Consider the following 288358-nt stretch of genomic DNA (forward strand, 5'->3'; position numbering starts at 1 on the left):
TTTCCAATCCAGTATGTGAGATGATTTTACAACTGTTAAGGCTCAGATACCGCCACACAATGTTAATCCACATACAATCAGAAGACATTGTCATAAACTTCATACAAACTCCATTCGATCAAGCAGGTTTAATAATCAAAGTTTAAAGGAATACTATTGAACTCACACATTACTTTTGGCATATTGCATCAACTTATATTTGCAGACCCTCCTCATGCACAACCCCATATCAATTATTTGAATAACAATCCCTATAACCTTTCTTTTACATGTACGACTAATACAGATAAAATAACCTTTTTTAAATTTAAATATAGATAAATAAGCTTAGATTATTTTTTTTCACTAGAATTCATTTCAACCCTATTGATATTAACACATACATTCCCACAGTGGCCATAAGGAAAACTGGCTTATGAGTAGAACATCTGCTACAATGTTTGAGGAAAAATTTTATTTATTTTGATGGTTTGAATAATTTTCACTTATAGATAGGTTTATTCAAAATGGATACAATACTGATTTTTTTTTTTAAAAAAAAATCCATAAAGCCGGAAGTAATAATTATTTATAGGTATGATTTCCTTCATAATGAAAACCATTCTGTTATTAAAGACACCAGAAAACAAGTTTCCTTCAGAATTCCATCAAGATTCTAAAAGAATTGAATTCATTATTGAAAAATATTGGAGTATTCTGACCCTTGATCAAATCTTATCTTCGAAAGAAAAACAAGTTTTATATACTCAAATTTAAGGAATCGATAATAGCTCCATTGAAGAAATTAATCAACACTGGAGTATTTGCAATCATGTAATTTGCTGCGTCTGCAATATTCTACGGAAATGACTGAATGACACTTTCCAAAAGTTCTCCAGCAGCTGCAGCAATTACTTTATTGCTTAAATGAAGTAAAGGCAGAAACTGTCTCTTGCAGAGAAAACCTGTTTCACAAAAAGGTAGACTGGATCAATATAAATGGCAGGCAGAACAAAGCTAGCTTTTTTACTTACTGCTGGTATGATTGTCTTATGGTGGTTAAAAGCTCTATATCTCATTCTTTCTCTTCAAGTCACTTTTCATTTCTGTTCTATAAAACTCATTATCTATATCTACATCGTCCTCTCCATATTATGTCATCCTATGAGGGCAGCTCTCTGATCCTCCTAATAATTACTTTGTGCTTCCCACATTCATCTCATCATATTCTGCACAATCCACCCTTTTGTATCACGGTAGCCTGCACACTACATGTGATGAAGACGTTTGATCCTAAACCTCTATATTGTTATACTTTTTCCAAGTAAACCTCTTACCCTTGCCAACATCTCATCATCTTACTGTAAATATTTTTCATTATTCTCGTTATCAATCCTACTGCTTAGTTATGCTTTTGATTTTTCATTATTTCATTGTGTCTCAGTTGTATTATTTATTCTGTTTAGGTGTCAGGAATTTCAATTACATTGGGTAAAATTAAATCCACATACATCAGGAATGTGATTCCTATACTAGTAAGACACTTTGCAGACTATGAACAGAAACATGCATAATCCAGTATACAGGCAATGGGTGAGGACAAAATGAAGATTGAAGAAAGAAGAGAAATGTGATCTTCAGGCAAATAAGACACTTTGCAGACTACAAAATGGTTAATGCATAATCCAGGATACAGGCCAATGGTGACAGTCTGTGTTGGACTGGCCCATCGGGACACCGGGAAAATCACCGGTGGGCCCTTGCTGTCAGTAAGCCCCCAGTCACTAACAGTGAAAGAGGGGAGTCACAATTGTCTCCCTAATTACATAGATGCACTGGCTCCGGCTGCCGCTGCACAGGAAAACCAGGAAGACGGACTGTAAACCTGTGACTGAGGTCACAGGTCGCGACTTCCCCACAGCAGGAAGTAACAAGTGCAGACTGAAAAGCTGGCAAGAGACCTGGTGCTGGGAAGGAGAAGAGAAGAAGAATATCATCATCATCATCATCATCACCATTTATTTATATAGCACCACTGATTCCGCTGCGCTGTACAGAGAACTCATTCACATCAGTCCCTGCCCCATTGGAGCTTACAGTCTAAATTCCCTAACACACACAGACACAGAAAGAGAGAGAGACTAGGGTCAATTTTGATAGCAGCCAATTAACCTTCTAGTATGTTTTTGGAGTGTGGACGGAAACCGGAGCAACCAGAGGAAACCCACGCAAAAACGGGGAGAGCATACAAACTCCACACAGATAAGGCCATGGTCTGGAATTGAACTCATGACCCCAGAGCTGTGAGGCAGAAGTGCTAACCACTTAGCCACCGTGCAAAGAAGCAAGATAAGGGCACAGAAAAATAAATAATTGGCCAGAAAATAAAGCAGAGATCAGGGATACCGAATAAGTAATGGGGATGGACAAGAGATACAGAGAATGGGGTGCAGGTAAGGGGAGACAAACAGATAAGAGGTAAATATTTAAACATGAAAACACCTTATATATATTTTGTACCAATATCTTACTATGCCTTTTGTCAGATTCTACATTTAAAGCAGACAGGCCATGAGGCTGGAGAAGAGTTATTTATGTAGACATTTACGATGAACCATCAAAGGACAACATGGTAATAAATTAGAAAGATATCACAAAACAAAACACAGTCCAAACACTGCATTTTTCTATTGACCTTTGCCGACCTTTAACAAAATATACTGTGTCTTGAATATTATGTTCAATAATATATACAACTGTAATGTATATATAGTGGACAATCAGGATGTACATAGAGTGTACAGTCAGGACACAAGCAGACAATTCAGCATCACTTTTCAATTTCAGTGTGATGAGCAGCAGCATATTCCAGTGGCTGAAGGGTTAATAAACACAGACAGAGGATTAGAACACAGAGCACTATCACATTCCAATTCTCCTATACACACCCCTTAGCTGTTAATAGGTGTTAAGGAATAAAACACAGACAGACACACACATACACACACACACATGTTGAAGTGAAAATTTAGAAGTGACGGCATGAAAAATGTAAGTGAATGGAATTTGATAATTTTACAATCAAAGCAGTGTGATGTTAAATACTTTTGTGTCAAAAAAGACAAGAGTATTATAGGAGTGATACCTTTATTGGCTAACCAAAAACAAATGATTATATTTTATAGCTTTCAGCGCACAGGGGCATCTTCATCAGGCAGGTTTACAAATTCATAGAGTTCCTTATCGGGAGTGCATACACACTGCCAGACTGGAACGACATGGAAAGAAGATTTATAGTTCTGTTGATCAAATGAAACAACGATCGTTACTGGAATGACTATTGGTCATCATTTAAGTATACACCCTAATGCGATATGGTCAGAACAGCATTTATCGCTCGATTGACCAAATAGTCGGCTGAAAAACCTGTAGTGTACACCCAGCCTAAACCAATGTTTCTTAAATTACTTATATTTGGTAAGGGTTTATTTTGCAGGGTATTTGGGGTTACCTACTAACTCACCCCCATCATAATCATGGATTGCAATGCCTGGTGAATGCCACTGACATAAGATGTTGGACTCAACACAATACAAGCATGGAATGTATTAAAGATCACACTTTAATCCTTGAGTCTCACAGAAAGAAGCAAGGTCTTTATACCAGTGGTGCTCATTGACTCCATTGGCGGTTATCTATCTATCTATCTATCTATCTATCTATCTATCTATCTATCTATCTATCTATCTATCTATCTTCTATCTATCTATATATCTATCTATCTATCTCATCTCTCTCTCTTATCTATCTATCTATCTATCTATCTATCTATCTATCTATCTATCTATCTATCTCATCTCTCTCCTATCTATCTATCTATCTATCTCATCTCTCTCCTATCTATCTATCTATCTATCTATCTATCTATCTATCTATCTATCTATCTATCTATCTGTCTATCTATCTATCTATCTATCTATCTATCTATCTATCTAATCTCTCCCATATCTATCTATCTATCTATCTATCTATCTATCTATCTATCTATCTATCTATCTATCTATCTATATATCTATCTATCTATCTATCTCATCTCTCTCTCTCTCTTATCTATCTATCTATCTATCTATCTATCTATCTATCTATCTATCTATCTATCTATCTATCTATCTATCTATCTATCTCATCTCTCCTATATCTATCTATCTATCTATCTATCTATCTATCTATCTATCTATCTATCTATCTATCTATCCAATCTTTACCTGAGAGCACACAGAGTGAGTACTTTGTGTTGGGAAATATGTGTTTAGACAAGGGATTCTCATTCCTTCTGATAATTGCTTCAATAAGATTGTTGTAAGATAATGGTACAGTGTGGATAGAAGAAATGATGCCCAATTTCAGCTATTCCTTCTCAATTTAAGGTCATAGAACTTCAGTAAAGTCTCCTTCTTAGAAGTGACTTCTGTACCATCTAGGTCCAAGAACATTTGCTTCAAAGTGAATTGTTGTCAAAGGTGAACGAGTCTAAAATATGACATTCTTTCTGTAGTTCTTGTTGATAGTGTATAAAACATTGTATGAAAAATAAAGTCTTAGGGTTTGTAGCAATAAAGAAAAATGTGCAGAAAATAAAAAAATAATTAGTGTTTTGTATAACTGGAAATAACTGGCATTTTCACTAGTTTAATAAGTAGTTATTGAGTTATTCAGAAAGCTGCAAAATGACAGACGCGCAGCACAAAAGCAGTTTCTTCCCATTTTCTGACAACATACGTTTATTTTTATGAATTTGCATCAATTTGTATTGATGGGCACATAGGTTAGCACATAGTTGTGACCACAAGTGTGCAAAATTAGCTGAATGAATTACTTTAAATGGGACACCTTCTGCACCCCCGGGATGCACCTTATAAAGGAAATCACATTTATAGGCACTCAAGTACCAATACAATAAAAACATTATGACATCAACATGTGACAAATGCAATAAACACAGTTCCAGTTGCCCCCCTTGCACTCATGAGGTCTTAAGACACAATTGAGGCTCTCACAATGAGCATTTTACTAGAACAATTAAAAACTTATGATTTATCAGGCTCGGCCTAAAACTAGTAGTAGGCAGGGCTGTAAAGTGACATTGATTTCTGACATGGGCATTAGGATCTTAATCATAATTAATTTAAGTGCATATTACCTATCCTCATATATTCATAATTAGTCCTTTGAAACCTTACAGTCTGAATGCAACTTTATGATCTTTCCTGTAGTTTTGGTAAATTGTCACTTTTCATTGTAAATATTGTATATAGTTCCCCCCATGCTTTTAAATTCATTATGTAAAAAAGTTGCATATCTTATATAAAATAAATTATTGGACACGTGTCAACAAAAAATACATCATGAGAGGGTTTACAGACAGGCAACCTTATTAGTTAATATTAATTAAGGTAATGGAGGGTTTCCATTATATTGGACTTATTTACTTTAAAAAAAAAGCATTATAGAGACAACCTAACTTATATGTATAGATATATCTATGATTCATATAAAGATTTGTCTAATGAGCTTTTCATACTTCGGACTTGTAGGTGACAAGGGAACCTCCAATGTAACTGGAAGAAAGACGGTTTCAAAGATCAGTTGTATGAATTTCAGCTGCTGTACAGTTGTGCTGTAACTGAACTTATGCTGTCCTAAAAAACTGGCAGTACGAAATTGTAGTACGGTGTGCACACAGTCTGAAACAGTGACCATGAGTCTGACCAGCAACTTGCAAGTTGAACTGTTTACATCACACCTTCATATGTTTGAAAAAGGCAATTACTAAATGCTACAGGACATACAGGGATCAATAAGTGTCTGCTAGAGAGGCTGGCAGGCAATAAAAGAAAAAAAAAACTAGAGAAGTAGTATTAATAATTGTGGTATAATGAGCAAATACATAAATCTGCTGACCGTATGCTGTTCTAAACAGACAGCACTAAATTATAGTACACTGTCAACACAGTCACAGAGAGACACCTGCTTGCATAAGCGCCAGAATCACACAAAGTTCCAGAAGTGACAAAGTTCCAGAAGTGCCAGAGATTCGGGACAGGGGTAAGGAAGGGGCATTCCAACGTAGGCCGAGTGCAGTAAGGTCGTGTTCACACAAACCCTATTACCCTTGAGCAGGGCCGGATTAAGGGAATGGAGGCCCCTGGGCTAAGGTGGCCTCCATTCCCCCGTGAGGGCCACCCCCCCGTTATCCGAGCCGCCCCCAAGGCACTAACCTCCTTCTCCTGGCATTGCAGTCCTTCCCCGGTGCGATGTACGCTCTTTACTGAGGAGATCTCGTGAGAGTGAGACTCACGAGATCTCCTCATTAAGGAGACTACAGCGCGTCGGGGAAGGACTGCAGTGAAAGTGCTCAGCAGCATTGATCGTGCCGCTGAGCACTTTCAAGGGCCCCCTGGATGCCAGAGGCCCCTGGGCTGTAGCCCAGTTAGCCCTAGGGTTAATCCGGCCCTGCCGTTGAGTCGAGGTAGTAGTTTCTCCTGTATTAGGCATGGCTTTCTTCAAGTTTTATTGATGTCTAATAGTGAATACATATTTGGCAAACAAAACAAATGGCAATAAACGTGGATGAGACGTAAGGCTGGTGTAACTGGGCACATATGCTACTGGTGCAGACATGAACATATCTTACTTATTTGTTAGTGAATGCAATTTGCAATTTAAGTTGCAATTGCGGCCAAGTTTGCATCAGCCTCAGTATGCTTAAAATGCTAAGAAGGCTCAGAATGAATTGTTCCGGGGGAGCAATATGTTAGAAATGTGTTATATATGGAATCAACTAGTAGGACAATGAAGGGGTTAATAATTTGCTTGATAGTAGTTATTGGAATATGATTATAAAAAAGACCCATCCTCTCCAGCTTTTGCTTGCTCTCTGGTTTGTTCAGTATACTTACACTTACATTGCAGCTCTGATAGGAAAGAAATGATGGCAATGGGTATTTTTTTGACAAGTAAAAATATTTTACATTATTAAGTGATAACTTTTGGACATATTAATGGAATGTGTCCAAAAAGAATATCGAATACTCCTTTTTAAGTATATCCAAAATTGCATTTCTTCTACCATTATCCATTTGTGCTGTGTCAAATTAGTATTTTTTGCACAAATTGGCAATATTCTTCGTTTTCAATGCAGTAGTGAGATGACCTCACAATGATATCAATCATATTCAGAATGATCCTTATAGAATAATTAAGGCATAGTGTGCCTCTGATCATTGTCAAACCGTTTAAATATTTATTTACAGAGTGCCCAATTATTCCTCAAAGAGGAAAGGAGGATATGTAGACACACATAAAAACTGACACACAATACATTCTGCTTCCTCGTGCTTGAAATTCACCAAGTATATATAAGATTTTTAAGTCAGCAAAACCTCTCAAAGTCTATGTTATTCAATAGTGTTTTTCATCCGATAACTGTTGCCTTTTATCATTACACTTATTGCATTGTTGGTGGGGGCTTGTTCTGTGCTTTGGGCCCCCTCAAACTGTGTGTTTAATAGAGTAATTGAGAAAGCTGAAAAACAACTGATGTTCTAAACACTGTAAAATATTATTAGAAGAGTGGAAACACTGGTTCCCATTCCTAGGAAAGCAGCTGAGCAGGAAACATCACTGTCACCACTGTTAACAAAATAATTTATGAGATTGTCTGTCAATGTGAAATAAACATGCTGGGCAGCTGCTCTGTAATTATTTTGTATGTATGATTTATGCCTGATTTGCCATATTAGTCATTTGAATCACAGATAGCATGACAAGGTTATCAGGAGGCAAAATAGGAAAAGAGGAGGTAGGGCTGGTGTCAGAGCCGTAACTTAAAATTCTAGCGCCTGGGGCGAGAAAGTCAAATGTCGCCCCTCTAGCCCTCAATTTTAACCAAATGAACCTAAAATATTCCTAAACTGCGCCCCCCTTCAGCGTTGAGCCCTGGGCGGTTGCCCCTATCGCACAGCCCTAGTTACGGCCCTGGCTGGCGTTCGAGAGGTAGTTTGTGACCAAAAAATGGGTGGGCAATAACATTTTCACACCAAACCCACCTCAATGCAGAGTGGCAAGAATGTAATGAAGTGATCACTTCATGGCCCTAACACAAAAATGTCCAGCGCTGGGAATAACACCTATGTAAACATTCCTAGATAATAAATACAATGTATTTGAATAAAACAAATTTCGTAAAGGAACAGAATGTCCCCACTTCATGGCCCTGCCCAACCAACAGGCAAGTGCCTCCTTCTTGGTTTTCTCAACAAATTCTATGCACATGTAGTTTACCAAAATATTCTACCTATTATAAATATTGCAGTAAATCCATTATTTAGCATTTTCATAGACAAAAAATGATTATGTGACGATGCAGATTTCTAAAGCTCTTATGGTGTTACAAAATTGTTCTTTATTTTTATGACATTAGTCACACCGAATCTTGTGGTTACAATTATTACACAGCCAAAAAGATTATTTTGTGTTACAAAATCATTTTTTATCTTTTGTATCACATTTTGTTTGATACAACACATTTTTACGGAATGCAACACCATATTTTTGTACTGTACTGTTATGGAAAGCCCCTAGAACCACTTTGGCAGCTGCCTTTCTTGTATTATTTATAAATAACAGATTGCCACCAGGTCCTAGCAGTTGGGGCTTATTAGCTTTAGGGTATTTGAGGTGATGGACAGGACAAAGTAGGAGACCAACAGGCCCAATATAGTAACAGTGTCAGTGTTAAAATAGGAACACCTCAGTCGAAGGATGCAAAGCTACTGACATGTAAATACCAATAGCAAGGTCAGACAGGCACTAGTCAGGGGCAGACAACGATCTAAACAGAATCGTAAGCAGGCAGAGGATAAGGGCAGGCGGCAGTCAAAAGCAGAGTCCAACAGGATAAGGGTAAAAAAGTAGGCTTCAGACAAGGCAAAGTCCAATAAACAATATGGGACACAACAGAAAATCAGAGTTCAGTACATTGGGTCTGACTAACACTTGAATGCACCCTGCACACGTGTATAAAAACATAAAGCTAAGCAGCTGCTGCTTTGAAACTGGCTAGACACCGGAAAAATTACTCGGGGACGCTGGTTCCCTTTGCTAGAAAAGCAGCTGAGTGAGAGACTGAGTGCCGTCTCCACTGATTGGTTTGGAGACAATGGTTGCTATTAATAGGCAAGAGAAGGTGCCCGCCACTGTATCTAAGATGTACAAACTATTAACAAAACTGTTTATGAGATTATCTGCCATGGTGTAGACCCAATTAAAAGTTTAAACAAAGATATGACTGTCAACCAATGATTTCTCCACATAAAATTTCATTAGGAATTTGGCCAGTAAGCTCTGGGGGGGAGTTAATTTAAATAATTTTAATACATCAAAGGGGACACAAGGTCTGAGGAAGCCACATTAGCTTATTATGTACATGTCACAAACCAGGCAGAAGTACTTAAAGCTATGAGGCTTAGTAATTAGTAAGATGGTGTGTGGAGTAGGGCTATCAGCTAAAGCAGACGTGACAATTTCTAATGAAGTGTGCTTGAGACAGTATTTTTGGCGATCAATCTAATTGAGAGCTGTCCACTTTGGCCATTCCCCGTCCTACAGATTAAGTAAGTGTTCTATTTTCTGTAATTTTATTTATTTTTATCTTTTACTAACAGTCATTGCGGTTTTTTGCATGTCCTTTGATACTCTAAAAAACCTATAAATCTTTTAAGAAGAGAAGCATTGCTTGGCTATGCTAATCCTTATATTGCTAGGGTATGCTGTGTTATCTTTTGAATGCTAGATTGGGAAGCATTAACCCTTTTGTCTAACAAAGAGCATAGTGGGTGCCACTGAGTTCCTTTGTGCAACAGATTGCCTTAATACAATAGGTGATGTCAGCCATTAAGTTGTGCATGGAGGTGAAAGAACTGCTTTGGGGTGTGGATTAACTTGACCAGCATCCTGTGGGATATTTGAGTGTAAGGTTGAGTGCTCATTTAACCCCTACCGTAAATATACAAGTCACGGGTGCAGTGAGTGTGATAGTGACAGTATCCAAACTGAATTGTTGTTACTTGTCTATATGTAAAGCGCAAGAAAAGTCATATATATTAGGGTTTTTATTATATATATTAGGGTTTTTATATTTTTGGGGAGGGGGGTCTGCATACCCTAATTTCCAGCTGTATTAAGGTGCTACATTGCTGTGACTGAAAATACAATACACAATCCAAAATACAGATACAGACGCACACTTTAAGCATAGTTGGAAATTAAGGTGTTTTGACCAAGCTCACCTTGGAAAATTGTATATTTTGAAGGATGTGCCTACTTTTTCATCCAGCACCCCACCCTTCTATACCTAGGTGTTTTTAATCAGAGCAGCCTGATTCCTAATAATACAATGTGTAAGTTTATAGGCACTAAATCAGTCCCATATTATAAAATTATATGCAGTTTGTGTGGGTGCTCTTCTAAATGTGGTTACCATGATGTGGTAGATGAACATCAACAGTTTGATCAAAATGTTCACTAAGGACTAGATTTACTAAGCTGCGGGTTTGAAAAAGTGGGGATGCTGCCTATAGCAACCAATCAGATTCTATCTTTCATTTGTTTAGTACCTTCTACAAAATGACAGCTAGAATCCGATTGGTTGCTATAGGCAACATCCCCAGTTTTTCAAACCCGCAGCTTAGTAAATCTAGCCCTAAGAGGCTGGTGTTTATTCTATGTCATATTATAAAGTTTATATTACTGCAGAGTTTAACAGATATCTGTCTCTCATTATGTATAAGGATGTTCTTAGTGCTTAAAGTGGTTAAAGTGCTTAAAGTTTGCACCTGCATCTGTATTTTGAATTGGGACATGTTCTAAACACATGGGAAGAGCTCGGCTGTCTGTAATAGAATGAAGTTTTAAATGGAGTTGCAGTAGAATGTCAACTTAACACTGACAAATATACCTCGTTTACGAAATGCAAAATTGTTGAGACGCAGAGTGAAACTTCATTGGTGGTGCCAGATGTCTTGATTTGCCCAAGTGCGCCTACATATCTGTTACAACACAAAGGTTTATGGAGCAAGATAGTGTTGCATATAGAAGAGCAGATGTTTGCAGCAGCCAATGGAAGGTGTAGACTAAAGTAGGATTTATCTTTGAGTAAGTAAGTGTACCAGTGCATCCAGATTTGCAAAAGTGAGAATATAATTGACAGCACAATATTGTTGAAATGGAATAAAGGGGTGAAGAGGGCACATTTTAGTGGGGTTCTTCGCTGTGCGGAGGGGCACACAGCTATTTCTACTCTACCAACTCTGAGATGGTGGCGATTGGTTCTCATCCTGTATTTTTATTGGCGCTAGTTGTGTGCATTACCAGTGCACCTTTCTAGGTGCACGTTGACCAATGTAAAACAAAGCTTCAAACACACACAAGTACCAAATATAATACAGGCAGCCATGAAGTCCCCCACTCCAATTAATAATTTAAGCCATAAATGTGGCTAAACCAAACACTATTTTAGCATATACGGTGGTTATAAAGTGATAGGAAGTTGGTCTTTTGATGAACTTTCCACTTGTGCACAGTGTACATCATGCACTTGGAATTTGTGGCGGAGGCATCTCCCCAGAGTGAGCACCGTGATGTGCTCAGGGTGGACCATTTAGACGCATCGCTACTAAACCAATGCCATTCAATGGACCAATGGCTTGGTCCTTTAAAATAAATATATTATTGTAAAAATAATCAGCATCACAACTGATTTCAAGGTTTCCTTACTTCAGATCTTAAGGTCACACTGTAATTGGAACAAAATAGTTTGTTGTTTCTTTATCGTTCCTCTTCCCAAAGCTAAAGTGGTAGGGACTGTTTTTCTTTTCTTTTTAGGATATCAGAATGGCTAATTCATTCTTTCCCTTTCTCCCCTTTGTATACATTGTTATTGGCTGCAGGGAAGGCTGATGGCAAAAGAATGGTAGAAATTTTTAAAAAGGATGATATCTAAAAATTGACATGTTTCAAAATCCAGCAACACGATCTGGGCTTAGAGGTTTGTTATCCCGACATAAAATATATGTACACTAAAAGTTCTTTGGCTTTTTTTAGTTATTCCCTCTCACCAGGGGCAGATCTAGAAAATTGCTATACCCCGGGCAATTTAGGGGGGGGGGCGATTTAGTCCTCGCCCCCTTTTTGACATCCAAGGCTGCCGGCGGCTGTACACTATGTGCAGGTCGCTCGGCAGTGATTGTGTTTTAAACACAATCAGAGCAGCCGGGCAGCACACTGTCACTGCCAAACGGACCTGCACATACTGTGCAGCCGTCGGCAGCAAGTCCCTGCTAGGGGGGGGCGATTGCCCCGATCGCCCCCCCCTGGATCCGCCACTGCCTCTCACCTTCCATTACCTTGGCTAAATATAACCTTGCCTGTCAAACCTGGGAATCACAGCTAGTAACCATACCTTATAACTTGATCCTTTCCTTTATAACGCACCAGAGAGGTATGTTCTGGTGTTGCATGCTGCTTTGTAAAGACGTATGAAGCTGATACTTTGCATGCTATTACCAACAATAAGCTGTGTGCAGGTAAGTCTTAATCCAGTTAAAAAGCATAGCAATGTTCATGTTAAAATTTAATTCATGTTATACTTAGTGTAGGACTAGCGAGAAAGGTAAGACTTTGGTGTGAGTTGGTCAGCTTACCCTCAATTGAAATATGTAGAACTAACACATACTTGCCTACTCCCGGAAACTTGAGGGGGCATGACTGGAGGGCGGGAGGGGGTGGGGCGAGGCCAATTGTGTCATTTTGGCCCTGCCCCGTGAAACATTGTGGGGGCGGGGCCAAAATGACACAATTGGCCTCGCCCCCTCCCTCCCTCCAAAATGGCGTGATTCACCAAGAATCGCGTCAAATGACGCGATTCTCTGTGAATTCCGGGATGCAGGAGAAATGCCAGTTCTCGCGGGAGACTGACCCGAATTTCAAGACTCTCCCGGACTTTCCGGGAGAGTTGGCAAGTATGAACTAACATTCCCTATTATTAATACACAGTACAGCTTGAAGGAGATAAAATAGCATTAATAATGTCACTGGTGAGTGCAGAGGATCAATGTCTTGATTGCTATATTGTGGTCACACCCATCTTGCTTCCTAGTTTTCATTTTATTACACTCATTAAATACTTGTGGTAAAGCATATTACTATTATAATATAAAACATAATAAGGTGCCCTGACCCTTTCCTTGCCTTGCATTTGTAATTGTTGTCCGTGTGCAAAATATAAACTTTTCAGCCAAAGGATCAATGATTCCTAAGTCTACCCTATTTAGCAGTATTCTACTCATGTTTGCATTTGCATTACAATATAATGTGGAGTAGGCACTTTAAAGCTGCATATCTGTATGAATCCTAAGGGTGTCTACATACAGGTTTCCTACAGATATCAGCTCTGTTTACTGGGCAGTGAATATAACACAAATGGAACTCAAATGAAAATTGTAATAGGGATCCTTGATCTACACGGTAAATGCAGAGTTTATACATATAGCTGTTTTTGGTGTATTACTGGATCAGAAAAGAACAGTTCTGTATGCAAGACAAGTTTTTATGGTAAAATTGCAGTGCTTTGTTCCATGATCATCATTGCAACTTTTCAGACTTTTCGAGGAGGAAACTGAGAAATACAAATGAAGCCAATTTAGCTTAAAGTACAAACTTAATATGACTTCACAATTAATTTATCTACATAGTGATATGATCTGTAAAATAACGAGGATAAGATGACTGTATTTATAAACCAAACTATCATTTGACTATGTGTCAGATTGCTACTAATGCAATTAGTAGCGATAGTGTCCTATTGGATAATGACTCTGTATAGAGTAGACATCGCGGTGGGTATGAGGCCACATCACAATCTTGCTATGGGACCCAGACATTCCTAATTATTCATCTGATCAGTAGCGTTTTCCTCCCACTGCCTGTTGCCTAAATGCCCTATTCTCTCTGGCCTTACTGCTATTACTGTCAGTCGCCTGTCAGCAATGACAGTGACTGTGCAGCAAAGCTGACAATAATATAATACAGGCCCACAGTGGTAAGGGCTGACTTCCAGCTTTGAATAATAAGTAGGGATCTTACAGCCTGCGGGGGTAATCATCGGTAATGGCAGTGTTATCGTTAAAGACCAATGCTGTGACTTTCTGTACAGTTATATTATAGTGAGAAGGAAAAGCGGGAGAGTGTTATCAAAGTTACTTGATATACTATATATAAGTTGAAACTTCCAGCTCTCCTATAGATTACATAGAAACTACATCAATAGGCATAGAAGAAGCAAAGGTTACAAGAGTTTGCAAAACATCTAACTATGATGGTTACTTAATGGTTAACAATGGTATCATGGAGAGGAATAGATGCAATGAGACACAAAAAATAAAATGGGAAAATGTATAAAAGCTAACCAGCTGGTCGGCGTGGATGACTTCCCATGTTGTAGTCAGCATCGGTTCAAGGCGTGGTCTGACTGGGTGTCCTCTTTGGGGTGGAACTAACGTAGTGGGTGGTCCATTCCTGTGCACAATTGGTTGCATGTTGCCTATTGCCATATAGAGGTAGCCTATGACCACTCCGTTTACAATAAAGGTTCAGACTCTTGCTGTGCATGGTCCACATGCGTACCCTTTGACCACTCCTATTACTCCACTGTACCTCAGGATGTGTCTCTCCTTTTACCATCTGCTTTCTTCATTGGTGTGGGGTCAATGCTACCAACTAGGATGGCGCCTGACCTCTCCAGCCCCTCCCCCGATGTCTATCATCGTAGTGTGTTGAGAAGACCATAAAGTGCCTATTATGAATGACCTGCAGCCCCTCACTATCACAACCAGAGCTGTTGTATGGAGCACCTCGCATAAGCTGTCCAGAATTGCAGTCTCAGATGTACCTTCAGCATGGATAAGGTATAATCTTCAAGTAATCTATATTCAGAGCAAACACTTGTTGTATGTTATTATTGCAAATCTTATGTTTATTGATTTTTTCTTTATTGTTGTGAATTTGCAACTATTTATTAGCAGTAATGACTATTATTTATATACGGATGTGCCTATTGTGAGGAATTTGAAATGTTTTGCTTAGAATAAATAAAGTATCTTCTGTTATCTGATTGATTTGTAGTATTTTATTTTTTAAAAATGACAACATGAAATATATTTCACTTATATTTTCAGCTGCAAAATTAGTCTATTTACATATTTGAGACATTTCCTAAATAAAATAAAAGTAGTTAAAATATAAAAACACTCCAAGAAAGTCATACCAGTACGTGAACACTATCAAATGAAATTGTTCATAAGCATAACATATTCATTAAGAACAGAATAACTAAAGATAATTTTGTCCCTCTGGTGTAAGTCGATATAGATAATGACCAGAAGAGTCTTACTTAAGCAAAAAAGTGTTCACTTAATCCTGGCCTCGCCTAATGAACACTGTGTCATACAAGGCAATACACATGCAGATTGGATACCAATTTGGCAGGCAATTTCACAGATTGTGACCCTACTCCAGTTATTTGTTATAAACCAGTAAACTGAATGGATAAAGTCAGAAAGAATGGAAATGCCCTAAGGGCTCTGGTGCATGGAACCATTAACCATTAGTCAGGTGTATGACTAGAAAGTTTGGAGCCCCACACAACAAAATTGAATGGACCCTCAATATTTCTAAGAAAATACACCCGTTCCTCCATTATTTTCCCCTTACCGCTCTGCACTTCTTGCTCATAGAGGAAGGAAACAACAGAGTTCCCTTCCCCTCTGAGCAGATATTAATATTTGAGTCTCAAAATGCTGACTCGTATGCACAGCCTTCTGGGTCTTAGAATGCCTTGCAAAGTGGGTGGTCACACAACATAGAGCTCATTAACCTCCCTGCTAACCTCCTTTCACTATTGCCATAAAGAACCATTGCACGGCCTCTCGGTTTACATAGGGGGTGCAGCCTCTTGTTGTGCACAGTGCACATGCCTGTTTATCTGCTCGCATCTCTATCCCTCTTCCGCTGGGCCACAGGATGAGCCTGAGCATCTCTCCTCCTCCCCCTGCTTCATTCACTAGATGTGCCAATAACTGTGTCATAGTGCCCTGCATTGTCCTTGAAGAAGTAAATGTGAGTGATTCATCTGCATCTTCCCCCCCCTCCCGCCTCTGTCTCCCCTTAGTTTAGCTCTCTATCTTCAATCTGTACTTTAACTTCATAAATACCTTCTCCCCATGTATGCCTCTGCCCTCTCCTTGGCATGTGTGCATCTGTCTATCTATTGCTCCTCCTTCTTCTATAATTTGCCTCCATCAGTCATTTTCCCCCAGTGCCCCTTGCCACTTTTCCTCCTGCCCTGTACATTCTCCTTCATTCCCATCTTCCACTTCTCCCCTCTTAACCATGTATCTTCTTCATCCTTTTCTGCTAAAGTTTAGTAATGTTATTTTGGGGGCGCCAAGGGCCCTTTGAGCCCTGGGCTCCACTTGATTTAGAACTGGTCCTGGTAGCAGTGGTTGTTCAGTATTAAAAAAGCATTGGATGTGAGTATTGAAAAATGAAGGGATGTCCTTTACCACCTTCCCTAACTTGAGTGCTGGATGTGTCCTTTATAACTAACACAGTGGTAAGCCTTGTAGGTCTAGGTGTTTAAGTTTGATCCCAACTACAGTGCTCTCTTCTTGGGTATTATATGTTTTCTCTGTAATTTTTGCTGTTTCCTCTGGGTGCTCTGATTTCTTCCCATGTTTCCAAAGATGTTCTGCTAGGTTAATCATTTCTGACTAAATTGGACCTGCTGCTGTGGTCGTGTAAGTAGATTATAAGCTCTATCATGGCAGGGACCGTTGTGCTTGAAAGTCCTGTGATTGTGAAGCAGTCCAGAATATGATGGACTATATGAATAAAAGGTTAAAAAAAGAAATAAAATAGATGAATTTATTTAAAAAATATGAAGTTCCTGTTTAAATAAATCTGTTCATGCATCTCATTGAATAACATAAATACAATTATAATTTTGTAGGTATTGTAATTATAAGCAATTTTATTTATCAAACATAATTATGCCATTAGAATTCTACAAACAATTAATTTTGTACTTTTGAATGATGACTAACAAATCGTTGTTTGTGAAGATTAATTTTTCAAAAATAGATTCAATAGATTGGATAATATTTCTAAATCAGGAAGTTGTGAATCCAGTCTGAAAATTTTGTCACTCGAACGTAAACTCCGGGCCGATTTGGTTGTGCACATCCAATGCCGAATGATGTCACACCCGCCAAGAACCACCGATTTTCTGCTTGACACATGAGGGGACCGCCAGAGTCACCCTACAACGAGATTACATTATGTTATTAATTGTGTGATCAATTGTTAGATGAAAATATGCATTTTTAAAATAATGTATTTCAAGGGAAGATACAAACAAATTACTAGTAGAATAGTCCTTCTCATTTTGTTTTTACTGCCATTTTTCTCATTATACAATATATTTTCTCATCTCTACAGTATATTTTTATATGAAAGTTTGGTTGTTTATTGCCTACACACAATGGAGCCATTTTATAACCTTAACTGATATCCATCAGGCTGAATACCCTCCACAGTAATGTCAATGGTTTAAGGATTGGCTGCATACTTAAGAATATGGGTTCTGGTGACAACTGTGAGCTTCAGTGATGACAGAATGTTGACAATAGTAAATAGATTGTCAACATTCTGATAAATTTTACCACAAAACGGCTGATTATGCTCCTTTGATTAGCAACAGGTGGCTGTATCCTGGCTGAACTAATAGATTTATGTGCAGCATATGTGTAATCTATAAAATGATCACTGTATATCCAGGTTAATACCTGGCTAGTAGAAAAATATCTTTCCAGGATTGCTTTAGGGACTATTGGACTCACAGGAGAACATGTCATTCTTCTGCATCCTACCCACTTCCTAATGACTGAATCACGGCATTTTGGCCCCACCCCATGGTGAAATGATGTGATCACGGTATTGCGCTGTGGGGCAGGACCAAATGTTGTGATTTGCTGCACCATATCCCCATACACACTTGCATTTCCTCGCCCCTCTGAGAGATCCCAGAGGGGAAAATAAAAGCTCAGAGGAAGCATAAAGAGGTTTCCATCATAAATCCAAAAACAAAATCCTAGCCACAATAAGTTTATACAAAAGAGTACACTACTATTATAAGGGGATAGCTAAGATACTTTTTACAAGTTAACCCCCTGTTTTCCAACAAAAGTGTAGGTTATCACCAGTATCTATAGCTCTGAGCCACATAGACCTGATAATACAAGCTTTGAACAGACTAATACAAGACAAACTAATATAAGAAAATATCTGATTTGTTGCTGATGGATACTGGGAATGAGTGTGTTTTCCACTATGTTATTGAAGTGCATTAAAGGTATTCAAAGGATTTTTTAAATAAAACTTTCTCGCATTTAGAAATGAATAATAATATTATTATTATTATTAATAATAATAATAATAATAATAATAATAATAATAATAATAATAATAAGTAATAGTCTCATAACAAGTTATGTAATTATATGTATAAAAACTTGCAAATAATATATCTATAAACAGTAAGTTCTAATGTCATTGCTTATAATTGGTGAGTTCTGAAAGGTAATTATTAAAACTTGTGTATAGTACAGAATAATGCACCCCCTACTGAAAATGATTATGGATATTAGAAATCACCTCAGATATCTGTGACATGTTTATAAGCACTCAACCTACAACCTATTATCACATATATTAATATTATTTTTATTATTCTTAAATTTGCTGAACAGACTAACATTTTTTTCCTTTAATAATTCCCTTTTCAGTCTTCGGGATCTTTTCTCTCTTACCTCTTCACTCTATCAATTTATCAAAGCGTTATCACCTCTATGGGGAGAACAAAAAGAGTCAATTTAACTTCTCTCCACTGTATTCCTATGGAGCACTTCAGATGAATACATCCATGATCTCCTGGTAATGATGCAGGCCAAGAAACTGTTGAGCACATGGAACAAGTCGTGGACATCACTGAGACCATATATACTTAAATGTGGTAGGCAGCAGCAGCATTGCCCCCATGGAGACTGAGGGATGTGAGCACGAAAGTGATCCAGTATATTTATGCCATTGAAGACATCAAATAAATTAATAAATAAATATGCGCGCTAATGAATGCTGAATATCACTCTGGTCTTGCTCCTCCACATTTGATATTCTTATAAAATGTCATAGACTCCTTTTAATTCTTCTTCTGTGTTTGTGTTTTCATCAAAGCTCATCACTCCAGGCTTCCTGAGGCTGCCGCTGTCCATGGTACTGAAATGCTTAAGGCAAAAAAGAGAATCTTTGCAGCTGCAGTAAGCTAGTTGGTAAAAAGCCACTTTTCTCCGGCACTGTGCCAGCAAGACAAATTTCAGAATTAATGGCAAAGTTACATGTTTAATCTCTGCAATAAGCGTGATAAAAAATGATAGTTGATGCCTAAATCTGTTGGACCTTGTCAAATAGACCCTTTATTCGTGTGTCATAACTTTCCTACAATTGAAAGTTTGAGTGCATGGCCTAGTGGTCAGTATGGGATTATTAGGGACAGAGTCTGATGTTATTGAGGGTCTAACTTTAGGACTGAAAATATGGATGACAGCCAGTAAGGTGGCGTCAAACTTAGTACCCGAAGTTTGCTCATTGATTTTGCAGAGAAATTACATAAAACGATGTATATAATAACTATCTAAGTGAACTAAACACAATTAAGCATAGAAAGCACAAAACGTTAGAGGGTCTTTAACAGTCTGCATATATAACTTCATATATTGTACTGTATATACAGTGAACGGGCGTGATCCGTCCAGGCACATATCTACTAACTTTGAGCGCATGCTTTGCAAAATCACTCTGTACATGCCCAGAAGGAGATAAGCCAGGAAACGCAAACCTGCATTCTACGTCTATGAGCGCAAAGGACACTTACTTCAGCCTATGATTTCAAGGAGTGAATGGGGTGAGTAAGGGGATTTTCTGCCATAGTTAATGTACAATAGGGGCGTGCTAAACTCAAGCACATGTAGCCGTGTCCGAATCAAGCTCTGGGCATAGTTGTTTTTCTGTCAAATCTATTGCTCCAGCTACAGAACTAGCTTAAGACAACAAATTGATTGCTCTGTTAGGCCTTACCCATAGAATTTACTGATCCTTAAAAAATATATAAAAATATCTACCCACCTCCTCACTCTTCACCCTAAAAATCAAAGCATGTCTAGTGCCAAAGTGGTCACATATTTTCACATATTATATGTGTCATGTGTACACTAGAAATAAACAATTGCCCAGAATAATTTCATAGAGCAGCGCTAGGTTTTCTAAAAGTGGTAGCTTGAAAATGGTAGGATACAATTAAAGCTTGTGCCCACTTTCTATAATATGCAACAGGAAACAATGAGTTAATTTTAGAAATTGATATTTGTATTTGAAGAATGGAACATGAAAGTCTGCTCACAGTGATGATCAGTGAAACATAATCATTGCTCTAGCAGCTCTTTCCTTGTTATATGTATGAAGTGAATCTAACTCAACTGTCCCCTCTTTACCCACAGTCTCATTGATTGCCAGTGGTAATTCCCATATACATTCATGGAAAATGTGTAATAAGGATGTATCTAACTTGTGTGGCTTATGAGCTAAATGTTACAATAACACCTGCTTCATTTGAACGTGAGTCTTGCTTAGTCCAAAGTTATGGTTTCTTACAGTGTTAACTTTTACCATATGTCTGGGTATGGTAATAATTTTTCTTATTTAGAATTAAATGTTGAATATTAGGCAAACTGTTTTTAGTTCATTTTAATGTTAATTCTTTTTATTTTACATAAGATTATAGTTTGGGTATATATTAAGGACTTCATGTGGAGTTGGACAGAAGTCCATTTGTGTAATGTAAAATATGAATTTTACTACATTGCATGCCCGCAAAAAAGACTTACACCATAGTCTGTATGCAGAATCAGTCGCATCCTGCATATATGACTCCTTACACTTATAGAGGCTGATCAGAGGAGGCAAGGGGTGTGCAAGTGTAGACAAAGAAAAATAAGGGCATGTTCAAGTAAATACAACCAATGCCTACCTGGATGCAAACGCAGATATGCCTGTCAGGAAACATCTATTGTGGGTGCTCTACCCCTGATGTAAATTACACACTGAATGATGACAATCAGGTGAGATGCGTCTGATCTAGCTTACTATGTAGAATGTGTTTTTTTTTCTGACACAATTTATACCTGTATTTTAGATGGATATTGAATTCAACTCTACATGAGGCCAAAGTTGGTTTCCCTTAGGAATGATACAATATTAGTGCTGTCTGTCATCTTTATTTACTTGTGTTGTATTTTATGAGGTTGATTGTCCACTTTTTTTGACGGCTGATCTTGTCTTCATTGCTAGGAATAGAGCACCCAGAAAGTTTTTCTCTTTAGCTAATTGTGCCTTTTAGGATCTAGTGCATTCTTCATCTGGCTTCTCTATGGACAACATGACAATGTCTCTCCTATGTTATTAAAATGGTTTGAAATTGGTATGAACGTAGGATTATTTTTAGGCTGCGTAATGATGAATGATCCAAACATTTTAACACTTAGGGGTATATTTATTAAGCTGCGGGTTAACAAATTGGAGGTGTTTTCTAAAGCAACCAATCAGATTCTAGTTATCATTTGCTTAGTACATTCTACAAAATAACAGCTAGAATCTGATTGGTTGCTATAGGCAACACCTTCACTTTTTCAAACCCGCAGTTTAGTAAATATACCCCTTAGTGCCTCTCAACCTGCCACATGAAAACTATATTTTATATCTTACAGGATAAAGGCACTGTATTATATTAACATATATGCAGCTAAAATGTTCTTCATTTGTCTAAGCAATCTGTTATTGTATGATAGTAACATATAAAACAGACAAGGTTTCTCCATTGCCTGAACCTAACACAAAGAACTCTGTTATTAAAAAAAAATAATCTCTGGATTTTTTATTTTTTCAAATCCACCAACGCATTCTTAGAAAGCAATCTATAGAATGAGCCATTCAAGTGGTGACTACGATGCTGTCATTGTCAGGAAGGTTAGCAAGGCATATCATAAACTCAGCGTGATAGAGTACAGTATATCACAGTCAAGTATGCTGATTCTCAGTCAATGTTATGCACTATAGGTTTCCAGCTACTGTATTCCCAAGCAGCAATAAATCTTTATCGACTTGCAGGCTCTAAATCAATGCATATAGTTAAAGAATGCCTAAAAACCATAAAGGCAGTTTTAGGGGGTGAGAACAGTTTTCATTCACTTATAAAGCAGGGATTGTATTATTTAATGACTGGAGGACACAACATTGTGGAGTTACTGCTGTCTGTAGAAACCTGATGGGTCTGATTCAGAGTAGTAGGATGTACACCAGTTTGCGTAGAGTATCTTACGCGAAATTGCTCTGCACATGATTATAAAATGGGCGTACATATATGTTCTAGGCAGACTTGCGTGTTTCAGGCACTTAAGCCTTCCTGCATCTACAGAGGCAGGACAAGAGAAGGAAGGGCGAGTACAGCCAAGTCGTGATAACGCAAATGCGGCTCAAGCAGACCTGCAGAATCATGCATATGCGTCTGTTAGGAGGGGTACAAGTGCGTGCTGATAATGATGACTTATCGTAAACCAGACCCATATGTTGCTGATGCAGAGATGGGTGCTCGCCAACCTGCCTTTTGGCGGATATATGCTTGATAACACCCATTTTGTATCCAACTCTGAATCAGGCTCTACATGTTTTGCTCTTTCCATTGTTAAAGTTTTTCTCATCCCTTTAAAATGGAATATTAGAAATGTTTAAACAGCATGGCTGGGTAAAATAATGGAGATGTAAAATGGCTGCAAAACAAAATCATTTGTAGAGTACAGTGCAAGCAGAGCAAATTACTTTCTCAATAACTTGGATGGGACAACATCTCTCAGAGATATGATAGTCAGAAATATCATTCAAAGTAAAGTAATTATAATCACCAAAATGTCCTATTATGCTACTCCTTAAATTGTGCTGCCCTAGGCAGACACCAAGTTTGCCAACATGTTAATACAGCCCAGCATTTCAAAAATGTTTACGCTTTAGTCACTTTTTAATGTAAAACCTTATTTATTATACATTCTAAACATAATCTAATTCTATTATTATAATATATTATAAAAAGTCAGTTTTATACACATTTGTACTTTATGTTTCATGTGCGTATACCTGGCATGTATCTATTCCTCCTTCGTCATATCCCGCACAGACCATTCTGTTGGTTATGTTATACTCTGGCATCTGCTGCTGACATTTCTCATTGGATATCAGCGGAACGTTTGCTTCTTGCAGTATAGTTGGAATGGCACCTGGTGAAATACAGCAGAATGGACGGAAATAAAACAGTTAAACATTAAATTCTGAGCTATAAAAAGTCAGGGTAGGAAGCCTAGTCACATGTATCATTGCAAGCAAAGCAGATAATTTAATTTCAAGCTGTCCGTTTTTACACAACATATCCATTGGATCAGCATTTCCCAGCAGTTGTGATTTTAAATTGGTGGCCTGATTGCAAAGCAGGTCAGTAATTACTTGCATTTTATTATCATGGATGCAATAAACAGTGCTAGTTTATAGGGTTATTAAAATGATTTCATCACATAAATTTTGATTTAGAAATACAGCATAATAAACTCAATTGCCATGTTGATGAGATTGTTAGTGGGAGGGTTTTTTTTAAAAAACTTTTTTTTTTGTTGACTAGAAATGTTTGCAGTCATAATAGAAGGAAATAGCATTAGGACAGTGTCCGTGTATCTGCTGCATTGCAGATAGCCCTTCTCACCTATCCTGTAGCCTTATAACTCCAAAAATGTTCATTTCTAAGAAAATGTTATTGTCATTTTCTAGAATTAAAAAAAATGAATGTACAGATGTTCACAGCAGTTATGCAATAAATATATAACTTTATTGTCAGCTATTTTTGGTTCTCATGTTCGGTTTCTCGTTCCTCTATTTACCGATAACCTAGATTATCGCAGGAATAGAGAATCTAGCTTCACACCTATTTAAGAAGCAAATTTTGCCGGGCAAAAAAGTGATACTCTTACCGCTTTGCCAGGTAGTCCAGGGTGACTCTGCGCATTCATTGCCGTTCACACATGGGTATTTGAACTGGAAGCCTGGGCTTGGGTTTCCAGTTCAGTTTTCATAACAAAAAAAATATATTTTCAATTCTTTATCTAAGGTAAAAATGCTCTATTTAAATAATAAAGCATTTTTTCCAGGACTGGGCCATCCTGTGATGGTGAAAGCAGTAGGAAAACTTGTATTGGTGCTGTACATTGAAAATAACTTCCACTTTGCATGGGGTAGTCTTTGCCAGAGATCCCTGGTGAAAGCTATCCTCGGCAATACTCAATAACACTGTCCCAGGGGTTTTGGAAATAGGGGGATGCCCTAAATCCAGTGTAAACTATTTTTTGCCAGAGAAAAGGCTTTTCTCCCTTTCTTAAATAGGCCTCTAATAATGTATTATATACAGCTGGTCAAACATATTGCAATACTGCTGGTGACATTGGAGGATTGCCCCAGTATCACAGTGTGTATTCAGATCAATGGATCATTATCGAACATGTCCATAAATGTATTTGGAAGATGAACATTTTCCACCTGTGGGTTATTACCTTGCTAACAGGCTGCAGTGTTATCAGAAAGGGAATCAGTCACTACGCGGATACTCTATCAATGTAACCGTAGCTGCTGACATTTAAAAATATATTCCAGGGATATTTTGCTGCTGAGCCAGTACATTCAATCAGATAACATATGATTCTGTCTCATTTGGCCTTGGAGCACTACAATCTCCATCATGTCATGCTTATTGCATTTGATATTAGTATACATTTATGCATTTTTCTTACTTCTTTTTTTTCCATGATGTTTTTATTATGGCAGTAAAAGGTGCAAGAAAAAAAAAACGTCACGTGTGACAATGTAATAACAAAACAACATGTGAGAAAATATAGTAAGGAATAGAATGTTTTGCAATGGTAGACAAAATATAAACCATCCAGCTGGGATACCGTAGCAGATGAAGATAGATAAAGATTAAACTTACAGTAGCAGCTTCAGCTAACACCTAAAACTAAGATTAAAACTAAAACTAAGGCTAAGGCTAGTGCTCACCCAAACCTAGGGATCAGCAATACATCCATGGAGTTGGAAGTGGGATGCACAGAGAGCATACAAAGAGGAGTCTAGAGGTAACCATGTCTAGAGATGGCAGAGCAGCGTGAATCCACTGTTGGAGGACGGATTTGCGGCCTGCGGTGGCCATTGTCATCAAGAGCTTTCTATCAAGTCTTGAGATATTGGGCTGGTCTAACAACCCAGTATGGCCCACTCGGGGTTATATGTGAGGGAAGCACATTACCATAGAAGGCATTAAGTGTGTCCCACGATGCTCGTATATCCCGAGACTACCAAAGACAATGATACAAACTTGCTTCAGGTTGCGTATATTTTAGACAGAGACTGTCTGAGGAGAGGTCAATCCTATATTGCCGCCGAGGGGACAAGTAGTCTTAGTGTAGTGTAGGATCATGTCTTGATAGCTGCAGCTGAGATGATATTAGGCGTATGTTGAAGTGTGAAGTATTTATTCCTTTTTAATAAATAAATATTTATTTCCAAAGCTTACATGATAATAAATGAATTAAGCATGTGGAATGGGCAGAATTTTATTCTGCAGTGTTCAATATTGAAAAATAGGGACATTTCCAGGGCCAAACCTTTAAATTTTGAGATTGTCCCTGAAAAAAAAGGGACATTTGAAAACTATGATGTCAAAAGAGATAGAGGACCTGATTCATTAAGGAATGCATATGCCATTATGCGCCGTATTTTGCGTAAAATCACCCAGAATCAGACCTTACGCCAGTGAAGGCAGCAACATCCAATTCATCTTCGAAAACAAGGCACCCTTACTACAGCTTATGATATTCATGGATGGAACGGAGAGGGGAAGTGGTGTATGTACTAGAGATGCCCAGACTCGGTTCCCCGAGAACCGAACATACCCGAACTTAGCAGATCCGAGTACCGAGCCGAGCCGGCCTCGGAATTGAAAATGAGGCAAAACGTCATTGTTATGTTATCGGATCTCGGATCTTGCGAGCTTTGGATTCTATAAGTACTGCCCTCCATGACGATCCAGCCCCATTTTCACAGAGGGACACAGAAGAGGTAGCACAGTTCTTGGCAGTCTCTAGTGCAGTTGGACAATGTCATAGGTAAAAAAGAAAGAGGAGGGGTAGGAGTGTTCTTCAAAGTCTCCAGTGACATTCAGGAGAGCTCCATTGCTCCATTGCTAATTGTCATTGCTGAAATACAAATAATAGGTCTGGCAGGCTTGGTCTTCTAAATCTGCAGTCTTTGTTTGAAAGTGTATGAAAATAATATTGTGACCTGTGAGGTGATAAAAAGTCACTGCAAATTACTTTAAATTAGTGTTATTGAGGTTAATAATAATGTAGGGGGGAAAAAAAGCAAAAATATGTGATTTTAGCAAAAAAAATAGGGATTTTAGAAAAAAAAAGTGGGATCCAAAACCAAAACACGAAAGGGCGGTTTTGCGAAAACCAAAACCAAAACATGAAGCTAATCCAGATACAAAATCAAAACCAAAACCAAAACCAGAACACAGGGGTCATTGAACATCTCTAGTATGTACGTAGTCAATGTACAGGAAGGTCATACCAAGCTGGAGCACACGCAGCAGCATCCGATTCAAACTTTGGCCATCTCTCAGGTACGTGTTTTTCTATTGTATCACTTGCACCAGCTACAGGGCAGGTGTAAGTGCTGAGTGATAGTGATGACGGTCGCGTATACATGCTAGAACATGTGTTTGCAATCAGTTTCAACTGTAAAAATGTATCTTATATACTGTAGACATTAATTACATCCTGATAAATGTATTTATTGGGAAACAATTAATTTTTTTTTAATTTTCTTCTGTATTAGTTTGAAATATTCTGCAGTGTATTGTCTGCTAGAACAGAGTGCTCTTAAGGCAATTTTCAACAATTGTGCTTATGTCCGATTTATGTATATCTTTATAAATACATACAATATGTTCATTGTGCATGCCACTGAACCACAACAACCAGACAGCAATTAACGATGTATCTGTCTAGTGAAAGATAGAAACCAAAGTAAGTGTCTGATTGCTTGCTATAGTTTAATTTATAAAGTGCACCTACATGGAATATAAGTTAATGAGCCCTAGAGAATCACTTTGTCAAGGCTGCAGTGCAAAAAATGGAAATCAGAATAAAGAAATGTGTTTTAAAAAGTTGCATATTCAACAAAAATGTTTCATAAAAAAATATAAAGCACAAGAAATGTAAATATCTAACCTTCTAAAATGTGTTTTAAATAACATTTTTTTTAAAATCAGTAATAAACTGTTTGTAAATTGATTTGCGAACTATTGGTCCAACACTGCAAAGAGTTAAACAAACTGCACTGTAGAAGATTTACTCACCTCCAACTGTTACATATGTCTGCTAAAGAGTTTAGTTATATATTGATGTTGTGCATGCCTGGACAACCTGTGACTCTCCAGGTGTTGTGTAACTACAAGCCCCAGCATGCTTTGCAAGCTCATTAACAGCCGATAGCTGGCAGGGTATGCTGGTACTTGTAGTTTCACAACATGTGGGGACCCACAGTATGGCCAGGTCTGGTCTAGTGTTATAATGGGTATTAAGAAATTATGGCTATGGACTTCAAGGAAGGCCCTCAAAATGTGCTCTCTTCACCTCTGTATGTTGAATAATCTCATTCCACATAATGGAATCTTGCGTTCCACAAAAAGCAGTGAGCCTACTCTATACTTTGGAAGCAATGCTCTAGCTCCGCCCAACCACTCCCATTGGCCGCTGCAAATTTCTGTTCCACCACAAATGCTGCCATGTTATTGTGCAAACCCATGCACTTTGGTGGTGATCTAGGAGTACTTGTGCCCATTGAGGCTCACAGCATCCCCAAAGTGGATTGTGTACTTCATAAATGAGACCTTTGTTTTACACTCTAGACTCCTCTTGCACTTCTTTGTCATGTATTTATAGGTAAACATAGCTGTTTATTTTTGTTTCCCTAGGAGACAACACACAGATTATTTCTTGATGCAATAATGTATTTAGTAAAAGTTGCAGGATGATACATATAATTTCATAAATTAACACAATATCACTGTGGAAATTTTCTTTAAAGAGCCTGGTGTGACATTTTCATAATATTTAGTTATTACCTTGACTTTGCAATCGACCCCACCCAGCAATGGAACAATTCAATCCTAATGGAAACTCTTGTTGGATCTCGGGTAAGCACACTGGTTGTATGTAATCTGTGGACAGACAGATGTAGGTATAACAAACAATAGCACATCTACTCATTCTCCACTTTATATGCAGGTAGAAGCAGGTTATCCGTATTTGTGGAAAGGAACCATAGTTCATAGATTGTAAGCTTGTAAGCAGGGCCCTCTTACCTCTCTGTCTGTGATGTCCAGTATTGTTTTATCACTGTGTTTGTTCCCAATTGTAAAGCGCTACGGAATTTGCAGGCGCTATATAAATAAATGTTAATGATGAAAAATTTCAGATTAAGTGGGTAACTCTTTTTCCCTCACACATTACTTTGTCTTCTGTAGGCCTACCACCATCAAAATAATAATAATTTTGATTGACTTTACTGGTTGAATAAATTTATTTCTCTTCTCGGGACATGGTAGAGGGTGGGGTCATTGAAGGATATATTGGAGGCTTAGTGAACATGGTCCTTTGTCCTGAGAATTTCTGGCTTTCTTTAATTTTTCATCCAGTACTAATTAAACATAAAAAAAAGATATAAACCCTGTGGGTTTAGGGTAAACTATTGTAAAGCATCAGCGATGTGTAATACATTTTCTTTCGCAATGGCAGCTACTGTTAGATCTAGGATATCACCCTTTTTGGAACACCTTCTTTGGATGTATGTATCTGTGTGATACCCCTGAGCGATGTGGCCTGAATGGAATCACCTCTGAGGTGGGCTTGTGTAAATTGGTGGGACCAGAGAATTTAAAATGGCCACTCCAGTGCCCAGGAATAAACTTTGACTTCCTCCTGAGCTTAGTCTTAAGTTGACCCTTAAATAATGACAACAACTGTACCTCACCTTCAGTTTTAAATATCTACACTTGGGCTTAAACTCTTGTTTAAGGACTCAATTGCTCCCAACCAGGGCTAGTGATAATGACAGTTGCAGTTTGCCAAGTGCCTGCCAATATAAGTGCCAAGGGAGACAGTGGGATTAAGCTGTAATGAGTTTTCTACTCAAGAAAAGAATCCTGAGTTCTAAAAGAGAGGTTGAGGAACCCAGTAATGTTCAATTTGCTGTAAGTAACATTAAGAAATCAAGGCACAGCCCAACCAGAGGAAATCAGCCTGACGTCCTAGCGAGTCGTGAGTAGTGGTGTAAATGTCTGCTCTAAGAAGCATCCAGAGAGTAGCATGTGTGTTACGCCTCTCCACCCATGAGTATCATATGGGGCACGATGCAGATTGGCAAAAGGGAGGAGATAGTGAGGTGAGACCAGCGCAAGGAAAGGGATGCTAATAAAGCCAAGACTGTAATAACATGAGGCAGAGAGAGAGAGAGCCACCTCTGCTCCCATCTTGCAAAGTGATGCTGTGAATAATTTAACAAAAAGATGTTACTGTGTCAACAGTAGTTGTACTGCACTACCATGATTGTGACAGCTTAACATATACTTAACATTCCTTTGTGATTAATTCTGCATGTGTAGGGGACATCAGCTGAATTAAACACTGTACCTAGGATGAAGGGGGCTGACCTTGATAGCGAGTATGGGGATCTCCAGAGGTAGGTGTCTGAGTGTGTGAACCTACACCACACCACATATGTACAGGGGATTACACATTTATATCTGAAGCACCAACATATTCGGAAGTGCTGTACAATCAGGGAGGAACATGTGATCTATAATTCAGTGATACAGTCGGTGTAATGCCCTGCTAGCAGGCACTTACAATGTAAACAAAGTGTGTTGAATAACATAGGACCCAATAAAATAATTGGCTGGATATTAGTTCAGCTCCCAAATGTTTGCCTCCACTGTGTATAGGATACACTCTGTTGCTCCTTCTCATTTGGATGATGAGTGATTAAAGTATTAGCACTCTGCTGTGTCTTATAAATCAGGGATCTAGTTATAAATTACGACACAATATTATATATAGTCTGCAAAATGTAGCACTTTAGTGGAATTTCGCTTTACGTGGTACCAGACCCACCATAAAGCAGAAGGAATTGAACACAATTGTTCCTGCTCTTTTCAAAGACATATACATTCTGCTAAATGTAAATTTACAAATAGAGTGCAAAATGGCACTGCGTGGAACGCATAAGTGACAGTCAAAGACTGTACCGTCGGAACTTCTAGTATCGCACCTTTAGAGTTTAACGCACTGAAAGCATTAGCATAGAGACTCAGGAAAATGACTCGAGCGCTGAATTGAGTGGGATTCTGTGTTAAAACAAATCAACAAGGCACGGCAGAAAGATTTGAATGACCTTTTGACACTATAAATGTTGTGTATATCAGGCATGAAAACTAATCCCAGCTTCACACAGTGCAGCAGTAATAAACCAGCTTCCAGAAAACAATTTGTTGAAATATGGATTTTTTTTAGGCTTGGCCTATGAACTATACTGATTCAGTACTGGGAGACCAGATCTCACTTTATAGCTTCAGATTCTATAACTTGCTATCAGCACACATTCTGCCCTCTTTTCCTTTTAATAAATCCACTTAATCCGAAAAACAACTAAAATCACATAATGATCAAAGACAATTTTTACATAAAACTTGTAGGAGTGTATGCAAAAATATACTCCGAATCTTATGTATAAAGAAAAGTGTCACATTGATGCATTTCCAGTTGGGTATATCTGTGTATACATTTACATATTTTTCTTTATTTTAGTTTTAAAATCTGAACTTGGTTATAAACAATTTCAAAGAAAGATATCTTGCTGTGATCCTTCTCTCTAACAATATACTGCAGTGTCTGTTTTGTGCTAGTGTTATAGAAAAACCTGCAGATCTTATTCTATAGTGTTTAACCAAAGGGGGTAAAGAAATATAGCTGTTTTGCATAAACAATAAAGAGTGCAATGCATTATGGGAAACTTAACACTCAAAGGAAAGATATTTAGATGAGGTAACATGACAGTTTTACCAATTTATTGCACACTATAGCGTGATTTGAGGGTTTTGTCTGCTTATTTAAGAAGCACTCTCTTTACGTGAGGTCTTTCCATGTATTAATTTAGTGGTAATTTATTTTTCTGTTAGGAGCGTTAGACCCTGGTATTTAGTAACTTAAGCTGGGTACACGCTAAACGGTTTTCGTCCAATAATCGGCTCAATCAGCCGACATACGACCACTCGTTCAAAAGTCGGGTCAGTGTGTGTAGTGACACGATGGTCAAAAGTCTGCCCAAATGGACGATTGTCGCCTCATTTGGTTGGTCGTACCGTTTAATATTTTCATTCCAGTCTCGTTTCCGTTGTGTAGTGTGTATAAACTTCTGACTGATCCACAATAGTGAGTACGAAATTACAGTCATTGCTCTCGACAACATGCCTGTAAAAAGTCACTAAAGGGACGTCCGCTCTTCCTTTTATCGTCCTAAACAAGGCTAGTGAGTATGCAGTCCATGGACCGAGCGATCGGACCATCGATCGCATGTAAAATCACTCGGCATAAAAAGTTGGTTGAAATTTTTGTAGTGTGTACCCAGCTTTAGAGAAAGGTAAGCAGGAGTTTCAGATCAGATGGAACTGGAATGTGGGACCTGATTGGACAGCCAACCGGTTCAGTCTGTCAGCAGTAACCTCTTATTCCTTTCACTGCTAAATCTCTTATATCAATCATCTAATGCTTTAGTGACCGATGAAGAGCACCTTTAACAATGCGAGGCTACTACCTCAAGAGGCACAATGTATGTATATGGCATGGGAGGCCCCAGGACCAGGTTACATACTGATGGGTTAGCTTGTCAATGTAGTGTTTACAACTGCTGCACTTTCATGAACTTGTGGCCAGTGCTTGAGGAAAATTTTAATATCTAATTCTATTTTAGATTTTATTTTTCTTAAGAAGTTGTAGTAGGAGACCAACTAGCTGCATTATATGGGTTTGATTGGGATCTTCATCTCCAGGAAATGTCCTTGCTGAAATTGTTACATCATATAAGGGCTGTGGCTGGCAGGTATTTTAGAATACTGCTATGTTCTGACTAGGCATCTACAGCTTCTAAAACAATATTGCGCTCAGTCAGGGTAGCTTGAAAGTGAAATGGAATGATGTTCCATTTACACCAAAGTAAAACCAATTGTCAAAGTTTTGCAAGAGTAGTGAAGGACAAATTGATTAGACGATTCTGAAATTCAGACGAATTTCAGAGTTTCAATTTCTTCATGGCAGAAATCATGGCGTTTTAATTTACCCATCTGAAATTGCCTAATATTTTCAAATCATTTCATTGACATGTAATTTGTGACTTCTGGGGCCTGATTCATGAAGGATATTAACTTAAGAAACTTCTTATTTCAGTCTCCTGGACAAAACCATGTTACAATGCAAGGGGTGCAAATTAGTATTCTGTTCTGCACTTAAGTTAAATACTGTCTGTTTTTTCATGTAGCACACAAATACTTGATAGCTTATTTGTACACTGAAATTTAAAGTTGATATTTGTGTGCTACATGAAAAAACAGTCAGTAATTAAAATTGTGTGCAAAACAGAATATTAATTTGCACCCCTTGCATTGTAACATGGTTTTGTCCAGGAGACTGAAATAAAAAGTTTCTTATGTTAAGATCCCTCATAAATTAGGCCCCTGCTTACCATTTCTTGTGATAAGTAAAATCAGGCATAATATTATATAGTTTATTAGATAATTAAGGTTTCTGCATCTTGAAGGTGAAATAAAGAATGCAGTGTTCTGATAAATAGAGATTTTTTTCAAAATAGGGACACATCGGGCTTGATTCATTAAGGAAAGTAAAGCAAATAAATGAGTAAGTTTTCTCCTTGACAAAACCATGTTACAATGCAAGGGGTGCATATCAGTTTATTATTTTGCACATAAGTTAGATACTGGCTGTTTTTCAAGTAGCACACAAGTACTTGACAGCTTTATTTTTACACTGAAATTTAAAGCTGATATAGGACATGCCCTTCCCCAACTATAAATCTGTCCCCACATTTTAATTTTAGCTCCCACTCCAATGCAACATGGTTTTGCCAAGGTGCAAAGTTACTCATTTTATTTTGCTTTACTTTACTTAAAGAATCAGGCCCATTGTGTTTTGTAGGTTATTTGTTTGATTGAATATAAGCCATTTGTGTGCATCATTTTCTTTTTTTTAATTTATTTATGCTTTATATAGCATATCCAACTTTATGTAGTACTGCACCTGGCTTTCTTCAAGTGCAGAGAACTGATCTAACAATGTAGATTTTGGTTCCTGGGTCACATAGAACTGACAAAGGTACAGTGCAAGGTCTCCAACAACTTTTCAGTGTCATTGCTTAATGCTGAGCAGCCTTAAAGTACTCCCATCGCCAACACACCATCGAGGCTGCCATTTTATGAGCTGGAACAATGTCATCAGAACACAATATATCAATCCAGTAGGAACTAGTGACGATGGTTGAGCTTACACAATGGCTGCCTCCACTATATGTAGGCAAAGGTTATCACTGAACTAGCTCTTCCTATTTGCAAAATACATTTTGAAAGTAGGTGTATACCCTCCACAAATCACAATTTTTAAAGCAATCTGCTGGGAGGATCTATAGCAGTAGGGCATACCTGGCATTTTATGACTAAATATGACATATGACTGAATATGACACTAACACCAAGAAAACATAAGAATTTGACTCTGTACTGCTGCTGAGGATCTACACCGTTAAATATTGAGATTCAGCAAATAAATAATAAAATAATTAGGGATTTATTTATGGAGCAATGCAGACATGGCATGTACAATATTATCCCTTATTGCTGCTTTTTGCAGCAAAAAGGGATGAATTAGCGTGGTCATTTATGAAAAAAGTCATGCTGGGACATTGCATCCGATAAGAGGCTGTCCCAGCATGACACAATTTAATTTGCAACTCTGGGTTCTGACCTGGAATCTTTACTGAGCATGCACAGTTTCATTAGCTAATACAGGGGAGAGCACAAAAGGCTGCCAGAGAGGGATCCGAAGATCGCCATCTGAAAGCCATCTTCAGCTAAACTTTTCGGAGCTTGATAAATTTGAACAGACTGCAGTTACTCTTGAGAATTACGGATACCGAGGTATTGTGCAGTACTTTGCCTAATGCAGGAGATATCTCTGATATTTTCTCCATTAGGCTTTTGTTAAATTGCCTAGATTCTTAAAAATACTTAAACCATGCAGAAAAAGCAGTTTCTGCATGGTTTAAGCCTTGATAAATGGTCCCCTTATTCTGCTGTATGTTATCATATTGTCACAATTTGCCCCTGGATGAAGTTCAGCATCTCCTCCCTAGATGCTGCTGTGCCGTTATCTGTTTCTGTCTGCAAAATCATCATTGGATCTGGATCATGATCAGCTGTGTCTGGACTTTATAAGACTGTCTTTTCCTGCAAACTGGGGTAGTTCTGCTGCTATTCTTCCTGTGAAAGCTCCTGTGACTTTATCCTGACTTGCTTCCTGGTATTTGACTCCTGCCTGTTCCAATGTTTTGCACCTCATCTTGTGATCCAGACCCCGGCTTCGTTTGACCTTGCTCCTGCTTACTCCCTGGTATTATTGTGGATGTGCCGGCTTCTGACCCCTGGCTTGCCTGGTCCTCCTTTTGCCTGATTCTCCCATGGATCATCCAGTGCCTCCTGCCTAAACCTGGTATTCCAGTCTCCTTATGCCTACACTTCATCTGTTATACCTGGACATCTGTATTTCCTGTTTCAGTGGCTAAACATGGTAATCCAGTCTTCTTGAGTCTTCTTTCTGCAAATATCTTGCATTACCAAGTGATTATCTCTATGCAAGTACCCTGCCTTTCCTGACAGCCTATACCTACAGTAAACCTCTTGTGCCTTTTCTTCAGCTCCTCAGCTAAATCTGGTTATCCTAACAACCTCTACCTAAGTCATCCTGTTGTGCCTGGTCACCAGCTCCCTAACTAAACCTGGCTATCCTGATAACCTGCACCCGCATTCATCCTGTTGTGCCTGGTCTCCGGCTTCCCAGACAAAACTGCTCATTCTGACAAACCTGTACATGCAGTTACCCTGTTGTGCCAGGTATCCAGGACTCCTGTTTCAGTACTCCTATTCCTGAGCTAACCTGGTAACCCTGGGAACCTGTTTCAACTGTTTCTATGGACTTATGTTCACTGCCTTATCATTTACTGCATCTTGTTTATACCTATGACCTGTGTTTAAAATAAAACCACTTTGCTTTATTCACATTACTCTTCGTGGACTTCATATTGGGAATTCTGGCACATATTGTCTAATGTTTCAAAATTCTAAATTTTCAGCACTTGTATAGTAACCATACTGCAAGTAGCAGCCATAAGGCTATAGAAATGATCAACTATACATTTTATATAGAACGTTCATTTATCTACATATTATATTCCATATGTACACCATACTCAGAATTCTGTTGGAGGCATATTAATGTGATCAGAACAAAATGCCATATTATATTTCACTTACCTGTATAATTTACTGTAAATTCTAGATGCATCATTATAATGTCACTATCTTTGGTGCGCCTGTTATAATGTGGATTTATAACAATCTGATCGATCAATCTTGTTTCCCTTGGTGGATAAGTGAGGTTTGAACTATCGTGCATTCCAAGTACGGCTTTCCACCTGGATGGTATTAAGTTTCTTCTGCAGATTACAAAGAAAAGTTCCAAATTTTTAATGGCTAGGTGACGAGTTTGAACGATTCCCCCTCTATTATTTGTGTTAATCTTTGACCTCTTTAGCAGTACACATTGTTTGAGCCTTGTATCAGATTAGTGAGACAGTTTATTTTAATTGGAAAGCGCTTAATGTTTTTTGACTGCAAAGCAGGACATGAGTTTCCTAACACAGAATTATCAGCAGATTCCTTGATTCCAGCCAGAAAACTATAAATTATAACAGTAGCGGGAGACACAATACAATTATGAAGGGGCTATTAACTTAATTATTATGATTCCTTAAACAGCTAAGTTAAAAATCTCAAGCCAATTAGTCATCAGCCCCATGACGCAAATGATTAGTATGCTGCATCTGAGAAACAATTGGTTTGAAAGATTGGTTCTTGGCATCTTGTTGCTGCATGAGGAAAGACTAAATGCAGTAAACATAGCAGTTGATATCTGCTTTAGAACCAAATGGGAAATAATTTGCATATCGCTAAAGGGTTTATCTGCTAACCACACATTTCCTGCAAATCAGTATTATACGTTAACCAAACACATGAATATAAATGACCTGAGCTCGGATTGGTCAAATAACAGCTGCTTGAATATTGAATTTCTCACACTGGATAAATATATACAGAGTGGCTGTTAAAATGGAAGAAGTTGTGGTCTGAAGTTTAAGTGAAACATTATGGCTTCTAAACAAGTTGCTTAAATCAAAGTAAGACTTCAGACACACAAGAGTTTTTTTTTAATCTGTTTTCTGTGCACTCTTCCCATTAAAAGACGCAAAACAAGCTGTACTCCGCTACAATGAGCGATGCTGGACACATCAATAGTTTTTTTTCTCTATTATGTTGTTTGCTTTTGTATTGCTGTTTTTTTAAAAAGTGTACATGTTCTTTTTCTCAATTGCTATTTAAAATTATTTGTTATGGACGATCAGCAATGACTTTTCTCTCTCAATTTTGAGCTTTGGAGGTGTTTTTAAGATTTTTTTTGTCTGTGTTCTGTTTTCTATAAACGGCACCAAAGGCACAAAAGAATGTTGGGATATCACAAAAAATGTGCTTTAAGTGAATGCAAAAAAATCCAGATACCAAACAGAAAGATTCTACAAGTAATGCAACTATGGCTATAACTGTGATTGCAAATCTTTCAGCTCCTATGTATCGCAAAGATACAGCTCCTGTGTTCAACTGCAGTCAACTTCAAGGATTACGTATGTCTATGGGGAAGTTGGCAGGTTTGCACAAACCAATAATATAATAAAAACATATGCAATGAGAACAGAAGTGACATAAAGCTGTGAATATGACTAATAGTGAGAAGAGTGTCTATCCTCCAAATAAGCTGGTGCATTGGCAGTAAAATTATACATAATGCAATGTATACCAAATATCAGTGAATTAAGTGTCTTCTGATCCTGTAAAAATTGTAACGTTTTTCCATTAGATAGCAAACTTTCTTTCAGTTGTGCTATAATATGATTAGTGTTTTCATTACTGAGTGTGGTGGTACTGTCCACCTGCTGTTTTTTGATAAATAGAGGGGGGGGTGAGGGCATAAACCAATATCTTACCTAGGGCCCTATGTGGTTATAATCAGGCTCTGGTTGTACACCCTATGTAATAGCCGATCAATCTTTGTTATTGTCTATTTATGTACAGTGGGGTATTTATGTGTTGGTGAGATTTCTAGAACATGTAACCTGGACCGTGAGGTCGGTGACTGAAGCCTTGCTGTTAATACTGTAAAATCCGGTCTACAAAGTGTACCTTGCTACAGTTTCTGATAATAATAGTTTCTTCTTTTATCAAGTTGTCCACCCACCATTTTGTGTAGGACACTGATTTTTATGTTCATTTGGGTATTTAATAAAAAAGACAAATTGAGCAATAAACCACAGAAAATCAACAACCAATCAGAAAATAACTTTGAATAATCTAGTGCATGTTAGAGAATGAAAGCACATTTATGATTGGCTGCTATGGATTATTGCACATTCTCACTTTGCCAATAAATAATCAGAACTGTCTTATGACTTAATATTATTTTACTGGTCACAACTTTATGGTCACAATCTAAATAACGTTTTACGCTCAAATATATCATGGAAGTAGTTAGCACGTATTGTTTTGTGCATGTGGATGCCATATACACCTATGAATAAAGCTTATTCTTGGTGCCTCAGAATGGTATAAAAGGATAGCAGTAGTGTGTAATCATTGCCCCTGATGGAAGTAAAGGAAACTGAAATAATCGTTGGGCAGAAAATGTTTTGTAATTTATTTTTTTCTTTGATTTTAATTTTGATTTGATTTTGAATTCTTCTATTGCTTTATTAAGATTCTTTTTTATTTTTGTACTCTGGTTTGCTGGGGCTAGTCTGTACATTTTATTTGAATAATTAAGGATATGCAATTTACTATATGGACCATGCACAGCACTTTTGAATTACTTTTTTGGTAGCTTATTGAGTGCATTCGCCCATATATATTTTTGCACCTATAAAAATACATGTGCATAGGACTAGATGGCCATGTCTACTTTGCATTTTTTAAGACACATCCCCTTAAGTTTGCAGGGGAAGGGGGAGTATCTGAAAATGCTCAACTGTGTAAAGGTGTAAATGTTATATGAAAGTCTAACTTCCTACCACTTTAGAAGCACACATTTCATGAAATTACACTTTTCTGTTGTTACCCTAAACCTGTTTGGTTTATTAGTTTCTGACTTAAATTATTTATGAGGAGACATTATTGATACTACTTTATTACTTTTACAATTCTGAGTGATTGAAACTTTTTTTTATTGTACATTAGACAAAGTGTTCCTAGAATTTTGTTTTATTATTATTTTTATTATATTACATACATATTGTATGTATGCAAACATCTCAAATCTCATATCAAATTACTCACCCTCATGCCCTCTTAGATCTACCTCTGACCTGCGCCGTCTCCCGTCTCTGGTAACCACCTCTCACTCCCGCCTACAAGACTTCTCCCGTGCTGCTCTCCTCTTATGGAATTCCCTACCACGCTCATTCAGACTTTCCCACATCTTTCAAATCTTTAGATGCTCTTTGAAAATCCATCTCTTTTTTAGAGGTGACATTATCCCCGACAACACTATACACACTAATGCACCCTCACAACTGTCCCAATCTCCACTCTGAGCCACATTTGCTCCTCTTGTTTCAGCTGTGCCCTCTTTCACTTAGGATGTAAGCTCTCTAATTAGCAGGGTCCTTCATACCCTTTGTTTTCTTGTCTCCACTAAAATGCTCCCTCATTACCTCTGCATCTTAAATGATCATCGCACTCTGCTTTTACTAAATCCAACTCCTCCCATTGGTCGGTATAAGCATCTTCTCCTCTGCAAGCACAATTTAGGGGAAATCTAGGCACAGCAGCAGAATTTGCGTTGTGCATTGTAAATGAGGCCAACAGAATGTTAAATAAATGTCTATACAAATGCTATAAAGAGGGAGGGAATTTTTTAACATTTGTATGGGTAAAATCAAGTGAGATCCCTAAACTGCTTAACTTGGTGTTTTCTCATCATTCTGGATCTATAGTGGAAGCCGCTGGCATCTATAAGTAACTGGACAATGTTGGAAGATAAAATAATAAAGTAATTAAAAATTGTACCTTACCCATAAACACAATGTGCCGCTGACACAAGCCACTCGTTATCCATCAGTGTTGCTCCACATACTTGTCTCTCATTATAATAAAGGGAGGCGATCCAAGGCCAAGTGCCAACTGCAGCATTGGTTCCACCAACTATCTTTGAACTGCCCAAAAGTTGTTTTCCACATTCTGAGGAGGAAATGCATAACACTGATTTCTACTTACTTTGAGCTGTAGATGATGGGTCTGATTCATTAAGGAACGTTAATGCAGATACTTGTCGTATTTTGTATTAAATTGCACTTTGCATGCCCAGAAATGAGCTGTATGCCAGAGAACCCGAGTGTATGAAATTCATCTTCGAGTGCAAAAGACACGTACTACAGGCTACTATTTCATGGGAGTAACAGGGAGGGGAAGAGGCGTATGCATGTAGGCAATGTACAGTAAGGGTGTGCCAAGTTCGAGTAAATGCAGCAGTGTTCGATTCAAGCTTTGGGCGTCTCTAAGGTATCACGTGTTTTTCTGTTGTATCACCTGCGCCAGCTACAGGTCAGGTGTAAGTGCTGAGCGATAGCAATGACAGTCACGCATACATGCTAGAACATTTGTCTTGCAATCAGGAGAAACTGTAACAATGCATTTTAAGCACAGTAGACATTACTAACATAATAAATGTATGTCATGGGGAAAAATCTGAAAAAAAACCATTTAATGTTTTTCATCAATTACTGTATTATTAACAGGTGACAATAATTAATTTTTTATTCCTGAGCATTCTGCTAAAAATGTATATTCCACACATGTATTGTACGTATCCTGCAGTATATCAATGTCTGTCACAATACGGCAAGGGCTGTGTATGCAGATCGTACCTAGACCCGCATTCAAAAGAGAGGTTTCTTCAGTTGAATGTGGATGCCTGATTTACATGCATTTTTAAAAAAACGCCCATTACGTTCCTTTTGCGTTGCTTAATGAATCAGGCCCGTTAGCTGCAATACGCTTCATCAGCTTATTGACCAATTTTTCAGCCTTACATTGCTAATGGATTTCATTTTAATTACTTTACTGATGTCAAAGTGTATAATTGTTAAAAAAAAGTAATAATTAATAGGAGAATAGAGTGACTATGGCATAAGGTAGAATAAAGACATGATTAATAATTAGTATCTTAATTGAGATAACACATTAAAGGTTCTTTATAAAAGTTCAAAATGTACACAAGCCACTATGCTTTATAGTATTTATAACACAGACAAAAAAAATCCTTTAATGTCCATTACTTAATTTTGGCAGAATTAACTTTAATTTTTAAACAAATAGGAAAATATAAGAATATTACATGTAGAAAATATATAAATAAAAAAAAATATGTAAAAACATGTAAATTCATATTAACTTAAAACCAGTTTATTCATCACATACTCTCAATAGCATTTTAGAAAATACATAAAACACCTGTGAATCCACGCTATTATATAAAGCCAGTCAATTTATCACAATATACTGTAGATGGCAATGATATAATAAAAGTTGCTACAATACCATTGGGGCTACATAAGAAGAAGGACACGTCTAACTGGAAGTATATCGCTATAAATGTTCATTTTTGAAATCTTTCTTAAAAAATTTACAACTACCAGATATTATTATTATTATTATTGTTATGTCATTCGTTCCAAAGCAGGGAGCTGCGTGGGAAAATGTTTGGAGGCGGGAGGGAGAAGTGGCAATCAAAAGGGAGGACAAACTGGGGGAGTGTGGAGGGAGATTGGAGATGTAGGGTATAGAGGAGCGGGTAAGAGTTTTGTAGGTGAGCATGAGGAATTAAAATTGGATTCTATAGGAAACGATGGAGACAGAGAGGTGGAGACAGAAAAACAGATTGGCGTGAGAGAAAGATCAATCTTGGCGCAGTGTTAAGGAGAGACTAAAGAGGGGGGAGGTGGGTGAGGGGAGGCTAAATAGTAGAAGGTTGCAATAGTCTAGGTAAATGATGATGAGATAGTGGATTGATAACTATATACATATTACTGGCTGAATTTCTATATTAACATTCAAGAGACCATAATTACAAACTTCTTCCTAATTAATGGTTATTTTGATTGTTACTTATGTGGTGCCCCCTATGGCAGGAAACCCAGTCCTCAGGGCTCCCCAACAGTGCAGGTTTTCCGGATCACATGTGACATAATTAGCACTTCCTGTGGATCTGTTACAATGTGTCAGTCAGTAATGAATACACCTGTGCTCCAGCAAGAAGATATAGAAAACCTGCACTGTTAGGGAGCCCTGAGGACTGGGTTTGGGAAACCCTGCCCTATGGCATTGTAGCAACTATTATGATATCATTGCCATCTATGGTACTGTATATTGTGATAATTGATTGGTTTTATATAACAGTGTGGATCCACAGCTGTTTTCTATTTATTCTAAAAAATGCTTTTTAGAGCATGGGATGAAAAAAGGGGAAACATTTATGTCAAAGCACTGGTTCAAGCTGATATATTATTTTTTCCCATGTCTGTTTTATATACTTTTATATGTTCCTTATGTCATTTGTGGGTTTTTCTCATACTGTTCTATGAGCATTTGGATTTTAGGGCCATGATGGCAATGACTGTGTGGTTGTAAAATTTTGCATTTTAATAATGGCAGGAGCAGGGGGGATTGTCAGCGTTCCTTTTTGTGCATGAGCTAGGTCCCTAATCATTCATCCATATGCCAGAATTTTTTTTAGCTTTGCAGGATGAGCTTATTTAATTGGTGGAGAAGATGCATTTAGAGGGTGTTCCCTGTTTGGTGGGGAACCACTGAGAATCTTTCTCCCCACCAAAGGATGTTTCATTGTATAGGTACTCAGGAGGTACCATGATTTGGGAGACATACCTTTCAATGGGACGCCTTTTGAACCTTCTGGGACCATTTCATACAGCAAAGTGCTTTTCATCAATGTAATATAATCATTCACACAATAAATACAGTCCCAATATTCGCTCAATCTCCAATTTAAGATATAAACTAGGGAAACCTAGCGGTAACCGCCTTAAATTAAAATGAAAAGCAATGACTAAATTTATTTAGTAACAGAATTCAATAACTTTTTTTATACACTACATTACATGTAGAAATGTTAATAACAGAGTATAATGAATAAATAACTACCGTATTTATCGGCGTATAACACGCACAGGCGTATAACACGCATCTTCATTTTAAGAGGGAAATTTCAGGAAGATTTATTTTGCCATTCTGGTCTCCTTTAAATCTGTGCACACTGCTGCACAACATCTATGTAATACACTAGCACTTTGTTAAATATATATATATTATAGAAATAATTTTAGAATATTTTCAGCACATACAGTAATATTTATTACTTGCACATATTGGATCCAGCATGCTGGCACTATTGTATCACCAGTTTTTCACATATGGGAATTAGCATGTTAGCACTTTATATAATTATTTTAAAATGACTATATACCGTATTTTATCTGTTTAATTGTTAGTTCGTTGTTGCGCCGTACACAAAACCCCACTTTACTTCACTACTTTACTTGTACCTGACGGGTACAAGTTCTCCTACCTCAGACAGCGAACTCTCGCAGTGCAGAGCGTTGCCGTGGTTACGCTCCGATGGCCGCGAGAATTAGACGTGAGGAAGGCGCGGCTTGCCGTTGCCTACTGATTGCCTCACACTCCACACGCTATAAAAACATGGCTTCTTAACATTATATCGGCGTATAACACGCATACATCATTTGCCCCCTATTTTCAGGGGGAAAAAAGTGCGTGTTATACGCCGATAAATACGGTATATTATAAATCACTATATTAAAGGAACTCATGAATTTCTTTATGCATTACATTATATGGGGCAGATTGAATTTGGTCACGTTAGTCTAGGATTAACGCAGTATTAGTACTACCGAGAGGTGCAAGCAAAAATCAGCATTAAAATTACCGTACCAACGTTAACAGTGTGCAGGCCGCGTTATTCCTTACTTAAATTTTGATAGATGCTTCTGTTTTCTCTCAGGATTATGTAACGTAAAGCTGTCCATGTGTAAACATTAGTTCTGTTAACCACAGGCCAACCTTTTGAAGGGTTTGTCCTTGACTCTTGTTTATTGTCATGGCGAATGCGATAACTACGGAGAATTGCCGGCGTTTAAACAAGGAAGGGACAGAAGTGTCGCTTGGTTGTAAATCAATGCTCTGTATTGTGTATACAGCGCTATCATTCTGCTGGACTTCACGGATAGCATCTCGTTTGCAGAGTATAACTAACATGTGAGCATGTGGTAGTCCTCGTTTTTGGATTACAAACAGATTGTAATTAACTTTGCCCAAAAAAATTTCTTTGGATATATCGTGTAGTAAAGATTTTAGCTTGGCATGGAAAACTCTGGCGTTAAGTCAGGACGCATATTGGTTGCTGGAAGGTTTGCAACTGAGCTAGGATCTCTGGCCATTTTTTATTGCATAAACAATGTAATTTTTCCATATGCATGGACCATTGCCATTGCATCCTGATAGTGTTGCATCATATTGAGAGGTGAACCTTGAAATGAAGATGGCAAAATTACAATACGGTCTGGTCTAACGTTTTGTTGTACAGCAATCCCATGAACATAGTCATAAAGGCCAGCATATGTATCTACATGGAGCTATTATCGGTTTTGCCTTGCAAAATTTCGACGTTCTCCTTCTAGACGACAGTATTGTTCCACTACATATTGTTGGAATAACTTGCTTCCATCATGCAAAAAGCTGAAAGAGGTGCGTACAGCCTAGCGATATACTATGTGTTGTAAGTGAGAAACATGATTTCGATTTTCGGTTTTTAGAATGTGTCATAGTTTTATTACAACCTTCTTCACCATGAGGAAATAATAATGGGTATATCAGGGGGTCACACATTGGGTGAAGAGTCTAAATATTTTGTAGTCTGTTTCCTTGCAAAGCTTTAGAGTAAATCATTAGTTCACATAATGAAGGAGGATTCCCATCATCAGTCATAAAAACAGCGGCTACCTCGTTGACATTAGGTGTGTTGTAGCAACGCGTATCGGTTGCCTTGTCACAAACTATCACCATATGTACATCAAACTTATCTCAACCTACTGTTTGGGCATCTTCAATCTCTTGTTTTTCAACTTTGTGCATCATCATTAGGATCTGTGTATTCACTTAATGCAACATAGTGTTAAGATCGTTCATCAATGTTATATTACAGTTTGGATTTCTAGCCATACCGTGATCACTTGCCTGTTGAATATCGAGTAAATAAAGGTGGGCGTAACTGCAGTATCTGGTTGCAAGCTTCCTATTAAGTGAAGTACAACACCATGTATTTTAAAGGTGTTTGGTCTTTGGCCAGTTAACAATATTAGCTCTGAAAGATGAGAAGGGAAATGCAGAGTTGTAACTGATGATTTTATGAGTACGTATTTTGAGAGTATTTGTCATAAACAGTTCTGCTAAATATTGTGGAACAACCACAACGGGCAACTAAACCTTTCCATCGTGACAGCAGTCTGAAAAATGCCTGCTTATCAGTTGTTTTTGTCGCTTTTCTGCCTTTTAGCGAAGAACAAGTGCAGTTGTGGCAGAGCTGCACTTGGTCCTCTGTCCAGGGGCTGGGAAGTGGCGCTGAAAGCCTGGGACAAAACTTGGCTCCAGAGCGGCGACCCGTGGGTGCCAGAAATCATGTGATTAAAACCATAATCATGTGATTACGTTGGCACCTAGTGTTTTTTGATCACTTTCATCTATGCACCGCCTTTGTTCTTTGTCCCGACCTTATGGCTGGGCGAGAAAATTTTTATAATTGCCCAGCCATTAGCTTAGGGCCATAACCTCTTACCACTTTTTAATTTTTCTATGTATTACACTTTTTGTTCGGCACTTTCACTTTTTTGTTTTTCTGCTTCACAGATTTTAGCGGTGTGGGTACGCCCTTATGGGCTCACTCCCGGAAAGATCTAAGGGAAGCTGTGTGGCTCTGAAGTTTCGGCTCCATGAACCCATCATTTGGTAGGCCAGTTGTTGAGTACTTGGTGAAGTTTCGGCGGATCTCAAGGGCTAAAGGGACTCTCCTAGCTTTGTGGCAAAGGGGTTCTGAAAACCCTTGCTCCCTAATGGACCTTTTGGTTTTGGGGGTCAGGGATTAGGGCCCTATTGAAGTAGGCCATGTACCGCACCCTTTGTGCATGCTTTTTTGTTTTTTACCATTTTCTACACTTGGGGCATGAAAGCACGTTCCCAGAAAAATAAATCAATTGTTTTTGTTAAACCTTGAACGGGACGATAATATTCTTGACTAAAAGATCTTTGAACGGCATGCTCTGGGCGACCTGTAAGGGATCCACCACATTGACGTAATTGTGGGCCAAACATGTCATGACATGTTTGTTGTAAACAATGCAAAGCTAAATGAATAATGAAATAACACAGCAGTCCTTGATTGAGGTTCCCGCAAGACACATTGATATATGTGGCTGCAATGAGTTGTCACAGTTTCCAGACCACCCAGCAGGTCATGTTTCAGGTCACCCGGCAGGTGCCCAGGGAGAGTTCACTAACTGTCACAGTTTCCAGAGCAACCAGCAGGTGCACAGATGTATTGATCACTGTCACATTTTCCAGACAATTGTAAAGCATTGTTGTAATTGACGTTTTGTGAAATAATAATATATATACTATACATATTGTATTTCTTACTTGAAGAATATGAATAACTTATGAATAGTGAAAGGTGAGGCTGAAATCCCCGCAGTCAAAATTCTGCTGATATACAAACACAGAGAAACATCAATGTATACACAAATAACCTACCTCTTGGGTTGCATTCAATATAAATGACATTCTGATCGGCACATTGATCACTGTAAGAAGAAAGAGAAATATATTTTTTTATGCCCACAACAGTTTCAATGCCTTATTCTTCACTTGTTAAAAGAAACCTCATGATGAATATGGCCATTTACTTCTCAATGTCATGATGAGCTATGTGCATTCATATTGTCAACTATAACAAGACAGGAATGTTTACCCAAGCCCACGGTTTTCTGGTATTCATACACTTTATTTATGTATTGTTCTTTTGTCACTTGTTCAATAAAGATTAAAATTAATCATTGATAAAATAGAAGAAATCTGAAAGAGAAGCCAGACATAAATAATCAATTAAACCATGTTGCAAAGTATTGGTGCACATGCTGCCTGCTTTTGCATGTAGTACACAACTATTGGTAACCTTATTTTTACTAGAGATGCTCGGGCTCGGTTTTCTGAAAACCTAGGGGATTCGAGTAGACTGGCGAGCTGGCTCGGTACTTTCATGAGTCCTCGGATCTGAATCATGGCAAAACGTCATTGTTGCATTGTCGGATCTTGTGGGTTTTTGATTTCATAAGTACCTCCCTCCCCAGTTGATCCAGCGCCATTGCTCATACAGAAACAGGAGAGGTAGCAGTGTTCTTGTCACTCTCCAGTCTCCAGTGCCATTGCTCATACAGAAACAGGAGGGGTAGCAGTGTTCTTGTCACTTGACAAAAAATGACTGGAAATGACTGGAAATTAATGTTATTGAGGTTAATAATAATGTAGGAAATAAAAAGAACCAATTTATGTGATTTTAGGAAAAAATAGGGATATTAGAAAAAAATAGGGATGCAAAACCAAAACCGAAACACACGAGGGCGGTTTTGCCAAAACCAAAACCAAAACACTTGGGTCAGTGAGCATCTCTAATTTTTACACTGCAATTTAGAGTTAAGCTAGGACACGCCCCTCTCTCAACTCTAAACCTGTCTGCACATTTTAAATGTGCTCGCTTATACAGTGCAACATGGTTTTGATAAGATGCAAAATTGCACCTTCTACCTGGATTTACTTAGTGCTAAATGGGGCGCATAATGTATAATATCGGTCTTGGTTGAACGTGGAGCACTACAATCCCCCTAAATACTAAATTCATTTATAAGGTATTAATTGCATTGTAAATTCTCCTCTGCAATGAATACTAACATATAAAGCCTATAGGATAACACTACATGGTAAGAATTGCATCAAACTTGCAGAGAAAAAGAAAAAACTAATTTTTTGAAGTTTGGCAATATTAATAAGGACATTTCCAAAGACAAATCCCTTACACCTGGACTGTCCCTAGAAATTAGAGACAGTTGACACTTATCCAATCCATTTAAATATATCAGACTCCTTAAGTCTTATGTACTGCCACACAGTGCACACAATTCATCAACTCAATTATCTTTTCCTGCTGCCTCTTGACCTCCAAGCAGTAACAGCATAGTTCCGATCATACAATGGTTAACATTCCAACTTCAGAACTTTTTAAAGAAACGCTAAAGACAAACATTGAGAGTACAGTGCATACATAGAGCACATTTCTTTCCAACCAATAGCAAAATCTTGTGACCCCCAAAATGCAAGAGGCTTGTTGGATCATAGCATAAATATGCATAAATATATCCGCCATGTCTCCATTCTATTTGAATGATAGCGGGACAGGGTTAAGTGTGAATGGCGGAGTCCAGATGAATTACAAAATTGTAATTTTGTAATTTTGTAACTGCTCCCAGAAGTTCCCATTTTAGCTGGACAGTCCCTGTTTCTGGAAATGGATGTGGTCAGCCTGACAAATAACTTGCAAAAACAATTGTGTGGCCTGGGCAGTTTGGAATGTTTTTAGGGACGTGGATCACAGTGTATGAATTCATTAGTAGGTGTGACAAACTGTCCTGCTCATAATTAGATTAATATTTGTCATCCTTGAGCAATGTATATCTCAGTAGATGATAGATAAGGAAAAGTTTTCTGCATTTGAATGTTTATGTCCTGCAAGGTTCGTATATGGTCATAACTATACTTAAGTGTCTCTTCTTAAACTCCAAGCTGCTTTATATGAAAGAAGTCTAATTACATATATTTATTGAAGCCCGAGATATTTGAGAACTAGGCTTTGTCATGGGAGAAGCAATTTTCCTATGCACAGAATATTTCCCAATAATTAAATTTTTTGCAGAACACTGCAGTGAAGGACAAAGGGATAACAGTTTGGTAAATAAACTGGATAATGTAAGTTCCGTCAGCTGGTGATGAATTCTCTGTGCTGATATTACACTGTAATTGGCCTGTGACTGTTGCTGACATGGCACTGCATATAGTATCACATAGATGAAAATGCTTCCATGATGCTGTTATACTGTTTATTGAACTGTATAAAAACAATCTGGCCTTGTAACCAATTCTCCAAGCTAAGCTTATTTGCTGTAACCACGTCCATTTTTGTTGAGTCCAATCCCCAAATAGCTAAATCTCTTTCCAGCCCAAATTTTGGGGATATCGTACATGTTGGACAATAGAGTTATATGTGTTGCATCATGGGTCTTATATTATGGATATGGGGATGTATAATATTTAAAAAGTGTATTTACTAAGTATGCACAGTTTTACAAACTGGTTCTGCCCATTTAAAAATTTATAGCATTATGTTATAATTGTTTTTCTATCTTTATTGACATACAGCGGCTACAGGTATAGTTGATCAATGTCGTATATCTTTTCTGCGGTTTTTTCCACAAGTAATGTCATATGTTGTCTTAGCTGCTGTCCAACCAGCCTATAAAGGGTTATATAGGTGTGGTTCAAACACCAACTTTCTTGACAAATTACAGCTCCCTAAGTAGTGAGGTGAGTGTGTATGACTCTATCTGCATTTTAGTAATGCTTGAAGCAGGGTCGTAACTAGGGCTGTGCAAGAGGGGTAACCGCCCAGTGAGCAAAACTGATGGGGGGCGCAGTGTGTGAATGTTTTAGGTTAAAATTGAGGGCTAAAGGACTAAAATTTTAAGTTACGGCTCTGGTTTGAAGAATAGGCTTATCTACTCTCCCGAAATTTACGAGAGGGTCACAAAATTTAGGGAATCCTACCCGACTCCAGGAAGAGTAGGCAACCTCCCGGACACTTGTGGAGGCAGAGCTTAGTAATGTAATTGCAGCATTAACCCCTGCCCCCACTATTCAATGCCGTGAATGTTGGCTTTTTTTATATATGGGGCGACAGTGTCACCAGTCCCCCCTACACTTGTCACATGACCTGTCCTCCTGGATAAAAGTTGGCAAGTACAGTATAAAGGCTTGCATTAAATGAAGACCATTAATATTGTGTTGCAATCATAAAAAAATAATCTAAATACGAACCAAAACCTCAAATTTATATTGTGCTGGATATATACAGTGTTACTCTGGTAAGAAGAAGTGCTGATAAAAACAGTGATCTTTTTTGTACCCATATAATACCCCATTCATACTGCACCAAAATCCCGGGTTTTTGCCGGGGCGAGCTCAAACGACCCGGGTCTTGGTGCAGTATGAATGGTACAAGTCAAAAATTCCGGGTCTAAAAACCCGGGTCTTCAACCCGGGATTTATCGAGGGGTAATTCCTGGGTCGGACCCGGGTTGCCTGCACTATGAATGGTGCAACCCGGGTTTTTCAACCCGGGTTGCACAGAAAACAAGCTGATTGGCTGTCTGACCTGTAATGCTCACAATATTTACATTAACTGCATACATAAAACCAGGAAAAAAAAACTCGAGAGGAAAACAACAGTATGGACTGAAACAACTACTTCTATCATCCACACTATAAGAAACAAACGAAAGAGAAAGGTCGCACATACTTTACATAGGTGACTAAAGTAAAGTACGGAGCGGTGAGCAGTACAGAACGGAATTGGTGGAAACACTGAAGAAATGTCTGATTGTTTACAAATGATACAATGGAACAATAAAAATTTAAATATCTTATAAGATACACTCACACATCTTTATGGACAAAACAGCAGAAAAGCAGACTATTACAAAAAAAAAAATGTTTTCAGCCAATGAAAACTGCTCTGGTGATGACTCCCACAAATTGCCAGGGCACCGACTTGTGCAGTATGAATGGGGTCAACCCGGGAAATTCCCGGGTCCGAGGTGCAGTATGAATGGTGTTTCTGAGCTGGGACGCTCCGAGCCCCGGCAAAAACCCGGCTTGAAAAATCCGGGATATTGCCTGGGCGGCATTAGGAAAGCGGTATAATATAGCATATTGCCATGAAGCTAGTGCTCTGAAAAATACAGGTATGCTGAGTACACTGGCTTACCTCTTTTATCATTTATAAACATTTATCTGTATAACGCCAACATAGGGCCTGATGCTGAGTTAGGAACAAAGCAAAAAAGGGAGCAAATTTCTCCACTTCCAAAACCATGTTGCATTGGAGGGGAAGGTAAATTTAACATGTAGGGACAGATTTATAGTTGAGCTAGGGCATGTCCTTGGATCCACTAAAATTCAGTGTAAACATAAAGCTATAAGCTTGTGTGCTGCATGAAAAAGCAGGTAATATTTTCCTATATATTAATTTGCCCCCTGTGGTTTGTCCATGATCAAATTTTTTTTTGCTCCGCCACTAACTTGACATCAGATGCATACCCTGCAGTGTTTTATTTATATATATATATATATATATATATATATATATATTGTGAATAGTGTGCAAACAGATGGCTCCTCACACAGGTTTTCTGAAGCACTGTGACGTTTATTTTACTTGTCAGGATGGATAAACAGTCTTGGCAGTGTCTTCAGCATACAATTGAAACATTCACAGCAATAAACATAATTCAATAGCCCTAAACATTGGCTATCACAGATAGGTTCCTAACTGGTCACTGGCCACTTGTTGGCACCAGTCTCCCACACACAGATCAAACCTAGCTTTTTAAGCTTCCTGTCAGGCCTTGCTCTGGTTGACTCCTTAATTGATTAGACCAGGTGCTCCACATGTTCTCCTGCTCTGTGTGTGTGTTTTTGTGTGTGTGCAGATTAAACCCTCTCTGCACCTTTAGCCAGGGAAACCACCACTCGTTCCTCTATTAGGTGACAAAGTGTCCCAGTTTCCACAATATATATATATATATATATATATATATATATATATATATATATATAGTGGATTTTACTTGCATCTATCTATCTGTATGTAATCGCCATCAGGTGCATTTCATTGGCATTCCCACAGGAAGCATCACTGATCACCTCCTTCTGCACTATGAGGAGCAATATAATGAGGAGGTCATTGGGAAAAGATAGGTACTTTTTAACTGTACTGTAGCATATTCCAGGCATTGTGCACCAATAAAAGCCTCTTATACGGGGAAGCCCTAACATTCTGAGCATTCCCCATAATAGATACCATCTACATTTATGAATTTCTTGATATTTTCTGCCATACAACTTCTCAATTGAAATATTTTATTGGCCACTAGAGATCAGTAGATCCTAAAGAATTGTCTGTATAATGGTAATATTAGTATACAGAGGTTAAACTACAGCACAATGCAAAGCATGTATTGTATTCCCACATGGTTTGAAAATACTGCAATGTTATTGCAGAATAGAAACAAACGCATACGGCCAAAAGAAAGCAGCAATCAATAGGCTGTTCACACATACACAAGACACTGTGCCAGGTAATTCTAAAAGGACACGGAAGATAGACCTGAAAAATAATAGAATCATCATCATCATCATAATAATCATAATAATAATATATTATTAAAACATAATTTAGTGCAGCTCTTTCCTGTAGCATTTAACTCTTTAATATATCCCTAACTCTGCATATAAAGCCAGCTTATGCACAACAGGTGGCATTTGTGTCACGACGCAGCAGCTACTGTGCTTTGATAAAACAGTGAGAGGAAAAAAAAAAGAAAGATAATGTCTTCCACAGCATAACATTAGTTTGGAAATTTGATTTGGCTAACACAATTTGTTGTGTTAATCGCCTCCCTTTCTCTCTTATCAGCACATAATTGAGCTAAATGGAAATAGCAGTGCAGCTTCTAAACTTAATACACACATCATCTTACCAAAATCAATTTTGTAATAAAAGAAGCACTTGCCTTTAGTCATGGCAGCCGTGAGACAGTCTGCAGGTTTCAGTGAATAGGTTCTAAATCGAAATCCGACAATGTTGTCACACTGATCTGCACAGGCTGGTTTCCATGGATGCAGATAAAGCAAATATATGCCTATCTGCAATACATTATCTTTCGGAAAAAATGCTAATCCTTTGAAGACCTAATAGATTAAATTGCTAGAGAGGAGAAATATAAGGCTGCATGTTCAAAGTCTTAAACTGATAGTAATGAGCCACTACACAGATGTACATTTAACATGCACATGTAACACCTCATTCCCCAGAGTGTCGTTGAGAAGAAGTATGTATACTTTCTTTCACTAAATAGCAATCTTCACCATAATATCTTCTGCGCAGTGCTTCTACCTTAGTCAGGATTCACTAGTGTCTTTGTTGGGTAATATTGGTTGCATCTGTAGCAGCAGAGGGAGACTATGGGAAACCACTGCTCACCTCTGCGCAACTCTGGTAGCCAACACTCATCCCCAAGCTTGCTGGGAGATGTAGTTCTCGGATATCCTTGCCCATCACGGACTACACACAGAACAATTGTTATTTTATATTATAGAACATTCTGACCAGCTTTATTGCTATTGCAGTTACCTGTGCTGAATTAATTGATGACAAGGGAGCTCTATTTTTACTTACCACTAAATAACTAATGCAGCATAATGGACGAGGTCATGTTGGAGGGTCTGTCATGTGTTTGGGTTGTGTGCACTTATCCATAGATGCTGCTTTGCCTTCTGCATATCCTGTCTGGGATGAACGTGTCTCCCAATCACTTTGGGCTGGCCTTCAAGAGAATGCCTTTCCCTGGAATCTGAGCCAGTTCATTATTTGCAATTGCTACAGCTAGTTTCTCTGTGCATTCTTGTGACTTGATCCTGACCTGTTACCTGGTATTGACTTATGCTAGTCCCTCCATTTTGCCCCTCTTCTTGTGACCTAGACTCTGGCTTCATTTTTACCATGTACCTGCTCAATCCCTGGCATTGTACATTTTCCAGCTTCTGACCCCTGGCCTGTCCGACCCCCCATTTGCCTGTTTATCTACACTGATTGTACTAACGACTGAAAGAAAAAAGTCCTGATCAGCATGCTGATTCATGCGTACACACCATACATGTTTTAAAGATTTACCCTCAGATCTGTGCTCTTCAAATGTTATAACCGTTGGCTGAAAAGATCATGAGTCTGTAAACTCTATGGAGATCCTGATCGTGAGTACATACACACTGCAGGATTGGAATAACATTGTTCCATAGTTAAAGAAGATTTTATGTTCTGTTGAACAATCAAATGAAACAACAATCAGTGCTTTGGAATGACTGAATTTCACCGTGCAAGTGGACACACTAATGCTATATTGGGCCAAGCGGTAATTTATCGGTGTGTTTGGCCCGATAAATTAGTTGAAAAACATGTAATGTGTATCCAGCCTTACAGAGTTACCAATAAAGACATTCTGTTTTAATTGCCATAGTATTGCCATAGTATTCATGCTAGGAATCCTGACAAGATTAAGTGTTTGCATCATTTGGCTGTATTTCATCTTTGGTCATCACATGCCCCAAATATACAATATTTCCTGGAGTACGTGACATTAGCTTGACTTTAGTTGCAAGCCATGTTCTGTAAGTCTTTTAAAGACTACATCAAAGTGTTTAAGGTGTTCTTTTGAAAGATGTGAAAACTATTATAAGATCATCTACATAGATAAGGATCAATTCAAATTCCAAATCTTCCAAGAAGTGCTCAATGAGTCTTGGAAAGGTCAGTAAGTCATTAGTAAAGCCAAAAGCCATACAAATGAACTCAAACAATTGCATGGAAGTTATAAATGCTTTTTTTGCTTGATCTTCCTAGCTGATAGGGAACTTGCAAGTAGCCATTAGTTTGAGTGTAATTAAGAACTTGATATACAAAGCTATTACCCATTCTGGATAGTGTCAGGTGCCATCCCTGTTCTCCTCTCCTCTGCAGGGACGACTGCCTGTATCTGATACTCTTGTGACTGGTTGCCAAGCAGATAAATCCAAACCTCCTTGCAGGAGTCTCTGGCAAAGACCAGCGGTGCGTTAGACTCTGTGCCTCCTATTGCAGCAGTGTCTATTTCAGGAAGTAGGTATCTTCTATTCTCCTGCCCATTACATAGTGACAGGAAGAGTATAAGCATCCATCCTGGGGCAGGTGTTGAGTTTTATGTAATGTAAAAATCTCAAAGAGCCATCTTCATTAAAAACATAATGAGATTAACTTAAGGGTGCTTACGCTCATGAATTATCTTGTTTCCCAACATTTGTTTTATCTCTTGATACAAAGCAGATAGGATATATCAATACCTCTTCTACTGTTTGGATTTTATAAGACATACTGGTAGTATAGCCAAAGTCATGCTTATTCCTGGCAAAGATATGTTGATGTTTTAACACCAATTCTCTTTGTCGCCAGTCAACCCTTGTTTCTCAAAGCCAAGCGTTTGCAGGAGACCTCAAAATTCCACTCAAGGGTAAGGTTCTGAAAATTGTCATATTCCATTAACTACTATTTTAACAGCTCTGGCAAAGATCTAAGATTGACAAATTACTTAGTCCTTGAAGGACTTAGCTTCCTTTACCTTCAACAAACCTCAAACCACAATGACTTCAGAATTTGTCGAATACAAATTCACCTGCTGTATTGAATTTCAGCATTCTGCAACCACTCAGTTTTTGTCAAGTGGAACTCATATGGTGCTATTGTAAGGGACTAAACAGAACAATTGAATAATTTTTGCTCAGGAGTCTTTGCAATGCATGTTGAATAAAAATTTTAATAACATTAATATCAACAATTTGTAACTGTCTGGAGACTGGAAAGGAATGCAGACCAAGATAGGTTCACCAGAACCAGAATGGTCAGGGGTAGCCAAATTCGGTAAAGAATAATGCAGATCAGTACAAATGGATTGAGTCAGAGGTGAAGTCGAGGACAAGCTGATAACGGTACACATATAAAGGATGGCTGAAGGTAGACAACAGTAACTAGATTACTGTGTAGGAACATAATAATCTGTCAAGGAGTATAGTTCAGGGCCTGGTTTATATAGGAAGCCAGGAGGCAGAGCTTTAACATACTAGAGCATTAGGTAACTGTTAGAATGAGCTGAACACAAGGCAAAAGCAAAGAGCTGTCCAACAGTTAGAATAGCTCAGTCAGCACAGCAGAAGTCTCCAGAGGCAGGAGTTTGAGCTTTAATCCTGACACAATTACATGGTATGTTAAGAATCTCATTCTTCTACAAATATAATGCCCTTAGGTGTGAGTTTTTCCACACATCTCAATTTACATCCAAATAATACTCACCACTGCATTGGGTAAATTAATAGCTGTGGCTAAAGTGACCCAAACAATTATAGTACTATCAAAAGTCTTTGGATAATTTTTCAAGAAAGTCTTCAGTCAATGAATTGTCCACTGATATTGGGACACTTCCTCACCAAAGTGTTATTCTGGAGCTTTTATTAATCTGGTCTCTCACTTTTTGACTCTCAACCATGGTAATAGTTTGTTTTAAACATCACCACCACCACCATTTATTTATATAGAACCACTAATTCTGCAGCGCTGTACAAAGAACTCACATCAGTCCCTGCCCCATTGGGGCTTACAGTCTAAATTCCCTAACACACACATACACGCACATAGACACACAAACTAGGGTCAATTTGTTAGCAACCAATAAACTTACCAGTATGTTTTTGGAGTGTGGGAGGAAACCGGAGCACCCGGAGAAAACCCATGCAAGTACGGGGATAACATACAAACTCCTCACAGATAAAGCCATGGTCATGAATTGAACTCATGACCCCAGTCCTGTCAGACCTCAATCTTTCCTATTTTTCTCATTCATTCTACTGTGAGCCAAAAAATTTTTCCTACTTACTTAACTCCTACGTCCACCTTTACAGAATTTCTTCTATTTCTCCTCCCTTTGTGATTTCAATTATTGTCAAACATTGGTATTCTGCCTGGTAGTTCATTCTCATTGCCACATGAGTATTTTTTAATGTCTTAAAGTTTTCAAATGTAACAAAACAGAAACATCAAAAAGAGCAAGATATACAGTATATACATAGAGAAATCCCAACAACAACATCCTTAAAAACATTAAAGCAAATTTGCCAATATGGAATAACAATTACCAAGAACAGAGAGGGCTGCATGTTGAGAAGGTGTATACAAGAATGTAATGGTAAAAGGGAGAGGGAAGGAAAAATAGGGTGGGTTAAAGGGGGTGAGGTTGAGCCCCCGGGGGCCTGACAATTCACTAAAACACAAATGCCCTAGAAAAAACCTTCAAAAACTGCCATATGACATTTTGTTGTCACAGGCGCTGAGTGATTGACAGAAAGGGTAACCCTGGAGACTGGTGCAAAGCCACAATTTTTCTATTCAAATGTAGGTGTAAACTTATGGCTGCAAAATGACAGTCTTAATTGTATATTTTGAGTACCTATAGATCAGACCAATAAGGCACTTTGTAAATGAGGTCTAGTAGAAACTAGCATTTTGAGATTGCAACTTGAATGCTATGTCTTCATGGTGTCACTGGTTATAGTAAATTGATTGGTTGCATTTTCACATTTTTATGACTATTGCTATAGCCCGCAAAATTGCTTGATTCACTGTATATAGATAAAAGGTGTAGAATTTGGAATCCGTTTTTTATTTACAACTGTACTGAAGAGCTATGCTTACATGACTGTTTATTAGTAGATAACAATCATCATTAATGTAAACCGACAAGTTCTTCCTTTTATCATGACAAGGACTATTTCATCGTATGTCCGGGTTTCACTGGGCTTCATTTAGTGTAGTTGGCCAATGCCAGCACAGTAATTGGCTGACTAGTTTTTTCTTCCTGTCTGGTTTGTTCTGATCAGATCAGTTTCTGATTAGGCAAGTTATATACTACGACGACAATCTGCTGGCCAAGTAAGCATTTAACAACTATGATCATTACCAGAATCTTCCAGCTATGATCATGATCATATGACCACATCATGATCTTCCATGTATCCAGAGGGAACTATAATTGTTTTCACAAACAGAATCTATTTGGCTATTTATACATTACATGCAGGGATGGTCACTATCCCTTGGTCTAGCAGTGAGAGCAGCTTAGTAATCTGGATCAATTCGATATAAACAACTCATTTTTTGTAAGACTTGATTTATGTTATGTATATATATATATATATATATATATATATTGTGGCAAGAGCCCGCTACTGCAGAAGCACACGCGTACAACTTCTTCCTTTTTATGGTTCTTTATTGTCAGGATGGTAATAATGTTTTGACACCGTATACTTGCACAGCAATTATGGAGACCCTCAACGCTTACTATACATAGTCCAGCTCTCTGTCCAGATCAGCCAGCTAGCCCAGCGTTGATCTCCCTGAACAATGAAACAAGCAGGGTTTTATACCTGACACTCCTCCCACAGGCCTAGCTTGATGGACAGGTGACACACCCACCTTCTCTTTAAAAGGAAACGCCTGGCTCTGTTTAGACTATCAGACCCACCCTGTCTGTTTGCTGAGAGGAAGCAGCTTTTTAATCATGTAAGTAAACCAATTTTAAACTACACATATGTTTTTACCTGGTTTAATCTCCACCTAGGTACATAACTGTGCCAATGTTTTATTCTACTTCCCTGCTTTCTCTGCATATTGCCAGCTAAATGCCTCCTTTTGTTACAATATGTATATATATATATATATATATATATATATATATATATATATATATATATATATGTATATGTGAGTGTTATTGAATGCGAAAAAACTATTGATTAATATATTTGGTCATATAGTGTGACATTAAGGTTGTATGTGTTTATTTATTTATTTATTTATTTATTTATTTATGCATACAGGGGACAATATACATTTTTTTCAGTACAATCAACCAGCTCCAGTTAAAAGAAATATATAATTGGACAAAAAAAAATCTTAATAGCTAATCTACAAGGTTTTGTTTTGTTTTGAACTTAATTTGTGAGTCAATGCATTTTCAAGATAACATAAGCAAACAATAAAATATGCAAATGTTTTATGTAAAGATTTATGTTAAGATTTACTTGTTTTGTTCCATTATTTATGATTAAAAAGTACAGACTGGCAAGTATTGTTCCTAGATGCATTCAATGGGATGACAATTTACAATAACATAGTAGAATGTATAGAAGATTAGCTAGAGAAAATGCATTATGCATATACTTACAGTGCAACACACAAACATGTCACGTATAAAAAAGAGAAAATGTTAAGTATGGAGATGCAATGACAAAGAAAAATGGCAAGTACCTACAACTCCTTACATGATGTCTTCTTAGAGAGAATAATTTAGCCATAGAAAAGAAGTGAAAATGTTTCAAAGTTTTGATGAAACACATATTCCAGAAGCTTGTTCTCCATTCTGAAGCTTTCAAAATAAAGGCAGCTATACAAGTTATAGGGTTGCCATTGAAAGCAATGAGCTAAGATAAGATAGTTGAGGTTTTTATTTGCTAATTAGAGATGGCAAATTAATCATCCAGCCATTGAGCCAATTAGCGTTGTTTTGTCATTTCCTTTTTCTTGCTCTGTACCGGCACTCTGACAAGAGTTTGCTGTACATTAGATTTCAATTTTGAAATTTTTACAATTATATACATATATATGTATATATAAATGTGTGTTTTTTTTATTTACATGACAAACTTTTGACATTTTATATGCAATTATTACAGATTTTCTCTCTCCTCATAGAGATTTTAGTGGTGATGGAATTATTTCTTTGTGTGCACTTCCGCAGAAAAATAAAAAAGCACATGCCGAAAACACAATTTGCGGCCAGCTCAATGCGACCCCCTTTGTTTTTAGGTATTGAGTTTTTACTATGTGCTTTTTTGAAATTATGCCATCTGTTTTCTAAGCCAATTCCATGTATTTCACATATCAATTCTGTCGTATTTTTAATAGTAGCTTAAAGAGACATTCTACAGATAGGGCAGCTTTTTCTATTTTTTCATATTGCTTTAAAATAATCCTACCTTTGTAAATAACACTTTTTTTTATCACTTTATTGTTTATCTTTGAGCCGCAGAAGGATTTATTTTACTTGTTATTTACAAATTGAATCTTTCCACACATCTATTTTACAAAAGAGTCAGTTTGGACAATATTATTGTAGCAACATTGTTTTAGTCACATATTTATGTGTTAATTACTTTTCCTTCAGTAAATACCTGTCTTTGCCTTCATCATCATCATCATCATCAGCTATTTATATAGCTCCACTAATTCCGCAGCACTGTACAGAGAACTTGCTCACATCAGTCCCTGCCCCATTGGAGCTTACAGTCTAAATTTCCCAACATACACATACAGACACAGACCAAGGGAGCCTAAGGTCAATTTGATAGCAGCCAATTAACCTATCTAGTATATTTTTGGAGTGCGGGAGGAAACCGGAGCACCTAGAGGAAACTCACGCAAACACAGGGAGAACATACACACTCCACACAGATAAGGCCATGGTCGGGAATCAAACTCATGACCTCAGTGCTGTGAGGCAGAAGTGCTAACCCCATAAACCTAGTTATATTCCATGCAAAGCACAGAAGGCAGACAGATTCAAGAGACAATTTAAACATTTAAAAAGCTCTATTAAAGAGTAACTACAATATATAAGACTTCCAGTTGCACATTTATGGGGGGGTCCCCCATTGCCCATAAACCCCCCTTCCATACATGAATCACATTTAACAGTGCACTTGTCACTAGCACACATTTGAACGGTCTCTATAGAGTGGTCTATGTCAGCAGACAGTCTCTGCCCAGCGATTGCATAGTACTATACTTTGCAATTGCTTCTTGTCAGTGTGAACAGACCAGAGCAAAAATACGTACTACTGAACCAGCGCCGAGCTTGAATCCCCAAAATACTTATACTCCACAGGTGAGGGGAGCAGCTGGGAAAAGAGAACACATGGGTAACTGGACTCAACACTAGGGGGCCTAATACTTGTATCAAGAGCTTGCACTCCTTGACTACATGTTATAAAAGGAGGTTTGGGTATACAGCTGTTACTTCTCTTATAGAGTGAATTGTGAGCTTGTGTATATTACAGAGCTAGGCAGCCTGTGGCTCTTCATGTTTTATGGAGTTCCCAGCATGCCTTTGTTGGCAAGGGAGATCCACGGGTTGTCTGCCTCTTGTGGTATGCTGAATAGTCTATCTACATAATAGTATAATAATGTATAATGAAGTACAGATTTTCATGTTTTCATATTTTTTCCTCTGATTGAAATAGACGCACTTTGTGTGTCACGCAGGTGTACAAATATTTCTCAGGGACTTTTAAAAAGCCCTTATTACATAGCCAAGCACTCAAGATGAATAATCACAAAAGAGGGTCTGTTGCAGCACGATTATTTTGCTTTCCACTGACATCAAGGATTTGGAAACATCCTTCGCCAGAAATGTTGCAATTTATTACAAGAAAAGTAATTAAATATGGTACACTAATTGCCAGCATTTGAAACACTTCTCTTTTAATGAAGATTTCCACCCACAAATTTTATTTTACAGATTAACTGCCTTCATAATTAGCAAAACCATGGGGAACTGGGATCAGCAACACTGCATTTCCAGAGATCCTGACCTATGCCTCTGGTCACTTCTTCAGTACTAACACCCTGGAGAAGTTTGAATGAAATGCCATTGTTATCCTAAAACTGCACTACCTGCACTCATAGATATTATAAGTAGACCAATTTTGTACCTTCAAATCATTGTTGAGGTGCAAGGGAAAGAGGAAAATGTGCAGAGAAATTGGGAGTTGGGGGAGTGTGTCTTGGCTCAACTCTAAATCTCAGTGTAAACTGAAAGCTGTCCAGTATGTGTGTGCTACATACAAACAGAGGCAATATTTCCCTACATGCAAAAAAAAATTGCATTTGCACCCTAGCGTCACGTTATGGTTTGCCCTGGTGCAACTTTGACCCTTTAGCTATATTTGTACCTAACTCTAAGGTCCTGTACCCTTGGGCTGAGAACTATATTTATACTAAGAGATTTCTGTGGTGCATAATTTACACTTATTGATAGCATATGCATTGTGACTGAGGGCTGTGAATTAATACTACAATATACACTTCATCTTTGGGTTTTTGGATACATGTTATGCATTTTGCCTGTGGGCTGAGAACGGTGTAAGAATGTGACTAAGGGCAACACAGAATATTTATTAGTACAATATTATATGCTATGCATTAATATTTCAAGCTAAATTGTATTTGTGGATTCAAATTCATTTTTTGTTGTTGATATTTTGCATTCTTTTTACAATACCTGATTTTATAAGTTGTACAATATGACTTGTATAGAAGTAGACTTTAGATGAACACTATCATTTTGTGCAAGTTTGCAGCACCAGTTACTACAATCATGGAAGAAGAAATAAGTTCAAAAGAATGAACTAATAAGGTAACCAGTAAAACTGAGGCAAAGATAACAGCATTCAGAACCCCAAAAACACACTGGGCCAAAGTTGAGTTAAATGTGAAAGCATAAGTTTTGAGCACATATAAATTGTGACTGAGAATTTACATTTCTAAAGGTGTATTTGGAACTGCATATGGAACTTCAAATCTCGCATATAACATTGTCCATCACAGTTTTGAAGAGTGTATTTTACACAAGGCAAATGGACTTCCTCAATATGAAACCCATTGTGTGTAGACAAGGCAAATGGCAGAGAGGCAGCTATATAAAGTCTAAGGCTTGGTACATACTACAGTGTTTTCAGCCTTTCAGCCAAATATAGGGTCAATCAAACGATAAAGTACCGTTCCGCCCAATATCACACTCCAGCAATGAACAAGGATCGTTCCAAAGCACTGATGATCGTTTGATTTAATTGCCCAGCAGAACTATAAGTCCTTTCAATCCTGCAGTGTGTATGGACTCACAATCAGGATCTCCATACAGTTTGTCATGATCTTTTCAGCCGACGGCTATGACAGTTAAAGAGCACAGATCTGAGGTTAAATCTTGTAAAACATGTATAGCGCTTAAGCATGAATCGGCATGTTAATCGGGACTTTTCTTTTTTTTTTCCAGTCATTGGTACCATCATTGTAGTTAACATATTGGTCTGAAAATTCTGTAGTGTGTACCCAGGAAGTGTAGCCATGAGAAGAACCTATATAAGGGTTGGGGGCAGTATTATATCCAGGGAATATCAATATAGTCTAAATATCTATTGCTTACCTGAGTTGAAGAATTAGGCTGCCATCGTTTGCTTTAGTTAATATGACAAATGTCCCATTTCCACTGGACAGTACAGGTGATGTTGTTTTTACATTCCTGCAATAAAACATGCAGCATTTTTGTTATATAATAAGGGATTAGACAATAGTACAAACATATTCTTTAATGCCAGAATCCAGTGTTGTCCAGTAACTTATTAGGTGGAGAGGGTTATTGTGCCAAGTACGGGGGACTGCACATGCAACAGTTTTATGCTAACTCTCTGTATGTGAGCACACAAACTACCAACACACATGAAGTCAATCACATTTTACAACCAGATTGTTCAATGTGTGATTTGATTAGATGTTAATAAGTCTGCCCTTTATCTTGCATGTACATGTCTCCAGTGATGTCATACAACGCGATTACATCAGACTCCATAAAAGTTGCAACAACTCCAAGCTGTTGTATTGTGGGAGATTTTACCACTAGGGAAGAAAACTTACAGTATTGGAGTGGAGATGATTAAAAAATAAAACTAAGACTCTCTAGTGCAGTGGTCAACAAACAGGGGTAAATTACCCCAAATGGGGTAAAAATTAAATTCCCGGGGGTAATGCTGCAGATTCACATACTGTCAGTTGGATTGTAGACCCCTTTAAATGTGAAATTGCTGTTGTGCCAGAAGAGCCTCAAGGGTTGGCAGAGGCACTTCTTGAGCTTCGGTGCAATAATGAATCACGTATTGCATTTGAAAACAAAGCAGATCTGTCATATTTTTGGATGTCAACAGCTGCAAAGGCATTCAAAATTGCACATGAGGAGGCAGTCAAAAAGTTGCTGCCTTTTGCAACAACCTACCTTTGTGAACAAGGATTTTCCACTCTAGCGAACATAAAAACAAAGCAGAGAAATCGATTGGACGCTGAAGACTGTATCAGAATTGCTCTGACATCAAAATGCCCCAATATTGATGGTCTCGTATCAAAAATGAAGCAACATACTTTCTCCAAAACCTGAAGTTTTGAAGTTGAAGCTTTCAAGGAAATTTTGAATAGATTCAATAAAATTTAGAATTCCAATAATTATAAATATACGATTTCCTTCCTTTCAAATCAAGGGGGTAATGTCAGCGTATCTAAATATATTTGGGGGTAAAAGGTAAAAAAGTTCCCTGACCCCTGCTCTAGTGCATGGTAAAACTCTGTAATCAAATTTAGTAACATACCTGTAAATACTTGGTGCAAAACAATTAGCATTATCCAATTGTCTTTTAATAGGCGAATTACAAAAATATAGCAAATGAAATAAATAGTGCACAATGCTCTATAAATATATAAAAAACGGATTATATATTTGTGGAATTAAAGGAAACAAGGCAAGTTTCCATCCCAGAATGAGTTAATTCGGATAAGACGTCTTACTTAATATATGGCCAGCCAATCAGGAGCAGTCCTTAATCCATGAGAGAGTGTGATACAGTGCGAGTTTCATCACAAAGGTGGGTGCTGTAATCAACCACTTGTGCAGGGGTAGATTCGATAGCACCTTTGTTTTTGAAAAGGTAATCAGAATTTGCCCAGAGCAAAGCTAGGGTTTTTGCATTGTTTTTAAACAGAATATAAAGCATTTATTTCACCCTGTTATATTAGTTAAGCAGTGACATAGAAACAATTCCCACTAAATATGGCAATTTTTACGCATCAGAATTCTGAATTCTAGAAAAACAAGAATTCTGTTTTTCAGGGGCATACATTCTGAAAAATCCATTCTGGAAAATCTGGAATATTTGGTAGCCTTTACCAATGCTGCAGTATGTCAGAGGAGAAACTGATGTCGTTCCCTGTAAATCCATGGCAAAACTATCCAAAATGGGATCATGCGGCTGCACTGGAGTACAGAAGTTCAAAGGGAATATCACAAAACGTAGATATATGTGAATACTTGGATCACCATCTCTTTGCTACATTAATTTTTCTCTACTGCTGCAGTTGCCCAATATAACCACTGCTATGAATGGGCTCAAGAAAAGGGACTGCATGCCTTCACTGTGGAAAGGGCCACACAAGCTCTGCGGGCTCCTTAGTCGGTGCATCTTCCCCTCCCATTGCACCCCCACTCCCACTAGTTTTTACCATAGCAGACAGGAGTTTGGGGTAGTACTCTCTGCTCCTCAGACTGGAAGTGTGGCGTGTGACATCATAGCCAAGCGTTACACTTCCAGCATAACAGTGGTGCTGGCCCTGCACTGAGGAAATAACGGCATTGTTGATCCCTTTCCTAAAAATCAGTGGTGTTTTCAAAGGAGTAACAATAACTGTAGCAACGCATGTGCCCGCCCCAGTGCTCAGCAGTGGTAGAAACAAAGACTTGCCAAGTCCCACGGCCCTGCTGCAGGGGCAAACGCAGGATTTGTAGAGGGGGGTTTCTATGCCAAGCCGCCAGTGGATGTGGCAAGCATGCATGGGGGCGTGGCTATAGTTTTAGACAGTGCTTGGCTGCTCTCCAACTCTTCCTATCCCAATAATATACATGGGCAATGCTGCCTGCACTACTGTTAGATACACGCAGCTCTCCCTTTTCAAGCAGAGCTGGGTGAAGTGGGGGCTGGGTCCAGCCATCTCAATTATACAGTGCCCCAAGCTTGGAGGGGGGTTTCAGGCACTAGGACCCCCCCTCGGTTTGCCTATGTGCTGTGTGGCACAAGCTTTGGACCTGTGTCCAAAACTTGCCAACAAGCGACAATCACTGTTCACTAGGTAGTGCAAACTGACCAATCAGAGCATTCCTTATTAGTCTGGTGTCCTGTGTATGGCTGCAAGAGGAAGCAGCATGGTCTTGGGAGAAAATTAAAGCAATGTGTTTGTATTATAAGACTGTATAAGGGCATTTTGGAGCTATACAGTAGCATTATCTAGTGATCTGGTATCACTATGAGGCTATATTGTGGCAAAATGGGGATATATGGAGATATTATATATGGCAGCATTATATATGATTGGGCATGGAAATGTACTGTATGTGCTTGACATTGGGTTCTATATAATATCAAGCCCAACTGTCAATATATACGTATATGGTCATTATTTTTTATATTATATACTATATATTTTTTGGTCATATTATGCAAACGGAATTACAAAAGTGGACAAAACAACCTACAGTCAATCAGATAATCAAAATGTTCACAGCAGCACATACTATTTCAGGATATGAGCTGATATTGTTAGAGGCAGTATCTGTGCACTTGTGTAATTGTGTAAGAGAGAACAGGACTGTATGTGACAGAGACAGTGTCATGATGTGAATAGGGCAAAGAGGTTAAGCAACAGGACCCCAGCATTTACAGTGTCTGCTATGTGCAAGAAAAACAAGTAAATAAACATTAAGTTCCTGTGGCTTAGAACTGTATAGTGGAAGAAGCAGGGTCCCCTGAACAGCACAGAGTAATCATTTGAGGCCTTTGTCAAACTGCACCTTTCTGGGATGCCTAACTTATGACCACTTAATTTTAAACAGTTGATATCACTGTTATCTGACCAGGAGCAAAGCCAGTAACCCAACACGTATTGCTTTGGAAATCTCCTGGTATTAATATCACAGATAGACCTAGATTTGCAGATTTCTGTAAAATGACACTTGAGACTTTAAATCATCAAATAAGAATGTATCTAGTTCACTGATAAGCATAAAGGAGCTTTACGCAATTATCTTTTCTACCTGCAGAGTTGAGGGACTGTTGCTGAATCTGTCATCATCTTTTTATGCTACAGCCACTGGCATTAGACTGTCTGTAAGATTTTTTTGTTACAAATAGCAGACATGAAATTTTTATGTACCAAGTAACAATATGTCAATTCCTGGTAACAGGGGCACTTTAAACAGTAAAATAATAATTATTTCTGCAGCTAGCTAAGTTTGGCAATCATTTATTTTAATAAATGCGATTAATTCTAAGTTGAGGGTATTATATGCAATTTTCGTATGTTGTAGTTCCTATTATGGGATGATTGCAGTAGAATTGGCGATTCACTGGCTTCTTAACCGTATAATAAATCCTATAGGGGTCAAGGTGTCTAGACGTTTAGGAGTTAGCGTGATGCTTCATTTCGCTTATAATGTGATCCTTTGATGTTATGTCTGCTTAATTTTAAGCTAATAGTGAACTTTAAATAGGTACTGGAGATTGGTTCTTCTTTTTTCTTTTTCTTTTTTTGTGATTTAGTTTTTCATTTTAGGTATTAATGTTAAAATTTTGATTATGTTTAATCTATGTAACATTTTGAATGAGGTGTTTTAATGCTTAAATGTATTTGAGATGATGCAGAGTCAACTAAGGTGTTTGAGAAGTCCGGACCTAAAATAAGGGTTAATTGACTGCCGGTTATACCCACATCTTTTGAGATATTTTTCTCTATATAATGATCATGGGGAGACTTACTGGGTAGTTTTGAGAAAGTCCCGTTGATGGGACGAAACGCGTCAGAGGCGGTTATCTCTCCCGACAGCAATGGCTTTTTTATTTTTCATTGAAGCCAGGAACCTTCCTGCAGCAGGAACTACTATTTGTCTTACTAAGTTCCTGGATGACAGGAATTGGAAAGTACACTTACTGGAATGCATGGCTAACCGGCGGAATGCACACCTAAAATAGTGAGTAACCGGAGAATTTTTACAGCAGTGACGTCCGCAAGATCTACCGTGAGCCGTGTTCTCATTCCCTCCGGAGGGTTATATTTTATTTTGCTTTTACAGGTAAGAAACTTTTTAATTATTTCTCCTGCTGGGAACTATTTCTGAACATACATTGTGCTGCTTTGGGTAAACCTTTTTATCTGTCATAAGTTTAGTCTGTGGAAGACTTCCTAACTGAAGTTCAACTCCCATTGAGTGCGTTTCTCTGTATGTCTATTACCATCTGAGGATTTCTGGGATCCTCTAATTATTTCTACGGAGAGCTCTAAAAGAGATATTATTGGACTTTAGATTGGAATGACTATATAATTTACGCCCCTTACGCAAAAGAGCTTTGATTAGTGGCTGGACCATTGGCCTATTATGACATTTTAGTTAATAGGATATTTGCATACTGTTTTTGTGTTATGTATTACATTTTAGATCAAACCAATCTCTTTTACCTTTGCTTATTATTTTTTATTTCGCACACTATTATCTGAGTGATTGGCTAATTTCCTCAGCGCCATTATTTCCAGGTATTCTCACATTTTCAATTAAATCAGATTGAATAAGATATATGTTTGGACACCTCAGAGAATCTATCACTTCTGCTCTGCTTGAGTGGCTAGATGGTTTACAACTTTGGGGCTTCAAACTCCTCTGAGATCCTTATCTATCCCAGGCCTGGCTAGCTTCAAAAGATTATTGACACTTGCATAGGTTCAGACTCATATCATCTAGCAAAGCCCACGTTGAGATTACATTACAAGGTTACATACAATATACATTGTGATACATGAATTCAACAGAAATTAACAATCAGTCATAAGATATACTACATAATCGTCACATAGAACATACAGGTAAAACTGAGATGTAGCAAATGAAAAGGCAGATAACACAAATGCTGGTTACCTGGCACAGCAGGCTAAGCTGAAGACATTGGTTTTCCAATGTAGATATTGGAATGCAGATAATGGAGGTCTGGGATGCCAGTTAAAGCTATGAAGCTTGTGACCAGGCACTGACCTATCCCCCTAGCAGCAATATTCATCCAATTACATTGTCGTGGAGAGGTCCGGTCAACAAGGGAAAGAGGACGAGCCCAACTGTGACCAATCAATCAGCGTGAAGGAGGGGCATGGCTATGCAAAATCGCCCCACCTTAAAAAAAAACTTTAAGTCTGCCCTTGTTATTAGGCAGGTAACATGATGTGCAGGAACTGAGATATTGGCTTATTAGGTTAGGCTGGGAAGCTGATGAGCTGAACACCAGGCAAGTGAGATGATCTGCAAGAACAGAGTGCCCAGATGTCCAAGTTAAGCTTGGATTCCAGGCAGGTGAGATGAACAGGAAGTCAGTCAGGATCAGAACACAGTCATTACACTGAGAAACCAGCCGAAGCAAAGACAATTGATGAACTCGCCCGGATTACCGGGAGAGGCAGTCTTTTAAAGGCCAGAGACGGGTGAGCATGACCTGGATTCAAAAAGGAGATCTTAAGCCTTTGTAGGCAGGATCAGGGGAAGGCACAGAGGCATCTAGGGAGGAGATGCAGACCTGCAGCCACAGGCAGATCATGACAATTTTTTTCATACTCCGTCAATACACACACACTGTGAAGTTTTTTGTGTATAACTATTTATAATAAACTGTTTAGTTATCAGCATACACACATGACAGGTCTTACATAAACAGCAGCATTACTTGAAATTCCTGTACAACAGAGAACATTACTCTAATATAAAGTAATAATTCAAACCTCCTTCCACTCCGACCTTTCTATCACTGTTAACAATTCTTCTATGTCTCCTCCTCTCTCTCCTTTGCCCCACACATTCACTTTCTTGCCAAATCCTGCCACTTCCAGTTAGGTAACATTGCTCGCATTCGGTCCTTCGTCTCTCAGGATGCCACCAAATTTCTCATCCACTCTCTGATCATCTCCTGCTTGGAATACTGTAACCTTCTCATTATTGGCCTCCCCCATTCTCATCTCGCTCCTCTTCGATCTGTTCTCAACGCAGCTGCTAGACTTATCTTCCGTTCTCGCAGCTCCGCCTCTGTCTCCCCCCTCTACCAAGCCCTGCACTGGCTCCCCTTCCCCTACAGAATCCTTTTCAAGTTCCTCACCCTCACATACAAGGCCCTCGCCAACTCCACTGCTCCCTATGTTTTCAGCCTCATCTCTATTCACACTCTATCCTGCCCACTGCGATCGACCAATGATCGTCGCCTCTCTTCCCGTCTGATTACCTCTTCTCACGCACGCATTCAAGACTTCTTTTGCACTGCCCCCCTCTATTGGAATGCTCTCCCTTGCTCCATCAGAACATCCCCCAATCTATGCAATTTCAAGCGGGCATTAAAAACCCACCTTTTCTTAAAAGTCCTTTAGTCGTCCGCTTAACCTTGTTGGCTACCTCTCCCTCTCATCCCTTCTTTCCCCTTCCTTTCTCGTTCCGTGTGACTCTATCTCTGTTTCACCCTTGTGTCTTCAGTTTGTTTGCCCTTCCCTTTAGACTGTAAGTTCCTTTGAACAGGGCCCTCTCTCCTCCTGTTTCCACCACTTTTAACTTTGCTCTCCAGCTACTCAGCCCACCTCCTTCTTGGACCTTCTTCTCTTTCTCTTCCCTTGTTTTTCTCTGCACCTCTCAGTGGCTCTTAACTGTCAGCCGCACCCACCCTTCTGCTAAATATCCCTCACCTTTAAGCTTTCAGCCTGTCTGTTTAGCTGTGCTTTGAGTTTCCTGAGTTATAGTGCTTATTGTTAACTGTACTGTGCTGTTTTACCTTGTATTGTCCTATTGTTTGTCTCTGTACATCACTACGGACACTTTGTGGTGCCCTATAAATAAAAGCTAATAATAATAATAATAATAATAATAACAATAATAATAATAATAATAATAATAATACATTTAGTAACAGCGCCACCTGTTGTCCCTTCAATGTAGTCACCCAAACAACATTCAGGAGTATATTTACTAAACTGCGGGTTTTGAAAAGTTGAGATGTTGCCTATAGCAACCAATCAGATTCTAGTTATCATTTATTTAGTACATACTACAAAATTACAGCTATAAATCGGTCACAGATTTACTATACTACAGGCTAATTACAATATAAAAATTATTTGTAATATTTTCTCTATAGAGTTTACATTTTCCAGCAAAGATTCCCTAATTACAGAGTGCAAGAGACTGGTTTGTCTACAGACCCCCAATTAAAAGGGTTTAACCCATGGATAACAGTTGGTTCTAGCTATTTATTTTTTCCATTTGCAAAATATATGAAAATAATGGCTCTTACTGCTGCAATAAGACTTTGGCTGGGAGCTATGTCATGTTACTAATCCTCCCATAGTGCAGCATTTCAAGATAACACCACAAAGAGACACATAAGCTCAGGTATAACAAAAATATGTTTGATTTAAATGGAATGACCGCTATTCCATCTAACTAATAAGTAGTAAGGCTGCTTGACATTTTCTCTAAAACTGTAATATGTCAGATTTAAGGCTTAGCGATTACACACTGGCAATCCTTTACAGGTATATATCTACATGACTTTATTTGGTATACTGTATTATTCATAAATGTTTTCTTAAAAATAATTTATTTGGGGATTTTCATCTGTTCCGTGGAACTAAGTTAATGCTGTCGTTTATCTTTCTGTAAATATATGGTTGTCTAAATATAGTCTAGTGAAATTCCAAAGCAACTGGTGCAGCACTTAGGTTGTCATATTCATATTTTTAAAATTATTCTGAAATATATAAACTAAAATAAAGTAGAGGAGATAGATCAGAAAAGTGTTTGCAGGCTGCCTACAATTTATGTGAAAGCATAAAGGAATATTTTAAATGATCATAGAAGAAAACTTAATCCAAGACAACATATTCAAATTAAAATAAACACCATCCATGCATGGGAGTTGGTCTCATAAAGAGATTAGGAGGGATGAACCCATGGGAGGGCTGTAAAATTTTAGCCATGGGGGCAAGACTCAACTCAGGAACAATTTAAAGGGAAAAAAATGCAGGTGGCCCAAGGTTGTCCACTATGAGACTGGCAGATGAACACCTACCTCCCAGATCTGCATCCCCAGGATGAACAAGAAGGTATACAGGGAGGTTCAAAAAGTTACAGGTAGGTGGAAGAACAATACTCAAGAAAATATCCATAATAGAAACTAATGGCAGAGGTACCAGGGGAAAGGGTAGTAAATAGTGTTAACCAGAATGGAGTCGGACAAGCCAACAGCAGATGATCAGATGAGGAGGTTAACCAGCCTGAACACTACTCACTGTAAGTGCCACAGAAACAAGCAAAACAACTGACGACATAAAATATGTAAACGGATGTAACAAATACAAAAGCAACAGCACATGGAGAAATGTCCTACACCCTGTGGAAGAGTCTCCTAATGATTCTTATTCTTAAGAAGGAATGGGGGTGAAAGCAGATAGCTGTGGGAGCTCTGTTATTTGAATCATCAAAGACATGATCATTTTTAAAACATTATAAATAAAAAAGAATTAATGCCTGTGACAAAAAAAGGTTATCATCGGCATAGAGTCGGTACCATAATCCTTAGTTCTAAATTATGCTACCAAGAAACAAGGTATTGATTGCAGGGGACACAGGATTCAGCCTTGTGGCGTGCAACTGAAGAAGGATTGGAGAGGAGAACATCCCAAAAAAAGGTGACACTAGGGGTCTCATTAGGAGTTAGTAGTAAAGTACTAAATCCAATTACAATGTACAATGTTGCATTTTGCAAAACCATGCTGAATTGGAGGGAGGGTAAAGTTAAAATATGCAGATAGATTTAAGTGTTGGGTGGGGGTCGTGTCCTCGCTTTACTCTAAATCACAGTGTGAATATAAAGCTGCTCTTTTTTGTGTAAAATATGCACAAGCAGGCAATACAAAAATAAAATAGAATTTTCCCCCCTTGCATCCAAACATGGTTTATCTAGGTGCAAATCTACATCCTTTTAGCTGAATATTAACTCTAAACATGCAAATAAAAGGTGAAAACCAAGAAGTGTAAGACTAATGGAAATATCCCACAGTACTGAGGTTGCCGGCCACTTATGTAGGGTTGTATGTAACCCCAGAAACTAATTTTGCCACAATTAGGCTGGATTTTACATTTAAAAAATTGCAAACCAAAGTCTTCAGCACTGGTCTCGAATTTTACAGGACCAACACTGTTCATAGAAATATATAATAAAAGTATTAAATTGTCTACACTTTTGATAGGACCTAATTAATCTGTAATAAAATAATGCCCATATACAGTGCCATATGTAAAAGAAATAAATAATTAAAGATGGGAAGTGCACGATGGTGGAAGGTCTAACAAAATGACTGCTGAAACCCCATTTTGACGTCTGCACTTTCATGTGTGTATTACTTTAAATACTTATATAACCAGTGATTTTGCAATGCTTATATAATCAAAGATACATTCCACATATCTGACTAGGATGGTGTCTATGCCTACTGCTCATGTGCAAACTTCTTATCAGTAGCGAACTAATTGAAAGCCTAAAAAATCATTTATATACAAATGAACCTAGGATCCTTGTTTTTTGGTCAATATAAGCTAAGAAACTGCGACATAACCCTGCTTCAGTTTGGACTACTGCAGGAGTGCAAGCACGACTGTGTTGTTTCCGGTTTCTTCATCCTAACTTTCGAAAGGGAAGACGGAGCCCTTGGTTAATCGGTGACTAAACATATGCACTGGAACAATCTATTGACAGATAAACAACACTTTAATTTACTCCTTTAGATTATACTCTTTACATCAAATACACTTGTTAGACAGCCTGGAAGACACGTGTTACTAATCCACTGCTATTTTTCACTGGGAACAACCCCTCATCCTCAAATCTTGTCGATAGACAGCCTTGACTTGTTTCCACTATAACAGGAAGATCATGTGCATGAAAGTCTCAGGATGCTTAGCAGAGGGCTGGTTTACCTGTGGGTGCCTACAAAAAACAGCATGTCCTCCCTTCCATAGATTGCAATCCCTTCTTGTAATCAATAGAAGGGAGGCGAAGTTTGAACAAAGTTTGTGTAAACCCGGGACAGGGCTGCCCAATTCACCAGTGGGTGTTATTTGTCTCTGAATTTTAGGCAAATTGTTTACATATCAATTTAATTTATGTTCACAACATTGCCTCTTAAAAATAATATTATGGATGCTAGTTATTTTAGCTTAAAAATAATCCTATCTAGAATAGCTTGGAAATGTATCTATTTAGTGTTCATTTGTATATATATATATATATATATATATATATATATATATATATATATATATATATATATGTATATCATACACATCAAAGCAACATGTTCTTTTAGATAGTTTCTTGTATTCTTGTTGCTGGCTTTAGCCTGAATAATCTCATCCTATACCGTACTAAGGCACAGCATGTTTACTTGCTAATATTGGTCTCTGTTTCTCATGTTCCACTGCGAAAACTTCTATCCTGTCTGGAAACAGCTGGACGTACAATCTACTGAAAAATGTGACAACTTCAAATTGCTCATTCTGCTTGTAAAATCTTCCTTAAGAGAAAATTGTAACTAAGTAAGATGCTCCTACTGCATATAAATAAAGGTTAGTAATATATACACATATTTGTATTACAGCTACATTGCTTTCACAGAACCTACTGTATATGATAACTAGTTATTACAACTTAAGCCCGTTCTCTAGAAGTTATTTTTATGATCCTTAGTGTGAGGCTCGAGAATACCGCTGGTCTTAGATTATAATAGAGATATAGATGTTTAAATACCTAAATCCGTCAAATTGAAAATGAATTACCCTGAACACAATATAGGTAGTGTTTTATGAAGTGGTGATGAAAACTAGTATTCACCCCGTTTAGCATTTTTTAACAATTTATTTATAATTGTAATTGTTTATAATTACAGAATATTTATAATTTCATATAAAAAAGACAGTATATAACTGAAATTCTCCTTCCCCTCCTGGGAGCCCCGGAAACTACACCGCAACTGTTTTTTTATCTAGTGTCAGTGCTTGCTGAGAACCTCTTGCTTCCTATTGGTCAGCAGTGTCACATTCCAACGAACAAACAATTTCAGCTGGTTAACACTTTGAACCAGCTGAATAATCGGGTGGGGTACAAATGATTGATGAGTAAGATTTCGACAAAAGGGAGTTAGACAGCAAAATTCCGATGCCTATTACAGTGATATGTACTAAATGAAGACTTACCGAAAAAGTGACAGGAAAGATTTGCGAGAGAAGTTAATGCTGGCAGTGTCATTCTCCACACAGCTAACTTCCCAAATTTCACTTTGCTGCTCTTAAGGGGGTGATGCAAGGATGCGGCGCCAGGATAAAGTAGAACTGTTACTCAGTTTTGCTCTTTGAAAAACCATGTCTTTCCTAGAGGTGACCTTTACCTCGTAACACTATTCACACTAATGCACCCTCACAACTAACCCAATCTCCACTCTGAACTGCTCCTCTTGTTTCAGCTGTGCCCTCTTCCACTTACAATTGTAAGCTATCTAATGATCTGGGTCCTTCATACCCTTTGTTTTCATGTCTGCAATTATTTTGTCTGCCTTGTATGTCCCTGTTTTATGTGTGTCCTGTTTTCACTACTGTATGGCGCTGCGTAGCACTGTGGCACCTTACAAATCTACGGTAATAATAATAATAATAATAATAATACTAATAGGCATCGGAAGATTGCTGTCTTCCTCCCTCTTGTTAGAATTGTAGTCATCGGAAGGATGACTAACACCGGAATAATCTGGGACCCATTACACAGAAATGTAGAAGCCCCAGAAAAATGTCTTCAACGTGAGGTACTCCATGCTCTGTTAAGGGGAAGAAGCAGCTCAATTACACTTTAATGTTTAACCTGGAGTGCTGCTTCAAAATTATGTTTTTCTTTTCCTGATTTAATTTTTTTTTACATGGATGAAATTACAGGTCTAGAGTTGCTAGGTTCTTTATCGGAGTCTTCCCTAAGCCACTACTAAAAGCTACTTCTAATTGGCCACTAGAAATAAATCTGCATATATAAAAGAAGAAGTTTGCTTGTTTGTTTGTTTGTAGACAAATATCTTCCACACTCTTGTACTGATTCGTATGAAATCAATGCGAGGTGTTCCAGTTGGATTCCGGACAGATATTAAGGGCTTTAGGGACCCGGTTGGACCTTCCGTTGGTGTACACTGGCCAGAAATTTTAAGAATTCCACTGAATGGATTTTAACAAAAACTTCACAGACTGGTAACAATGGATCCCAGAAGACATATAAGGGGCTTAAAGTCATGGTCAGACTTTAAGCCTGACCAGAACTTTGACCCAGGAGCCTATTATTCGCCTTCTACTGTATGGATTTTGAAAACATCTATATATATAAAATAAGAAAATTATTTATTTGCTTGTTTGTTGGCAAATATCTTCGACATCCCTGCACCGATTGTGATAAAACCAACGCAAGGTGGTCCAGTTGGATCCTGGCCAGGTTTAAGAGGGTTAGAATCCATGTGGGACCTCCCATTGGTGTACACTGGGCAGAACTTTGACTTTGGGAGCATGTTCAGAGCCTTCCACTGGATTGATTTGGGCAAAATTTTCACATACTGGTAACATTAGATCCCAGAAGACATACGAGGGCTTTGAGGTTCCGGTCGGACCTCCCATTAGTGTACACTGACCAGAATTTTTAAATGGGGAGCCAGTTCTGAGCCTTTCACTGGATGGATTGGGTTTGTTTATCCGGTTATGCATTCAGACACCACTGTTCCGATTGAGATGAAACCAATGCAAGGTAGTCCATTTAAATCCTGGCCAAGTTTTAGGTGGTTTCGGGTCCAGGTCGGATCTCCCATTGGTGTATGCTGGGCAGAACTTTAAGTCGGAAAGCCTGTTCTGAGTCATCCATTGGATGGATCTAGACCAAAACTTCACAGACTGGTAACACTGAATCCCAGAAGACCTACTAGGAGTTTGAGGTCCCGGTCGGACCTCCCGTTGGTATACGCTAGCCAGAACTTTGACCTGGGGAGCCTGATATGGGCTAACATTTGGATTTGGATAACATTTAATATAAAAACAAAAATGACACTGGGCAGCCAACACATGAGTGTGTTGGAAGAGCTTCTAAGCTGCTAATTATTTTTAAAATATTGTCACTTGCATCCAACTCATTGTTAACTTTAATAGCTTGAAAATTCAAACACGGGCAACACTGGGAACTTCAGCTAGTCCCTTATAAAAGCTCATACAGAGCAAGGATATATTTTCTGTGTGCATAGATCTTAGTTTTAATTTTTTGGAAAAAGATTAAAGAGACACCGCTTTTACAGAAAGCATACTCAATCTATAAAAGCAATCACAAGTTGTTTTTTTATAAGCATGAAAACAAGAGAATCTCAATGTTAAAAAATAGGGAGTCAATATTCAATAAAGATAAACTTTAAAAATTAGGGCATAACTAAAGTGAGTTCTCAGAAAATTGGAATCTATATCCAAAGCATAGAAGAATACGCACAGCCTATGAGGCTGCTAGACCGTCTGTCAGTATAGACCAGTGTTTCCCAAACCCAGTCCTCAGGGACCTCTAACAGTGCATGTTTTCCATATCTCTTTGTTGGAGCACAGGTGTATTCATTACTGACTGGCACATTTTGAAAGAGCCACAGGTGATGCTAAATATTTCAACTGCGACCTGGAAATCATGTACTGTCAGATGTCCCTGAGAACTGGGCTTGGGATACACTGGTGTAGACGGTTCAGGTTCCTGTTGAACACCTGCACTGTTATTGAATTGCTTTATGCTGTTCAGCCAATCACCTGCTGCACTAGAACAATTGAGCTTGTGCATTTCTCTGTTACCCAAGAAGCTCTGCCCTCATAAGACATAATACATAAAACAATCAAAACCTATAAAAACATTAAATAGATGTTATATTATATTTATTTTCTTTCTATACTCAAACAACCTATGAACCAATAAACCAATATTATTGTGTAGCTTGACCATAATGTCCCACTAAGCATTTTTTTCCATTGCAATCAAGCTAGACCAACATTCAATGTGTGGCCCTTTAACTAATGTATCAAACTCCTGTTTCCTATAGAATGTAACCTTATGAGTGGGGCCCTCTTATCTCTTTGTCTGTTTGTTAATGTCCCGTCTTGTTTTACTACTGTGCTTGTTCCCAATTGTAAAGTGCTGGAACAATTAAAATACATGTTAGTAAACAGGTTAATTAAGTCATTTCTTTAAGAAATAATTGTTCTATATCAATACAATAAATGTATCAGTGAAGAACAAGAATCATTTTGAAACTTTGCAATTTTGCTCTTGAACAGAGATATTTCCCTTGGTTAAAAATGAAACAAATGGCTTGGAGCTGTGCAAAATGTTAAAATACAATGTTGAGATGAATGTTGAAGGTCAAATAATGAGAACTCACATAAGGCGTATTACTAATAGGGAAGATTAGTTTGAATATTAACAATTAATGAATAATAATGATTCTGTAGTTCCACTGATATTTAATTCCCTTTCAAGTTCCTTAATTTTTCTTTCTTCTGTAATTAAATATTAAAATAGCAAGAAAAAAAAGAAAAGGAAAGAAAAAAAGCTAATTACATATTTAGATCAAAAAATATGTTACATTTCTCCATTAATCACAAAATGTCCACTTAGACCAAAGAAATTGACTGGTTGCTACTGATATTTCTTATTTTTCCTGAGCAAAGATGAAAGAAATAAAAAAATAGTTGAATGACTCATGGGCCTCAGTTACAATTAATATTGAATTTAAATCCTTGTCTAAAAATGAGTCTGAGCGGAAAAAGTCTTCATTTTTTTTTATGAAGGAGTTTAAATTGACCCTTTATTAAAGATATTTTCATTCTTTATGGTAAACTGAAATTGATCTTTTCATTGATGTCATTTGGTAAGTTCTAAATGTTTTATTTTCTAACAAATCCATAAATATTATAATTATATGCACAGTACTTGTATTAGTTAAACTACTGTATATAGAAATTTTGTGGTTATTTAAAATTCCAACAAATCTGGATAAGGATGTTGCTTAAAAAGTCTTTTCATGGAACTTTAATTATTCCATATTTGATATCGGCCTGCCTTAAGGGTATATCTCACAGACTATATTGTACACCAACAAAAAAGTTACAAAAGTCATAAAATAAAAGTTGATTTCCAGTGTTCACAAATAAATATCAATTCAACTATAGAACTTTGTTTTTAAACTCTCAAAATAGTACACTAAAATGAAAAAAATGATGTTCATTTATTAGCATACTTGCCAACTCTCCCTGAATGTCAGGGAGACTCCCTGAAATAGGGGTGATCTCCCTCACCCCTTGAAGAGTGTGGAAATCTCCCTGATGCTGAGCCAGTACAAGACGTGGTTGGCTTCGTCATCTGTGGCATGATGACACAGTTCAGAAATTGTGTCCTATGTCCATGTATTTAAGCTTATGGAGGTGGCCATTTTCATGGAGACCAACATTTAATAAAAAACTGACAGGTAAGACAACATGACTTCAGTAATGGAGACAGAAATGTAAAAGACACTTCAGTCTGTAGAGATTCATTAGCTGCTTTTCTTTAATGCATAGTTGCCCACTCTCCCAGAATGTCCGGGAGACTCCCGCATTTTTGGGAGATCTCCCTGGCTACCGGTAGAGCAAGGCAACCTCCCGTTTCTCGCTCCCGCAATAGATAAGTGGCCAGGGGAGGGGGGGGGGGCTTAATGATGCAAATATCACGGCATCTTAGCCCCGGCCCCTGCTGTAATCGGCCAAAATTGTAAAACCATTTAGGGGGCGGGCCAAAATGATGCAATTCATCAAGCCCCCGCCCCCGCACGCCCACCTCCCCATCCCTGAAGCTAACGAGGAAAAGTTGGCAAGTATGTTTATCAGATGCTATATGCTAATCTATAACTTTAATAACCATATTTATTTTTCATTGTAACTTTCTTTTGTGTTTCTTAGCCATGTATTATATAATCAGGCATTGCTGTTTATTTTTGTGTCCCTGGCATAAAGCACACAACAACTATATCCAATGTAGAGAGCACAGCAGAGCTGAGTCATATCCCAAGAAATACTAGATATGGATAGCTGAACCTATTGGGTGCATGGATTATTTTTTTTTGTATTTTTAATTGAATAGAGTTCTGCTTAATGCATAAAAACCACATGGAAGCTATATATCCCTTGTTCAAAGATCAGGCAGTTTATGTGCACTTCAAATAGCAAAATAAAGCAGCTCAAATTAGCTTGTAAGACTTAATTTGCAGTGCTGTGATGCATTGTGTCACGGGCACTAGGAGTCTTTACCCAGGGATCACCAGGTGATAGGCTTACCAGAGCAGTATAGGTGGTAATATGGTACTCTGGTAGCAGGGTGATCACGGAACAGGAAATAGCAGATGATGAGATGCTCAGGAAAGTCTATGACTAGCAGCACTGGCAATATGATGGTAATAATACACGAGGAACTGTATGGACAAAGGACACGTGAAGGTAGTCAGTGGTCTGCGGTAGCAAGTTGTACCACTGCTATAGTGAGGAGGAATGTCCAACAGAAACGAGGAGGTGATGAGAGTCAGCGGTCTGCGGATAGCAAGTTGTACCGCTGTCAGAGTGAAGGAATGGAATCCAAGTGGAGGTATCCGGGGAGTCAGTGGTCTGCGTTAGCAAGTTGTACCACTGCTATGTGAGAGGATACTGGAACAGGTGATACTGGAATCAGGGATCAGTGGTCTGCCACTAGCAAGTTGTACCACTGAATATATAGGTGAGGAGGTGCACGGGGAGAGACTGCAACACAAGATATACACGGGCACCTTAACTTTGATCCACAGTAATATGCACAATATATATATATATATGACTGAACAGCACTGTCATAATAGAAAGTCTCTTGAAGTAATCCAGCACGAGATAACACAGTCAATGATGGCAATAGACTCAGCGGATAGCAAACTCCAGAGGAGAACCAACACAGTCCAGCAAGGTATGCAATACACCAGCACAGTCAATGAGAAGTATGCATACCGTGGTTCAGAAGCAGGCAGTCAGACAGGAGTGCAGAGATACCTGAACGGCAGGAGGCCGGCAGGATGCAAAGTCCCTGGATGGGTGAAGCGGTGGTCTAGTAGGTGCAGCGCACAGGTAGGTAGACCAGCAGGGAAACAAATATACAGGAATCAGTAGAGCGTGGAACTGGACTCCTGGAGGAACCTGGAGAATGGCGATGGTCTAGCAGAGAGGTAAGTAGAGAGACACGAATCCAATGCTGACAGGCGGGTAGAGACCAGCGGGAACACAGGAAAGCGTGGGGAGCGGTTAAGCAGTAGATGGATGAGTAGCGCTGAGGAGTAGCAGCAGCGGGTCTCTGCGGAAACACGGAGGTAGCCAATAGCAACCAGCAGGTGCAGTAACGATGGGACACGGGAGAGCAGAGTTGAACTGGAACTGTTGATCACGGAGAGTAGCGGATAGCAATAGTGGCAGCAGTCTCAAGGAAACACGGGAGAGTTGACAAGAACTGAAGACTGAAGCGCACAGAGGCAGCAGATAGGAATCAGCCAAACAGTCACGATGAAACACAGACGGGTTGCAGGTTGGAGACTGTAGTGCACGGAGGCAGCGGATAGGAATCAGCTAACAGTCACGATGATGAAACACAGACGAGTTGCAGGTTGAAGACTGTAGTGCACGGAGGCAGCGGATAGGAATCAGCTAACAGTCACGATGATGAACAGGTGAGTGGATGTGGATGGAAGACTGTAGTGCACGGAGGCAGCGGATAGGCATCAGCTAACAGTCCCAATAATACATAGTAGAGTTGAAGTGGTTAGAAGACTGTAGTGCACGGAGGCAGCGGATAGGAATCAGCTCACAGTCACGATGATACACAGAAGGGTAGCTGTGGTATGGGAACCACAGTAGTAGAAGTGGTTTGGAAACCACAGAGGTCGAAGTGGTTTGGAAACCACAGGAATCAGCTGGGCTGAATAAACGAGGAAACACAGGAACACCTTCAGAGACTCATGGGGAATGAGACTCCAAGATCAGGCAACGTGGTGTTGACCACAGGTGCTTAATATAGGGAGTGTTGCCTGATCTGCCAATTAAGTTAAAGGAACATACACTGAAGGTTTAGAAAGGGCTGCGCATGCGCAGTCCCTCAGGATGGAGGACGGCCACGGTTCCTAAATGTCCGGGAAGAAGCACTCACAGTCCGGTGAGTGACAGTACCCCCCCTTTTAAAGGTGGGCACAGAACGCCTGGAACCGGGCTTGTCCGGATTTTTGGAATAAAACTTCTTCAGAAGGGCAGGAGCACTAAGATCCATGAGCGCTCTTCAGGACCAAAGCCCTTCCAATGAACGAGGAAACGGAGAACTCCTCGCGAAATTTTTGCATCCAATACCTCAGTAATCTCGAAATCCTCCTCCTGATGAACTTGAACTGGCTGCGGTGCTGAGGAAGGAGTCGAGAAACGGTTGATGATGAGAGGTTTGAGCAAGGACACATGGAAGGCATTGGAAATCCGAAGATTCTTAGGAAGAAGAAGTTTAACACATACTGGATTGATAACTTGAATGATCCTATATGGACCAATAAAACGAGGGGCGAATTTCATAGATGGAACCTTCAAACGAATATTTTTGGTAGATAACCAGACACGATCTCCAATTTTTAGTGGTGGAATAGCCCGCCTCTTCTTATCTGCGAAAGACTTATATTTGTTAGATGTCTTCTTTCAACAGGTTTTGACCTGAGACCAGATATTTTTGAAGGTCTGACAAGCAGTCTCCACAGCAGGAACTTGGGTGGGCGGGAGGGCAGGAAATTCCGGAAAAGACGGATGGTGACCGTAGACCACAAAGAATGGAGTTTTGGATGATGACTCATGGTACATGTTGTTATGGGCGAATTCAGCCCAAGGAAGCAATTCTACCCAGTTGTCTTGGTTGGCTGAAGAGAACATCCTTATAAAAGTCTCAAGATCTTGATTGACTCGTTCCGTTTGTCCGTTAGATTGCGGATGGTAAGAAGATGAGAGTGCTAATCGTATGCCCAAGGTTTTACAAAGGGCCCGCCAGAATCTGGAAACGAATTGTACTCCTCTATCTGACACAATCTCAGACGGACATCCATGGATGCGGAAGATTTCTTTAATGAAATGTTCAGCCAGAGTAGACGAGGAAGGTAAACCGGACAAAGGGACGAAATGAGCCATCTTCGAAAATCTGTCTACCACTACCCAAATAGTATTGTGATTCTTACTTGGTGGCAAATCAGTAATGAAATCCATACTAATATGGGTCCAAGGCTTGGACGGAATGGGTAGTGGTCGCAGCAACCCTGCTGGAGTTCTGCGGGAGGATTTGAACTGAGAACATAAATCACAGGAAGCAATAAACTCTTTGACGTCTCTCCTCATTGAAGGCCACCAGTAACTTCGAGAGAGAATCTCAAAGGTCTTGTGTTCACCGGCGTGTCCAGAAAAACGAGAGGCATGGAACCACGAAAGGATTTTCCTCCTCAGAGTAGGAGGCACAAGGGTCTTCCCAAATGGTAGCATTTTGGTGGATGAAGCAGCCAGAGAAATACATTTGGGGTCTAGAATAGCATGGTTGGGAACCTCTTCTACATCAGAGGACGTCACAAAAGCTCGAGATAGAGCGTCAGCTTTCTTGTTCTTAGCGGCTGGTTTGAAGGTTATAATTAATTCAAAACGGGAAAAGAAAAGAGACCATCTTGCTTGACGAGGGTTCAAGCATTGGGCAGATTGCAAATATGACAAGTTCTTATGATCCGTGAAGATCGTCACCGGATGGCGAGCTCCTTCCAACAAGTATCTCCATTCCTCTAATGCAGCTTTGATGGCCAGCAACTCCTTGTCCCCGATAGTATAATTTTTCTCTGCGGGCAGAAGACCCCGAGAGTAGAAGGCACAAGGATGTAATTTTTGTTGCTCCGAGCGTTGGGAGAGAATGGCTCCTAAGCCCACATTAGAGGCATCTACTTCTAGGAAGAAGGGGAGTGTCACATCAGGCTGTCGAAGAATGGGAGCAGACGAGAAGGACTCTTTGAGAATTTGAAAGGCTTGGAGAGCCTCAGATGACCATTGCTTAGTATTAGCCCCTTTCCGAGTCAGGGCCACAATAGGAGATGCAATGGATGAAAAGTCTTGAATGAAGCGTCTATAGTAATTGGCAAAACCTAAAAAACGCTGGATGGCACGAAGAGTAGTTGTCTGGGGCCAATGTAATACAGCATTTACTTTGTCTGGATCCATCTTCAGGCCAACTCCGGAAACTATATACCCCAAGAATGGAATCTGGGGTAACTCGAATGAACATTTTTCCAATTTACAGAACAATGAATTTTTCCGTAGTCTGGAGAGGACCTCTGCCACATGTTGGTGATGAGAAGGCAGGTCCTGTGAAAAGATCAATATGTCGTCTAGGTAGACAACGACACATACATATAATAAGTCCCGAAAGATCTCATTGATGAAGCCTTGGAAAACAGCGGGGGCATTACACAGCCCGAAAGGGCATTACTAAATATTCGTAATGCCCATCTCTGGTGTTGAACGCGGTCTTCCATTCGTCACCGGAACGGATTCTAATTAAATTGTAGGCACCACGAAGATCCAACTTAGTAAATATCCGAGCTCCCTTGATACGATCGAATAGCTCAGTGATCAGCGGAATGGGGTACCGATTCTTGATAGTAATGGCGTTGAGTCCACAAAAATCTATGCAAGGGCGTAATGATCCATCCTTCTTTTTGACGAAGAAGAACCCAGCTCCAGCGGGAGAGGTGGAAGGTCGAATAAACCCACGCTGGAGATTCTCCTGTATGTACTCAGATGTGGCTTGAGTCTCAGGTAACGAGAGAGGATAGACCCGACCCCTGGGAGGAGTCTTGCCAGGTAGAAGGTCGATCGGACAATCCCAAGAACGATGAGGAGGAAGACGTTCAGACTGAGCTTTATCAAACACATCGGCAAATGAAGCATACTGAGGAGGGAGTCCCGGGGAGGAAGATGAGATGGAAGATTGCTGTACTTTAAGAGGAATAACTTGGGAAAGGCAACGATGGTGACATTCAGACCCCCAAGACGTAACTTGAGGGGTGCGCCAGTCAATCTGGGGAGAGTGACACTGAAGCCATGGAAGGCCTAAGACAATCGGACTTGTCGTAACTGGAAGAATTAAAAACGAAATTTCTTCATGGTGAAGTACACCAATCTGAAGAGTTACTGGAGACGTACTCTGGGTGATGAGACCATTGATGAGACGTGATCCATCTATAGCCGTCACAGTAATGGGTGTTTTTAAAGTAATCACTGGTAGGGACCATTGATTCACTAGTGATTTAGAAATGAAATTTCCTGCTGCTCCGGAATCAATCAATGCCTGTGACTCAAAGGATTTGGTAGCAAAGGAAATCGTAACATCAAAAGCGCAGACTTTAGATTTCATAGACGATGGAGAGGACTCCAGGGACCCTAACTTCACCTCTCCAGAACTAGTTAGGGCCTGGCATTTCCCGATCTCTTAGGGCAAGAGCTGAGCATATGCGTGGAATCAGCACAATAGATACAGAGTCTATTCTTTACTCTTCGTTTCCTCTCCTCTGAAGATAATTTGGAACGTCCTATCTCCATGGGAATCACAGAGGGTGGAGCTGGACGAAATTGAGGGGTTGAACGAAGAGGTGCTTTGACAGCCGTTGTTTTCTCAGACTCTCTTTCACGAAATCTCATATCTACACGATGGCAAAGAGAGATCAAATCTTCTAGTGACGAAGGAAGCTCTTGGGTAGTCAGTGCATCTTTAATTTTATCGGAGAGCCCCTGCCAGAAGGCGGCAACTAATGCTTCAGTGTTCCACTGAAGTTCAGAGGCTAAGATCCTAAATTGAATGACATACTGGCCTACTGTATGGGAGCCTTGTCGCAAACGAAGAATGCTGGAAGCAGCCGAGGTCACACGACCTGGTTCATCGAACACACTTCGGAACGTGGAAATGAATTTGGCACTATCTTGTAGAATTGGATCGTTTCTTTCCCACAGAGGGGAGGCCCAAGCCAGGGCTTGTCCAGAAAACAATGAGATAAGATAGGCCACTCTGGAACGATGGGTAGAAAAATTTTGAGGTTGGAGCCCAAAATGGACTGAACATTGGTTAAGGAAACCTCTACAAGTTTTGGGGTCCCCGTCATATTTTGACGGAGTAGGCAGGTGAAGCGTGGGAGCTGTAGACACCTGGGATGGCACTGGGGAAACGGAGGAAAGCACAGGAGCTTCAATATTAGCTGTAACAGTCTGTCCAGATGTTCCTTGGGAGGTTAACGATTGGTAACATTGAAGTAACAGCTGTTGGCGAGCATCCTGTTGCTCCACACGGCTGACCAGATGCTGCAGCATCTCTTTAGCGGTTGGTTCCGTATCTGGGTCTGTCATGGCCTGATCTTACTGTCACGGGCACTAGGAGTCTTTACCCAGGGATCACCAGGTGATAGGCTTACCAGAGCAGTATAGGTGGTAATATGGTACTCTGGTAGCAGGGTGATCACGGAACAGGAAATAGCAGATGATGAGATGCTCAGGAAAGTCTATGACTAGCAGCACTGGCAATATGATGGTAATAATACACGAGGAACTGTATGGACAAAGGACACGTGAAGGTAGTCAGTGGTCTGCGGTAGCAAGTTGTACCACTGCTATAGTGAGGAGGAATGTCCAACAGAAACGAGGAGGTGATGAGAGTCAGCGGTCTGCGGATAGCAAGTTGTACCGCTGTCAGAGTGAAGGAATGGAATCCAAGTGGAGGTATCCGGGGAGTCAGTGGTCTGCGTTAGCAAGTTGTACCACTGCTATGTGAGAGGATACTGGAACAGGTGATACTGGAAACAGGGATCAGTGGTCTGCCACTAGCAAGTTGTACCACTGAATATATAGGTGAGGAGGTGCACGGGGAGAGACTGCAACACAAGATATACACGGGCACCTTAACTTTGATCCACAGTAATATGCACAATATATATATATATATGACTGAACAGCACTGCCATAATAGAAAGTCTCTTGAAGTAATCCAGCACGAGATAACACAGTCAATGATGGCAATAGACTCAGCGGATAGCAAACTCCAGAGGAGAACCAACACAGTCCAGCAAGGTATGCAATACACCAGCACAGTCAATGAGAAGTATGCATACCGTGGTTCAGAAGCAGGCAGTCAGACAGGAGTGCAGAGATACCTGAACGGCAGGAGGCCGGCAGGATGCAAAGTCCCTGGATGGGTGAAGCGGTGGTCTAGTAGGTGCAGCGCACAGGTAGGTAGACCAGCAGGGAAACAAATATACAGGAATCAGTAGAGCGTGGAACTGGACTCCTGGAGGAACCTGGAGAATGGCGATGGTCTAGCAGAGAGGTAAGTAGAGAGACACGAATCCAATGCTGACAGGCGGGTAGAGACCAGCGGGAACACAGGAAAGTGTGGAGAGCGGATCAGCAGTAGATGGATGAGTAGCGCTGAGGAGTAGCAGCAGCGGGTCTCTGCGGAAACACGGAGGTAGCCAATAGCAACCAGCAGGTGCAGTAACGATGGGACACGGGAGAGCAGAGTTGAACTGGAACTGTTGATCACGGAGAGTAGCGGATAGCAATAGTGGCAGCAGTCTCAAGGAAACACGGGAGAGTTGACAAGAACTGAAGACTGAAGCGCACAGAGGCAGCAGATAGGAATCAGCCAAACAGTCACGATGAAACACAGACGGGTTGCAGGTTGGAGACTGTAGTGCACGGAGGCAGCAGATAGGAATCAGCTAACAGTCACGATGATGAAACACAGACGAGTTGCAGGTTGAAGACTGTAGTGCACGGAGGCAGCGGATAGGAATCAGCTAACAGTCACGATGATGAACAGGTGAGTGGATGTGGATGGAAGACTGTAGTGCACGGAGGCAGCGGATAGGCATCAGCTAACAGTCCCAATAATACATAGTAGAGTTGAAGTGGTTAGAAGACTGTAGTGCACGGAGGCAGCGGATAGGAATCAGCTCACAGTCACGATGATACACAGAAGGGTAGCTGTGGTATGGGAACCACAGTAGTAGAAGTGGTTTGGAAACCACAGAGGTCGAAGTGGTTTGGAAACCACAGGAATCAGCTGGGCTGAATAAACGAGGAAACACAGGAACACCTTCAGAGACTCATGGGGAATGAGACTCCAAGATCAGGCAACGTGGTGTTGACCACAGGTGCTTAATATAGGGAGTGTTGCCTGATCTGCCAATTAAGTTAAAGGAACATACACTGAAGGTTTAGAAAGGGCTGCGCATGCGCAGTCCCTCAGGATGGAGGACGGCCACGGTTCCTAAATGTCCGGGAAGAAGCACTCACAGTCCGGTGAGTGACACATTGCCTTAACAGAGAAAGTTAAAAAATTGAGGATATCTCAGATATTACTAAATTCAGTTCAAATACAATGGGGTCAGTAAAACATTGCAGGTTATTGCTTGCGCTCAGGGCCGGATTAACCATAGGGCTAACTGGGCTACAGCCCAGGGGCCTCTGGCATCCAGGGGACCCTTGAAAGTGCTCAGTATAGATAGGTTGGGGGCGGGGGGCGCCCCCGGCGCGATCAGTGCTGCTGAGCACTTTCACTGCGGTCCTTCCCCGGCGAGCTATAGTCTCCTTACTGAGGAGATCTTGTGAGTCTCACTCTCACGAGATCTCCTCAGTAAAGAGTGTACAGCGCGCCGGGGAAAGAGGAGAAGGAGGTAAGTGCCGGGGAAGGGGGCGGGCAGGCAGCTCGGTTCGCCGGGGGGGCCCCTCACTGGGGAATGGAGGCCCCCTTAGCCCAGGGGCCTCCATTCCCTTAATCCGGCCCTGCTTGCGCCCTATATATTTGTGAGCAAAAATCTGCAATTTTTTTTTCTGACCATTATACCCCTTGATGTGCACACAGGTGCACATCAAGTAAGGCTCTGCCGCTCTAGGAGTTTGCATTGAATTGAATACCCCCATTAAGCACTGAAATCCTAATGTAGTGTGTCTAACAAAACAATATATTTAGTAAATGTGGCAGGAGGCAGGGCTGGCACAAGTCCTGGTGATGCCCTAGGTGGCACCCCTGCACTATCAGAAGTGGTGCTACCAGTCGTTGCGTCCAGGGACATGCTGGGCTGGGGGCAGGGGAGCATCTGCCACCCAGGCCGATCCCATAATGGGCTACCTTGGGCTGGATCACTGGGCCACCTGAACTAAAATGTTCCTAATAGGCTGATGAGTCGAGTCTTGGCCCCTGGGCTAAAATTTGCCAGCCCTCCCCTGGTTGCATCATCAAACTGCCTGCTTCTTCCCTGAGCACTTGAGGGCGGCATCCTCTGCTCCCCAGACTGGGAGTGTGGCGATAGACTGTAATATCATAACCAAGCTCCACACTCCCAGCGTAATACAGATATTGCGGAGCAGCTGCTGAGAGCTGCACATTTTAAAAGCTGCTGGCTACTTCTCCTTCATGTCATCGGCCGATGCCCCCTGTGAGGGCATCCGAGTGGCTTTAAAAACACTGGGTGAGTGACATTATGGGGTATATTTACTAAACTGCGGGTTTGAAAAAGTGGAGATGTTACCTATAGCAACTAATCAGATAATAGTTACCATTTGTTTACATTCTACATTGTACATTCTACAAAATGACAACTAGAATCTGATTGGTTGCTATAGGCAACAGCTCCATTTTTTTTTTCAAACCTGCAGTTTAGTAAATATACCTCTATGTGTTCAGGGTCCTCTTAACCATTGTTCTCTAATAGTAGCTCCAACCTTGGCAGGAGGGCATTTCTAAGTAAATAAATTAAAGTTTGGTCCGGTAGAAATCCCCTTTAAGGTCATAATAGAAATAGCAGTAGTCTTGTATAAAATAATACTTATTTTTGCAGCTTATCCTTTTATGAACTGGATGCTTTATGAAACAATAGAGACATTTTCAACTAGATAACAAATGCATTTTTCTTGCTCTGAAACTTCTCACTTACTTAGCTGCTGAATCATTCAAAAGGACTGCGCTTTGCACAAGACAATGGAACAATATATAAAATAAGGATTTATGAGGATTTCTGAGGCATGAGACACCTACAGAATGGTGAATGCTGTGCCGAGTGGTGTAGACAAGCTTTTATATGAACCAACCAGCACAAAAGTAGTTTTGTACATGCCCAGGGGACTAAGGGATAAACAAAAAAATAAAAAAAAGAGTAACATGTTAAAGCAATACTCTAAGTACTTTGTCTTAGATTTAAAACATATCCGTAAAGTTTCTTATCTCTTTCTTTTCTCCAGACTGAATTATTGTGTCCCAGGAGAGTTATCACATTTCTCTGCTTCAAGCTGATTCAGATTTCTCTACTCCCTGTAATCTATTTTTGCATCGTTCCGTAATACTTATCTCCACTGTTTACATCCACTTTTCATAATCTAGTTTTCCTCTACTGAATCCCCTTTAGCTTTGTGCTTACTTAGTCTTTTATCATCTCATGTATCCCTTAATGGGGAATTTTACCTTCGGATGACTTTAAATTACTGGCATGCACATGCCCTCTTTCAACTTTTACTAAATGCATTGCTTTATCTTTCTAGCCCCTAGATGTACTTTTTGTTTATCATGAGTTATTCATTCTCATGGCCACGGGATAAGACACAGCTCTGTCGTGCTCGATGCATATAATACAATTGTATCTGGAAAACAGCTTCAGAGCAATGAAAATAAACAATTCGGCTTGATTACAGAAATACATGGCTAAAAGGCACAGAAGAAAACTAGAAAGTAAGAGTGATATATCTTGTAAAAGTTGCAGTAGAGCATGTACATGCCAATAAATTTAATGGGGCCACCCCCCATTCCCCCCCCCAAAAAAAAATCCTTTAAATGATTTACCTGAATACTAGGATCAAGCATTCATATCTATTCAGTCTTTTTTTCCTGCATATGTGGACAGTCTTTATTGAATATAGGTCAACCCCTTTCAAAACTGCCCCAGGCCTATAACCAATACAATCTATAGAGTGTAGTGATTTTGTGGCAGGCAATGATCTGTCCGTGTGTCATTATGTTAGTGATAACTGGGTTGCACGTGACATGGGCAGTTTCATGATGTGAGGAGAGGAATGGAGACAAGCAAGAAGCCACAGATTAAACGTTTAATCGTGGAAGGTACAGGGTACCTTAACAGCACATAGAAATCATGTGATGCTCCTGCATAATATATGTGGACAAGTATGGCATCCAGTGCCCCTTTATATGAAAAAGTTCATATTTTCAACTTGTTTGTCATACATCTAACAAACATGATTCATTAAGGAAAGTAAAGCAAAAAAAAAAAATGAGCAACTTTGCACCTTGGCAAAACCATGTTGCAGTGCAGGGGGATGTAAATTTAAAAAGTGATAGCAGATTTATAGTTGGGGTAGAGCATGTCCTAGATCAACTTTAAAATTCAGTGTACAAATAAGCTATCAAGTATTTGTGTGCTACATGAAAAAACAGCCAGTATTTAACTTATGTGCAAAATAAAAAACTAATCTGCACCCCTTGCATTGCAACATGTTTTTTTCCAGGAGAAAACTCACTCATGTTTTTGCCTTACTCTCCTTAATGAATCAAGCCCAGTGTGTGAAACCCTTTGGGGTAAATTTACTAAGCAGCGACAAACCGGATGTGGTTTAGGTCAAAGTATCCAGTTTAACACCTTACATTAACTTCCAGCATCAGACCCAGCCCTTAAGGGACTGTATGTGTGTGTGTTTGTGTGTGTGCATGGGGGGGGGGGCTTCCAGCCTCGCTCCTAGAATGTACCTAGCACATACGCATTCCCTCCCCCATTCTGCCTCTCTACACTGAGAGATGCGTCTCAGTCTACAATGCACATGTGCAGTAAGGAAAAGCACATTTTGCCCTTCTGTGTTGGACTTTACATGAGCCCCATAATCACCTAAAACTAAATCACTAGGTTATCTAATAATAATAATAATAATAATAATAATAATAATAATTAAAGAAAAATTTTAATTTTCTGTATACATAGATTTACCTAACATTTTGCCCATTAAGAAGTTAAAATATTACTTTCTAATAAGATTGTTTTTTTTATTACAGAAGTAAATATATATATATATATATATATATATATATATATATATATATATATATATATATATATATATATATATATATGTCTAAAACATAGGCAGGGTAGAGCTATCATGAATTTTTACATTGAACACCTACTTCTGTAGCATAGACAACTGCACAAGAGCATTTAAGCACATTGTTCTGAATTGGAAGAGCAGCGAAAATAGATACTTGAAACAATTGGAGAACAATAGGCAGTTCTTGTAACCATAAACAGATCGCAGCATACATAAGTATCATGGATGCATTCATCATGCAGAAGGTAGCGGAGGTTCATATGGGAAGCATCAGTAATTAAACCTAGGAAGCAAGGTCTGACAACAAATGCTTGTATAAACAAACAATAAACACAGCCTGCAGAATGGCTGCAGAGGAACAATCAGCACAAGGAACAATCAGCACTTATATAGATTGTGAAGGAAGGAATGGTTTTTCACTTGCATAGTTGACTCAAGTCTTAAAGATAACAAGTTGTTTAAATAACATATTCACATTATGCATTCCTCTGTGAAACAGTTTCACATTGAGCAATGTCAAGCTGCAATGGGCAGTTCTCATGTATTACGGCAGGCAGCACAGCACATCTAATGGTATTTTTTTTATTTTATGATTTATTTTATAATTTATGATTTATTTTATGATTTTCTTGTAACTGTAAACTTATAACTGAAGCCATATGATTGCATTGAATGTTTTATTGTATTTGGTACTTCATTAATGCTGCATCCATGTAAGTATGTTTTAGGCATTGTTAAATGTATATTTTTTAAAAAAAGGGCCTCTCTTATCTTTTTGCTGACGGGGGTTCAAGCCAAATTATAAATTCAGAAGCCCAAACCATTTTAGCTTTTGCGCACTGCGTCTGCTTCACCAGTAATTATCTTTTTTACTTTTTACTCAACCCAAGCAACGTCTTTCTATATACGCAGCTTTCTTTTTGTATGCCAGACAAGTAAATAAGTTTTTCATTATTTGGCGTTCTGATTACACTCCCCTAAAATGATTTAAGATAGAGAAGCACAAGCATCCATTCTCTATAGCTATAGACAAGTCAATAGAATGGAGTCCAAATGAATGTATAAGAATGTCTCAAAGGTTCACAAGACGCCTCTGTTATTTTGGTGCTCTTTACATCAATCATCATAGTACTATGGACAATATACATATGTGCTCTTACTCACCCTAGTCCTATTTCATGACATATAGTATTAGAAATATCTTCAGTCCAGTGGTCTGCACATGCCGTATACCATTCAGTCTGAACGTTGAACTGAACCAAGCCATTGGTTCTATTATTGGAAAGACGTACTAGGAAAGAACAAAACATACATACTTGATTTTTACTTATGCATGGAACAATAACTGTTTCCTACATAGATGTAACTGGGATATAATAAATATTTTCCAACCAAATCAAAAGTACAATTTTATTCTCCAACCATGTTTCTGGATTTTCCCTGCACATTCCCTATTTTTTCAACTCGTAAGGTTTAACTCGCAGTGCTTATTTTCACACAATTCAGATTAATTAGTGTCTGAACTAAGTGTTGCTGAAGTTCACAAGAAGTTCCCCTTTTAAGCAACATACAATATACTAATAGAATTGGTACATTGCATTCAAGAGAAAGAAGTTAAGTGTGTGACCTCACAGGGCTGGTGTTTAGGGCCAACAAGAGAGTAGGGGCCTGATTCATTAAGGATCTTAACTTGAGAAACTTCTTAATTGAGTCTCCTGGACAAACCATGTTACAATGCAAGGGGTGCAAATAGTTTTCTGTTTTGCACATAAGTTAAATACTGACTGTTTTTTCATGTAGCGCACAAATACTTGATAGCTTATTTGTACACTGAAACTTAAAGTTGATATTTGTATGCTAACAAAAAAAAGTCAGTATTTAACTTATGTGCAAAACAGAATACTAATTTTCACCCCTTGCATTGTAACATGGTTTTGTCCAGGAGACTGAAATAAGATGTTTCTCAAGTTAAGATCCTTAATGAATCAGGCCCTAGGTCTTTTTTTAATTTATTTTTCTATAGTAATTTCTTCCATTATCGAGACATGTTTGAAACACTGTAATTACTGTATACAAGTAAAACTGCTATGCAGGTGAGATGTTGGCCATACTCACTGCCCTCCATGGATTTTATTTTGCATGGATTGGATGTGCAGGTCCTATTTAACCATCCCCATCAGTAATGCTCGATTCAAATTTTAATTTACATAAAAGTCCAACTTTAAGATGCAAAATATGATCCATTGAAATTATACAATGAGGCTCGAGTTCTGCCAACTCAGGGCCTGATTCATTAAGGATCTTAACTTAAGAAACTTCTTATTGAAGTCTCCTGGACAAAACCATGTTACAATGCAAGGGGTGCAAATTAGTATTCTGTTTTGCACATAAGTTAAATACTTTTTCATGTAGCACACAAATAATTGATAGCTTATTTGTACACTGAAATTTAAAGTTGATATTTGTGTGCTACATGAAAAAACAGTCAGTATTTAACTTATGTGCAAAACAGAATACTAATTTGCACCCCTTGCATTGTAACATGGTTTTGTCCAGGAGACTTAAATAAGAAGTTTCTTAAGTTAAGATCCTTAATGAATCAAGCCCTCAATGTAGAAAGATCATTTAGGGGGAAGAAAAATCTAACTGTGTCTTCTACATCCCTTTATGTCATTTAAATAATCACATATTTGCATATGAGTGCATACAAGTACCTACTCCACACTCATCAACTGATGACCCCAAACCTTACAGCTCCTCCCAACTGAATTACAAACCTTTGTATCCCCATAGATGCTTAACCCTTGACATGTAACTCCAGACATTCACCTGTACAAACAGGTGTATTTGTGAAACACTAGAAATATGACGTCATGTTTGCACTGCACCTTTACATTTCCATAAATGAGCCTTAATTTCAGTAATAAATAGGGGCCTGATTCATTAAGGATCTTAACTGAGGAAATTTCTTATTTCAGTCTCCTGGACAGAACCATGTTACAATGCAAGGGGTGCAAATTAACATTCTGTTTTGCACATAAGTTAAATACTGACTGTTTTTACATGTAGCACATACATACTTGATAGCTTATTTGTACACTGAAACTTAAAGTTGATATAAAGTTGACAGAATGCTAATTTTAACCCCTTGCATTGTAACATGGTTTTGTCCAGGAGACTGAAATAAGAAGTTTCTTCAGTTAAGATCCTTAATGAATCAGGCCCTAAGTACATGTGGAGTGACTGGAGTTGTGGAAGGAAGGCCCCTCTAACTTGGTGGTTTGCTGTCATAGGTTTAATAACTGATCTAAAAAATGATGTGAACGAAAGGGAAACACATGAGGTTTGTGAAGGAGAAGGGTGACTGGCATTAAAAATAAATAGCTTCTGGCTGTATTAGAATTGCTTATGATTTCCCCGATCCTTCACTCAAGGATCGTGGAATCCATTGCAGCGCACATACACCTGGATCTTAGCATAGTCAGGCTAGGTTAGGATATTGCCCGACTCACCAGTGCCCAGGATGACTATATGTATAGAAAGGAAACTCTTACCACATCGTGCTTCATCAGAACCATCTGCACAATCCTGATGCTTGTCACAAACGCTGCTCAACAGGATACACTCTCCGCTGTCACATTGGAACGAAGTTGCATTACATGGCTCTGCAAAACACACATTAACATATATTTATTGCATTCGTGATTGATGCAGTTTAATTAAACTCACTGCAAACAGAAACTGACCAAATGTTAAAGGGCGATTATGTGATTCATATGAAAGATATAAATGCACCCTGTGATTTAATATCCATTTATTTTTAGCAAGCTTTTTAAACATTAGTAATATGAATCTCAATGGTAAAATCCAATGTCTTATCAATGTCACTCATAACTTCATTATTCTGTAATGCATTTCTTTGTTTTTCTTTCTGGAATTGCAGATATGATTACAAGTTCTGGAATATTTTTGACTTGTAATATTTTTTAACATCAATAGTTTTTTATTAATCCTGTAGTATTTTGTTTCTCAGAAGCTCTTGCAGAACTGCATTCAGCATTGAAATTACCATAGTGACGGTAATAATGCGCAGCAATTACCGTAGTAACGGTAATTGTGTGTTGCCCGCGTTGTTCTAAAGAACAACGTGAGAAATTGAATTTCCTTCTGTGAGTTCCAGCAAAAAAAAAGTCCCACTCTAGTTAAGTGTGTAATCTTAAGATATAAAACAAAGCCTAACTATATGGGACAATGCCAAGAGCAAAGCAGACAGTTTGTTGATTCCGTGTCAGTACAAGTCAGCGTCATGCTCTCAAAATTAACTGCATAAATTAAAAACTTAAAGGCTGGCATGTTAATGGCATTTTCCAGAAGTCTATTTTACAGACTAGGTTGGGTTTATTTGCATGAATGGTACGTTCACAGGTTATGCATATAAACAGAGGGGCTTACGCAGAGTGGAACATACAGCAGGTTGTGTAGCGTCTTGCATGAAAACGCTCTTCGCATGCTCAGAATGGGGGAGCACGCATATGCAGACTTGTGCAATTCTGGCACTTGCACCTGTCTGTGCCTGTAGAGGCGGGGCAAGGAAGGGAAGGAGAGTTACAATGTTGATCGAGTACTGTAAAGGTGTGTTTATGCAAATGCAGCGCATGCAGACCTACAGAAATACGCATATATCAAAATCAACATCATCAACATTTATTTATATAGCGTCAGCAAATTCCGTAGCGCTTTACAATTGTACATATGTCTGTTAGGAGGTGTATCTTTTTCAAGGCTCGCTGATCATAAAATGCTGCGGAGGCGGACGCATCTCAAAATGCATACGGTTCTGCATATGGGTGGAAATGCACTATTTTGGCATGCTCTTATTTAAAAAAAAATTAAATTTTTTGTTTAGAGTAATTTATTTCCATTTTGCACCCAACTCTGCACCAGCCCCAGAGCGTAGAACAACATTGGTGAAGTCTTTAGGTGGACCCGCTAGATCCAGGGCCATCTTAACAACATTATGGGCCCCCGGGCAAAGCAGTGCACCGGGGCCCCTAGATATAGATATCGATATATAGATATATACAGATACAGATATAGATATATAGAGATAGATAGATGTACTTGCTCAGTGACCCTTGAAGGTTTTTTTTTGCAGGTTTTTTTCTTTTGCAGGATTATTTATTGTCATTAAGAGCCATGCCTATGGGGCCCCCTTGCCCGTGGGGCCCCCGGGCAGCTGCCCATCGTGCCCAATGGAAAAGATGGCCCTGGCAAGATCACATGACTGTCGCAATATAGGGTAAGTTGAACTTTGCAATAACATGATAAGCTCCATCCAAAACTAACCTTTACATTCTCTGTGAAGTCATAGTTTAAGGGCAAATGGACAAATATGAAATGATTTTTACCTATGCAGGCTAAAACCATCTAAAATCTCATTATATTCATGTGATTTTTAAAATGTACATTTTAAGTTACTAACCACGAGCTAAGACTCCATTTATTTAAACACTCTAACTAGTAATTGCTTGTATTGGAATGTTTAATGCAAGTCAGTCATTTTCTCCTGTTGACCAATACAGGCATGTAGCACAGAGATATGTCATGTTTTTGAATCTCGCTATATACAGTGTATATTTTTTTTTTTCTTTTCATACATCATTAACGAATATAATCATCCTCCTATTGATAATCATTTATGCTATCCGGCCACCGTTGTTGATGATATATGAAGCAGAAAGAATAAGCTTGACTTTTCTCAGCTACATTAACTGCAAAGTAGCTGAAACAGCACAAAAGAAAAGCATATTTTGTCTGAACAAAGCGAATGCAATTCAGAAAAGATGGGAGGACAAATTAAGGAAATATATAGTCACGCAACACCTAATATGTCTTCTGGAAAAGACTATATCTCTGGAGGGACACATTGGTTTCAGCCTGAGTAGATTGCTATATTAAAAATGCCTAGGCATGAAAGGGAAAATTACTTCAACTATTGTGCATAAAAGAACTTCAAAAATGTTTAATTTCATTTTATTTTACTAACTATATCCTTGCTGAGAAATTCCTAAAAATATCTTATCTTGTAATATATTCAACATTTCATAAATAAAATTTAAGCATTATACATTTATATGTTAGATTGGGAACAGTTATACAAAATGATGCTTCGCTATGTTTGAAAAATAGTTGTATGTTTTATGCTAGTAAACAGAACATAATGTTCTGTATAATTATATTTAGTATGAACGTTTTATGTACTGTATTTAAGATACTGTATATGCACCTTTACCACAGTACAGAACTTTGTTACTAGAGATCAGTAGCTGTTTAGAGAAAATGTTGAGCTTTTACAAGCAACAGTGTTTGCTGGTTAGTTCATGAAGACCATGTTGAAAAATGTTTTTTGGGTTTACAATAAAAACAGCATTGCAATATTATTTTGGAACTCGTTTTCTTATTTATTTTTACTTTATTATAAAACAAAATCTAATTAAATAAATGGTGGTTAAGTGGTTAGCACTTCTGCCTCACAGTGCTGAGGTCATGAGTTTAATTCCCGACCATGACCTTATCTGTGAGGAGTTTGTATGTTCTCCCCGTGTTTGCGTGGGTTTCCTCCGGGTGCTCAGGTTTCCTCCCACTCTCCAAAAACATACTGGTAGGTTAATTGGCTGCTATTAAAATTGACCGTAGACTCTCTCTCTCTCTCTCTCATCTCCCTAAGTCTGTCTGTCTGTGTGTGTTAGGGAATTTAGACTGTAAGCTCCAATGGGGCAGGCACTGATGAGAGCGAGTTCTCTGTACAGCGCTGCGGAATCAGTGGCGCTATATAAATAAATGGTGATGAGGATGAAATTATCATTGTAAACAACTTTTATTACCCTTAAAACAACTACTTAAAAGGACTGTATTTGATCCATTAATATAATATTTAAAAAAAAAATCTGCTCTGCCTAACAGAGTAAACCAGGTAAGTCTAAAAAACAAAGTTGTGTTTTCCTTTATCTTTGGGGGAATAATCACAAACAAAAACAGAAAGAAATGAATTTAGCCCGATATTTCTATGCTGCCTAACTAGTACACAGAATTAACTCTTATAACATATATTATATTTTGCATTTATGCTTTAGCTGTGTGAAATGGCTAATTATAGTAATGCTAGTGGCTGATTACAAGTGGACAGCAAATTGTAAGCATAAACACACATCAGAGTCAGCTAATAATAACCGTTCCACAATCTTTTGTTGAACAATGAAAATTAAGAAGCTATTTTATCTATATTAGGGACATTTATCTTATGAATTAGAAAAATAAACTGCATTTTTAAATATAAGACAAGTACTTACCTTGCCTGAATCGTATACATACATTTAATAATATAAATGCAAGGTAATAAAATATTCTTATCTTATTTTTGACCTTTCTTTTCTTTCCATGCTACAGGTATTTTAATGTTATTCCTATGCTCAAACTTTAGTACAACTAACAGTATGTGCTCCATTGCTTCCCCTTCATCTTGTATTGTCAACTGGAAACACACCATTTCACATAGCAATTAACTTGTATTGCAGTTCAATGCAATAGTACTTAACTTAATTTGTAAGGTGACTTCTTCAGGGATAATCTCGAATCTTTATAAGTTGTAAACAAAGTTCCACTTCAGAAATCCAATGGCAGTGTTATACAAAATATTAATGTACTTCGAATACTATGGTCACGTGGCATGATCTTCAACATAGTCTTACTAAAGCTTGATTGCTCTTAATTATATATACGATATATAGATATATTTATATAATAGGCCAGTTAGGACAAGGTACTGAAAGGGTGCTGGAGAAGTGGGTGATCAACTGTATCAAATAAGAGGGCCAGTAGGAAGAGTATGGGTAAATGACCAACCTACTTGTTAGTATGTGCGGAGTGCAAGGAACTTGACCTCAGTAACTGGAGACAAAGAGCTGATGGGGAATTGGGGTGTGGAGCAGAAGGTGGGTGTGGGGTGTTAGATGTGAGGGAAGAATTTGTGATGGAAAGTGCTGATTTTGCATTTGAAAAAGGTGGCAAAGGCAGGATGAGAAGAAGGAGGGATTGTGGTGGTGGGCATAGAAGTGAGTTAAGATGGTATAAAGACGATAAGGCTTGATAGAATGGGGAGATATTAGGGACTTAATGTAGGGTGGCTTGACAAGAAAAATACATTGTAGTAAGAGGAAAGTAAAAAATTCTTGATAAAGCAAGATTTTCTCCATTGGTGCTTGGCAGTATGGGAGCACTTTTGCAGGTGGCATGTGTGTTTGGAGTTTCAAGGATAGGAGGACAATAGATGATTTTGACGTGAAGGTGGAGCAAGAATAGAGAATCATGGTACCTACTTCAATGGAGGAGAAAAAGAGGGAGAGTTGTGGGGAATGACTTTGAAAGTGTAGGAGAGGAGAAATAGTGGATGAGGGAGAGACCTCTATGGAGAGAGCTTAGAGCAGTGTTGTGGAAGAAAGCCAAGGATAGCCAATAGGAGTGCACAGAAAAAAAAAGGGAGGAAAATTAAAGATGTGAATGAGGTTGGAAGTGGAGCAAGTGGCCCAGGATTAGGGGACATGTTGCCAGCAGACAGGAGGAGGAGATGGATAATATAATTCAACGTTAAAGTGATTTATTTTCAATTTAAAAAATGTTTAAGATTTCATTTAATTAATAAGCTGTCCCTCCCACCTTTATCATGCATGCAAATTATTTTATCTTATTTTCGATAGCTGTGCTGCATTTAGTAACATTACAACAAGTTATTTTTATTCAGTTTCTAGCTCAACTCAATTGTTTCACTAGCTGATATTTTTCTTACTGTAATACAGTTACTACACTCCCATATTCATGACTAATACAAGCTAATTATTTCCATACAATACTAACTTAAATAAAGAAGCCTAAGGTGGGAGCAGAGCTCTCATTGGATCTTATCCACTTGTATATGAATGAGTATTCAATAAAACGTATCTGTACTACTACATACTTGATTAGTGTTTGTTATTATGCTACCATATTAATGAGATTTCATCTTATTAAAAATGGTAGTCATTGTCTTGTTGGACGCCTGTAGTTTCTAATTTCTATCCATCATTTAATTTGAGTTGCTCATTTATATTAGATTGGCTGTTATTATTGTCAGAAGCACTGTGATATAAATAATTTCTTAATAGAACTTGATTTTCAATTCTCCATCTATGACAGAAAACAGCAGGTTTAGTGGGTCAACCACATCTATATTACACTACACTATATCACATTGAAAGCCATCTGCTTGAACATGAAGTAAATTATTCTAAATATTTCCATTCTTTTCATCTGTACAAACATAAACAAAAAGATTTTCCACTTTGTGGCCAACAGGCATACATAATTATATTGTACACTTTAAACTCCCAGTATTAATATTGCAATATAAGTTAAATGCTGTTGGTATATATTGCAAACACAGTTAGTTTTAACAATGGATATTGCAATCAATGTTTAAGAGATTTTCAGGATGTAAGCGTTTCTTGACCAGGGCCTTTCTCCTTATACTATGGCATCACCCTCTGTTCCTCAGTGCCTGCTCCGTTCTGCCATGCCAAGTTATCTGTGTGTAATCTGTTAATTGTTAGATGTCTGGTGTTTGTATAATTATGTTTAGTTTAATAATATATTTTTTAATGTATTATAGATCATTGCAGTCTGCATATTGTATACTACTGTAAGGCACTGCCTGCAGATCTAACTTTACATTATTATTAAATAAATACTCATCAAATAAGGATTTTTGTAATATTGGCAATTTCAATAGAAAAAAATAAGTCGTCATGTGAAAAGAGAAGAAAGCAAAATAAGCTTACTAACCTGGCATACCGAGGCGATAACCGGATGTAAAATTAGCAAGAAACCCTGCAGCTGTAGTACTTGAGTCTGATGTAAAATACACCGTTATCTGATTGGTTGTAGAGAAGACATCTGGCACCTGATTGCTTCCTGTATAAACAGCTAAATAAAAAAGACATCTATATAATTAAGTGCTATTATATTACATGTAATACCATCTTTAAATGTTCTTGCATCATAAAGGATCAAATGAGCAGCTAGTCTGTTCCCTCTTCATCCAATTTTGGAAAAGCGATTGTAATTGGAACAACCATCGTTCTTTATAAACTACTTATTTTCACCACGTATGTTAGGTTTTTAACTGCTTTGCATTCTGCTTGTTACTCAGACCTACTAGACAGTTAAGTTGTATCTTCCTCTGAGTTCAGATTGAAAGGCTGAACTTTATAAGATCTCAACTGTCCTGAACTCAATGCCAGTGATAGCGTCACACGCTAACTTCCTGGTTCCTGTATTTGTATCCTGTGTGCTTCTAACCTTGTATCAAGCAGTTCCTGGCTCTATATTAAGCAGTCTCCTGTTCCTGATACATTGCTTTGCAACTTATATTTTGCTGGTTCTTGATATCTGGCTTTGTATCTACACACTATTCATATAGCTTTATACAGAATCCACAGACACAGACTGCAGTAATTATGAGTGCTCTCTCTGTGGGGCAATTGCAGTAAATACTGGTATATTCTTGCATTGCCACACAGACTGTGTTATATTTTTGCATAGTCTCAAAGACTATTATTTTCCGGCATTGCCACGAAGACTGTGTTATGTTCTTGCATTGCCAATGAGAAAATGTTATATTTCTGCCTTGCCACAAAAACTGTGTTATATTCCTGCATTACCACAATGAGTGTTATATTCCTTCATTGCCATAGAGATTGTGTTATGTTCCTGCATTGCCACAAAGACTGTGCTATATTCCTGCATTGTCTTTTGACTGTGACTCATCACTGCACTACCTGTGTTATCACCTGTCTTTTTTTGATAACTGCAATATCCAGTGTGCTTGTGCTCAAACCATCATTAACTCAAAAAAATGCCATATTAATTTTACTTCAACATCATGTTCCTGTGAATTTCTAACAACGTACACACAATGGGTCTGATTCACATTCAAACACAACTTGTGTTTTAAGAGAGAGCATAGTTATGATATTCAAATCTAAACATATCTCAAGAAATGTTTAGATTTGTTTCTGGGTGTAAATATGCTCTGTCTAAATGTTACTTGCCATATGTAGATACACAATACAAACGGGCTGTTAGGCGGTTCACTAACAGGTCACATCAGAACACAGACATTTTTTAAAAAAAATGCTAAATAAATGAACAACTCTTAACAGTATAATCATTGAAACAAATATGGATTTTAAAATATTTAATTTTTAAAATCTAATTTTTTGCTTTGTTTCTTTTCTTTTTAGTATTAAATACCTAAATAAGAGGCTTTTAATTCGTATTGTATATACCATGGGTTGATAAAGTCAAACTTCCTTGCATATGCAAGTTCTCTGCTAGCAAGTGGCAAGCATACGTGTAGTTTTACTACAAAGACTATGCCATCACTATCAGTTAGCACTTACATCTGACCTGTAGCTGGTGCAAGTGATATGGTGTAAACCATGCATACTTGTGAGAAACACAAGACTTGAATTGGCCGCATCGGCGTTGGCACACCCTCAACATGCCCATACTGAACCTGACTTATATTCATCTGCTCCGTTCCACCTCTCAAGTTCCGCCTTGTAAATGTAATTTACATTTAAACATTAATTGCATGCAATTGCATTCATTGGCATAAGGTCCATTTCTGAGCATGCGCAGAGCTATTACACTCAAGTAACGGCACACAAACAGACTTATATCTGGATATGAATTCATTTGGATGTCCATAAGACTACAATATAAAACATGGCCGAAAAGTAGAGATTGGTCATTGCTGGAGGACTGAAGTCCTTTGGGTACTGCATTTAGTTAAATATTCCATTTGTATAAATTTAAAGCCACCTGATACAGGCCCGATTGGAGTACTCCTCCTACCTAACAGTTCAGTACAATGGTTGGAATCAATTGACAGTGTTGGCCCACTATTAAACTTATACATTGGGAGGCAATTAATGAAGTCTTCACTAGCATCTATCAAAAATGTTTTACTAACATTTCCTTCACCCTAATTGGAACCCCAGGTGTAGCTCTATGCATCCATTTGTCCTGGGGCTCCTCCATTTCTCTTTAAGCTCTGGCTGAAAACCCGAGGGGTTAAGAAAAGTCAATAGGTTTCACTCACACACCTCCCTCTGCTGCCATTCAAAGATGGTGAGCTTTATTCATTTGCCAGTTCCGTGTTTCATAGTCCTGGAAACACTGCTGCATGTAGCAGCCCCAGGGCTGAAGAGGGGGTATTTTAGTAAAATATTTTCATACCTGGTAGCGCATCTTTAAGAGACGATTGTCCACCTTACTATATGGATGTACTAATGTGACATCTAGCAATGGAAGGTGTGTTTACACCCTCAGGTAAACTGTGAGGAGCACAGTTCCCAAGTGTAAATTCTGCACTGCTATATGTATCCACGTGCATAAGGTATACAATAATAGTAAAATAAATAGATCTTTGTGTGTTTCACTTACGTGAGAGATTCTTGTAAAAAATAAATAGCTATCAACCTAGTACTGGGAGCCCTAACTCCAGTCCACTTGCACCAAGTAAAGTGAGGGGTTAGTGTAATAGCTATTAGTATATTGCTTTAAGTTTCAGCCAATCATATGCATGGGAAAATGTTATTTCTGATTGGTCAGGGCCTTTAGGCCTTTAGACTGTGGTAGGTCATTATTGTCCTGCTGCTTGGTGTCAGAGTGTGGGTAGGTCTATTCATCGAGCTCTATTGCACCAGAGGAGGCGGGCAGGTTAAGAGTCCTAGGGCTGGAAAGTTATGTGGTTCTTGAATCAGCTCTAAAGTATATAAAATGTGCAATACATTCTTAAACATAACAAACAAATTAATTTTAGCTAAATTTACACAAGGAGAATAAGTATCTCCACTTTCTAGTTGTTTTGAACATACTTGCAATGGCTACATTGTATAGTAATTTGAAGTCTCTGTTCACTGTTCACATTAAAAGAAAACATCGACAATTTAATAAAATACAGCTTTTTAAGTTTGAACAGATTGCATTTTATCATTTATTTTAATGTTTGTTTTTAAATTGCACACTATGAAACTTGAACTTTGAACCGCAAATTAGACAACAGAGGTCGAACCCAAACCGAAATGCCAAAAATTCCCAAGCATACCAGAAGTAGATTTGAGGCCCTTAAGCAAGCCAAATTCGGTCGAGTTGTGAACCACTTAATATAATGTAATCATATCTATACAGCAGCATGGGCAGGCAATTAGGGCCCAGCACTAGCAGGGGAGCTCCATATCACATAAAGTGATGAACATTTTAGTTTACCACTTTAAAATGTTTGCAGATAGAGGGTGTGAGAGAAAGGACCAATCAGAAGCCAGAACGTCCATGATTGCACCTTCTCATTGGCCCTTCCGTTATCACTGCCTCCAATGCATCAAAATGGTTACAACGAGCAGCACTCAGGGATCCCGGAAGGGGCAGATCTGCAATTTTCCAGTTGTAGTATAGCTTTAAACAGTAAGGAGAGCTGGAAGGAGCCCTTACCTACTGCTGTGGACTTGCATGTGGAGCTGGAACTGCTACTGCCGTGACCCCAGAATTCCCATAGGAAATAATGAATCTTATTATCTTAAAGTCAGATAGTTCCTTTCACTTAGTTTCATGTTGTGGCTCAGCAATGCACATAGTCACTGCAACTTACTAAACAGAGTAACTAATTGCAGAGCATTTTCAATATGAAGCAATGCAATCCTATGGAAAAAAGCTGAATTAAATTTTTAAGGAGTGTTTAGCTAGGGTCTTAGTAAAAATGTCTGATCAATAGCAATAGCTAATATTGTAAAATAAATAGATCAGTGTGAGGAGAGATAAAAAGGTGTTCACTACACTTAAAAAAAATGTAGAGACAAATATTTTAAAAAATAAAACTAAAATTAATTGTCACTGTGTTTGTGTTTTAGTGTATCCGGTCCTGACACTACCTACCGTCAAGTGAGAAAGAAAGTACACCCTCTATCAATCAGTGTTTTTATTTTTATATATATATATATATATATATATATATATATATATATATACATATATATATAGCGAGAGAGACATATAAACATCTTTAACCATCCTGTAGTCCTTTCCAAGTCTTGGGGGAAATGTATCAATCGGCGCATTCTGCAAGTCGCCGATTTAATACACCAATGTTTTTACAGACAAAACTTGCCTGTAAAAACAGTCCTGTTTTAAATCTGTCCTGCAAAGTCGGCGACTTGCAGAATGCGCCGATTGATATATTTATCCCCTAAGGTTTGATAAATCTTGTCTTGTAATCTTATTATTTACACTATACTATCCCATACATAAAATAATACACAAAGGCATTTTAATGTTCCTGCTTTCTAAATATAAACCCTAAAACTAGCATATACTGATATAAAATTAAACCAACGGCTAGAATAATGCTGTGCAGCTTTATGATGGGAAAATAGTAATATATATATATATATATATATATATATATATATATATATATATATATATATGAATGAAAGTATCTCGTATTAGTCTCCTAAGGTTAGTCCTTTAAACTTTATTCACCACTGAGACTTGCTGGGTCATAGTGTCACATAAACATGTATATTCTCCATTTTCTGATGCTATTACTTGCTGTGTTAACATGCAATGCACCACTAGACTTTTAGGTTAGAAAGGACTCTCACATCATATGAATGATAATTTTTCCAACATTCCTCTTCTAAAGGATTGAGCAAATCAAAGGAGCACTGAACTTCATGACCTGTTTTTTATGAGTTGAAGTTCAGCCACAAACTTTGTACTTCAGTGTCTGGTGGTTTCTTTCAGCTCTTCATCAGTGACAGCAGGAAATCTAGCAGCTGACTGTTACTGTGCAATAATTCATAACACTCACAAGAAATCTACTCCTCTACAACAAAAGCTTCTGAAACCAAGATCTCGCCACATAATGGATACTTGCCCAGCAACAATGAATCTGATCCTTTGCCATCTCTTACTTCTACAACATCATATATGTTCTCTAGATCAAACGCTTGAAAATGTAGCTGGATATTGTGTCCTACAGCAGCATTCAGGTACCATATACCTAGGGAGAAAAATAAAAATCACACATGTGAAACATTATTATTAATAATAATAATAATAATAATGCTATTTTTTATTATTATTATTATTATTATTATTATTATTATTATTATTATTATTAATATTTATTTATAAGGCGCCACAAGGCATCTGCAGCGCCGTACAGAGACAAACAAAATCACAATACAATGGGAGACAGCACAGTACAGTAAACACAGCAACTCAGTACGCTCAATGCACAGCTAGAGAGGGCGGGGAAGGGGGAGGGAGGATCCGCAAACGACGGGGCCCAAGAAGGAGGGCGCGGAAGACAGGGAGACCCCCAGGGGGGAGGAGGGAGAGTGGATGTGGGGTGGAGGACCCTCGAGGAGGAGGGCTAAGTAGCTGGAGAGCAGAGTTAGAAGTGGTGGAAACAGGAGGAGAGATGGCCCTGCTCAGAGGAGCGTACAATCTAAGGGGAGGGGTGGACAGACAGAGAGACGCAGGGGAGAGAGGGAGAGTAGGGGGACAGAGGCAGAAGATAAGGTAGGAAGTTAAGTGGGAGACAGAAAGGCTTTAAGAAAAAGGTGGGTTTTTAGGGCCCGTTTGAAGCTGGACAGATTAGGGGAAGTTCTGTTGGAGGGAGGGAGCTTGTTCCAGTGGAGGGGGGCAGCGCGGGCGAAGTTTTGGATACGCGCGTGGGAGGAGGTTATAAGGGGGGAAGAGAGGCGACGGTCAGAGGCAGAACGGAGAGGGCGGGATGGAGCATGAATAGAGAGGAGGGTGGAGATGTAGGGCGCAGTGGAGTTGGCGAGGGCCTTGTAGGTGAGTGTGAGGAGCTTAAAGAGGATTCTGAAGGGGAATGGGAGCCAGTGAAGGGCTAGGTAGAGGGGGGAGACAAAAGAGGAGCGGCGAGAGAGGAAAATAAGCCTAGCTGCAGCGTTAAGGACGGATCGAAGGGGATCGAGATGAGAGTGGGGGAGGCCAGTGAGGAGGAGGTTGCAGTAGTCCAGGCGGGAGATGATCAGAGAGTGGATAAGGCATTTGGTGGCATCTTGGGAGAGGAAGGGCCGGATGCGAGCGATGTTGCGCAGCTGGAAGCGGCAGGATTTAGCAAGAGAGAGGATGTGGGGGCCAAAGGAGAGATAGGAGTCGAGGATGACACCAAGGCAGCAAAGTTGGGGGACAGGGGAGATAGAGGTGTTATCGACAGTGATGGAGAGGTCAGAAGGGGATGGGGTATGAGAGGGAGGAAAAACTATGAGCTCAGTTTTGGCAAGGTTAAGTTTGAGGAATCGAGAGGACATCCAGGAGGAGATGGCAGAGAGGCAGGCGGACACCCTAGAGAGGAGGGAGGGAGAGAGATCAGGAGAGGAGAGGTATAGTTGAGTGTCGTCAGCGTAAAGGTGGTAGCTGAAGCCGAAGGAGCTGATGAGTTCACCCAGGGAGGAGGTGTATAGAGAGAAGAGTAAGGGTCCCAGAACATAGCCCTGAGGGACCCCGACTGGAAGGGTGGATGGGGGGGGAGAGACCCAGAGGTGGTGACAGAGAAGGAACGGTGAGTAAGGTAAGAGGTGAACCAGGACCAGACTGGGCCAGAGAGGCCGAAAGACTGGAGGGTGTGAAGGAGGAGGGGGTGGTCAACGGTGTCAAAGGCTGCAGAGAGGTCAAGGAGGATGAGAAGGGAGAAGTGGCCCCTGGCTTTTGCAGAGAGGAGGTCATTATTGATAATAATAATAATAATGTAAAACTTTACTTTTATTATATGCAGTTAATTGGTATATCTTACTGAAACATTGTTACTGCATTATATTCTAAATTCTAGAATGCCCATGTGACATGGAGCTTGCTCGGTTCATAAAGCTTAATGTGCTAAATGCATGAAGAAGTTATAGTTCTCATTGGTATAACGCTGAGGTTCAGGTTCTAAGTTGAGTTGCCCCATACATCCTTCACCCCTACCCTCTTACTTTGATATAGGTCCCAACAACTTAAAAACAAAAAAATAGGCCAATTAAGTCTCATTCTGGGTCCCCCCAGATCATGCCAGATCTAATAGATGCACCCAACCACACCCAAATTCCTTGTAAAGACATGGCCTATGTCTTATGTGCCATGACCCTTTTGAGGTCCAAGAATATGGACAGTCTCACCAAAATCTGGGCTAGTTTTGGGATATGCTTTGATCAGGTGCAGACTGGGCTGGGTAGCGGAGGGGGGGGGGTGGGTGCCTGATTCCCAGGCCAGTTTCATAATGGGCTACCTTGGGCTGGGTCACTGGGCCACCTGCATTTTTATTTCCTTTACAATGTTCCTAATAGGCTGCTGAGTTGAGTCTTGCCCCCCATTCTAAAATTTTCCAGCCCTCCCCTGGCCTTGATCCACGGAAGCTATTCAGTCCAGATCTGAAAACATCCATTTTGGGTAGGCAGCATTCACTGTGTAAACTATGTGATTACGCAGAGCAAGGAACCAATCTGCTGTTCCTGGTTCAGTGACAGGGCTTCCAGGCAGTGAGACAAGGGATTTAGAGATGGTGGCACAAGCAATAAAACATGGCCTCCACCTTTGTGAAACACCTGCATTCAGTGAAACTAAGAAGTTACAGATTTCTAAGTGCACAATCCAGCACATAGGAAATCAACATGTACTGTAGCTTCCATTGCACCATTTACACCAATATAACAAACATAACAGCTCTTATTTTATTTTGTGAATTATGAACCAGCATGAATCAGCATGTCGACAATTTGGGAATGGTTCCTTCCTCCCTTTATCTGTATACACTGTCAGCAGCAGCAAGCAGAGGACTACCCTTAATCTCTCAGGTCAGTGGCCTCACCTTTTCTCCATGTTCCTTTAGAATAGGGCTAAGAGGTGAGGTGAAGTGCATTGTCACTCTGGAGGTGTGCCTGTGAGATCCTGCTGTCAGTATCAAGATAGTTCCATCTATGTCGTATGTATCTGAATGGCTGAATCTGTTAACCGGTCAGATATACAAGAAGTGGTGGCAACAATCTTTGAATTGCTCTCACTGTTCTTTGATGTGTTAAAGATCTAAGTTTGAGATGTCTCAGTGTACAGGATAGAGTAGGAGGGTTTCTTGAAAGTTTTTTTTCTGATTGTACTATTTCTGATCCAGAGAGAAACAAAGGTTTCAATGAAGACACATTGTGGATTGTATCTCATGCATAGTAGTTTCAAAATAGCCAGAGAATCACAGGTTACCTAAGTTTACTCATCCCCAATGGGGCCAATTAATTTTACCCGTTTCCCATCATCTCTGGGTGGGACAGGTAGGGTCCCAAAAAAAGTCTAGTGGGGCCATTACTCAGCCCAGTACCCACCATAAGTGAGGTGGATAGAGCTCCCTAGCACTAGGCGTGGGACCATTACTTTTCCATATTATACACCGCCACCAGAGGAAAGGGTAGGGCCGTCAGCATTAAATTTGGGACAATTATTCTGCCCCATCAACCACTTCCAGGGGCTGGGTAAGATCCCAATCAGGGGACTTGATGAAATTCCTGGGGATCAGTGGTTCCAATACTCTCATGAGACATAATGAAACTGGCCGGATAAAGGTAATAATGGACTGCTGTATCCTGTTAACCACAGCATTGTAAACAGAAGAACTGGAGAAAATGCGAAGCAGTACATCCATTCGGGGGGAAAAATGCGCTGACAATGCATTTTAGTAGGAGGAGCAATTAGGTTTTCTTGGCAATATAGCGGTGATCCATTTTATTGAAGCTTAGTAAGGTGTCTCCTTACTCTGTAATATGTGTTTCTCAAGTCTGAGTATAGGTGACACAGTTACAGTTTTTGTTTGTGAATGAGTTATGTATATACAAAAATCTACTTGTTTACTTGTATTATTTGTTGCCCAACTCATTACCTTGTCATCATCATCATCATCATTTATTTATATTGCGCTACTGATTCCGCAGCGATGTACAGAGAACTCACTCACATCAGTCCCTGCCCCTTTGGAGCTTACAGTCTAAATTTCCTAACGCACACACACGAACACACACGCAGACTAGGGTCAATTTTGATAGCAGCCAATTAACCTACTAGTATGTCTTTGGAGTGTGGGAGGAAACCGGAGCATCCAGAGGAAACCCACACAAACACGGGAGAACATACAAACTCCACACTGATAAGGCCATGGACGGTAATTGAACTCATGACCCCAGTGCTGTGAGGCAGAAGTGCTAACCACTTAGCCACCGTGCTGCCCAATTACCTTATTCGGCAGTATTTGGATTTTCAAGACAACTGAAGAAGGCGTTCATTAATATGTCTAATTACAGCAAATATTATTGTCAAACCTGATGACAGACGACACTGAAAGGTTGATAATAAATATAATATAAATATAGTATAATTGCATTGTGTGGGGGTTACATCACAATAACTGATTGATGGAACGACAGCAGCTCACCACTTCAATGCACGGACCGCTATTTGTTACAGGGTTTACATCTGAATTCACCATGATAGTAATAGTGCAAGAGACATGGTTTTGCTCATAAAGATGCACAGAACAATGTAAATAAAAACAACTTAAGTCTCCACAGGCATTGTGCTTAAAATAAATTTGTCTACCAAAGTTAAAACATTTTATAAAACTGTACTTTAATCAATGTCAAAATATATGCTACATACACTTGGGTTGTCAGATTGTTCTGTAGTATATTACTTTTGAAGAGTTGAAAAGAAAATTGTTGTTAAGAACTAAGCTTTATTCTTTTATTCTTGACAGAATCTTAGCAAAAACACCCCTCAATAAAAAAAAACAAAAAAACCCTACCAGATTATTGATGCTTTTATTAACAGCAATAGTGTGGTGTATTACAGCGACCTGAAAACAACATGTTATTTTACCAAAGATATTCATTTGAGCTGAGACTAAATTCATTTATATTGATGAAATGTTTAATGGCTTTCCAAGGCAGAAATAAAAAGACATTTGATAGAAATTGGGAGCCACGGATACTATTTAATTAGTTTTTCCAAAATATCTTCTCTCATGCTGATCTGGAAAATGTATTACCAGAAGACTGTGTTGTAATTATACAATTCTGCACTCGGCTGCTATAGTGAAAGACATTTTTCAATATATCAGTGTGTAAATGCTTTGGGTTCTGCATGGTGTTTCAAATGTTCTTAAATTTTTTCCTTTGAGTATCCAACTTTTTGATTTAAGTATTTGATTTAAGTGTTTTAAATGACAAGAGATCCTGGTGTTCCATTTTATCCTTGTAATGATACCGGGCTTAATGTATCCCTCTACGCCGCACAGCTGGCCAACCTCGTACCTATCCAAGGTTCAAAACCACTCATGCAAATATCCAAAATAATAATAATATTTAGTTTTATTTAACAAAAAGGTAGCACCAAACAGCACTAACAACATTTAAATAATAACCTGCAAAAAATAACGCTACAGTCTGGCACAGACAACATACTGGGCATAATGAAAACCTCTCACCAGTATTCTAACCACTCTCTGGGTATGCTGCCCGGCCATGCCTGTCCTTCACTCCTAGCTGGCAGAGACCATAATCTCATTGTCAGTGTGACTTCAGCTATCACTGGGTAGGGAATCCCAATTTGCTATTTGGGAGCTGTCTTTTTTAAAATCAGACATGGGGGTAAATGTGTCAAACTGAGAGTTTCCGGCGGGTTTTGGAAGTGGAGATGTTGCCTATAGCAACCAATCAGATTCTAGCTGTCATTTTGTAGAATGTACTAAATAAATGATAGCTACAATCTGATTGACTTTTCAAACCCGCCAAAAAACTCCCAGCTTGATACATTTACCCAATGGACTTCTGTGGAGTTCCAGGACCTGCCTGATTGGTCCTTTTCTGTGTTTACCTTTTCACAGGTAGATATGCAAAGGAATAGCAGATGAGTCACAGGTATTGTTCTGTAGCTGTACAGCAGAGTGACTTTTGCAGAGCTTATTTAAACAGGCAAGGTCACAACCCAAAGACATTACATTTAAATACTTGATGCAATAATCTGTAATTAAACAAAAAACTGTATCTGTAACTTTCTGTCCTGGATACAGTTGCTTTACTCGGCACTGGCAGCCAGAATTATTGTCAATGGCAATGTTACCTCTCCCTTGGGCCTTGGTATGGGCACACGACAGGGGTGTCCCCTCGCCCCTGAACTGTTTGCCATAGATATTGAGCCATTGCCTTGTTTGATATGGGCACATTCTCCAAACTATGACCTCAGGATCTTGGATGGGGTTGACAAAATTGCATTGTATGCAGATGACCTTTGCTTGTTCCTTCGAGACTCACATAGATCTCTTGCCACTCTGTTGTGCCTGGTGGATGAGTCTGGGGGATTTTCTGGCCTGAGAATAAACTGGTCCAAGTCTAGTATATTTCTAGGGGGCTACTGGTGCTCACTGCTGCCTCCCATGCTCTAATGGACACTTAAGTTTAAGTATCTGGGGATATGGATCACAAATTCGGTCGCTGAATAGTGTCCTTGTGATCAGATACCATCAGGCCAAGACTTCTACCTGGACAAAACTATCCCTTTTCATGTCAGGTAGGGTTAATCTCATCAAAATGATCCTTCAACCGAAATTCCTATACCCACGTCACCACTCCCCTTTGTATCTCCTGAGATGGCTCTTTTCCAAGATAAACAAATACCTGTTCTCGCTGGTCTGGGGGGAGAAGCAGGTTCTGGAAAAGTCTACCTATTAAAGTGGCTGCTGAGTGTTTCTTAGTTTTGTATGTGGCCTTTCTCCTTTGCTGTCAACTACTTATTATGTTTCACTGTGCTGCAAACAATAGATGGTTTTATTCTAATTAGCAGATGTCGTTTTCTGTAGAGGAGGTAGTTGGAGCAATGCTAATTTAATGAATGAAATGACCAAATTAAGTCTACATTTGCAGCTCACTTTTCTTTAGTGACACTTAAATCAAATTAACAACAACCATTCATATGCCACACTCTCTGGCTTGGCTGTCCTACCACTTTAGTCTTTCCCAGTAAATTACTTAACTTTATATGATGCTTATTGGTTGGTAGAAGGAGGGTCCAACCACTTCAAAAGTAGAGAAAACAAAATAATAATGTTAATGCTTGTTACATTCCTCCAGAACAAAATATGAACTTATTATAGTATTAGGTATGTGTACATATTCTGTTTTGAGCCAACCATGCTCCATTGTATCTGTATCTTGGCAGGTCCACCATGAAGAGCATATTGGGTAAAGTTCTCAAAGGACAACCCATTTGCCTTTTTAAAGTGATCAGCCAGAAATATGTGAGAGAGCAAGGTGGTATTTAGTGCCTTAAGAATTTACCTTTTACACTGACCTACACTAAAGACTGTGAAATAAATGAGAAAGCTTAGAATGCAAGGCTGGTGGAACATGGTAAGCCCAGTAAGAGCTGCAGAAGGATGCCATGGTAGTTAGCCCCATGTACAAAAGGAACATCCACAGCTGTGGCCTCACAATCAGGCTTACCAAGTGGCCACAACGCTTGGACTGACCCAATGGAATGGATGCCCAACTCACTCTCCTTCATTCACTCTAGGGAATCTATCAATCACATGTAACCCCTGCTTGCCTGGATGGGATGGTCGGGTGTTAGGCTTAACTCCAGCAGCAGCTGTTTTAGTGATGCAGTTACATAATAATTGAATAAATCAATGTAATTATGTATTTATTTATATTCTCTTATTAACAGTGTACTGTCTTTGCTCCACACATACTTGGACATTTGTATGTGTGTAATAATCACACCAGCACTCTGTAGCGCTAACCACTTGGATGAAGAGCTGTCAATCATGCATTGTGGAACTGTTGTTTTCACTCTACCTTATTTTTCACCACAGCTAGACTGCTGCCATGCTCTCGGGTTCTCCTTCTTTCCTAATTCAACCTCAGGTGCATTTAGCGGATAGACAAATGCCTTCTTGAAATATCTCTGGTATCTTTCTGAAGAGCATTCATGCTCTCAACACCTGACTTGCAGATCAGTTTAGTTGTACTTTAGCTTGGCTCATTTAGTCCTTAGCCCTTGCACTGCTTTATCTGTATAAGAATTCTGGCAGTGTCACTGGTGTGTATAACTCTCCCTGTGTGAACATCTCTCTCGGAAATCAAACATACCACATCTCTGAACTCAACTCTTTTGAAAGCCTCTCTGGAAGCTTAGCTCAGCTCCGCTTTGTTGCTCCCCCAGGACTTTCTGTGTCCATCATCTAAACACTTGTGTACCGTACTCAACTCGCACCTCGTGCCTAAGGGCATCACACACACTCTTACACCTCATGGTATATTACACATCTAAGATGAATAAAGTGGAACAACATTTTCCACTGTCAAACATTCCTGGAATTTAAAATATATTGGAAATGTGGTAGCAACATAAACATCAGTTCCTGTAAATTCTGACTAAGAGGAACTTTTAATGCTAAAAAAACCTTTTATTTTTATTAACAAATATTAACTACCACATAAATATGTGTAAAATGTTATGCTGATTTATTGTTATTATTATTAGTAGCAATATTATTATCATTCATATTTTTACATTGCAATTGTAGACCATTCCATGTACTGTGAACATTTATAACGTACTTTTCATACGAATAATAATTAATTCAACACAATGAAATTGTATCTTGCAGTATTAATGAGGCTCTTTTGAGTCCTCCTAAGGAGAAGCAGTAAAGAGTATTCTATTAATACTGAACATTTTATAAAACGAATAAAGATTTATTTATCTAGTTAGACCCACATCCAGTTGTGATTAACATAATCACTTAATTTTATCATTTCTTCCAAAAACCTAATCACCTGAAAAATGACTAATGCATATTTCTCCTTAAGGTTAATTAAATATTTGATATTTAGAACTTAAACGTAAAGATTAAAAATGTCACATTACCCATTACTTACATGAAGCGAGATTAGGATAGTTCTGAGGGTAGTTCTGGGAGCTGAATGTACCATTTGTCTCCCACAATTCAGCAGGCCCTCCACAGTCAGCTAGGAAAAGCATGAAATAAATATTAGTATAGTAGACACCCAATAAAATGCTAAATTTATCAACAGGACAGGATTTAAAGCTCAAATTAAGTGTTCAAACTTTAAAACCACAGCCATAAATGATGTGATTATCTTATTTTGTTAGATTATCATCTCTATTCGTATAATATGTTCCGCAGGGCTGTGAAAGCGGAATCAAATACATCACAGAATAAAGAATATCGGCAATTTTTTTTTTTCTCTTCATAACACTATATTTCTAGTCTTTTGTAATTATTTCTGTATCTTTTTGTTGACATGTATATAATGCTACTTATAGGTGTATCTGCCAATTTTAAGAAATAGTTGAATCCAGCTGTGTATTTTGCTCTGGGGTGGGGTCTGGCATTGTCTAGGGAACCTGACAGTGCCAGTGTCTATTTAATGTTTAAATGTTGATAGTTATTCTAGCATTGTGTGGAGTCATGATGTCACACCCACTGGTGTAACTTCACACTAAAAAACAGTTTTTCACGCAATTTGTATATTATTTTACAATTTGAAGGTATAAAGCTCCTGCTATGGCAATGTACCATATCTGTTATAAAAAAAACTGGATACAGACTAAAACAAAATATATTAATATATCTATTAAAAAACAGAACAGTAAGGGTCATTTATTAAATGGTGCTGTAACAGTCATCATAAAGATAGACACTGAGGACAATGGCCTGATGGGTTGATCTTGTGGATCAACCCGTGGAAGTGCTTGCTGCTTGTCGGATGCAAAAATGAATCTTGCTAGGCATAAAAAGCTTAAAAATTACAGGGCTCAGCCTATTTAAATGAGCTGGCATGGGCAAAGTTTGCACAAATATTTGCCATTCTTGATTTTACATAATTCCACAAGGCATTTTTATTTTATTTTTTACATAATTATGTACAATTTAGAAAAAAGGCCTCATAAAGAGTGGGACGCACATCAATTTTGGTGGTATAAATTTATGCATTTCCGTACTTCACATGAGCATTAAAATGTATATACTGGGTCCTGTAGTGCCATATAAAAAAGACTGTTAAAAAACACACACTGTGAATCAAATCTTTTATTGAAATAGGCTCCCCAACACCCTCTTATACCAATTTATTACACCCCTAATGCAATGGTGGTAACCCTATTCAGCCTTTTAATCCTTAAGGAATAAAAAGAACAAAGCATATAGATGCCACTTACTGCTCCTTACGGAGCCCCTTTTCCAATGAGGCCTGTCTGTACTAAACAATACAGAGAGGTTTTGAGTTGTCTGGATTTGCGCCTGACATATGCATGACGCATTTGCTAATGATCTTCCACCAAAGGTATCTTGAGTTACAAACGTAAATGCACCATTTTTAAACCACATATTTTTAAATCTGCAATTTTATTAAATGCAAAACCCGATGTGATTTGTCTTTAATGAAAGTGCCGTTTTAAAAAATGACTTCAAAGTACAGAGAATTGATGATTCTACGGAACCGCTGCATAGTAAGTATATCCCTAAGTGCGTCTCTAGATGTCCAGAGTAGTTAAATGTGAGTGTGAATAAATGCATGTGTTGACCTGCAAATCTAAGCAAACTTCAAAGTGTGTGCCTACTCTTTGCTATCTCTCTATTGGAGTCTCGAAACTAAGACTGCACCTCAGTTTGTGGTAGGGACAAAAATCCCGAGAAGCACAATGTGCAAAAGTGTAAACTTCACATCAAAGTCCAACCACCTAACACTTTACAATCAACCCTATTATTAAACGTCTTAATTTTTCTCCTAAAATACTACTTGGGTGAGTCCCATTTATGGCTTAATTTATTCATGAGAGTGAGGGGACATTGGGACTGCTTTAATAAGTATGTTCCCTTATTTCCTCCTTTTGCCAGATCTAAATTGTTTAAATTGCCATTTTACTTTTGCGGACCTGCAGACACAGAAGCAATTACATACATATAGATACTGTGACCTCTGTTAGTCTTCCTCTGCATAAATGACCCTAATTGTCTGACACAAAGAGTTATAATCTCACTTAAACCATTTCATTTCTGTATCTTCGTTCTTCAATCACTTACATAAGAAAAGTGACAGCTGGTAAGAACAGCTGGAAGGAAAGGAATCTGTGTGGTGTTGGGAGCACAGTACCTTTTAAAGCAAATCTCTCTCTTTATTATCCAAATTATCTAGACAATATATAATACATTATACCATCTATTATTTTACATAGGAGATTTTGTAGATGGTGTCATGATCAGAGTATATTGGGAACTAATTTGAATTTTGCAGACAAATATCCTCCACACAAAAGTACAATATTTTACAGTTAATATTACTGATTAGTTCTTTAACTGCTTTTCTTTTATCTTCGCCCTAGAACAATCACCACGCATAATATCCCTCACTATAATTATAGTGGTCATTGTGGATGTTTAAGCTTTCTTCTAACACTCCTTTTCTTAGTGATTCCACTAATTTGATTCTCTTTTAAGTGATTTCCAATTCTCCTCTATAATTGGATTTGTGTGAAAAATAATGAAAATATATGTGTTTGTTTGTTGTACAGCTTAATACTTTTAGAATGGAATTCTGGTATTTCAGCTGTTATGTAGAATTCAATTATTATCATTCACAGTATATAGACCAGTTCCTTCCAGGCTGGATAGAAAATGCATAAACTGTCGTGAAAAATTTATATGGTTGTGGGCAAGGGATTATTTAAAAATTTATGTTGCCCCTTGGCCGAGGCAGGGAGGCAGCTTGCTTGAGTGCAGGTGTTTGCCCTATTTATAAAGATCTTTCTCCACATTCCACGCAGTGTTCAAAATGATGATTGCTTGAGAAAACTCTGGGTCTCAGAGCTACTAGTATATTAAGTTATTTCGGTTGATAAGGGGCACACTACCAACCCAAGATTGGACAGGTTGATAGCAACTTCAAAAGCTAGTTAGATGCAACACATACATAAAACACTAAACACTAGAGAATGAGATCTGAATTGTACACTAGCCTTGAAAGAATGTGGTCACTGGAATGAGTTCTGATTTGAACATAAGAATTAGCTCTATACATTAACCACAAAATAATGGGGTATATAATGTATACTGGTCACACACAAATGTTCTGCACTGGGAATTTTTGATGGTATATTGTGTAAAGGGCACTGTTCTGATATATTGCTTGGTAATTTCGGCTAGTTTGCCCTCTCCACTATTTTGATTGGATCTATTGTCAACTGTGAGGATATCAGGTTTTTAGAACTGAAGATCAGTAGGTTACTTAGGTTCATAAATCACATAGGCAAGGGGGATAACAAAAGATACAATGCTATCTTCTTCGCAAGCATGGACCCATTTATTCTGTTTACTATACTTCTTCCTTACTAACTCAGTTATGGGTTTGGCGATGGCACTAAACCGGGGCACAAATTTTTAATAATACCCAGCGAGTCCTAGGAATTCTCGCACCTGTCTCTGATTGGTGGCAGGGGCAAACACAGGATTTGTAGAGGGGGTTTCCACACCACGCCACCAGTGGACGGGACCAGCATGCATGGGGGCATGGCTATAATATTAGAGCTTGCTTGGCTGCTCTCCAACTCTTCCTATCCCCATAATATACATGGGCAATGCTGCATGCACTACTGTTAGGTGCACGCAGCTCTCCCTTTTCAAGCAGAGCCGTGCTAAGCGGAGGAAGGGTCCAGCCACCTCAATTATACAGTGCCCCAGGCTTGGAGGGGGTTTCCAGGCACTAGGAACCCCCCCCCCCCTCGGTTTGCCTATGGGTGGGTGGGTCAGGCTATTGAGCTATGGCTTAATCTTTAGTTGGCTCCAGGGGAATAGAGCCACCTCCAACTTGGTGTCCCAGATATTGTATCTCCACCATCCATTTTTCAGCCAAATGCAGAATGGGAGGAAAATTTCATAGAACACTATAGAACATTTCACTTATTTTTTTTTATACAAAAAGTTTTATTATTTCAGAATTCATACTCTGCAATAACTTTACATAACCTAGTTGCCTAGGATAGGTTCCCCGTGTTTTTCACATCTGAGATCATTTATTTTCCTACTGTCCAAATTAAAAATAGACTCCTGTGAGGTTGAGAGACGCTTCCTACTAGACAAACATTTATAATCTGCGATCTCTCAGCACAAAAGGATATAAAATTGAGAAGATTAGGAGAGAAGAGACAGATATCATTCCCAACAATGAGTAACACATAATGACTAGTGATTACATATACTGTAGGAGTAGGTGTTAGCGAAAAAGAAAAAAAATGACAGGGAAAAAAAATGAAAAACTGTAATCTCATAAAAATGACGGATGTTAGAAATACACTGTTCACAAAATATACAAGATTTAATCAATATCATGTTTAATACTCTTCTGTCAAACATGTTGGCAGGGATATATGAAAACTATTGTTAGCACATGTGTTTCTCTTGTATTATGGCAATAGTGTGAAAATATGTCTCAGACAGATATAGAACCATCCTTCATTATCTCCTATCGTAAATAAGTTACGGAGAATGTGAGCCTACTTTATAATTTAAATGTATATTTATATGCATGTGTTGAATGTATGATTTGGTTAAATACTCTGATCAAATCCCCTATTTTATCTAAGATTAGGTCTTGTTGAAACCTAATTTTTGTCTTAATCTAATCAGATCATGAATTAAGTGTCTATCCCTAGTTTACACCGACATAAATAAATAACAAAGACTGTAACTGTAAACATTAGTACAATACACACAAACAAGTAACAATACAGAACGCCTCAGCTGACCTTGCTAATTATTTTGGTTACTAAGCAGATGTGACATGGGCTGAATCCTTGAATAGTGGGTGGTATGGATTTTTTTCCTGCAGATCGATCAAGCTGCTAGCGCATTTCAAACTGTAAACATTCCAAAACTGTAATTTATTTATTAGTAATTCAAGCTAAAGTCCAAAACTTCAATGTGTTCAGCCAAATTTATTTTTGAGACTTGAGTGTTTTGCCCAAATCCTAAAATAGAGGATTCCGCATAGCTCTCTTTGAAAGAGTTTCAAATATGCTGGGCTATCAGAATAGTTATGTTATGAAAGCCCTGCTGCTGATCCCTATCATCAGCAGGGCTTTCCTCTGAAATCTACATTAGATCTCACATACATTAGGGCTGTACAGATTTGAACAACACTCTTCCTGTGTAAGTACTTTCCCCACATATGGCAAATAGAGTGGGGGCTCTCCTAATAAGCCGCCAAAATTTCTCACCTTTGGTTCGTGACAATGGGAGGCAAACTGTGCTGCATATGTCAAAACATATAGCTGCAGCACAGGACACATAAATCTGCCCAGTCCTATTCTATAGAGTTTAATAGATACTCTGGGCCTGATTCATTAAGGAAAGTAATGCAAAAAAAAATATTAACCTTGGCAAAACCATGTTGCAATGCAAGGGGTGCAAATGAGTTTATTATTTTGCACATAAGGAAAATAATGGCTGATTTTTCATGTAGGATGCAAATACTTGATAGCTTTTTTTTTACTGACATTAAAAGTTGATCTAGGACATGCTCTACCCCAATAATAAATCTGTCCCCACTTTTTAAATTTACCCCCCCTCCAATGCAATCATCATCATCATCACCATTTATTTATATAGCGCCACTAATTCCGCAGCGTTGTACATAGAACTCATTCACATCAGTCCCTGCCCCATTTGGGCTTACAGTCTAAATTCCCTGACACACACACACATAGACTAGTGACAATTTGATAGCAGCCAACTAACCTACCAGTATGTTTTTGGAGTGTGGGAGGAAACCGGAGCGCCCGGAGGAAACCCACGCAAACACAGGGAGAACATACAAACTCCTCACAGATAAGGCCATGGTCGGGAATTGAACTCATGACCCCAGTGCTGTAAAGCAGAAGTGCTAACCACTACGCCACCATGCTGCCCACGACATGCAACGTGGTTTTGGTTCAACATTAGTCACTTATTTTGTTTCACGTTCCTTAATGAAACAGGCCCTCTTTTTTCTGCTTTATTGAATAGGACCAGATGTATAGAGTCCCCCGGAGATATAAACTACGACAGCTGTCTTGATATGCACAGCACAGCCCTGCTCTTGCCTTCATTTAGGTGGGGTGGGAGTGGGGAGGGTGGAGGGGGCGAGAGACAGGACTTAAATATGGAATGTGAACCAATGGATAGAAGAGAGACATGTTGGGCATCTCTATGGTTCTTCCTAAATAAAAAAAACAATATTTTTACATTTGTGAATAAAAGTACAAAAGTTGTACAAAAAGAAGGTTAATTAGTAATGAGAATCACCAACTTTTTCCCTCCAAATCATTTAAAGATCTCTGTACATTCAAATGATCCCAGTGCCACAGTCAAAGTGTGTTCTCTTTTCAGTAAATTAAATATTTTTTTTCATTGTTGCTATTTTGTTACAATATCTATTTTACGTAGAACTTTCTTGCTTCCCTATGAGGACTCTTATTCATCAATGTAACTAGGCAGAGAAAGCGCACTTGTATAGACTGTCCATTTATTTTGCTGTCACTTAGAGTGAAAAAAATGGTCACCAAAAATAGGGAAGATCTCTGTAAGTAGTAGTGCAGTAGCTTCATTTAGTCGCATGTCTGTTGTTGATGAATTGTGTACAGGTCCTTAAATGATACACAGGCTGTTTTTAAATGTCCTTCAAATGGTACAAGTGTGAAACAATAGGTCTTGTAGATCATGGGATGATACAATATGACAGCTATAACAGGGTATTATTTTTACCGTCCACTATGAGTGATTGGCTAGTGGTGATTCTATCCATTGCCTTCCTCTCTCTAATTACAATTTGTGCTATGTATTTTGAATTGTACTTTAAAGTGAAGCAAAATGTATATATTTGACCACAAAAAGGAAATGTGGTCTCTTCCACCAGACTGCTGAACAATTAGATCTGTGACTAGTTTAGTCACATCCAGAGCAAATATGTACAGATCTAGTTGTACAGCTGAGCAATCAGATTGCAAAGTCTTGCTGCTACTCTCTAAAGACTGGTCGAACTGGGATCACACACAGATGCTGATCAAATTCTATCCAATCAAATAAGATTTTAATCCAACAGATATGATTTAGTCCCAAGGTATAATGTCCAGATAATTTGCCCGTGGCAATCCACCTACTTCTGAGTGCAAAGGCAAAAATGAGATAAGTATTTTATTATGCATTTATTTAAAATGTCAAATTGTGATCAGCCACTAGATTCAACAGCTGCATGGTATACCTGGCTGGAGAGGGCATCAATGAAGTCGATTTGGGCTCATTACATGATGCTCACATGCAGTCATGTAAAGTCCTCTTCTACTAAGTATGCCCTAGTGCTTCATTGTCTTTTGGCTGCTTACATTTAATAATAAGATTTAACTAGGGGTATCCATCCCATTTAAGGGGTGAATGTAGTCAATAGCTTTTGGTGACCTGTTTCATGCAAAGCTTCCAAGAAGGTAGTGAGCTAAAACCAAGTTAGCTGTACATGTTCATTTGCACTTTAAGCTGTGCGCTGCAACTTGTGTTACTTTAACACATGAACATTTGTTATGTTTCTGGATCTATAACAGCACATTAACATTACAGTGATTAAATACATCTCCTTGAGTTATGCCAAATTTATGACAGAAGTCGTCAGGCTTGAGGAAAAAAAAGAAATTAACATTGCCACTGAAGCAATTGATGGCAGAGCTCATCTAACAGCAAAATGCACTACTTTGAATTATGTTAGTCACACAAGGTAACAGATTTGTTTTATGAGTATAGGAGTCAACATAGCCAATTATTCCACTCTCCTTCTCGTACCACTCAGTATTGCCATCTGTCAAAACCATTGTGTCTAAAACATGATTCAGCTGGGTAGCAGAGCCTAGGAACTGGCATGATTCACAAACAAATGTTAATTACTATAAAACACATAATGGCTAGAAGGAAATAATTGCAATATATAAATCAAAATGCATTGCACTTACATGGCTGAGCGGTGGTAGTGGGAGGAGTAGGAACACGTGTTGGCTCAGGGAAAGCATTTTCGTTGCATTTCCCGAGGGATAGCTTGATGTCATCTAACGCTATGTCGCTAAAACCTTGATTTTTTATGGCCTCAAATGCCACCTGGTGGTTAGGAATGACATTATTTATTGTAAATGTTAACATTAATCATTCAAGTTACAAAACAAAGAGTACAGATGAAGAATTGGAATGCTACAACTCAAGCTTACTGCTCTAACATACAAGTGTATGACATGAAGGCGCCTAAGGAGGACGGACCCTCAGTCCTAGGGAGGCATAGAACTGTTTTTATAAAAGAACATTGCTTCCTTTTATGTTGCTCTGGGTTCTACTGAACACTGTGTTCCTTTAAAATTTTTCTTTGAAGCCCAAAGAAGAAAAACTATCCCTGAATTTTTCAGCTGGTTTAGAAATTTAAAAGGCATATTGGAAGAAATGCAGAGTCATCATTATAAGTAATTTACTTCTACGTGTTCATCATTAATTAGTGTTATGGGCATCTTGGGGCAGAATGGTGTACTGTATGTACACCTCCACACTTTCTGCATTAGTCATTCAATTAATTGATTATGGTTGTGCACAACAAAAATCTGTATATTCAACGACATATGGACAAAAAGACCGAAGTACGGTCTAAGTATATAGACAGAAGGCACTCCAGTCCACTAGGTAACAATTAAAAAATAAAATGTCTTATTCATAATCAACATTGAAATTCTCATTATTTGGCAAAATATGCCTTTATTCCAGAGATCACATGTTGGTGAAATATTAAAAACTATAGAAGGTAAGTATAAATACAAAGAAAAGTGAATTAAAAACCTAATCAGACCTTTCAGTTTATAGACCAATGGGGATAATTTATATGGAGATGTGAGATGTCAGATGGTTAGGTATCAAATCTCACTTACACTAAAATAAACTCAATAGTGTCCATCTAAATATAGAGATCTCATCAAAATTCCATAGTCCCAGCCACTAATTACACATATATGAGTAGGGCCAAAACCAACCTCTTATAAGGGGCATATCTTATAATTGCAAACAAGGAACATATAAAATAAATCTGTCATATAAAATAAGTCTTCTCCTATTTAAAGACGATGACAATATATATTGGTCATTACCATATGTATTCAATGTTTATCTCATAGTATTGATGTTCTATATAACATAGGAGAGAAGTGAACCATATGAGGAGTGTGTGGTAAAAGCAATACAATGTGGCAATGCAAGAGGTTTGTTTTGGCCCTACTTATATATGTGTAATTAGTTGCTGGGACTATGGAATTTTGATGAGATCTCTATATATAGATAGACACTATTGAGTTTATTTTAGTGTAAGTGAGATTTGATACATAACCATATGACATCTCACGTCTCCATATAATATATTCTTATCGGTCTATACACAGAAAGGTCTGATTTCAGTTTTAATTCTCTTTTCTTTCTATTTATTTTTACCTTCTATTGTTTTTAATATTTCGCCAACAAGTGATCTCTGGAATAAAGGCGCATTTTGCCACATAATGGGAATTTCAATGTTGATTATGAATAAGACCCTTTTTAATTGTTAACTAGTGGACTGGAGTGCCTTCTGTCTATATACTTAGACCGTACTTTGTTTTTTTTGTCCACCCCCTCAATGATATAGCCAGTATAACATTGAGACCCACAGTCTAATGAGGTCAGTCCAATTCCTTGTGCAATGATCACTCTTCCTTTTGTACATATTCAACGACATATTGGACTTAACACCACTGGTTGGATCTGCCAACTTGAACATTATTCTAAGGGGACCTATCATTTTGAATTTGAAACCATCTCTCTGACATTAAGTTTTTAGTTTTTGCCACTCTTTGCTTTCTTTTAGGTGATCTATGATTTAAAAACAGTTAGTTATTGATTCTCACTTATTTAGTACTTTTACATATCAGTAGTCTGAATTCTAAAGAAAATTAAGTTTGAATTAAAAATTTATAGTGTTTTGAAACCAGGACTATCCCTTCAATACCTAGACACCAGGAACACTTAATCGTCATCAACACGAAAACTTGCACCAGTCCATATATTTATCTCTTAAAAGGTATTTTTGAAAGATACATACAAGTCAAAATCAGACTCCTATATGAACTTACAGGCGAATGCAAGTGGAAGTGGACATAAATATAAGATGCGCTCAACTCAAAGTACGGGTGTAAGCTGCACAAATGCATAGTGGGACAAATCTTGCGTGAGTTTACATTTGTACGTGGTGCAATTAGGCTTTAAGTCAACTCTAAATCATGAGATCTTGATTAAAAAGCAATGATTATTATGGTCCGATTGTTTAAATAACTTTACCTTGTTATACTATATTTTGTGAAATACACATTTTCTTTTTGCAAAAGATTTGTTAAACAGTAGACCAGTGTTGAAAGGCACTTTACAAACTCTTTGAAAAATAGTCACGTCTTGGGCTACCTAAGATTAAATTTATACAAACATCAGTTTTACTTTGAATAAAACCCCTACATCCTTACAGTACTGCAATTTGTTGTAATTCATAAACAATGGAATAAAAAGAATCTAAATGAGAATTTTAGAACAGCCAGTGGATTCTGTGGATTCTGATATTTTTTCATATTTTCCAACAGCTGAAGATGGAATCTATCTATAGAAGAGGATGGATGGAATTTATCTATAACTCTTATCTGAAATTTCACATACAAGTCAACAATTTTTCTATAAAGCCAAACTAAAACAAAGTATACACTGACCACAATTCCAGAGGTTTCATTTAGAGTAACCTGTCCAGGATTCCAGTTTGGACCATAATTTCCTTCTTTATAAAAAACTGTTTGTTCTGTATCATTTGGAAAAATAATAAGGATGCTAAAACGATAAACATGGAGTCCATACATGTGATACCTAGGATTGAAACACATTTTAAAAATCATATAGTGGTCAATTCTAAACTGCAGTGCAGGGTAGTAGTGTCTGCAACAAGAACAATAGCAGTCATTAATATTATTTGTAAGGGCTTACAGTGCTCTGCAGCACTGGACAGTGGGGGAAACAGGACATACATAAAAGAAGGACATACAAGACAGACAAAATAAATGCATGCATGTAAAAAAGAAAGTATTTGGCTGTTTTAAGTTATCACGGGCAGCATGGTGGCTAAGTGGTTAGCACTTCTGCCTCACAGCACTGGGGTCATGAGTTCAATTCCCGACCATGGCCTTATCTGTGTGAAGTTTGTATGTTCTCCCCGTGTTTGCGTGGGTTTCCTCCGGGTGGTCCGGTTTGTTCCCACACTCCAAAAACATACAAGTAGGTTAATTGGCTGCTATCAAAATTGACCTTAGTCTCCCTCTCTCTCTGTTTGTGTGTTTATGTTACGGAATTTAAACTAAGCTTCAATGAGGCAGGGACTGATTTGAATGAGTTCTCTGTACAGCACTGCAGAATCAGTGGTGCTATATAAATAAATGGTGATGATGTTGATGATGATGATCACCCTGTAGCCAGATCTCTGTTACATGTTATCATACATGTACATACATGTGTGTGGCCAAAAGATCTGACTCTTTGGCACTTGGCTAAAAGGACGGATTATAGAAGGCTCAGTTGAGCACCTTCGGACAATGACTGCATACACAGACATATGTAGTAGTCATCCCAGGTTTATCTGCATACTATATGGTATTTGAACAATCCCATTCAGTTGTTGATAAGGATCTTCACTCTTTTTGGGCCCCTGCATTATACAAATTCTGGTCAATTAGCCTTAAAATAATTTAACTGACCAACAACATTGCTTTGGCTTAATTTAAATCTCCACTTGCTTTTTTAACATCTCTTAGTGATTTACATAACTAGATAAAACATCATCATCACCAAACAAACAAATAATAAATTGTGGCAGAGAAACATAAACACTGTGGATGCTATTTAATGCATTATGTACAATACATCGTGCAGAAGAACAGTAATTAAATATATTTTGAAACACACAAAAAAAAACAAGTTCCATAGTCACCACCTTAAAAATTGCTCCAATAACAAAGCATTCTTATCCATAAGGATCAAGGAATGAGGGGCATTTATAACATAAACATCCTATTATGCTTCACAAATCGCTGAATTTCAATTCAAGTCTAACAGGTAGATATACTGTCTATAGGTTGCGTAACCTCTTACATTTAATGTAATTCTTAAGAAAGAGGAAACGTGACATGGTTTAAATTTTTAATTATTGGGAAATATAAAAAAAAACAGTTTACATACGGATATGAACTTGAAGTTCAGTGACTTCCGAGGTGCATTTGAATAGGGTCAGAACATTTTTTTATATTCAGAATACTGTTCCTACTGATGTGAAGCACCTCTTGAGCTGATTACAGAAAGATTGCGCGTGTGAGAGTATGTCAAATGCACTTGCTACATTTCCTTTGTTTAACAATAGCACCAATAATCCCTTGTATGGTGACAACAGCTTCAGAACTGCTACTTGATACTAATTTTAATTTTGGTAAGTGCAGTTACGTTATAGATGTAGAAATAGTTTGTGTGTCATCTGAATTACTACAATTAACCCGTGCATCTTCTATTTGTGTTATCTTTTTATTTTGTATTGTGTTTTTACAACCAAGAATCATTATAACAGTATAAAGCAAAGTGCAGAGCTAACTATGGCTTCAATGGCCCCGCACTGTGTTATAGCAGGAGGTGGCGGTAAATCCTGTTACAGGGGTACTGATGTAGACTATTAAAATCAGAGAGATCAATGCAGACATAAGAACCCTACATGTCTCTCTATACAGTAATGCTTATGGCTGAAATCACACTGAAATTGTTAATGATACTTTGTAACTTGTAAGACTGCTTTGAGGTTCTGTGTCTGCTCTCTGTGCTATCATTTTATCTTATATACACTCATTGGCCACGTTATTAAGTACTAGTTCTAGTACTGGGAACAGTACCCAGAACAGTTTGAAATCTTCATGACATGGATTCAACAAGGTGCTGGCAACATTTTTTAGATAATCTAGCTAATGTCGATATGTGCTTTGTGACATGGTGCGTTATCATGTAGGACGTAGCCATTAGAAGATGGGTAGATTGTGGCCATCCAGGGATGTACATAGTTAGCAACAATACTCAGCTACGTATTGGCATTTAAACAACGCTCAATTGGTTTTAAGGGGCATAATGCATGCCAAGAAAACTTTACACCACCACTACCAGCCTGCACCATTAGAACAATGAAGGATAGATCCATGGATTCCTGTTTTGCAACAAATTCTGACCATACCATCTGCATATCACAGTAGAATTCTAGATTTCTAAAACCAGGTTACTTTTTTACAATCTTCAATTTCCCAGAATTGGTGAGCCTGTGCCCACTTTGGTCTCAGTTTCCTGTTCTTAGCTGACAGCAGTGGAACCAGGTGTGGTCTTCTGCTGCTGTGGCTTATCCACCTCATGGTTTGACATGCTGTGGTTCAACATGCTGAGGTCTCCCTCAAGCACACTCCCAGACCTATAAACAGACAAGGTGGTGGTGGTGTAGGCATTCTACTCTATCCAAGCTGCACTTTTCAAATCATACCCTCCCTCCTTTGAAGTCCACACAAGTCCACACAATCCGTCTATTTTATCCTCAAAACCTTCGAGTTGCTGTCATTTATTGCCCCCCCCCAGGTCCAGTTCCCCAATTCCTTGGCAACTTTGTAGCGTGACTCACTTATTTCTTATTCTTTGACCTGTCTGCACTCATACTAGGTGATTTCAACATTCCCATTGATAATCCCACTCTCTTCTTCCACTAAACTTATTTCACTTACTTCCTCCTTTGGTCTCTCCCAATGGACCTCATCTCCCACCAACTGTGATGGACACTCCCTTGACCTTGTCTTCTCTCGCTACTGCTCCATCTCTAGGTTCTCCAATTTAGCCTTTCCACTCTCCGACCACAACCTCCTGTCCTTCAGCCTCACCTTACCTCATGCCCTTCCCCCTGCATCCAAATACACACATATACAGCGAAACCTTCTCTTAACCCAATCCATTTCTCATTTTCACTAAAATAACTTTTTTCTCCAATGACTGCATTGCCCTGTCCTAATCAGGCTGCCTCTTTCTATAACAAAACACTCACTTCAGCACTAGACAATGCAGCTCCAGCTACTATATATAGTCTCCGACGAACCAAACCCCAGCCATCTCTCAACAAACAGACCCGCTACCTGCAAAAGTGCTCCCGCACTGCAGAGCGCCACTGGAGGAAATCTCTTTACTATCCCGATTTCCTCCCCTGTAAATTCATCTCATCCTTTCATATACAGCACTGTCCTTTCAATTGCCAAACAAACATTCTTCAAATCTCTAATATCCACTCAGTCTTCTAACCCATGTCGCCTCTTCCCACCTTCAACTCACTTCTCTGCCCACCTGCACCTCCTCCTCCTCCTTCCTTTTTCACTGCCCATGATTTTGCCACCAATTTCAAAGACAAAATTGATACTATTTGACAAGATATTTACTTATGCCAAATTCCACCCACTTCACTAATTCTACCCAACTTTAACTACACTCTCCAATCCACCCTTAATTCATTCTCCCCAATAATTGAAGACAAGGTCAAAGACAAAGTCTCTGCACTCATCTTATCATCTCACCCTTCAACCTATCCACTCAACCCTGTTCCCTCCCAAATACTCTACTCCCTCTCCTCCACTGCATGCCCATCTCTAACTCACGTCTTCAACCTGTCTATCTCCACTGGCACATTTCCATCCTCCTTTAAACATGCGCTCATCTCACCTATTCTAAAGAAACCATCTCTTGATCCAGCCTCTCTCTCAAACTACTGCTCTATTTATCTCCTTCCCTTTGCCTCCAAACTACTTGAGCGATAAGTGTACAAATGCCTGTCTCACCTTCGTTCCTCTCATTCCATTATTGACTCTGCAATCAGTCTTCCGCCCCAAACATTTCACTGAAATTGCTTTCACAAAAGTGACCTATGATCTACTTACTGCAAAATCTAATGGTATTTTCTCCATACTCTTTCTCCTGGACCACTCTGCTGCTTTTGATACTGTTGATCACCCTCTTCTCCTACACACTCTTCATCCTTTGGCCTTCATGACACAGTTCTTTCCTGGTTCACTTCCTACCTATCGAACAGCTCCTTTAATGTTTCTACCTCTGGCACATCCTCCACACCCACTATCTGTTGGGGTCCCACAAGGCTCTGTTCTTGGCCTTTTGCTTTTTTCATTGTACACCTCTTCTCTTGGGGCACTAATTCACTCTTTTGACCTCCAATACCACCTCTACGCTGATAACACCCAAATCTATATCTTTTCCCCTGACCTCTCTCCTTTTGTATCTCATGTTACCAATTGTCTTTCTGCTATCTCCACATGGATGTTCCAACGCTACCTAAAGCTCAACATCTCCAAAACAGAACTTATTATCTTCCCTCTTGCCAGAGTCACCACCTGCCCTCAAATCTCCCTCACTGTTAATAATAGCACAATTTCCTCAGTCTCCCAAGCCCACTGCCTTGGTGTCACACTTGACTCCACCCTCTGCTTTATTTCTCACATCCAGACTCTCTCCTAGTCCTGTCAACTCCACCTTAAAAATATTGCCAAAATACACCATTTTCTTGCTCAACATGCTACCAAAACTCTTATCCATTATCTCATCATCTCCCGTCTTAACAATTGTAACCTCCTGCGATCTGGCATTCCTGACACCCATATATCCATACTTCAATCCATCCTAAATGTTGCTGCAAAACTGATATTCCTCTCTTACGGCAACACATCTGCTGCACCGCTATGCAAATCCCTACACTGGCTCCCTTTGTCCTTCAGAATCAAATACAAATTACTCACCCTTACCTACAAGCCCTCAACAACACCAACCCTTCCTACATCTCAAATCTCATATCAAAATATTCTCCCGCCCTCTTAGATCTACCTCTGACCTGTGCCTTGTTTCGTCTCTTGCAACTACCACTCACTCCCGCCTACAAGACTTTTCCCGTGCAGTTCCCAACTTATGGAATTCCCTACCACGCTCAATCAAACTTTCCCATAGCCTTCAAATCTTTAGATGCTCTTTGAAAACCCATCTCTTTTTTGGTGGTAGTCAGCATATCGATGTTGACTACACCGACAAGACTTACCCTGACATGTTCAGACCAGAGGGTTGCTTCCCTACGAGGATCTATGATAACTCTTCTCTGCACCGACTTCCACCAATAGCGATGAAGGAAGTGTTATGCACTTATAATTGCTATCCAATAACGATTGTCAATTCCTGATGTGTGGTTCCAAAGCACAAAGTAATTTAATAGCCAAAAGTAGCAGAATAACAATGCGAAATAAAAAAAGTACAGCCGTTATTTATCGCAGGATCCCTGGATCCAGTGTACAGTCATTCAGGTCTGAAGGCGGTGGTCAAGAAGACTGTCCACTAGGTCCAGAGCCCCTACTTATATACAGTCAGCGAATACAGTAAAACAATGCTTGCTTCTATTGGTCCTGGCTTCAGGAAGGTCCAGTGTACAGTAGGTCATAGGCCAGTTCAAACCAAAATATCCAAAGGTGGGGGTCAGCTCTCCAGGGGATGCACTCCGATTTTCCCGCCAAGAATCCAGTTTCAACTAGTCTATTTGCATTATACAGGCAGTATCATTTTAAACATTTATTCTCAAACATCGCTAACTAGAGTATGCAATGTGCAATCTCTTCAGCGAATGAACCAGACAACTACTGGTGAATAGGGGATTAAAATAATACTAAACATGACATATTTCCTGCAACCTGAACCTTTGATTTCACTAACATGTATATAACTTATAATATTAAACATAAATACTTTTTCATTTCGACATAAATTACTATGTGTTGCAACTACAATTAATGTGTACTAATTACAAATGTGTATGATCGTGTGAATGTGTGTAAAAGTGTAAAACCAGTTATTGCCACGTGTCGCGGCTGGATACGCTTCTGCACACCGTAGCGTGCTCTATGCATAATTTCAGACAAAGACAACCAAATCTGCTCGATATTAATTGAAATTACCTTATCCAATTTGCTGACTTCGACAGAAGACACCGGCGACACTCCATGATGTCACTGACATAGGCGACACTGTTATCGCTGGTCTTAAGGGGTAAGGTAAGTATGCATCCATATGCAATGTAGTTTAGAAAGGGTTCTACATTGTACATGGAAGCATACTTAGATTACCCCCTTAAGACCAGCGATAACAGCGTTGCTTATGTCAGTGACGTCATGGAGTGGCGCCAGCGTCTTCCTTCATCACGATTGGTTGAAGTCGGTGCAGAGAAGAGTCATCATGGATCCTCGTCAGGAAGCAGCTGTCCGGATTGATCATGTTGGGGTAAGTCTTGTCGGTGTACTCAGCACCGTTATGCCGTACCCAACCCCTTTTTTTAAGAGGTGACCTTTTCCTCGAGAACACTATTCACACTAATGTACCCTCACAACTATCCCAATCTCCACTCTGAAACACATTTACTTCTCTTGTTTCAGCTGTGCCCTCTTCCGCTTAGAATGTAAGGGTCATTCATACCCTTTGTTTTCATGTCTGCATTTATTTTTTCTACCTTGTATGTCCCTGTTTTATGTATGTACTGTTTTCCCTATTGTACAGTGTTGCGGAGCATTGTGGTGCCTTACAAATCTACTATAATAATTATAATAATAATAATACATTAATGGTCAGCAATATTCTTAGAGTTCGCTTTTTTTTCAATATTTAATGCTATGCTGCACTTTAAATTGTTTCAACTAATGTTGTCTTTTAATGCAGAAAAAGCACAAAGGATTGCATTATTTCTATTAAAATCATTAGAGTATAATTTAATAAAATTGCTTTCCTGATTATGCTTGAGCAAACTAGTTAACCTTTTATATAATGTAAATTCAGTATTTTACATACATAACTGTTTTCTTGTTTTCTTTTGCTGTTAGATATATACATTTATTTTATGTGACTTTCTGCTTACCAGAAACTGAGACACACTGGTTCTGATACTGCAGTCAATGGAAGACTTAAAAGTCGAACTCTTTGACGGATTCCAGGTCCAAGTGGTGTTGATATATAGTAGCCTAAAAATAAGAATTTTGAGCTTAATTATGCAGAAAAATCAGCTCAGCTATTGAAATATTTTATATAATTAAAAACATAATCATAAACATGGCACATAAACACATACACACACATACACATACATTCTTACTATATTCATTTTTGGCAACATTTGTTTATTTAACATAAGTATAGGTTATTCTGTATACATACAGTATTGAGTAAGAAGTATAACAAATTAATATCTCATTCTCCCCTAGCAAGTTATCTGCAACAATTTCCTAACTTCATTCCAAGTTGTGGTGCTCTATCTATACTTACATGTATTTAAATTATATAGAGATATTGCGCTGCCTGCCCCATTGAGGTAAAATGGGATGTGGTCGCATTATTATTACTCCGGTTGATTCAACAAGAAGAAAGTCTATATAAAATGTATGATTTCCAAAATGTCCTATATATATACCTATTACATATACTGTATATACACTTACTCCAGTTTCCTCCCATAGTCCCAAAAAATACCAGTAGGTTAATGTTACTGTGTGTGTGCTAGAGAATCTGAGGGTAGGTTTACTAAAGTTTCTAAAAAGGAAAAGTGGAGGTGTTGCCCATAGCAACCAATCAGACTCTAACTTTATTTGTACTAGTACATTTTAGAAAATGATACCTAGAATCTGATTGGTTGCTATAGACAACACCTCTACTTTTCCTGTTTAGAAGCTTTAGTAAATCTAATCCTTAGACTGGACATTAGAAGGAAGAACACGCATTCTCAAAGAAGCGCTAATTGAGCTGTTTATTGACACCCCTTAAATTTGATCTAGAGATAATGTTCTAATATACCAAATTGATAAAATATATTAAATGTTTTCATATCATTTATTAAAAAAGCAGACCACTTTTACCACATTACACCAATTGCTAGGCATACTACAAAATATTAAAACAAACTGTGCAAAAAGAAATAAATTAATTTACTGTAAAATAAAGATAAAAAAAACCCAGTGATAATGTAGAAGAAAATAATCTTTTTCAGCAACAAACACCACAGATTATCAATTCTGTAACGTAGACTGTTAAATCTAGGCTTTTATTCTCAATAGAAAAATATTATCCCATATATATAAGTGGTGAGAAAAATGTATATTGTTTCTGATTCAATTACGCGGCTATTCTTTCATTCTTAGGCAGTCGCTTATATACTGTGTATATAGATGGTGACAAAATTCTATCTCTATTTTATGCAACAAAATGTAACTAATATTGTACATTCCACAGCTCAAATACACTATTGTAACTATCTCCATGGTACATGTGAAATAAAGCTGATATATGCTAATTAAAAAGGCTTTTGTATCTCTACCGACTCATCTTGATTTTAAATAATCATCAGTCACAATTTCCAAAATCAATCATATGGTGTGAAAACGTGTATATAGAGGATTTAAGTTCTCTATCCTGATATTATTACACAATGCACAATGCTCTTTCACTAAATATAGGTTTGAAGGGTATAGTGTAATAATATCTGGATTAAATATGCTTTCTCTCCAAATGAATGATATTGGAAATTATGACTGACAATAAATTCATGATGAGGCATTAGAGATACAAAAGTCTTTTTAGTTATCCCTTATCAACGTCATTTCACATGTAACTTACTGCTTGTTACAATAGTATATGATAATACATTATGCTACATAAAATAGAGATACAATTCTGTTTAGTGGTGATAATATTCTATTAAATTATGAAATTTCTCATATTCGAAAAAACAGCGTGTGTATCATGTGCTTTTAGTGTATGCTTTAATTATAGTCAATTAAAAAGTTACTGTTTAATAAAACAAATGAACGTATAAGAGAACAACTATGCCAGTGTTTGTCAGGTCACAAACTTTAAAAATCAAGTTGACATTTATCAACCTGTTTCTGCTTGCAATTGTTATCTAATGTTGTCTTAGCTGCTATCTCTTATAAATGTTTTTTTTTTGTTATTTTATTTTATATGACAATATTATTTAATGGATGTAAAATGCTTCTTGTACGTCGGTCAATTAACCTCATCCAGGTAAATTCAGTAACTGAAGGTAAATATGTTAGCTAAGAAAATGTCTCCTGGAGTAAATTGGTCAGATTGATGTTTCTGTGCAGTTCAGTGACATTTAGTCAATAGGGGTCTGATTCATTAAGGATCTTAACTTAAGAAACTTCTTATTTCAGTCTCCTGGACAAAACCATGTTACAATGCAAGGGGTGCAAATTAGTATTCTGTTTTGCACATAAGTTAAATACTGACTGTTTTTTCATGTAGCACACAAATATCAACTTTAAATTTCAGTGTACAATTAAGCTATCAAATATTTGTGTGATACATGAAAAAACAGCCAGTATTTAACTTATGTGCAAAACAGAACACTAATTTGCACCCCTTGCATTGTAACATGGTTTTGTCCAGGAGACTGAAATAAGAAGTTTCTTAAGTTAAGATCGTTAATGAATCAGGCCCTAGATGTGAGCAGTGGCGGAACTACAGGGTGTGCGGCTGCTACGGGTCATGGTTGATGAGAGGTGTCAGGCAATGCCCTCACTCTGACCTCAAATAGTCTCTTCTTCTGAACAAGCATCTTTCCAAGGACACAGGAGCAGCCTCTAGGTCCCTACCCAAATTTGGCTATGGAATCACGTATTGCACTGTTCCACCTCTGGATTTCAGTGTAGGTACTGTCAAAAAATTAGAATCCTTAACACCAGGTTGCGAGGTTTGCATGTTTAACCAAAATATGGACTAATCCATTATATTTTCATGCTACAGTAGAAGAGCTGGAGTCCTATGCGATGTCTCAGCTCCCGGTCACTGGTAGGTTACTGTAGCACAATGACCACATCAAGTGATACGATCTCTGCATAGAAATCTGCAGAACCATGCAGGGTGCTTCTTCTAACCACTGCTCCCACTGTATGTTCAAGGATATTGAAGGGGATGTGCAAAGAGGGATAGGGAGAGCAAAAATAAAGATGGGAATATCAAACAAGATTTTGGGGTGGGGACGATATGAGATGTCTTCATTATGTTATGATTCCCTAAATTGATTTCATTGGTTGCTAGTACAGAAGTTGCAGTCATGTTGTGAAATGTGTTATCTGGGTTAGTGAGCAGAGAAACAGTTATCTACAGATAAGTTGTTAATTATTTTAAGGGAGGCTATAAATAGAGTTCATATAGTGATATCAGCAGCTGTTTTGGGTGACATCTGTTCTGGTGGGAATCTCTTTCTGTTTGAATGCTTAATAACTTTGCTTGATGTTCCTGCCACTAATTCTGTCTCACTCCTTCTGCCACTCATAATGCTATTACTCATTGTTTCTGACATTCTTTCCTTATGTCAATCATCTCAGTCACTTATTCTCTGTGTCACGCCTTCTGTCGCTCATGGGAATGTGGTGAATAAGATTGGTTAGAGGAATGAATAGTGATGGGGCAGTGCAATGAATAACAGGTGACTGATGATTTAGAGGGACGGAGGCCTATTTATTAAATTTGTTCTATTTATTTAACATTGGGTTTAAGTAGGCATATAGTGTTCTCTTGTTACTCAGCTATGTGGATAATACCTATACCTTTTCCAAAAATGGTAGCAGCATTTCAAGATCTGACCAAACAGCAATATAGTTTCCTCATCAGCAGCAGGTTAACAAAGGTAGGAGAGTGCAGCACAACTGTTGTTATTCTGTTGGGACAGTTCCTCCCCAAGTGATGCGCTGCTCCATACCTTGGCAAGTTGGAGGTTTGACATCATAGCAAAGCGCCACACTCCCAGTGTAACAATGACATGGAAGAGCAGCAATGACCCTTCAATGCCATGCATGCAAGCAGCTGGCAAGCACTATTCTTGAACACAGACACTATAGTCATAAAATGTTCCAGTGTGTAAATGTTTACATGTACAACAACCCATAGCATTCTATCAACCAATTGCTTTCATTCTCTAACATGAGCTATATCGGTCAAAGGCAATTTCTGATTTGTTGCTGTGAGATGTTGCGGGTTCTGATTGTTTGCTTACTGCATATTAACACTTATTTCCTTTGTTAGCAAATAAGCTATTATATTTGCTATTACACTTTAACTTAGCCAAGCAAGTAGCATGTTGGGTGACATTAAGTGCAGATCGATGTGCACATTTATGTACATTTATATTTAAGAGGAAAAAAGAAGACTCAGGGCCTCATCTTACGTGTAAGGATCATAAAAGCATATCAATGTTCTTTGCTGGCTCCAACCAAAGCTAGATCTGAGCTCTCCTCTGTCTTCATTACAGATTTTAGAACTTTCCCATAAAAACGCTCTGCACTCCTTTTTATTGGGTTTGCATGTATTGCCGGAAATCCGCAAAATAGCCAAAATAAAATTGTCACCTTAAAGTCCAGTGAACTAATAATTTAGGACCATTATAGCTATAATTATTAGAGGTTTTCACATCTTCATAACCAGACCTATTTGTATGTTTTGGAGATGTGGCAGATTCATTGGGAATAACTTATCTGCTTTTTAGACGTCAAAGTAAATTTTAGGTATTATCAGGACAGATGCGGTTGCAGTCGGCAATTTAGCATCTTGCAAATTAATTGACCTACATATGATGTATTAAGTCAATGTTCAAATTACAAAAAAAAACCATAGCAGAACTATTTATTAAACTGATTGGTTGATCTAATTCCCATTTACAGATTTAAGTGAAAATGTTCACATTTCAGAAAAATAATTGAAACTAGTGAAACTCACCAGACATGTTGCCAAATGTATGGTCATAATCCGGTCCAGACATTGGAGGATAACTGGGGCCGTTAATTCTCTCCCATTCTGCATCATCCATTAGGTCCTGAATCCAGTAACAAAACCCTTCTTCAAAGGTGCAGTCAATCTTCTCTTCATCTTTGGATAAAAGCATTTAAGAAAATTACTTTCTACATATATGTATCTATAGCTCTAAATGAATATTTTTTTGTTGTCATATATATGATGGATATATTTAGAAAGTGGATAGTGTCAGAATCAACTTTTCTGATAACCTGCATGGACACAAACCCTGTAAAAGCACTGATCACTAGATATAAGCCTTCATGCAGCACGAAACATCAAGAGGTTCACCACTTATTTTGTATGCATCATGTATATCTTTATACAATCATAGATTATTGGACATATTGCACACTTATATAGTGATCATCAGGGGATCAGTAATGAGTTACTGAGGGAAATGGAATCCCAGGGCATAAAGAACCATAAAAGGACAGGATGGGTAAGTTGGGAGATTATACAAGGAATGCTTACTGATCAAAGGAAAGAGGTACAAGAAGGAAATAATGAAGGTAAGGAGTCCAGAGCAGGCAGTCATATATTTAAGGGTCAAACCAAAACAAATAGTCAGGTAGAGGTCAATATAAGGGGTAGATTTACTAAACTGCAGGTTTGAAAAAGTGGAGATGTTACCTATAGCAACCAATCAGATTCTAGATATCATTTATTAAGTACATTCCACAAAATGACAGTTAGAATCTGATTGGTTGTGTTAAATATGATTTTTTGTTAAGGCCTCATAAGGCCTTTGTTCAGCCATTTTATTGTAACTTGTATAGAAATATTATTTGCTAGAAGAGATTATTCATTTTTCTGTTAACTTGCAGTTTTGCAATATGTGAGCCTATGGCCTTGAAGTTGAACTAATAGGGAACACCTGAAGAATGTAACCAGTTATGAAAACAATAATGAGCTTCATATCCAGCTGGTAGTATGGGAGCTGTATCCATGGTGTTACACATAGCATATCTCCAACTCCCCTTGAGATAAGAAATAATAGGCTCATCTGTCCTTAGAAGGGGGAGAAAAGTAAACACCTCAAGAATACGTGAGAAAGTTAATCAGTAGCGCTTCTCATAAACTAGTGGTATAAACTATTGTATGCATATGACGTAGGATTCATTTATTCAGTAGCCTATAAAAACCTGTATCTTTGTATCAATAAACTAGAGAATATTCCTTGTATACAGAACTTGGTCTGTGTCAATTCTCTCCAGCTGATTGAAGCGCTTCCAGATATACTTGACACCACAGGCAGACTTGGGTCAGAATTCTAGATCTAACAACTTGGAGGTCCCACCGAGATTCGCTGTCCAGCAGGCTACAAGACAGACAACGGAGGTTTCCCAGCACATTGAACCCCAACATCCGCGGTCAGTAGATTTCTACTCGTTGGTCTTCCTAGTCTGGGTCACCTCATGTCTGTCTGAGGCACCTGACACGCGAATTTGTGAGTCTCAAGTATCATCTGATTAATATAATACAGTATTAACCCAATTTGTTTACTGTAATTGTATTGTTGATTAGATTTTTGAAAGATGATTGAATTTTGAGTGCATGTGTTTGTACCTATGTATGATGTATAAAGCATAAATGTCACATAAGACATTGATCAAAGAAGCATGTAATGGAATAGAGGGATTTAGAGAGTTATTGTTTTGAACATTGAGTGAACATTTTAGACACCATCCCCAGAGGTATATCAAAGAAGGGAGATTCTGTAATCTGCCCAAATTGTGTAAGAGAGATTTCCAAAAGACCTTCGTCCCAGATACTGTCAAAGAAGCTATTTAGCACGGACATCCAGTACAAGGAGTCCACAGAACGGGACGTCCAGTGCAAGGACAACCCACAGAAACTAGATAAGAGTCCCGATTTGGACTCAACAGAATACTGTCAATACGAGTAATATAGATAGTAAACAAATGACAGCAGCTCCCTCATAGATATGATGCACAAAGACTTAAGGAAATGGGGGAGTAGAAGGTCTGCAGGGAATTTTTCAAGAAAGCGGGGATAGCCAAAGATATGTGTGGATGGAGAAACAAAGGTGTTGCAAGTGGTAATGTGACAAGAACAAAGGGGTATTGAGATCAAACCCCAAGAGATTGTTTGAGGTGGCACAGGAAAGTTAAGAGATCTGAAAAGTCGAAATATATGTGGATATGCTAAATGCATCGGAAGCTGAATAATGAATCAAGTAGGTTGTATATTATAAATGTATGTTTGATCCTGTGCAGCTGAATAAGTGAAATGTGCCCCTCCCTTATTCTGTGTAAATGATTTCAGTGTGTTGAGATAAGAAGCACACTGTTTTTTGTTTTTTGACAATGTATGTAAAATTAAAAAAATGTGTCCGGAGTGCTGATTGATGATAACATGTTGAAGCTAACTTGTATTTAGTGTAATGCTGGGACTTGTAGTTCCACAGCAGTAGGCTGGAAGATGTCAGTTAAGTTTTCTTTCTCTGTATGTGAGTTTTGTCTCCGTCTTACTGCGTGTGAGAGAGATCCGTGATAATTCACATTGTTTGTTCTCTGTCTTAGTGCTCTATAAGGGAGATGTTTGATTTACTTTAAATCACAATGTTTGTCTGTCTTGTCCGTTTTTTACAAGAGACATGTTTCAAGGTTGAAAAAGTTGTACATTCATTGCTTAATGATAAGCTTTTAAAAAGATACAAAAGAAGTTTTAAAATGTTTGGTCCGATTGCACGGACAAGATTGTAAATAATGTACATTATCACTATAAGTACTAGTGTCAGAACAAAGCTGGCTGGGATCCAACAAGCCGTTTCTGTATTTGAACAAAATAATTTTGTTTCTGAAGTTCAGAAATATAGCTTTCTCTTTAATGAAGTTGAGAATTGTGGGAGTGAGCTTACATGCTGTTTTTATCTGTGTTAAAATGGCGCTGATGAATGTTCTCAGAAATCAGGAGGGTTTGTTATGCCTTTAAAGAAATGTTACGAGATAAAATGTCGTCTGTGAGCGAGACTTAAGTGAATATATTTTTACTTTGAACACGAAAATCACAGAATCTAGAAATATGTGTGAATATTTGGTCACGGGAGAGAGATTTTGTTGAGAAAATGTTGAATGATTTACAGACACAATGTATTGTGTCTAACGAGAGTACTCTGATTTATGAGACAGTGCTGCTTTTAAAATGGTTGAATACTTGGAACCAAGATTCCAGATTGAATGTTTCTAAACCCGGAAATTTAATTAGTGTCATTTAAAAGGGCTGTACTAAGAGATGATAAGAAAGGAGTGGCTTTGAACACTCGCCCAGGTCTCGTCACTTTGACATTCTCTATTTGTGAAATTAGGGACTGCCCCTTTGAGGAAATCAAGGCATGGAACGCATAGCGTCACAGTTAAGCTTTTAGCAGCTGTTCACTGGTTACCTGATAACAGTATACACGCATGTTACAGTTACAGTAATTCCTAGTAAATAAATGTTAATCTCTATGCAAAAGTTTTTTTATTCACAGGTCTCCAGCTGCAAAGACCCATTAGGCAATCCAGATTGCATTGATTTAACTTCCAATGCACCATCTTTGCACCACAACAAACATAAGTATAAACTAATGAAGGATTTAAATAACGTAAACTCTTCTGAGTAATGATTACCTTGTTTTGGAAAGAGATATTAGAGTTTATGTGCTATTCGCATAGCAAATGCATGAACTAGGTGGTTTTTCTGTATGTGCAGAAAGCAAAAGGTTTTTATTTGTATCCTCATTACAGTTTTGAGTAAATCAGTGTTTGTAAAGACATTTACTGCCCTTATTTACTGTGCTATAATTGTCATATACTGTAAATAATTATTTTTATTGTGGGTATGGTAATGCATTGATGGGAATTCTATATTTTTACAGAAATGAAAAAGATTTAAGACTTTAAGAGCAATTGTATGTGCTCCTGCATTAGCACTTCTGGATCATAGCAAGCCATTTATACTCTCCTCTGAGCAGAACCAAATGTTTAACCAATTTTAAGCTGAAATAACTTCAGCGCCAGCACTGGCTTTGCCAGATTATGACAAGCCTTTCACATTATTTTGTTATGAAGTCAGTGCACATGTACAAGGAGTACTGACACAAATACATGGTCGCAAGCTAAGGTCACTTGCATACTACTCTGCTTTAGTGCTTGAAAAGAGTATAGATATTGTGCTAGGACACCCAGTTACCTTAACGGTATCGTACGTTGTGACAGAAACCAAGCACAAGCAAAACATTTGTTACCGGCCAGATTTACTAAGTATGAAGATATACAGCACAAAGGACATTCCCTCCTATTGTGAAATGAGTGACATATAACACTTGCCGAGCGCACTGTGTATTTTCTTCCTCCCTTTCCTTTTTTATTAGAAGACAAAAAAAAAAAAAAAAAAAAGGAAGCACAAGAGGCCCCAGAGCCTCTCATGTTCACAGATATATGTTAAGACCTTCAGACAAGGGGAATCTGAGTAAACTGTATTTTAAGTTTTTTAAAGGTCCAAGGGAGACCAGAGAGGGGAGTTCATTGATATTAGCAGGAGGAATATAGATTGCACGTTATTTTCCTTTGCTGTGCGCTGTAGATGTGTACTAGACTAGAAAGGAAAGCCAAGTTTGGAAGAACCAGACTCAGGCCCATAGTAATGTATAGATCATTATACATAATTAGAAAATTCTAATATGAAAGTTTAACCCAACCAAATAAAGAAAAGAGCAACCCATGACTACAGGGGTTTACACCCAATGCAGGAATGTGTTTGTGAGTATTGTGGCCCAACACATTATTATATACACTAATAGAACTGATGATGTGGCTTATTAACAGGTTATTTAAGCTAAGTGTTTCTCTTCCAGAAGAATTAAAGTTACCACATCTGTCTTAACCGTTGTACTGTACACTCCATCTAATGAGTGTAAACTTTGTGGAACTCAGAAACCAAGAACCTTTTCCTTGGATTCCACATGCTCCTTACTGAAGCCTATCCTAATGAAGTAGCACTGCTTACTCCCAGTAACGTTACACTTAAGCAGTGCACAATGTTGAATCCTGCTGCCTTATTGCAGCAAGTTTCAAAAGATGGGAGAAGTACCTGTATATATTGGGGTTACCCTAGGGATTTGGGGGAATTCCATTCCAGCTTGAACAGAAAGAAAGGAAAAAAAAAAATGCAAACAAAATTTTTCTGAACATGATTGCATAGAACTAATGAAACAAGAATCTCTGGTTTTATCTCACATTAAAGATAAACCATTACCAGATGCAGACATCACTCTTTTTGTAGATGGTTCACACTATCACATAGATCCTGTCCCGTATACAGGGTGTGCTGTAACCACACACACAGAAATAGTGATTCAACAGACTCTACCGAGTCACATGTCAGCACAAGAAGCTGAACTAAAGGCCCTGACACTTGCATGCATATATGCAAAAGGACAAAGAGTAAATATTTACACTGATTCAAGTTATGCATTTGTAATTGTGCATGATTATGGCCCTGTATGGAAAAGTAGGGACCTTATGGGTTCAGCAAGCAAACCAGTCAATATGATGAACATACCAGGGCACTGTTCACTGCATTCCAGCTGTCCTCCAAACAGTGATGAAGGTGAAGACACACACAGAGATACTACCCCCGAAGCTAAGTGAAATAGACCAGGCCGCACGAGAAGCCGCCATAGCCCCAGTACCCCAAGGGGAGTCTATTTACATGGTGACCCCCTGACCCCTGTTTGACCAGAGCACACTCCAACTTATGGAAAGACAAGCAACAGAAAATAAGAAAAAGACTTGGGCAATACATGGAGCACTAGAAGTGCAAGGAGTGGTGTAAAGGTCAGCGTTTGTGTCTGCCAAAAGTAGTTTATCCCATTATGGCCAATATAGCACACGAGAAAGTGCATCTGGGAAAAGATGCTATGGTTGTACTCACTAGCAGCTTATGGATAGTACCAGGGTTCGCCCAAGCAGCACAGTCGTTAGTGGCAGAATGCCTAGTCTGTGCACAAAGTAACCCGAGTAAGTCTGTCCTATGGAAAAGCACACCCCAGACATAATATCCCTATAAGAGGATACAGATAGACTTTATAACTTCCCAAATGCTCGGGCTTTGAGAATGTGCTTGTCTGTGTCAACTTCTTTAGTCACTGGCTGGAGACATGGCTGTATAGAAAAGCAAATGCTAAAGCATTAGCCAAGAAAATTGCGAATGAGGTAATCTGATGATATGGTGTACCAGAGGTCATTGTAAGTGACAGAGGGATACACTTTACGGGGCAAGGATTCCAGAAACTATCACACCCCCTACAGATCCCAAAGTTCAGGATGTATGGAGCGCCTTAATGGTACACTGAAATTGAAAATGCAGAAAATAATGGCTGAAACAGGTCTGCCATGGATCTCATGTTTACCTGCACTCAGTAAAAAATACTGCTAGGAAAGACACAGGTTTAACACCATATGAGATATTGTTTGGCACAGCAAACAGAACAGGCTGTTATTTTCCATAGCAACTACACCATGTATATAGTGATTTGTTGAATTATGTTGCCTTATTATAGAAACAACTAACTGAAATACATGGTCAAATATTCTCCTCCATTGCAAACCCTAATTTTGATACAGGTACCCATAAACTGCACCCTGGGGGGCTGGGTGGTCGTGAGAAAGCACATCAGGAGAAGTCTTGAACCCAGATACAAGGGTCCTTATCAAGTCCTGTTGACGACTCCCATGGCAGTGAAAGTACAGGAAAGAGACACCTGGATTCACGCATAACACTGCAAAGTCTTCAAATCAGGGGAGTCTTGTTCTGATAAATAGAAATGACTGTCTCATTGTATTGATATGTCTTGCCAGAATAATTGTGACTGAAGTAGGGATTAAGGCCTCCCTAACCCAGTATGAAACAGACAGTTAAGTGACATATTGCCTATGCCACTGTGAGAAACATATGGGAAGGAGTGCTCAACAATTTGCACTCATAGTAGAGTAAACTCTGAAAATGTCTTTGTGCAGATGCATAACCTCATTGGTAAAGTTGTCAGTAATGATTCATGTTGGATATTGGAAATATTGGCATTAGTAGCAAATGGTTTTGCAATCCTGTTGATCGTATAGGTGATAATGAAACTAAATATATGGCTGATTAAGAAGTTACTGACACTTGATTGTTGTCTCTCCAAAAAGGGAACCACTGAAAATCCCGAACCTCTGATGATCACAGAAATTACTTCTGAAACCTGACCAGACTATGAGTGTCATGAATTATTTGGACTAGCAAAGCCAAAGAACTGCAGAGTTTGCAACAAGAAACTACTAAAGATTGAACAAAGGACATGCAAGGCCTGCAGAACTACTATAGACTCATTAACTACCTACTAAGAAACCATCTTTTAAGAAACCATCTTCTAAGAAACCATCTTTTCTAGACATGGACATTTGCCAAAATGCATCTCCTCATAAATCAAGTTAGGACAGGGAGGATCACAGGCTTATTAGTGGGGGATGAGTTGACAGATTCCTAAGGGGACCAACTCTATGCATGTGGCCTCCTACATGTGTATAAGTACCTGCTTATTAAGAATGTGGTTCTATAGATAGGATTAGGTAGGTAGGAGGAGAAAGGGTCAAAAATTGAATAAAAGATGGGAAATGTTAAATATGATTTTTTGTTAAGGCCTCATAAGGCCTTTGTTCAGCCATTTTATTGTAACTTGTATAGAAATATTATTTGCTAGAAGAGATTATTCATTTTTCTGTTAACTTGCAGTTTTGCAATATGTGAGCCTATGGCCTTGAAGTTGAACTAATAGGGAACACCTGAAGAATGTAACCAGTTATGAAAACAATAATGAGCTTCATATCCAGCTGGTAGTATGGGAGCTGTATCCATGGTGTTACACATAGCATATCTCCAACTCCCCTTGAGATAAGAAATAATAGGCTCATCTGTCCTTAGAAGGGGGAGAAAAGTAAACACCTCAAGAATACGTGAGAAAGTTAATCAGTAGCGCTTCTCATAAACTAGTGGTATAAACTATTGTATGCATATGACGTAGGATTCATTTATTCAGTAGCCTATAAAAACCTGTATCTTTGTATCAATAAACTAGAGAATATTCCTTGTATACAGAACTTGGTCTGTGTCAATTCTCTCCAGCTGATTGAAGCGCTTCCAGATATACTTGACACCACAGGCAGACTTGGGTCAGAATTCTAGATCTAACAGTTGCTATAGGCAACATCTCCACTTTTTCAAACCTGCAGTTTAGAAAATATACTCCAAGGAGTCAAATGAAAACATAAACAGGACACAAACACAATAAAGGATATCAGACAAGTCCAAGGGGTATATTTACTAATCTGCAGGTTTGAAAAAGTGGAGATGTGGCAACCAATCAGATTCTAGCTGTCATTTTGTAGAATGTACTAAATAAATGATAACTAGAATCTGATTGGCTGCTGTAGACAACATCTCCACTTTTTCATACCCGCAGTTTAGTAAATATACCCCCAAGGCAGGAATACCACAAGTAAGGGGAACAGGGAGAACCCACACCACTTCTGGAGAAGCAATTCCCAGTCTCACCATGCTTCTGGGCATATAGTAGCTGCCTTTCTCTTTAGACTTCCCTCAGGTACTAGGAAGCCCCCTGGACTTGGAATACCACAATGAACATTGGAACTGCAGTAGGAAAATAAATTGAATATAATGTGACAGAGAAAGAAGGGAAGGTAATGACAAAATCCGAACAAGGTAGACACAGGCTGAGCAATGGAACAGGGAAAACAGTATGTCTAAGACAATAACTGAGTTCGAGACAAGGATACAGCAATTTCAGATCCAAGGACACAAAGCAAGGTAAGACACATATATAGGCTATAAAAAAATATGTAATATATTAACATGTTTTAATTAATCATGGAGGTAGCTATGAGCCCATTACAGCTGAGAAATCAAACAGTATGTACAGACAATAAACTCAAGAATACACAGAGAGAGAGAGACAACACAGCACCTACTCCAGTAGTGGCTTAGTAACAAGTACTGAAGGTTCTAGACCCAAATCCTAGCAGAACCCTACAAATGAGTGTCATTCAATTCAATGTAATCAGATACTGTTGATTCACCTAAACATGTGCGTAAGTGATGTTATAGCCAGAGAGCCTCCTGAAGAACAATCAAGGTTCAGGTAAGGAGCCTGGGGGCATTCCAAAACTGCTCACTTCACTCCATGCTCTCACTAGACTTATACACTGGGGACTGGCTGCGTAAAGTGCCAGAGCCAAGTTAGATGCACTTGTGGTCCCAAGCTGTCAGACAGTCTAATTAGATGCATGGAACCCAAAACATGAAGAAAATAAATCTTTGATTTTAGATAAGTAAACTCAAATATACAACTTTAAACAAAAAATTGGTTATATGCCTTTGCCAGGTCATTTGCGATTCAAGAGTGCAGTAACTCCATGGCATTTACTACCCAAGATTGAAAGCTTGGGTCCAATTCATTAAGGAAAGGAAGGCAAAAAATGGGAGTCAGCTTGCATCTTGACAAAACCATATTGTATTGGAGGGCTAGGTAAATTTAAAATTGTAGTTGGGGTAGGACATGTCCTAGATCAACTTTAAATTTTCAGTGTAAAAATAAAGCTATCAAGTATTTGTGTGATACATGAAAAAACAGCCAGAATTTTAGTTATGTGCAAAATAGTAAACTAATTTGCACCCCTTGCATTGTAACATGGTTTGTCCAGGAGCAAATTTACTCTTTTTTTTTTTTACTTTGCATGCCTTAATGAATCAAGCCCGTTGTGTTTACCCTGGTGAAATGCACTAGACCACAGCGACTATTATCAATTAAAATATTCCTAGATTTTATTGTAACTGTGCACATTTTTGATTAATAAAGTTTTGCATCTATTTACCATGTATGCTATATTTATATTATTACTAGAGTTTGTTTTAGTTATGCTTTTTACTTGTGCTATATATGCTAATAGAGTGTCACCAGGGAAAGTGTATTTGGTTTTAAATTGACTAATAGTGAGGCGCAGCTCTCTTTTAAAATGTATTATGCATTTACATCCATTATGTCAGTTTGGATCTGCTGTCCTCATTGGCTCTCTTAATTTTGATGTGAAATGTTTTTCTTTTTTTTTTTTGTAAAAAAAATTGTGTTGTGCAATTCATTGTTTGTCCCTAAGTGCCAGGAATTGTTAGGTAAGGATATGCATTTTATTTGCCAGGTATGATATTCTGGTCAATTGCAGGGCATGATTTTAGAAATGTGCTCTTTATATAAATCTGATCATTTGCCAGGTACAATATGATGGTCATTTGTTTCATATGATGTGCTATTTTGTATGCAATTGTGAATGATTATTAATGCAATAACATACAGACTAAAAGACATTTCAAACTTTATGGGTGCATTATGTGTGTCACTTTTTACTTTAAAATGAACGCAATTTACATTATTGAAGTAATTGTGGATTTTTAGCAGAAATCATCCTGGCGTTATTATAAAGTTACAGTGTTATTATAAAAAGATCCAATATTAAAAGTAACACTACACTAACTCCAACATTGTTCCCAGCATAATGCCTACAACCTACAGACTGTCTTACAACATTTACTTTAATTGGTTCACTTCGTTAAGTACTTATTGCACTGAGATCATTAATGGTCTTTTACAAAGCTGGACAATTGCGGCCCCACATGCAAATGCCATTTGAGCCTGTTCGTGTGGTAAGAGCATGTATTAGTATGTCAACATGATGGCAACTGTGTAAATGACTCTTTTGGGGGGTAACTATGACATGTTTCAAAAAATACAATTGAAAATATGCTGTAAAGTTTGCTCCATCTGTATTATACAGTAACAGATTTCCTATGATAAGAAACACTCTGTAATTACATTTAAAATGTCTTATATTTCCAAATGTTTTAATGCATTAATGTTGAAAAAAAACCTTACACAGGTAATAACATAATGATTATCATAACACTGCAACATAACTACCTACTGCATATTCTGTAATACATATCTAGATATTTCTAGGCTAAGAGGTCTCTTTTAGAAGACGAATACTTTGTGATCGTCTTCTACAGCACAATTATCTAACTTAATGCAAGAGAGCAAGTAAGGGTCACCAAAATAACTTATGCCAAGAAAACTAGCTTATTAGACTAATAAAAAACATCAAGCTTTTGAAAGCAATTTTGCACAAGATGGAATCGACTTCCCAACCATAATTATAGAAACCTGAACTATTTATCCATAAACTATAAAGAGATGTACATTTATTTTCTCATATTTTCTTGTCTTCAGAATTGAATTGAACATGTTGCCCTAGCATGTAGGATCTGTACATGTAGCATGCAAATGATGAACATACAAAGTACTGCAGCCACAGTCTTAAATATCACAGTAACTTTTCACTTGCAGATTGTTCAAGAAGATCGGGGAGAGGGGAAGGACCTTACACCCACAGCAACCTCCTACCCTACATAATCCCATAGAATTCAACCTATGCCCCACAATCCAGAATATGAAACAAAACCTCAAATGTGGACATGATGTGAAAAAGTGCAATAAATGAAAGTGCCATTTGAAGAGAATTTTAAAAATTGTTCTTATAGATAGGCCAAAAAATAAAAGGTGTTACCAGGAAAACGCCCACGTCTTTGTAATATTGATCTACTCTCAGTGCCCGGATTGACATCGCAGAGGGCACACAGCACCCCAGGCTCTCCAGCAACCAACCATTATGCTAAAAGACAAAGTGACGTTGCTTCACCTCTATGTTGTACCCCAACACTTCATGGGTACAGGCAGACCTAACCTTGATCTTAGCCAAAAGGCTGAGAACCAAGAATCGGAATCAGTGATGTGACAAACGCAGGTGAGTTTATTTGGCACATTTCTTTAATGATTAATTCATTATGCCAGTTATATTATGTACCACTGCACAAATGTGAAGATTACAGGTAAGTGATAGGATGGATCCTGTTCATGTGTGGTTACAATTTACAAGGACTGCGAGATGTATGTGTCAGGCTCAGTTCGTCTTCCGTATCGGGACGGCTGCCTGTTTTAAAGCCGGTCAACTATCTTCTGCGGCCTCTGCCCTCCTAAGTCTTTGTCAAGGCAACCTCATGGTTGGCCAGTATGCCGTTCAATTTCGCACACTGTCTTCTGATTTAAAATTGAACAACGAATCCTTGGTAGCAATCTTCTGGCAAGGTCTTGCAGATCGAATCAAAGGCGATTTCGTTTCAAGGGAATTACCTTCTGACTTGGAAAACCTCATCTCTTTATGTGTCAGGATTGATCTGCACTACCGAAAGCGCACACAGGAGAGATCTTCATCCCAACATTTAGCTCCCCGGCTGGCTCCCCAGTTCCAAAACCCCGATATCAAAGCAGATTGACCAAAGCAGATGGATCGCTCCCATTTGACTCCCAACTAACGTGAGAGACATTTTAAGCAAAGACTGTCTGTATTTGGATGATTCAGTTCATTTACTAAATTCTTGTCCTAAGAGACCGAGAAACTTTCTCTCCTAGTCGGTAAAAGGGTGGCCGCCCTAGGAGACTAAGTACTTGCTCCCTGCTCCGACACTAACTCTGAGTTTCTCATGACTGTTGTACTTTACACTCCTAAAGGGTCCCACCTGACCTCGGCCTTTGTTGACTCTGGCTCCTCCGGAAACTATATGTCGACTTTTCTCGTTTCACAACTCCAACTCTCTCTGCATTTGTTGCCTCTGCCATTTCCTCTCACCGCAGTACGCAACAGCTCCATCTCCTACGTTACTTCTCCCATTTGGCTGATGGTAGGAGCATTACTTTGAGAGTTAATTAAGTTTCTGTTCTTACCCCAATATATTAATTCCCTTATATTAGGGTTGCCATGGCTCCGGATACATTCACTCCATCTCAACTTGGACTGTGCCCAGGTCAGCTTTGGGGTCTTCAGTGTTCCACAAGATGTCTTACCAAGGTTTCTACTCCTGCCAACCGGATTACCTGCTGTTCCATTTCCTCTGAACCTACTCTGGCGGCAGCATACTCCATTCCATGTTTTCTTTCTTTTTCTTTTTTTAATATTTTGGATGTGTATTCCTTTCAATATTTCGGAATGAACATTTGGAACAAAGTAGGCCACACATGGGACACCAACAAGCCATACACGCATCACCCAAACAACACCAATTTCCGCTGGGACCACAGCCCCTTTCTGGTGGACCTTTCCATTTCAGTTACTGACATTTATGAACATTTATGTTACATATTCATTGTCTACAAGATCTCTTTAAAAATGAACGTATTAAATACTGTTGTTGGTGCAGTTATGAATGAGAGCATACAACATGTTTTATTATATTTTCCTTTGACGTCATGATGATCGATACCATACTAAGATATCAGCCTTTAACTAGGACTCTTTAAAAGTAGAGAATAATAAATATAGATATATTTATAACAATACAATACCTAATAAAATAAAGTAAAAAGTAGATACTTTTGGGAGCAAAATTTGCTCTCTGCAGAATTGTGTTTATTTTAACCTTTCATGGAAGCACATATATTTCAACGGTAATGGTATTCCTTGGAATAAATCCATGGTGCTGTATTTGTTTTAAAAGCACTTTAGGAGCCATAAAGAGGATAACTGATGGTATACCAATACCAACTTTAGTGCCCCACTATATAAAAAAGGTTGAAACTTGAATTTCTATTAACTCTACAATATAGTTTTATCACATGAAATCATACAGCGGAGTAATATCGTCTCAGCAGAGTTGAGGCTTGAGCAATTTAAAATAAACATAAATAAAACAAAAAAGTAAAGGCTATAACTCCAATTTAAGTGACTTTTGATAAATCTCAACTGCAACTATAAAGTTTTGCCTTGTAAGCACTTAAAAATTTGTCACTGCAAGGATGAATGTTGGCCGAAAATGCTGTTCTCAATTTGCAATGTATATGAATTGAATATTAAAGGATAATCAGCTTTCACAAAAAATGGTGTTACAAACACAGCATGTTAGAGAATTGCTTCAATTTATTATCTCCATTTTACACAGTGATGTTAAAGGAGAACTATACTCACAAGCATGTTAGGACACTGTCCTGAGCCTTTATCCATGATGAACATTTTGTGAATCTGCTTTTATGATGATAACAGGTGTATATAGAAGACTATTATTTATTTTGGAACAATTGATGGCACTCTAAACCTAGTTTTATAGTTTCCCTTTGTGATTGTCTAAAAGGACACATTTAGAGATTAATGTGAATAACATTCTTAATATAGGACTTTTCTATTTTCTATGATGTTACTGTTCAATGTTCTGTAGACTGTCATACTTTTGTCTCTGTATCACAATCCCTTTGTCTACATCACTGGCTATATGGTATGAAATTATTAAGGGCAGGATTAGGTTTCAGAGTTAAAACAGTATGACAGAGCAGGGAAGAAGATGGCAGGCATAATTTTGATACCTAAGTACATATATATATATATATATATATATATATATATAAATATATATATATATACCGTATTTGCCGGCGTATAAGACGACTTTTTTGACCTGAAAAACATGCCTCCAAGTGGGGGGGTCGTCTTATACGCCCGGTGCCAAACTCAGGTGTCTCAGGGGTGCCGCGGGCCAGCCATAAAAACAAACAGAAAGCCTGTCATATATCAGTGACAGGCTGCGTGAGAGAAGAGGATGCTGGATCCCGGCGCCGTGCAGATTGGTGTTTCCGTTTTTTTTTTTTATGGCTGGGGCGCGGCAGAGGGGGCAAAGTGAGAGAGGGAGAGAGGGACAGATGAGAGTGACAGGAGGGGGACAGAGGAGAGTGACAGCAGAAGAAGGTAAGTGTTATTAGTATGTGTTATGTTATGTTTGTTTTATGTTATGTCATGCCAATGCAGAGTGTGTGATCAGCATATATGAGTGTGTGTGTGTGATCAGCATATATTTGTGTGTGTGTGTGTGTGGGGGCCAGTGACTTCATGCAGTGTGTGTGTGGGGGCCAGTGACTTAATGCAGTGTGTGTGGGGGCCAGTGACTTCATGCAGTGTGTGTGTGGGGGCCAGTGACTTAATGCAGTGTGTGTGGGGGCCAGTGACTTCATGCAGTGTGTGTGTGGGGGCCAGTGACTTAATGCAGTGTGTGTGGGGGCCAGTGATTTAATACAGCGTGTGTGGGGGCCAGTGATTTAATACAGTGTGTGTGGGGGCCAGTGATTTAATACAGTGTGTGTGTGGAAGGTGTGCGGAAGAGGGAGTAGTCTTATACGGTGAGTATATAACAAACTCTATAATTTTGAGTGGAAATGTTGGGGGTCGTCTTATACGCCCAGTCGTCTTATACGCCGGCAAATACGGTGTATATATATATATATATATATATATATATAAACAAGTTAACCCGTGCATGATACTCATGCATTCTAGTCAAATCAAGCTACTTAAGGTGTTAAAAAGGTTCTTGTCATGCATTTGGGCCATAGCCCAGGCCTCCTCAGGGGAAGAGCGTTACTTCCCAACGTAAGCGCCCTTTTTTAACGTGGTTTTGTCCACATGTCAAAACCTCATCATTCTTCTCCATCACCTCATCCTTCATCTTTATCGCCACATCTATCCAGATGTCTATCCACACACAGGGATCTCTCTCAGCAGTCCTGAGTATCACACTTCTCTCGCTCTGTCACCCCCGGCAACCACCAACCACTCCCAACTGTCACCCCCGGCAACCACCAACCACTCCCAACTGTCACTTCTCCTTCAAGAAATATATATATTTTTTTTAAATCTTTATAAACACTTTTAACAATTAACAAATTAAATTAACAAATTAAAAACATCTTGTCACTCACCGGACTGTGAGTGCTTCTTCCCGGACATTTAGGAACCTTTGCCGTCCGCCATCCTGAGGGTCTGCGCATGCGCAGCCCTTTCTAACCCTTTCTAACCCTTCAGTGTATGTTCCTTTAACTTAATTGGCAGATCAGGCAACACTCCCTATATTAAGCACCTGTGGTGAATACCACGTTGCCTGATCTTGGAGTCTCATTCCCCATGAGCCTCTGAAGGTGTTCCTGTGTTTCCTCGTGTATTCAGCGCTGCTGATTCCTGTGGTTTCCAAACCACTTCTACCTACTGTGGTTTCCAAACCCCTTCTACTACTGTGGTTCCCATACCACTTCTACTTTCCTGTGTATCATCGTGACTGTTAGCTGATTCCTATCCGCTGCCTCCGTGCACTACAGTCTTCAAGCCACTTCAACTCTATCATATATCATCGTGACTGTTAGCTGATCCCTATCCGCTGCCTCCGTGCACTACAGTCTTCAATCTACATCTACTCACCTGTGCATCATCGTGACTGTTAGCTGATTCCTATCCGCTGCCTCCGTGCACTACAGTCTTCAACCTGCAACTCGTCTGTGTTCCATCATGACTGTTAGCTGATTCCTATCCTCTGCCTCCGTGCACTACAGTCTTCAACCTGCAACTCGTCTGTGTTTCATCGTGACTGTTGGCTGATTCCTATCCGCTGCCTCTGTGCGCTTCAGTCTTCAGCTCATCTCAACTCTCCCGTGTTTCCTCGAGACTGCCACTACTATTGCTATCCGCTACTCTCCGTGATCATCAGTACCAGCTCAACTCTGCTCTCCCGTGTGCCATCGTTACTGCACCTGCTGGTTGCTATTGGCTACCTCCGTGTGTCCGCAGAGTCCTGCTGCCGCTTCTCCTCATCTCTACTCGTCCTTCAACTGCTGATCCACTCTCCATGCTTTCCTGTGTTCCCGCTGGTCTCTACCCGCCTGTCAGCATTGGATTCGTGTCTCACTACTTACCTCCCCGCTAGACCATCGCTATTCTTCAGGGTCCTCCAGGAGTCCAGTTCCACACTCTACTGATTCCTGTGTATACGTTTCCCTGCTGGTCTACCTACCTGTGCGCTGCACCTACTTGACTACCGCTTCACCCATCCAGGGACTTCGCTTCCTGCCGGCCTCCTGCCGTTCAGGTATCTCTGCACTCCTGTCTGACAGCCTGCTTCTGAACCACGGTATGCATACTTCTCATTGACTGTGCTGGTGTATTGCATATCTTGCTGGACTGTGTTGGTTCTTCTCTGGAGTTTGCTATCCGCTGAGTCTACTGCCATCATTGACTGTGTTATCTTGTGCCGGATTACCTCAAGAGACTTTCTATTATTACAGTGCTGTTCAGTCATTTATATATTGTGCATATTATTGTGGATCAAGTTTAAGGTGCCCGTGTATCTCCTGTGTTGCAGTCTCTCCCCGTGCTCCTCCTCACATATATATTCAGTGGTACAACTTGCTAGAGGCAGACCACTGATCCCTGTTCCCTGTGTCACTTGTTTCAGTATCCTTTCACATAGCAGTGGTACAACTTGCTAACGCAGACCATTGACTCCCCGGATACCTCCACTTGGATTCCATTCCTTCACTCAAGACAGCGGTACAACTTGCTATCCGCAGACCGCTGACTTTCATCACTTCCTCGTTTCTGTTGGACATTCCTCCTCACTATAGCAATGGTACAACTTGCTACCGCAGACCACTGACTACCTTCACGTGTCCTTTGTCCATACAGTTCCTCGTGTATTATTACCTCCATATTACCAGTGCTGCTAGTCATAGACTTTCCTGAGCATCTCATCATCTGCTATTTCCTGTTCCGTGATCACCCTGCTACCAGAGTACCATAATACCACCTATATTGCTCTGGTAAGCCTATCACCTGGTGATCCCTGGGTAAAGACTCCTAGTGCCCGTGACACATCTTAGTATACCAAATTTCAGCCCTTTCTGAGTTTTTTTCCCACACACACTAAGAATTTAGTAGGTCAGTGTATAACTCCGCCCAGCAGATGGCGCTGCAGCTTGTTTTTTTTTTCACACACACACACAGACTAACACACGCCACTAGGCTTTTATATTATAGATATAATAATTTTAAGCTATCCAAAATATACTTTTTAGCATACATTGAATAAATATTTAAAAGATTACAACTTAAGAACAGAAATTCCAGCCATTTAATACAAACATTACATAAGCTCTATTTTTTTCAATAGCTGCCAATATCTTTTGTTTAGTTTATAGACCAAAACACAATTATCAAAATGTCTATTTCCTAACCTAGTGGATCTTCACATTTTTTTCAAGGCACCCCTAAGCTAAAATAATTGCAAAGCAGTCCTGTTTTATAAGTAGTTGGGTCAAAATAACGTAATAAGTATTTAAGTCAGGACAGAAGTATTTATTAAGTTGTTTGCAAAGCAAATACTGATGTTAGAAAAATACCAAAATTATTTATTATTGGGATGTGTGTGCCTGTTGTGCACTACTCAACTTTACAAACTTTCAGCTTGGACACTGCCACTCTTATTTTCTGTTCTACATTAATTTTTGAATGGTACTTGCTTTTTTTTACCTCAACAGCCAAAAACCCAGATTCACACAGATATGCTGTTGCAAATGGAATCTGGATTTTCTGCGCTTTAGCACAATGGACCCTATTATCACACTGTCCCCTTTTTTACACTGTATCCCTTTTCACACTGTCACCCTCATCACACTGTTCCACTTTTCACACTGTGCCCAATGGATCACACTGTGCCCCTTTTCACACTGTGCCCCTACTGAAGTATGGAGAAGGCACAGTACAGAAACAAGATTTCATAATCAGATGGGATAGAGAGAGTGATTTTTTTTAGAGATGTTTAATGCTGTGCTAATGTGTATATGACTATTTACCACAACAATGTATATTTGCACCAGCTCTGAAAATGTAGCAAGAAGTGAAAGCAGTATTTAAAACAACAAAGGGTGACTACCAATTTACAATGGCACTGCCAGCTAATGGGGCGAGTGGGGAGAAGGAGGCAATGGAAGGGTCTGGAAACACTGTTTCAGGGAACTCGACAGGGAGGACTCAAGCTGACAGAACAACGCCAGAGAGTGAGGAAGGGGCCGGACTGCCAGGACAGTGCATCTGCCATTTTGTGGTCAGCACCGCGGCACCCCTGTGAGTGTCACAGCATCTCAAGGAGCACAGTTTGGGAACCAATGTCTTGACCAATTAACTATTGACCTATTTTTGGGGACAGTTGAACAAAGGTGAGGTTACCATTTAATCTTGGGTTCCTAGCACCGGGGTACTTATACAATAATGCAAGCTTCTCTGGACAGGAGTGATTTTAGGAAACACAGAAATCTTTTAGGTGGTTAAATGAATATGGCAAGATAGTGCATCCCCTGTACATGAACAACATGGTTGGCCTTGGAGTCAGAAGCTTGTGCTGACAAAAAGAGAGGGTTAGATGTGTAGATGTTTTGAAGTCCGGAAAGCAATTTTTGGTTGGAATATAGATAATACAGAAAACATGCAGGGAGATGTAGTGATGTGGAAGGCTTTATAGTTTAGGATGATAACTCAATATTGTATCCTTATCACATGCCAGCACCGGGGACCGCTTGTCTCTCACTGGACTCTGTACGCAATGATTCATCCTCTTCTCTGCCTGCCTCTTGCAATCTATGTTTCTTGACAGTTTTTCCACTTGTTCAGGACTTCTGTCCTGTATGATCCTGGTCCTGATTCCACTTGGCTTTTGGACTTCCTTTTTGCTTCTGACGCAGTTCCACATTTCCAGGTTCCTATCCTGTCTTCCTGTTTTTTCTGATTTCCTTCCTGTTTCTGATTTGGTGCTTCACAAACAGTTTGTGTACCGGCCCCTGGCTTGGATGACCTTGCTGTTCCATACTGATTCTTCACTCCATCAACAGTTCCATGAGTTTCGCCCAAATAAATTCAGTCAAATTTGAAATCTGTGTTAATGTCTCAGAATGGCAAATAAATAAGCTCTGACTCAAAATTGTAAAAAATGTAAAATAATTATAGTAGAAATAAACCAAAATAAATGGCGCAAATCACAAGCAGCTGCCACCATCATACTATCTTCTAAAAGTAAGAGAGGAGAAACTGTTCTCTATCTGCTTTTTCACTTAATCACCTTCTTGACTCTTCTAAATTACTCTACATTTCGTACTGCTACACTTACAGCTCCCTACACACTGCTCAGTCCTTCTGCACTGATTGTACACTTTTAAACAGTGTTGCTATTTTTTTTTCTTGTGTTATATTTAAAAAGGTATTTAATCACTGCAGTTTACAAAACTAGTCAAAAACAATGCAACGAATCACCTTCCTTAGCCCCCATTCATATTTGTCACAAAAGAGAGATAAAAAAGTGGCTCTGTGGATGGATAAACCTATCTGTAAAAGTACTTTGTGTAGGATTCAATGTTTTAACTAGGGAATAGCTGAATTAATTCATAGGATGAGTTGGCAGAATATTTTGTGAGTCAAATTTTAAATAATTCACACATCTCTCGCAATTAAAAAATAAATATAACACAGATCTCCGTGCCCACGATGGAATGGACAAAGACAAAAGTCATCAGCTAAGTAGATAACAAGGTTACATACAAATAATATTATAGTGAAACAATTTGTATGTGTATTAGGTTTAGTGGCCCTTCAAAGTAACCCTTTTAGTGCACATAAAAAAACTGCCTTGGTTTGTACTAGATGGTCCACCCAGCACACTTAAAGGTGCACGGCACCTACTCTATGCTCTCAAGAGGTGACTCTGCAAGTTAGAAGTGCACTTTGGTTTATGGCCTAAATTAATGATGAAAGTGAGGGAATATTGGCACCACGTTAGTTATGTATGCCAGTTTTGTGTGTTTGCAGCATTTTTATGTAAAGTGCATCTATAAATTTGCTTCTCCACTGAGTGCAAACGAAAGATGGAAAATGCTATGCTATTGAAAATATAGGATGAGACCCGATCTCCAAATGCTCAGAGCTAATGCAAAATGCAAGTCCTACTTCAGCCTGGAAATGGATTTTTACCCTTCAGCAGAGCAACAGAATACCCCTAAAAGTGTTCAGTTTCCACTTTCTATAATCTTGTTTCTCTAAATGATATTCCTATTTGCCCTGCTGCTCCTCATCAGGTCTTAACAAGAAACATCCTCACTCCGCCCAACTTAAACTTTGCAAACGTTTGCTCCTCCACAAATCATCATCATCATCATCATTTATTCATATAGTGTAAGCAAATTCCGTAGCACTTTACAATTGGGGACAATCATAGTAATAGATAATACTGGGTAATACAGACAGATGGAGAGGTAAGAGCAATGTCGGAATGGGGGATGAAGGGCCCACAGGGGGACTGCAACAGTAGGGGCCCACCAGATGGGGTAGGGCCAGCCACCATAGAGGCGAGACCAGACACTAGAGGGGGAGTGGTCAGCCCATGAAGGGCATGGCTAGCGGCATAGTGTAGTTTATAAAGAATGCAGTGTATATAAAGAGTGCATAGTCTAGGCCCCACCCCTTAGATCGGGACAAGGTCTTGCCCCACTAGAACCAGAACAGTTGGCAGACTGTCCTGCTCTCTCGTACCTGTTCTTGCAGCGTTCACTACCTGATGCTGCTGATGTCTTAAGCTCAGTTGCTGTCTGGACCCTGAAATGTTGGGGTCCTGTTTTGAAAAAGGGATATGTACAATAAATATGTAAAGCCTAGCAATGAGGACACACTCTAGCCCCCTTCCCCAACCAGTCACACTGTTAAATTAATAGCTCTCATGTTTAAAGTGTGCGTGTGAGTGTGAAAAGCACTTGGCCACTCCCCTACAGAAAAAAACTTGCATTGTTGCGTACACCATCGACAGAAGTGTATACTGCCTGCTCAAAGTATTGTGACATATCTCCTAGCAGCCTGAGTTTCAGGACAGCGGGACAGTGCCCTAAAAGCACTACATACGTAGTGGAAGGTATCTAGATGTTATAATGAAACAGAAAAATATGAAAAAATAATGTTTCAAAGAAAGACAAAAATTGAAAACACACACAAAACACATATATCCGCATACTATTACAACCCTTAGTGAGATTATACAGTGCTACCCCCAACCCTGGCTCCATGGGAATGACCTTTGCTGCAGATCAAGGGTTGGCTAAAATCTAGTCAAGCCCAGGTGTGTCAATTGTGCATTTAGATAGAGATATTTTATATTATATATATATTATTAATAATATTGGAACCAACAAATAAATGTTCATATTATGCCACACAGTAGTGCCTCAGTTCAATTTATGCCACAAATCATATTATACCACACAATAATGTCTCCAAATCATATTATGCCACAAATTAGGCCCCCAAACTATATTATGCCACAGAGTAGTGCCCCAAACAATATTATGCCTCAGAGCACTGCCCCCAATTCATATTATGCCAAGAACAGGCTACCCTCCAAGGTAAAATGGAACATTGTCAAGTTTGATAAAAAAAAAAAAGCAGAAAAAAAAGACTAAAAAATAAAGCAAATGTGACTTACCTCTGCTTCATCTCCTCTCTGTGGTCGGCTGGGCAGGATCCTCGCAACTCCTGTACGCTGCCAGGATTGCAATGTCATGACATGTGCGATTCTAAAATATGCAGATGACTTGTGCTTTGCAAATTTTGGACTTAGGTGGGCCCCACCTACATAGAAAAGGGCAGATTGGGAACTTAAAGTGGTCCTGGAAAAAATCCTGAAAGTGGCATCATATAGACCGGTCAAGTACATGTTAGGTAGGGTCCAGTATGTGTGTGCGCCTACTGTATGTACCTGAGTATGTGTGCCCTTTTCTTGTCGCTTTCCTGACCTGTGGCTGCTGGTGTCGTTAGCTTAGTTGCTGCTTGTCTGGATCCTGCAATGTTGGGAGTCCTATCTGGAAAAAAAAGGCTACATGACATTTAGAAAACTCCAACCAGCCCCGGCGTTAAATCAGTATTACACCTGTTTAAAAATTTGGCCTCCCTCCAGCCCCAACATTAAAATAATAGCATTCACTTTGGATAAATAGATCTATTTCCCTCCAACCAGCCCCGACATTAAATTAATAGTATTCCCTCCAAACAGGACTAGCAATAAATAGCATTTAAGTTTAACAAATATAACCATTTACCACAACCATCCCTGGCATTAAATAATTTACATTTACATTTAATAAATAGCCCTCCTGCCCAAACTTAATCCCATACTCAATTAATAGCCCCAAACCACCCCAGCATTAAAGGTCCCGCCACCTCATCTTAAATTAATAGGCCCCACTATTAAATTAAATTGGCCCACCATCACCCCACAAATAAAATTGCACACATTAGCCACCACCTACCTCACACCCACATTATATTACCACAAGTTCCCCTGCCCTCACCCCATATTTTACTTATAACAGCCCCACCTGTTCTCACCCCACATTTCACTTATAACAGCCCACCGGTTCACCCCTATTTCACTTATAACAAGCCCCCCCGTCCTCACCCCAATTACATTTCCACGAGCCCCATTGCCCACACATACATAACACTCACATTACCATAAAACACACACATACAAATTAAGTTCTCATACACACAGACACACACACACACACACACAATAATACATTTATTATATACACTGACTCACCCCCTCTCTCATACACACATTTCTCATAAAAACAGACACACACACAAATTCATTTCTCATACACACAGACACACACACTAATACATTTATCATACACACTGACACACATTCTCTCTCATACACACACTAATACATTTATCATACACACTGACACACATTCTCTCTCATACATATAGACACAAGTTTACATTTCCTGCTTTGCTTCCTCCATGGCAGTGTGGGTAGGGGCCGTGTCTGCTCTGATTGGCTGAGTGACTGTGTCAGCCATTCAGAGCATAACAAAGGGGGTGATGGGAGACAGTGAGGAGTTCCTGCCTGAGCAGGAAGCTCCTCTGCTTTACCAGAGGCTGCTACTACATTTACCCTCTTACATTGTGGGCGGGACCATCGGACAGTGGGGCCTACCCGGTATTTCCCCGGGACCTCGCCGGGCCAGTCCGACACTGGGTAAGAGGACCCTGCTTGGAAGCTTACACTCTAAGGGTCAATGGGAGTCGGACACATGAGGTTAAGTCTACATACTGCATATCGGTCCATCCAGATTACCAAGGTTAGGAGTGATTAGTGATTAATATGCTGTATGATCCAGTCACACAGCAATGTTGGTCAGGTGGTCAGAAATGCGATCATTTAGCTCTGTAAACCCATTTGCTTTCTCAGAAATCCTTTGCCAGTCATAAATTGACTGTGCAACTTGTCTTTTTTATTTAGTTGGAAATCTAGTGCACCTGAACAAATCTAAGTTTATTAGGAACTGCCCCTTAATCACTAATGCGTGCCCTAAATGACCTCTAGTGTCGGCAACCAGTCCATAGGCAGCCTGTGAATTTACTAAGAGCAAGTCATATCACAGTGCAATGAGTCTTTACTGTACTTCTGATTTTTAAAATACAAGTAGAATCTGATTATTATACCTAGCGATTTTTTTTCTCATACTGTGCAATCAACAAACGCCAAAATTTTGTTTTAGATCTGAAGAATTAGTGTTTGAGAAAAACAAAACCTTTTATCCTGCCAAAGTCTTCAGTGTCTTGCAAAGACTAAGCCAAAAATAATACATGCTGAACATTTAAAGGGTGCTTTTCTTTCTTGTGCTAATAAGCTATTCAACAAAGTGAAGAAGGCAAGATTATTTTAGAAATAGGAGTTGCAAATGCCAAAAAAAACAGGCCTTGATTTAAAGCTTGTGAAAAGCTGGCTCTGGGGAACATTACTGTATAACATATTCCTACTTATTTTTAAAAAGCCAACCCTACTCTACATGTCTGCCAAGTGGGGAATAATGATTACAAAACAATGATAATGAAATACCTCATGTAAATGTTAGTACAATAAAGACTTTTATGTTAAATACTGTTTTTAACTGTTCTGAAATCTGAACGTTTAAGGTAAAAAATAAGTCCAAATATTTAAGTGGCTCTCACACTCTATATTTGTTTTTTGGTTTTTACTTTGCTTTTACCTCTGTATATAATAAGGGATGATTGCATAAGAATATGCTTGTTATAGGACTGTGCCTAGTTTCTATAATGGTGCTAGCAAGGCTGCTTGCTCAACTTTAAACAGATAATAATAATAATTATTATTATTAAATGGAAAACCAAATACTGGAACTCAGGATTAGGTAAACTGTGGATTTCCAGCTGTTGTCAAACTACAATTTTCCGCATTCTCTTCAAGGCTCTAGTATCTCTGATAGGTTTGTCACTTGACGTAGTAAAGCCCATCTCTGAACTCAAAACTCCAAAAACCTGGTCTTCTCAAGCCGCCTCTCCAAAACACTAGGTCATACCCTACATAATTAGGTCATGCACCTTATTCACCAATTTGTGACTGTTCTGCAAAAAACTAAACTGATGGAGAGACTGCTTTATTATTTTGGATCAGTATGTTCAGGTGGAAAAAAAATTTCAAGTATTCTATAAGAACAAATGTACTGTGTTATATTCCATCAACCCATAAAATAAATTTCAAATATGCATGATAATTAACAAAGGTTATTTTTTTCACTGTAGATAATATATAATCTATTATGCACAACTAACACATAGCCAGTTGAGTCCATGATATACAAGGATTAGCCAACCTGTAGGCACTGTAGCTGTTGTGGACCTGTGGTTTTCCAGCTGTTATGGACCTCCTGTGACTCTCCATCTGTTGTTGACCTGTGACTCTCCAGATATTGTTTACCTGTGGCTCTCCAGCTGTTATTAACCTGTCACTCTCGAGCTGTTGTTTATCTGTGGCTCTCCAGCTGTTATGGACCTGTCAATCTCCATCTGTTGTTGACTTGTGACTCTTCAGATATAGTTTACCTGTGGCTCTCCAGCTGTTATTGACCTGTAACTCTGCATCTGTTAAAGACCTGTGACTCTCGAGCTGTTGTTGACCTGTGGCTCTTGAGTTGTTGTAGACTTGTGACTCTCGAGCTGTTGTTGACCTGTGGCTCTCCATCTGTTATTGACCTGTAACTCTTCATCTGTTATGGACCTATGACTATCGAGCTGTTGTTGACCTGTGGCTCTTGAGCTGTTGTGGGCTTGTGACTCTCCAGCAGTTGTGGACTTGAAACTTTTCAGCTATTGTGTTCCTGTGGCTCTCCGTGTTGTGAACCTGTGGTTCTCCAGTTTTTATAAACCTGTGATTTCTCCATTTGCTGTGCACCTGCGACTCTCCAGCTGTTGTGGACCTTTGACCCTAATGCTGTTGTGATGACCTGGCTAGCAGGGTACAAACCACAACAGATGAAGATTCACAGGTTGCTTAAGCTTGCCCAACATTTTGGTGTGGTAGAAGTAGGGAAGTCGTAGATTAAAAGTGCATCCAAGTGCTACGCATAAATGTGTATGTAAAAGATATTAATCCGGAATGGATTTTGCCAAACTAGTATAAGTTTCTTAAATTTAAATATTCTTTGTTAGAATCTTAATAATTTGATAGAAATACAATTTTAAAAAAAATAAAGTTAACAATAAAAACAAGGCATGGTTTGTATTGTTATGAAGTATTTAAACCAATGAAACTCACTTACTTGTTTTATCACTAGTTGTAAATATTGTATAAGTTGCTTCAAAACCGTTGTAGCCAAAATACATAGAATCAGTTGTAAACTCTACAGTGGCTTCATTTAGAAATATACGAACAGTTTCAGAATTCGTTCCCCAAAGTGATGCTAGAAATAACACAAAAAATAGGAGACAATAATAATATTTCTAAAAATTACAGTATTGACTATTCTAAATGATATAGATGAGATCTCTTATTTACTCAATAGACTTTTGGATCGAAAAGATTAAAAATCGAAAAATCTAATTGCTTCAAGCTGTTTACCATGCAGTCATTGACTTAGCTTTCCATAAAAACAATTACATTGATTCAAAATGGCATTCTCAATTGAGATACATAAACAGTGTCCTTATAACTGCTGAGGCACACCAATTGCTACACATGCGACTTTAATGCATTTGCTCAGTAAATAATAAAGCATGCCATGCCTCAATTATGAACTCAATGAACTTTAAGATGACTTCATTAAAGCAAATTATAAGCTGCGTTAAAATTATCATAAAGAGATAATACTTGAGTTTAAATATGTGTGCATCAGATTCTGATTGTGTAAGATTTACTAATATATTATATATTACAATTACATATAATTACATTAATTGCAATCATACAAACCTCAATGCAACATCTTAAAACTAACACAGTGTTATTTTATAAGGGAAATACATGTGTGTTAGCAATCTTTTGAACATGTAGTCAGGACTGATGAGACACTAAAGACCATGAATATATGTGCATCCATGCATATGCATGTGTGATTGTGTTTTTAATTGTGTGTACATGTATCATCATCATCACCATTTATCATGGCAGAGTGAAGGGGGAGCACAGACAGCATGACAGAGAATGAAGGGGGAGCACAAAAAGCATGGCAGAGAGTTAAGGGGGAGCACAGACAGCATTTCAGCGACTGAAGAGGCAAAGGCAGCATGGCAGAGGGTGAGAAGGGGTAAATGCAGCATGGCAGAGGGTGAGAAGGGGCAAAGGCAGCATGGCAGAGGGTGAGAAGGGGCAAATGCAGCATGGCAGAGAGTGAGTAGGGGCAAAGGCAGCATGGCAGAGAGTGAGAAGGGGCAAACGCAGCATGGCAGAGAGTGAAAAGGGGCCAAAGCAGCATGGCAGAGAGTGAAGGGGGGCCTAAACAGCATGGCAGAATGTGAAGGGGGGCCAAAGCAACATGGCACAGGGTGATGAAGGGGTGCCTGGAGAAGGGGGGAGCAAATGCAGCATGGCACAGTGGGATAAATGGGGGCCAGGAGAAGGGGGGAGCAAAAGCAGCAAGGACGGCACATTGTAATTAGAGATGAGCGCACTCGGATTTCTGAAATCCGAGCCCACCCGAACGTTGCCGGTCCGAGTCGGATCCGAGACAGATCCGGGTATTGGCGCCAAATTCAAATCTGAAACCGAGGCTCTGACTCATAATCACGCTGTCGGATCTCGCGATACTCGGATCCTATAAATTCCCCGCTAGTCGCCGCCATCTTCACTCGGGCATTGATCAGGGTAGAGAGAGGGTGTGTTAGGTGGTCCTCTGTCCTGCTATATCTCGTGCTGTTCAGTTCTGTGCTGTGCTGTGCTCAGTCCAGTGGTGCTGTGTCCTGTGCTCTGTCCTTCTGAGTTCAGTGGTGGTGCTGGGTCCTGTGCTGTGTCCTGTTCAGTTCAGTGGTGCTGTGTCCTGTGCTCTGTCCTTCTGAGTTCAGTGGTGCTGCTGGGTCCTGTGCTGTGTCCTGTTCAGTCCAGTGGTGCTGTGTCCTGTGCTCTGTCCATCTGAGTTCAGTGGTGCTGCTGGGTCCTGTGCTGTGTCCTGTTCACTTCAGTCCAGTGGTGCTGTGTCCTGTGCTCTGTCCTTCTGAGTTCATTGGTGCTGCTGGGTCTTGTGCTGTGTCCTGTTCAGTCCAGTGGTGCTGTGTCCTGTGCTCTGTGCTTCTAAGGGCATAGTTATTTCCCCATTATTCCCAAGTGTTTAAATAAATAAAAAAAAGTTATTCAAAAAAATACAAAAAACTAATTTAATTTTTTTTTAATTACAACAAAATTTGCACAACCAATCCTGCAGTATAAGCCCATTGGTACTGCAATATTACCAAGTTCACATGTTCAGCAGTAAAAGTCCAGTGGTACTGCAATATTACAAAGTTCACACATTCTGCAGTATCAGTCCAGTGGTGCTGTGTCCTGTGCTCTGTCCTGATGAGTTCAGTGGTGTTGCTGGGTCCTGTGCTGTGTCCTGTTCAGTCCAGTGGTGCTGTGTCCTGTGCTCTGTGCTTCTAAGGGCATAGTTATTTCCCCATTATTCCCAAGTTTTTAAAAAATAAAAAAAAAGTTATAAAAAAAAATAATAATAATTATAACCAAATTTGCAAAACCAATCCAGCAGTATAAGTCCATTGGTACTGCAATATTACCAAGTTCACACATTCTGCAGTATCTTGTGCTACATATAATGGAGACCAAAAATTTGAAGGATAAAGTAGGGAAAGATCAAGACCCACTTTCTCCTAATGCTGAAGCTGCTGCCACTAGTCATGACATAGACGATGAAATGCCATTAACGTCGTCTTCCAAGCCCGATGCCCAATCTCATAGTACCGGGCATGTAAAATCCAAAAAGCCCAAGTTAAGAAAAAGTAGCAAAAAGAGAAACTTAAAATCATCTGAGGAGAAACGTAAAGTTGCCAATATGCCATTTACGACACGGAGTGGCAAGGAACGGCTTAGGCCCTGGCCCGTGTTCATGAAGAGTGGTTCAGCTTCACCCACGGATCTTAGCCCTCCTCCTCCTCCCCCCCCTACAAAAAATTGAAGAGAGTTATGCTGTCAGCAACAAAACAGCAAACAACTCTGCCTTCAAAAGAGAAATTATCACAAATCCCCAAGGCGAGTCCAAGGGTGTTGGTGGTTGTCAAGCCTGACCTTCCCATCACTGTACGGGAAGAGGTGGCTCGGGAGGAGCCTATTGATGATGTAGCTGGCGCTGTGGAGGAACTTGATGATGAGGATGGTGATGTGGTTATTGTAAATGAGGCACCAGGGGGGGAAACAGCTGATGTCCATGGGATGAAAAAGCCCATCGTCATGCCTGGTCAGAAGACCAAAAAATGCACCTCTTCGGTCTGGAGTTATTTTTATCCAAATCCGGACAACCAATGTATGGCCATATGTAGCTTATGTAAAGCTCAAATAAGCAGGGGTAAGGATCTTGCCCACCTAGGAACATCCTCCCTTATACAACACCTGAATAACCTTCATAGTTCAGTGGTTAGTTCAGGAACAGGGGCTAGGACCCTCATCGGTACACCTAAATCCCGTGGTCCAGTTGGATACACACCAGCAACACCCTCCTCGTCAACTTCCTCCACGATCTCCATCAGATTCAGTCCTGCAGCCTAAGTCAGCAGCCAGACTGAGTCCTCCTCAATACGGGATTCATCCGTGGAATCCTGCAGCGGTACGCCTACTGCTGCCACTACTGCTGTTGCTGCTGTTAGTCGGTCATCTTTCCAGAGGGGAAGTCGTAAGACCGCTAAATCTTTCACAAAACAATTGACCGTCCAACAGTCGTTTGCCATGACCACAAAATACGATAGTAGTCACCCTATTGCAAAGCGTATAACTGCGGCTGTAACTGCAATGTTGGTGTTAGACGTGCGCCCGGTGTCCGCCATCAGTGGAGTGGGATTTAGAGGGTTGATGGAGGTATTGTGTTCCCGGTACCAAATCCCATCGAGATTCCACTTCACTATGCAGGCGATACCAAAAATGTACAGAGAAGTACGATCAAGTGTCCTCAGTGCTCTAAAAAAGGCGGTTGTACCCACTGTCCACTTAACCACGGACATGTGGGCAAGTGGTTCTGGGCAAACGAAGGACTATATGACTGTGACAGCCCACTGGGTAGATGCATCCCCTTCTGCAGCAACAGCTGCATCAGTAGCAGCATCTTCAAAATGGCTGCTCGTGCAAAGGCAGGCAACATTGTGTATTACAGGCTTTAATAAGAGGCACAACGCTGACAACATATTAGAGAAACTGAGGGAAATTATCTCCCAGTGGCTTACCCCACTTAGACTCTCATGGGGATTTGTGGTGTCAGACAATGCCAGTAACATTGTGCGGCATTAAATATGGGCAATTTCCAGCACGTCCCATGTTTTGCCCACACCATTAATTTGGTGGTGCAGCATTACCTCAAGAGTGACAGGGGTGTGCAGGAGATGCTTGCGGTGGCGCGCAAAATTGCTGGACACTTTCGGCATTCAGCCAGTGCCTACCGCAGACTAGAGGCACATCAAAAAACCATGAACCTGCCCTGCCATCACCTCAAACAAGAGGTTGTTACGCGCTGGAACTCCACCCTCTATATGCTGCAGAGGATGGAGGAGCAGCAAAAGGCCATTCAGGCCTACACAGCCACCTACGACATAGGCAAAGGAGTGGGGATGCGCCTGAGTCAAGCACAGTGGAGACTGATTTCCGTGTTGTGCAAGGTTCTGTAGCCATTTGAACTTGCCACACGAGAAGTCAGTTCCGACACTGCCAGCTTGAGTCAGGTGATTCCCCTTATCAGGCTGTTGCAGAAGCAGCTGGAGAAAGTGAGGGAGGAGCTGGTAAGCCATTGCGATTACACTAAGCATATAGCTCTTGTGGATGTAGCCCTTCGTACGCTTTGGCAGGATCCGAGGGTGGTCACTCTTTTAAAGTCAGAGGAATACATTCTGGCCACCATGCTCGATCCTCGGTTTAAAGCGTATGTTGTGTCTCTGTTTCCGGCGGACACAAGTCTACAGCGGTGCAAAGACCTGCTGGTCAGGAGATTGTCCTCTGAAGAGGACCGTGACATGCCAACAGCTCCACCCTCATTTTCTTCCACATCTATGGCTGCGAGGAAAAAGCTCAGTTTTCCCAAAAGAGGCACTGGCGGGGATGCTGATAACATCTGGTCCGGACTGAAGGACCTGCCAACCATTGCAGACATGTCTACTCTCGCTGCATTGGATACTGTCACAATAGAAAAAATTGTGGATGATTACTTTGCTGACACCATCCAAGTAGACATGTCAGACAGTCCATATTGTTACTGGCAGGAAAAAAAGGCAGTTTGGAAGCCCCTGTACAAACTGGCTCTATTTTACCTGAGTTGTCCCCCCTCCAGTGTGTACTCGGAAAGAGTGTTTAGTGCAGCGGGGAACCTGGTCAGTGAGCGGCGAAGGAGGTTGCTTCCTCATAACGTTGAAAAAATGATGTTTATAAAAATGAATAATCAATTCCTCAATGAAGTACAGCACTGCCCTCCAGATAGTACAGAGGGACCTGTGGTTGTGGAGTCCAGCGGGGACGAATTGATAATGTGTGATGAGGAGGTAGTACACACTGTAGGGGGAGAGGAATCAGCGGTTGAGGATGAGGATGACATCTTGCCTCAGTAGAGCCTGTTTAGTCTGTACAGGGAGAGATGAATAGCTTTTTTGGTGTGGGGGCCCAAACAAACCAATCATTTCAGCCAAAGTTGTTTGGTAGGCCCTGTCGCTGAAATGATTGGTTTGTTAAAGCGTGCATGTCCTATTTCAACAACATAAGGGTGGGTGTGAGGGCCCAAGGACAATTCCATCTTGGAACTTTTTTTTTGGCATTATATGACCAATCAACAGTCATTTGCCATGTTCAAAAAGTAAAACCAAATTTAAAAAAATTCAAGAAATTAAACCAAAAGTAAAATGCCCTGTCATAATTTAAAACAAGAGGTATTGTCGGGCTCTAGAACTACTGTATTGTTGTTTATATTTTATAAACACTACACTTGAAAGCTTGAGTCTTTCAATGAAAAAGTAACTCTCCATTGCACGAATATTTGCAACAGGGACAATTTTAGGGTTAAGAAAGTCAACAAATAACACTTCGACGCTGTCTGTCTTTATAAACACTACACTTGGAAGTTGGAGGAGGTATTGTGGCCCCTGCACCAAATTTACTACCGGGGCCACTCCACTGTGCAGTTCATATTTAGGTGTATCAGATATTAAACAACGGTGACAGTTGATGCCCAATTTTTAAATTATATTGTTGGCGCTGTAAAAAATTGTGTTCCGGGCACACCACACTACGCAGTCCATACCCTTTTTTGGTGGAATTCTGACCCGTGGAGGGTTTTTTAATTATATTGTGGCCTCGGTACCAAATTGTGTACCGGGGCCACCACATTAAGCAGTCAAGAAAGATAGATGCGTATCATAGATAAAGTACATTCAGTGTTGTGGGGAAAATCGAACAATATTCAAAATGCACTGTCATCAAAAGAGGTCATCAAGAGGTTTTGACACGCTGAAACTCCAACATGTTTATGATGGAGAGGAGGCAGGAGCAGCCGTATGTGCAGTGTAATGCAGACCTGTTGAAGGTTTTCTTTATATTTTTTATTGTGGTGGCCAGTGCCCACTACTCTACGCAGTCCAGATACTATTTTTGGGTGTAATTCAGACCTGTTGAAGGTTTTCTTTATATTTTTTATTGTGGTGGCCAGTGCCCACTACTCTACGCAGTCCAGATACTATTTTTGGGTGTAATTCAGACCTGTTGAAGGTTTTCTCTATATTTTTTATTGTGGTGGCAAGTGCCCACTACTCTACGCAGTCCAGATACTATTTTTGGGTGTAATTCAGACCTGTTGAAGGTTTTCTCTATATTTTTTATTGTGGTGGCCAGTGCCCACTACTCTACGCAGTCCAGATACTATTTTTGGGTGTAATTCAGACCTGTTGAAGGTTTTCTGTATATTTTTTATTGTGGTGGCCAGTGCCCACTACTCTATGCAGTCCAGATACTATTTTTGGGTGTAATGCAGACCCGTTGAAGGTTTTCTCTATATTATATTGTGGTGGCCAGTGGTCAGTCCTCTACGCAGTCCAGATACTATTTTTGGGTGTAATTCAGACCTGTTGAAGGTTTTCTCTATATTATATTGTGGTGGCCAGTGGCCAGTCCTCTACGCAGTCCAGATACTATTTTTGGGTGTAATTCAGACCAGTTGATGGGTTTTTAATTATATTGTGGGGAACACTCCTCTACGCATTCCAGAAAGATACCTCGTTGCAACGTTTTGTACTAAAAAAAAAAAATATTGTGAGGTCTTAGGTGTTCAGAATAGCCTTTAAATTAGTGGAAATGATTGTTATTGAATGTTATTGAGGTTAATAATAGCGTAGGAGTGGAAATAAGCCCAAAAACTTGATTTTTACACTTTTTAGTTTTTTTTTTAAAAAAAATCCGAATCCAAAACCTTAAATCCGAACCAAAACCTTTCGGCAGGTGTTTTGCAAAACAAATCCGAACCCAAAACATCGCGAAAATCCGGATCCAAAACACAAAACACGAGACCTCAAAAGTCGCCGGTGCACATCCCTAATTGTAATCATAAGGAGGCACAGCATGGTGATGTAGGGGCACAGTAATGTGTGTGTGATGGCACAGCAGGCTTGTGCCAATGTAATGTGTGTGTGGTTGGTAGTGGCTAACTAATGGGTGCTATTTTGTTTGTGAGGTGAAGGTGGGGCAATTTAATTTTATAGTGGGGACTATTAATTTAAGATGAGGTCGTTTGGGGGATATTAATTGTATTCAGGGCTGAGTTTGTTGAGCATGAGGTCTATTTATTAAATGTGAATATCAATTATTTAATGGTAGAGACGGTAGCTGGAAATAGGTATATTTATTATACATAAATGCTAATAATTTATTGCTGGGGCCGTCTGGAGGGAGGGAAATAGGTTTATTTATTAAATAGGAATACTTTTAGTTTAATGTTGGTGCTGTAGGAAGGCCTAAGTATTAATTGTGGGTCCTATTGATTTAACGCCGGGGCTGGCTGGAATTTTCTAAATGTACCCATTTATTTTCCAAATAGGGCCCCAAACATTCCAGGATCCAGACAAGCTGCAACTAAAGAAACCAGAATGCACTGGTGGTGAAAGTAACAAGAACAGGAAGGACAGTCTGTCAAATGTTCTGAGTCTAGTGGGACAATCCCGATTTTTGGTGACTGTTCTGCCCAATCTGAGGGGCTGGTCAAGACCGTGTATTCTTTATATACACACTGCATTCTTTATATAATACACTATGGTGCTAGCTGTCCTTCGTGGGCTGACCACTCTCCCTCTAGTGTCTGGTATCGCCTGTTTTATGGCTGGCCACACCCCCTCTGGTGGGCCCCTAGCATTGCAGTCTTCCAGTGGGCCCTTCATGCCCCAGTCCTACACTGGAGACATGTCCTTGTTCTACTCTTAATCACAGTAAAAATAAAGCTGCCTAATACGTGGATGCTACATGCAAAAACAGGAAGTAATTTCCTTGCATGGAAAAAGGTCGCATTCCCTCCTTGCATTGCGACATGATTTGTCCAGGTATCCATATTCACCCTTTAGTTGGATTTGCCACCTCACTCTCTTAATAAATACTAAATGGATATATTTATATATTTTCATATACAATTTTCCATATTCAATACTCTGATAGACTGGTTGTGTTGTCATTTATAAGAGCATATGTAACTGAAAGACATGATTCCATTTTTACTCACGATGGAAACTACATTTGCACATGGGCAGTGTATGCATACAATGTACATTTGTCTTGCCAACACTCGTGGAGTAGGATAGAAGCTGAACTGCTGTAACGCCCATGCTCAGGGGTAAAGTCATCAAGTATAAACAAAGTCTATGTTCCATTTGCCCACACCATTCATTAAATCACCATGCCCTTAGATTTCTAGTTGTACTGCTTAATTGAACATCAGATTCATATTAACAATTTATGTTAATATTAATGTTATGTTTATGTTACTGTACTAAGGTAACGTATTTAATTCATGTATAACATGCATATTTTGTTGCTTGTTTTAATTACCAGATGGAGATCCCGGAACCTCTCTTGACAAGTTGTTCTAAGAAACATGAACTAGATATGTCTTATGGGATGTGTAATTGCCTTCAACCAATGCTCTGTGACAAAATTCAACAATATATGGTCTCCTTGGTTATGTAGCTACTTTACCTCCCTCCAATCCATAAATTTTCTGATGACTTGAGCCAGAAAATGTTTTGAGATTGTTGATTTTCACTATGTAATTAAATAGATGAATTATTATAATTATACATTTCAATGTGATACTATAGTGCAGAATTTTACATTTATATTCAGTATGTTACTTTCTGTTCAAAACAAATTATATGTGTAAATAATAATTTTTCCATAGTCTGACATTTAGTTTGAAAATAAAAATTATCTTCAGTACTTACCTCTTAAAATTCTGTTTGGTCCAATACCTTCATAAATATTTAAAGTGTCTATGTAATTTTGTGTTTCAAATGATGTGAAATTAATTTTAATGTTGAATCCATTCTTAATACTGTAAATATAAGCAAACACTGTAATTAACTCAGTAGAAAATAGTATTATTAAAATATTAAGTAAATATTATTAGCTCTCATAACATAAAACAGTGAGACCATTCTACATAAAATACCCAAACTAAAGTATTTAATAATTAGAATAGTTCAAAGTGAAAATTCCATTGTGTGTCTCCGTCTCTGCATTATGTGTGTATGTCCTTTCTCCCACTTTGTGCATATGTCTGTTTCTCTTTACCCCTCTTATCATATCTATCCCCCACCATCTCTACCTTTTGCCCCCAACACCCACTTTCTTCTCTTTGTGCCCCTTTGTACCGATTCTGCTGTCGGTGAAATGGTCCTGGTGGTTGCCAATTAGAAGCAATTTGAACCATAATGTGTGAAATGTCCCATAACTGTACCTGAGGCTATCAGATAAGCACAATCTTCTTAATAACTTTTGATACATTATGGGTCTTATTCAGGGCCGAATTTACCACCAGGCAACCTAGGCACTCGCCTAGGGCCCGGCAGCAAGGCAGGTGGTGGGATATGCTAGCCAATAAAAAAAATATTATTATATATGTCCGAGGGAGAAAAATACAAATAAAAAAACCAATCACATGATTGCAGCAGCCCCCGGCAGCCTCCTCCCCTCCTTCCTGCTCCATTTGCGTTTCACTGGATGTCGGGCGTGAGTCACCGCATGTGACGTCATCACGCTCAACATCATATTCAGAGAAGACTCATTGTGGAGCGGAGAGGAGCAGCGCGCGCGGCGGGGCAAGAAAGAAGACAAAACAGATTAGAAGATGAGAAAACAGAAAGAAGAAAACAAAAGAGAAGAAAGCAATAGAAAGTTATGCAAACTAACTGAGGCACAGTGGCACACTATGATAAAGGGTAAACAAGTTGTTTCAAACACAATTATGAAGGGGCACAGTGGTGATGTGAAGGGGCAAAATTGGCAATGAAGGGGCATAGTGTTATGACGGAGGGACAAAAGTGACAATGAAGGGGCAAATGTGTTATTGTGAAGGGGCATAGTGTGATAATAGAGGGACATAAGTTACAAGGCACATCCTTGAATTTATGCGTATTATTCTTGCAAACAACTTAATAAGTATTTCTGTCCTCTTAATTACTTATTAGGTTGTTTTGACCCAACTACTTAAAAAAACGTGACTGCTCTGTAATTATTTAGTGTTGCCTTTTTCTGTAGGAGGGTGGCCTAGCTCTTTTCACATGTTAGGTACGCCCCCAATGATGCAAGTCACGCCCCAAATGGTATGGCCACCCCCTCCTTTTGCGGCACATAGCTTCCCTTCTACTCAACTCTAGGGGTATGCTACAAAAATATAGTGCTATGGATTGTTTCAGGTAGGGGGGCCCCAAACCAGTATCTTGCCAAGGCCCCATGAGGTCTTAATCCGGCTCTGGTCTTATTCATCAAGCTAAAAGCCCTATTATCACAAGCTCTAATGGGGTTTTGAGAGAATGCCAGTCATGTATTCCCCATTGAAAATTGGCAGGCAGATTTACCAAAGCGTGAGAAGCCCTATGGCATTTTTACTGGCTATAGGACTTTGTTAATTTTGCCCAATACTTCAAAGGGTTATCACTGGTGATAACCCTGGTGGTGGCAAGTTATTCTTAGCTATAAACATAGTTACATGATTTGCAGATAGTAAATGCATTTAAAATGATATTCACACACTAACAGTAGTATTCATTTGTTACTTTAAAAAAGTGTGCAGTAACCCATGGTAATCTGTTATACAATTGCTTTAATATTCTTACATATACTGATCAAGGAAACTATAATAAAATTGCAATATTCCGCGTGTGAAACATTTTATTACATTGCTCAGAGTGCTCCCGGAAATTCGCGTTACTGCCAAGAGATGGTTGCAAAAAGGTTTCTATTTAAAGTATAAGATACTTTTATGTTTTTGGGTTTTTTTTGGTTGTTACCCGGAGCTCTGAGTATTGCGCACCTCATCTCCACGAAGCAGTCAGCTGAGAGACGCAGAGACGGAGTTAGGAGTTTGATACTCATCACGCGGAATCTACAAATGCAAGTATTTTGCTAATATCCACGGTTTCATGCATTAATTATACGGTAGTGGAAAATGAGATATACTCTCGGAGACTGTACTTGTTGATACTCCTGTCTAGCTGACATCAAATTGGATCGGACATTTAAACATATCTCATTGTAGGAGATCAGGGGCTAGATTTACTAAGCTGCGGGTTTGAAAAAGTGGGGATGTTGCCTATAGCAACCAATCAGATTCTATCTGTCATTTTGTAGAAGGTACTAAATAAATGAAAGCTAGAATCTGATTGGTTGCTATAGGCAACATCCCCACTTTTTCAAACCCGCAGCTTAGTAACTCTAGCCCCAAGTCTTGGAACGTTATCATTATATGGAACATCATTATAATTTTAGTGATATCACATTATATGGACCATTATCATTATTATCCTCTTACAACTGGATCCATAGGTTCTGAGTACATATGTATTTATTTTATTAGGTCTGCCATACCAGGCTCAGATTCTCCATATTGCATGGTGTCTATTCAATGTTTATATATATTCTATAATTTTTCTGAATTTTCTGTATGTGAAACATTTTCTTACATTGCTCAGAGTGCTCCCTGAAATTTGCTTTACTGCTAAGAGGTGGTTGGTAAAAGGTGTCTATTTAAAGTACAAGATACTTGCCAACACAGAGCTAGTACAAAATTCAAGTCCTTGCACCCATCTGCATGGCAAGGAATGCCCATGAAAATGTGCCCTCTCCATAACTTTATCTCATTTCAGTAATCCTGCTCTACATACATGCCCATCTTGCTCTGTATATATCTATGCGCCAAAGTGGAAACATAGACGCATAGATGCACTGTTGATGCACTTCATCTATAGGTGGAAAGTCCAACCAGTCTTATGCACCGAATACCCAGTGAGTAAAAGACTGGCATTTAAAAGAACTGCGTTCTCCTGAATAAGAATAGCTTTTTACCTGACCTATTAAAAATGTAATTTCAATAAAAGTCCTTCTTTGAGGTTTAAATTGGCATATGTGTAATTTATAGCTTTATTCAATTCTACTTCAAATCAGTAAAAATATGAAAAGATAAAGGGTTGTTGTTATTCATGAAATAAATATAATGTCAAATGTTGAAATAGATTAATCGCAGTGGATATATTTTTCTGAGCTGAAAATCCTGTAAACCTATTTCATGTATTGTAATTATGTGGGCTGACTCATTAAGCTGTGAGATATATTACACTTTGATGAATCAGTCCCATAGAACCACACTGCACGACACCCATCATTTCTCACGTCAAAGGATATTCACTCCCAGAGGAAGGTGCCCTGTTATGTTGCACTGACTGTTCACCTGTTCGTCTTGTACTTTAAACAGTTAAGCATTTAGCTCACTAAGTCAATAATTCATTGCAATACTGAGTTATATGTCAAAATCAATACAATTAAAACTCTGACTCCATTTATCTTACATCATAAGTACACCTCAATGCTGTTGATGACATGATCGATGCATACTTTCTGCTATGGAGATTGATTCTATATTCAAATCTGGAAACTGAAGAGTGCACTTTATTTCATAGATAGTATAATGTATATATGTAATTTATTTTTAGAAAACATATTTGCATTTGCTGTCAAATGAATACAAGCCATACATTCAATATTTTTAGAGGCAAAAAGAGCAAACCTCTCATGATCGAGATCATTAAGAGTCATGGGGGGTAAATGTATCAAGCTGTGTGTTTCTGGCAGGTTTAAAAATTGGAGATGTTGCTTATAGCAACCAATCAGATTCTAGCTACCATTTTTTAGTAAATAAATAAATACCACTTTATAATAAATAAATTAATGATAGCTACAATCTGATTGGTTGCTATAGACATCGTCTCCACTTTTCAAACCCGCTGTAAACTCGCAGCTTGATACATTTACCCCATGGATTCATGCTTTGAAAATGCCCTATTCAAATCTGATATAAGAAGCATAGAAACAGTTCCTCATAAGAGTCCCTTGTCTGTTAATCGCAGGACACAGTATCGCGACTAGAACTTTAGGGACCCCATACCAAAATGTTGAATGTGCTCCCAATGTTTCTAGGAGCCCTTGCCTCCTCACTTTGCTAACAAGTCGACTGCTTCCTCTTCTTCTGCTGCTGCTCCCACTCGGTACTTCATGCTCAGAAGGAGAGGCAGCAACAGTTCCCTTTCCCATGAGCAGGATAAATCCTTTGAAGTAATGGCAGTCACACAGCAGAAGTTCGTTAAGCCTCCTGCTGATTAAGCACCACAGAGGAGAGCAGGACCTAGAGTAGCTTAGGAGGAGCCCATTCTGATACCAGCTGCTGCCATTCTTACACCTCCTGCTAGGAGGAAATGTTCAAGGGCTTTTAGCTTTTTAATTTTAAGATTTATTGTTGGGACATTCTTTTTTAAGGTAAATGCAAACATAACAAAAAGGCTGAATGATGAAACTGGCAGTCTATTGGGGCACATGGTGGGATAATTTGGACAAGTGCAGTCATTTAGTGGGCAGCCTAACATAACACTTGTATGAGGCCCTATTGATTTCATTATGACTACTGATCAACAATGTTGGAAACAGTCAAGATTGTAGAGTTGTTTCGGTTGGCACCACATATACACTCAACTGTTTTTCAAAAATATGAAAAAGAAGAGTCCTCAGATCATATGACCTTGCTTCACTTTTTTGTAATCCATTTCCAATACTATTTGCACCACTGGACTAGTAAATTACCATTGCGATTTGTGATAAACAGTTTTTGCATTACAACCCAACTATGATATGATGCTCTGTGGAGTTCTTATTGGACAGTTTTTTATGAAACTGACTGACAGAGTCACAGGTTAAAATCTGCAGCCAATTATACTGCAGTTATTGCAGTATGTGTTTCAGCCCTCTGTTACTCTGTGCTGACATCTTTAAAGACATTGCCGTTTTAAATTTGCCCTTCAAAGTCGCCGAATATCGGCGTGTTGCAAAAACCGAGGCATAATACATTTACCCCCAAATTTCAATGTTCCATTCCTACAGGACACCAAGGGTCAGTGTTCCATTGCTACAGGAAGTCAACTCTCAACTGTCAGTGTTTCATTGCAATGGGACACCAAGTGTTAGTGTTCCATTGCTACAGGACACCAAGGGTCAGTGTTCCATTGCTACAGAAAGTCAACTGTCAGGTGTCTTTGTTCCATTGCTACGGGACACTATGTGTCAGTTTTCCATTGCTACGGGGCACCAAGTGTCAGTGTTCCATTGTTATGGGACACTAAGGGCTTGAGTTATTAAGGAGAGCAAAGCATAAAAAAGGAGTAACTTTGCACCTGGGCAAAACCATGTTGCATTGGAGGGGAGGTAAATTTAAAATGTGGGAACAGATTTATAGTTAGGGTAGGGCATACCCTAGATCAACTTTAAAATTCAGTGTAAAAATAAAGCTATCAAGTATTTGTGTGCTACATGAAAAAACAGAAGGTATTTAACATATGTACAAAAAAATAAACTCATTTGCACCCTTTGCATTGTAACATGGTTTGTCCCGGAGAACATTTACTAATTTTTTTCTTTGCTTTCCTTAATGACTGAGGCTCTAAGTGTTAGTGTTCCATTATTATGGAAAACCAATTGTCAAGTGTCAGTGTTCCATTGCTACAGGACACCATGTGCTAGCATTCCATTGCTAGAGGACATCAAGTGTCAGTGTTCCATTGCTATGAGACATCAAGTGTTAGTGTTCCACTGCTACCAGACAGCAAGTGTCAGTGTTCAATATATATATATATATATATATATATATATATATATATATATATATGTAGGTGTATATACACTGTAAGAAAGACTTATATAAGAGTGTATGGTCAGTATTGCTCTTTTGTGTAGTATGTCTTTAGATGTAAGAAGAGAAAAAGAAAGAATGTGTTTTAAGCAAGCTCATGTTTGTGTGTGATTAAATAGGAAGATCATGTGTTTTAAATGAGCACATGTTTATGTGTGTTTAAATGTGTAAAGAGAAGGCGTTTAAGCAAGCACATGTTTATGTGTGTTTAAATAGGATTTGTGCAAAGAGGATATGTTTAAGTGGGAATGTCTGTTTGAAAGCGCGTGTAAGAAAGAAACATGTGTTCAGGCCTAGGGATAATACAGGCCAAGCATAGAGAGAGAGAGAGATGGGGGGAAGGAAGCTAGAGTCCATTGTAGTGTAGATAGAAAGCATTCCTGAGATGGGGAAGGAGCTAGCCTTTGTAAAGCATGTGTGAAAAGGTTCAGAAAGTTAAATTAATAGAAATAGATAGAGTATAACAAGAAGATAAAAGTTAACAGAAAAAATGGATAGATGCAGGCAGATACAGACAGATATAAGAAGATAAAAGTTAACAGAGTATATAAGATGCAGGCAGATACAGAAAGATAAGGAAGGTATAAGAATACTGTGGAGTGTGTGTGTCCTGTAGGCTCCAGGTCGAAGAGATGTCCCCACTTCTAGGTGTGTATGTGGTGTGGTCAAATGAGACTGTTTTGCCTTTTTCAGTGGCTTATAAACCTTTACCCAGAATGCGTTGCTTCAGGTGGGGGTTGTTCGCTTTACCACACCTCCCACAACTGGACACTGCCTACAGTAATGACTCACTGCTCTGTGTTTCTTAGCTGTGACTTCCTGTCCTGTGAGCATGTTTTCTTTGTTTGCAACGCTCTCTGCCAAATGCCACATGTGAGAGACAATTTCTTTATTTGAAATGCTCTGAATTTCAGCCAGTTCATATCTTAATCTGCGCATAAGTTCAGCGCATGTAAACAGCAGTGGAATGCAGGTGGCCATTATGTGTGGCTCAAGCTCCGCCCACCGCAACAGCATCATCAGCGGCGATATAACAGCTCCTTCACAGTTTGCTGGTGCAGACAAGACCGATCAACTTGAGCTGTTGGTACCATGAATCCAGATGCAAGCAAGTGTTTTTTCAAGTAATGGTTTCTGTGAAACACCATCTGGTGCTGACTCTGATAGATTTATGTAGTGAACTGAGGTTGGTTCTCTATATTGGCAAAGGTGCTGGCTCACAATCTGCCTAAAGTAAAGATCTTTTGTGTCCATGGGCTTGAATATGACAGGACCCCTTTGCCTGTTACCGTAAATTGACAAACAGTTATGGTAATAGCGTCAGTTCCCCCAAATCTGCCTTCCCATTGATAGTTGGTAGAAACTTTATGCTGTTTAAATAGATCCTCAGCAATTGAATCATTGGCCAAAGGTCCAGTCTTGAGGGACAAGCTTGTGTATAAGGAAGAGGAGGAGTGTCATGTTCTGCTACAAAATCTGGATTTGAGTGCAGTTCAGGAGAACAAAGCCCTGCCATCTAAAAGGATGAGAAAAAGATAACTGCAAGCTGCGCAAGTCCCAAAGCAGAACCAGTTACTGCCATCATTAGTTGGCAAGTCTACAAGAGAGGGTATACACTCGTCTGACTTTCCAGGACTGTTACAGTTAAATCATGTGACTTTACATCATGTCTTTAATTTGGCTAGTAATGATGATATTGCAAAACCTGTCATCTCGGCAGGCTGTATGCTATTGTATGTTATCAAAAATTATATGTTGTTTTCGATTTGCTACTGTAAAGGGGAAAAAGGTAGAAAAATCAGAAGTTCCACACGTTGAGGTACCCTTAATGTTAAAAACTGCGCACCCTCATGTGGGTGGCAGACACTTAGGTAAAGATGGAATTAGAGAACAGGTTTTACTGGCCAGAGTCCACCGAGCCATAAAAATGTTCTGTAGGTATTGTTCTGTATACCACAAAACCTACTGTTACAGTGTAGCCACAGTTGAAAAGGGCTTATAAACATCTTATTACAAAAATAGGAGGCCAGGAGTTGAGAGAGAAAGAAGACAAGGTATTAAATGTATTAAGCAGCGTTTTTTTTGCAAATCTACGCTATTTGACGAATTTGCAGGGTAAATTTAAAATAGCAATGTCTTGAAAGGCAAAGCCCGCTGTCACGGGCACTAGGAGGCTTTGCCCAGTATCACCCGCTGATGGTCTTATCAGAGCAGTAGAGTTGGTATATGATACTCTGATGGCAGGGTGATAATGGAACTGGAAACAGCAGATGGTTAGAGAATGCTCAGAAAGTCTATGACTAGCAGCACTGGTAAACAATAGGTAACTGAACACGAGGAGATGGATGGACAAGGACACGTGAGGGAGTCAGTGGTCTGCGCACGGCAAGTTGTACCACTGCTATAGTGAGAAGAATGTCCAGGAGTAATAAGGAGGTGGAAGTCAGCGGTCTGCGTATAGCAAGTTGTACCGCTGTCTGTAGTGAAGGAATGGAATCCAGGTGAAGGTAACGGGGAAGTCAGTGGTCTGCGAGTAGCAAGTTGTACCACTGCTTATGTGAGAGGATATATGCAACTGGTGACACAGGGAAACAGGAATCAGTGGTCTGCCTCTAGCAAGTTGTACCACTGAATATATATGTGAGGAAGGACACGAGGAGATAAATGCTATGCAGAGTCTACACGGGTACACTGAACTTGATCCCACGTTGAACTGCACACAATGATAATAATGAATGAACAGCACTGCACAGATAAACAAAGTCACTCAAATAGTCCAGCAAGAGGAAACACAGTCAATAATAGCAATAGTCTCAGAGGATGGAAACTCCGGAGGAGAACAACTCAGTCCAGATGGATATGCAATACACCAGCACAGTCAATGAGAAGTATGCATACCGTGGTTCAGATGAGCAGGCTGTTAGAGATAGCTGCAGGGATACCTGAGCGGCCGGGAACAGACGAGATGCGAAGTCCTTGCAGAATGGAAGCGGCAGGTAGGTGCAGCGCACTGTAGGTAGGCCAGCAAGGATGACAAATACTCAGGAAGCAGTAGTATATTGAATAGAACAGCAGGAGACCACGGGAGAGTTGAAGCGATGTAGCAAAGCTGGAAGCCGAGGAGCGTAGACTCGATGCAACAGGCGAGTTGACACAAATGGACACACTGTAGAAGCAGTAGGCAGTGGGTCAGCTGACGGCAGGTAGAATGCAGACTGGAGCGCTGAGACGAGCAGACTCTGTAGACACGCTGAAGTAGCGAACAGGAATCAGCTGGAACAGTAGCGATGTAACTCAGGAGAGTTTGCAGTAATCTGTAACTGGAGATACACGGAGGCAGCGGATAGGAATCAGCTGCTGGAGTCACGATGAAACACAGGAGAGTTTGCAGTAATCTGTAGCTGTAGATACACGGAGGCAGCGGATAGGAATCAGCTGCTGGAGTCACGAAGAAACACAGGAGAGTTTGCAGTAATCTGTAGCTGTAGATACACGGAGGCAGCGGATAGGAATCAGCTGCTGGAGTCACGAAGAAACACAGGAGAGTTTGCAGTAATCTGTAGCTGTAGATACACGGAGGCAGCGGATAGGAATCAGCTGCTGAAGACACTAGGAACACGAGGAATAGAAGTGGTCTGGAAACCACAAACGGCAAACAGGAATCAGCATCAGCTGAACACAAGAGAAGGCACTGGAACACCTTCAGAGACTCATGAGGAATGAGACTCCAAGATCAGGCAACGTGGTATTGACCACAGGTGCTTAATATAGGGAGTGTTGCCTGATCAGCCAATTAAGTTAAAGGAACAGAACTGAAGGTTAAAAGGGACTGCACATGCGCAGCACCTCATAATAATGGACGGACACGGTTCCTAGCTACCTTAGAAGTAGCACTCACAGTCCGGAGAGTGACAGTACCCCCCTTTTAAAGGTGGGCACAGAACACCTGGAACCGGGTTTGTCCGGAAATTTGGTATAGAACTTTTTCAAGAGAGCTGGAGCGTTGAGATCTTCTGCTTTGATCCATGACCGCTCCTCCAGACCAAAGCCTTTCCAATGCACGAGGAAACAAAGAACTCCTCGCGGAACTTTAGCATCCAAAACCTGAGTAATCTCAAAGTCTTCCTCCTGATGAACTTGAAGTGGCCGTGGTGCTGAAGGAGGGACCGAGAAACGGTTGATGATGAGAGGTTTGAGCAAGGAAACATGGAAGGTGTTGGAAATACGAAGGCTCTTGGGAAGTAAAAGTTTGAAGCAAACTGGATTAATAACTTGAATGATCCTATATGGACCAATAAAACGGGGAGCAAATTTCATGGATGGAACCTTCAAACGAATATTCTTAGTAGATAGCCACACCCGGTCTCCGACTTTCAATCTTGGAATAGCCCGTCTCTTTTTGTCCGCAAAAGACTTATATCTGGCAGATGTCTTCTTTAAACAGGTTTTTACCTGAGCCCAAATATTTTTGAAGGTTTGACACAAAGTCTCAACAGCAGGAACTTGGGTGGGCGGGAGGGCAGGAAATTCCAGGAAAGACGGATGGTGACCGTAAACCACAAAGAATGGAGTTTTAGATGATGACTCGTGGTACATGTTGTTATGAGCAAATTCAGCCCAAGGAAGTAATTCTACCCAGTTGTCTTGATTGGCTGACGAAATCATCCTTAAGAAAGTCTCAAGATCTTGGTTGACTCTTTCAGTTTGTCCGTTCAATTGGGGATGGTGGGAAGATGAGAGTGCCAACCGTATGCCCAAGGTCTTGCAAAGGGCCCGCCAAAATCTGGAAACGAATTGTACTCCTCTATCTGACACGATCTCGGACGGACATCCATGGATACGGAAAATTTCTCTAATGAAATGTTCAGCCAGGGTAGAAGAAGAAGGTAAGCCAGACAAGGGAACGAAATGCGCCATCTTCGAAAATATATCCACCACTACCCAAATGGTGTTGCAATTCTTACTAGGAGAAAGCTCAGTAACAAAGTCCATACTAATATGGGTCCAAGGTTTAGATGGAATGGGTAGTGGCTGAAGCAACCCCGCTGGAGTTCTGCGGGGGGTTTTGAACTGGGAGCATAAATCGCATGCCGCGATAAACTCTTTGACATCTCTCCTCATAGAAGGCCACCAATAACTTCGAGAGAGGATTTCAAAGGTCTTGCGTTCACCAGCGTGTCCAGAGAAACGAGAAGAGTGAAACCATGAAAGGATTTTTTTTCTAAGAGCAGGAGGCATGAGGGTCTTCCCAAATGGTAGCACTTTAGTGGAAGAAGCAGCCAGAGAAACACATTTGGGGTCTAATATAAAGTGGTTAGGATTCTCTTCAACGTCTGAGGACGCCACGAAGGCTCGAGATAGAGCGTCTGCTTTTTTATTCTTTGCAGCTGGTTTGAAGGTTATGATTAGATCAAAACGGGAAAAGAAAAGAGACCATCTTGCCTGACGAGGATTTAAACATTGAGCAGACTGTAGGTATGACAAATTTTTATGATCCGTAAAAATTGTCACCGGATGACGAGCTCCCTCTAACAAATATCTCCACTCCTCCAATGCTACTTTAATAGCCAGCAACTCCTTGTCCCCGATGGTGTAATTCTTCTCCACAGGCAGAAGACCCCGAGAGTAAAAGGCACAAGGATGGAATTTTTGTTGCTCCGATTTCTGGGAGAGAATGGCTCCTAAACCAACATTAGAGGCGTCTACTTCTAGGAAGAAGGGAAGCATCACATCAGGCTGTCGAAGCATGGGAGCAGAGGAGAAGGGCTCTTTAAAAAATTGAAAGGCTTGGAGAGCCTCAGATGACCATTGCTTAGTATTGGCCCCTTTGCGAGTTAGAGCCACAATGGGAGATGCAATTGAAGAGAAGTCTTGAATGAAGCGTCTATAGTAGTTGGCGAAACCTAAAAAACGCTGAATGGCCCGAAGAGTAGTTGGCTGAGGCCAAAGTAACACAGCATTCACCTTTTCTGGATCCATTTGTAGACCAACTCCGGAAACAATATAACCCAAAAATGGAATCTGGGGCAACTCAAATGAACATTTTTCTAATTTACAGAATAATGAATTTTTCCGGAGTCTGGAAAGAACTCCGGCCACGTGTTGGTGATGTGAAGGCAGGTCTTGGGAAAAGATGAGTATGTCGTCCAGATATACTACGACACATACATATAACAAGTCCCGAAAGATCTCATTAATGAAGCCCTGGAAAACAGCAGGGGCATTACATAACCCGAAGGGCATTACTAAATATTCATAATGCCCATCTCTGGTGTTAAAAGCTGTTTTCCATTCGTCACCGGACCTGATTCTAATCAAATTGTAGGCACCACGAAGATCCAACTTAGTAAAAATCCGGGCTCCCTTGATCCGATCAAACAACTCAGTAATCAGAGGAATGGGGTACCGATTTTTGATAGTGATAGCATTAAGTCCACGAAAGTCTATGCAGGGGCGTAATGATCCATCTTTCTTCTTCACGAAAAAGAACCCAGCTCCAGCGGGAGAAGTAGAAGGTCGAATAAATCCTCGCTGGAGATTCTCTTGGATGTATTCAACAGTAGCCTGAGTCTCAGGTAATGAAAGTGGATAAACACGACCCCTAGGTGGAATCTTGCCAGGTAACAGGTCAATCGGACAATCCCATGAACGATGAGGGGGAAGACGTTCAGACTGAGCTTTATCAAAGACGTCGGCAAATGAAGCATACTGAGGAGGAAGTCCCGGTGAGGAAGGTGAAATGGAGGTTTGCTGTATTCTACGAGGAACAACACGAGAAAGACAATGTTGGTGACATTCAGGTCCCCAAGACGTAACTTGAGGAGTGCGCCAGTCAATCTGGGGAGAATGACATTGAAGCCATGGAAGGCCTAAAACAATCGGACTTGTAGTAACAGGAAGGATTAAAAACGAAATTTCTTCTCGGTGTAGAACACCAATCTGAAGGGTCACTGAAGACGTACTTTGGGTGATGAGACCGTTGATAATACGTGATCCATCGATAGCAGTCACCGTAACAGGAGTCTTCAGGGTAATCACTGGTAGGGACCATTGATTTACAAGGGATTCAGAAATGAAATTTCCCGCAGCTCCTGAATCAATTAAAGTTTGGGACTCAAAAGACTTAGTAGCAAATGAAATGGTAACGTCAAATGCACAGATTTTTGATTTCGTAGAAGATGGAGAGGACTCCAGGGACCCTAACTTCACCTCTCCAGAACTAGTTAGGGCCTGGCATTTCCCGATTTTTTGGGGCATGCCTGGAGCATATGTGTGGCATCAGCACAATAGATACAAAGTCTATTCTTAATTCTTCGATTCCTCTCTGCAGAGGTTAGTTTGGAACGTCCAATCTCCATCGGTATTACCGGAGTTGAAGCAGGACGAATTTGAGAAGTGGGACGAAGAGATGTTTTAGCGGAAGTAGTTCTTTCAGAGTCCCTCTCACGAAATCTGAGATCCACACGATGACAAAGAGAAATCAAATCTTCTAAAGACGTAGGGAGTTCTCGAGTAGTCAGTGCGTCTTTAATTTTGTCCGAGAGCCCCTGCCAGAAGGCGGCAATTAACGCTTCAGTGTTCCACTGAAGCTCAGAGGCTAAGATCCTAAATTGAATGACGTACTGTCCTACTGTACGTGAACCCTGTCGTAAACGTAGAATGCTGGAGGCAGCGGAAATAACACGACCTGGTTCATCGAATACATTACGAAACATGGAAATAAATTTGGCACTATCCTGTAACAACGGATCATTTCTTTCCCACAGAGGGGAAGCCCATGCGAGACTTGTCCGGAGAATAATGAGATGAGATAGGCCACTCTGGAGCGATGAGTCGAAAAGTTTTGAGGTTGGAGCTCAAAATGTACTGAGCATTGGTTGAAGAAACCTCTACATGTTTTGGGATCTCCATCATACTTTGACGGAGTTGGCAGGTGAAGCGTGGAAGCCGTAGACACCTGGGATGGCACTGGGGAAACGGAGGAAAGCACAGGAGCATCAACAGAAGGTGTAATATTCTGCCCAGACGTTCTTTGGGAGACTAACGCCTGGTAACACCGCAGCAAATGCCGCTGGCGAACTTCCTGTTGTTCCACACGGGTGACCAGATGCTGCAGCATCTCTTTAGCTGTGGGTTCCAAATCTGGGTCTGTCATGGCCTGATCTTACTGTCACGGGCACTAGGAGGCTTTACCCAGTATCACCCGCTGATGGTCTTATCAGAGCAGTAGAGTTGGTATATGATACTCTGATGGCAGGGTGATAATGGAACTGGAAACAGCAGATGGTTAGAGAATGCTCAGAAAGTCTATGACTAGCAGCACTGGTAAACAATAGGTAACTGAACATGAGGATCTGGATGGACAAGGACACGTGAGGGGAGTCAGTGGTCTGCGCACGGCAAGTTGTACCACTGCTATAGTGAGAAGAATGTCCAGGAGTAATAAGGAGGTGGAAGTCAGCGGTCTGCGTATAGCAAGTTGTACCGCTGTCTGTAGTGAAGGAATGGAATCCAGGTGAAGGTAACGGGGAAGTCAGTGGTCTGCGAGTAGCAAGTTGTACCACTGCTTATGTGAGAGGATATATGCAACTGGTGACACAGGGAAACAGGAATCAGTGGTCTGCCTCTAGCAAGTTGTACCACTGAATATATATGTGAGGAAGGACACGAGGAGATAAATGCTATGCAGAGTCTACACGGGTACACTGAACTTGATCCCACGTTGAACTGCACACAATGATAATAATGAATGAACAGCACTGCACAGATAAACAAAGTCACTCAAATAGTCCAGCAAGAGGAAACACAGTCAATAATAACAATAGTCTCAGAGGATGGAAACTCCGGAGGAGAACAACTCAGTCCAGATGGATATGCAATACACCAGCACAGTCAATGAGAAGTATGCATACCGTGGTTCAGATGAGCAGGCTGTTAGAGATAGCTGCAGGGATACCTGAGCGGCCGGGAACAGACGAGATGCGAAGTCCTTGCAGAAAGGAAGCGGCAGGTAGGTGCAGCGCACTGTAGGTAGGCCAACAAGGATGACAAATACTCAGGAAGCAGTAGTATATTGAATAGAACAGCAGGAGACCACGGGAGAGTTGAAGCGATGTAGCAAAGCTGGAAGCCGAGGAGCGTAGACTCGATGCAACAGGCGAGTTGACACAAATGGACACACTGTAGAAGCAGTAGGCAGCGGGTCAGCTGACGGCAGGTAGAATGCAGACTGGAGCGCTGAGACGAGCAGACTCTGTAGACACGCTGAAGTAGCGAACAGGAATCAGCTGGAACAGTAGCGATGTAACTCAGGAGAGTTTGCAGTAATCTGTAACTGGAGATACACGGAGGCAGCGGATAGGAATCAGCTGCTGGAGTCACAATGAAACACAGGAGAGTCTGCAGTAATCTGTAGCTGTAGATACACGGAGGCAGCGGATAGGAATCAGCTGCTGGAGTCACGAAGAAACACAGGAGAGTTTGCAGTAATCTGTAGCTGTAGATACATGGAGGCAGCGGATAGGAATCAGCTGCTGGAGTTACGAAGAAACACAGGAGAGTTTGCAGTAATCTGTAGCTGTAGATACACGGAGGCAGCGGATAGGAATAAGCTGCTGAAGACACTAGGAACACGAGGAATAGAAGTGGTCTGGAAACCACAAACGGCAAACAGGAATCAGCATCAGCTGAACACACGAGCAGGCACTGGAACACCTTCAGAGACTCATGAGGAATGAGACTCCAAGATCAGGCAACGTGGTATTGCCCACAGGTGCTTAATATAGGGAGTGTTGCCTGATCAGCCAATTAAGTTAAAGGAACAGAACTGAAGGTTAAAAGGGACTGCACATGCGCAGCACCTCATAATAATGGACGGACACGGTTCCTAGCTACCTTAGAAGTAGCACTCACCGTCCGGAGAGTGACACCCGCATTCCAGAAATACTGTGTTTGCCCCTGAGAAAGCATTCTGCATCAGTGCAGCTGAGCTGCAGCCTTACCTGTCAGCCAGGAGGATGCAAATTGTTATTTTTATTTCACAAAAGTCAAGTGGGTGAGGATGTGGTTATTGGGGGACGAAGGGGGCAGTAGGTTGAAGTTTTGCCTAGGGAACTGAAAATCCTTGCACCGGCCCTGTGCTAAATGCCTTGACTCATGGGCCTATAATGCATATAGCATTACATGGATTAGACCCTGCCCCCCTGGTGGTGGCAGGTAAGTTTATTTGGGGGATGTTTTAGTGTAATGAGGCTAGTGTCACATTACAAGAGGGAGCCGGTTACGCGAACAGTGACCAAAACATTTTGAAAGGGGCAGCCATAGGAGGGCCAGTTTAATTAGAGAGAGAGGAAGAGCCCCAACAGCAACTAAAGGGTCACAGATTAAGAGAACCAGCAGGGGGATCCCCAACTTCAGGGGTATCCCAGAAGTAACATCAGCACAGCAGACTCAGATTGATACTACAGGGAGAATGGCACTGAGAGTCTGGGAGCGGCTTCTGAGTTCTGGGTAGCCCATGGCGTAACCCTCTTTGAAAGACCCCCATAACGTGAGGGGGGGAGGTTCGCTGCTCGGTGTTGCGTGGCTAATTGGGAAGAGTGGTTGATATGGATGTTGGAGGAGTCCCTGGAGAGGGGGGTAGAGGTCCTGAGCATTTGTAATTGTTCGTCTGCATGCCTACAACTTGGTGAGATGAAATATCATGAAGAACCTGTGTGATGCACCTGTGGTCTGTGCCTGTGGTTCTACTGCTTCCAGTAGCAGCAGCTGGTATGTAATATGCTGTAAGTTTATAGGTACTGTGCAGGAGTGAGATGAAATAAGGCGATAGTACTAATATCTGCCAAAGAAAATGTGCAGGATGAGAAGGAATTTAAATGTATACCATTTGCAAGCGTTTCTGTGGTGCAGGAAGAGTAGTTAAATAAAGACTATGTTCCTGTTTTGAACTGAGATGGCTTGGTGCCCAATTTTATAGTTTTTGCATCATGCACACACTAGTGTCCACTCCACATCATGACTGTGTTACACACCTGTGTTTTCGAGGGGGAGGGTCCTCTGGTATTGGTTGCCCATGCTCACTATTTAGCTGGGGCAAAAACTACTGACTGTAATTTCAGGTAAGGCCACTAGGGGCACCATTCACAGGTCCATGTGCAATGCACACCCTGCACCCATTTTAGATACACCATGGAAAAAAAGATAAACTGGTCTGAAATAATTTTATATACATCTTAATACAAATTACCCAAAATATATAAGAAATATGTAGTTGTAAATTACACCTATACAACATTGAAACAGAATGATATAAGCTATAACTATTATCTTTTAGTAAAACACATACATCAAAGGATTTCAGTATTAAAGATTGACATTCTATATAAACTGCAATTTTAAATTAGTAGGCTGGGTGGAACCAACTGTTAGAGACTCTTCAATCTAAATGTCTAGTAATATATGTTACATATTAAATAATAGTATTATATGATTACTTACTTATTTACACTGTGTGAACAAATCAGGGGGAGCACCGAACAAAACTACATATATATATATAAATTGTATATATTAAACGATACATAAATTTAATTGACTGCATTTGACTGCATAGCAGATAATGCTGCAACTTATTAGGATATACAAATACATTTATTTATCTGTACTAAACAAAACAGAGTAGCATGGATATAAATTAGATGTACATAAAAGCTGCTATTTGCTAGTTAAACTGACTCAATTTTTTCTGCAACTAAGAATATGGATAATGTTACATTAAATATTTTTAGAATGGGTGGACAATCAATTTCCGTATGGTGACTTGGCTGTTGTTTGTTGTCCTGTGGCGCTAACTAGCCTTCTTATTGGTTTGTGCTTTATTTACAGTAAACCTTTATATGACACCTCTTAAAATGTTACCTAATTATGTCGAACGAAGGAAGCATGTATTAACGTGAAAATAACGGGACCATCAGATGGCCAACTCCTGCACCCTAATGCTAATTGTAAAGTATACATAGTAACACATTTAGGGGTAAATGTATGAACATGCGGGTTCTTTAACACCCGCGTGTTCAGCGTGTTTGGCGATTAAATTTCAAGCGGCGTTGCATCGTAAAGGGAAACTTCCCTTTACAACGCAGCGCCGCTTGAAATTTAATTGCCGAACACGCTGAACACGCGGGTGTTGAAGAACCCGCATGTTCATACATTTACCCCTTAGTCTCAATAACCACTCAGGCATTCTACAAGTTATGTATTAATGTTGATAATGGACTAATAATTTGTTTTCCATTAACTCAATTAAGTGAGCTCTGATTGTTTTTTTGAATAGAGGAAGCTGTTTTGATGGACATTGATTACAGCTTCGAATTGATCTTCACTGTCAGACCCTCATCCATAGCTTCACACATATCTCAGCATTTGATGAACTGAGGATCTCCAGGAAGACTATGGCTTCATGGAGCTGCCTAGGGGCTTCCCATAGCGACACCCTGGTTAAAGTCATTTTTCCACTCTACCTGGTAGTGCACCTTTAAAAGTAAAAAGGTCAAGACTAATAGAAGCTTCCCTTTATCAGTTTGACTGTGATTGCTTCCTTGTTACATATCCCATTGCTTTTGATTGGAGGAGACGCCACAGTAGTGACCTGCAGCTTAAACCTGGGACCAGTTACCTGTTGGAGTCAAAGTTTAGCTCACCTTTGCAGAGATACCAGACATAAGAAGATCTTTCATTTACAGAGGACTGATATATTGTGCTTCAATAAACTCTAAAATAATTCACATTTTTATGTTGCCATATTGGACAGATGGAGATTTTTTTTTTTACTAGATCTCAGGGGGCACATCTAGTGCAGTTGCATTAAATTACTATATATTGCTATACATTACACTTTTTTTTTTGCTTGCATGTAAAACAATCTATTCATATATTGTTTATTTTGATAAATATTAAGAAAATTAATTATTTAATTATACATACCTTATTATCCAGCGACAAGAAAGATTTGGCTCATAAGGTTGTGGATAGTTTTTGGAATGAAATGTTCCGGAATCTTCAGTTAATAAAAACTGACCATCGCAAGGGGATGCTGAAAAACATTATTATTATTTATTTACTTTTAATATTTTTTTTCACCAATGAAATTACAAAATTATGTTGTCACATTTGTACTGCACGTATGTGAATTGTGAAGACAATATATTTGGGGCAATTAATTAAGAAAGGTGCATGTTTTTTTGTTTTTTAAAAAGTCTAGATTATTATATTTAGAACTGTTCTGTATTTGTGATTTCAGCTTTAACAGGAAATTTTAACTAGTGTAGTTGTCAAGAAATGATTCACAACCTTCAAGACGTGTTTAATCAAATCTGTACATTTTCAGTCACTCCATTGAAATACCACGAATAGGATAATATTTTGGTTGATATAGTCATTTTTTTTATTCGTCAACTAACTCATTAAACATTTAAGCAATTCATTTGGGACCAAAATGTTTTTTACTTAAGAAGTTAAAAACAAAACAACACAACAAAGTTCCATTTCAGGTGATAAAATAGTAAAAACATTGTAAAATGTAAGTGTTATTTTTACAAGGTGGGCATTATTTATACCCTGTATAAAAGGGAAATGTGACCAGTGGAATATAGCAAAGGAGTCTGGTCTTAGCTGTAAATAATTATTGCTATTCCCTTCTTTTCCTATTAAAAATAGATAAGTGGAGAAAATTAATATTATGAATGTTATGGATAGCTTGTAGTACACTTATTTTCCGTGCAGAAAATTAACACGATTTATTGTAAACTGGATCCCTGATTCCGGGAATGAGGGTGTTCCCATTAGTGGACAACCCATTTAATACCATGCATCCTGGCTTTCAAAGGTCATATCTTTCCTAAAGCAATGCAATTTTTAAAGACTTCATGCTTTCTACATTTCATCATCATATAACACTACTAATTCTGCAGCACTATACAGAGAATATTTGTCTCTCTCATCAGTCCCTGCCCCATTGGAGCTTACAGTCTAAATTCCCTAACATACACACACACAGACTAGGGTCAATTTGATAGCAGCCAATTAACCTACTAGTATGTTTTTGGAGTGTGGGAGGAAACCGGAGTACCTGGAGGAAACCCACGGAAACTCGAGGAGAACATACAAACTCCACACAGATAAGGCCATGGTTGGAAATTGAACTCATGACTCCAGTGCTGAGAGACAGAAAAGCTAACCACTAAGCCACCATGCTACCACATTTAGATTGAAATACTTGAAATACATAGCTGTGATAGACTTCTATAACTATTCACCTAAAACAAAGAAATTATAAGACACATAAATGACCCGATTCCAAAAATATGAGAGCCTTATAAATGACATTCAATAAACAGAAAACTTTAGTGATCTATTTGCAAATTGGTACAATTTTGCACTATAACAGATGAGGTCCAATATGTTCAAACAAGGATGTTTGAACCAGAATTTAAAAATTGTATATGTCACCACCTTTTGCCTACAACAGACTGGTACTCTTGGACATGTTTGGAGAGCATATCCTTATATACACTTCCTACATGTCCCATGTGGGATAACAAATCTGCTGTTGCAGGATCAGGTCACTTTAAAATATTAGTAAACATGCAATTTGACAATGGATGATCTTTGTCAGTGAACTTTAAACAATTATTTAGTGTACTGGTTCAAAGCACCAAACCAGCCAAAAAACTTTAAATTATAAAACTTGTTAAATAGAATAATTTATCCTTAATTATAATAGCATCATACAACTGAAGTAAGGATTGGGTTCAAAGGTAATAAAAACAATCACAAATCACAAATACTTTATGAGAATTACAATAAAAATAAATATAATAAAAAAATCAATTTTAGCCACTGAAATCTCATTAGACTTTTTAGAAACAGACTGTAAATTATTAATTGTGAAGTGAGAAAAAAATTGGTGGTGACAGTGCTCCAAACAGCAGAGAGAAAAAATATCACACTCAAGAAAGTTTAAGACTAATGTTTTCTTTTCAGAACAAATTGAAAAAAAAAATAATTTACTGAAATATGATTATAATAACTGCATGAGTACATATTATGTTAGGGTAACAAAATGATCCTTGAGGCATCTAAAACTTTCTAGGGCCAAAGGATTAACTCCACCCAGTGGTGGAACTACCATTAGTGTGGCAGGTGCTGTGCACATGGGCCCATGGAGATATTGGGACCCACTGTATGGCAGATGTAGGGGGTCGGGGCTCCGGTGCAGGGAGGTGGGGAGGAGGGAACCGGGGCCCACAGCTCACTAGTTGCGCCTCTGACTCCACCTATAAGATAAATTCCACAATAACGTCACTTGCCCCCACTAGACGAGCACAAAGGTCCCATGTCTGGAACACGAGGTTTCACACTACTTGCTGGCTGTCAATAAGGAAAAGTTTGAATGTAAACTGCAGACATTATGTAGCTGTGGAGCTGTTGTAGTCACCCACTCAGCTAAATCAACAATTATCAGATGACTGCATTTTTATTTAAATCTTCACCTGATTGTTAGCCGGGGTAAAAGTGACTGTTACAGGTGCTGATGATGGAGTATCACATGAACTGTGTCCAGGGCTTAAGATCATCATGGTAAGACCATCATATAGCTCATAATTCTTAATCTCCTTTAAACTATGGACACAACTGTAAATCAGTGGCGGATATAGGGGGGGGGGGGCGATCGAGGCGATCGCCCCCCCTAGCAGGGGCTTTCTGCTGACGGCTGCACACTGTGCAGGTCCGTTCAGTATTGACAGTGTGCTGCCCGGCTACTCTGATTGTGTTTTAAACACAATCAGAGCAGCGGGGCAGCACACTGTCACTGCCGAGCGGACCTTCACATACTGTGCAGCCGCCGGCAGCCTTAGAAATTAGAAAGGGGGCGGGGCCTAAATCGCCCCCATAAAATTGCCCCGGGTAGAGCAGTTGCCTAGATCCGCCCCTGCTGTAAATTTCAATGAACCCTAGAACCTAATAAAGGTTATATAAGAAAAATGAAAGAGCCCATCTACTAACTGTCAAGTACTGTGTATATCTTGAATTAACATTTGTTAAATTAATACATATACATCCTTATTCAATAACTTTTTTTATTATTTTCTTTAAATAATATATTTAAATCTTATTTAAACTGGGAAATATATTGCAGAATAATGATCCAATAACATCTGTACACAGCTTGGTAATTAGCATTTGAATACCACATGGGATATATTTTTGTTATTATTGTTTTTTTCCCCAAAATAACCCATATGCTTGTGTCTATAGCTGAAATAGTGTGTCTTAGTCTTCAAATGCATCAGGGATTACGCCTTTGTTTTCTTACGCAGTTTTTTTTCTTCATTATACATGCTTTAATGCACATGTCTATCTTAAAAATGTAACAACAGTGACGCATATCATGGTTTTCTGCATATGAAAATATTTTATGTCAAATTTGACAATATATTTTATTGAAGCCCACTGGCAGTCATAACCTTTTTTATAATTATTATTACTTTTGCAAAAATAATCAGTCAGTGTTAGTGAGTTCATCACTAAGTGTTTTATATTTTCTTATTTTAAAAAAATATTATTTTTTTTTGGGCATGTAAGTATATGTATGAGGATGGCAATTTATATTGGAAAGAAATGGCTTAAGGTCAGGATATGGTGACACAATATTCACAAAATGGATTATATGAAAAGCCCACATTATACTTATTTTTTTCTTTTACTTTTCCTGTTGTATATTTTACAGACATATTGTAGCGGCTGAAGTGTGCCTTAGTGATTTGCTGGAATAGTAGAAAATGGCCCCACTTTATGCAATTGCTATGCCAAGCAATATGGAAGGTTGAACGATTTTCATCCCTTTCTTACAAACAGCTTTCAGCAAAATATGAAGAAAGGTAGGTTTTTTTGCTCTATAACCTTACCTAACATTTAAAATAGAAAAATGGAAAATGTAAGTAGAATTTTCAAGTTGCTTCAATTTGCTTAAATTAAATTATATACTGTGAGAAGACAAATGCAGCAATTTTTACACTTAGTTTGTAATGTAAATATGTATTCTTTGCAAGATGCTGACATTCTGTAAGTTTGATGAGAACAACAGTAGTACACCCAATAACTTTAGTCTGAAATGTCAAGTTTAACTATTAAATACATTTCTAGGTTGGAATTGGAAACTACATGACAAATCTTTACTTGAGTGACCTGGTAAATTTATGGTTGAAAGCACAATATCATCATTATTTATTTATATAGCGCCACCAGTTCCGTGGTGCTGTACAGAATATATTATTCCTTCACATCAGCCCCTGCTCCATTGAAGCTACATTCCCTAACTAAAACACACAGAATAGAGTTGATTAACCTACCCAGTATGTTTTTGGAGTGAACTCAGAGGAAACTCACGCAAACACGGGAAGAACATACAAACTTAACACAGATAAGGTCCTGGATCAGAATCGAACTTATGGCCCAAGGGTGGTGAGGCAGAAATGCTAACAACTCTTCCACCCTCCTGCCCCAATACATAACCTATGTTGGTAGATTCTTGGATAGAAGGGATCCTATGCTTTGCATCTGTGCTAAATTGACCCCATCATTACACAAACTACAATGTTTTATTTCTTTATTAATTATAATTATATAGAGGATTTTTATATGCAGACTCTTTTCACTGACTTATCCCTTGCAAGCCTATTCAACAAGTCAAGAAAGTCGGGCAATGTATTGGTTAAAGACCAAATTTAGAATGTTCAAAATCACTTTTGTTTACACTATTAACAGGTAGACTTGAGTGGGCAATTCAGTAAATTTTGTTATAAAATATGCATTTTGATTATTCAATAAACCAGTTCACCATTTCCTACAGGAAGTTCATTTATAGCTTTGTTATTCCACTCCTAGATTAATTTCAGTATCTCGCTACTATGACTAAAGTTAATGTGAGCTAGAGCTATTGAGGTTCTTTCCATGCGTATGTGGGCGTATATATTCTTTTGAAACAAATCTAATTAGGTTTGAATTTGAGTTTTCATGGTCTATATGCTGTGGTTTAAATCCCCTTTTGTATGGGGTTACCAGAGTGCAAGGTTGAACATGCCAGTCATACTGTAAGTCTCTTTCCTAAATGAATGGCTATGCAACAGTAATTCTAGGTACAAAATAAATTACATAGTAATTTACAAGCTATAGACTTTAGAAAAATTTGTATATAAATACATTCTAGTACTTGAAGTTTCAGCATGCAAGGAGTGTGTTTATGTAGTGTTGAATCCAGCAGTAACTGTCCAGCATAGCACTCAGTAATTGCAGTGCGTAATAAAAGCACATTAACTTTTAATTAGATTTGTGAGAAAGTTCCAATGCTATTTTACCACATCTCCTAAAAGTACACAAACATAATATATAGTATAAATTTACAGATTTTTAATTGACGGTTTTTGTGGAAAGCTTTTTTTCAAGCAAAAGAGTCAAAATAAAATCAACTAAATAAGCAATGGAATAAATTAACAGATATAACCAATAATCAAAAGCTGGGGGCAGAGGTGTGTCTGGAAAGAAAGTACAAAATAACATATTAATATAATTATGATTTTATTTAAGGAAAAACTAAGTTTGATTCAACAAATTACATCTTAGCTTTTTATTGTAAGATAATAATACACAATCCCCATACAGTACACCCCTAGCCTCCCTTGTCACCATATCTATTTTTCTTAACAACTATACGTTCAAATTCATCAGAATGTTCAACCTTAAAGAAACCTGTCTAACTCTCAGTGGTCTCAGGAAAATAGACAACAGAACTGTTGTTTATGGATTCTGACTACAGGCTTATGACCGCTAATCGTCCCAAGTCTCGCTCAAGGAGATGAAAGGAGCAGCTGATTCAATCATTGGCCGGTAAAACTGTTGTGGAAACTGTGGTGCCACCAGATAAAGCTGAAGACTGGTCCCCAATTTCAAGGCTCATTTTGGTCCAAGAATTTGCTAGGGATCAGCTTAATGATGCTACCCTAGAAAATGCATTTAAATCTATTGTTGAAGTTAATGGTGTGTTGAAAGATGCCAAGCTGGTAAATTTATTGTATAGGGCAGGGATTGTTCAAGAGAAAAATGTTGATCAACTCTTGATACAGCAAGTACACATTCCTTTAGCTGCACACACACATACCTTTGAGGGGGTCATTTAGGAGAAGATAAGATCTGGGAAAGAGTCTTACTACGGTTTTACTCACCGACAATACGTACGGCAGTAAAAAGTTACTGCGTATCCTGCCCAGTATGTAAAAAACTGATTAAAGGGTCCCTTTGATTCCTATTCCAGTGGTCTAAGTCCCCTTTGAACAGATAGGTATGGACCTGGTGAGTCCGTTGGAAAAATCAGCTTGGGTGACCAGTATGTCTTAGTGATTCTTGATTATGCCTACCTAGAAGCCATTCTGTTGCTTAATATCACGGCAACTACTAGCGCCAAGGAAATACTACTTTTTTATTACATGATGATGGGAATTCTGAAAGAAATCCTTACTGACCAGGGCACCTCTTTTCATGTGAAAGTTAATGAAAGAATTAAGTTAATTACTTGGAGTAAAATCATGATACAGATTGCACCACAAGTCTCAATGTGGTTTAGTCCATTGCAGCTATTGTATGGAAGACATTCTAAGGACATTCTATACATCCTTATGGATAGTTAGGAACAACAAAATCTCAAGGAGCAAAATATAGTTTGTTTTTTTGCACAGATATATAGGAGATTGAGACAAATAGGTCCTCTGGTGAGACAACACTTAGAGAATGCCCAGCAGCCTCAGAAACGGCATTATGACACTTGGGCAGTAGTTTATGCTTTCAAGCAGGGTAACAAAGTATTAGTTCTTGCCCCACCTGGGAAATTTAACTCTTTGAACACTGGCAATGACTTTATGAGGCCAAGGTGGTGGTTGGGCCAGTGAACTATAGTGTCTGACTGTTTGGTAGAAGACTCAAAGAACAAATTTATTATGCCAATTTACTAAAACCGTGACTTGAGGAAAATCCTGTGGCTTTGAAGCTATTGCTATTAAAACAGAGGACTGTGAGGTACCCACTGAGTTCTGCTCGACACTGCCTGTAAGGCAGCAGGTAATGGAAATGGTGGCTCAAAACAGGGACATCTTCTCTCCTATTCCTTGGTGTTAAGCAACAGCTCTGCCATATACCTGAGGATAGACACGCTGCAATAAAGCATGAAAACAGGATTCAACCAGACATTGTGGAAGAATCCACTAACGAGTGGAATAGTCCCATAGTGCTAATTCCAAAACCCAATGGGACAATGAGCTTTTGCAATGATTTTAAATATTTAAATAAGGTCTCCCAATGTGACACTTATCCTATTACAAGAATAGATGAACTGGTTTATAACTTAGCCAAAAGTGAATTTTTGACTACTTCACACCTCACAAATGAGTATTGGCAGATACACCTGACAGCCTCTGCCAGGCCCAAAATTGCATTCTCTATGCCTGATGGCTTTTACCAATATAAGGTGTTTCCCTTTTGGCTACATGAGCACCCGTCAAGTTCCAGAGGGTTATTGATAAGTTATTTAAGCCACATATGACATATGCTGCTGTATATCTAGACAACAAAGTTATCTACTAACGAGATTGGGAATCACATCTTTCCACCAAAGGGGAGTTTGTTATAATCTTTGAGGACACATGGCCTTACTGCCAATCTTGAGAAATGTGCATTGACCATGCCAGAGGCAAAATGCGTAGGTTATCGAGTTGAACGGGGGAAGGTCAAACCCCAGATCGATAAATTAAAGACCTAGAGAACTGGCACAAACCAGAGAGAAAGACCCAACTGAGGACTTTTCTTGGCTTGGTTGGATACTACTACTGGTTTGAGATGGACTTTGTCACTTGGACTGCTCCATTCACAAAACTTTTCAAGAAAGCCTGTCCAGACAAGCTAATTTGGTCTGACTTGGCAGAAGTTTACTGGGAGGGCCTAAGAATGGCTCTATGTACAACACTGGAGATACAAGCACCATAATTCAATAATAAATTTTGTCTGCATTCTGATGCTTCTGGAGTAGGTCTGGGCGCATTATTTTCACAAAAGGTGAATGGGGTATAGAAATTCATCCTGTATCTAAGCTGTAAGCTGCTATCTAGGGAAAAAAAGTATGTGACTGTAGAACAATAATGTCTTACCATCAAATGGGCTGTGGAAGCCCTCTGGTATTACCTCTTGGGAGGGAGTTTGCCCTGATGACAGTCCATGCACCATTAAAGTGGTCGCAACTGAACTAAGAAGTCAATGCCAGAGTGACCCAATGGTACTAGGCATTATATACGTTCCACTTTACGCGGAGCATAGACCAGGAGCTCTGCATAAAAATGTGGATGGTCCCTTCCCTGAAAATATTCACTTCCCACAGCATCTACGTCACCTAGGTTGGTGACGCTAAGTGGAGGGGTATATGGCAAAAAGGGGCAGTTTGCCACGGATTGTTAAAAGGGAGACAGTGTTAGTACTTTACACTCCTCTGCACACAGAACACATGTTTCATTAACTTCTAGTTTAGTAGATGGTGCTGGGGAGGAAGCATAAATAGCTGGTTTTGACTTGAGGGCAGGACGACTGACACAAACTACTTGGCCGGGGACTCGTGATAAGACTGGATGTTTAACTTATGTTTGTCTGATTTCTAAAACTACACCACTTGGTGGTTGTGTCGTCCTGATATCCCTAAATATATTGCAGCAAAGTGATTCAGCAAAACTGTGTGAGCGTCATCTGTCTGCCATGTTTATCACTATATATATATATATATATACATACACATATATATATGTATTACATAGCTATAATGATAATTTTGCCACATGTTTCTGTCTGTATCACTACAGTGGTGCTATTAATATTAATTAGTAGTAATACTTGTATTTTTAAAATTGTATTTTAAGTTGCATATGCACATTCATTTTATGTTTACAAACAACTGATTCCATTAAAAGGGGTTCTATAGTTAAATAAAAAATTTGCTTAACCAGCACATGCTCCATTGGCATCCTAGGCACCCTAAACCTGTGGGATGCACTCCCATAAGCACTGCCCAACCTGCTGATTGCCACATGTGGAATGAGAGATGGAGAGTTTCCTATTTCTTCTCCTCCTTGGAGTGTGGAGCCATCATAGAAAAAAAAAGCCATGTACATGTTGTGGCCCCAGAAGTACAGGAGGACCTGAGATGAAAGAATTAAGTCAATTACTTGGAGTAAAATCATGATACGGGTTGTACCACAAGCCTCAATCGAGTTTAGTCCATTGCAGCTTTTAAAGTCTCTTCATTGTAACTAAAGATGCTAAAAGTGTTAGAGCAAGATGGTGGCCTCTTTCAGCAGGATAATGCGTTCTGCCACACTGCAAAAATAGTTCAGGAATGTTTTGAGAAAAATAACAAAGAGTTCAAGGTGTTGACTTGGCTTCCAAATTCCCCAGATCTTAATTTGATTGAGCATCGGGTGGATATGCTGGAAAAACAAGTCCGACCTCACAACTTACAGGACTTTAAGGATCTGCCGTGAACGTCTTGGTGCCAGATACTACAGGACAACTTCAGAGGTCTTGTGAAGTCTATGCCTCCATGGTTAACAGCTGTTTTGGCAGCATAAAGGGGATCTACACAATATTAGGCAATTGGTTTTAATGTTGTGGCTGATTGATGTGTATATATTGGGACAAAGGGAGGTGTTTGTCACAGGCTTCTAAAAGAAGAGACAGGTATTTAGCTGGTAAACTACAGTGAAAGGCTGGAAACAGATTTACACATTTGTACAGCAGTTCACCTAGCTTAATGAAAAACAGATGAAGGACATATGTGTGACAAAATAATAGTATGAAATCTAATTCCACTTACATGCCTTGGAAGTGTCTTTTCCTGCAAATACAGTAGGCAGACAGGGTGTGTCTGCAGCAAGAGCAATCAAAAACCAGCTGATGAAAACTCCTTTTAAAGGAAAGTTGGGAGTGTCACCTGCCCATAAAGCTAGGGCTGTGGCAGGAGTGTCAAGTATAAAAACCTATCTGTTTTCATTGTTCAGTGGGACCAATGCTGAAAAAGTCAGACAGTGTCTAGAGAGCTGGTCACTGTTAATTTAGTGTTAGGGTCACAAGAAAATTTTTGAAATCTTTTTGGGTGTCAAGTACTTTGTTATCCTGACATTAAAGCAAAGTAAAATATATATAAAATATATGGTGACATGTCATACGTCAACTACTGTATTCATTGTAAAACTATCAAATTCCATTCATATAAAATTTCCATAATATATATATATATATATATTATATGGGAAACAAAGAGAGAAAGACACAAGGGTGCCCAATAGTGTAGTATTTTAAGGATTCTAATCCAAAAAGTAAATAAGTGTAAGTAGTATCCGAACCAGATATACAGATCTTAAATGCTCATGAATACAAGAATTCTGGGATAGTTCCCTTAGGACATATGTGTCCACTCCAGCCTTGTACGCTCATACGGAAGAAGAAAGAGATAACCAAAATTGTGTAGTATTTTCAGACCAAAAGTGAGTTCCACATAAACCCAATCACCTTTATATATGCATACCAGAGAAATAAATATATTTCACTTATCTGTACAATGTCTTGTTCAGATAAGCAAAATAATATGTGTTAAAAATTCTCTCTCTCTCTCTCTGTATATATATATATATATATATATATATATATATATATATATATATATATATATAAATATATAAATATATGTATAAGACAGGGATACTCTGCACTCTCCAAACACATAATGCTGTACTAACTCCTTTTCCCGATTGGGAAAGAGAAGTGATCTAAGTGACTTTGACCGTGATCTTGTCTGTAAATGATACATTTCAGATAATTTTCCTGGACATGACCCTATACAATAAAAACAATACTATACAAACATCAGTCTATCCTAAGTCTACAGGCCGCCCAGCATATTTGAGATGGAACACCTTTCACCCAGGACACATAAAGAAGTCCATCATTTACAGCCAAGCTCTGATATACATTCGGATTTGTTCAGACAGTGAAGACAGAAAACAACACCTGCCATCACTGAGAAATACATTCCTACAACAAGGATACCATTCAATAGTTATAGATGAACAGATCCACAGGGCAACAAGGATCCCAAGGAGTAGCCTCCTGGATTACAAACAGAAGGAGGCTAACAACAGGGTGCCCCTAGTGGTCACTTACAATCTCCACATGAACATATTAGGGAAAATTGCTGCTGACCTTCAACACATATTTCAGAAAGACAATGGACTGAAGGAAATATTCCCAGATTTACCTCTCCTTTCATACAAACAGCCTCCAAATTTAAGAAATCTCCCCGTTAGAAGTGCCCTCTCATCACCACCAAAGACTGGCACCTTCCCTTGCAAAAACAAAAAATGCAAAACCTTCATCCATGTTCTACCAACAAACACAGTCCACATACCCAACACACAACGGGACTATAAAGTCACTGACACATTCTCATGTACATCCTCCAATGTGTTGTACATGATACAGTGTACAAGGTGCCCTGAGGGAATTTACATTGGAGAGACCAAGCAGAAACTACAATCCAGAATGAATCTACACAGACACACAATAAAGAAAAGTTTGGACACCCCCATGGGTAAACACTGCTCTGGACCAGGACACTGTAGGACAGATTTAACAGTCCTAATACTGTAAGGTCTTTTTAAAATTGACAAGGAGAGAAAAATCTGGGAATTTAAGCTGATAAGAACATTCCAGTCATTGACACAAGGGCTCAATCTAACACCTGGATTTATGCCCCACTACTTGGACACACTTCACACCCCACAGCAAAGTGACTCCAAATCTCTGAACTCATAGGACTTTACGCTTCCATCCCTAATGAAAACCTCAGTTTTATTACTTTAGCTTATCTTAATGATATATTCCCCCACCCTGTACAAATTTCTTGATGTAACAGCTCTTAAATGGTGTGCCTGTTTCTTAGTCATTCATTTATAAAGTTGCTGATGAAAGGGCCTCTGTGCTTTGAAAGCAAAAATAATAATAATTGTTTTGGTTAGCCAATAAAGGTATCATTCCTATAATACTTTTGTCTTTTTTGACACAAAATTATTTAACATCACGTAGATTTTTCTGGCTAACACGATACTGCAATAATAATTTTTTTAAAAAATTTTTTTGCTACACATCATCATGTAGCACACAAATACTTGAATTTATTTTTTTTTACACATTGAAATTTACAGTTGATCTAGGACATGTCCTACCCCAACTATAAATCTGCCATCACATTTTAAATTTACCTCCCCCGAATGCAACATGGTTTTGCCTTACTTGCTTACTTTTGCTTAACTTTCCTTAATGAATCAGGCCCTTTATCACTTACTTTTATTACATTATGGAACCAAAATAGATTTATTAATATCAGCTCTAAAATGTTTTCTTAATTGATTACAAATAAAAAAACAGATATTGATTGATATCTATATCTCTTTACAGATCTGAATCTATTATAAGTCTCTACCAGCTTTGCATATCTGGACACTCAACTTGTGTCCATTATTTTTTGCACTAGGGCTCAAGCTCCATCAGGTTGGAAAATAAAATGCGGAAAATGCCAAAGAAAGGGAATATGTTTTATAGCCACTATAGTTTTTTCTCTTCCATGCTCCTAAATCTCAGCAGAAAATAGGACTGGAAAAGTAAAAGACAAGGTTCCAAGAGGCATTAAGCATAAATTGAGTTAATCAAGCAGCTTCTTGCAGACACTACAGGGCTGACTTGTGAAGCATTACAACCAAGACGAGTTATTAGTTTTACAACGTGATGCATCAGTAAAAGATCTTAGAGCTACACTAATACAGGGAAAAACATCCTGTAGCGATTACAAGTCAGGCACAGGCAATCACAGAAAGAGAGTATGTCAAATTGAAAAGGTACTGCTAGCTGTGCTACTTAAGAGCAAGTAATTTCACAGCAATACATATGCTTGATATGTAGACATGTACTCAAATCGTATGCCACTGGCTAAAATGACAAAGACTCTAACACTGAACCTTCCAAAGCAGTTAAATCTCAATATTTGTAAGCATGTCAGAAATGATTGTCGCTGCAATCACTTACATATTGCTAACTTACTAAGTAGAACTTATCTCCCTAATACAAAGGAAATAGGTCAGGAAAAGATATAGGCCATAAAATATAACTCTTTCTTTGCAGTAAAAGATGCAATAATAGACAATAGCAAGCAAATAGTAAAATAAAGAATAAGTGTAATAAAGTGCTAAAACAGTACACTATTAATAGATATTAATATTTATGGCTGTAGGATTAAGATTAGTTTTTTTGTGAATACTTGTATTTTTTTTTTTAAGTGTTTATTTTGGAACCGCACAAGCATACAATTAGTTCAAGAACATGTTGCAATTGGTACAAAATTTTCAAAACAAGCATCGTAGTGTAACATAACTTGCTTCAGATATGTGGTATCCCAATGGGAATTAAAGAGAAAAGAAGAAGGCAGACTCATGTGTGGGAGATAGATGAAACATTTAGGGGTAGTTTTACTAAGCTGCGGGTTTGAAAAAGTGGGGATGTTGCCTATAGCAACCAATCAGATGCTAGCTGTCATTTTGTAGAAAGCACTAAATAAATGAAAGCTAGAATCTGACTGGTTGCTATAGACAACATCCCCACTTTTTCAAACCCACAGTTTAGTAAATCTAGCCCTTAGGATGGAACGGTGGTTTTATGTTTCATGAAGGGGTAAATGAGGGAGGGGAAGTCGAAAAGTGGGGGAGGTGGGGGGATATGCTCAGGGATAGGGTGGGAGGGGGAGGAAAAGTGTTTTGCTCAGGTAATCCCAGGTACTGTGGAGTGATATGTCTTGAACCACGGCGTCCACAGGCAGTATATGACTCCGGACTGCCTTTTATGCCCTTGTCCAAAAAATTATATTGGAATGACCACTGGTCCATTTAAAAAGCGACTATTAGAACATGTGGGAAACATAAAAAATGCAGAGAAAGACCAAAACAATTTAAGGACACTGACCTCGGTCGCCAAGCATTTTATAATGTTTCATAACAGTAGATTATTTCCGCGCAGTGCGTCCTCCTGTATAGTAACCTACTCCACTACACCCACGAAACCTCTGCCTGCCTCTACACCCAGCCTGGCCCTACTCCTGGTCTAATCTCCAATGGGCTCCGCTGTTCCGTCTTACCTGCCTGCCACCGTTCCAGCTCCTCTGTCGACGCCGGCTGCCGCTCTCTGCTCTGTCTGTGGACGTCCACCTCTCCATGCTCCGGCCCACGCTTCCAAGTGCCGCACCACGTGTTTCTCCGGCTCCCGCTGCAGGTGATGATCTGGCTACACGCTCTCCTCTGGCTCCTGTTTCCTCGTGCTTCTCCGACCTCCACAAACCCACGAAGTGCCGATCCGGCTCCACGTGTTCCTCAGGCTCCGCTTCCGTGTGCTGCTCCGGCTCTCCCATCTCCACTCTTCTGGATTTCTGACGCTGCTCCATCTGCTGCTCCAGCTCCGTTGATGACGTTGTTCCTGGTTGTTCCTGGTCTGCTTGCTGCCACGTCTCTCTGGTGCCTCACTCCCGGTATCCCGCAGCTCCGGTCCTGACGCCATCCCTGCCTCCAGTCCGCCTCCGGCCACAGCTGCCTCCACGCTCCCATACCTCGCATCCCGTGCTTCGGTTCCAATGCTCCTTTGGCCCTCCTGATCTCCGTCCACCTGGACCCACATCATCTCTGGTCACCAGTACTTTGGTCCTACCTGACTCTCTGGATCACTCGTCTTGCCTTAACCCTGATCCCTAGACCATTGTCCCTCCAGCAATCTACCCGTGACCTGGACTCGCCTGCCTGGACTATAGAGGCCTGCACTCGCCTGTTTCCGGTGGTCTCCTTCCTCCTGGTACCTGGCTCTCTTTGTCCTCCTTTCTATTTTTACATTGTATTTTTCATTTCAATTTTTACATTGTGTGTTTCAGTTCAATTTTACGTTGCATTCTTCTCTTCTATTGTACTATTATGTCACCTTAACCTACTCTTATTTTAAGCCTATTTTACTGTGTTTTATTTTACTGCATTCCATTTCATTTTACTGTGTTTTATTTTACTGCATTCCATTTCATTTTATTTTTATTTCAACTTTAATTTTATTTAATTTAATTTTTATTTAATTTAATTTATATTTAATTTAATTTTATTTTATGTCTACTGAACTCCATATTGTTTTCTGACATTGCCTTTCTTTTCCACCCTGTCTATAGCCCTCTACTGTTCTACTCTGCTCGTCAGCCCTTAGGGAACTAAAAGTCTAATTTGCTCTGTTCCACTACAATCTCCCTTTGCTGCCCTCTGTTACTCCCTCACCCCTCCCCTGCCAACTCTTGCCGCTCTCTTTTCCCTTGTCCCCCATCTCTCATCATGCCACCTCGCTCTTTTCCTATACCCATACTCTCCCCTAGCCCCCACCTATGGCCTAACTCTCGCAGCCCCATCTCTCACCCTCCCCCTCGCTCCATCAACCCTGACAATCTCATCCACATCTCCCCCGGTCCCTCCATCCCTTTTTCGTGTGCTCTCTGGAACTCTAGGTCTGTCCGTAACAAACTGTCCTCCATCCACGACCTCTTCATCTCCAACTATCTCAATCTTCTTGCCATTACCGAAACCTGGCTCACTCCCTCGGATACTGCCTCTCCTGCTGCTCTCTCCTATGGGGGCCTCTCTTTCACTCACTCCACCAGAACAGATGATCGTCCAGGAGGTGGAGTGGGCCTCCTCCTATCCCCTAGCTGCACTTTTCGGGTCATTCCCACTTTACCTTCCCTCTCCTTCTCCTCCTTTGAAGTTCACTCCATTCGGCTCTTCTCCCCCATCCACCTTCGTGTCTCCGTCATCTACCGTCCCCCTGGCCCCACCTCTCTTTTTCTTGACAACTTCGCCGCCTGGCTCCCCCATTATCTTTCCTCTGACCTTCCATCCATTATACTAGGAGACTTTAACATCCCTATTGACAACTGCTCTGACCCTGCCACCATCAAACTTCTCGCCCTTTCCTCCTCCCTTGGCCTCACTCAGTGGACCTCCTCCCCTACCCACTGTCTTGGTCACTCCCTCGACCTTGTGTTCTCTCATCTCTGCGATCTCTCTGACTTCTCCAACTCTCCCTTCCCACTCTCTGACCACCATCTCCTCTCCTTCACTCTGTCCTCCTCCCCCGCTCCCGCCTCGCCTAAAGCCACCCTCACCAGGCGCAACCTCGATGCCATTGACCCCATCTCTTTCTCCTCCTCTCTTGAAACTCTCCTATCACCGCTGCTCTCTATGGCCTGCCCTGATCAGGCGTCCTCTGTCTACAACAAATCCCTCACTACTGCCTTAGACGCTGTCGCCCCGGCCTCTTCTATCCGCCGCCGGCGCCTTATTCCCCAACCCTGGCACTCAAAACTTACACGCTTCCTTCAAAAATGCTCTCGCACAGCTGAACGCCTCTGGAGGAAATCTCGTTCCCTGGCTGACTTCCTCCACTTTAAATTTATGCTCTCCTCTTTCTGCTCTGCCCTGTCCCTTGCTAAACAATCCTACTTCAAGTCCCTCATTTCTTCTCAGTCCTCCAATCCCCGTCGCCTCTTTGCCACCTTCAATTCCATCCTCTCTCCCCCCCCTCCCCCTCTCCCATCTTCCCTCTCCGCCTCTGACTTCTCCACCTTTTTCTCTTCCAAAATTGAGGCCATCAGACTGAACATTTCCTCCTCCAATCCCTCTCCCGCCACCACCATCGCTTCACCGCCCTCTATTAATCAGCTCTGGTGCTCCTTCACCCCTACATCTGGTGATGAAGTTCGCTCCCTTATTCTTTCCTCTCCACCCTCTACCTGTCCTCTTGATCCAATCCCCTCTCACCTCCTTCGCTCTCTTACTCCTACTGCTTGCTCTCACCTGGCTCACTTTTTCAACTTATCACTCTCCTCTGGCACAGTCCCCTCTTCATTCAAACACGCTCTCATCTCTCCTATCCTCAAGAAAGCCAATCTTGATCCCACCTCCCTTGCGAATTATCGCCCTATCTCTCTTCTCCCCTTTGCCTCCAAATTACTCGAGCGGATTGTCTGCAGCCGCCTCACCAGACACCTCTCGGTCAACTCCCTCCTCGACCCCCTCCAATCTGGCTATCGCCCCCTCCACTCCACTGAAACTGCCTTGGCCAAAGTTACCAATGATCTCCTATCAGCCAAAGCCAAGGGTCACTTCTCCCTACTCATCCTCCTCGATCTCTCCGCGGCCTTTGACACTGTAGACCACCCCCTCCTGCTGCAAACTCTTCTCTCTCTTGGCCTTTCCGGTTCGGTCCATGCCTGGTTCACCTCATACCTTGCTAACCGCTCTTTCTCTGTATCCACGTCTGGTTCTTCCTCTACCCCCTCCCCTCTCCCTATTGGAGTCCCTCAAGGCTCTGTTCTGGGCCCTCTACTATTTTCGCTCTACACTTCCTCCCTTGGCGCTCTCATCTCCTCTTTCGGTCTTCAGTATCACCTCTATGCTGATGACATTCAACTCTACATATCTTCCCCTGATCTTTCCACCTCCCTCCTCTCTCGTGTATCTGACTGCCTCTCAGCCATCACCTCCTGGATGTCCTCGCGCTTTCTCAAAATTAACATCTCTAAAACTGAACTCATTGTCTTTCCCCCACCTCGACTCCCTTCCCACCATGACCTCTCTATCGTTGTTAACAACTCCACCATCTCCTCTGTCGGCCAACTCCGCTGCCTTGGGGTCACTCTTGACTCCTCTCTCTCTTTTGCCCCCCACATTCAATGCCTCGCCCAAGCCTGTCGCTTCCAACTCCGCAACATTGCCCGCATCCGTCCCTTCCTCTCTCAGGAAGCCACCAAAACTATCATACACGCACTCATCATCTCCCGCCTTGATTACTGCAACATCCTCCTTACTGGCCTCCCCCACTCCCACCTCGCACCCCTCCGCTCTATACTCAATGCGGCTGCAAGACTCATCTTCCTTTCACGCCGCTCCTCCTCTGCCTCCCCTCTCTGCCTTGCCTTACACTGGCTCCCTTTCCCCTACAGAATCCTTTTCAAACTCCTTACCACCACGTACAAGGCTCTCTCTCAGTCTACGGCCCCTTACATCTTTAACCTCATCTCCATTCACACTCCTGCCCGCTCCCTACGCTCAGCTAATGACCGCCGCCTCTCCTCCACTCTTATCACCACTTCCCACTCCAGAATCCAAGACTTCTCCCGTGCCGCCCCCCTCCACTGGAACGACCTCCCTCGCTCCATCCGTCTCTCTCCTAATCTGTGCTCCTTCAAACGAGCACTCAAAACTCACCTGTTCCTTAAAGCCTACCAACCTTCTACCTAACCCGCATCTCCTCCAAACGTTCTACTCTCTCTCCTCCCGGTCCCTCTCCCCACACTTCAAATTCCTCCAATTGTGTCTGTTCGTTCACCCACCCTTAGGATGTAAGCTCGAATGAGCAGGGCCTTCTTCCCTCTTGTCTCCACACCTGTTCTTCTACTTCGCCTCTACTGCATTGACCTAACTGGAGTTTCTGAAGCATTGGTATTTTTGTTTATTGTTCTGTATTGTTATACCCTGTATAGTCTACTGTTTGCTTTGTGTACGGCGCTGCGGAAATCTTGTGGCGCCTAACAAATAAATGATAATAATAATAATAATAATAATCCAAAATTGAGGAAGCCCTTAACATGGGAATTCAAGGAGGTGACCTACAGAAAGAACTCCTCAAGGAAAAAACCAAAAAGATCTTCATTATGGGTAGTATGATTCCGGCAGACGCTTCTTAGACAGCGCCGCGGCTGCTGTATTGGACAGCGCTGGCGAAACGGAGCTGCAGTTTTTTTTTGGGGGTTTTTATTCGGGTCGGCGGGGAGAAACCCCCCCCCCCCGACAATCCTCCGTGCGCCCCTGGATCCATCCTATATATGGCTATAATTTTAATCTATAATGGAAATATTTAATTGATTACATCGGCCATCTTTATTCTATAATTATTAATTGGAATATTAATTTGAATTAATACTTACCCCTTTGGAATATTTATGTTATTCTATAAAAAGATTTTAAGACAATACTCATTTAGCTACAATTTTACTATATATGCCAGTAACTGTAGTACTTTATCTCTCTTTTTGCAATGCTATTATAAATTAAAATAATTAAAATAATCTTAATCATCCCTGATCGCTAAAACTAATATGTAATAATAAGGAAATGTAAATCATAACTTTATTTCCCTGTAAGGAACCCTATAGTTTTTGGACCAATAGCAATCCAGGATGGGTGGGACCTCCATTTGGATTGGCGATCTCAACTGTCTATCATCTGAATAAACATAATCGTGTGATTGGTTGAATTGAGAGACGCCACGATGGGGGCCGGCCTTGCACAGCATAAAAAACCTGTTACTTCAGAAAATTGTCTTACCTTGAGAAAGCATATAAGTGAAACGTTCCTTGGCATTTGCTTTGTTTATCCCATAATTTGTCATTAATCCTAGTATGGAAATCAGATCTGGTTAGGTAGTGCTACAAAGGCTCAATAGAATAGCGATTCTTGGCCAGAGATACTTTGTTTGTTAGGCAGTCAGCAATACACGTCTGTCTATACTATTTAAGGGCTGATATCAGAGTTTCTTGTGAGATATATGATCTAACGCTCCCTTCAATAAAGATTCATGGCCAGAGAAAGTTTGTTTGTTAGGCAGTTAACAATATATGTTGATTTTTACTATTGAAGGGCCGATATCCGAGCTACCTACTAGATATTTATACCTTTGTAATTAGCCTGTCTAACTGCACTAACCTCAGTTATATGATCACAGATAGTCAGCAATTAGGCAGTTAGTAATTAATTACTGCCACTTCTATATATAGCTAGAAGCCTACAAAATACAGATGAGAATGTGGAAATTATAAGTGGCTGAAGCTCTGTTATTCTATGACCACGGGACGTTAACTGTTGGGCAGTGGGTAGTATACCAGCATGGTCTGAACAAATGATATAATACATTACCCACCTATACCTAATAGATTAATGGAGTACTATAGTGTCTCCATTAAGATTTGATATACTGGGTGGTCATATGTATTATCAGTATTGATATAAATATTAAAAAGTGAAAACTCTAGTGGAGAGTTTACAACAGATTAACCTGAGTATTACATAAGATTTATGTTTCACTGTGATTAATAAATATGAAATAACACAGTTGAAGTAATATTCCAGATTATTAACCTTGGCAGAGATAAATCTATAAAGGTGTCTATTAAGAAGGAATTTGTGAGATAACAAAGCTAGTGCAGCTGGTCTGCATTTTTAATCAAAACACACAGTTAATTACTATTGTTCATTTCCTTGTTTTTGATTTTCGCAACCCTGTATGAAATCGCTGAAATTTTTTTAATGCATGCCAATAAAATAGATTTTTATAGTTGATTTAAACATCCCGGAGTGTCTCGATATATATTTCCTCTCCCTTCTCTTTTGCATTTATGGCTTAAGTAATTGGGTGCACCCTTCAGAGAAATATAGAGAAATACCAGTGATATTAAGCTAGATATAGTTGAATATTTATTGAATTAGGGGATGTTCTATGATTCATATTATTGATTTAATAATCTGGTGTGGTTGATTTTCTTCTCTGTTCTAAAATACTACTAAGCAATACATTTGGCCCAATGCACCCTATGGCATTTGACTCCTTACCATAGAATATGGGCATCTTTTGAGTCAGACCTACTAAATTTATTCTCTCCATGCTCTTTATTGTGAATAAAAACCACAAAATTGACCTAGAGAAGCAAATATTATTCCTACTGTAAATTTACACTCTCAATATGGGATTGTTGTATCAAATGAAATTTAACCACCAACTCTTGACCCTTCTGTGGAACAATCATGTATTTACTCCAGAACAGTGACATAAGGATTTTCACCATTGGATAAGGCACAACAGACTTTTCCCCATAGACATAGATCCACTGTGATTTTTCACGAATTTACAGAGCTTCACTCAAGATTCACCTTACTCCATAGACTTTTTTTTTATCAATAACTACAATACAGTTACTTCTACCAATCACTGTGAAAACCTACTGACTAATATTCACCCTTAGAATTACTCTGTCATTGTCATAGTCATCCAAGTGCTTAATCTCTACTAGTACCAGCTAATATTACAGCATAATCACAAAGCAAAACAGATGGTCTTTTGAAGCTCCAACATTGCACCAGATGGCAGCACAACCTGGCTAAATCACCTTCCCGACGTAAAAGCAGTTATAAAACTACGCCCAGACAGGTCAGACTGCTCAAGAAAATTGCAACAGTGAACCGAAAATTACCAGGAAAATGTGTAATGATGATGTGGAAGGAAACAGGAGCTAACATTTCTGTTGGGAGGTGCTTTGCAGAATTTGGGTTTAAAGCTTGTCGACCAATCAAGAAATCGAATTTGACACCAGCAATGAGTAAAAAACACCTAGCACAGCTAGAATCTATGAATTCTGACGCTATAGTGCAACCCAAAGCATAACTGAAAAGAATAGCATCCAATATACTTCTTTTCAGTTATGCTTTGGGTTGTACTATAGTGCCAGACTTCTTAGAAACATTTTTCTATATTGTTCTCATATTAGAATTGTGTAAACTAATTCCTAAGATATTAGGCTGCACCGGTTGTTTGTGGAGCACTGAGAGTAGTAATGTTTATGACAAAGTATTAAATATGCGTCTTTGCCAATATTTTATCAACATTTTACAGGAGACGAATCCATTCCTAATTTATTGTGTGTGTATATATATATATATATATATTTATTTATATATAGAGTAAACCATCTCTTTCTTGCAGGAGCAGTGGTGATCATGTTATCTGTGCTTCCTGCATGTCTTAGCAGTGTTATTATGATACATGGGGATAATGGTCCTTATGTGTATATGTATATATATATATATATATATATATATATATATATATATATATATATATATATATATATATATATCACATTCACACAGTTCTAAGCTGTGGAAAACATTTTGGGACAGGCATCATAGTAAGTACTCTTAAGATCTGGAACTGAAAGTGTTAAAATAATTGTTGATTACATTCTGCTGACTGACAGACATGGGAACAAGATAGGAGGAACTAATAGTATGAGGGCTTACTGGCCCTATAATTCTGCAGCCCTAAATCTGGAATATGTACCATTTTTACAAAACCAGACAAGCAATTAACTCTTGATGGTGACAATATGATGCTTTGCTGAACAGATGCCTATTTTTTCCCCTTTATAAGGTTTAAATGTTATGAACTTTTTCATTTTATTTAGAAATAGTTTTTAATAAGCTGCTTTATCATACCCAATAAATCTAAAGTTACACATAAAATATTACTGTTGTACACAAAATTTGACATTATAAATGTAATGTTCAGTACATATTAAATTGGTTTGGTGCTTTTAAATTAAATGTACCCTTTGAAAGTTTATATCTCAGACAGCCTTGATTTTCTTCTATTCATATTTTAGCACATGAACATCCTTAAATACGATTATACAAAATGTATCCACAAAAAAACGTAGTTACCCTAACAAAACTCTTTGGCATTGATTATTTGCTAGAAACTTTTATGTTTATTTCCCTTGTGATATAACTCCCATCTATTTTTCTAAGATATACAGTATCATTTTTATTTTTTACAACAATCAGGGATATATTAAAAAGAGGTACGTTAAAATGAAAGCTTGTGGAATACTGCATGGGAAAGCTGTTACTTGGAATACAATTTTGTGCAGTCTTTGACCAATTGATCTTGTGCTGCGTGGACATTTTGCCTCCTTAATAAATCCACTTTTTCCTGAATCCTGCAATACATTTTCATGTCCCCATGAAATCCGATTTAGAAAGGGGCAGTAAATGGATTTGTAATATGATAAATTACATTGCAATCACTGGTGTAAATATAGGACTTGGCACTGTTTTTCCTGCTGATCAGAAAAGTCATCTTGTGGGAAAATTTAGATTTCTGTCTCTGTGTTTCTGACAAAATTGCACAAGTGTTCCAAATCTGTAAGACTCGTTCTTTTGGAACATATTTCAAACTCTGCATTATTTTCATACTATTTTTTGGTGAAAATATTCTTTGGTAGCAAATTTAAAGAGGAATTATAAATCTAAGCACATATCTTTATTCTGTAATTTTATTAATAGATTCTGGGTTTTAAAATGGATATAAGGTAAGTCTTACTAGGTAGTTTGAGGTTGTTTTAAATGACTGTTTTTTTAAGATTAAATATGGTTAAAAAAAACAGTCTGCTATAATTATTGTTGGACCAGCAATGTTTTGCTACAATATTTTTGGCTTTGCTTGCCTTTTAATGAAATTTGTTGTAATACTAAATGTGTATGGGCTGCACAGTGACTTAGTGGTTAGCACTTCTGCCTCACAGCATGGTTTATGATTGGTGGACTAATCCATTAAGCTGAAGTGCTCGTAAGTTGACAAGCTGATGTAATTGTTTATATAGACCAATCAGTTAGAATCAGAATTTTGTTAATTGGTTAATGATGTAATTTGGTTGATATGTCTGAGTGATTTAGTTTGGAGCTTTTGGTGAAAAATTACACACAATTCACAGGATGTGAAAACTTATTATTTTGTTCAAATTCATTTCAGCTATTTAGCTTTATGGAAAGTAGCCCAATGATATTTATCTATAAATGGAGTGCATTTGTTTGTGATTGGCTAAGGACCCTCACCCCTTTGCACTGTGATTAATGAATACAAAATAAGTCCAATGCATTCCAGTCCATTTATAATATCTATTTTAAGTAAACTGACTATAAAGATATTTTCCACTTCAGTAGGATAATTAGTTTCTAAGAGGATTATGCTTCATTGGACACATTTGGTGCTCCTATAAACAGAGATTTTAATAGTAATTAACTTTGTTATTTTTCTTTCTTCTAATTACTTATGAAACCCTTGTAGATGTTATCTTGATATCATTCTGTATTTATTTAATGTGTTAAATTAGGACAATAATGTTTATTGGTATACTTCCAGTCTCATGCCTAAACTCCCATCGGTCGGCTACCTCTCTTTCTCATCCCTTCTTCCCTTCTCCCCCTTCCTCGACTCCGTCTCCGTTTCTCCCGTCTCTCCATCTCATCCATGTGTCTGTCTGTCTTCCCCTCCCTTTAGATTGTTCGCTCCTTTGAGCAGGGCTCTCCTACCTTCTGTTTCCATCACTTTTAACTGCGCTCTCCAGCTACTCAGCTCACCTCCTCTCAGTCCCTCTGCCCTCTGTCTCCTCTCGCTTCTCTCCGCTCCCCTCAGTGACTCTCAACCTGTCATCCGTGCCCACCCTCTTGGGCCATAGTTACCTGCCTATACTCACTTTTCCCCTCCCTCCCTCTCTTTCATGCTGTGCCTGAGCCCCCAGAGTTATAGTGCTTACTGTTACTTGTACTGTGCTGTTTCACCTTGTACTGTGCCATTGTTTGTCCTTGTACGGCGCTACGGATACTTTGTGGTGCCCTATAAATAAAAATTAATAATAATAATAATAATACTTCTTTTCGAACACCAGAATTTTTGGGATTTTAACATATAGCTATATACAATTGTTTTATTGTAATATTTATATATTTTCTAAAAAAGTTATTATTTATTCAGACAAAATTTAAATACAGGAATAATGTACCGCAGAAATATGAAATATAGGTAAAATTGTCAAACATGACAATTATAAATGAACAAAGTAAGAAAGAGACATCTTAAAAATAGTACAATATTAAATAAGTGAGACCCTAGGATATATGAGTCGTTAAGGCTTAGTAAAGCAATTGAACAATCAATCAAGCAATCAATTAATCAATTAATGCATTTGAGGCATGGGGGAGCAAGAGAGTCAATTAGTGTAAATGTAGGTCTCTCAGAATCACCCGAATCTCATACCATGTGGTGTAATGGAAACATTTTCAGAGCTGTACTTTTGTCGATTTTTGTAACATGTTAATAAAACTCTCCCAAGTCTCAACTTTATATTTTTAAAATGTTTGAATACTTTGTGTCTGATGCTCTGCAATATTTAATTAAACTTTATCTGTGCAACCAATAAGTCTCCTATATAAACTTGCTCTGTGTTGCTCCAAACCACCCCTGCTAACAAAGTCCTAGGATGAAATGTTTGGGGTTATGGCAAGGAGAAAGTTCTAATTGTGCTTGGAAGGTCATTGTTTCTGAGCTAATAACGGGAAAGCAGTCATACTATACAGCCTTGTTGCAGTGATATGCTTCTTCATTATTCACATACTTTTTTTAATTATTTTTTTTTGAGTGGTCAAACATATATATGCAGGAAACATGACAGTAAAACTGTGGTATAAACATGGAGAAACAAAAACGGTATAATGAGACCTGCATATGGCGTCAAAATGGACCAATTTTTTAAATTTTATAAGCAATGTTGAAAAAGTAGACTATAGAGAAAAAGGGAGGTGATGTGTGTTTTGTGAACTGCCAAGGGGCCCAGACTTGGTTGAAGATATGGCCCCTATCATGAAGGTAGTAGGTGATCTCTTCCAAGGCTGCCATGTGCCAGATTTGCTTTTAATGGCAAAGAGAGATATGGGAAAGGGTTTTTCCAATTGAGTGCTATAAGGGACTTGGCGGCAGTATGTGTGCAGTCAGTTTTTTACAAATTTGTCAAGATCCGGAAGAGGGTAGCATAGAAGTAATGCCTGGCCTCCTTGTCCGAGGGGACTAAGGTCCCTCTCCCAGTTGACTTTGTAGGATCTTGGAGAGGGGAGGTCAATAGCAATAGCAAAAAATATACTCTAGAGTTGGGAGATCATGCCTTTAGCCATGGAGTGATGTTTACAATGATCTTCAAAAAGGGGGAAGTCATGAAGTACATAGGTAGGCGGCATGGATCAAAAAAATTCAAAGGGGCTGAATGTCCAGGATGGGGAGCAGCGTTGTAGCTATGCTAATGGAATTCATCAACTCTCTTTGTGGAAATCTGTTGGGAATTTGATACCAGCCCGGATCCAGAGACGATGTCTCATACTAAATACTCCAGGAGGGAATGCGAGGTTGTGCCAAATGAGGGTCAGGGGGGCAATTACTGAGGTGAGTTTCAGTTTGAAGGAGTGGGAGTCCCAGAGCTTAGTGTTGAATTTGATGGTGGAAAGTAGTTGAGAGGAGAAGGGAAGGTGTATAAGGGGTAGGCCCCATAAGGAGGTGTGATCGGGCAAGGTGACAAAGGCTGATTCTATGTTGAACCAGGATGTGAAATATGGGGGGGCATATGGGGTAACAATTTGGGAAAACGGGAGGCCAGGTAGTAAAACTTTATATAGTGGGATTCCTATCCAGTCTTTTTAAGACTTTAGCTGAAATTCTTTGGGGTTTGTGGTTCCATATAAAACATGTGACGGTCTTCTGGACATTAGCAAGAAGAGAAGTGGGGACAGCAACTGGAAATGTTTGGAAAATATATAGACATATGAGTAAAATATTCATTGTGACAGCTATGATCCTACCCAGCCAGGAGATAATAAGGCGGTTTCAGGAGGTCAGATCAGATTGCGTCCTAGAAAAGAGGCGTGGGAAGATTTCGTGAAAGAGGGGATCGTAAAAGAAGGACTTCTCGGTATTTGATTTTACACATGCCAATTCAAGCTGAAGGTGGTCAGGAGGAGGTTGGATTCCCCAGGGAAGACAAGGAGCAGCATGGCCTACAATTCCGTATAGTTTATTTTGTATTAAAGAAAAAAACACCATAGGCCTGGAGAACTTCATAGAGGTTAGGGAGGGAGATTGCTGGTTGGGATTGCGAAAGCAGAATGTTGTTTGCGAAAGTAAAACCTTGTAGTTAATGTTACCCACCTGCACACCCTGAATGTTGGGGTTAGATCTAATCTGAGAGACCAGGGCTTCGATCACCAATGCAAATATGAGGACAGATAGGGGACAGCACTGCATTGTTCCATTGTGAATAGAGACTGGGTTTGAAGGGGTACCATTGATCAAAACCTTGGCAGTAAGGGTAGCGTTTTTTCAATTTCTATTATGTTTGCATTTAAACTTTTATCTTACTAAAAATTAAAAAGTATTACAAATATGATTATGTTGGATGTTGTTTGATGGCAACTGCTTCTTCACTACCTCTATAGAAAGTGTCCCGAACCGCAAGGCAGAAAAAGGACAAGAACCCTAATAACTGGACACTTTCAAAGGAATGATTTTATTATTTGGTGCCAAGGACAGAATTAAGGAATGGTGAACATAAGGGAATTTACAGGGAGCTTGATGGTGAAGAACCTGCTATTCACCATAATAAGTAATTCTACAAGCATCAGTCTCATATGTCATCTAAATTATTATAAAAATATCATTACAATGCTAACAGACTACTCTTTAAAATAGTATGAACAATTCAATGTACATGCAAGACTATCTAAACTATTTTGCTGTTCACTCTTAAAATGTAAAATAATGTTCATAATACTTTTATTATCACTCTTTGACTAAACTAATTTACATCAGTTTTACATATATGAAACAACTATGTTTCTCTCTATTGAGGGCCAATAACTAGTTTGCAGTCTTCAATGTTTAGCTTCACTGTTAATTAAACAATGTTTCTAAAGGACTGTATTCAGTTTCTATGTGTACATGTGTCATTTTGTGTTTTCTTTGACTGTTGCTATTTCTTTTTTTAGTATGTTACACTAAATGTTTTCACTTGACCAGGGATTTAGTTTTCTATACATATTGCTAGGGGTGTGCTGTATAATGTAATTTTTGAGTGATATCTATAATCTGCTTCAAGCGGCTCTTGATTTAGCAGAAATGATTTAATAGTCTCTATTCTTCAATCTAGGTAAGAAGATCCATCTGTCACTTTGCTTACTGGATCTGTTTCCTGCTTGGCCACTCAATTATCCTTTCTGTCTCAGGAGTAGGTCCTAATAGAACTCTCAAAATTGAAAGTGGATAAATGGGATACATCCAAGGATACTCAAAGGAGTGCAAAGGGGTGCTGATAATATAATTAACAGAATTATTCAACCAATTACTAGGTATGGGAGTAATTGCAGAGGACTGGAAAAGAGAAAATGTTGTCCCACTGCACAAAAGTGGAAGCAAAGAAGAGGCGAGCAACTACAGACCAGTGAGCCTTACATCAGTAGTAGGGAAATTGATGGAAACACTCTTAAAAGAAAGAGTTTTAGAATATCTCAAATCCAGTAACTTACAGGATCCCAAACAGCATGAATTTACTAGGGGAAGATCAAGACAAACCCTTTTTTTGACTGGGGGACTAAAGTAATAGTTCAAAGGGGGCCGTAGATGTAGCTTATCTAAATTTTAGTAAGGATTTTGACACTGCCCCACATCACAAACTGTTAAAAAAAACTCAAAAGCTTGGGATTGGATTCTAAGATGGATGAATGGATAAGATCTTGGATGCAAGATAAAAAACAGAGTGCTATAGTAAATGGAGTACATTCAATGGAGGGAAAGGTTAATAGTATCTTTTTAATATCTTTATTGGTGACATTACAAAAGGTCTTAAAGGGAAAATATGCCATTTTGCAGATGACACAAAAATATGCAACAGAGTAGACACACCAGGAGGGGTAAAACATATGATCGATGATCTAGGTGGACTAGAGGAATGGTCAAGAGAGTGGCAACTACAATTTAATGTTAAAAAATGCAAAATCATGCACTTGGATCTCAAAAACCTAAAGGCTAAATATAGTAATAATGGCACGATAATGGAAACTACTGCGGAGGAAAGGGATCTAGGTGTCACTATTTCAGGTGAATTACAGGCAGGTAAGCAATGTAACAAACCAATGGAAAAGGTAAGTCAGATATTTGGTTGCATAGGGAGAGAAGTCAATAGAAGAAAAAAAGGAATAATAACATCACTATATAAGTCATTAGTACGTTCTCATCTAGAATACTGTGTTCTGCTCTGGAGGCCATATCTCCAGAAGGATATAAATACATTAGAGACCGTACAAAGAAGGGCAACTAAAATGGTGCATGGTCTACAGCACAAAACTTACCCGGAAAGACTAAAGCATTTTAATATGTATAGTTTGGAGCAGAGAAGGGAAAGGGGGAACATGATAGAAACTTTTAAATATATCAAGGATTTTAACAAGGTACAGGAGGGAAACATTCTTCAAAAGAAAGGAAGTACTAGAACATGAGGACATGCACTGACACTGCAGGGAAGTAGGCTCAGAGGATATTTGAGAAAAACTATTTCACAGAAAGGGTAGCGGATACGTGGAATAGCCTCCCATCAGAGGTGGTAGAGACTAATACAGAAGAGCAATTTAAACATTGTTGGGATAAAAAAAAGGATATTCTTACAAAAAATAAAGGATAAAATAAAGTTTGAGGTTAAAAATGGGCAGAGTAGATGGGCCTAGCAGTTCCTAGATGGGTGGTAGAGACCCTTTTGGGAGGGCTTACCTAGCGGTTCCTATCTGCCGTCACATTCTGTTTCCATGTCTCGCTCTCTAAGGCTTTCCTCTCTATGCTACTCTGTCTATCATTCCATTTATGACTAAAAGTCCTCCCTGTGTACGTTTCTTCTATTCTGCTTGTATTTCAACATGCTGCCTCCCTCTGTCTAGTCTGATCCTTTTACTTTTCCCTTTTTCTCCCGTCTCTCGCTATCTTACCAGTTTTCTTTAAATCACTTTTTATCTTTTCTCTACATTCTTATTCTTTCTAAAGAACCCTTTATGACTTGCCACAATCATTCTCTCTTCCCCTTGATTCTTTCTGTCACCCTTCTCTCCTTCCTTCCATTTATTTATTTCATTTTGCCTCTTCTCTCTTTTATCTCTGCCTTTTATACTCCTCTACATTTCTTCCCATGTATTTCCCCTCAATTTATCTTCTGTTTCTCTCGCACTCCTGTTTGCTGCCTCTTCTCTGCTTCCTGTTTCTCACTTACTGCAAAACTTCACTGCTACTATGACTTCTCTTCCACCATTCTCTCATACTGCTTTCCTCATCCATGTTAATTTTTCTCCATTTACTGTTGTTAGTCTCTCTTTTTTGGCTACTCCATTTTTGGCTCCCTTCTGCTCTGCTCTTTGCTTTAAACTGTTCCGTTGTGGGCAGTGCTTCTGCTGTTAACAGAGGACTGCTCTGCATAGAGTTGATCCATATACAGATCGAGCTCTGTTCCTATTGGTGGGAAGTGACAGAGGGTGGGAATTCACGAGAGTCCAGACAGGCAGGAGCAGACTGACTGTTCTAGTTCCGTCAGCAGTTACTGATTAATACCTTCTTGCTGCTATTAAAGGCACAATCACTCTTTTTATATTACATTTACAATTATACATATTTCATACAAACACATTCCATACAGTTTCACTCCTATATTTAATCTCTAAAATTCATAAAAAATTAATAATAGGAAAGTTTTTCAGACACTAATAAAATCAGGGACTCCCTCTGTTGGGTGCTACATAATTATAATTGTTTGCTAAAAGCAGGGATATATTAAGAAGAGGTACTTTAAAATGAAAGCTCTTAGAGTACTGCATGGGAAAGCTGTTACTTGGAACACAATTTCGTGCAGTCTTTGACCAATTGATCTTGTGCTGTGTGAACATTTTGCCACTTTAATAAAACCACTCTTTCCTGAATCCTGCAATACGTTTTCATGTCCCCATAAAATCTAATTTAGAAAAGTAGTAAATGGATTTGTAATATGATAAATTACATTGCAATCACTGGTGTAAATATAGGACATGGCACTGTTTTTCCTGCTGATCAGGAAAGTCTTCTTGTAGGAAAATTTAGATTTCTGTCTCTTCTTTCCGACTAATGCTCCAAGCCTGCAAGTCTTATATTTTGGAATATGTCTTCAGGCTCTGCATTATTTTCATTCACATAGGGGATATTTTTGCCAGCTTTTTTTTATAAGAGTTTTCTTTGCTAGCAAGCTTAAAAGAGAAGAGTACAAATGTAAATATATACCTTAGTAACTTAATAGAAGATAATCTTGTCCAAACACAATATAATAGAGTCATAGTGACATAGCAATATTTTGTAAAATGTACAAGAAACAATCAATTTCTCACCTTCTTTGTCTGAAACTTCCTTTACTGAGGCATTAGCAGGGCTTGACCACTAGAGGGAGTTTGAGTAGATGAGAAATTATCTTGGGCACCATTGCGGCTCTTTGGGCTTTGACAGGGATGAACCCCCTCCCTCCCCTCCCTAGCTGTGGGCCCAATATCAGCTGCCCTCCCTGCTACCATAGCAATTCCACCCCTAGTTACTATCAAATAGAGATGGGCGGGCTTGGTTCCCCGAGATCCGAACCCACCCAAACTTCGCCTATCCGAGTACCGAGCAGAGCAGGATCGGTACTCTCCCACTCGTTAGTAATCGAAATTGAGGCAAAACGTGGTCGGATATCGGAGCTCGGTTCTCGCGATATTCGAAAAGCATAAATACCCGCATCCACAGCAATCCGTCGCCATTTGACAGAGGGAGAGAGCAGTGTTTGGTCACAGGCTGTATTAGAGCAGGGACATAGCAATATTTGTACACCTTATTCTTTGTATTATTATTTCATTTCTAATCTATTCAATTCTATTACTAATTCCAATTCTATTAGCAATTGTTAGAGCAGGAAGAGAGGAGGATAGAGGAGGCTCTTTTTTCAATATTTTGCACTACAAGTGCTTTGGGGTGTCCCATATTCCCCAGTGTGAAACAATAATTTTTCTGGCTGTCAAAAGTCATATTTGTCAGCAGTATCTAATACAATATTTTGCACTACAAGTGCTTTGGGGTGTCCCATATTCCCCAGTGTGAAACACTAATTTTTCTGGCTGTCAAAAGTCATATTTATGAGCAGTATTTCTAAAAAATTTTGCACTACAAGTGCCTTGGGCTCATTAAAATGGATTCAAAGCAGTCCACATATGAGCAGAATCAGCAAGCAGGTGCTGGCACCAGTCCTGATGGTAGTGTTCCCAGTACGTCATCTGGTAAAGCCTATGTAAAAGTACATAGTCTTTTTAAATCAGGGAAAAAAACACACACCAAAAATGTTTTCACCGTGTTGAAGTGAAAAAAGAAAGAATGAGGCCTTCGCCTTTCTCTATTAGTGGAAGATCAAAAAATGTTACTGAGCCTTCTTCTTGTACGGTCACTCGTGACCAAGCAAGACCAAGTAATTTGGAGTTTAAAAGTGGTGCACAACTACTGTTACGCGTCAAAGCTGAGCTGCAAGAAAACAGTAAGGCATTAGAGGATAATGTATGCTCTGAATCAGAAATGACACCAATCCCTGTGGAGAGTCCATCCACCAGTGGTATGTCTAATCGTGAGCATTCTGTTAGTGTACCCATAAAGAAGGGCCCTTTCAGCAGTTCTGCTGATGTGTGCCTGAACAGCCCGAGTGTAGCCTGTGATACACAAATTGAGGATGCCACTTTGGAATTAGAAGAGGATGAGAGGGAGATTTGTGTAGGCGATGAGGGCGCTAATGATGATGTTGATGAGGATGATGCAGACAGATAGCAAATTGCCTTTCTCAATTTCTATTTATATTCTAGATTCTATAACGGCTGAATAGTTTTCTATTTTACTCCTAGTGGAGAGGGGGTCTGATGCAGACACATACCAAACTGCCATTGTCCATTTCTTTTAATATTCTAATTCTACAGTCTATGCAGGCTGTTTTTTTGTTTTTTTTTCTATTTAACTACAAGTGGAGGGGGGGGGGCATAGACAGCCACCAAACTACCTTGGTCCATTTATTTCTTATATTGTTTAGTCTATGCTGGCTGCTTTTCTTCTATTCAACTACAAGTGGAGGGGAGGGGTCACAGACAGCCATCAAACTACTTTGGTCCATTTATTTGTTATATTGTTCAGTCTATGCAGGCTGCTTTTTTTCTATTTAACTACAAGTGGAGGGGGGGCCTATAGAGACTGACACCAAACTGCCTTTGGCCATTACTAGTTAATGTACAGTCAATGCAGGCTGATTTTTTCCTATTTAACTACAAGTGGAGGGTGTAATATACACCCAAAGACGATGGCTACATTGCCAATAGTCAAAGATGGAGGAGTAAGACAACCAGGTTTGTCTGTATAATTTGCAGGCAAGTGTTAGAATTAAGGATGGCCTACCAGGGATTAAACTGTTTTTTTCATAATTTATTAGCTTTAGAATTACCTCGCTTATCCAAGAAACTGGTGGAGCACTAAATTAGGTTATTTTAGATCAACAAAATGGTATTTTATAGTATAGTACGTGTGTTTCTATAATAGTGATTTACTTTATATGTAAATATTCATAAACAAAACATAAACGCACAAAATCAAGAAATCATATACGGATTTCTGTAAATATTATCCTTATAACTGACAAAATGGACATAACTTAATCATCATGAGCTAACCATCAGAGATAGGAGTTTCACATAACCATTAGGCTAAATAACAAGGCCAGTGTGCTGTGTTATGTAAGTGTAAATTAATATATATATACGTGGCTTGGCTAGGAAGAATCTCTTTTTATAGTACTTATCTTATACATGGTCAGTTTTTGTAACTAACCTTAGATATATTTCAGTCATTATTTACAACCTATACATAATCTAATTTCATAATTGTTTCAAAGTGGCACTTGAACCAGGTCATCAAACTGGTTCTAATATTTGGAAATTTGTGATAAATTGTTAAACTTTATATAGACAAAAAGCTGAGCTAAATTCGAGCTATGTCCAACTATGAGTTGGTTTGAGCATATTTAAGTTTGTTCAAACTTCAAAATGCGTTGACCCCATAAAGAACGGAGGTAAGTTTTTTTTCACATAAATCACGGGGGCAGTCTATATGAAGAAGTTTGGTAATTACCATTTTCCTAGGTTTGTTTTGTTCAGGCTGCTTTCATGATTTAAAGTTCTGCACAGTTTGCCCAGTGTCACATGGCAAGGGCAAACTAGGGCAATACAGCCACATTGCACAGGCTGCAGTGAGGAGATCGGCTTTGGAATGCCCCGTTGAGCTCAGCCTGCACTGTAAAGTCCTCCCCCTTTTTCTCCCCCTCTACCATCACATGACATGCTGACAGTCTATGAGTTTGTGACTGTGACTGTAGCTGTGACTGGCTGCTATATTGTCTATCGTCCAGAAAATAATAATTTGCAGGGGGACATCTAAAAAAAATAACTATCAAATGAGTGCTTAAAATGTACTTAGCTTGCTATTTAAATAAAAAAAAGAATATATTTGTGGGATTACTGCATATTGTGTATAGTATTTCTTAAAACCATTTTTCAACGTAAACAGTGTATTTGAACTTGAACACAGTAATGTTTGATATTCAATGTAAAAAAAATTAAACTCTAAACATCTAGAAAAAAGAAAACATTTTAAAGTTTATTTTCTTTTTGGCTATTACATATTAGCTACAAGCTGCAAGTTAACAGCTTTGCAATTATAAAATGCACACTACTGTGGTTGAACCAGAAAACACATTTTGAGATTTTTCATAATTTCATGGAAGAACTGAGACCAAATATGGGGCTCCCGGTGGCCAACAATCCAATGGTGAAGGTACCGGAGATAATATGGATCAATACTCAGAACTATTCAGAATACTTTTTGACCAATAACTATAGTTACTTATATAGTAAAATAATTAAAATAAAATAATTTATTATATTAGACTTACCACATGTCTTGTTATATTCATCAGAACCATCTGGACAATCAGACACTCCATCACAAAACAGAATTTCTTGTATACATGTACTAGCATCATTACATAACCTCTGGAAGGGTAGACATTGAACTATAGGGCAAATAAAATAAAACATAAAAGATACTTAATGTGGACATGTCCTCTAAACATTAAATAATATATGACTCATTACAAGTACTAATATTTTTTATATTTAATGCCTGTTACAAAATTGCACATTTTCCTCCAACCTCACAATATAATAGGACAGCATGAGAGTCAGTGATTGGAACCATTAAAACTTAGTATTGGGTATCGACAAGACTGAATTCTCTTCCATGTATTACAAATCATAAACATACTCTGTCCTCCATCCTGTTCCGGTTATTGCTGGAAAGGACCTACGTAATTATCACGTTTTTGGACCAAGAAGTAACAAATTATAAGTTTACAAATTTAAATCAAATTAGAATATAGTAATATCTTGAATGTTATATGGTATCTTGCATGTAAAACAAGGCAGCTGCCTAAGTCCAGTACGAAATGAAGTTTATAAAAACTGTTGACAGAGTAACCATATTCTTACAGGCTCTGCCAATTGTATTTGTCGCTGAAAGATGTTACACAATGATAACATGGGGATAAACTGCCACTTGTAATAATAATTATTATTATTATTATTATTATTAATTTTTATTTATAGGGCGCCACTAGGTGTCCGTAGCGCCGTACAGGGACAGACAGAATCACAGTACAGGGTGAGACAGCACGGTACAGTTAGCAAAAAGCACAATAACTCGGAAGCTCAATGTACAGCTAGATGACAGGTGAGAGCCCCAGTGGGGTAGAGAGAGTAGAAAGAGGGGTTAGAAGGGCAGAAGGACCTCACGGAAGAGGCTAAGTAGCTGGAGAGCAGAGTTATAAGGGGTGGAGAACAGGAGGAGAGGTGATAATGGATAATGGATAATAATGGAGGTAACAGAGGGACAGTTTGGATGTTTTATCTAGAGGTCTAAAACATACTTTTCCAATAATGTAATAACATAATAGGAAAAATCGGAGGCCCCTTTTGGTTTTCAATTCATCAATTAAATAGCATGAAAAAAAAAAAAATCAAATATAATATACTATGCAATTTATTTCACAAGAGAATCAAGAAGGATCAACAACAATACATGACTTCATTTTAAAAAAAAGTATATTTTTATCTATCTACTAGTTATTAAGAATAACTTAAAAGAATAAAAGTTTTCTGAACCATCTTTTTAAAGAACAAAGGACCATAATAGCATGGGCTAAAAAGGTCATTTTATCTTATCTTGGCTATTTATATAATCTTGGCTGCAACAGCACAATCATTATATTGAACCAAACAAAACACACAATTACAGTAAAAGATGTAGTTAATTTTCAGCCATTAAATAAATAGATTTTGCTTATTTGTTCTGTAACTAAATGGTCCCTTAGTGAACAGCAATTCAGAAGAGGCACTTTAAACGAAACAAATATAAAGGAAGCATAAAACATTAGATGTGATTTTACTTTGTATGGAACAATAAAGGCTGTTGTTACACTGTATGATTTCTTAGTGGTGTATATTCCATAGTTCCACTTGTATTATTCTTTTTATTAGATCACAATATATTTTTCCTATGAACAACTTTACAGGGCTATTACACATTACCATTATAAATAAGGAAACTCTCAAAACTGGTCCATGGAATATTCACTTTATTAAACACTTGACCAAAAAATTTTGCAAGTTTCGCCAGTGGACCTCAAATGTGACCTTAGTATTACCCCAGCCACACTACACAGCAGAGTGAATTTACCTTTCGGACGTTAGCTCTATTAATAGACAATAAATTCTGCAAAATGTAAATTTACCTATATACTGTAAAATAGCCATATCATGGAATAGTGGCGCAGAAGCCTAACTCAAACATTATGTCGTCAGAATTTTACGCCACTGTGAGATTATTTTTTTGTGAAATTTTAAGATACGTTTGTTCATCTCTGGTTACCCCACATCTGCACTCATCTCACTTTACACCCAGGGCTAGTTTAGGTAACAGTGCTGACTAATAATATATGGCAATGCACAGGGCCGTAACTAGGGCTGTGCGACAAGGGGGACCGCCCAGGGCGCAACGCTGAAGGGGGGCGCAATTTAGGAATATTTTAGGTTAATTTGGTTAAAATTGAGGGCTAGGGGGGCGGCATTTGTCTTTCTCGCCCAGGGCACTAAAATTCTAAGTTATGGCTCTGGCAATGCACAGCAAGACCCTGCAGTTTTCTGCAATGAGTACTGATGGGTGCCATTGCTATGGCAATAAAATTAGCCAAATATGAATACTACAATATCCTGGTCTTGCTGCAGAAGCAGGATCAGCTGTAGGTAAAAATACATTCATGAAGTTGCATTAATAACCCCAGTAGTAGAATTGTATCAATAATAGCACTAATAATGTTGTGATTATTAAAATAATATTAGTGAAGTGTCACACCTCTTTTAAGCCTGGGATAATTAACTAATGTCCACCAGCTCCTTGACTACATGCATGTAATCCATAGAAAAGCACAGGGCCCAGGCACTCCTGGAATTGAGCAAATATGCCACCATTGGATCTCTATATAATGCACATAGGCGCCTTACCTTGCCCACTATCCTGTATCTAGTATACATTAAAAGTAAATGATAATGCTTTTGTGCAAGCCCATTCATTATCATGGACTACAATTTTCTCCAAATATACTGCTTGTTGGGGTCAAAGGTCATGTCATGAAAGTAAAGGGACAAAGTAACTGTCTTTGTTATATGGGTTAAATCTGCAGATTTGAACATTTTACTATATTGGTATCTGGGCACATAAAAATGTTCTTTCCCATATAAAAAGAATTTGGCTGGAGCTAAAAAACATCCCATTGTAAGTATTGGCCTATGTGGAATTTCCACATCTAAGAACATGTGCTGGGGACTATAGATGAAGGTGCATTGGAAAGTTTCCAGACTCCAGATTCATTATCAGGGGACTGGTGTGTGTTGCTCCACTTTGTAAAATTGTAAATTCTATATACATATATAAAACTTAATATTATTATTATTATTATTATTATTATTATTATTATTATTATTATTATTATTAATAATAATAATAATAATATTATTATTATTATCATAGATTTGTATGGTGCCACAGTGCTCTTCAGTGTGGACAGTGGGAAAAAAAGGGCATACTCAAAATAGGACATACAAGCTAGTCTATACACATACATAAACACTGTAAGATATACATATAGAACACACAGAAAACATAAACATAACATAAAAAATATTAAAAGAAAAAGGTACACAGAAAAGATTTAAAAGAAGCAGTTAGGAGAGAGATTACTGTTAGGGGAGAAAGGCTCTTCAGCTGCTAAGTAACCAGTATTTATCTTACTTTCTGCAATAATTCTAAAATAAATTTAATTGTATGACAAGTCAGACTAAATCGTTATATTTAAGTACTGAAACTTACACTTTAGCCATTTTTACTAACATAAGACGTCTCAAAATATATTGCCATTTGTTACAGCAAACTGCCAAAGCAGCAATTTTATAATATCTGTACAACCGCATATAAAATGTTTATATATTTACAGAACTATATATAACTATACATGAATTTGTATTAAATATATCTTTTAAAGTGTGGCCCATTTCTGTTTTCTTCTGCTCAACATCCTGAATATATATTGTTTTTTCAAGACACTTTTGTGTTGTTTTTACCACATTAGAACCAAGCAGAGCAATGAGAATAATGTGTTATCACAAAAAACGTTAAGCAATAATCAAACATTGCTCTCTACACTCTCTTTATCTTTAAAGGGATATTATGCTGAATGATTATTTATTTCAAAAACACTGCATCATTTATTAGTATTCATCTGCTTCCTAAATGTTACTTTCTCACTCTGGGACATGCTGTGCATAACAAGTGAAGTGCAGAAATTGCTATCCCAAAACAACTGCATAATAATACAAACATAGCCATAGCTATCCCAAGTCATCTTGTCTTGAGTTATATTACATTAGTTAAGGATGCAGGCTGGATACACACTACAGAAAGTTTTTCCCGATGTGTTATCTATAAGGATTTTACCAACGACTTATTAAAAAAAAAATCCCGCTCAGCATGCTGATTCATGTGTTTACACTATACATGTTGTTCAACATTTACCTTCAGGTCTGTGCTCTTCATCTGTCATAACCATCGGCTGAACAGATCATAACTCCATGGAGATCCTGATTGTGAGTGCATACACACTGCAGAATTGGAACAACATCGTTCCATCGATGAATGATGATACAACGTGTTTTGGAATGATAAGCGTTGATCCTTGCAGCGTACACACTAATGCAATATCAGGCCAAACAGTCGCTTATCATTTGTTTGGCCCAATAATCATCTGAAACCACTGTAGTGTGTACCCAGCTTTAGTGAATGGTTTTAGGGATAACTATCTAGAATGGATTTAACTCTCACTTTGGTATAGCTTCAGCTTCATTTGTTTCATGGATGTTTTTCACAATCTGTGGATGGTGTTTATTTGTTTATATGCTTCACAGCAGCCAATATAGCAGTTAGCACTGATAATTCATTCAAATAGTGTTTAGATAAAGGTACATTACATTGTATATATACAGTATATATACTGTATAGCATGCACATAAAAGCACACATATATTTAAATGGCAAATCTGCATCTCAGAGTCACAGTATGGATAGTGTATAAAATCTCTGCAAACTATACGGTAAAATCAATACGAAAATAAAATAAAACAAAATGGGGACTATTCCATACATTTTTTTTCCACTTGGTGACCGCAGGCGATTTATAGTTATTTAATAACTTTTTGGATTTTTTCATACTGCATATTTTATTACTAACCTGTACTGGTGGTTCTAACATCAGCTGTGGTAGGGTTTGTCGTGGTAGGGTTTGCTGTGGTAGAGTTTGCCGTGGTAGGGTTTGCTGTGGTAAACGGTTGTATTTCTGCAAAATCAACAAATATTTTATTCATCTTGTATAAAGCAAAACATTTTGAACTTTCCTTATGACATATTTACATGTAGAGAAGTCCTAAATACTAGCCAATGATATTTCTGAATATTGTCGAGATCCTATATATAGCACTGTGCAGTTGAGAGTGTAGAGAATAAGTGGAAAAAACAAGTTGTTACTACTACCCCTGCCTAATACATTCTGCCACTGTGGTTTAGAATATTTTCTAATGCATAAATAAAATTAAAGCAAACATATACAATAATAAATAATTAAAAACTGAAAAATAGTAGTAATGGTATTTAAATGATTAAGATAAAAGCCGCTGGAGGTAATTTAAAAAAGTGCAAAACAGACACTGCACAGCACAAATACAGCTTTGGACCCACAGAGCACCTGAATTTTCACCAAATCTAGATGGCCAAGGAGAAGGTTCCACAGGAAGAGGGGAGTGGACATGTTCAGCAGAATTAAGATGCTCCTGGCAAAGTAGGGAGTAGGCACAACTGTGCACATTGTTTTTCAGAGCAGTGCAGAAGCAAGATTTTTTTTTTTGCAAGAATATTGTAATGAGACAAAGGGGTGACAGGACCTATTTTCAGGGGCATTCCTCGCTGCTTATGGTCATTCCACTCAGAGATCTGTTCTCATCATATTTTTCTTCATGAAATAAACAATTCCCATGCACATTGCACTGTGTAAATGTAAAAAAATTTAAAATAGTGGGGCTCTTCCCATTCCTCCTCTGTGCTATGGGGTGTGGGTAATTAACGTAATTGGGAGCCCTGGAGTTTCAACATTGCCATCTCAGTGGTCCCAATGGAATACCCTGAAAGAAGAGCAGATTTGTGAAAGGGAAACATAACAGAGCTAGGAAAAGTATTGGCATAATAGAAGTTAATCAATAAATGGTGGGGTTTGGTTGAAGGATTTGGGGGTGATATTATGTGCATTTGTATATATAGAGGTAGGATTAGAGTAATATTACATAGTAGCTTGCAAGGTGACAAGCATCCACTCCTGCTTAGGCATTGGGAATATAGAGCATAAAACAAAACCTTATGAGATATCAAACATTGAGGAGCTGCTGACAGAAACTCAGGCAGCTACGTGGCTGATGACCACCATTAGAGATCTCACCCAGGAAGTGGGAGCTGGAACCGCTCAAACCAGGCATGGGCCTACTACAAATGCTCAGTGGGCAAGGCTGCCAGAGCGTTAGACCCCATATCTCCTGCTGCAGCGATTTGTCATAAATCTGTACCCCATTGTGAATATCATCCTGAATCACCTGCTGAGCATAGCATGGCTTAGGGCTTGTCCAGAGCAAGAGAGACGTCAGGCAGGTATGCGCAGCTCCAAGGTACAGTGATTTATTAACCACATTTTGGGTTGGAGACTGGGTGCACAGGAGGTGGATAGTAGAGAAGGATTGATAAGCACAATATCTAATGTTGGGATTTTTCAGCAAATTTCTGGTACTTTTGGGGCAAGTGTGGTTGACTACAACAAGGAGAAGATTATCCTGGCTATTCAATGTTGGTCCTTGTAATTTGGGCCCATCCAGCAGGTTTAGGCTGGAGGTTGACACCCACCCACTCACCAGATGTTTTGAGAGAGAAAAACAAGGCAGACTGGTGGACCCTAGGGCAAGGTAATCATATCAGTCAGAATAGATGTGATGAGTCCCTATCTTAGGACTTACACAAACATGAAGGTAACATTATTGCTGCACAAAAGGGTTTGAGAAGGATTTTAAGACTCCCTTCAAGAAATCCAAAGCACTAAAGGAACATGGTGATTTGAAGTCTGCAATGGAGTACCTTGAGGTGGTCAAAAGATGAACGTAATGAAAGAAGTAAAGTTGGGAAGTATACTGGGATCACAGGAACATCCACCATTAAATGGGTTACTTATCTCTCTGGTAAGGGTGGTTCCAAATAAGTTTTGACTATACCAACATTGGTTCTACCCTATGGGAGATTCAGTGAATATTATTAGTATTATTATAAAATTATTAGCAGGGTAGTGTACTCAATGTCATATACCTCATTTGATACATCATTTGATACAGCAATCCAGTGGTGGAGGAAGTTGGGACAGCAATTCTTAAAATATCTGCTGTGGTGCGTGAGCGGTGGGTGGCAGGCTATGGTGGTGATAAAAGTATAACATGTGGTGATTATGTTGGCCAATTCTTCAAAATCCCCAAAATAATCTGATCGTGATCAACATATTTTGATCAGACTTGCACAACAGTCAGCTGATGTTTATTGTCGACCTGCGTGTGGGGTCATCTGCTGACCACACTAATAGGCAACTATGTGACCCCGATTGCTCATGCTGGGTGCTAAATCAGCAAAAATGTCTAATTTGATACCTATGTATGTGGACAAATTGAGCACAGATCCTAACATTTTATGCTCAGACCAAAAAATAAAATTTGGCTGAGTGTAGACTTCATTAGCTACATTGCACCATTCAGTTCAATAAACTGTATTCCATCCATAGAGCACCAACATATGCAAAACAATGGTACAAAATATGAGGAAGCATTGTAAGTATATTCATTTTTGTACAGGCAAAATGTGACTTTATGTGCAGTAACCAATAACAAGAAATCAACATAATGAAAGTAAAATTCTGATTGGTTGCTCTGAGTTAATGCACATTTTAAATGCTATCAGGACGTATTCCCAATAGTATGTTCAATAAATATTGCAGCTTTACACATATGACTTGTGCTTACCTGTAATCAGCACACTTGAATTGTCTATTTCATACTTCTTTGTGAGTTCTGAATGATTCTCCTTAATGCCAATAATTAGCTCATTCTGAACATTTTCATGCGATAAAACTTGTGTAAAGTGTACGGTGAAAACCACGATCACACTACCATTTCTAAGAACAGATAATTGAAGAGAAATATTTGGTAAGTCAATTAGTTAATGGATAATCTATCGTCATGCATTGCATGTGAAAAATGAGGAATTTCATCTTAATTTTCAATATATGAAATAAAGATTGATAATACATTATGGAAAATAGAAAACAAAATAGTTTGAAGCACTTTATAAAAATGAACCTGTCCGCTCCCAAATGTCAATGTATCTATCCGGACTCCATTGATTCAACATAATTTAATTCAGCCGTAGGTTTGCTCAGACACTTCTTCAGTGGCAAATAATAGATGAGATGTTTGCTATTGTTGTACATGTGCACACCAGTGACGTCTCTCTGTTCGGTCTTAGCGTGTGGGGCTCAATGAGGGCCTCATGTAGAGTTGGGCACAATGCCGGTCTAAAATGAAGGCCGAAATTGTATCCCCCAAAAAAGACATCTTACATGGCTATGTTGAGCCAGATGCATCTAAGCTGATCGTCATGACTATCAGTTCGAAACTTGCGTTAGTGATCGAGCACCCGCAAGTTTCCCTTCTCCTAACAGCATATGCATACGAGTCTCAGTCTCAGTCTACAGTCCTTCACACATTCTGCCTCTTCAATCATAAGGCCGTAAGTGCAAGATGGAATACATGACCCAAACGCAACTAGTGCTTCACGAGCATGCACAGAAGTAGAAACGCACATTATATCCTGAAAATGCAGTAGATAGATAGAAAGATAGACGGACAGACAGACAGACAGACAGACAGACAGACCGATAGACAGATAGATAGACAGACAGACAGATAGACAGATAGATAGATAGATAGATAGATAGATAGATAGATAGATAGATAGATAGATAGATATGAGATACATAGATATATATGAGATAGATAGATAGATAGATAGATAGATAGATAGATAGATCGGGGCAGCACGGTGGCTCAGTGGTTAGCACTTCTGCCTCACAGCACTGGGGTCATGAGTTCAATTCCCGATCATGGCCTTATCTGTGTGGAGTTTGTATGTTCTCCCCGTGTTTGCGTGGGTTTCCTCCGGGTGCTCCGGTTTCCTCCCACACTCCAAAAACATACTAGTAGGTTAATTGGCTGCTATCATTGACCCTAATCTCTCTCTCTGTGTCATCTGTATGTATGTTAGGGAATTTAGACTGTAAGCCCCAATGGGGCAGGGACTGGTGTGAATGAGTTCTCTGTACAGCTAGATATCTATCAAGATAGATAGATAGATAGATATTAGATAGATAGATAGATAGATATTAGATAGATAGATAGATAGATAGATAGATAGATAGATAGATAGGTAGATAGATATGAGATAGATAGATAGATAGATAGATATCAACATTTTGTCACTTTTTGGTGTCAGCTGAGATATCATCCTCCTCTGTCACATTAATGTAATATAGTACCCTAACATTTTTCTCTCCTTTCTGTTATGCAGTGTTAGAATTCTAAAATAATGATTTTACAAATGTAGGAAATGTAAATGCAATTAAGTCCAGGCCTGGATTAATTCAATTGCAATGAGGAATGGAAAAGAACATTGCTTTTACAAATACAAGCAGCCTCTAATTTAGAGAAGTGAACCGAAATTCCATTTGTTTGCTAAATCCTGCAGTGTCATTGCCTATTGAATACATAGTTTGCTGTTATTCTGCAATTTCTGACTTTTCTTAGCCCATTATCTCTGCCTAGGGTAGATTATTATGCTGACAATGCTGGTAAAATGGGATTCAAAGCATAAAACGTTTTAACCCTTTGATGACCTGTGGTAAGTGACACCATAATGACCAGAAATAATTTTCATTTTGCCTTTAGTTTTGTGCTGGCTTTATCAAGAATACCTCAAGAATACCCTTTCTATGCTTAAGTCTAAGCAAATTTTAAGGGTTTTTTTTTTCATTTAGCAACATATTGGATTAAATGTATTTTTATTTTATGGACATTAGACAAGTTGAGATAAATGGACAAAATAGCAAAAACATACTTTTCATTAATAACACAATTTTGCTCAATTATTGTATCCTGAACGTGGGGATACCAGAAAGCCACCTAAATACTACCCAACGGGGATACAGCCAGTCACAGAGTTTTTGGCTTTATCAGAGCGTGGTTAATCCTGACAGGCATGCAGGTTTAGTTTGGGCATGGTATTGCCTGTTAGTGTAGTAAGCCTGTAGGTATCTATAATTGACAAGTGCATTCAAGTAACGTGAACGCATCATATCTGCAACACCCCACTCAGGAATGGAGTGAGCGGGTGTTACACCATTTCCCATTAGAATACAGCCTACCAATTTACTAGGACCTACTGGTACGGACACAAAATGCCTTAATGTTGTAACTAGTTCCTAATGATTTCATAGGCTGAATACAGTTTTTTGCTTCCGCATGTTGTAAAATATATCACTCTTAGATGGATGCTTTAACCTTCTGCAATGCAAGCTCAATTGAACATTGCTCTCTAACCTTCAAGTTCATTGTTTGCTTCTGTACTGTTTACATTACATGTTCAATATATGTCTCTTAACAGTGCTGTGGAAGATGTTGGTTTATAATAATAATAATAATAATAATAATAATACTTATTATTATTATTTCTGCATTTAGTACCACTTTGCTTTTAAACTAATGAACTTAATCTTTTATTGGATATACAACATTGAACTTAAAATAACCTAGCCGACAATAATACAGGACAAAAAAAGAGACATATCTAAATTCTATACCACATAATTTATGTCCTTACCTAAATTCCACAACGCTTGATGTTTTATATTCAAACTTCAGCTGACTAGCTTGAAATATTTCATTGATCTGTTTATAAAAAAAAACATCAAATAATGTCTAAAAAATTATAATTCCAATTATTAATACTAAAAATACAAAGTATGTAGAAGAGAACATTTAAAGCACACACCCACTCACAAATCTACTTTTTTTGTCACCCACTGTCTCCCCAGATGTTACGATTTAGTGGTCCGATGCCCAGGACCCATGACAAGCAGAACATACTTACTTTCCTGGGGGTAAATGTATCAAGCTGAGAGTTTTTTGGAGGGTTTGAAAAACCAATCAGATTCTAACTATAGTTTATTTAGTACATTCCACAAAATGATAGCTAGAATCTGATTGGCTGCTATAGGCAACATTTCCACTTTTCAAAACTGCCGGAAAACTTTAATCTTGATACATTTATCTCCTGGTGTCTATCTAACAGTTGATTCTACTGACAGTAGAATGTTAAAATTTCATTATTTGAGCACATTGTAACTTGTAAGAGAAATCTGACCAATCAATGCTCCCAACACTAAAGATAGTTGCTGTGTTTTATTAATGTATAGCTCTGCATGTATTTTGTCCCACTATTATAGCAAAGCCAGTGTGTTATTACATATTGTATTACTTTGTGAAGTTTGTAGCTGGACAAGTTAGCCTATTAGATATGATGATTTGTATAGATAAGTCTGTATTGGTGCTTATATGTGATAAACAAATATTGTGCCCCTCTTTATAATGTAGAAAGAAACAATGTACACATATATGTATGTAGTAATAAAAGCAAAGATTTACCATTTGCTGGATATCAAAGGCAAGAATTTTAAAATCCGCTGAGTTCTGGTCTTGCAGGCTGGGTGTGTATGTTGCACCAGACACTATTTTAAAGGATCCCCATGCTGTGCTGCTTTTGCCAGAATCACAGGCCGTATTACCTGGGGGAGAGGATTAAATCACAGTTGAAAATTAAATGTATATATTTCAATATGGAAAATGCACACAGGTTAGGCAATTAAATTCACTTTAGAAGAATATGTACAGCAGGGCCATCTAAACAACATTATGGGCCCCCGGGCAAAGCAGTGCACCAGGGCCCCTAAATATAGATATAGATATATAGATGTATACAGATACAGATATAGATATAGATATATAGAGATAGATAGATGTACTTGCTCACTGACCCTTGAAGGTTTTTTTTTGCAGGTTTTTTTCTTTTGTAGGATTATTTATTCTCATTAAGAGCCCTGTCTATGGGGCCCCCTTGCCCGTGGGGCCCCCAGGCACCTGCCCATCATACCCAATGGAAAAGATGGCCCTGATGTACAGTTAGAGGCAAAATAGTGCAACTCTGGGTTCCATGGCAAAACTTGGGTCTGAATGTGTCGCTGTAGCCTTCCCCCCCATGCTCTGCTTTAACCATTGTACATGTGCTGCTCTTTCCTGTGTAAAGAAGGGGCTTCACAGGGGAGCACGCAGGGGGGGTTTCTGGTTCTCCAGAAACCCCTCCCCTCCGCAAAGAACGGGGGCTAAACAGTGCCCCTACATAGCGGCACTGTACTGTACAGCAGCCGCGGCACTGTCAAAGAAGTGTCCGCGGCAGTGCTGTAATATAGTACAATACAGCACCGCCGCGGACGCTTTTTTGACAGCGCCGCCGCTGCTGTCCAATACAGTGCCGCCGAAATGGAGCTGCTGATGCGCGACCGCATGCGCAGCAGCTTTCTCTATATTTTGTCTGGTGGGAGGGTCGTACCTCTGGACCCTATAGCTTTGTACAGAAATATAGACAACTTTTTATTTCTAAATGTACTATAAAAAAAATCAGATTAAGAAAATAAAAAATTAGCTAAATCGAACTAAGTGAAAAGCATTTTTGTAAGAAACAGTAGAGCTGCCTGCGATGGTAAGGTCAACAGTTTTTTCCATCTAATTATCTCTATTATTCTCTTAAACCTAAGAATGAAAATAATATATGAATTTATCAATACCACATAATGTAGACCGTGCACTCAGCCTACTGTAAGAACACTTATGAATGCCATGTATGCACACAGCATGATGTGTTGTTTTTCAGTGGAGGCGGTAATGCTATTCACAGACTTGGCTTTTAGCTTCCTTCCGCTATAGATAACTCTTGCTTTAGGGAAAGTGCCAGCTATTCATTCACACCAAGGGGGTGCATATGAAAAAAAAAGCTGTTTTTCTTGTGCAAACTTCATTTATTTCCAGTTATCTTATATAATTTTTTACTTATGGAGTTTTTATTTTATTTCATAATGAATTTTATCATCCATAGTATTAATTTATTAGTTTTAATAATTTACTATTAACCTAGTTTCATTCCAACCCGCAAATGCAAGGAACTATAAGTGAATGAAGTTATTATGGTAAACATCAATAACCAACTCTTAAAAATTACCTTCTGCTAAGACTAAGTGAAAGTTGCTCTTATAATGTAGAATTTATGGACCTTGCAAGTGTCCATACTGTACTGCATGCTGTATGAGCTATCTTGCCATTCTGAACATAAGAGGAGGCACCAAAATTTGCCCCTGAAAGTTAATTATAAATTCCTCCCTTAATCAATAAATAATGATTGTCTCATAATTCATACTCAATGGTGCCACTTCTTATGTTTAGAATGGCAAAATGGGTGGGGGTATGGAATAATGATGATCATTATTCTGACAAGACTTACCCCAACGTCTTCACAGCGAACGGAAGAAGCAAAGGGAAGGAGCAAATTACATTGTCCACATACTTACATTACCCCCTTAACAGCACCGATAACAGCGTTGCGGTCGCCAGTGACGTCATCAACTCTGGCCGGCTTCTTCATTCTTTGCAATGCCTTGCAGTCAGTTGTCACATCATGTCACGATTTCACACGATAGGTAGGTCTTTTACGATGTGAATCCTAGGGTTCGTACAGTTTAGCGGAGGGCGCGGAGTCTAACAAGTAGACGGTGTTCACCATGAACCGCTACAAAGCAATATGGTCTTAGCTGCGTCTGCTCCCAGGTCGCGGCCCCTGCTAGAGTACTGAGCGAGACCCTTTTGGAAGTCAGGAGACAAGGGACAGTCAATAGCGGTAAAGGGTAGATGAAATACCGAAACAACTGATGGAACGTCAGCCCAGTGGACAAAGTAGATAGGACTTCAGGTACTTGGATGGAGTGTCAGCTCTGTAGACAAGTGAATAGATCTGCAGGTACTTGGTTGGAGCGTCAGCTCTGTAGACAAGTAGACAGGATAGTGGGTACTTGGTTGAAGCATCAGCTCTGTAGACAAGTAGACAGGATAGGATGTAGCAACGCACTGAGTGTATAGAGGAGGTGCCTTTTATATTTGGTGCCAAAATTGCCTGACCAATGTTAATGCGGGCAGAGGTTTTACAAATCCAAGATGGCAGAACCTGGGACGGAGCGGACCGCCGGAGAAAGGTAAGTTTGCCGGGGGTCGGGTGAGCTGTCCGATACCCCGGCGAGTGACACATCAGTCGTCCTGGAGCCTGGTCGGGAAGGAGCCGTTCGCTGTGAAGATATCGAAGTAAGTCTCGTCGGGGTAGTCAGCATCAATATGCTGTCTACCAATGGGCAAAATAGCTCATACAGCATGCAGTGCAATATGGACAATAGAGGACACATGTAAGGTCCATAATTTCTGCATTATAAGAGTATGTCAAGCCAAAGAGGTGGTTTGGACCAGTAAACTGCCGGATATTTGCGGCGATGTGTGGCTGGTTACAAAACACTACCGGATTGAATCCTTAGCAACTCTATCCCCTTGTCTGGTAAACACTACAATGTATGAAGAAACACTTGTTATGTATTCTTCTTGTTGCCAATTATACTTGATAAAATAACATTAACACATGTTCAAAATGTAATTTGAGATGTCTAAATATATTGTCTTGCCAGAGCAATTTGGTGGTTTGACTGAAAGTATGGTAATCACTACCTTGAAAACATACAGAACAGGGAGCTTTGCTTGGTAAAGTAAGGTACTTGAGCACACAGGTGACCATTGAATAGCCAGCCTCAGTAGAGTATTGCTGCTTTACCTGGTTTATACCTCTGAAAATAAATAATTTTGCATTTAATTATGATATTTTGTCATAGACCATTATGAGCCCAGCCTGTGCTCTATCTGTACACTTGAGGTACAACGGTGTTCCATAAAGTCTTAGCAGTGCCAGTAAAAATGTTTGGGGAAGTATGGAGACAAAATGGGCTGTGGATAGCTCATATTTTGCAATTCTCTAGATGGTTGTTGTGTTGCTTTCAGTGAACACAAGTTTTCTAGATGTAATAGAGAAAGAGATATTGTCACTAAGGGGACTTCAGATATTTCTTTTAGTTAAAATAGAAAACTAAAAATTGAATTAGTGCTGAAGACCAGGAAAACCAATTATGGTCCTGCTTCCACAGCTGGATCCACAGGTAGAACCTAAGAGATGGCAAATTTGCCTCTTCTGTGATTTATTTAATTTGAAAAAGTAAGGACGAATTAAACACACTGCCTGGATAATTGAACTGATAATATTTTTATTCTCTTTTATTTTCTTAACATGCAAAGTATTCCTTAGCAATTGCTTTTCTTTGCTGAACACCACCAGGGTTGAACTCACTGCTGATCACTTGCACTTTGCTGTTCCCTACACTTATTATGTGATCAGTGAGGATTTGTTATAGTGAGTAATATCACTACTACCACTACCTCAGTGCTCTATCTTTATCTATGAAGAAAGCCTTTATCCATATGTTAAATGATGCAATGCTCAACTCACATTTTATTAAAAAGTCAATCCCCAAGACTATTTATAAATCATTGTTACAGAATTACTTTTTCTCTTACATTATGTTTAAAAAACATGATTTGCATCAAATTCTTTGCAACAACGAAAAGTATCTGTTTGTAAAAAGCATCAAAACATTTTTATTTAAAGAAACTCAATGGGGAGGAGCTTCAACAATTTAGTAATTTCGAAAAGACTGGACAAACATGAGATGATCATATTATTATCAGTTCATCGTCATCATCTATTTACAAAGCGCCACTAATTCTGCAGTGCTGTACAAAGAACTCACATCAGTACTTGCCCCATTGGAGCTTACAGTCTAAATTCCCTAACATATACACACACAAAATAAGGTCAATTTAATAGCAGCCAATTAACCTACCAGTATGTTTTTGGAGTGTGGGAGGAAACCGGAGCACCTAGAGGAAACCCACATAAACATGAGGAGAACATACAAACTCCACACAGGAGTTGTTTAATGAGTTCAATTCCCATAATTGGGAATGACCCTATGACCTCAGTGCTGTGAGGCAGAATTGCTAACCACTAAGCCAACTGTGCTACCCAATTCATGTTTATGATTTAAAATAAAATGCAATTAGACACTAAAGCTACTATTAGACAAAGGTACTGAGGCATACATAAAATAAATGTAGTACACTTATCAATAATTAAAAGTAGAAACATTGCTTAAAATATCAGCTATTTATTTACATTTTCATACACTTCTAACATGACGTTCATCGGTTTAATGTCCGTATTTGCTTGGTTTTATTTTTTTTTAAACATGCGTTTATTAACATTTTTTTCTCTGGTTACATTTTATACACTATACAGGAATCTATCTCAAATGGGAGTTTACAGGAAATTGTATCATCTCTATGGGGAATAACTTTCACCTTGTGCTAGTGCTCTGTGTTTATTTTATCTTTTTATCTCTGTATTTCAATAGGTTACTCAGTCACTCTGCTATACATACAGTTGTATAGTGCACCATTCTATAGCAGCGACCTTTCAGGTATATGAATAGAATTTGTTAAAACAGCAGATTTATTTATTGGGCAGTAGACATACCAGTACTGAAAAAAAACTCTAGTTAAAAGCAAAGAAAAAAATACTCTACTTTGTCCTCACTTTAACAGAGCATTAGAAGTAGAGATGGTCACTGACCCCGTGTTTTGGTTTTGGATTCGGTTTTGGATCTGGATTACCGTCGTGTTTTGGTTTTGGTTTTGGTTTTGCAAAACCGCCATTGCGTGTTTTGGTTTTGGTTTTGGTTTTGTTTGGTTTTGTTTTGCTATTTTGTTGGAAAATCAATGTTTTTGGGCCTAAAATAACCCAATTTAGTGCTCCAACTGTTTTAGAGATAAGTAATCTAATTGTTGAGGTAATAAATCATCCAAAAAAACAGTTTAATTCTTCGTTGGTAGGCCTTCATTTATTCTACACACAAAACAGATTGTCTTACTCTCCATCTATGCATATTGGCAATGCAGCCATCATCTTTGGATGTATATTACACCCTACACTTATAGTTAAATATGTAAAGAAATGGAAAAAGCCAGTTTGCTTTCTGTCTCTATAGGCCCCCCTCCACTTGTTTAAAAAAACAAAAAATTCAGCCGTTATAGACTGTACAATATTAATTGACATGGAGAAAGCCAGTTTGGTTTCTGTCTCTCTAGGCCCCCCTCCACTTGTATAAAATACAAAAAAAATCAGCCGTTATAGACTGTACAATATTATGAGAAATGGACAAAGCCAGTTTGGGGTCACTCTGTCTATGACACCCTACCCTTAAGGATAAATTGCCCACTTACAGCAGCCTTTCAAGATGGTTAGTGATATGGAAATGCCACAAGTCCCTTTCCTCTTTGGGGGGTAGATTGCACCCTACACTTACATAGAAAGTTTTAAAAAGATGTTATCATCATCATCTTCAGCTTTATCCTCACCCTCATCAGTGTGTACGTCATCATCACAGACTATCAATTCATCGCCGCTTGAATCCGCCATTAGAGAACAGTCAGTGCTTGGATGTCTTGGATGGTGAAGGCCTTCCTCGTGGAAGATGTAGTTTATTCTTATAAACATAATTTTCTCCACATTTTTGGGAAGTAACCTTCTATGGCGATCACTGACTAAGTTCCCTGCTGTGCTGAACACTCGTTCAGAGTACACACTGGAGGGTGGGCAGCTTAGGTATTGCAAAGCAAGTTTGTACATGGGTTTCCAAATGGCCTGCTTTTCTTCCCAGTAAGGAAAGGGACTGTCTGACATTTCCATATCAACTACCTCTTGAAAGTAATCCTCCACCATCCTTTGCATGTTTATACTCGTATTGGATGGAGTTATGGGCAAAGTGACACATTTTTTTGAAAAATCCTTCAAACTAGCCCAGATGTTAAATTGTTCTGGTCTGCCCCCTGCGTCTTCCCTGCTTCTTTTTGGGAAATTTAATTTTTTACGAGCAGCAGCAGCTTGAGAAAGTGAAGGAGGACACGTCGTCAAGCCGAGGCCCAGTTTAGCGGCCAACTTGCTGAGCAATAGCTCCTCGCAAAAGTTCACATCTCGCTCATTTACAAGTAAAGACTCAATGTAGGTTTTAAACCTTGGCTCAAGCACAGTGGCCAAAATGTACTGATCCGAGTTCAAGATCTTAATAACTCGAGGATCATTGTGAAGCGAATTAAGTACTTGATCGACAAGGCCAACATACTTTGCTGAATTGCTTGCTTTCAGCTCCTCCTTCATTTTCTCAAGCTGCTTTTCCAATAGTCTAATTAAAGGAATGACTTGGCTCAAACTAGCAGAGTCTGCACTAACCTCACACGTCACAACTTCAAATGTTTGCAGCACCTTGCACAGCACTGAGAGTCCCATATATTTGGGCCATACATATGTGTTTTTAAATTGAGAGCCAACTTACCAAAGAGGTACCCCAGAAGCCTCCAAACAGCAATTCAGTGCCAGTACCCCCTCTCAGCTACTGACACCAACTTGCCTCTCAGACAAATACAAAAGTGGAAGCTGCTCAAATCAATTTATAGGCCATAACAGGTGCTTGAAAGGGTGTGGTTATCCTGCAAGGAACATACACACAACATTTTTTCCCCCAGCACACTGCTATAGCCAGCAACAGATCTGCCATTTCTACTGTAGATAAAAATGCAAAAGTCTTTGTTGCACACATTTGCAAATGTATGTTTAAGCCATCCGCCACGCCAAGGCGCTTTTGCTAATGTGGCGGATCCTCAATTTGGGTATCACCGGCTACACTCGGGCTATTAAGGCACACATCAGCAGAATGCTCACGATTAGACATCCCACTGTTGGATAGACTCTCCACAGGGATTGTTGTCATTTGTGAATCAGAGCAAACATTCTCCTCTAATGCCTTACTGTTATCTTGCAGCTCGGCTTTGACGCGTAACAGTAGTTGTGCACCAATTGTAGGCTGGGTAACTTTTTGGGATCTGCCACTAATAGCCAAAGGTGAAGGCCTCATTCTCTCTTTGCCACTGCGTGTGTAGAATGGCATGCTTGCAATTTTTTTTTTATCGTCACTTAACTTTTGCTCAGTTACACTTCTTTTTCGCTTCAATACAGTAAAAAAATGTTTGTTTTTTGTTTTTTGCACTAATTTGGAAACACTCTGTTGTTTGACATCACCTTGGCCAGATGACGTACTGGGAACACTAACATCAGGACTGGTGACAGAACCTGGTTGCTCATTCTGATCATATGTGGACTGCTTTGAATCCATTCTGAGCGCAAACCACTGGGGAGTGCTAAAAATTATTTGGTAGATACTGCTGACAGATATGACTTTTGACAGCCAGAAATATTTATGCACAATTATGGGGGACACCCCAAAAGCACTGAGGAGTGCTAAAAATTATTTGGTAGATACTGCTGACAGATGTGACTTTTGACAGCCAGAAATATTTATGCACAATTATGGGGGACACCCCAAAAGCACTGAGGAGTGCAAAAAATTAAGTGGTAGATACTGCGGACAGATATGAATTTTGACAGACAGAAATATTTATGCACAATTATGGGGGACACCCCAAAAGCACTGAGGAGTGCTAAAAATTATTTGGTAGATACTGCTGACAGATGTGACTTTTGACAGCCAGAAATATTTATGCACAATTATGGGGGACACCCCAAAAGCAATGAGGAGTGCAAAAAAATATTTGGTAGATACTGCTGACAGATATGACTTTTGACAGCCAGAAATATTTATGCACAATTATGGGGGACACCCCAAAAGCACTGAGGAGTGCTAAAAATTATTTGGTAGATACTGCTGACAGATATGGCTTTTGACAGCCAGAAATATTTATGCACAATTATGGGGGACACCCCAAAAGCACTGAGGAGTGCCAAATATTAACAAAAAATAATAAACCTCTATCCTCCTCTCTTCTCTAGCGATTTTTGTTAGAGCAATTGCAAGAAGAATATTGGATTCTCTGTCCCTGCTCTAATCAGCCTGTGACTACACCCTGCTCTCTCCCTCTGTCAAATGGCGATGGATTGCTGTGGAGGCGTGTATTTATAATGTTGAAGTATCGCGAGAACCGAGCCCCGAGATCCGACGACGTCACAATGACGTTCAGCCTCGATTTGGATTCGGAACGGACGGGAGAGTACCGAGCTGCTCAGCTCGGTACTCGGATACCCAAAGTTCGGGTGGGTTCGGTTCTCGGGGAATGGACCCGCCCATCTCTAATTAGAAGTACTATTTACTCTATAGAGTTTCCATAACATTCCGGTACATTATTGAGTATAAATGCATCTAAACTCTGCGGACAATGTCAGAAATTGTGCAACACAAAATGTGTGTGTACAGGTCCATCCACATTATAATTGGACTTTCAGCCTTCTTAATAGGCTTTAAAAACGTGTATTAAATATTTCTAATTAACACCTGTGTAAAAGAGTCCTTAAAAGTCAGAATGACAGATTTTTTTTTACCTTACTGTTAGGTGAAATAATCATAACGGTGATAATCTCAGTTCCTTGCAATAATTCTAATTATTATGTAAATTTTCATAAGGCATTAGGGAGAGAAACCATTTCTGTTACTTCTTAAGGCAAAAGAAGTGTCATGCTCATCCCTGTATTTGTAGGATAATAATAAATAATAATGACACTATAACCTATATAAGAATATACACATAACATTAAACACCCAGATGTTGTGTTTTAACGAGAGATTAAAGGCAGCAATATTTTTTCAGAGTTTCCATATTGCAACAAAATCAAGAAAGCATATTTTTATTCACTTTGACACCTGAGCACTTGACACTACCATACTTTGCTTCCAATGGTTTCTCACAGAAACCATTAGTGGTGTGCACAGAAGAAATAGATAAATTATGTCACTGAATCCTTGAACTGGTTTATTCGAGAGCCAGATCTCTCAGAGAAAATGTGAGAGTGATATGTTACAATATCAAGAACACCTTTCACAATCGCTTAAACTAGAGGAAATTGGTTTCTGGACAATGAGAAACTAACGCTTAGATCTTCAAGAAAAATTGGATCATGCCCTACAGGAAGGATTGCTTTGGGAGAAGAACACATGGAATTGAAAACATTTTGTGCAGCCACTTAGGGTGTTTTGATTATTTTCATTACTTATATTTGTTACAAAGCATGGCCATGTATGTGATCATTTACCCAGAGATCCAGCATCCTAGAAGTCCAAAACTCAAAAAGAGTTTTAAAAAAGTAATATATCACTGCTTGTGGCAAAACCTAAGACCCTGAGACATTAAGTACAGTAAAGCTTAGAAAAGGAGTAACTTTGCACCTGGGCAAAACCATGCTGCATTGGAGGGGGGGGGGGTAAATTAAAATGTGGGGACAGATTTATAGTTGGTGATGGGCATGTCCTAGATTAACTTTAAATTTTAGTATAAAAATACAGCTATCAAGTATTTGAGTGATACATGAAAAAGCTGCTAGTATTTAACATATGTGCACAATCACTAGCCCTTACATTGTAACATGGTATACACTGAAGAACATTTACTCCTTTTTTTGCCTTACTTTCCTTAATGGCCCAAAGTCCTAAGCAATTATGGTGTGTGTGTGAATATATATATATATATATATATATATATATATATATATATATATATACATATCTATCTATTTATTGATGTATATATATATATATATATATATATATATATATATATATATATATATATTTGTATATATATATATATATGTATATATATATATATATATATATATATACCGACATACATACATATACACACATTTATGTACATATATATATATATATATATATATATATATATATATATATATACACATACATTACAAAAAAATATTATATTTCACTGTAATCACTTGGTACATTTCCTAGAAACAAAATATATTTTCCCTGTTTTTTGAACAACTTTTCTTTCCCTAACTCAGTGATTGTAGTGGTTCCTATACAAAGCAAGCAAGAGACCCATGAGTGGAAGGCTTATATATTACTAGATCACTAAGACACTTTTTTGTCTTTAGTCCAGTAAGCAGTAACATCAGATATAATGACATTATTAGTTGTTCCAGAAACTGGAGCCTACATAGTCCATATAGTCCTAACACTTATAAAGTTATGATATTCACAAAGAGTCCGCACAGGTGAGCTATAAGCTAAGACATTGCAGTCCCGGCACCTTATTTTAAATTTCATTTAAATTTTTATTGCAGATTAAAAAATTCTGAGTAAATTATTTCCAGGGAAATCCATAGAAAGTCTCCTTTTATTATATGTTTGGAGAGCGTAGGCTTAGACATTGGACCTAACAATGACATATCTCAGTCTAAAGGAGTTTCTCAGTGGAATGTACAAAGTCAAAGTTCAGCTAGCTATGTAACTTGTTGATTTAGATGGAAGATCAATTATATAGAGATAGTACCTTTTCATGACTCACTAATCCCATAGGAGTTTCAGGATATGAAATAGTATCACTATAATATACAACTGTTTTTGTTTCCTATGTCTAAAATAATCCCCCATCTACTCTGTCTACTAACACAGCACCATGTGCTACTTTGAAGACATAAAGCAATGACAAGTATAGCAATCACAATAACTTGTAAAATAAAGAACAGTTAAAGTATGTCTGACATACAGTACACCTGCCATAAACTTATGACTTATACCTATATCGACCCATAATGTACAGGTGTGTATAGTGTAAAGTACATTCCTATTAGAATGTAGAGTGCAATATATGCCACATATCTGAATTAACATTGCTTGCAATAAAGAAAGAACCATTGCAGCATATTCTACAATAATACATTAATGTTACATTAACACTGCATATTTGTGGTGCACTGCCACATTCCAATTAGGAACTGTTTATTTGAAACATTATTATTATTACTACCTTATTATCAGAGCCGTAACGAGGGTTGTGCGGGCCGTGCCGTCGCCCAGGGCGCTAGGCCAAGGGGACGCAGCAGCTGCCCGCTACCTGCCTCCATCCCTTCAGCCCAAAAGTTCCGCTTAAGGGCTGAAGAGAGAGAGAGATTAACATTAACATTAATTTGCAAGAACGTTCCACTGCGGAACTTAAAGGCAGCAGCACCAAGCTCAAGCACCGAGCTCCTAGATTGCAGGGTATACCGGTATAGTCTTATTACCATAGTAAGAGCCATGTGAGGATGCATAATAATGCTGCGTCAATGAATGATTATTGCAAAGCATTTACCATAACATCGCAGTGGCCCTGGGAGAGCTGTGAAGGCAGAATATGATGGATGGGGCCAACCTATATATTTTAGTGTTACTGAATGGAATTAAAAAGCTGGAGAAGATTTGGAGCATCTGTCATGGACTCTCTAGCTAGAAATGGATTTAATGAACATAAAGCGCATTGCAGATGTCAGCGCCGGCGTTTATGTCATAGCAGCACATACTAATGTGGAGGAACAAAACACGTGGATATTCTGTGGCTGTCATTTTATTACATATTAAGGCGATCTTTCAGTAAAGTGCTAGCCACACCCAAACATTAGGTTGGCCACACCCACTTTTCAAATGCCACTCCCACTTAGATGGGGGGCGCCGGTGCCCTGTCTCGCCCAGGGCACTAAAATGTCTAGTTACGGCACTGCTTATTATGCATGTATTGATTGTCCCTTAGATTGTACGCTCCTTTGAGCAGGGTATTCTCTCCTCCTGTCTTCACCACTGTTAACTCTGCTCTCCAGCTACTTATCACTCCTCCTTGAGGACCCTCTTCCCCCCGTCCCCTCTCGCTCCCTCCTCTCCCCTTGGGGGTCTCCCTGTCATTTGTGCCTTCCCTCTTGGACCCCGTCGTTGGCGGACCTTCCCCTCTCCCCTCCCCCGCCCTCTCTAGCTGTGCTTTGAGCTCACTGAGTTACTGTGCTTATTGTTTACTGTACTGTGCTGTCTCACCTCGTATTGTAATTTCGTTTGTCCCTGTACGGTGCTACGGACACCTAGTGGCGCCCTATAAATAAAAATAAATAATGATAATAATAATTGTCTTTGTATTGGTCCTTCAAATAAGTTTTTTTTTTATCTAATTAAGCCCTAGAATGCCCAGAGAAGAGGATGAACAGCACCCCAGGTATTAGGTGAGCAATAACATAGTTAAAGAGAGCTGTGTGAGCAGGGGGTGTTTGGGATAAAATATATTTTATTACAAATAATGTTTTTTAATCATTTTCAATAATATGGAATAAGGATTCTAAATCATAACATAATGTGAGTATAGTTTAATGCTTATGATGCTTGTTATTATACTAAAAAACAGTTATAGTGTAGGGTAAATTCAACAAGAGTGCAGGTTTTCTGTCTATCACAGTGCTAGCTTGATCCCGGTTTTTACTATGGACAAACAAAGAGAGGTGAGTGACCCACTGTTTGATTCATATAACACAGGTTATGGGTCTGTGCCGTAAATAAACAAGTACCTTACATTTTATCTGCTTCATGCAACAAAGACAGAGAGAAGAGAAGGCATCAGCTCAAAGGTCAGGCGAGCGTTGTGTTGGCGTTAAAGTGTAAACTCTGGTTGTAACACTGAATTTTTAACCAGGGAATCCTGATTTAATGGGTAGTGTGCCTGTGTCTTGCATTGTAAACTCTATGGGAAGGAGGACAAGGTGCGAAATGATCCATTGGCTCTCTGACTGTAAACGTGTGCCCATTTTTCTCCCTGAACATTTTAAAATGAGATTTGGATTGATAAATGTTAAAATACATTTGTAGGCTAATAAGGAGTTAGCAGATATATGCCTGTCATTTCCTATTAACTAACTGTATTTCCTACATAACTAATGTTAAGAGTTGTCTTTTATGTAAACTGATGCGCTGCCTGTTTTTTTTTATTTTAATATCTTCTTGTTTGTTTGTTCTTGGTTGTTTGCTTTTGCTCATACTGCACCCTGGCTGTTCCTTCCAGCCACAAATTACCTTTTTACTGCTAGATAGGCTGCCGAGATTAACGTTTAACCCACCATGAGTGTAAATTGCCAGCACACATAATGTGAATTGTGTAGGGAAGAGGTGCCATAAATGTAGATGTGGATAAAAATGTTAGCGGTAGTAATGATAAAAAAAAATAATAATACATTATAGTGAATAAAAAAACAACTTTTATATTTGCAGAAACATGTAAAATATTTTCTTAAGAAATTTGAAAGTAAATACATAGGGAATATTGTGTGATTTTGTTTATCAACATTGTAAATGATTATTTCTGTTACTGTTGTTTCAGACGTGACATTCCTGGATAATAGTTCTGCTATAAAGTCAATTCTTATGTTGGTTACATACCATACAATCTGGTCATGTAACTCAATCACTGAGCAATTATATCTGCAAGCAATTCCACCACATACATAGGTTGGACAAATGGTATAGGCAAAATTCTGTAACGGGGACATTCTATAAGGGAAAGTGAAAAAAAAATATTTGCCTCTTAAGCTTTCCATGGAATACACTTTATGTAGCGGTTTTAAATATGTTTGTCTTTGACTAAATTAGATATTCACATTAAAATAGTAGGAGATTACTGAAAAGAATTAAGAACGACCATAAAAATTTCTTTTTTTCTTAAGGAAGCACACAAATTACTTCATTGCAACCTAAATATAAACCTATTAAATAAAATATGATGTGAAACTGGGGTGTTGTTTCGTCAAATACCCTTTTTTTATTCCTTAATAAAATCCCCACTTTCAGGTTGCCAATAATTTCACACATAGATCGTATTTTCATGTGGGAAAAGTCAGCAAATTGGCAAATCAAATCATGTGTGTTCAGATTTACGTATCCTTTTAAAGCTTTGTGAGAGCCACCACGAGCCCGGATTGGCTTGCGGCGAAAGGGACGACATGACGCAGCGTTGCGCTGACATCATCAGGCATCCCGGGAGTGCAGTTGATGGCGGAGAGATGGCAGAGAGGACATCGTGGGACTGGAGCAGTGTGCAGAAGAGCGGAGACAGAGAGCCCTTGTTAGGGCTAAGAGCTACTCTGTCTAGTGAAGACCCTGCGGCGCAGAGAGTAAGAGAGTCCCGGTGTCTGCTCCTCAAAGACGCCGGTGACCAGAAGAGGACTTACACCGAGGTAGCCAGAGGTATCCCTGGACCAGATAAGGCCCCCTGGGAACCACTTTTCCCCGGCCCGCACCCGCACCCTATAGCACCTTCTTTGGGCACCAATCTTTCTCCGGGCACAAGGCCCAAGCAGCACACCAGGCACCAGGCCTGAGCAGCAGTTAGAGGTGGCCACTGTAGGCTATTATTGGGCTTTAGGCCCATAACACAAGCAAGGGGCTCAGCCTCAGAAGCATGGCATAAGGCTCTTAGCCAGTTAGTCCCGGGCTTTAGGCCCATAATGCATGTAGGGGGCTCAGCCCCACAAATAGGGCACAAGGCCCTTAGTCAGTTAGACATGGGCGTTAGGCCCACAGTCAGGTAGGGGGCAGGGTCCAAGGCCCTTAGCAAGTAGGCCTCTAGTTATTTAGGACAGGGCACTAGGTCCAGAATTCCTGCTAGGGCAAGAAGCAGGCTCTGGACAGAGTAGGAAGGTATACTGTGCATTGTGGTATAGTATTATTGTGTGCATACGTGGGTGGGGGTTGTGTTTCCCCTCCAGGAGCAAGAAGTCAGCGTCCCGTTGGCGATAGGCTCTGGTGCTTGGTCCATTCTCTGGCCGTATACTAAGCCTGGAAGGGGAATAGGATAACGGGTAAAGCACCAGGCCAGAGAAAAAGACACATTTTAAGTCCCCGTCATACTCGAAGATTCCAGAGGTAGTGGTTGGGCCCCTTGCTGGCATTGCAGCACAGCCCTTTTGAGTTCTGAGGGTTACCCGCAGTTCCATTTGGGTGCCCGTTTCTGAGTTCCGGCAGGTTAGCCTGACAGTTCTAGGGCAGACAGTGTACCGTGGGGTATGGCGTGGTTCACCTGAGTTCCGGCAGTGCTACTGACGTTTCCAGGTGGGAACCACCAGACCCAGCGACGCTTTACTGGCAAGTGTAGCCCTGTCACTTAAACTGCTGCGTGGCCCTCAACACTGGTGAGTACAGAGTTTGTTCGCGAACGTTCTCTGTCCCAAAAACTCGCAACCCCAGTGTCAAGGCTATAGTAAAACGGGGTGATGACAGGCGGAATCGAGCGAGTGTCTCCATTCCTGGTTGTTACCCCGGACAGCCCCTTCCCCCTTCCCTCTCCCCCTTCCCTCTCCCTTGGTGGGCACATCTTTCACTTTTGTCTTGTGTGCAGGAGGACCGAAGTACGGTGGGGGGCTTTCTGCAGTCGGAGAGAGCAACACCATCTATAGCAGTCACTCGGGATCAGGTGAGTACCTTCAGTGTAGACCATGGGGACCGCCCTGGTGGGTTCACGGGGTAGCAACGCCCACAGCTTCATGTTGTAAAACAGTGATAGGTCACAGGCGAACCTGGGACTGTATGCTCCCTCCAAACATTCACATGTGGCCCCCAGCTCCTTCCTGATTTATTGTCAGATGTTTGTTATTGCTTGTAACACTTGTTTAAAATACCAGCTGACATGTTATTACAGGTAAGTGTTTCTTCCTTTGATTAAATGTATTGTTTTAACTTATTGCAGAGACTTAGGGTAATGTGCAGCCCTTCTGAAGGTTAGCGGGCAGCCCCAGGTGCCCCCTAAAACGTATCAGGTTGTCTATCACTGCTCTAAAGGTTTCTGCATCTTAAAAGATGGAGCAAACATTATTTCTCAGTTACAATGCTTATACTTACATTTCAATAAACATACAGTATGTAGGTGACACTATTCATATTTTTCAAGACATTTAATTGTTATCATTATTCCAACAAGACAGGTAAGCTATCATGGTCACTTATTAAGCACAGCACATGCTCACTGTGTACAAGACTATGATTGTACACTGGCAGTGTCACTTGCATGTGCTTTGTTACCGGTTTGGTGTCACACGACATAATATTTAACATTTAGTTCTAACATAACAATAAGATTTTTCTATCTGAATGCGCTCAAAACTTTACAGTGTGCATTGTGTGCAGATGATGAACACAAAGGAAATCAATGGAAGAATAAAGAGTTTATATTGATGTACACATAGCTAATATTTAACAAATAAGCACGAAATTAGCAGGCTTAATTTAAAACAGTTACAGTTAATACAGATGAGTTAATAAAATAGTTGGACAATTAGGCAGCACAAAGACATTGCAAGAAATGACTTTACTCCTAAATTAAGATACACTCATTCATTATGTGGGAATCATTTCTAAATGCCGTGGGACTGAGTAACTTGGATAAGGCATTTATATATATTAGAAAATTGCCTTTTTACACAGATTCATAGGAGTTTTCAGTCGTGGTTTTCCGTTACATTAACAAGTATTTAAAAAAAAAAAAAAGAAATTATAAACACAATCAAATTAATATTTTTAAACTAATATATAAGTATTTTATTTTCAAATAGGAACTGTGAACACTACTCACTGATTGAGATTTGCCATTCGCCATTCGTGTCTGAGGTTCGCAATTTAAACCTAACTTCCATGTGTTCCTGCCGGTTTGCACAAACAGAACACGGTCGAACCTATTCAACGTTCTAAATGTTTTAACCGACTCTAAAATTCCCAAACCTTTTTTAACTTATTTTTTAAATTTTAGAACTTATTTGCGTGGTTCGAGTATCTATCTATCTATCTATTTATCTATCTATCTATTTTTCTTCCTTTAGCTATTTTTTTATAAATATGTTCATGTCATAATAATAAAAGCACTAGTGAGATATAAGGAGAGATGGTGGTTGGTAAAGAGAGAGGGAGAGAAAGATAGAGAGATTTGATATGAACAGATTACATAGGTCCTTACCAGAGCGTAGGTCTTCAACTGCAATCCACGCAAACGCGATTAGTCCAATACAGACACAAAGGAGCATGACAAGAACTGCAATAAACCACACTTCCATGTTAGTGAGACGTCTTCTTCTGCTTTTCTTTGGCATTTCTGACTTATTGTTGGATTTCATTGTTTATTCTTCAGCTCTCCGTCTTCGTTCAACAATAAACTACTTGCTTTATAATGATGAATATGAAATGATACTGACAGCAGAAGCGATCTATATATACCTTCATATATCCATATAGATATGATCACCTAAATTAATCACCCCATTAATCTCGGCTGATACTTAGACAGACCACAGGAGTTCTTCATACATTACTTGTCCGGCAAAAGAAAAAAAAAATCCTTGTGTTCAAACAGCAACCTGAGAGTCATAAACATTAATTGCAGGTTGTATATAAAAAATTGTCATGTAACTATTTAAATGGAAAACTGAATCTATTAACATAGAGATAAATATTAACTCTTAGTATAGAACAGCATTGTGACGATCGGACATCATATCTCTTACAGTAGCACAGGATACAAAGTCAAGCAAACATTCTTAATCAGTTGAAGTTTGTTCTGCTACCTTACAGCAAGTTGAGACTATTCTTAAGGTCTTTTTTTCTTACTTTGGTTTCTGTGCTAGTTGTGTTCCTAGAGAGTTTACGCTGTAGTGTGACAGAAACTGGCGTTTTAGATTGGCTTCGATGTGCAGGCATTGGGATTGAATCAATACCGGGACCCTATAGTTTATATAAACAAACAGCAGAAGTATGAGTATGCCATTATAACCAAAAACCCCTAGGTAACAGATAGGCCATAACCAAATTAATAACATGTACAATATGTGTTGTCTTAACCATCCCATTATTGCGCTTTAGAAAAATTTGCACAGCCTTAAATGAAGACCAAATATTATGGCAATAACTCTCATTGTTTTATTCTTTCTGGCTATATATGTTTTTTGAACCAAGGTCTTTTTACCATTCTATTACTGAGTACAGACGTTGAGTGGTCTCACCACAGTCTTAGGTGAAGATGAAACAAGTGTTGTTCTAGTAACCTGACTTTTATGTGAAGCTGAGATTTTGTTTTTGATTTTTGTGAAAGAGTTTATTTCTGTCATTCCCAACGTACCACTGGAAAAAAGTATATTGACTTGGAGCAAAATTCAACACCGCTCAACGGCGCAAACAGCAACAAATAAGATATTTGCATTTATTATCTAATTTGCAATAGACAGATCATCTCTAGCTGTTGACTGATTGTTGTGATTTTAATGCAAATGGTGCAAATGTTATTAAACCATGAAACATCAAAAATCGCTAATTCGTCATTGTTACCTTTGAGAACCATTAATCATCAATATGATCACCTGTTTATATAGCACCACTAATTCCACAGCGCTGTACAGAGAACTCGCTCGCATCAGTCCCTGCCCCATTGGAGCTTACTGCCTAAATTCCCTAGCACGCACACACAGACACACACACAAAGACACACACACACACACACACACACACACACACACACACACACACACACACACACACACAGTAACTTACATTCCATCTTTGTTTCTTGTTTTTCAAGTGTTTTTGATATTCAGAAAGCTGCATGGACAGACCAGAATATACAACTGTAATTTTTACTATTTCAGATAATTGCTTAACATTTTAATTCCACCTAAATGAGTGAGTTTCTTACAGTCTATGTTATGCAAAATTATGTGTAGATGTAGTTTGAGACAGACATATAAATTATTATTGAATAATTGATATTGAAAGCCGTCTTGAAACAGTCCCACTTGCTGATAAGGCAGTTCAATCACTGCAAGAAACCTGCTTTCTTGCTGATGAATTATAACAAATGGAATGATGCACACTATAAAAATAGGAGCAAAGATGTCATTTATCACGTGAAGAGCGTTTCCAACTGAGAAATTGTCTGTGTTTTATCATAGTTTTATTCATTTAATTGTGATGTATTACGTTAGTCTTTTTCTATGGACAATATATTTTCTTTTTTTTGATTAGACTAAAGCATAATGTTAACCATTCATTATTTATTGTGAAGTTTCTCTTCTGACAATACAAAATTATTACCATACTATTTTTGTTCTATTTTAGATATTGACGCTAACAACAAGTACAGCAAACAATTGTGTTTTGAAACAGTCAGTGTGTTTGGAAAAATACAGATCCAAAAGATGTGCTAACATAATTATTGCTTGTGTACAATTATCACAAAAATGTATAATTTATTTTATATGGACAGAAGACAATATAAGTTCTATATTATATAGCACAGTTGCTAAGTGGTTAGCGCTTCTGCCTCACAGCGCTGGTGACATTCGTTCAATTCCCAACCATGGCCTTATCTGTGAGGAGTTTGTATGTTCTCCCTGTGTTTGCGTGGGTGGGGTTGTATTTTCCCTCCAGGAGTAAGAAGTTTGCACCTCCGGGTGCACCAGTTTCCTCCCACACTCCAAAAACATACTAGTAGGTTAATTGGTTGCTATCAAAATTGACCCTCATCTCTCTCTGTCTGTCTGTGTATATTAGGGAATTTAGACTGTAAGTTCCAATGGTGCAGGGACTGATGTGAATGAGTTCTCTGTACAGCGCTGCGAAATCAGTGGCGCTATATAAATAAATGGTGATGAAGATGATGATGATATAAACCTGTAGCTATGAATAAAGATTTTCCATGGACAGACATTGATGCAGTGACTAGAGTTGTATGAAACTGAAGAAATTGTGTTTGGGGCATACATTGCACTGAATTATGGGAATTGCAGTTTCTATCCGTGAATTAACAATTCTCTCCAATTTGCCAGATCGAGTTAATAAATCACCATGCCTCATCCACTTTAAAAAATTTATGTTTTGTGGATTGGTATTGCTTTTCCCCCTTCGCTATAGGAAGCACCCATAAAAATGGGTACTCTCAACCCTTCATTGTAATAACTTCACTCCACAAAAATAGTTTGCTCATTCATCTCCATTTTATTTGGGAATAACTCACTGTGTTTTTGGTTGCAATTCCACAGCACGGAACAAAAATTCAGATATTATATTAGTACATGGGCAGAAAAGAATTTCAGGGTGAAATTTTGATAATTCTGGCCACAGGACAATATTTGTCGGCCGATATTCCATCAAATCGTTATTAGGTGGAAGCACTATAGGATTATACAGGTGCTTCTACCATTTTTCTGTCTCTAATTTCCAGAACTAAGTAGCTCTTCACTCTATTTTTCAAAAATAGCATAATTCCCATCAAAGTAGCTTTTTTGAATTTTTTAATAGATTTTCTCTTTCTCTGAGAGGGAGTTTAGGTGAGCTGAAATTCATTAGTATGTTCGTTACCACTGATATGAGGTTGTTATATACACACTGATGCATTTTGCATACTTAGGAAATGTTCCTGAGATATTTATGCAGCTTAAAGTGTTTCCTGGCACAATACACAGGCACTGACTTCCATTCAGATGTGGCAAAAAAAGTTGTTGATTTTCTTCTAGTATACAGCTAGAAATATCACAATGAATTGCCTGTGCATTTGTCTAAATATGATCCTGCTCTTCATTAGTAGCCGTTAAATGGTGGGATATAGGTGACGTGTTTATATATTACTATAGGGGTCTATTTGACCACTAGAAATCTGTTGAGAATCTGCTGTTAATGGTTGGAATCTGTGTGTGAAAGATAAATAATAGTGAATGAGTGAGGGTACCATTAAATGCATTCAAGGGCATATGATCCTCCTTAATCCTTATTGATACCCTTAAATTGAGAAGGTGACTACCTATAGGTGACTGATTTTAGATTGTACGCTCCTCTGAGCAGGGCCATCTCTCCTCCTGTTTCCACCACTTCTAACTCTGCTCTCCAGCTACTTAGCCCTCCTCCTCAAAGGTCCTCCACCCCACGTCCACTTTCGCTCCCTCCTCCCCCCTGGGGGTCTCCCTGTCTTCCGCGCCCCCCTTCTTGGGCCCCATCGTTTTCGGATCCTCCCTCCCCTTTCCCCACCCTCTCTAGCTGTGCATTGAGCGTACTGAGTTGCTGTGTTTACTGTACTGTGCTGTCTCCCATTGTATTGTGATTTTGTTTGTCTCTGTACGGCGCTGCGGATGCCTTGTAGCGCCTTATAAATAAATATTAATAATAATAATAATAATAATTTTCACATGGAACGTCTAGTTGTGAAAGTCCTGGATTACCAACCTTGTACTTGGATACAAATTTAATCAGCGTGTTAATATTTTTATGCATTATATCTAACAGAATTGTATCTGTTGGTTCTCTAAAGTCTATATTTCCTAGGATTATTGAAGGTTCTTGGAGGTAGTATTATATATCATTTTTGGTTTCGGTAATTTCTTGTACTATTTCAATCAATTTTTGGACTACATCAGAGTTAAAGCCTACTTGGTCATCACCTATAAATCTCTGTTAACAGTGCACTGCTAGTGCTGCCAAATGCCAATTGAGGGTTGCATAGCAATAGATGTTCAGTCAGAATCATACAATTAATTTTAATTTGGTGTACCAGCAGAATTACTATACTGGTTACTCATTTATGCTTATAGGCTATGACAATTCATAATTATACCTGTTTCGAATTAGTAATTGAGTGTTATTGGATAGACAGTCATTAACACCTCATCCAATATATTCTTTTATCAACTCTAATAATGATAACACTAATAAAATATGCCAAAGTAGGAAGTAGTGTGCTAAAAATGCAAAGCAAAAAGTTATCAACTAAAATGTAATCAAACTCAAAATATTGCAGCTGGTGTATTAGTACTTTGAATAGTGATAGCAGAAATCAATTTAGCCATTATTTTGAGAGTGAGAGCAAGCGTGGATATAAAGTGTTTATCTACATTTGGATAAACTTTGAAAACATGTGTTGAAATAGTGGTGGTGGTATTGATGATGGTAATGGATCAGTTTATAGTTTGCAGTTCTCTTCCCATTTGGACGAAGGCTGTCATAATTCTTGGGTCGGGTACGTTTTCAACATTATCATCATCAGTTATTTATATAGCTCCACTAATTCCGCATCGCTGTACAGAAAACTCATTCACATCAGTCCCTGCCCCATTGGAGCTTACAGTCTATATTCCCTAACATACACACACACACACACACACATACAAACAGACAAACAGACAGACAGGGAGAATAAGGTCAATTTTGATAGCAGCCAATTAACCTACCAGTATGTTTTTGGATTGTGGGAGGAAACCGGAGCACCCGGAGGAAACCCACGGAAACATAGGGATAACATACACACTCCACACAAGGCCATGGTCGGGAATAAAACTCATGACTTCAGTTCTGTGAGGCAGAAGTGCTAACCACTAGGCCACTGACTCTATTAACAACGACAGTAGGTGTGTCTACAAAAAATCACGATTACCAGAAATCCGACATTTATAGAAAACAGTCTTACCATGACACACCCACACACTGTACTGGATTTCTGGTAATCGTGATTTGTTTTGTAGGCATGCCTGCTGTCGTTGTTAATTGAGTCAGGAAAATGAGTACCACCCATAATTCTCAGTTACCCCAGCATACAATGTTTCTGTTTCCCCCAGTTCTGCTTGGTATGATGGTGATTATATTATAGCTGTTATTGCACTGCCCGTCACCAGTGAGGGTGACAATGTTGCACCAGCTGCCCCAAACATCAAACATTGGTCCATGTATTTTTGGTGGGGCTGATAAATCCGATTTAAGTAGTAGTGATAATGACATCTTGATGATTGTTAAGGACAAGGATAGGGAAAGTCACCACAAGCAAAGAAGTGTCATCTTACGTGGGTGTCAGGGACCATTTAGATTCAGGTAGTTCCTTCTCTGGAGTGATTGTCCACCCTAGAATGAGCTGGATGCATGCAGTTTAACACAGAAGAAGATGAACTGTTACACAGTACAGGGTGCAGAAACAGACAGGTGCATATGTCTGTCTGAAGGTAGTAAGCTGATGTCAGACATCAGCTCTGAGAGTCCATCATGTATGAGACACAGGCCAATAAACAATAAAATAAAGACATTGAACATCTGAAAGGACATTAATTACTGCACGCGAATTAGAGTTACATAGATACAGTGGTAGTCAGCATATCGATCCTGACTAGACCGACAAGACTTACCACAACATCTTGAGTCCAAACAGCTGGTTCCTGATGAGGATCCATCACGACTCTTCTGTTCAGTGACTTGAAGCAATCCCGAAGTAAGAAGACGCCAGCGGGACTTGATGATGTCACTGACATAGGCAACGCTGTTACGCTGCTCTTAAGGGGGTAATGTAACTATGCACCCATGTAGAATGTACAACTCTTTGCAAAGTACATTGTACATGGCCACATACTTACATTACCGATGTAAGAGCAGCGTTAACTGCGTCGCCGATGTCAGTGACATCATCAAGTCCCGCCGGCGTCTTCTTTCTTCAGAATTGCTTCAAGTCGCTTCACAGAAGAGTTGTGATGAATCCTCGTCAGGAAGCAGCCGTCCGGACTCAAGATGTCATGGTAAGTCTTTCTTGTCGGTGCAATCAGCACCGTTATTCCGTACCCCACCCCTTAGATCAGAAGGTTAGGAGGAATTCTCCTTTAATTACAAATTAAACTTTATTTGTTAAGAAGTTATAATTCATATCTAATATGCAATTAAATGAATGACTGGTGCAGATAGTCTCTCCCAGGTAAGTCTCCTCCAAATAGACAGCAGTAGAGCTGTGATGTTCAGAAGAAGCCGACCCGGGAGTGAGTCCTCTAGTCTGACAGCCCAAGTCTGCTTTCAAGTCACTCCAAGGCCAGCTGTCTTCATGACCAGCTTTTATTTACATTGTGTGTTTCTCGGATGGGTTACAGTAACCACTGTCTGTGAAGTGGTGGGAAAATCTGTCCATTTTGCAAGTTCTAAAAGTCTGTGTGGATTCCGACTGAACTGAAAAAAGCCTTGAAATATGTACAATCACAATTCATTTCATCGAAGCTCATTACAATATCTCATCCTAAAAATTGTAATTTCCTTTTTGCATTTGTGCATAAAAACAAGTACTTTACCGTACACCATATTACCAATTCAATATGGAGGTCAGCCCGTCATGTTAAACTCATCCTGCAATCGAAGCTTCTTAATGGGCATTCGTAAAACTTGGCTGAATCTCAAAAAAACAGGCATATGATGCAAGAAAAACTGGTAAGAACAGCCTTAGCTCTGCAGATTCTGACTAGTCAACATTGATAATTTACCCCCATGTACCTGGCAATTTAGGGAAAATACTGTATTTTACAGAACATGTAGAGAACATAATCATTATTATAAAGAGGCTATAAAAAGATTAATGTGCTAATTACTTCACCCACCTGAGCTGTTTTGGGAAGAGGATTTTTTTTTAGGTCTTCGATAAACTACAATTGACAAAAGAAGATATGTTTCAGTGGTGACAGGTCCTCTTTAACTGCGGTGACAGGTCCTCTTTAACTGCACCTTTCATTAATGAAAGTCTTGCAAATGCCAATTGTCTACAGCCATTGAGTTCTATACTCTAATCTTGGAGAATTCCCCTGCCCAGACCAGGATTGGTAAGGGGATTGTCTAGGTTTGTTAAGGAACAAGACTGGGATTCATGGCCACAAAGCTTGTGTGGATCATTCTCCGTTATGGTGGTCAAGGAGGCTGAAGTAGAACAGATAGTTTAAAATGGATATATATTACCAGCCTAGCTAATTATTATTAAACATAGCACTGTACTCTGGAGTACAGATGGGAAGCATAAAACTGTTAGTGAAACTCATATGATATGTTAGGTATATTACAGAAAACGTTTCAATATGTAATAAAAAAAATAGCATGCTATTATTTTTTTATGGGATAGGTGCACTTTAAGCAGATGATGATTTTCTAGCCTTCAGATATGGAACTGTTAATTAATAGGTAGGTTTGTTGTAACCTGTCCCAGGGCAGCCTCTTTTCAACTACTCTAACACATTCATTATGGGTCATTAGCTACATTTCTATCATCTTAGAGGATGAAATACCTTTTGTATTTTAAAACATCTTATAAAGCCCTGTAATTAGAATTCCTCTTTTTATCGAGCTGCTGTCAGCGTGGTACCATTATTTACACACTGAAGGCCAAACAGCAAGTGTCCTGTGAGAGCCTTACACACATTACATAACTCTTGTCATGTAATACATCATAACAGTGGTAATTCATGACTCTGGTCAAACGGTGCCAAAAATGCACTGCTTCTGTACGTAGCAACGTCCACATTCTGCAACCGTCAAATGTCACATGTTTTAAACAGCAAATGACATTTTACTTCAATTCATTATTGTGTCATTGTAGGTGTGTGTCTTGTTTGAATATATACACAGTTGGGGGTACTTATGAATGAAGAATGAAGAGTGCAGAAGTATTCTATAGCAACCAAGTGCAAGCTAGAAAATTAAAGAAGATGTCTGATTGGTGGTTTGTACAAGTAATCTCCAGTGTTTAATAACTTGCTTACTAGCAATGATTTTCAAATTGTCTCTCTGTCTGTGTGTGTGTGTGTGTGTGTGTGTGTGTGTGTGTGTTAGGGAATTTAGACTGTAAGCTCCAGTGGGGCAGGGAGTGATGTGAGTGAGTTCTCTGTACAGCGCTGCGGAATTAGTGGAGCTATATAAATAACTGATGATTATGATGATGATGAATGGTGATGCATTGTTCTTTTATTTCTGCAAGGTTATTTCTAAATGGTGGGATGAAATTGGAGTCAGCACTCAATAACAACTGAGGGAGAGAGGGCAAAAAGAGAGTAAAAGCAACTATTTTGTTCCAGCAGCGAACACTGTGCATGATGTTGCTTCCAAATCTGTCTCAGGCCCTGTGTGCTTTACATGCTGAAAAATGAAGAGACAATCAAATGCTGTGATGTCACTGAAATGAAGGTCTTCTCTAAGTAGAGGGCTATCCCAATAAACATTTGAGAAAGTCCCATGTAAGGTTTAAAAAATTAACCTTAAATATTAAAAGCTTAGACATGGTGAAAGAGCAGGGTGCATTTTGGCTAATGTATATTTAAGTCATAGGCATAGATTTACATAAATTAGATTTCAAAATAATTGCTTATAAATAAGTAAATATTCAACTCTACAAAAATGAGCAGTTTGAGTATACGTCCCAATTTTATACAGTATCTAAAAATGTATTACAAAATCATGATAAAAAAGATTTATAACAATTTGCAAAATTATAGCAGGGTGTTCCTAAAAGTTGATGTTCTAATCTACTCAAAGTAAAGCTGGGTACACACTACAGAAATTTCGACCAACTTTTTATACCGATCGATTTTACATGCGATCAATGGTCCGATCGCTCAGTCCATGGACTGCATACACACTAGCCTTGTTTAGGACGATAAAGGGAAGAGCGGACGTCCCTTTAGCGACTTTTTACAGCCATGTTGTCCTGAGCAATGACTGTAATTTTGTACTCACTGTTGTGGATCGGTCGGGAAGTTTATACACACTACACAGCGGAAACGAGATTGGAACGAAAATATTAAATGGTACGACCAACCAAATGAGGCGATAATCGTCCATTTGGGCAGACCTTCAACCATCGTGTCACTGCACACACTGACCCGACTTTTGAACGAGCTGTCGTATGTCGGCTGTTTGAGCCGATTATTGGACGAAAATAGTGTAGTGTGTACCCAGCTTAAGAACTAGCATCCTATTTAGTATTAAGATAAGGGGGCATATTTACTAAACTGCATGTTTGAAAAAGTGGAGATGTTGCCTATAGCAGCCAATCAGATTCCAGTTGTCATTTTGTTGAATGTACTAAATAAATAAATGACAGCTAGAATCTGATTGGTTGCTGTAGGCATCATCTCCACATTTTTTTGAAATCCTCAGTAAAAAAAATTAACGCACTCTTGCGCCCTAATCTAAATTTAACAAGGAATGCCCCCAATCCTCTCAACTTCCCCAGATGGGCCAGTGCACACATTTCTAGTCCTGAAGACATCACCATACTGATTCAGAAATCCAGGCACTTCTCTGTCAGACTGCAATTGTGCACAAGTAGGAGCACAAAATCGCAAAAACACATTTGCGCTGCAGTTTTCCATGTCAGAGATTTATAAATGACCCCACAAATATCTATATAAATTATATATGTTGTAGTATATGCAAATGTTCTTTATATTAACCATCGGCGTCTTTCCTTTGAAGTGTTTTTTTTGGCATTTGTAATGTAGAGATAACTTTAGCTTTATTATGATCTCTTACAACAGCATTTCATATCTGATACATAATCTTGACAATGTGTATTAAAGATATTTCAGCTCCAGATAGTGTTTTGGAACTATTTGACATTATAATCTTCAGTCTTGCCATGTTAGTAGAAACTGTAAGTTACTGCTATCCCACAGTTTAATCTGACAACAGCTCAATATTATCTGAGATTATTTCAGATTGTGCTGTCAAACACAAAATCCTGCGGAGACCTACCTGTCTGTAAAACTGTGTGTGTGTGTGTGTGTGTGTGTGTGTGTGTCTGTGTGTCTGTGTGTGTGTGTGAATGTGTGTGCATTTTACATACCGAATGCAATGCTTTTCCTGCTATCTCCCATTGGTACCAGCATAATTGACTCTGCAGCTGCTTACAACAGTACATGGTCTTGGAATCCTAATTCCACTGAGTTACATAAGAAATGATTCTAGCAAAAGCCTGGGGGAATTCTTCATCTTTCTTAGTCCTCCACTGCAAATAATTTACCTCTCAGACAATAAGCGGTGAAAAATGCTAATGAAAGCATTAAAGTCGTGGAGTCCAAACATCAGCAGTGACTGGGCAGGGGCGGATCTAGAAAATTGCTATACCCGGGGCGATTTAGGGGGGGCTATTTAGGCCCCGCCCCCTTTCTGCCATCTAAAGCTGCCGACGGCTGCACAGTATGTGCAGGTCCGCTCGGCAGTGACAGTGCGCTGTCCCGCTACTCTGATTGTGTTTAAAACACAATCAGAGCAGCCTGGTAGCACACTGTCACTGCCGAGCGTACCTGCGCATACTGTGCAGCCGTCGACAACAAGTCCCTGCTAGGGGGGGCGATTGTCCTGATCGCCACCGCCTGGATCCGCCACTGTGACTGGGTGGCCATGTACCATGCGAAATGTTTCCTCGACATATCTCTGGGATCTGGTACTCAATGAAAGCTTGGCACTTAGCATACTGAACAGCCATAAATTCATGGAGTCTCAGAAGAAAAACAGCCTTATGCAGTGGAAACTTACGGCAAAAAGTTTTTAACCAGTGAAGGAAATAGCACATAGCGAACACATGCATCTAAGGTTTTCTTGGTCTCCTTTCATGACATTATCTATAGGACTGTATCATCTTTCACCACTCCATCAACACAAACATTTGTCCACATTGCACCTTCATTACTCCACTTACCTCTATTTAACACCCATGAACTTTTGTCCTATTTATTATCTCTAACGTGCACAGCCTCCTCCTATGTCACCAGAAAATAAAAGGTCACACATGTTACAATCGCCTTACCTATCTTTTTCTCTCTCTGCTTCTGTTAGCCGGTGATATATCACCTAATCCAGGTCCCCCACACTATCCACACACACATACATCAAAATACTACCTGAAGGCAGACAAGGAGGTGGGGTTGGACTACTTCTCTCCCCAGAGTGCACATTCCCAGTTCTACCAAATGTCCCATCACTCACGTTCACATCTTTTGAAGTACATGCTATTCGCATTTTTAATCCATTCTCTATACGTGTTGCGGTGATCTATCTCCGCCCCTGGAGCACACCAACAAGCACACCAACAATTTATTCTCTGCGTGGCTCCCTGACTTCTTCTCTTCAGACAAACTCACCCTCATCCTGATTTCAACATCCCCATTGATAACCCACCTTCCAAAGCTGCTTCCAAACTACTCTCTCTAACCTCCTCACTTGACCTTTCCCAGTGGTTTGAATCATCTAGTCATCAGGTTGACCATTGCCTTGATCTTGTTTTCTCTAGACTATGCTCAGTTTCTAATTTCCTTAACACACCCTTCCCCCTCTCGGATCATCACTTTATCAGCTACACGTTCACCCCCACTGTTCTAACCTCTCTACTGTCTAACTCCACCAAGCCTCCTCATACCTGCAGAAATCTTAACTCTATTAACAGTTTTCCAATGCTCTCCAATATCTTCTCTCCTCTATCTCTACATTCTCCTCCCCTGAGATGGCAGTACCTCATTTTCACCAAACCTTAGCAACAGCCCTTGATCAAGTGGCTCCAGCGACTCTTCATACTAGATGTCGACTTCGAGGTCAGCTGTGGCACACTACAGCAACGTGAAATCTTCCAAAAACTTTCAAGTAAAGCAGATCTCGTACCTCTGATGACTTCTTCACATAAACTTCTATCTGCTGCTGCTATCGAAATGCTCTGGATATTGCAAAACAAACATACTTCCAATCTCTCATCTATGCTCAGGCTTCTAACCACAAATGCCTTTTTAACACATTTAAATCTCTTCTCAATCCTCTTATCCCAAACCCTCCATCCTCTATTAGAGCCCAGGATCTTTCTTCCTACTTCAAGGAAAAGATTGATAAGATCAGACTTGAAATGGTACCCTCTTCCTTGACAAGCAATCAGCTCAATTCCTTCCCACCACCCTCAGACACACTCTCTTCATTTGAACCCACAAATGAAGATGAAATATTTACTCTCTTCTTATCTTCCTACTCTACCTCCTGTCCTCTTGATCCTATTCCCTCACAAATTGGTATATCCCTGTCTCCTGTGCTCATTCCACCTCTAACTAAAATCTGTAATCTCTCACTCTCTACTGGTATCTTTCCATCACTATACAAACACGCAGTGATCACTCCTATTCTGAAAAAACTAAATTCTGATGCAAACTCTCTCTCAAATTACAGTCCCATCTCTCAGCTCCGATGCCCCTCCAAGCTTCTAGAGAGACTTGCCTACACTCACATCGCTTCCTTTCTGGAAACAACCCATGGGATCCTATTCAGTCTGGCTTTCGTTCTCAACGCTCCACAGAGACTGCATTGACTAAGGTTGTCAATGATCTGATCACTGCTAAAACTAAACACCATTTCTCTCTCCTAATTCTCCTGTATCGCTCTGCTGTATTTGACACCGTTGACCACTCTCTTCTCATACAAACGCAAAAATCCCTTGGTCTTCAGGACACTGTTCTATCCTGGTGCTCATCCAACATTTCTTATCGCTGTTTAGTGTTAATTTCTCTGGATCCACCTCTGCTCCGCTTCCTTTATCAGTTGGAGTACCACAAGGCTCAGTGCTAGGTCCTCTGCTGTTCTCTATCTGTACCGATTCTCTTGGATATCTAATAAGCTCCTTTGGATTTCAGTATCATCTCTATGCGGATGATCCCGAAATTTATCTATCCTCTCCTGATCTCTCAACATCTGTGTTATCCCGTGTAACTGACTGTCTTTCTGCCATTTCATCTTGGATGTCTTCTCGCCAACTCAAACTCAATCTTTCTATAACAGAGTTAATAATATTGCCACCCACCAACAAGAGCATACCTGACATTTTTATCTCTGTTGATAACATGACCTTAAACTCCACCTCTCAAGCTCGCTGCCTAGGTGTGATCTTTGACTATCCTTTCTCTCCCACATCGACTCAAGACGCTGTAAAACCTTAATTCATGCACTTATCATCTACCGCATTGACTATTGCAATTCCCTCCTTACTGGTCTTCCCCAAAACAGACTCAAACCCCTACAATCTATTTTGCATGCAGCGGCTAGATTGATTTTCCTTGCAAATTGTTATTTCTCTGCTGAATCACTCTGTATGTCTCTACACTGGCTGCCTGTTTTCTACCGAATCCAATATTAAATACTTTTTCTAACTTACAAGGCCATCAACAAAGCTGCATCAACATACATCTCCTCTCTTGTCTCAAAATCTCCCAACTCGGCAACTTCATTCTGCACAAGATCTGCGTGTCTCATCCACCCTCATTACATCCTTCCATTCCCGGTAACAGGACTTTTTTCGGACTACACCCACTCTATAGAATTCACTCCCTCGCACAATAAGACTCTCCTCTGGTCTACAAACATTCAGGCGATCTCTGAAAACACACCTCTTCAGACACGCTTATAATTCCTCAATCACCCTCTTAACCACACTAGATTATCCTATTACCACCCGTTACACAATTCAAACAAGACAACAACCCCCTGACCAACATTCCTGTGTGACGGGATAATTTAGCTAACAAATCACTTTTTACTTTTGCAGTCTGGCTGGACCGAAGTGCAAAATGTAGACTTAACCTCATGAATCAAACTCCCATTGTCCCATAGATTGTAAGCTTGCGAGCAGGGCCTTCTCACCTCTTTGTCTGTTTTACCCAGTTTGTTTATTACTTTACTGTGTTTGTCCCCAATTGGAAAGTGCTAAAGAATATGTTGGCGCTATATAAATAAATGATGATGATGATGATGATGATAAGGTTTGACCATCAACAAGATACTTATTAGCCACATTGATGGTTGAAACTGGTTTATTTTCTAAATCAACCTAACATAGCACTCAGCTCTGAACTACAGCGTTATTACATTACGGCTACTGTTTACCTGTTCTGCTGCCTGTTCTGCTGCCTGGCAAAGCAGAACGTTATTAGTGAGAAATGGGCAGGATATGCAAGCATACATAAGCATTTTCGGTCCCCAGGATGTCTGTGTTTTTGGATCAGTCTATGGAAGAGTGATTGCATGCAACCTCATGATGCTGCATTTGTCCTCATGATGCTGCATGGCATCATGAGGACCAATAGGAAGCTATTAGTCCACACAGTCACTTTCCCCTGCCTACAGCACGGCAATAAAGCTAGAGACCCATTAGCTCCCATCATAGTCATCAGCAAAGGAGTCCCTGGCAAGGGTAATTTTGATGCACCCCCTTGATGCCACTGGCGGATCCAGATATCCCCAGCAGCAATCTTCATTACATTAAATTGCAGTGGAGAGGTCCGACCATTGGGGGAAATTGGGTGGGGCCAAACAGGACCAACCAATCAGAGCGCAGAAGGGACAAGGCTATGCAAAAGAAAAGTCTAGGTCTGCCCCTGCTTGATGCCCCATCTTTGTAAATAGTAAATGTGGCTTCTGAATGACCACTCATCCATTCTAAGTTTTTTCTTAGTTGACAACTATGCCTACTTTCCAGTGGCAATCCAGGAATTTAAAGATTTGTCCCTGGAATTTTTTTTATCTTTGGACATGCCCTTATTTTTCTGATTATCAACTTGTACAATTATTCGTATTGTGCATTAATGATATATGCTTCAACATACACACTTATTTGCTTGATTTCATAAATGGATATTAATTTATAAAACCAAAGAGTATTAAAAATGCAAAAAAAAAGTAAGTGTACTGTGACGATTATGTATTATTGCTATTTTCCCTTAATATTCATGTATGACAATGTGTATATTGTATGTAACCTTTCAAAGTGTGCTTTGCTGACTGACCTAGGTAACCTGTGCAATTGACAAAGAGTCTTTTGAAATTAGCCAGGCCCAGGGACAGATAAGCATCTCTGAGGAGTTTGTGTATAATAAGCAAAGGTGAGAATTATGTCCTCTGAGATGCCAGACATATTTCAGGGATGGACAGTTAACCACCAAAGGTGGGGGTGAGAGCTATGTGAGAAAGGTTTAAATCAGCTGCCTTACCTAGTGAAATTGTGCTTTTTCTAAGAGGAGACCTGTACCTAGGTCAGAGGTGTGCCATCTCTCTCAAAGTGTACTCCTCTCCTCCAGGATCTCATTTTCCAGTACCAGTTCCTCGCACTGTGCCCAGCTGAGGTGAAGGAATGGGTTGTGGATCGTGAACCTAAATCATTGAAAGAGGCTGCCAGCCTGGCTGACAAGTACACAGCTACCAGGGCTCCTGTGACGAAGAAGAGTTGGGGAGCACCAGGGCAAACAACACAGAAAGAGAGGCAAACTGAAGTATCATCCCTGAATTCCCCATCAACTAAACCAGCTGTTGCAGCACCTTTAAATTATGATGAAGTGGGGCACATCAGTGTCAATTGCCCCCAAAAGAAGAAAACAACACTTTCTCCCTGTGGGGGGGGGGGGGGGGGCATGGCAGGGAAGCCAGTGCTGGCTGTCCTGTGTATAGGAGGGCTCCAAGAACGTGACAATCTGCAAGCGGTTAAGGTAGGATATAAGACCATTTAGGTGATCACATCCTTTCAGCTAGACTGGAAAATCAGGCTTCTTGGATAGTGATTTGCAAAATGCATTCCCTGCAGGAAGGCTGTGCGTTGCTTTAAATTTAAAATTATAAAAGTTTATATAACATTGTAAAAATGGTCTTTGGCTAATATGAGCATTATCGCCGATCAGCTTGTGACCAGGTACAATTTAATTAAATAGATCGAGTTATGTAGAAATTGCCACTGTTGATCATAAACATTTGGTAAAGCACAGAATTTCTGGCTTTATCAACCCTATCCAATATGATCTGCTTGTGGAGTCCGTTAACCCTCACCAAAGTTACCACACCCCAGGCTGCCAGGGGAGTCTTGGGCCGGAGTAAACCAACCCCTCTCAGTGACTCTGTATGTAGGTAGCAAATGTGGCTTCAGAATGAACAGGATTATCATAATATTTATATTTAAATTTTAGTAAGTGCAAATATTTGGTATGTACAATTTACAGAATTATTTAACATTTTCTATTTATGTTTCGGATGGGTCTCAAATTCCAAATCCAAATTTAGTAAAGGATGACCATTCCAAAATAAATCCCCATTTTGTTAAGCAAACAGCAAGAGTTTGAAACTTTAATATGCTTAACTTCAGAGACAGGTTGCCAATTCACAAGTTTCCTGATGGATCAAAACTCCTTGTTAAGCATTATAAAATTGTAATTTGTAGATAAGAAAATGTAATTATCGATTAGGCATTTCAATGATTTACCTTAAAAACATAGCTAGGTAAAAAGGTGATAGATAAATAACTATAAACGTCATAACATCATTGAATGCGTACACAGTTAATTGATCTGACCACATTAAACATTCTTTGATGTGATAATGCTGTTTCCGTCCAAGAGAGATCTACAGATTTATCTCCAATTTATGACCATCATAAAGTAAAATGACATAGTACACATTTCAAAAACAATTAGATGACTGTGTAAAAACATTTTTAAATAGTTACCTTACATTAACAAATGAGGTTTTGACTTTAAGTACATTAGTGGCATTTGATTGGCATCTAGCACCTTATTGTTTGCAATCTTCATCTCCTGCTCATCTGCTGTGTGTTTCACCTGTGAAACAGGTTGGGATAGAACAACATTTTGCTAATCATATCATCAGAAACATTCCAACAGCACAGAGAATTTCAGTCAGCGGGTTGATCTTGTTGGAGGTGACCTGTCCACTGTTGGAATTATGTTTGTGATAAGTGAATGGTTGCATCTGACATGGCAGTGTCATGATGTGGGGAGTGGACAGGAGTCATACTACAAGCTGCAGACTTAGGGTTTGATATGGAAAGGAGCAGGGTCTCCACAGGGCAGGGTACACTATATAAAAAGCAGACGTGTAATTCCCAGGTTCTGTATTTGGGCATCTCTATTTATCTGCACTAAAATCCACTCATGCTAAGCCTTAATCAGGGGCAAAACAGTGGCGTAGTGGTTAGCACTTCTGCCTCACAGCACTGGGGTCATGAGTTCAATTCCCGATCATGGCCTTATCTGTGTGGGGTTTGTATGTTCTCCCCGTGTTTGCGTGGGTTTCCTCCGGGTGCTCCGGTTTCCTCCCACACTCCAGAAACATACTGGTAGGTTAATTGGCTGCTAACAAATTGACACTAGTCTGTGTGTGTATGTATGTGTGTGTGTTAGGGAATTTAGACTGTAAGCCCCAATGGGGCAGGGACTGATTTGAGTGAGTTCTCTGTACAGCGCTGTGGAATTAGTGGCGCTATATAAATAAATGATGATGATGATGATGATGATGAAGAAGCAAGTGAATCCTGATCCTGCAGATTCATTTGTTGCTTTTATTGCATGCTAAATGTCATTAATGACAGACAAGCAATGCAGTCCATGCCAGTGGTGTATTAAGATGTTCTGGGGCGCTGGACTGTAGATCCACCCTACACTGCCCCTTTGTGACATATCTCCCAGTCTCTCCTTTTCACTTATGTCCTTATACTCTCTCTATTTCCATCCATTTATATGTGACTCTTCAACTGCTGAGCTCTGCCACTGTGATATAAACTTTATCAAGCACTATCATTGTATTGTCTGTGGATTTGTATATGATATTCCACCATAAAAAATGTTTTTGTCAGTTTTTTTCAAGTACAGATTTTCAGCCTAATATATCAGTTTTGTAGTTTCAATTAGAAAATGTTAAGATCACTTTCGAATTCTCAAAGTGTGTAGTTTAAATAACATTTATGAGTTTGGTGGTAAAACAATTCTTTTTTTATTGCATTTGTTGATTTATTTCACATTGGTCATTTTTGTGAATATTTAGCATGGAAAAAATGATTCAAATTGAGAAATGTGCTGTTCATATGTGTTTTGGAAGCTGCACGCATTGTACCGGGTATTAATGTACTGCAATAAGTTTACATTTTCAAAATGTATTCTACTACTTGATTTATTGTTCTTAGCACTCACACTTTTTTAAATGTCCAGGCCGGTGAGATACAGAATTTTTGCAATCCCTGGCAGCAAAAGGGTTAACTGATAGTAATTTGGTAAAGAATCTTTAATGAATGGGTAGACCATACCAGCACAGACAGGCAACTGAGTCAAACACAGCTATAGTAGGACCTCTATTGTGTCAGGCAGCCAATCAGAAACCTTGGGGGTGACGGGGACTTGACATTTAAAAAAAAACAAAAACTCCAATCCCAATCAAAATTGAGTAGAGGCCTCTAAAGCTAAGTGGCAAAGCCTAGCAAGATTAAGTCAGTCAATAATGGAACTATTATTCAATATTATATCCTATTTCATTTTATCAGGTACCAAAATCGTAAATGTTGAATTGTCGCATCACGGTCACATGCAGTTCATTTGCTTAGACTGATCGTCAATGTGAAAGTGTGATAAACATCTATATAAAATGTGTGAATTGATGAGCTGAGTAAGCAAAATGTTATATGGCTTAGTGGAAACACCACATAGACAAAAGCATAGTGTGACAGATTTACAGGAGCGACCGGGTACCCCCTGTTTTATCATTTTACCAATTTTTATTTTCTTTTTTTTTACACATATGAGATGTGGTGCATTACAGCTCTGCAGCCACCTCTACAGGACAAAAAAGGTAGTACATGTTTCATAGGAAATTCAGACAGACACATTTTAGGAATTGCGGGATGTTTTTCAAAACAGAAAGTATTTTATTAATATAGCCAATAGTACAGTCTGTGGAACAAGAGGCGGAACTAGCGAGCTGTGTGCCCCGCCGCAGGGAGGCGAGGAGAAGGGAACCGGGGACCCCGACACTCCAATGACAGTTCCACCACTGTGTGACACTGAGATGGACATAGTAAACATTCCTTTTGTTACCTTCTCAGTAGCCATAGCAACTCATTCTTACATTCTGAGGCCTCTTAAATGAATAATTTGATTTTGGAATATTCAGTATTAAGTGACGGAGTTATAAACAGTTAAGATGTTAGCGAAGCACAAATTTGTCACTTGAAAAACTTTCCTTTCTTTTCCTCTATTTTCCATTTGTCAGACACCTGTAGAACAACAATCAATATAAGGAACAAGAGAAGCTGACATTTCTTTGCAGCTTATGCTCAGCACCACATGAAATAATAGACTTAGAACAAAGCATCTAACTAAGTGAAACTAGGAATATTTGAAGAGTGAGTGAATTTGATGCATTCCAGCTGTGACTAACTAAATTAATAAATGAACAAAATAGCATATGTTTTACATGCTTTCACGTCTGCAAAATTAACTTTAATGATGTTTTTTTTTGTTTTCCGTATGTCATTCATCTGTGTCAGATTATTGGCTTTTACTTAAGCAACGAATTCTCTCCCATCATATGTACCAAACAAAAAGAAAAATTCACAGTGTTACATTTAAGTTTATATAAATTAATATAAAATATAAAAAAATAAATAAGTATAAAACAACAATTCATAAAATGATATCACAAATATACAAATTGCTTTTATATATTTCATAAATCAATTTATTAATAACTTCAAAACATAACGGTACCCATCAATAGAGAACCATTCGCATAAAATACCCACAATATCTCGCCAGAGAAACTATTGCTGGGAAGGGGGGATAAATCTTCCACCACTGCTGTCTGGGCCAGTCTCCCAAGGACGCTACTCTGCTCTTGTAAGTAAGCGCAGGTGCAGTGAAAGTTTGTTATGGGGGCCCAGCAATGTTGTGTTCTGCCCCTGTTAGTATTTGTAAAATGTTTACAAAGACTCTCTAAAGTAGATATATTCAAGTGTAGCAAAGAAAATAGAAATTCAGAGTAAAACAGAAACCACTTAGGGGGAAATCTGTGTTTCTTTAAAATTGCTGCTTGCTTCAATAACTGCAGATGTATGAAAGGAGGAACTAATAGAAACCCGCTGGAAACTTATGGAGCAAAATTAAATTATAACTATATTAGGGCCAAAATTATTGTTCATTATTTTAAGGGGGCAATATTATTTGATTACTAACTGGGCATATATTACATATGACGAGGGCAAAACTCAGTGTTCTCCCCAGCACCAATTACCCGGGTGCTCCACCCAGAAGTTTTTACTTGTCAACAGGTTCTTGGAGCCCAACAGAGTCCAATTATAATAGAACAAATTAATGTTTCTCCTATTAGAACAGGCACTATGTGAGCACTGCAGCCAGCAGTGTGTGTTACACCACTGACCACCAGTCTGACCAGTCCTAGCAGGTGTGGGCAATAACCGCCAACATTTCTCAATATTATTGCAAAGTATTAAGACTGCCCCTGCCCGGCTACTTCTTAATATCACCCGGCTGCCAACATTTTCTTTGTAGAACATTGAATACTTATTCATTTGAGAAGGGGGCACCATTTTTACTGCACTAAGCACTTTTCTCATTGCAATCTGGCTGGACCAATATGCACAATTTGGTACTTAACCTCATGTATCAAACTCCTATGTTTAAACTGCTGGTTTTTGGCTAACAATGGTGACTGGTCTTTTATATTCTTGATGTTTGTTTCTGAAGTTGCTGGTGATTGTGAATCTGTTTGGTATTGATTTGTATACTGTGATTGATGGGTGGGTATATTGTATACAATTCTCATGTGCCAGCTGAATGGCAGCTGAATCTATTTGGTGGCTGTTTCATCTTTATCTTGACCGCTTGATACTACTTTGAACGCTGTTTCTTAAAAAAAAATGGTTGTCTAATGTAATTTCATTTTATGAGGTGTCCCCAGAAACTGTAAACACAGATTGCTTTGACTTGTGCCCAACCGTGTTTTTTCTTATAATTCTATATGAGCTGGATTCTGATGAGGATTTATCAGCGCTTGTTTTTTGTTTTCTTACCACTAGCACTAGTATCACTAATATTCCTGTGCGATGCACTTAGTCATGTTGCCAGATTTAGGCTCAAAGCTTGGTGATAAGTTTATATCGTCATCAAATTCCATCTGAGAATAAATGTTCATTCTTAGGTGTCTCTTTATGACCCATCGTATTTTTCTCATGTTAATTATCATTTCTTATCGCACTGATAAAAAAATTATATAACATGTCTGATTATTAACATTATTCAGTTGGGACTGATAGGAGCCTGTCCTGGGGAATAGCTTATAGTAAAGCGATGGAAATTGTGATATGTTTACGTATAGGTTCCTATGGCCAGGCAGAATGGCAGGGGGCAAGCATGAAGCCTGCCGAGGAGGGATCTGAAGATCCCTTTGCTGCGATGCTCTTCATATAAACTACAGTGGCTGATGCCGTCTTCAGATGGCGTCAGCTGTCAGGTTATTCTCAGAATAATGTATAAATAGTGCCTAATAGCAGTACAAATAGACACCTATGGGGACTGGATTTGTGAGCAATGAGGCTGGAACCACAAAAGATATCAGAGATATCTGGTGCAGTCCTATCATGATAAATATCCTTCCTAATAATTAATGCGTTAACCCCACGAAAATTGCAGATTTTTCCCTCTTCCGAGGTTGATAAATTGGCCCCTTCCTTTGCAGATCACTATCATAATTTACTATTATATTTTTAAAGATACATGAAACCCCAAATAAGAAGCCAAGCAAAGGGGCATCTGAATGTCCTTACTGTACTGAAATTGCACATTAATTGGTCTTTAAATCTAGCAAATGCAATAATATAAAACTTTAAATTCAAGTCAACAAAAGTTAAAAAGGGTTTGCTAAAAAAAAATAATGAAAACAATTATGGTAGAACATTTGTTTTTGCAGTGTAACATCTTAAAGTCTCTAGTTCAGGAATGTAGAAATCAAAACCCCAATTGTAAGAAAAAGAAAACATCTTATTTGCAATTTGTAAGGTTTATTATTTAGAAAAAAACAAAATAAAGTTTAATGCTTTCTTTCTGATGCTTGACACTGTGGCCTCCATGCTAATTTTGCTACCCTTCATCCGTCTCCCCTGTCTCACACTGTGTTGTCCATGCTAATTTTGCTCCCCTTCACCTGTCTCTTTTGTTTTACACTGTGCCCTGCATGCTGCTTTTGCTCCCCATCCCCTGTTTCACACTGTGCCCTCCATGCTGCTTTTGCTCCCCTTAACCTGCCCCCCCCCCCCCCTGTTTAATACTGCACCCTCCATGCTGATTTTTTTTTGCTGGGCACCGGTGCAGTTTGTTAAAATGCACCTGCACACAAGAAAAAAGTTGATATCGAAATTATTTGTCTGTGTATTAACAGCAGATATACGTATATCATGCATATGCACATTCGTTTTCAGCTGCAAACGGATCTCAAGAATTGTCTCTTGTTGAATACGAGTCTAGGTACGCTCTGCATATGCAGTACTTGCCGTATTGACACAGAAACACTGCTGGATACGTACAATACATATGTTCATTATAAAGTACCACCAAAATGCACATAAAATAAATATTCAATTATTATTAGACTTTTCTCTAGTCTCCAAACCTTCAAGCGTTCTCTGAAAACCCACCTCTTTAGACAAACTTATGATATTCCTCAACCACCTTCTTAATCTCCCCTATTACCACCCTCTACACAGCTAACACAAGACAACAACCCTCTGACCAACATTACCACACACACAGCACACTCAGTACTTTTACCTTTGCATTCCAGCTGGTCCAGTGTGCAATATGATGTAGCACATGCCCTTGTGTTTCAAACTCCCATTGTCCCATAGATTGTAAGCTTGTGAGCAGGGTCCTCTTACCTCTCTGTATGTGTTACCCAGTATTGTTTTATTAATGTTTGTTCCCAATTGTAAAGTGCTATGGAATTTGCTGGCGCTATATAAATAAATGATGATGATGATTATCACTTCTTAATAATATAGTCATTAACGACAACTTTTTATTTAAATTTTTGCTGCCCAAAAATACATTTATCATGATGTTATTAATGCCTACTTTACATAAAATTGCATTTTTACAGTTGTTCTTGATTGTGAACACATGTTCATGCATATGCGACCGGCATCACTATCACTCGGCACTTACGTCCGACCTGTAGCTGATGCGAGTGATACGACTGATAGACACGTTGCTGAGAGATGCCCAAAGCTTGATTTGTGCGCTGCTATGTGTGCTCAAGCCTGGCACACCATTACTTTACATTGACTGTGGGCATACACCCTTTCCACTTCCCTTTAATAAATGAAATCGTAAGATGTTGGATGTATCCTTTATGTGTGAACATGAATTGCGTTCTTTGGCATACTATAATAATGGCCAAAAGTTTTGAGAATGACACAAGTATTGGTTTTCACAAAGTTTGCTGCTTCAGTGTTTTTAGACCTTTCTGTCAGATGTTGCTATGGTATACTGAAGTAAAGTTACAAGCATTTCAAAGGCTTTTATTGACAATTACATTAAGTTTATGCAAAGAGTCAATATTTGCAGTGTTGACCCCTCTTTTTAAAGACCTCTGCAATTCGCCCTGGCATGCTGACAATCAACTTCTGGGCCACTTACTGATTAAAGGCCGCCCACATTTGCCGAATCAATGCTTGGAGTTTGTCAGAATTTGTGGGTTTTTGTTTGTCCACCTGCCTCTTGAGAATTGACAACAAGTTCTTAATGGGATTAAGATCTGGAGAGTTTCCTGGCCATGGACCCACAATTTGGATGTTTTGATCCCCGAGCCACTAAGTTATGACAAGGTGCTCCATCATGCTGGAAAAGGCATTGATTGTCACCAAACTGCTTTTGGATGGTTGGGAGAAGTTTCTCTTGGAGGATGTTTTGGTACCATTCTTTATTCATGGCTGTGTTCTTAGGAAAAAATGTGAGTGAGCCCACTCCCTTGGCTGAGAAGCATCCCCACACATGAATGGTCTCAGGATGCTTTACTGTTGGCATGACATAGGACTGATGTTAGCGCTCACCTTTCCTTCTCCAGGCAGGCTTTTTTCCAGATGCCTCAAACAATCTGAAAGGGGATTCATCAGAGAAAATGACTTTACCCCAGTCCTCAGCAATCCAATCCCTGTACCTTTTGAAGAATATCATTCTATCCCTGATGATTTTCCTGAAGAGAAGTGGCTTTTTTGCTGGCCTTCTTGACACCAGGCCATCCTCCAAAAGTCTTCGCCTCACTGTGCATGTACATGCACTCACACCTGCCTGCTGCCATTCCTGAGCAAGCTCTGCACTGGTGGTGCCCCGATCCCGCAGCTGAATCAACTTTAGGAGACGGTCCTGGTGCTTGCTGGACATTCTTGGGCGCCCTGAAGCCTTCTTCACAACTATTGAACCTCTCTCCTTGAAGTTTTTGATGATCCGATAAATGGTTGAATTAGGGGCAATCTTACTAGCAGCAATATCCTTGCCTGTGTAACCATTTTTGTGCAAAGCAATGATGACAGCACATATTTCCTTGCAGAAAACCATGGTTAACAGAGGAAGAACAATGATTGCAAGTACCACTCTCCTTTTAAAGCTTCAAGTCTTTTATTCTAACTCAATCAGCATAACAGAGTGATCTTCAGCCTTGTCCTCATCAACACTCTCACCTGTGTTAACAAGAGAATCACTGACCTGATGTCAGCTGGTTCTTTTGTAGCAGGTCTGAAATGCATTGGGATAAAGCTCATTGTCATGGCAAAGAGGGACTTTGAAATTAATTGCAATTCATCTGATCACTCTTCATGACATTCTGGAGCATATGCAAATTGTCATCATAAAAACTGAGGCAGCAGACTTTGTGAAAAATAATATTTGTGTCATTCTCAAAACTTTTGGCCATGACATTCACAGAGTGAAACAAAATATGGGCATTTACTCTCCTTAATGAATCAGGCAAAGAATATGCAAGAAATAAAGACAAAAAGATAAATAAGACTAGCAATGTTATATTACTGTTTACAGAGCTATGTAGCAAATGCCGTTTGAGCACAGATGTACAATAGTCAGGACTTCAAATAGTCGCAATCACAGAGAACATAGAGGTTTTCCCCCAGTACAATCCATGAAGAATTAGGGCCAGAGTTGTAACTTAAAATTTTAGCGCCTGGGGTGAGAAATAAAAATTCTGGCCATCTAGACCTCAATTTTACCCTAATGAACCCAAAATATTCATAAACGACAACCCCGTTCATCGTTGTGCCCTTGGCTGTCGCCCTTATCGCACAGCCCTAGTTAGGGCTGTAAGCTCCTTTAATAAGGCTATAGGCATGTGATATGTATTGATGATTGCTGATTGGCTTCTATAAAACTGATTCTCCAGTGGACATTATTTATTCTGTAAATGTTTGGCGAATCTGGAACAATTATTAAATCAATTAGCGTTACGAGTTTTATAATTAGCTAAGTCGATTCACCCGTCTCTACTGCCAGTCCAGTTTGACTGTGGACCGCACATGCTGCAGATTAAGACAATGATGCTGCTGGGAACTTGTGGTTACAGTTTGTCATGGGTGATTTTTAACATCTGATTAGGGTCTGAGCACATTATTGGATTCAGTCTTCATTTCCTCCGTGTTGCTGATTACCCTTTTTATTAGTCAGATCAGTGAAATGTTTGCAGCAGGAGGAGATGAGGCTGGCAGAGACCTCTCCACTCAAGTGATGATAATGAGCAAAAGGCTTGAAAACTGGGTGGCATAGAATAGCCTGTAGCCATCAGACACTCAGGGATTGAGTGATAATAAAACATTTCTCTGACTATAGTCAAATGCACATTAAACAGTAATGAACAAATTTAAAAAACGTCAAAATTAAAATGCACTGTAAAAAAAATTGAGACTAGGGGCTAGATTTACTAAGCTGCGGGTTTGAAAAAGTGGGGATGTTGCCTATAGCAACCAATCAGATTCTAGCTGTCATTTTGCAGAAAACACTAAATAAAAGAAAGGTAGAATCTGATTGCTTGCTATAAGCAACATCCCCACTTTTTCAAACCTGCAGCTTAGTAAATCTAGCCCTAGATATCTGTCTCTGGATTATGAAAAAGTGCAGTGAATGCTAGAAAGGATTAGACACAAGACTTATACATATTTACAGTATGTAGTATTGATGATTTAAAGGGAAACATTTATAGTATATTTATAGTATCAAGTTTATCATCCAGGCAGATTTGATCATGTTCATTACCCTTCAACACAATCACATAAGTTCAGGGGGTAAATGTATGAAGCTGCGAGTTTCGGGTGGATTTGAAAAATAGAGATGTTGCCTATAGCAACCAATCAGATTCTAGCTGTCATTTTGTAGAATGCACTAAATAAATGATAACTAGAATCTGATTGGTTGCTATAGGCAACATCTCCTCTTTTTAAACCCGCCGGAAACTCGCAGCTGATATGTTTACCCCCAGGTCTCTGCATTATATAATTTTATCTGTATAGGAAATTCCTTGTTGTGTCTCATGGCAATAATAATAACTAAATCTGCCCAGAAGACAATTTTCTTTGAAGGTGGGGTACTTCTTTAAGAACTTAAAAGCAATAGAAAACTTACAACAGTGCCATGTTAAATTGTATTAAATGCATTTGTAACGACAGACAAGCAATACTCTATCTAGATTCATTCTTTGGAGAATATGCAATTTCCTGCAACAGAAATCACTGCTGAAGGAGAAATGTCATTATCTGTGAGATGAACACAGTCGAGTGACTGAAACCTTACCTTTACATAGGAAAATGGCTATTGCTTGAATAAAGTCTTATCTGTGAGGCAGTTTAAAGATTGATTTTGATATAACTCAGGATAAGAAGAAGATTAGCAGACCAGAGACACAGATATAATGAAACTGTCTTCTGTTTTCTATTTTTCTCTTATAGCACGACAAAGTAAATAAATGAGCATCCATGGTAAATGAATGAAAATGCATTTCAACTAAAGTGTCTCCTCTAGCTCGCCAGCATGCGACTTACGTCCGTGAAAGACATTCCTTCTGTCCTGCGAGTATAGCGCTCACTGCTCATGAGACGTGAAATAGAATTTGTCTGCAAGTCACATTTTTTTTTATGTGCAGGTTACATGAAATGTGACAAAGGTATAAAGGAGAGATAATTGTTTAAGATAAGAAGGGCCTATTGTCGCCAACTTGTCCTGTTTTCTTCCTCTCCTCTCCTCTCTAGTCTAGCGCTGGCATGTTTGATGCTGAGTGGTGAGCAGAGGTGTTTTCAGACCATTGCCAATCGCTGAAGTAAGACAAAGAAAAACACTAATTTTGTTGCAGTGATCCTGGTTCTAGTTCTTTTTGTATCGACAAATTCAAAGTGCCCCTTTCTGGTTTTGTATGATGGGTTATGTCACAACACTGTATTCACAATTCTGTTTAGAACGTATTTGAACTAGGAGAATTAATACATGCTCACTGTCATACTTAAACTAATGTTTTCTAAATGTTCAATATTGTACCAACTTCGACCTCAAAGAAACAATATCCATTATTTAATATAGCCTTACCCATTACTTATCATAGCCATGTACACTATGCCTGATTCATTAAGGAAAGTAAAGCAAAACAAATCATCATTATCATCATCATCATCACCATTTATTTATATAGCGCCACTGATTTGGGAGCGCTGTACAGAGAACTCATTCACATCAGTCCCTGCCCTATTGGGGCTTACAATCTAAATTCTCTAACATACACACACACACACACACACACACACACACACAAACAGACTATGGTCAATTTGTTAGCAGCCAATTAACCTACCTTATGTTTTTGGATTGTGGGAGGAAACCGGAGCACCCAGAGTAAACCCACGCAAACACGGGGAGAACATACAAACTCCTCACAGATAAGGCCATGGTCGGGAATTAAACTCATGATCGCAGTGCTGTAAGGCAGATGTGCTAACCACTTAGCCACCATGCTGCCCCAAATGAGGCAACAAATGAGTAACTTTGCAACTTGGCAAAACTATGTAGCATTGGAGGGAGAGCTAAATTTAAAATGGTGGGACAGATTTATAGTTGGGGGAGATTATGTCTTAGATCAACTTCACATTTCAGTGTAAAAATAAAACAATCAAATGTTTGTGTGCTACATAAAAACACGTCCAGTGTTTAACTTATGTGTAAAATAAAGTCCACCCCTTTGCATTGTAACATGGTTTTGTCCAGGAAAAACCTTACTCATTATTTTACCTTACTTTCTTTAATGAATCATTCCATTTGTAACTAACTACATTCCACTATTCCACATAGCCACACCCACAATTTTTACTGCCTACAAACCTTGATTACCTTTGTGGCTGAAATAGCCCTGGAGCTTGCAAATGTATTAATTTTTTTTTGTTCACCGCTCATAGCAACCTAAATTTGCTAAACGATAATCAATATGGCAGACTTACAGCAAAGAAATGGCTTTACAAATATTTTTAATAAGCATTTAAATACTAAAATGAATAATCAAGCAGTTAAACATTGCAACACATATAGTTCTAAAATAAAATCGTTAAAAATATGAATAGCAAAGAAATGTAATGTATCACACATCTTACCAACAGATATATCAGGAGCATTCTGTAATATGCAGAATTTTAAAATAAGAGTGCTTCAAATAACATAACAGTCTATCATGTGCTAGATCCTAGATTTTTAATAGTGATTACATTCCAGTGTAAAAGGTGGCCACCTTGAATGATAGACTTGATGTGCTCCTCCTGGTGTATAGACTCCAGATAGATAGTACATGTAATCACTCTATGGCCCTGAGCCACTGGAGGTTTGTACCCTGTTCAGAGAACATTCCTGATTAAGCTTAGTTGATATGAGCGCTGTTCACAAATCTTTGCTTTTGTGTGTCTGGAAGAATACTAAAAAAAACCAGCAAATTACAGTTTCTTGAACAGCTGCTGAGAGTTCTTCATATCTGTATATGTTTCTAATTTATGTTTCAATGTTATTTTTTCTTTTGATTATTTAATTCCTTCACTGTGTAGATCCTTTTTATTTAATTTTACTGTTTTATCGCCTGAATACGTTTCTTTATATAAACATGGTCTAATAACTCTAGTATTTTTTTATTCTGCTAGTTATATGCTGAGTTATACTGTTAAGGACAGATGGACGTGTTTATTTTCAATATAATGTTGTTAACACCCTTAAATAGACAGGTGCGACCAAGTAAGAGCATATGTTTTCCCCTCTTAGCTTGCAAACAGTGCCGGATGGTGTCTCCGCTAAATATTGGTGAATTGATTGGTGCCAGTTCACAAAAAATGTTGCCCAATTTTTGACACTAATTAGAAAATCGGGCATCAGTGGTGACCATTGACCATTGATAGTCTATCGATAGAATACTACGGCTCTACCATTATTACAGTGTTAATGGGTCCAGA

General features: G+C 39.1%; 1 protein-coding gene across 1 annotated transcript; it reads right to left on the reverse strand.

Annotated features, from left to right (window-relative positions):
- Positions 1–17065: 17065 nt before the first annotated feature.
- TMPRSS15 (transmembrane serine protease 15) lies at positions 17066–241427 on the reverse strand. Its single transcript, XM_075197836.1, has 25 exons — positions 241355–241427; positions 240800–240939; positions 239976–240043; positions 237065–237216; positions 234202–234306; positions 229258–229377; positions 194319–194427; positions 175327–175436; positions 166002–166142; positions 139289–139438; positions 134418–134520; positions 127135–127285; positions 124336–124477; positions 116223–116312; positions 107168–107293; positions 102010–102150; positions 95691–95801; positions 93301–93427; positions 63169–63264; positions 46694–46743; positions 39871–40036; positions 36008–36189; positions 28481–28576; positions 23392–23531; positions 17066–17414 (listed from the first exon to the last, which is right to left on the reverse strand). The coding sequence occupies exons 1-25, from the start codon at positions 241425–241427 to the stop codon at positions 17259–17261; spliced, it is 3045 nt and encodes a 1014-aa protein (XP_075053937.1). The 3' UTR covers positions 17066–17258.
- Between the last annotated feature and the right edge of the window lie 46931 nt (positions 241428–288358).

This window comes from Mixophyes fleayi, chromosome 2, assembly GCF_038048845.1.
Source record: "Mixophyes fleayi isolate aMixFle1 chromosome 2, aMixFle1.hap1, whole genome shotgun sequence".
NCBI classification, from domain to species: Eukaryota; Metazoa; Chordata; class Amphibia; order Anura; family Limnodynastidae; genus Mixophyes; species Mixophyes fleayi.

Bases quoted from the DNA above. Each gene is read 5' to 3' on its own strand.
- TMPRSS15 (XM_075197836.1), bottom strand. From the start codon at position 241,427: ATGGTTAAAGCAGAGCATGGGGGGGAAGGCTACAGCGACACATTCAGA. The intron at 102,151-107,167 runs GCAAGTATCCAT...TTTTTTATTTAG, and splicing joins ATCAGATTCATTGTTGCTGG to CTGTTTATACAGGAAGCAAT. The intron at 17,415-23,391 runs GTATACGCACAT...ATCTCGTTGTAG, and splicing joins GAGGAATAGATACATGCCAG to GGTGACTCTGGCGGTCCCCT.